This window comes from Rhipicephalus sanguineus, chromosome 1 (genome assembly GCF_013339695.2).
Source record: "Rhipicephalus sanguineus isolate Rsan-2018 chromosome 1, BIME_Rsan_1.4, whole genome shotgun sequence".
In the NCBI taxonomy this organism is placed as follows: Eukaryota; Metazoa; Arthropoda; class Arachnida; order Ixodida; family Ixodidae; genus Rhipicephalus; species Rhipicephalus sanguineus.
Window position 1 is genome coordinate 66403551 of NC_051176.1, and position 288358 is coordinate 66691908.

At 46.5% G+C, this 288358-nt stretch overlaps 3 protein-coding genes across 3 annotated transcripts; all 3 read left to right on the forward strand.

The window, feature by feature from the left end:
• The first annotated feature begins 7849 nt into the window (after window positions 1-7849).
• Window positions 7850-11385, forward strand: LOC119392543 (uncharacterized). Its single transcript, XM_037659695.2, has 2 exons — window positions 7850-9553; window positions 10655-11385. Exons 1-2 carry the CDS (start codon window positions 8186-8188, stop codon window positions 10958-10960), a joined length of 1674 nt encoding a protein of 557 aa, XP_037515623.1. The 5' UTR covers window positions 7850-8185; the 3' UTR covers window positions 10961-11385.
• Window positions 11386-40788: 29403 nt separating this feature from the next.
• On the forward strand, window positions 40789-206897 carry LOC119392559 (WD repeat-containing protein 6-like). Its single transcript, XM_049414593.1, is given in 25 exon segments — window positions 40789-41003; window positions 48738-48836; window positions 51614-51701; window positions 55972-56172; window positions 62370-62505; window positions 64188-64481; window positions 71670-71732; window positions 88150-88197; window positions 97070-97242; window positions 102074-102110; window positions 102112-102235; window positions 132162-132283; window positions 133509-133697; window positions 138622-138783; window positions 141119-141193; window positions 150856-151041; window positions 153470-153536; window positions 164470-164532; window positions 165663-165839; window positions 172236-172413; window positions 192840-192987; window positions 198799-198934; window positions 200981-201115; window positions 204915-205072; window positions 206066-206897. Coding segments are annotated over 25 exon segments (3234 nt in total). The 5' UTR covers window positions 40789-40936; the 3' UTR covers window positions 206174-206897.
• A 22688-nt stretch (window positions 206898-229585) lies between these two features.
• Window positions 229586-236943, forward strand: LOC119385674 (uncharacterized). The gene is made up of 3 exons (XM_037653075.2): window positions 229586-229738; window positions 235048-235200; window positions 236143-236943. Exons 1-3 carry the CDS (start codon window positions 229662-229664, stop codon window positions 236342-236344), a joined length of 432 nt encoding a protein of 143 aa, XP_037509003.1. The 5' UTR covers window positions 229586-229661; the 3' UTR covers window positions 236345-236943.
• Window positions 236944-288358: the final 51415 nt, after the last annotated feature.

Here is a 288358-nt window from a genome sequence, read left to right on the forward strand (position 1 = left end):
GCCATTTATAATATAATGAAGCGTTTTAAAGAAGTACTCTACTATTAGAGACGACGCAGAAACGCAACCAGTAATACTAGAACCAACGCAAAGCTTGTATTGTTTAATCGTCGACTATTTTCTGCGGGAGCAGCGTTCTCTGCTTCTGCAAGTAGTGCTGCTCTTTTGCATTACATTTACTTCCCCTCCGAAAAAGAGCCATCCTGGCTAATTACGGACAGCTGCACAGTGACAGTGAGGCTTTAGCAGGTCCATATGCACAATCTCATGCTTCGACATTGTTTGATTACAATAAGTCTCAAGCGACTTGACGGCGTATATGAAGTACGAGGCTTGCTAGAGAACACGGTACGGGCCGTGGTACTTCGGAAGAAGTTTCGTAGACGGACCGGGGCCACCTAGGAGTCCAGAGGCCAGGCCCGTAGCAAGGGGGTATGCCCCAAGGGCCCGCCTCCCCTCCCAAAAGTTTGACGGAGGCGGTGTTTTACCGACAAGAATAATGAGAATAGGTGCTTCTCTCAAACTGCCAAGGCCTTCAGCAAGTGCCCCCTCCCTTTACCCAAGCCCTCACCCCCCCCCCCCCCCTCGCTGACTGGCGCAGGCCGGCGGCGGAGACCGGTGTGCACGGAACAGACGGCGAAACGGTAGGCAAGCAGACTCTGAAGCGAGCGCGGCCGCGCGCGCCGTTGCCATAGCAACGACGGAGAGATCTTCAACCGGCTGCTTTGCTGCTGGGCTTGCGTTTCCTTTCTAGAATTCTCGGCACTCGCCACTTTGCTATGAAGAATGCTGTCTCACGCTCATAACGTGCATGCCATTCGTGACCTGGAAGTGGCGGGCGCGCGGCGATAATGCAATCGAGAGGCATGCACGATATCTGGGGTGCAATCGCGGAACGATGCTATTTCCGATTCTATGCCATATTCTATGCTTTTCTTATCATCCACCACTCGCGGCTGGCTGATCGAGTTGATAACGCGGACGGACCGTCGTTCTGACCAATGGCCAAGCGCGAAAAGCACGAAAAGCATTGGAATAAAAAATAGAATCGTTCCGCGATAGCACCCCAGGACTGTTTTTGTGAGGCGAAACGACACCCTTTCAACACGTTCTTTAGTGTACGCTGCTTTCCTGAAAAGCATAGGTTTTTTCATTTCATTTCAAATTTCATAGGGAATACTAGCCGATTACACACTGCCTTTGTTGCCGCAACGCCACTTCACGCCGTTGAAAGAGTAATAAGAGGGAGTAACTAAGAGGGAAGTCCAGGCATGGACACATGCATGTTTCTTTACTGATGACTTTCCCTTAACAGGTACCCATGTTAGCAGCAAAGTACAACAGAGTGAATGAAAACAGCGAGGAAGAAGACTTCAAAACTAACAAGCGCTTTTCGCTTTACAGTTCTGCTTACCGATTCAATGAGCCAAGTATTCGACGCTTACTAGATTGCCCTCCGCACAGTGTTCCCGAGCCAAGCCTAATTACGGTTCATCAAACTAATGAACAGATCAAGCTCGCCTTGCTTGTTCGCCTCAGGTTTATGACTACCGTGTCGGTAATGCACTATATATATATATATATATATATATATATATATATATATATATATATATATATATATATATATATATATATATATATATATATATATATATATATATATATATATATATATATATATATATATATATATATTGTAGCGATGCTGCAGCACAGAGGCTAGTCAAACAAACGTATTTATTAAGGGCGAACCTGTGCCCACAACTCTAAAAACTGCGACTCAGTCGAACACCATAGAGGTCATCCCACTGTCTTCCTCTTTTTCTTCATCCGAAGTCCCGAGCACGTGGCGCATGCGAGCCGGGTCCGACCAGGTGCGCGTGCCACGATGGTCTTTGCGCGGCAACGACAATACGGCGCGCATGCATGTCCTGTATACGCATGGATGGGCGCGTTATTCGAATGCGGCTAAGATGACGCGGCAATAAATATATATATATATATATATATAATATATATATATATATATATATATATATATATTATATATATATATATATATATATATATATATATATATATATATATATATAGTGTGTGTGTGTGTGTGTGTGTGTGTGTGTGTGTGTGTGTGTGTGTGTGAGTGGAGAATGCCTTGCGAGTAGCACTCACTAAAAAAAGAAAAGATGCCTTTACTAACGTTTCAGCCGTGACACCGCCTACGTAGTTCAGTGTCTTGCGAAGCCCATGCTACAGCCCAAATGTTATGGAATGCATTTTTTTCGGTTTTTGATGTGTGCTACCTGGAAGTTCATTCAATGTTGAAAGCGCCGCGCACATACGCCGTTGCTCGACATGCGTTCACTAGTAGTCGCGAAGGCAACGCGACCTCTCAACGTCAACTCCTTTTACTCTTTTATAAGCACAGAATAAATCGAGAATGCCTAATAACGTGCGGATTATTTTAAACGCATTTTTTTTTTGTAAATAGCAGCGGACTGCGTACAGCATTCTGCACATCTCATTCGTGCACTATGAAGGCTTGCCCGTCATGCAGCGCGACATGCCGTTGTGACTTTCAAAGCGCAATTCAACAATACAAATCCTAATCATGGTGAAAAAAAGCTCGTTTATGTCACTGTAATTCACAGCCAGAGTCTTGTGACACATTTCGGTCGGTTGTCAGTCCCTTTAAGAAAGCACATCGCGAATATATATAGTGATAGAGTAAGTATTTACTCTAAAAAGGCGTGACCTCACTCATGCTCACCTCATGTTCCACGATCCCAAATATTTGTCCATAAGTAAATATTGAGAAGGTTATTGTGTATACATATTTTAACTTTCTCACTATCAAGGAGGTAATTTCCGCGTCACTACAAAATCTGCTCTAAATGGTGGCTCAGCGCTGTACAGCACACGTGTGCGCTGTACAGCGCAGAGCCACCATTTAGGGCAGATTTAGGGCCTAATCTAAGAAAAAAAAATTCGGCAGATCCCACGCACTGTGGGAATCGATGTAATGCGAAGCAGCCAGCAAAGAGCTGCATACATTGCCTTGTTTGTCTTTGAGCCGAATGAAATCATTCATGCCATGGCATCTAGTCCACCATATATCGCATGTTTGCCATGCACGCATGCATGCACAATCTAGTGTACAGCATGCCAATAAATGCATGACCTGTCGTTTATGTTCATCACGCACTCGTGTCATGCCATACCAATTTTGGTATATATCACGTTAACACAACGGCCGGAAGCGCACCATGACAGTGGCGTGTAAATCATACCATACATGACATGCATAACATGATTCGCATGTTAAGACTTATCACTTATATTCGTCATACAGTCACATCGCGCAATACCAATTTTGGTGTATATCAAAGGAGCGAAATGGCTGCGAGTGCACCATGAGTAGATCATGTAAAGCATGCCATACATGACATGAATATTGTTTTTTCATGTTACCACATGTCACTAATGTTCATCATACAGTCTCATCGCGCAATACCAGTTTTGGTGTATATCAAGCTATCGAAACGGCCGCGAATGCACCATGAGCGTGGCATGTAAGTCATGACATACATGGCATGCATGTCATAGTTTTCATGTTACCACCTGTTATTCATGTTCTTCATACAGTCACATCGCGCAATACCAATTTTGGTGCATATCAATCTAGCGAAACGGCCACGAGTGCGCCATGAGCATGGCATGTAAATCATCTCGTACATTTTATGCATGTCATGAGTATTATGTTACCACCTTTCATTTACGTTCGTCATACACTGGCGTCGCGCAATACCAATTTTGGTGTATACCAAGCTAGCGAAACGGCCGGGAATGCACAATGAGCGCGGCATGTAAATCATGACATACATAACCTGCATGTCATGATTTCCATGTTACCACCTCTCATTTACGCTCGTCATGCAGTCGCGTCGCGCAATACCAATTTTGGTGTATGTCAAGCAAGCGAAACGGCATGAGTGCGTCATGAGCGTGACATGTAAATCATGTCGTGCATGTCATGCATGTCATGATTTTCATGTTACCACGTCTCATTTACCTTCGTCATACAGTCGCTTCGCGCAATACCAGTTTTGGTGTACATCGAGCTAGCGAAGCGGCCGCGAATGCATCATGAGCGTGGCAATTAAATCATGACATACATGACATGCATGTCATGGTTTTCATCTTACCAACTGTCATTCATGTTCTTCATACAGTCACATCGCGCAATACCAATTTTGGTGTATATCAATCTACTGAAACTGCCGCTAGCGCATCATGAGCGTGGCATGTAAATCAGGTCGTACATGACTTGTATGTCATGATTTTCATGCTACCACGTCTCACTTACGTTCGTCATACTGTCCTGTCGCGTAACACCAATTTTGGTGTATATCACGCAAGCGAAACGGACGCGAATGCACCATGAGCGTGGCATGTAAATCATGACATACATGTCATGGATGTCGTGGTTTTCATGCTACCACCTGTTATTCATGTTCTTCGTAAAGTCACATCGCACAGTACCAATTTCGGTGTATATCAATCTAGCGAAACGGCCGCGAGTGCGCCATACATGACATGCATATCATGATTTTCATGTTACCACGTGCCAGTTATGTTCGTCATATAGAAATGTCTCGTCATACCAGTTTTCGTATGTATCCCTTCATTTAAACCGCCGCAAGAGCCCAAAGGCCGTGGAATGTAAATCATGCCGTTCATGACATGCGTGTCATGATTTTCATGATATGACCTGTCATTTATGTTCGTGATAAGGCCGTGTTATGACACACCAATTTTGGTACACATCCGATTAACGGAACGGCCAGGGAGCCCAAAGGCCGTGGAATGTAAATCATGCTGTTCATGACATGCGTGTCATGATTTTCATGATATGACCTGTCATTTATGTTCGTAATAAGGCCATGTTATGACACACCAATTTTGGTATACATCCGATTAACGAAACGGCCAGGAGAGCGCAAAGTCGTAGGCGGCTAGATAGATAGATAGATAGATAGATAGATAGATAGATAGATAGATAGATAGATAGATAGATAGATAGATAGATAGATAGATAGATAGATACGCTCAAAGTCGCAGAAGTTCGCTAAGAAATGCTTCGCATTTAAAATAACATGTTATCAGATTTACAGGAATTCAATTCTTTGAATACCATGTCTAGAGGATGTTTTCTAATTCGCGATAAACGGCAGCGCACACGGGGTTAAGACAGATACACAAAACACGAAAAAAAAGGACGGCAGCGCTTGTGTCGTCCTTTTTTTTTTGCGTATTGTGTATCTGTCTTAACCCGGTGTGCGCTGCCATTTATCGTGAATATGACCAACCAACTAGCCCACAAGTACGTTTTAAGCATGTTTTCTAAAACGCGTGCATCTATGATAGCACTGTGCTATCGATGCGCATTAACCAGACTTCACACCTGTGTGCAGATATCCCTATTATAAAAGTCGAGGCTACATGCCAGTTATCGTGTCTTCTGAAATATTATTAATTTTTCTTAGTCGCTTTCGTGCGTATTTCTATTACAACTTTTATGTTGCAGTAAAATTTAAGATTGAATTATATATTTCGTACTATCTATTTTACTATGATTTCCTTATCTACAATAGAGACAAAACTACCCGATACAGTGGAAGAGACTTTCAAGGTGGGCTTACACGTATGAGCCAAAAAAGAATCCCAACCAGGAATGTCTTCGCAGCTTTGACATTCCTACCAAGCCAGAAGATTCCAGGATTCAATACGCGGCTGATATTTTGCATCATGAAGTACAAAAAAAAAAAGCTCTGGTTTTGAAGACCCTCGAGCGGAGCTGTAATCATTCTATTCGACATGGGTCATTTTCCGTTGGGCTTTCAGAGGAAGAAGACTACTGCTTGAAAAGCAGTAGATATTAAGGGAAAAAGCAGATTTCGCTAGGCTTTATCTGGCTGAAGACGTATTTTTCAGTCGTTGCTACGAGCGAAAAACTACTGATCAAATTCCTGTGCGCATAAACACCATCGTTCTCTTAAGGGAACCTCCTGGAAAGAAAGGCTTAAGATTTCCTTTGGAACGCCTGCACATCTTCGTGGCAGCAGAAGGAGCTCCACTCACAACTGAAGAAATTTTCATATGCTGGATGAACGAAAGAAGGGGGAATTAAAGGGTTCGCTTTTCTGTGATGTGTCTTGTGACCCGTTGTTGAGCATATCAAATGCATTTTGTATTCTACAAAAGGAGTGATACAGAATAAAGAAGTGATTTTGAGAGATTGTAGGAATAGTTACTATATTATGTTGCATTAACAATCGTTGTTGTCAGCGCAAAAACGCCAAAGTTCGCTCTTCTGAATTTCTTTGTGCTGATCAAAGTGGACGATTGGGCCAGTAGGTGATTCATGATCGACTTTGTGCTTGCTGTAGTGCAAAGTTTAAAGAGACTGCGCCTACAGAACATGTGAGGAGAGCTTCAGAACTTCCAGCCCATTAGAGTAACCTATTGGTGTATCTGCGCCAACAGGATTCAAGACAATCACCTCCACATATGAGTCAGTCGACCGTGAGAAAAAAAGGAAGAAAAACGAAAGAAAAATAAGAATGCAATTAGGATAGATAAGTGCCTTTTTTAGCGGGATAGACGGCAGATCTAGAGATTATTACACAACACGTCAGTCGTACATGTTCTACTATACGTTCATTCCTAACAAAAAAACTAACCAAGTTCACATTTTCCGGTGTACAAGATCATCTTTCAACGACTGTATCACTTTTGCACACCCGCTAAGACGGCGCCAAGCTTGCGGTGGCAGCCACATTTCAGTAAGAACTCAGTGAAAACAAATAAAAACTATCTTTAACTTCCTTTTTTTTACTCTCATTCCTAGCGTTCTCAAGCTTATCCAGTTCTTATTTGAGGTAACGCAAGGAGCAAACGAGCATCACCCAAGTGGTACACCAAAGGAAATTCGGTTTATTATGTAACCACAGTATCCTGTTCGTACCCAAACATAATGGTTTCCGCTAGCTGAAAAACGAAACTCGGAAAGCAGCATGCCGCTCCAATATCCCACCGGTACGGCAGCGCAAGAAACTGAACAAACAAACAAACAAATAAAAACACGATTCCCTTTATGCATCGTGGGCGCGCCTATAACGGCCAGACATTTAGCACTGCACGTCTAGAAAAACTGCCGATTCATTGCCAGTCGTCGCCGTCGAGATAACACCGACAAACAGCGCTCTTTTCTGCGCACCGAGGTGAAGCGACAGTCTCAGGGCGTGTGTACTGTTTCTTTTGATTCTCTTTTATTTAGTGCCGCGTCACTGCATACGTCATGGCGGGACTTTTGAATTCTTTAAGGTCGATACGCCACGTGGTGTCGTTCACGCGAACTAGGCCGCTGGTGTCCAGAAAAGCTGCATATGGTTGCACATTAGATGACATGATTAAGGAATGCACGTTGGCGCCAATTTGCTACGATTCATTCTGCTTCTTAGAAAGCACGCGCAACTGTCGAGATATGCTTTTTAGTACGTAAAATATCTTTCTTGCACATACTTAGGATAGTATCGCGAATCGATTACTTAAACGCGAACAGAAAAAAGCAGTCCCTAAGCGAGATTACGAGGAATTACGACGCCAGATCGCTCTGTAACAACGGCCACGAGATGCAGAAATAAGAAGTGCTTCGCGATGGAATACAATCTGGTAAGACACACAGATACTGTCCCCGTGAATGGGTACGTACCAAAACGTAATGCATGATACAGTTCGTGTTTGTAAACAACAAAGACGACGAGTAATGCTACTAGCAAACATGCGCCGCAAGAATTTAAAAAAAATCCAAAAGCAAGCGTTCCCCACGTGTCGGCCATGGCTGTCAGTAGCGCCACAATTCGCGCACAGATATCCGTGGCCAAAGATAGCGTTAACAAAACTGAACAGGGAACGTTATCAAAAGTGAACAGGCACAAATAAAGGCGTTAAAAGGCCACCTAACGAGTTCTTCGCTGGCTATGTGGTCTCACAGCCCTCGCGGGAGCGCTGTGACATAACACAGCCTTCATATGTAAAGCGATCTGGCAGCAGCGCGCTTGTCCAAGCAACCAGTTTCGTCCTCGATCGAACCTGGCGCATTACCCCAAACACGCTCGCGATGTCGTCGTACGAGTTGCCCGCCAACGCCAGCGAGGACGTGCTCAGACGCAAGGTAAGCGAAGTGCGAGGCAACCTGCAGTCGCTGAACATATCCAACTGCATCGTCGCGATACCGGCATTCCTGCTGTCGCTGGCGTCCGACCTACGGAACCTCCAAACTCTGTCGTGCGTCGCGTGCCCTCTGAAGGCGAGCCTTCTTCTGGACCGGCTGCTGAGGTCGTTGCAGAACGTCACGCAGCTTGAGTTCTCGCTCGTCGACGCCAGGGACGACGCCAAGGAAGAACTCTTCAAGATCCGGCACTTGGGGGTCGTTTACGTGGGTAAGGAGACCAAGATTCGCAAGATGTACGTCGAGGTGGCGGACAAAAACAACGCGAAGGTGCTGCTGCTGTTCCTAATGTACTGCCCGCTCCTGAGGGACTTGCACGTTCATTTCATGGACGACGCCAGTTCAGACTTGTGCGCGGCGACGTGCTCGAACATTACCAACCACTTCACCAATCTTGCGACGTTTACGGTCACCTGCGAGGTGCCCTCCAGGGTGCAGTCGGACCCCACGCAGCCGGTGGACTTGCGTTACTGCATCGACCTTCACGGTAACGTGGTGTTCCGAAAGACGCCGCAGGCCTTCAACTGCGCCCAGTTGCGAGACCTGGCCTTGTCGCCCACTCCGGCGTTCCCGCTTGAGCCAGTCGTCCTGGTGGCCGTCGAAACACCAGATACCGGGAGGCAGTTCCTCAATGCCGGCTCTCGGCACAACTGGAGCCAGTTACGGAGCCTGTGCATCCTGCTGTACGCCCGAAACCTCAACCAAACCGTGTATCCGACCATCTGCGCTATGCACGACGACGCCCTGCGCGACTTTTTCGCTAAGCTTCTCAACCTCGTCGAGCTCAACGTCAGCTCCTTCCACTTTGGCGACGGCGTCGACTTCACGAAGCTGCTGGCTGCGCCCGCTCTGCAGCGCCTCCGAGCGCTGTCCCTGCCACCCTGCGGCCTGCGTCCGAGAGGCGCCGTGCGTCGGCTGGCCCTCGGGCTCGGCGACGTCGAAGACCTGGACGTCCGCCTCAACATGGACGGCCACTACAAGAGCTGCCGTTCCTGCTCCAACGAAGTGACCATCGAACCTGCGAATGCGAGCGCGTTTTCCATCGGGTCCGGCCGCCTTACGTTGAGCAACGTGCCACGCCTGGTTTCTTTGAACTTCCTCCGGCGCCTCCAGGTGCCCCACGTGCGGTTCATCGACGACTCTGACATCCCGCGTTTTGACTACAGGGCCCTATCAAGGGCTCTACGCTCCAGTGAAACCCTCCGCTCCCTCGTCATCAAGATGGCCCTCATTAATTTCGACGAGCCGTCCTTCGAGGTAGGTACTTTCGAGTGTCATCTCTCTCCCAGAGGCGCTTTATTTTTTGTTATTTAAAGGGACAACAAAGCGAACATTTTTTCTCGTATTAGTAAATTACACTTTCACGATACCAAAAACACCTGGCCTGCCGCGAGAAGACGCGGAAAAAGAAAATGCCACCTTGAAGTTCCTGCAGCATACGCCGTGACGTCACATTTTGACAGCGTCTACTAGGTTCTACGTCGTTCCTAATCGGTAAATATGAATGTCTCCTGAGGGGGCCAGAGACTCAACATACCAAGTTTCAGGAAACTTCGTTGAGCCAATGCAGCGAAAATACGAAACAAAACGCTTTGTATTCCGTGACGCCACCATCGTAGATTTCGGCGGGAATTCAAAAGTGAAACTGGTGGTGGTTTTCAGAGTATTTACCAGTTTAAATAAATCTATTGTTTCGCTTTAGTGGCCCTTCAAAAGCTGGCGCCTTCACTACGAGTAAATAATTCAGCTTGCATGGGGCGATCCACAAACTTAGTGCTTAGTGCCACTCCGGAGAACGTGGTGCATATCAGGGGCGTAGCGAAGGGGGGGGGGGGGGGGGGGGGGTTGGGGGGTTCAAACCCCCCCCCCCCCCGAAAATTTTCAGTTTTGCTTGCGTGTATATACACGCACACATACAAACGCACGCACGAACATACATGAAGTATGGTTGACCCCCCCCCCCCCCCACCGAAAAAAATTTCTGGCTACGCCCCTAGTGCATATCTCACCTTCACACTTGTGTTCTGTACGTCTCGAGTGCATATTATAACAATATCGACATTAGCGCCGCATAGCTGTTCGCAAATTCACCCGCCACGGTGGTCTAGTGGTTATGGTGATCGACCACTGACCCGAAGGTCGCGGGCTTGAATCCCGGCCGCGGCGGCGGCATTTTCCATGGCGGCGAAAATGCTTGAGCCCGTGTGCTTCGATTTAAGTGCACGTCAAAGAACCCCAGGTGGTCGAAATTTCCGGAGCCCTCCACTACGGCGTCCCTCATAATCATATCGTGGTTTTGGGAAATTAAACCACAATAATTATTAGTTCACAAAGTTGGCCTTTTGTTGTTTTTTGCAGAGCTTGCTATGCCCTGCAAGGGCTCTGGAACGCCTGTGCCTCCTCACCAAGACAAAGCTGGAGGCATCGCAAGCGCAGCAGGCCGTGCAAGCCATGGCCCGCCAGCTGCCGTCCATCTTCTACTTACATATCCACTATGTGGATATTGAAACGCACTCGGAGACCAGTGTGACCTGGATCCGCTTACCCGAAGGCGAAGTGGCGGGCCCTTCAAGTCGAGGAAGAGTGATGCCTGGGAAGCCTTGCATCATGTGCTCCACCCAGACGTTCGTGGCACTCGCAAAGCCGCACAACCGTGAACTGTAGTAGACCAAGCAGCGGGTGTGGCGCCCTTGAAGTGGTCGCTGCTGGACCGACATTTGTCTTGTAGACACCCTTGCATACGCTCTTCGATTTGAGTGCGTCGTCATACATGTGTCCCCCATTGCACCTCGAACTTGACATTCGATCGCTTTTAATCGCCAAGGAGCGATTTTTCAAACGGCTAATAAGTTTTATCGCTTCTCCTGGCTGTGATCTACTTGTTACTCAGGGACACTAGATGTCGCCCGTCTAAAAAATCGTCAACGTATCTAAAAATTCCAACAGTTTGACCCAAATGTGATAGGGATCTTGTCAGCAGCTTGCATGGGTCAAACATTGACCTAATTTTCAGATACGTTGACGACTTCTTGAGGATGCAACTAACAACTGTGACTGCACTTTAGCGCGGTGCTATGTATAATTGATGTTTTTAAAGCTGTTTCTACGTGCCTTAACCCTTACGCATGAGCTTCCAGAAGAAAATAACATTCGGTTTTTTTTATCTACGCCTTCAGTTTTTGGGAAATCATGTGGGCGGGATGTTCGAACCCAAGGCGAAAAAGCCGTTACTTCCATTTGGTTCTGCACACTCTAAAGTCGCGAAGAGTAGTTTCGTGGTTTCTTGTTTCACCAATGTCTTACGCAAGTCTGGCGCCCACAGCACGAGATAACGCTTTCAGTCTCAGGTTCGTCGCCTCACTGAAGCTGGATATAGCTTAAGATTGCAAGTTAGTGTAGCGGAAGACTCACTTAAACAAAGTGAAATGTGCTCGTCGCGCACGAACACGGGAACCGGAAGAACGAATTCCAGGTAACGAGAACGAGAAGGCGCTTATTCCATATTTTTATAGAAATGGACACTACGACGCTTGGCCACAGTGCGAATGTTGATGTTTTTTTTTTTTGCGCCTCGGAAGCTTGTCTGGCCGTGCGCAGAAACCACCGCTATCTTCGACGAAAAAGCTGCATGCAGAACTAGGGGGGAATCGGAGATCTCTGTTCGTTCCGCGTTCGTTCTGGCGGTGTTACGTTACAAAAGTGGGCGGTCCGCAGCTCTCTTCCGCCGAGAGGAAGAGGACAGCCAATCATCAAGCGGTGAGCGGCGAGCTTTCCGGAAGTAAACGCGCATCGTTTGTCCTCGGCAAGGGAACCGTATATTTCAAAACGAAGTATTTCTCGCCTTCTAATAAATACAGTTGTTATACGAAAAGATATTGTTTTTCTTTTCAAGCTCAAACAGATTCTGAAACAGCAATAGGTTTGAGTGCTGATATTTATTGGTGTTAATTTTTCTAACGTGCTCGCTATGTGAAGTCGTGCACGCGAAAAAAAAAAAAAAAAGTAGCGGTTGGCGCAGTTTTTCAAGATGTCGTCCCACCAGAATGTCTGGCTTGGCTCCCGGGTGTCGAATCGTCAAAAGGGGCTTCTGCTGGCTTTTATAAAAGAGCATCCACAGATACCGACGCCGTCGTGCCCGCTGGGGCCGTCGTTCACGAGTGAGGACCGGGACGACACGTGGCAGTAGCTGGTAGCGCTTTTGAACTAAGTCCCTGCGCGTAAGACCACAGCCCAGTGACAGGCCCGTTCATTTTGTTCGCACTGTTCGTTTCGAGAACAGAAAGCGACGCCGCACTCACTCATGTCTTCAAACACATCTCGCACCTCCAACCGCAAGAAAAGCACACGTCGCAAGCGCCACTTTCTCAAAATCAGCTGTTGAGGCAGCCGCAACCGCCGCATCATGCCGTGCGAAGCCGTTTGTTCGCTCGAGAGAACGCGTGCGAACGGTCTCGCGCTCCGTTCGTTTGTAGCAGACGATATGCTCGTTATGACGCGGTATGACGTCACCAAAAAATAAAATATCAAGCAAAAGGAAAAATGGCTACGACCCTCAGAGACGTGGTTTTTCCGGCTTCGGCCAATCGCGTATACGCCGCCAGAATGGGTGCAGAACGAACGGCGCAGAACAGAGATCTCCGATCACCCCACTCGTTATGCCGCCATATGACGTCACCAAAAAAGAAAAGATCCAGCAAAAAAAAGAAATGGCGACACCCCCCGGCCTTGAGTGGCATCTTTCGCTTCAGCCAATCAGCGCGCTTGTTCTTCCCCAGGAGAACGAACAAGCGGAACGAACAGATCTCCGATCGCCCCCCTAAGCACAGACAGTGCTGCACAGAACGTATGCAATGTGTTGTGTACCAGGTACCTATCTCGTGTGGTAAAGTTCAGATCGGCCAAACCGGCCGACGTATCACCTATTGGCCGAGGGAACGCTACTACAATGTGAATAGCGCGATTCAAGGTAATCTTGTTGTATACACTGTCGCGATCGTGCTTGCAAACCGTTCTTTCTGTAGATGCCACACTTTATCTCGATGTAAGTTGACTCTTGCACTATAAATCATCGAGGCAGCTGCTACATGACGTGCGGGTCAGATGTGTATTAGCTGCTTTGTGTCGAAAAGATCTGCCCTTCCCAGATAAAAATACCAGGGCGATAACGACATGAGAAGTCTGTGCGCAGGTATGATCATGTGGTGTTTAGTATAAATAGCTGTGCTCACGCAGAATAAACATTTTTGTTGGAAGTGATCGCTGCGTTTGTCTACTGTCTGCCTCTCTTTGTCGGTTCTGCGCTGTTCCCTTCAATCTGACATTTCGTTTCATAAACCACATTCTGTGCCACTTCGACACAACTATGTCGTGTTAACTATTAGAAGTTCGGTGCTCCTGCAGTTCTGTTTTTTTTTTTCTTGGAGAAAAACGAAATCGCAGCCCATTCACCCACCCAGCATTTCTCTCAAGGAAGGGGGGGGGGGGGGGCAGACGCATTACATAATATGCCCTTTCCTTCCTTCAGCTGGAGTAATGCAACAGCAAATAAGATATGAAATAATAATATCAATTATGATGAATTACTATGCGCTTTACAGAAAGGTTGAAATAACGTGACAAGGCCGAAAAACCGTTCAGTGGAGCAGTGCGCGTAGAAAAAAAAGATGGTTGATCCCTCTGTCATAGGAATCGGTATAACAAGAAAGTGAAACGTGTCATCACAGAAGTAGCTGATTACTTTAGTGCATTGGTATATCAGAGCTTGTATAATGTCTATTGTTGTTAGGCAGATGTAGCACCTCCTGGTGTAGACGCACTCACGTCGAGAGGACTGGGAGGCGGCCCTGCTCAACGTTTATAGATACTTTTTCAGTTCCGTAACTCCTCCGCCGAAGGCGGCCACCACTTTTACCCAGGCAGTGAGAGGGCGCCACAGTCGTGAATAGCGCTGTCGCGCGCGCGGGCACACGTGTTCTTTTCCGTAGTTGCTTCGCCACGTGTGGGGCTGTCATGGAATGTTTTTCCTGGGTGTGTTGGCTGTGCATGCGCGAGGTTACTCTCGACGACTTCGGTAAATTCAGGCAACCGAGTATTTCTTGCCACAGGAAGTCAAGCAGTTTTCAAGCTTTGCGATGCCAACTTGTTTCGTGCCCGGCTGTGCCAGCGGGTAGAAAAGCGGCACTTTTTTGCGCCGCCGCCCGATCCGCAGCATCTTGAAAGCTGGGTGCGAGCTATTTCTCACGCCGATAAACCGCGGAGCAAAACATGCAAGACCATATACCATAGCGACCAAGTTTAGCCACTTGTACCTTGCTTAGTGCATTTGAAAGCATCTGTGAAAAAAAAAAAAAAAGCGTCGTGAGGTCCTCGTCCAGAAACATGCGATGAAAGAGAAAGTGTGCCAACAGCTTATGTCCATGCCATTCCGTGGCCTCTCAGGTGCGTCTGACGACCGTGGGTACTGTGCACCATTACCAGAAGCAACGGCCTTTTGTTACCTGGCACGCTACGTGGCTTTCAAATTGAAGAAAACAACGCGTTGCGAGGTCTGAAAATACGATGCCCTTGGTAGGCGGGATTCCCTGCCGCTTGAGTCCATGCTGGTCACTGTGCGCGAATGTGTCAGTGGTAGCCTTTCAGAGAAACTGCTTGCACGTAAGCACGTACGGTAGAGCGTGCTATCAAGCATGCTAGCAAGGACACATTTCTTGGTGACCTGTTTTGGGGTGTGCTGAATGCTCTTATAACGAGAGGCAGAAACACTGTTGGCTTCACTTTTATTTACTCCCATGCACTTCTTTGCGCAAGCTTGGAAAACCAGTACCATTAGGGCATAGCGAGAGCGCAAGAAAGCAAGTTTTAAAAATTAGCTGGCAGCAAACCTGCCAACACAAGCGTAGCCAGGAAGGGGGTGGGGTCAAACTTCCTCGTCCGATATTTTTCGATTTTGCATGTGTATATATCCACGCACTCATACAAACACACGCACGAACACACAAAAAATGTGATTGACCCTCCCCCCCCCCCCCCCCAGGTCCGTAGCCTGGAATTTTTTTTCGGGGGTGGGGGTACTTGCTGAAAACCTTGACTATTTGAGAAAAACACCTATTTTCATTATTTATTTTTGGTAAAAACACATACTTCAAAATTTTTGAGGCGGGGGGGGGCCCTAGCCCCCCCCCTCCCTGGCTACGGGCCTGCCCCCCCTCTCCCCGAATATAATGCCTGGTTATGCTACTGCCTGCCAACAATGCTGTGCAGTATCTACGCGTGTAAAAAATTTCCACGTTCATTTTGCACACCAAGGATCTCGGTTTGCTTTCACAATGTAATATTTTTTGCGATGCCACCATGTTCGAATTAATTGACCAAAATGCATGTTGCTTGTCGTTTTGAAACAATACAAATGCGCATAATCATTTCGTACAATGCAAGGCTTTCGAAAACGTCACATAACGCGAAGTTGCAAAATTATTACGCACAGAACATCGTGTGCTCTTGGCTAGACCACATTTTTTCATGTTAATGAACGCACTAGAATTACTGAAATGATACGTGTCCGTCAGTTCTCGCGAAATCCGGGACACGCTTGCCAACCGCGAAAAATTCTCGGCGAATAATTCGAGTATATCGATAGAGCAATGTTTGATTCGTACTACAAAATGTTGTAAATTTCCCCGCGTTTGAGAGATGTTATGTAACCCTTAGTTTTCTACGTTTGAAATTCGTATTTTTGGAGCATGCTCAATAGCCAAACTAGTGTGGTCTTAACGAAACAGACATGGAAAGGCGCAGAGCGAAGCGAGCACGTTGTCATTGCTCAAAACTGACGCCTGCGAAGCGTGTCTGTACAGGTCTTTTCAAGTTTGTGAGCAATATAACGCGCACAAATTGATGTAAATGTCTAATTAATGTTAAGTAAGGAGAGTAAAGACCAAGTACAGTGTTCGCGCATTTCTCATTCGACCGTGTGCAATAGCTCATGCGAAGAAGCCCTTCGTGCTAGCAGACGACCCTCGCTCTCCTAGCGCAAAGCGCGACTGCAGCGCTGTGGTGGCGGGTGCGGCGACAGGCCGCCTCCTCCCTACGCGCGCCGCGAGGAGATACGGAACTGAAAAAGTATCTATAAACGTTGGCCCTGCTCGACTGCTCGGACCTGGCCAGCCAGAAGGCCCTGGTCACGCGCACCCGGGTGGCGGCTACTGCCAATGGACTCCTGTAAGGAGGAGCCCAGCCAGCCATGGCCCCCATCCGGGGAGCCTCCACCTCTTCAAACCTACCCGAAATAAAGTCTTACTACTACTACGTCGACGCCTAGTGGCATCTCCGTATACTGATGACTAACGCCCATGATCATGATTTAACCCTTGCGGTAGCTGAAGTTCTTAACGTATACGTGGACACCGCATATGGGGGGGGGGGGGGGGTGAATCCCGCGCATATATGGCATCAACAAGCACATAATAAACACTGATACTCGACGTGCACTCCTCCAAAGCGTCGTGAAACGCGAAGAGAAACGCTACGCGCGTTGTGTCTTCCCTCTAGCCTGGCAGTTAATTTTCACCGGGCGAGCGGGCAACGCGGTGCGACAGCCAGGCGAGCGTCTGAGAGCTATTTTTCGATATGGATGGATGCTAGTAGCGAGGCTTCGGCTAAAGCCACCACCTAGCTCGCGGTGTGTTAAACGAAATTATACTTCTACTGGAAACGTGCCGAATGGGACGGTCGCAGCAACGGTGCGTTTTTTTTCTTTGTTTTTCGAGCCTGGTGGCACACATGTCACCACCCCGTTATAAACCCTAGCAAAAATTCCCAATAAAAAACCAATAGCCTATTGGGTTATTGACACCTATTGGTCTATTGGTTCTATAGGTCTATTGGAACTGTATTTGGCTATTGGTCTATTGGTTCTATATCAGCCTACTGGACCTATATTGGTGTATTGGTTCTCTATTAGCCAATTGGAATTATATTGGCCTATTGGTTCTGTATTTGCCTGCTGGCATTGTATTAGCTTTGTATTTGCCCACTTCTCAGCCCCATTAGAATTAGTCTTGCGCAAGTGTTTTATGGGTGTCTTGTCGTCATGCAGAAGGCCCACACTGTGGCAGCGCCCCTGCAATGATAATCACAGTGGATGAATGAGACATATGTTCAAATATATTCTCATAATCAAAACTACAAGTGCTTCTTCTGGCCCTTGATGATGTTGGCGATCTTGCGGGCCTCATCCGCACTCGAGGAAGTGCCTGAAAGATTCTGTAAATAAACAGAGCCATGAAATCAGAAAACAGTAACACATGTTTATTAAAGTTTACCTTCAAAGCAATGTATAGAAAGTAGACGGCACAGTGAGAAATTATCTAGACCTTAATTCACTGCACATGTTCACAATGTTGGGAGCTGAACTATAGCAAAAAACTGAGTGAAATATTACACACCCAACTGTGGCTTATTGCGTGGAAGAAAACAGTATATCGGCAAAATTTTGCGGCAAAAAAGGAAGGAAAAGAAAGGGGCAAAATTTTTTTTAAAATTAAGCAGCACCTTATCCCGTTTACACGCTTGCGTCCTGTGTTTTTTGAGCTGTACCCAAGAATGAACTGCAAACTCGTCCTTAAATTACAGCAAACTCAATAATCACTTACTATCTGTGACGTGCTCTTTTTCACGATGGTGGTGCGACTATCATACTAGAGCATGCCACTAAATCTCAACTTAAAGATGGCATGAAATAAATTAAGCTAGGGTAGATTCACGATGAGGCAACGGTAATATGTAAGACAGTAGTAAAGGCAGCCTAGATTCCATATCGTTGCAAGCCCAACACAGCAGTCAGGCTGCAATGAGCTGGATATAACACACGTGCTGCATGTTACGTGCTTATGCAATTAAGCCAACAACATTAATAAACCCACTCCTGCGATAGCCTTAATTGGGCTGCAGTATGTAAAAAATAAAAAAATATGAAATAAAAAATCGCACCAGTGCAGTACATATGCTATGCACATTTTGTATAATGAATTATCATGTGGCCTTCTGTGGTTCTTGTGACATTATGTCGAACAAGTATGATAAGCCGATTGGCGCGCACTACAACAGACAAACAGCATCGACTAGAGCGTTTTACTATGAGGCGATAAACGCGTTTTCGGCTTAACACGCACGTTGTAAATACTTACAAAGGGCTTGCGAGACTCCAACTACACTCACGAGCAGGGCGCCTGTCCTTTACCTCTAATCTATGCTACGTTTTTTTGTGCATACTGACAAACACAAAAACAAACTGCAATAATATATGCGCTCAATCATTCAACTTCTGAGAGCGTGTGGACTTGCAATCGAGGCGTTGCTGGTCTCGCTGTCATCAAATACCGGAGACAAAGGACGAGGGACTTCTTTCCCCGACCTTTCAGCTTCGTCCCAAGTTTGAATACAAAAAAAAGGTGATATCAAATAAATACTAAATAGGAGTAACTACCATGCCCACTCAACTCACCAAACAATCGGAGCACATGGGCCTTGTTGCTCGTCTTGCCATTATTCTTGGTGCCACTTTGTAGAGTCGAAATCGGTCGAAATCGGTCGAAATCCAAGACATTTATGGCTCAGAACGTCTCCATCTGGTGCACGCTGAACACAGCCTTCACGTTATCGTCGCGGAAGCACACTAAAGCAAACATCGTGTAAGCAGGCTTACGTGAAGCATCGAGATCACACAAAGCGCGCGCTATGGCGACAGACACAACGTTTTGGCTTAGCTTGGCCGCAGGCTGGGCTTGTCTTCGTATCGGCCGAGCGCGGATGGCGCGCCAAACGCACGGTCGGTCGCGTTTGCAGATCCACAATTCTTTCTCCTGTATCTTTACAGCACTACTTATATTGCTTAGCATAAATCCAAAGCTTATCTTAAAGCTTAGCACATTGCTTAGCCTGCTTAACCAAGGAACGTGTAAAAAAAATGTTCACACATGCAGCGTCGCCACGCCGCGCACCGTCTCACTTTTTTTTTTTTTGTTCGTCAACTGGCTGGTTCTATGCCGGCTGTGATCTCATGGCGGTTTCTTTATTATTATTCTGTGGTGTCTCTGTTGTCGATTCCTTCGCAAGTTCTTCTTTAGCGTGTTTTACTATAGTGCCCGTTTACCGCACGGCATGTACGGAGACACCGTACCGCCGTGGTCGACACGCAGCCTTTTTATATAACTCTTTTAGTCGCGTGAGTTGCTAACTGCACACGGTGTCTCACGGTGTACGATTAAGCTCAATCGGGATCAGACTTATCAAAAGTGAATTGATCCCGTCTGCAGCTTGCGTATAGCCAATCATGATCAAGAAATTTGATCGGGATCGGGTCCGACGCGCTCAATCAGTCATAAGATGTTATAAACAGCTACCAATAGGCGGTAGCTGTTTGAACAATAAAACTCCTGTTTGCCTTATACATCTTCTGTTAGTACATTAAGAAACCAATAGGAGTACTTATTTGACCAATACAACTCCTATTGGCCCAATAAGTCACCGATAGGCAGCACCGATTTGACCAATACAACTCCTATTGGTCCAATAAGACACCAAAAGGCAGCCCCTATTTGACCAATACAACTTCTATTGGTCTAATAAGACACCAATAGGTGGTGGCTGTTGGTGTCTATTGGTACCCATAGAAGTCTTATACAACCAATACAGCTCCAATAGATGTCCTATAGAACCAATAGTGATTTCCTATTGGACCAATAGGAAATCCTATTGGCATTTTTGCTAGGGAAGGGGACGCTCATAGCATCCATCCATCCATCCATGCAAAAGCACTGTGAGAAGAAAGTGTGAAAGATAAAAGGCACGTTCATGTAGCTTCCGTTATGTGTTTGGCGGTAGCTCAGTGGGCTAAGCATCAGCCATCGTCGCGGACCGAGAGGTCATGGGTTCGACTCCTTTAAACGGAAGTTTTTCTTAGTTTTTTTTCTTTGCCAGTTGATGGCGTTCATTTTGCTGACGTATTTCCGTGACGGAAATACGTCATCAAAATCTTGGTGGATCCCGGCATAAAACACTTTCGTGTTAATAAACGACAAATTCAATAAACCAACGCGTAACATATATAGTTACGAACGAAGTTGTTTGGCAGATGCTTATTTTTGCTAGTTTTGTCACTCCATGTACTGGTAAGTGTGCTGACATGCCGCCGGCTGGTGGTCACGCAATGCCAGGGTGTCGGAACAGAACGAAAACCGAAAACGAAAAACGAAAAAAACGATATTTTTGACCGGAACGAAAACGTAACCGAAACTTTATCTATTATTTCGTTCCGGAGTGAAACCGAAATTTTTTCAATCGTTTTTCGGTTCACGAGAAAACTTCGCAGTCCGGAACAACTGAGCTCATGCAATGTGAGCATATCTCAGGGTACAGTATCTCAGGCAGCAATTCCAAAGCAAAGATATATTGAAATTGTGCAAAAAACGAAAACAGTGGCAACCAGAGATGTTGATATTAGCGCAAGTGGACTTTTGCGGGCCTGTCACGCAGGCCAAACTGGAGAGGGCATTGTCGGCGCTGAAGTTTGTTACAGCGAAAGCTCTTATGAGATCACAACAGCTGATTCTGGCACCATAGTTGTCCGCCGCCGCCCGTGTCCGTGACCACTATCGCGTGAAGTAAGAAAAAATAAAATGAGAAACAAATTTATAGGCTCGGATGGGATTTTAACCCGCACCCCCTGCGTGGCAGTCGAGTCTTCCACCACAGTGCCACGCTGGTGCTTATAACTCCTTCGCAAAAATACTCTATACAGGCGTCATGTCGGGCAAGGAATCGTGTTAACATATGTAATACAGCGTGGCACAAGAGTAAAACGACAACCAGCCATCACACAATGCTAATTCCGCAAAGAGTGTGTGGTTTAATGCTTCCCACCCACTGCAAAGTGCTCAGCCATAATTCATCGTCATCAGCCACAGCACAAAGCGCACATAATGCCTTACAGATGTGTAGCGGCTACCACGATTCTCCGAAGAATCACGAAAAATGACATAGTGGGAACTTCGGTACTTCAGAAAAATTACGATGATTTATGGCGTAGTGGGTACCCTGCATGTGTACTTGTATCAGCTGCCCCAAGAGACTGTACAACGGGCTCTACAAAGTCCGCTCTTCCAACTTTCGCTGTGACTGTGCTGCGCATTCCGCGCAGGCCTGGCAATCTTTTTATCAAAACAGCGGTCTCGCACATCACAGAGTGCACTCAGTGACGTGCTGCTTCTGAGATCGTGCTCACTCCCTTGACACGAAGCACTGAGCCCACTAAAAATCGTGATTGAATTTGGAAAAAATAAATACTATGACTTTGAAGGGTATACTGGTTTGTGCTAGTTGGTAGGAATTCATCGTACAGTTACTTCCGATCCTCTGAAGAACGTGTTTTGCCCTTGTCCCGCTTTCTTAGGAGGAAGGCAAATAACTACATCACAAATCAAATGTTTTTTTTTTTATGATTACTTTAGCTCCAAATTTTTCCATACGAAAAACGTTACGAACCGTTACGGAACATTTTTTTTTTCGTTCCGGAACAGAAACGGAACGGAACTTTTTGCGGTGGAACGAAACTAAAACCGAAACGAAAAACATTTCGTTCCGACACCCTGCGCAATGCTATTAAAAAGCTGATTACTATGGTAGTGCAAACAAACGGCACACAAGAAAGGCGCACGAAGACACCCAGCGCCGTGTGTGTTTTCATGTGCCTTTCTTGTGTCCCGTTTATTTTCACTACCATTGTAATCAGAAAATGCCATGCGAACAAGCCCACATGGCAACTTTAGCTGTTAAAAACAACTCTGCAACTGAGCATTTTCTACATTATGCGAGCAGCACATCCTATGTTATGCTTCTCTTGAGTCTCGCCAAACTATAAATCTTAAAGCGCACAGCAAATATTGCTTACAAACTGCGTAGTATTGATTATAAATATGTGTAGTTACAATGCAGCACACGTACAGTACGATTCTCAGATCTGAGTATAATGCGCCGAAGAAAAAAAGGACGACAAGCAGACGGGGGCTGCGCTCGTCCCCGTCTGCTTGTCGTCCTTGTGTTCCTCAGTGCAGTGCACCTAAATCATGAATCACCAACTGGCCCAATCGTCCACTTTGACAATTCTCAGCTGACGGATAAACTGCATTATATCCACACTTACTGACTTTCCAGCGTATATAGATTCCCAGGTCACTCGGGCGCATAGGTTCGGCGAGTAAACTATCCCTAATAATAACTCACTTGTCGATGGACGCATCTGACGACGATATCTGCTGAGTCACCGGTCCCTCTATGGCCGTAATCGGGCATTCCGATGTTGTTGCTGCGTCTCTTGAATCTGAACGTGGAATTTTTTTTTCGGAGGGGGAGGGAGGAGGGGAGGAGGTGAGGATCGTGTTCGACTGGCACTTCAGCGAGATGACTTTGGCGAGGTAGCTCATTATTTACACAGATTCACGCAGCAGACACAGAAACGAGTTCTAGCTAGCGAACAGAACGTGCGCATGTGTGCACATCAAACTTTGTAGCTTCCGTCTGATATAAATACCAAAAAGAAGTGGCAAAAAGAGAGGGCGAGAGATATCTAATGACAAAAGGAAAAGGAAACGTGGCGCCCCAGAATGCCTTTCGGACTTTCCTAAGGCACTTTTTTCTCGCCACCCGTCCTTTAAAACATTTACTCATTCTGCCACGGCTTCTTGCTTCTCCCATCTTCGCAACGTATGGACGTCGCATGGCATTCGTACTTACTTGGGGTCACTGTGTGTGTGCGATACTGCGGCATGGCTGGCGACACGCACACTTGTTTCTCTAAGGTTTGCTCAGAAATGCAGGAACCACAATGTTAAACTAATATCGCCATGTGCTCGTCCTATGCAGCCTCCGTGGGTTCGCGGTTGCTTTGATGAATGAGCCGCGTGCGAGGTGGCCTTTCATCTCGCTGCAGTAACACGCCTCGTTCGTTATCTGTCCACAATTAAGGTTCATGGAGAATGCGGGACCACTCTACTGCAGCCATTAAGGGGCAGGAAACACCATACGCCTGCAGAAAATGCAAGCCCCGAAGAAAATAGAAAACACGTGCCTTGAAACTTGGAGGATGGATCAGATGCAGCCAACGACACCGACGCCTTCTTTTCTTTAGAAATATGAGTGGGCATTGTTCCGACGTTTCGGAAGCGATACGGTTCCTTCTACGGAGTTTGAAGAAGGGAACCCATGAAGAGGGCTTCCTTTAACGCGATAGTGTTAAAAAGCTCGTTTTGCAGATATTCCGGTGTCGGTGTCGGCGGCGGCGTCTTTGGTTGTGAGCGAAAAGTCAGCATTGTCCGCGAGCGAAAATTCGAGGTAGATGCAAATAAACATACGAGCCGGATAGTGTCCGCACTTTGGCTTTCGTTGCGGCACGGTTTAGGTGTCCACCGAGAAGCAAAGGCAGATTGGCGATTGGGAAGGCGATACGAACACGGCCCGATTACGTTATCGCTTTCTACTCTTTTGCGTGGCATAAGCGTAGAATCTCGCCAGGCGTCAAAACATGTGAATTGCATAACGAGAGGCTGGCGGGCTGGCCACTTGTCACGAATTCGGGTGGTTGAGAACGATGGATTCAGACAGGATTCTGTTAACGGCCCAACACATTTATTAAACACACGCACGTCACTCTATAGAATGTACAAAACAAATACCAATAACTGCCAATTCCAACTAAACCTACACCCAAACCACACTATACAAACTAAACCGTCCTAAATAAAGTCAGGCAGCTCTACAGCGCTCTAGCCTTATTGCTACTCATGTCTCGGGTTGACCTTCATGATGAAAAGGCTGACTTGGCCCAGCTGATGCGCTTCTCGTCAATGTCCGGAGGGGACAACGTTTCTCAGTTCAGTTTCACAGCTCCCTATAAACGCTTGCTCTCCGAAGTGGACGCCATGGCGGACGCAAGGACTAGCGGCGCTGAACTTCCATCTTGCTTCATGCCTCATACGTCTGCTACAACACCCATGTGACGTATCGTCGCTGCAGCTTTCGACGGCCGTGACAGCCGAGATTTCGACATTTAAACTTTTTCTATAACCTCGACTGTTTCAAAAAGCGATCATTTCACAAGTTGCTCCATAAACATCAAAAGATAATGAAACGTGACCTATAATAATGGTAGAATCTCACACGTCTAGCTGTCCTCTCGCACGAATATTCCATTGCCGTCAACTTGTGTTTAGCCGCCACGATGGAACAGCGGTTACGGTGCTCGGCTGCTGACCCGAAAGTTGCGGGATCGATCACGACTACGGCGGTCGCATTTTTTCTACGGAGGAGAAAATGCCACGTACTGGCTCATTTATTTAGATTTGTCATCCTAAGCAAGTCGTAAAACAGAGGACCGTTGTTAATTTTCGGGTAAATTAATTCTGATTTCTTGAGAAAGGCGTACAACCCGAACTATATGGTTGACCAAGGTACCTGATTTGTATTCCCTGAGCTCGGTTAGGCGACTTGTAGCGAAGTTAGTCTTCACGATCCTGGTGGTATAGGCGTTCAGAAGATATTTCTTGCAAGTCCCTGCTCTGATACGGAGAAGTTTCCGAGCCGCTCGTGGAATACGCCCATCAAGATGGCATTCTTCAGCTTTGTCCCTTTCACACACGCTAAATCGAAAGAACTACTTCCCAAGCGATCACCGTTCGCAAACAATCACGCACGGAATACGGAGAAAGCGAGCTCAGAGAAACGCGCAACGCGGCGCAAGCGGCTACTCCTCGCGCGTCTGAGATCGCTGCGGCAGGTGCGTCGCCTCCGCGATTAGCTTCGGCAACGCGTCATTGAGAGCAACGGTGCTTTGCCGTATCCGATCCCGGGGGCCACGGCAAGTGAAGCAAAATGGAACAGCAGCGCCGTAAGTTCACACGTCGGCCGCGTCTGCCGGCACGCGAGCGCCGTTGAGAGGAGCTGCGATACTGTATTGGTTCTGAAAACGTTGGTCCGGGATAGGTCGCGTTGTGTGCCATTCGGTGATCTCGGCGGTCTTGACGACCGTGGCCGTCCTTGCCGCTGCCGAATCGTCGTCCGTCGTCGTCATCACATGACGTCGTCGCTGACGTAGTGAAGGCCTCCGAGATTAGGCCTAGCGGCGGTCGCTGATGCCCGGTGGCCCACCGGCATCAAGAGCCGACGTGGCCCACCGGGGACTGTCTTCGGCGGCTTGCTTCGAAGGGGGCTTGTGCCAGGAACGTACGTCGGTGATGGCTTCGCGCGATTGCTGCATCCCAAGCAGCCTCACTCGAACCGGGTCGAGGTCTCTGGCCACCTCTCGGGACGCCCGCGTCACAGGCTGCCGAGTCGAACTCCTGTCGCTCCCGTCGCCAGTGCGCTTGCTGGCGAGACAACCTTCCCCTGCGAAGCCCACGTAGACAATGCCAGCAATGCCAGCACGTCGTTGCTTGCGTCCCGATCACAGCTCGGATCACGCGCCTCGGGTAGAGTAGATCCTAGAAACTCTGGCACACACCCGCTGGGGGATTGGCCAAGAACCGGATAGTTTTAGATGCGAAGCAGCTTTTGCTCGAGGCTGTGTCCGGCGGTTGCGTCCGCGCTCCACTGCGCATGCTCCTACTCTCTCTCCTCTACTCTCCTACGCTCCCCCCCTCTCGCGCGCCTCATTCTCTCCTGCGCAACGCCGCGATGAGCGCCAGCGCATGTGCGTGCCCTCCCCCTCTCTCTCCCCCTCCTACGCTCCCCCTTCTCGTGCGCCTGTCGACCGCGTTCCCCGCTCGCCCTGTGAGAATTAACGGCAAGGCTAGAGGGAATACATGACGCTCGTAGCATTCCTCTTCGCGTTCCACGACGCTTTGAATGGATGGATGCAGCTTACGGCGCGGGACTTCGCCCCGGCGTAAGAACCTGGCGAGCCAGCTCCTAAAAAAATTACACCATCTCCCGCTCAAGCGAACCATCTCCCCGCTGCTTCGCATCCACACATGGCGGGAGATGGTGCAATTTTTTTTTAAATATAATTCTTAAAGTAAATTTTAAATTTTTTCTATTTAAAATGAAAGCAGTAAAAATGAAAAAAAATTAAGAATAGAATAATAGAATACAATATAAGCAATGAAGCGGAGAATTTGAATAAAAAATAATAAAGAAATTTGGAAAAGTAGAAAAACAAGAGTAAAGATTGATTTTATAGCCCAAATCTCTGTGAGCCTTTAAGAAACTCCTGCAGGGCATCGGCAATCTTCCAGCGGAGTCGCCGCCTGGCGGCTACTGGCTGAAGCGCGCCTAGTGTGGATTGCTCCCTGCGTCGTCTGCTAGCCACGCCGTGTTTGCATGTGCGCGTATGTCCTGCACGTTCTCAAAGGGCGGTTTGTTCTGTTGTGTTAGCGCGATTTTAACTGCTCGTACGTGTACCTAACATGGTGTACAGAAGCAAATGGGCTTGCTCGGCGCATGCGCATTGTAATAAGATCAGTGAGTGCGAATTTCGAGAGGGCTGTGCATTAGTGTCGTACCCTTCGTTCACCGGAATCATTTCAGTGTTGATGCCGCTTTCTGGCTCAAGCACATCGTAAAGTGCGCTTGGCATAGTCCCACACATGAGGAGCATTGAATTGTGTGTGAATGCAGCGTTTTAGCGACTCGGTGGTAAACAAAAACGAGGCACATGCACTTTCGCGTTGTTGTTAGGTGTATAATTGCGGCACTGTAGTTCATGATGAGCTTTAGTTGCGCTTAAGATGCCCTTTTATTTTACGGTCGTGGTCCCGCTACAGCGAAATATTTCTATCGAGTGAAGTCTGAGACTTCGGTACTCAAACTGTCCCTTAAAAAAAACAGACAATGGAATGACACGGCAGTGGTAAAACGGAGTTGCCGCGCGCAGTTTTAACTTGGAGCGAAATTTATGCAGAACTACCCGTGTGCTTAGCCCGACGGCGTGCCTTACATTTATGTCGTATAATTTAACGCAAAACCTCATCCTTTTTTTTTTTCACATTATCTTGAGCGTTTGTGTGGAATTGTTATAAATTGATGGAAGGCAGCGGACATTATTACTCTGAAAAAATTGGCCGCGTATCTGCGTGCTTCGCTGCAAATGTCGCCTAAAGACGATAGAAGAGGCGCTGCGTGAGATATGAACGCCATCTGGCAATACGTCGGGAAACGTGAATGCTGTGTTGCGGGCTGGTTGTCCCGGCGCAGCAGCAGGCAAGACCGGCGGTGACCAACGCGACCGGCGGGGACGCCAGCCAGCCCGAACACGCGGTTTGGCGCGAAGCGCCGAAGCAGAAGAAACGTCCGCACTCAACGAGTACTCACCACACACCCTTTTATATTCACGTCGCCTGGGTAAAGCAGGAATGCCAGAGCGGCGCCCCATGGCACTCGTACAGTGCAATACTGAACTGAAACCGAAACACAACAATGAGCTCGCGCAGGGGCACGGAGGAAGCCAAGTTTCGGCGCAGTCGCATTTTCAGCGCAGCTTAAGAAACTAGGGTCTCTAGGATTACGTATCTATGTATTTTCTATTAAAGGAACACACCACCTAATACTTACCTAGTGATGTTGCGCCTCAGATATGCGTAATGTTTGCTTTTTGATCAACCATGTACACAAGTATGAACCTAGTGAGCTGTTCACGATGGCTGGCCCTTGTGCAAGTGGTTCAACTTTGGCCGAGTGGCTGAATCGAGGGACGTGCCGACAAACAGAAAGACAGACAGAAAGACAGACCAAAATTTCGGCGTTTAAGTTCCCGAAGAAAGACTATCGTCTTTAAAAAAAAAGACACTTATTCCATAAAATAACCGGACGTTTGTCGCATCACTGTCGTGCACGTAATCAATCGATCAAGAAGTAAACACTTAAGTAGTTCAGTCATGCTACAGCAGTGCGTAGTACACAGAACACAAGCTAAACACGTACAGAGAAAGCAACAAAAAACGTCATATAGTGCGTAAGCGCAGACTGTCATCCAGGGCGAGCATCCCTTTCATCGGCAGATTGCGCTTCTCTTACTAGTAATAGTAACGTTGGATGGTCTTTGTGCATCGATTCAACAATGAGGAGTGTATATATTACCAGTAAGCAGCAATCAACGCATTTTATTCGCCGACAATCGGCTGAAACTGCTCACAACGAAGCGCCGCTGTGTGCATTTGTATTGGCCGCGAGATCGAGCAGAGTCGCCGCCTAGCGGCTTCCGGCTGAACCGCGCCTAGTGTGGATTGCTCCATGCGTCGTCTGCTAGCCCCGTTGTGTTTGCATGTGCGCGTACGTCATGCAGATCCTCAAAAGGCGGTTTGTTCCGTTGCGTTAGTGCAACTTTAACAGCTGGTACGTATGCCTAACACGATGTAAAGAAGCATTTGGCCTTGATCGGCTGTATATGTACTGTAATAAGATCAGAGAGTGCACCTGTCGAGAGTGCCGTGTGGTCGTCGTACCCTCCGTTCACGAGTCATATCAGTGTAGGTGCCGCTCTGTAGTTCAAGCGCATTGCAAAGTGCACTTGGCGTTGCCCTAAAGATGAGAAGTATTAAATCGCATGTGAATATAGCTTTATAGCGGCGCGGTGGTAAAAAAAAGGCTCGCATGTACTTGAGCGTTGTGGTTAGGTGTTATTTATACGTTACGCGACGAGCTTTAGTTGTGTGCGGTCCTGGTCTCACTAGAGAAAAATATTTCTGTCAAGTCACGTCTGACATTTTGGTACTTAAATTGTACCCTAAAAAGAACAGAACATGAAATGACACGGAAATCGCGAAACTGAGTTGCTTTGCGCAATGTGAACTTGTGGCGAAATTTATACAAAAACACCCGTGTACTTAGATTAAGGTGCGCGTTAAAGAGCGGTGATGGTCAAAATTAATCCAAGCGGCGTAGTTTACATTTATGTCGTAGTAATTTCACGCGAAGCCACATCTTTTTTTTTTACATTAACTTGGGCGTTTGTGTTGTGTTGTTTAGATTGACGGAAGGCAACGGACATTATTCGTACGAAAAAACGTACTTTGGTCCCGTGAAATAACAGGACCTTTGTTCCATTACTGTCGTGCAAGTAACCAATCGAAGAAATTTCCGTGCTGTACAGTTACCTTTGTGTACTGTTACGGGAATAAAAACAAGTGTGTGCGTGTTAAATGTCTCCGTAGCGCTAAAGCGCTGTCAGCCACGTAGCCTTCCTCAGTAAACCTATCAACTGTCCTACATTTCATGGAGAACTGAATAAGAAATGCGATTGAATATATGAGCACGCAGTGCACAAAGTGCTATTTTCGACTCATCGTGTAGGAATACGGGCTTTCGTTTTGTTGAGGGGATCCAAATGAACAAGAAGTAAATAGTTAATTCAGTCGCGCTATGCAGCAATGCGTAGTAGGTGGAACACAAGCTAAACATGTACAAATAAAACAACAAGAAAACGTCACCCATTGCGAAAACGCCGACTGCCGCCGAAGGCGAGCAACCCATTCGTTGGCAGAGTGCGCTTCTCTCACAAGTAATTTTAACGTTCGGCGCGCTTCGTGCATTAATTCGGGAATTAAGAGCGCAGATATTACCACAAAGATGCAGTCAACGCATTTTGTTTGCCGGAAATCGGCTCACATCGCTCACAACGAAGCACTGTTGTGCACGTTTGTATACGCGCCGACAACCGCCTATCCACACTAGCGCGGCGACGGTGCTGCCACCTGTAGCCCGATCTCGCGGCGAATACGCGCCTCCGACCGCCTCTCCACACTAACACGGCGACGCTGCTGCTACCTATAGGTCGATCTCGCGGCCAATATCCAAGAGACTGAGCCCCGAAAGAAAGTACATTTGGTGCACTTAAATCTAATCAGTCGGAAAAGCGGTACCTAAAGTCAATTTGCGCAAGGTAGAGTATCTATTACAGTGAATCAGATAATGTTCTGTTGACTAGTATACTCCACAAAAAGAACAATTAGGGGACGCTGCCAGACCAGCTCTGTGTAAATAAAAATTTAGGTATGGAGTCTGACAACGTAGTCTAGTGATTGCGACTTCAATTGCTCGTGTTTGACATATTTTACTATTCCAATAACGATTCAAATGCTGAAATTCTAATGTGTTCGTTATTGATGGTGCAGAAAATTCATCTAACAACAGCTTCCTCCTTAATCTCGCACCTATAATGAATGTGGATGCCGGTAATACCTGATTAACCAGGCCATTCAAAGATATCTTTGCTAGCGCATCTGCCATTTCATTCATAAATAGCCCTTTATGTCCTAGAACCCAAACCAAATTGATCAAATTTATATGCGGTGGGACCAGGTTGCAGTAAGACTTTGGTCTGGGCGAGTTGGTTCATGCAATGGGAAGGCACAGCGCAACTGAGACAATGGACAAGAACACGCAACACAACACAGCGCTCGTTTGTGTTGCGTGTTCTTGTCCATTGTCTCAGTTGCGCTGTGCCTTCCCATTGCTACCAGGCCCGTAGGCAGGGACGGGGGGCGCTTCCCCGAAGTTTTTATGATACATGGTGTTTTACCAAAAATAAATAATGAAAATAGGCGTTTTTCCCAAATAGTCAAGGCTTTCAGCAAGTGCCCCCCCCCCCTCGAAAAAAATTCCTGGCTACGGGCCAGGGTGGGACAATGTTTTGAAAGCACTCAGAATGTGCGATTCCTCATTTGCAGTGAGGGAGGAACATACCGATCGAGAATCCGTAAAAATTACTGCAGAACTTATCGATTCTGTTAATTTAGGGAGAGCGAGAATGATCGCTAAAAATTCCGCCTAAAAAGACGGCCACAAAATCTGGAAGGCGAAGAGAAAATGACCAATCTAGAGTAGGAGAGAAAATCCCAATTCCACATTTTTCTACACTCTGTCAAGCATCAGTCGCTCTGACTGTTTTTATTGGCATATGTACCAGGCAGGGGCGTAGCCAAGGGGGGGGGGGTGTTCAACACCCCCCCCCCCCCCGAAATTATTCAATTTTGCTTGCGTATACATATATACACACACACATACAAACGCACGCACGAACATATATAAAGTATGGTTGAACCCCCCCCCCCCCAATAAAATTTCTGGCTACGCCGCTGGTACCAGGTAATCACTTAATATAGCGTTTAACAAGCGGGACGATATTAGTTTTGCATTTTTGAAAAAATGTCGTCAAACTGTGTTTTAACAGAGTTGTTGCTATTACTGATTAAAGGCATGTTCTGAATTTGAACGTTTGAAATGTCAAGAAGGCTCTGTATAACCCGAATTTGAGGCGTATGAAACCTTATACGAATGTTTAAAACTATCTCGATTATACGAATAGTTAAACTATTATACGAATATTTAAAACTATCTCGATTAATATTACGAAATTTGAAGTTAGCGCAATGGGCCTAATGTTGTCCAATACATACCCCTTACCCGGAACTTTAAGTAATGGTATTACCTTAGCTATTTTCCCATCTGATGGGAGCAATGCCATTTTTACTGAGTAATTAATTAAGTCTGACAAATAGTCTTGTGATTCCTTATTGTCAACATGGCCGACGTGACTCCGTCAGGGCCCGGGGCCGCTGATGGAAGGCTAGCTAAAACCTGTGATAATTCAGCCCCGGAAATTTCTGTGAAGTCGTCATTACTTAATGCAAGCAAAGGAGGTGGTGATAGTTGCAAAGAAAAGCGCTGCTACAACCCAATACCAATTGCTTCCAACACATCTTTTATTTCTTCTGGAGACAAAACGATAGATTCGGCATTCCTAGATCGCGGAATCATTTTCTTTTTACGTAGAAATCTATATAATGCGCGTTTATTGTTCGATTTCGACAGATAATCTAATGTCCGAATGTCGCAATCTTCTTTCGCCTTCGAAACTGTTCGTTTAAAAGCATCAGCGCAGAACTGGTAATCCTTCCAATTTTGAGGGCATTGACTGTACAACAGCTTTTTTCAGGGTGCCTTTCTGTGCCTATAATCCCTCGAACAATCATCATTCCACCAAGGAGAATTAGAGTTCTGCTTAACTGAAGGGATCACAAATTCAGATTTCTCGCGAGAACTCTTTAAAACAGAACATATGCTCAAAGCTTCCGACTTCGTGCTTGTATCTGATAGGGAAGCCAATGAAGAACGCAATGAATCTTTAAATTTATTGTAATTTATATATATATATATATATATATATATATATATATATATATATATATACGTACGTGCATTAAAAACTGATGGGGCTACTGGACATACTATTTCGAAAGTAATCGGCAAGTGGTCGCTATTTGTAGCGCAATCAACCACTGACCAAGCCGAGATATTAAGGCTGGAACTTGCAAAAGTCAAATTCAACGATGAAGAAGTACGACCTCTCACATATATGTGAGAGGTCGTACATGCTGAATTTAAGCATGTAAAATAATTATCTTGAGACCCATCCAACAAGCGGCTGCCACACGCATCAGTTTTTACACCCCAGCTGCAACATGATGGGCGTTGAAGCCTCGTGCTAATAAAATATTTCTTCCACACGTCGAAATTATAGTATCCAATGGCCGAATGTCATGTACGCCTGAAGGAAAGTACGCATTTGCTAGCGAAAAAGCCTGACCAGTCGGAAGAGTTATGTATATAATTAATATTTACGAATTTAAGGTAAGACGTACCTTAAATTCGTACAGTCCATCTGGCGTCACAATTAGCGTTGTTTTTTCCCGATCTCTGGGGTCTACTTCAATTAGCCATTATCCACTCTTTAAGTCCATCGAAGAGAAGTAACGTGCGTTTCGAAGCCTGTCGAGCGAATTATCTATACGGGGAAGCGGGTACACGCCTTTCTTTGTCACCTAGCTAGCTGATTTAGCTTTCGATGCCCACACAGAAACGCAGGCTGCCGTCCTTCTTCTTGACTATAACAACAGGTGACGCCTAGGCACTCTTTGACGGTTGAATCACATCTTCTTCAAGCATTTTGGTTACCTGCATTTTGGCTACCTGCATTTTGGCTTCAAGCATTTTGGCATCTTTAACAACTAAACGAACATGTGGTGTACATACACATAAAAACGATTGGGTTGACCTTATCAATTCACGTCGCGATATACAAAAATAAGAAAACATTCGCTTAACGGCCAAATGTGGCGGCGCCCATATGTCTTACATAAAATCGTCTCTACCATGCTAATGAAATGTACATACATTCTGCTATACAGAACAGAGTACATGACGTGTCATTTATGCAAGACCTGTCATTCATATACAGGGCGTCCCAACTATCATGCAGTACAATTAAAAAAAAGTCGAACGGCGTTATGCAAAGCAAACCTAGTATATATTGTTCCTAGTACACTGGAGCAGCCACTACCATTTTTTTCATTAATGAAATTGAATTAATTAGTCATATAGTTATATTTGTAACTCGACAATTACTCACCTAGTTATCAAAATGTCAATGAGGCATATGTTGGCATGTTCAAATGACATCTGACTGCGCTATTTTCAAAACGTACTAATTGTGCGCTAATTTTTTCCGGTTGAATATGAAAGCCCGCGAAATATGAAAAGTGGCACGTGACTAGACTGTTGCGCGCATCAGGAAGCTGCTTTGAGAGAAGAAACGTCGCCTGTCTAAAATATTTAAGCAGGTTGTCGGAACGAAATATTTTTTGTTTCGGTTTTAGATTCGTTCCACCGCAAAATGTTCCATTCCGTTTCTGTTCCGTAACGGTTCGTAACGGTTTTTCTTATGCAAAAATTTGAAGTTAAGGTAATCATAAAAAAACATTGGATTTGTGATATAGTTACTTGCCCTCCTCTTAAGTAAGCAAGTGGTACAGGGGTAAAAAACGTTCTTTCCACGTTATTCAGAGGAGTGTACCTCGAATGTACCACGAATGTACCACCAACTAGCACAAACCAGTACTACACCCTTCAAAGTCATAGTATTTATATTCTCAGAAGTCAGTTACAACTTTTTTAGCGGGCTCAATGCTTTGTGTCAAGGGAGTGAGCACGATCTCAAAAGCAGCACGTCATTGAGTGCACTCTGTGTGCGAGGCCGCTGATCTGGTAAAAAAAAAAACAAAAAAAACTCACAGTTTCGCCTCAAGGGCGAAGCAATGAATGCGATAGCAAGAGATTGGAATGCCACAGGAAGAACGGCAAGGAGCTAGAAACTTGCTGCGCACTGATCAAAGAAAAGGACGCAGGAAAATAAAACACACAAGGCGAGTGTGAACTAAGAACTGTCACAGCTGGGCACTTGCAGCGCGCTGCTGAGACACATAGGAGAACTCATGAAAATAACACGCAGGTATACATAGGACGAGCGCGACCTGTCACGGTTTTCACTTACACTGACCCCTATACTTTGACTATTCAAGCTAGCATAGATCACTCCTTTCGCAAACGCGACCGCTGCAGCGAGCAAAGTGACCTTCGTGTGGTCTATAGCTTCAACGCAAACTTTGCTGAAAGCACAAGACGTACAAAACTCCGCCTCAAGAGATAATCGCGCGAGCATGGTCGACCACACCCTGTATGCAGGGGCGTAGCCAAGGGGGGGGGGGTTGGGGGGGGTTCAAACCCCCCCCCCCCGAAATTTTTCAGCTTTGCTTGCGTATATAGGCACGCACACATACAAACGCACGCACGAACATACATAAAGTATGGTTGAACCCCCCCCCGAAAAAAATTTTTGGCTACGCCCCTGCCTGTATGTCAAAGTACAAGTCGAAGGCGCACATCCCAACTGTGGCGAAACACTAGACAGTTTTAGAATTGGGGAATTTGCGAGCGGCCAGGAAGACTGCGCAGAACGCAAGCCACTTTTGGACTCTTTCGCTCATGTTGTCCCAAGACATATTGCAGCGCCTTCATTTGGGCGGAAAACAAAACCGCAGTGCGCGCGAGCTCAAGAGAAGAAACACAGACGGCTCTTGGCAGTGGCACGTGAAGCCACGGCTCGCGTTCCCCTCTAGTTGTTACATATTCCTGAGGCTAAAATTACAGCGCAAACGCACTTCTTTGTCTTTCTTACTTCTTTTTTACTTCTATCAAACTAGAGCACACGCCGGAGTGGAGCGAGCGCCGCATGCCTGCGTTACTATCATCATCAAGGCGCCCTCGAAGAACAAGAGGAAGAGACTTCTCTTTCGCGCGAGCGTGCGCTGAGATGGTATACTTTACCTGCGTAACGCGCGTTGGTATTCTGCCGTTAGTATCCAGGAGACCGAATGAGGCATGGCGTAATTGAAGCACGTACCAGAGCTCACTAACCAAAAATATATGTTACAAAAGGTTGCTCTGGAGAAAATTGATAGATGAAAACCTTTGAATTGCTGAGTTTTTTCTCGCAGTTCAGCGACCTGACGCCGCCAGTACGGTTCACTGTCACAATAAAAGTCACAGTTTCGCCGCAAGGGCGAAGCAATGAATGCGATAGCAAGAAATTAATGCTATACGAAGTGAGGCTCGCCAATGGATACTCTCAGTTTGAACAGCGTTCCTGTTGCAAAGGCGGCCGAAGCAGCGAAGGAAACTATCGTGCTTCAACTGTCGAGCTGTGACACTTGATAGTTCGCGCTCATCTTCTGTTTGTTCGTTTAGCGGCGTCCCTTCAGCTCGAGTGACTTTCGTACGCTCGGTAACATGAGCGCGGACATCACGGTGAAAGCGTGAAACATTCCTCTTCCCCTCACCGCGAGAAAACCGCGCGAGCAGACAACGGAAGGGCAATGTTCTCGCTGCGCAAATATAAGAAGCGAGCGAGCTCGACGACGACTTTTAAATGCGCCCGTCGCGCTGCTAGCGCCATCTCGCTGGTAATGAAGAAAGCTTATTATCGCCTGCCGTCTGTGAGTCCGTCCAGCGGTAAAGGGTATGTATATAACGCTCGCCGTTAGCTACGTGGAGGATCTGCGTTTCGTGGCGTAGTGGATAGCGCCACTCGCTGCGGAACAAGAGGTCCCTGGTTCGATTCCGCGCTTCGGAAGCATTTTTCTGAATTACTTTTCTTTGGGGCTTTTATATATACATATATACATACTTATACATATACGGTGCATGACGGCGACGGCGACGGCAAAATCCAGCCGAGACTGTCCATATAATTGCTATCGCAATAATATTCCAGTGGAGCACCTAAGTACCGCACAGGAGCAGTAGTCCATGAAATACCGGCAAAGAAGTCAGGAGTCACAGGCCATTCACCGTGCCAGTAACCCACGCACTTGCTCCAGTTGACCAGACTCCCACTTGTATTACAATAAAGGTTCACAATTTTAGCGGTTTCAGTGATGCTTTCGTAATCTTTACAAAACATATCATCGGCGTAAGCCAGTAACCGTACTTCAGCTTCTTGTAATGTATGTACATAGGCAATAAAGAAGAAAAAAAGAGGCATGGCGTAATTGTCTAAGGCAACGAGCTGCGGAGCGGGGGGTCGCAGGTTCGAAACCGCGATCGAGCACTTCGGGTTTTTTTTCTTCTGAATTATTTTTAGTTCTTGCTTTTATTTATATATACATACATATACATATCCGGGGCATGACGGCGACGGCAAAAATCCGCTGACTGTGTCCATATAATTGATATCGCAATAAAAAAAACACCAGGCCTGCGCGGAAAGCGCAGCACAGTCACAGCGAAAGCTGGAAGAGCGGCATTTCTAGAGCCCGTTATAAACTCTCTTGGGACAAGTACACTAGCAACGTATTCGCAATGCCCATAGACTGTCGCGCCGCCAAGCGGAATTCAGGAGCGTCCTCTCGAGGAGGGTTAGTAGACGACAAAATGGCAGCACTACGTAGACGCCCCCTTGTTCGGCTGTGCTAGCCTCAGTGTTAACGCGTTGGGAAGAAACGAACACTAGGACTTTGCATGTTCCCTGCATCAGTGAACAAACCGGGCCCTCCGTGACACGAGAAATCTGGTTCGTTCTTGCGAGACGCGAAGTTTTCGTGAAAATATGTGGCAACTCGCGCTTTCAATGCTAGCCCACAGCGTATACATACTATCAGCTTCGCGAGGCTTTCTGTAGCCACGTAGGTTAGCTAAATGTTATCGTCTGACATTTTCAGTTGAAGCTCACCCTGCTTTACTTGCACATAGCATTCGTCAGTGTTTCTTGTAGTGCATGAATCCCATAACATTGTACGTACGGAGGTCGCGCGGGCTCGCGATGTGCTCTTCAATAACTTCTCAAGTCGGTGATACAATAAAATAGGGTCTCTATGTTTTGTCAGGAAAACGCTGCTATGAATCGTGCGAGCGACGTTTCAATCATTCGAAGACGCGTCTGCTCCACGCCTTTCGTGGAGCGAACGCTTTCAACGCCGTCCTTCACCAGTGTGTTGGTTTCATAGCCAGCGCTGCGCCGCTTGTTTTTGTACGTTTGTTGATAGGTGGCAGCACACTGCAAGAGATTTGCTTGTTGACCGGTTTGAGAGCAAAATATGTTCTTCGCGCGTCCGCCTGCGTCCGCGCTTAAACGTCTCTCTACTTGTAAACATGGTGACGCGGAGTGGCCGAAGTCGTTCGGCGGAGGATATTCTTCAGATTGCTTTCAGCAGTGATGTCGAAAGAAACCATCTTGACGACGAGGTCTTTTCACTGGACGTAGAAGGCTGTGAAAGCACCGAGAGTGACGGCGACGATGAACGATCAGCTGCTAACTCATGAGGGGCGAGTTGCACTTCACGTCCCCTCGTGCGGTAATGTTCTTTCACGCTCGTAAGTCACTTTGATTGTATTTAATGTATAATATCCTTGAGCGCGATCAAAATAAAAGCATAGTTCTTCGTGTGCATTGCATGTAGCACAATTATTGTAGATATTATGGAGCGCCGCTTGCCGCCAACACACTCGAGCTGGACCAGCGAAGCGAAATGGTTAGAGTGATGGGACGTGCAGTCACGGCCACAATGCCCGCCTCTCGGCTAACTTCTCCTGTACTTCACGGGCAGCTTCCGAACGGCATTGTTATTGCACGAATGTTTTGCATCGTCGAATTATTCGACGTTGCAAAAAGCATACATGTGCATTCTTTTCAATATTCATGTTTCGATCGTGCTGATCGAACCTGCAACATGCGAGTGAAGTGAGTTGCACATGGCTAGAGTCTCAGCATGGCTGTGACACAAGTGCTACTGAATGGGATGTTAAATGCTTTTGTTCCGTTGAAGAAGTAACTCCGCGTTCCTGACTGCGCAAGTAATGACGACGGCGTAATATGTTTGCAAACCATCACCACGTTAAACGTGCGGTCCCGTGCAGCAGCGATGGCACTACTCGCTGGCGGCGTACTACTGCGGCAAATCCGTAAGTCAGGCTCGGTACGTACTACCTCGGAGTGCCGGTCGGCTCATACGTCAGTTCTAGTTCATGCCGTTTTATGTAGCACGCACAGGATTTCGCGCAGCATCGTTGATGCACGGGAACTGAGCGGAAATATAACCTTTCACACCGCAGCCAATAATTAGGTGGCGAGTACTTAGCACTTTCCATGGTTTGGGAAAGTATTTTGGTCTCATATACAATTCAGTGCAGCTCATGACTTCATCCGGTGAAAGTGGCACGGGCCGTACGTCCGCACGTCCTCTCTGTTCCTATGCTAACAAACGGGTTGACCCTCCTCCGGGCGCCATGTTGAATCGCACGGCGCGCCACCTATAGTTCGTGGGCATTGCGAATACCCACTACGCCACAAATCATAATTTTTGTGAAGTTGGGAAGCACCCACAACATTATTATACGTAATTCTGCGGAGAAGCGAGGTACCATTTGTAAGGCATTAAGCACACTTGTTGATGCGACGGCTGATGACGATGAAGAATTGTAATAATAATAATAATATCTGGGGTTTAACGTCCCAAAACCACGATATGATTATGAGAGACGCCGTAGTGAAGGGCTCCGGAAATTTTGACCACCTGGGGTTCTTTAACGTGCACCTAAATCTAAGTACACGGGCCTCAAACATTTTCGCCTCCATCACGATGAAGAATTGTGGCTGAGCCCTTTGTAATGGGTTGGAAACATTCAACAACCCACTGGTTGCGCAAGTCGCATTGTGTGACGCCTGGTTACAGAATTCGCGTTGTGTGACGCCGGGTTGTCATTTTACTCCTCTACCACGCTACATTACATATGTTTATGTGGCTCCTTCTTGACATGAAGCCTGTATATAGGGTCTTTTTGCAAACCAGCATCAAGCACCGTAATGGCTCTGAGGTAGAATACTGGGCTCCAACGCAGAGGGCCCAGGTTCGAACCCTGTTCCATCGTGGAAATTTTTTCTTATTTACTTTTTTCGATTTCGTGCGATAGCGGTGACACCGGCGGCGGTAGCGGCGGCGGATAACTACGGCGCCAAAAACGGCCCTTGTTGTGATCTCCTAGCTTTCGCTACGCAGCACAGTAGCGTAAGCTGGAACAGCGGCCTTTCTAGAGCCCGTTCTCTACTCTCTTGGGGAAACTAATACAAGTACACATGCAAGGTACCCACTACCCCATCAATCATAATATTTGTGTACTAGCGAAGCACCCACTATGCCATTTTTCCCCATTCTTCGGAGAATCGTGGTACCTGCTACACATCTGTGAGGCATTATGTGCACTTTGTGCTGTGGCTAATGACGATGAAGAATTATGGCTGAGCCCTTTGTAACGGGTTGAAAGCATTCAACGACTGACTCCTTGAGCAATTCGCATCGTGTGTACGCCAGGTTGCTATTTTACTCTTCTGCCACGCTATACATATGTTAACACGCGATTCCTTGGCCGACATGACGCCTTACAAGCACCAGCGTGACACTGTGGTGGAATACTCGACTGCCACGCACAGGGCGCGGGATAAAATCCATCCGATCCTAGAAATTTGTTTCTAATTTCATTTTTTCTTATTTCACGCGATAGCGGTTACGGACACCGGCGGCGGAGGACACCTATGGCGCCAAAATCGGCTGTTGTGATCTCGTAACAGCTTTCGCTGTAACAAACTTTGGTGCCGACCATGCCCTCTCCACGCTGGCCTGTGTGACAGGCGCGCAAAAGCCCACTTGCGTTAATATAAACATCTCTGGTTGCCACTGTATTCGTTTTTCGCACAATTTCAACATATCTTTGCTTCGGAATTACTGCCTGAGGTACGCGATAATACTGTACTCTGAGATGTGCATAATTGCTCACGTTGCATCACCTCAGTTGTTCCGGATTGCCAGGTTTTCTCGTGAACCGAAAAACGATTTAAAAAATTTCGGTTTCACTCCGGAAAGAAATAATGGATAAAGTTTCGGTTACGTTTTCGTTCCGGTCAAAAATATTTTTATATTTTTATTGTTTTTCGTTTTCGTTCCATTCCGACACCCTGTATTTAAGTAATAATCTTAAAGGCAAAAAGTCAAGGCACAAATAATTTAAAGTTTGTAATGGCTGTCTTGATTTGACGAGAGCCGTCGCGTATTGGCAACCCTGCCGCAAATAGACATGGCCGCGCTCTTATTGACTCGTCCATGTGCGCGGCTTTGAAAACATTGCCGGTTGTCGTACCAATAGTTTGCTCGCTGTCATGAAATACGGCTTCATCAAAAGATCCTTGTTACGGAGAGAACATTTTTGGTCGCCATGGAGTGTTTGTTGTCAAGGACGCATATTATAGCGGCGACATTCTGGGGCAACTTCATACTCGTAGGTAGGTTCTTCACATCGCCGGTTCCGAGCGACACTGAACTGTTGCCGATTGTCCTCATTTTCTCTTGCGGTCTGTGTTGCTTTGGCGCGTGCTGTGGCTGCTGAACAAGTTGCTTGCTTGGCTGTCGGAAACCGAATGGTTTGTTTTGTGCCCTCCACTACTCTGATAAAGCGAGTGTAGGGTGGCTTCACATCATCGAGCAAAGTCGGTACTACGTTTCGGCAAACGTAACTACTGTTTTGCGTTTGGTTTCATGTTATGTTCACCTACAAGCGCGAAGCACTTCCGGGAAGACTATACAGTTAAAAGTCAATTTTACTGTTTGGAGTTTTTGCGCAGAGTAAAGTTACCGTGATTTTCTTGTTACGGTGATGCGCGCGGTGCTGAATATTTCGTAATGCTACTTACAGCAGTACCGTAGCAGTGAGTGCTGCCTACGAGATGAGAAGCCAGAGATTGAAAGAAATGAAGCGAGAACGATACTTCGCAGAGCAAATGCAAATACTGCCATGTGTTCTTGGTTGCCAGCGAGAAAAAATTACCAGCGTTTGGCAAGTGATAAGTTCTAGCGGACTGAAATACGTTGACAAGAAATGGTTTCATACAGTTCCTTTGATTTGTCGTACCGGACTACCCGATATGCCGCATGCGCAAATGCTCATTGCCAAAGTCCCTCTATGGACAACTGACGCAGGACGTTTTGCGTGCCAACAGCTATGCCGTAACATGCAGCTCAGAGGGTACATGCTGCAGTTTTGCTTCAGCAGAGCAGCACATGTGTCCAGCTAACAGGCAACACGAGCTGCTTATAAGAAGCTTGTCTGTGGAGAGAACTTGGCATTGTGCGCAAGCAAATGTACAGTGCCGTCCACTCTTAGGGTGAACACGGCTCAGCATCATCCGGCGTGGCAGCGCATGGAACCAAAGGGGCGCAGGCGGACACGAGCGCGCTGCTCTTGCTGTATTACAGCCAAGCAAGAGCGGCGCCTGGCCTGGCTACTACGGAGCGGCGCGCTCGTGTGATATAGCAGACGACGGAAAGTATATCTCGTGTGTTCCTGTGCGCATGCGCCGCTACGCTTCGATGCGCGGCCGCGCCGGCTGCACTGGTACTACGCGGAGAGCGGCCACGCTGAGTCGTGTTCACCCTAAGAGTGGACGTCACTGTACCGCCGCCCAAATCTTTAACTAGCGTGCGATGACTTTTATGTGCTTCAGTGCCATATAACGGAGCCAAGTTGCTAACACGGCGAGGTTAAGAGCACTCAGATTGGGCCATCGTCTTCAAGGCTGTTCCTTCATAAAGGAGTACCGGCATGAATTAAAAAAATTTTTGGATTGTTGCTCTAAATAAAAATACTGGGGTCTAGAAACCTAACACGAGTATTGTGGTGCCTCGGAATGCATCGAATATATTTTAATTACCGCTACCTCAAAAAGACACTTTCGGTTTCTATATCGAGGGGGTGGCTTCTCAGTGACGTTTCATAGCAGTGTGACGTCACACGGATACAGAAACTCGCAACGTACTAGCGGCAAATCTGTCATCTGCTCGTGGTGCACATAAACAACAATGAATGAATTGTCGTCCAGTGACCCTGACAGTGATTTCTGCGATTTAGGCTGCTTGCAGGACGCAGAGCTCGCAAACTCGGGGGAACTATGTTGACTCGTCGGGATAACGTCCATTGCAGTGGGGCTGGCTTGCAGATGTTCAGCGACAAAAACTTGAAAGTCAAATTATAATATTTTAGACGTGTTCTCCGACTCCGGTGTGTGGAGAGCGTTGACTCTGCATACCAAGGAAACGAAAAACGTCCCTTTTGCGACGTCTCAAAATCGTGTCAGTACTCGTTTAAGGACGTCGCCCCGTATTTGCGCACTTGAGATGAACAGGCCGCGTTAGCAGGCGAATGGTTTTGCTCGTATTTTATGTTCCAAAGTTGAGCGTTGCAGCAAACAATTGAGGAAATAAAATTGAAAGATATGCCACACACCCCCGCTCACGGGAGAAGCCAAAGAACATGGTTCGCTGATGTGCACTAACATGGTTTGACATTGTTGAGAAGGAACAGCGTAAGAGACGACAGCCTCGGCTAAGTGCGCTTAGGGGGCACACGCTTACCCTCGCCCTGTTTGAAACTTGGCTCCATCATATGGTGCTGACTCACAGGAAAGGTCTCCACTCGCACACGCTAGAAGGATTTGGGCGGCTGGACATTCATACAGGCGTGTTATCTCAGAATGCTGTGCTATTTTCTTGGAATCCATGCCGGCATGTTCTAGTTGCACACTCATACTCCCATAGTGGGGGAAGCAGCCAGTGCTACTTTTCCCATATGGAACACATCTTATTGACTGAAAGCAGTGCCCCAAGCAGATGAAAGCAGTTTGGAGAATGCATTGAAGAGGTATATAGTCAACAATGCGTGTGAGTTCATTGTGGAAATGGTGTGTATAAATAAATAAAACTAAAAAATAATGACTAAACTAATTATCTAAATAGCAGCATGGGGTTTACTGTATGGGCATAGCACAAAACTGTACAGAGCTATTCCCGATACCTTTCACTGAGAGCGATGGATCATCTCTTTTGTCTTGCATTTCATGGAGCGCGCCTCTTTGCTGTGTTCAGAAAAGACATTAAACGGCAGTGTGGACCTATGAGCACTTAAAATATTATGTGCGAGTTTTGCATGTGATGCGGCCTCAATAGGTGCACATGCTTACACCAGATTTGTCTAAATGTCGCCTGCACTAATCTGCATAAAATCCAACGAATAAGGTCTCCACTGCGTTCTGGGAGCAATGTGTGGGAAGATGTCACCGACTTGCTCTACTCTTGCGGGCCATTTAATATAGAAAGGAGAGCCGTAATGTCTGAACTCATCATTAATCAAGCACTGCCATCTCTTGAGCTGAGAGACGTTTTTTTAACTGTGGATAAACACTGCCTGTGCATTTCAGGCTATGAAAAGGCTTTTGAACATTTTTTTTTTTACAGATAACGGTCTCATTGAAGTACTTTAGTTGTAGTGTTGTCGTGTGTTTTATTTGTGATCTGTATCTGTCAGGCATTGTGTATAGTATAACTTCATGCTTCATTGTACCCACCTGGAGTAGCATGCTAGGCATACCGCCAGGCAAACTGCTCCAGCACTCGTTAAAAAAAAGTATATCCTAAACTACAAATGGCCTGAATAGTGGGCATCATTCTCCTTTGGAACAAGAGGCAAGTAAGTAGTGTGAAATCACCTGTTCATTTCAACCAAGGGTTAGTAAATACATCTAAAAGACGATCTAAAGTATTGATAAACATAGGCGTGCGCGGGGGGGCGGCAGCCCCCCCTAGTCACCTAAGAGGCGGGTGTGCAAAATCTGCCCCATACATTGACCCCCCTAGTCACCTAAGCGGGGGAGGGGGGGCAAAATCTGCCTCGTACATTGACTTCGTAGGGGGGGGAGGGGCGCTGTGATGAACCTTCGCCTCCCCCCCCCCCCCGTCTCATAGATTATGTTAGCAGCTTCATTTTGTTCTGGACATGTAATTATAATTTGTGGGATTTTACATACTAAAACCATGATATGATTGCGAGACACACCGTAGCAGAGGATTCCGAGTTAATTTCGACTACCTTGGGTTACAACGTGCACCTAAATAGGGGTACTGAAAAAAAGCTTTCGCCACCGAGATTTTCAGCCCAATAGAAAGCTTGGATGCTGAAATTGGTTAACACAACCTTGTTTTCATGCAGAAACTAGAGGAAAATAATGAATTTAATGAGTTTTTCTCAAATTGCCGCATCTAGCGGTGGCGCCGGGAACTAGAGGAGGTAATGTTTAACATCCCCGCAAATGGGCATATCAACCATGGCAACCGTTGCCTGTGTCCCTCAACCCGCTTTGCTCTCACTTCGGTTACTAGAACCAGTACAAACTGTGCTGGCAGCAAATAATGCTCCTCAGTGGGGCACGTGTCAGCGCCTTTGTGGAAAGGGGAGAGTGGGATGTAAAAGAGAGGTGGAGAAAGGGAAGTAAGAGGACAGGAAAACGTGCACCGTGTTTCCACCGCGGGCATGCTTGACGTCACGGCCGTCAAAGTGCAGCTCCATGCATGCTCACAGTCCTCCAAAAAATACAGCCAACTGTTCAAAAATATGTGAAATAAGCTTAGTTTATTGGAACAGTCGCGTCTTCCGAGTAGAATTTTGATTTTTTCGTCATTTTTTGCTGTTTTTGTTCAGTATCCCTTTAAATACACGAGTGTTCTTCCATTTTTAACCCGTCTAAATCTGGCTGCAATGGCCAGCATTGGTGTAGGCATGTTGCAGCTGCTGGATTGAACCCCATATAAAAACTTCCAAGTTTTGATCACAACAGTGACAGAGTTATTTTGCGTACCTTACTGTACAGTTCGGATTGACCACCTCCTTGCCCCCCCCCCCCCTCCCCCTCCTCCTAGTGCAGAAGTTAGCCATACAAGCTAACTTCTGCGCTAGGTTTTTTTATGCCATCATTACTGGTGAAGGTCGGATTTCTTATTTGTCGTTCATTATTTTTTTTATAACATAGTGCAATGCTGTTTTCCAGTGAGGTTCTGCTGGTGTTCAGACACTATGTGTAAATTAGAACATTTCTAAACAGTGAGTTATAGTACCATTTCTGTACGCTTAAACTGTCATTCAAAGAATCTGTTTAGCTTATATACACAAAATACACTATGCCATAAAAAGTAAGAATTTTGCTATTTGAGATGAGATGTATTGGATAGTATGTGCATGTTGCTGAAACCCTTGAAATTGAGAAATTCATTTTCAAGGCTCTTGTCCTAGAATGGCTTTTTTCTTTGATTACCCTTGAATTTCGTAACAAATGTTTTCTAATACTGCCTCTCTGACTTGCTCTCTATCGTAGGTAAGTGTTAATTTGATGCACTCCCCATTTTAGATGTAACACACTAGAATGAGGGCACATTTTCTGCTTTGTATGGCTTGTGTGGAACTCAAAATTGCACCACAAACAGAACCAGAGAGACTTATTGGTGCTCCATGATGGCTCGCTTCTCACGTTTACTCTGCCTTATTTATGCCTTATGCCATTATTCGTTTCATTTCCCATTTCACTAGAGGCAAAATGCTAGAGGCCCGTGTGCTTGTATTTAGGTGCACATTAGAGGAACCCAGGTGGTCAAAATTTCTGGAGCCCTCCACCATGGCGTTGCTCATAATCATATTGTGGTTTTGGGACATTAAGACCCAACAATTATTATTACGTTTCGTTTTCCCTCCTGTTGATCTGCCCTCTCCCACTTTCTTTCTCTGTATTGACCTGGTGAATAGGGACCACTTCCAGCACATGCTGCTTTTTTTTTTAGAGCGCAGCAATTAGGGGCCCATTCCACCGAGCGGTGTTGGCATAACCGATAGACATGAAAATAAAACGAAAAAAATATCCAAGATCGAATGGGATTTGAACCCGGGCCCCCTGCGTGGCAGTCAAGTATTCTACCACATAGCCACGCTGATGCTTGAAACTCACTTGCAAAAAGACCCTGTACAGGCATCGTGTCGGGCAAGGAATCACGTTAACCTATGTAATATAGTGTGTCAGAAGAGCAAAATAACAACCAGGCATCACACAATGCTAATTGTGCAACGAGTGTGTGGTTTAAAGCTTCCCACCCACTACAATGTGTTCAACCATAATTCTTCATCAGCCACATGCAGCATCAACAAAGTGCACATAATACCTTACAGATGTGTAGCGGGTACCTCACTTATTCGCAGAAAGATGAATAATGGTGCAGTGGGTGCTTCCCTACTTCACAAATATTATGATTTATGGCGTAGTGGATACCTTGCATGTGTACTTGTATTAGTTGCCCTAAGGGAGTTTAGAACGGGCTCTAGAAAGGCCGCTCTTCCAGCTTTTGCTGGGACTGTGCTGCATGTTCCACGCAGGCCTGGCGTTTTAGAGCGCAGCTCTAAGGTCCGTTCCTGCATTGAGCGGCGTCACCATTGGTGTCAGCATAAGTAATAGAGTGAATGAGGATGAAAGAGAGCAAACGCGGAGTCTGTCGATATCATGAGCCACTGGCCACTAACCTCGCTTTCTTCTCCATCACCTGCGCTGGCCCCTCGGTCCGATCTCGTGCGTGTGCAGGGCTGGCGCATGCACTGCGGCTGGCTTCGCTTGTCATAATGGGGCATTCAGCGTTTCGCTTGGTTCACGACGCCTGCAATGCACAGAGTGGTGTGCGTAGCACTCGAGCACAAGCAGTTTCTGTGGCAATATGTAACGAAGGTTACATTGCTACGACTGTGGAAAGCCAAAACTTCAAACACAGTTGGCGTTGCCCCAACATGAAGCTGTGCTCAGAATTCGCATTAGGCAGTATTGTAATTGTTGGTGAATTTTCTTTTTTCACCTCTGTCTCTCTTTCTTGCGAGTGGTGCACGAGGTGAACCTACTGATGCTCGCTTGATATCTGCTAACGTTATCAGCAGCTTAATAAATATCCTTTGTCCTCATGCAGCCACACTATTTAAAAATTTTTATGTGTAAGCCAGATATCAAAAGTAGGAAGCTCTGATTAAAACTGGTGTGTTGCTGGCGCTCAGTGATTGGCTCCTACATAATGCCTGTTGCTCTTTTTTTTGTGTACAAAGATGTTGACTACATAGGTGGTGGATATTCGCAGAGCGGCTGGCCGTACCGCCATGAATCTAATTCAACTTTAATTCGATTTGTACCAAAGCTCCAAAACAGGAGGGCTCTAGGCAGTCAAATAAGTATTCAAGCACCATGTTGTCAACATGCGGAAGAAGAAAAAACAAAGAACTCGAAACAGTCGTTGCCCTTTTGACTGTTCAGCAGATTACTACTCAGAAACAGTGAAAGTGTTGTATGACATCAGCTTCATAGTGAAACTAAGCAGTTTGCCAAAGACTGTAAAAAGTAATGTGGGAGAACTGAAGAATATTAGCTAGCTGATAAAGAGATGTTTTGTGTGTGTTGAGGACTAATTGTGATCTAGACTGGACATGTCTAATGTAGTTTTTGTAAATTAAGTGCAATAAGACTAATCGTAGTGTTTTGGAAACTTGTTAAGCAAGAAATTTATACTTGGAATGCTGCTTTACATTCTTAAAAACTGTCAACAGGGACTGGAAATTCCTTGAAAACCCTTCAATTTTGGCCTTTGAAACCTGTAGAAACACTAGTATAGTTTATTTGTTAATGCACTAGGACTGGTCTCCATTTATATTAAGGTGTGCGAGATTCTTGTCAACCTGTTTGACAGCTTTTCAGGTCCTGTATAATGCACAAAGTAAACTGTTTCTAAATGAATGCAGATGCTTTAAGGGCTGCTCAAGGCCCTTCAAAATTTAATGCAAGAAAGTTTTAGCTACCCAAATGGTGACAACCGCAAGAGGCACTCGTATGAGGTTGCAGGTTTGTTTCTTAGGCTGTGGCGACAGCATCTTGAGTTAGTAAGAGAGGAGGATCAGCAGCCAGAGGTTTCATTACATTTCATTGCTGAAGTTCTTTTTCATATAAATATTTTTCGCAGTGGTAGCTGTTATGTATTTGACTATAGATGGCCATATGCCATGCCAGACACTTATCATCGTCACACCTGTAATTGCAGCAGTAAGATAAAGCCTGAGTAGCACTGAGGATCTACACTATCTCTGCAAATGGTTGCTATTGTTTCTGATTGTTTGGGCACAGGGGAAGGTGACCGAGTGTATGCCTACTGCCTGGAGACGTTGAACCAGGTGGGATTCCAGACAGCATTCACCACCAGCAATGTGCATGGCATACGCATTGGTAAGCCCTAGCGCTTTTGCGGTGATCTAAAGTGGAACCAGTGGTGTGACTGGATGACGATGCCCGTTGAGGCGGAAGGAGTGTCTAGGCACTCTTGTAAAGCTTTTTGGGCTCCCCAAGGCAGTAAGCTTTCGGTGTCCCTAATATACTCACATGGAGCCAAGGAATGCGGAGGGGAAATTAACTGTTCTCTTTGATAACTTGTTAATGTCTGCCGATGAGGAAAAGGGAATTGGAAAAAAAATGGCTTGCTACTGCTTGCTACTGGTCGAAGTCAAACCCCACACCTTCTGGCTGGTGGGAAAAAGACATGCAACAACCAGGGGAGGAAGATGAGAATGGAAAGGGTGCCCCTTTTTTAACACGAAAGTGTCTTATGCCGAGGTCCATCACGGCTCCACTAACGTATTTCCGTCACGGATATGACGTAAAATATAAAGACCAACAAATGGCAAAGAAAAAACCTAGAAGAAAAAGTTCCGTCACCGGGAGTTGAACTTACGACCCCTCGCTCTGCAGCGCGCGGCGCGAAATGATTCGGCCACAGACGGCACGTTCCTTTGCAACGTTAACGGCGACCAATTTATATACACCATTTGCCGGTGGCGGTACTCAGAGATCGGTGGTACATCAGTGTGTTTTCGTTAGCACTAGTGAGATGGCGCGAAGGGCTCTAAGAGCGCGCTTTAAAGGTCGTCGCCCCATGCGGATTAGCGCGCGCCTCTACAGGGCGTGGTCGCTCATGCGCACGCTTATTTCGTGATCACGGTGGTTTTTATGTCTTGTGCTCTCACCGCAAGTTTGCGTTGAGAGCATGAAGGTCACCTTGCTCATTGCAGTGGCCGCTTTTGCGAAAGGAGCCCGCTGCTCACACAGAAATAAGTTACAACTCTGACAGTTCGCGCTCATCCTGTGTATGTTCGTTCCGTGCATCCTTTCTGCTTGAGCAGCGCATTGCAAGTTTCGAGCTGCTTGCCGTTATTCGCGAGACATTACAATTTGTTGCTGTAGCATTCATTCCTTCGCGCTTGGGGCGAAAGAATGCACAACAAACGTTCAAATACGTCTGTGAAGACACGTTTTGCTTTCGTGTTGTACCGATTCCTATGACAGAGGGATCAGCCATGTTTTTTTCACAACTTCCTTGCATTGTTATTGGTACGTATTTTTAACATCAGTTAGCGCGTACCAACAAGCCCAGCAACAAGTTTTACTGGGCCACATTTTCTGCGTCACATGTGGGGTGATTTAGCTGCCATGGGGGCCATCATCCCTATCACTTTCTTGGGTATTCTATGTGTACTAGACCTGGCCTTGGGAGTGTTAGCCAGTGCCATTCATGGCAATGTATGGGACTGTGACAAAATTCCATTCAGTTAAGACTTGTAATGGGCCATCAACACTATATAGTTGGCACTGTGACAAGGTGCATCGTTTGGTGTAGCCGACAAGTTCGCTTCAGTAGGGTCTGAAATGAAAAATGATCTTGTTATGCATTTCCTGTTTTAACATGCTGTACATGCTTTGGGCCTATCATTGATGCCTTTAGTGGATGTGTGCTTTATTGAAGGGGAAACATTTGGCACCAAGTATTCACAATATTCTTAATTATTCCTGCAAGAAGAAATTGCTTCTCAAAATGTAAAAAAAAAAGTCACAGTTTCACCGCAACGGCGAAGCAATGAATGCAATAGCAACAAATTGGATGTAATGCGAAGAACGGAAAGCAGCTCGAAATTTCCAGCGCAACGCTCAAGCGCAAAGGACGCACGAAAAGAACACACGCAGGGCGAGCGCGAACTATCATGCGTCACAGCTTGACACTTGAAGCGCACTGCTCAAAATTAAAGCAGGACGCACGAAACGAACGAACAGGTACACACAGGACGAGTGCGAACTAACTGTCACAATTGTTGCTTATTTCTATTTGGACAGCATGCTCCTTTCGCAAACGCAGCCGCTGCAGTGAGCAAAGTGACCTTCGTACGCTCTGTGACTTCAGCGTGGACATTGCGGGGAAAGCACAAGACATACAACACCCCGCTCCACCCCCCCTTCTTTCCTCGAGATAAGCGCACGATGGCGACCACGCCCTGTAGGGCGAAGAGCAATGGTGTTACCTGGCAACTACTACCGCGCGAGCAGACAGCGGAAGCGCAAGTATTAGAAGCGAGCGAGCTGGCCGACGCCTTTAAGTGCGCCCGTCACGCTCCTCGCGCCATCTCGCTGGTAATGAAGAAATGCTTATAAGCGCCTGCCGTCTCTGAGTACTGCGGTAAAGGGTGTGTATATAACGCTCGTCGTTAGCTACCTGAAGGATCTGCCTTTGGTGGCGTAGTGGTTAGCGCCATGCGCTGCGGACTGAGAGGTCGCTGGTTCGATTCTGCGCTTCGGAAGCTTTTTTCGGAATTATTTTTCTTTGGGACTTTTATATATATATATATATATATATATATATATATATATATATATATATATATATATATATATATACTTATACATATACGCAGCATGACGGCGGCGACGGCGACAGCAAAAACCAGCTGAGACTGTCCATATAATTGCTATCGCAATAAAAAAATAATAATCTGAATTCCTGACATGGTGTCACTTTGATATGTTTGGTCGTAATGTTCTGTTTTGCTGAACTGCAACATTGGAATTGTCAGGGTCAAACTAGCCAGAATAAGGAATGTTACCTGGAGAAAAGATTTTATGCAAAGCAGCTTTATACAAGTTAGTAATATGCTAATTTTAGTCTTTTGTTTCTGATGCAGTGGGCAAGTCTGTTGCAACATGTGCTGTGTTTGGCTCTCGTTTCCTGACTGTTATGACTGCTGAGGTGTCTCCTTCATCATCTGTGGTGTGAGTCCCTTTTGCTCATATTCAACTTGGTCGACAGTTGGTAAGCACATCGCGCTGGATTTGTTTAAGCCACTCCACAGTGCTTGCGCAGTATGGATGATACCAGTGGTGTGCAAACGTAGTTAAATGGTGTTAAGTACCCTAGACTTGGGGTCGTGGCTTTGGAGCCAGACAGCCAGCCTTCCTGGCAGCATGGTGTCAGTCTCAGAGACTGACACCAAGCGGGACAAACACAGTGAATGAGCTTTACTTAACTGCAGACAGATGCTGACTGCTGCTTCTGCCCAGCACAGCTCCTTGCGCATGCCTGGTCGTGTGCTGCAGACCCGTGCGGACTATGATGGTGATGATGTCGGCAGCACACACTGTTCCTCCTTTTGGTGAAAGAAGAGAGACAAGTCCTCTGTTTCAACGATATCAAGAAGGTCGAAGTCTGGGTCATTTGGTACGTGATGCTAAGGCATAAACCAGTCAAGAAGACGATTGACGAGGGAGAGAAGTGTGTGTTCATTCATTGTGTGTGTCACTTCTCTCCCTTGTCCGTCATCTTCTTGGCTGGTTTATGCCTTAGCGATATTAAGAACTACATTATGGGGGATAGATGGTGGCTGCAACCTCACTCCTGAAGGAAGTGAAAGCGCAGCTAGCATTAAAGGCCAATGGCCTCCCCATTGTACCACAGCCTAGCAGTTAAGGGTCAGGCAGCTGTTGAAGGGCGGCATTGGCCAACTGCCAAAAAGCGTAGTGAGCCTTCTTGATGAGTGTGGGGCAGTGTTTCTGGCTTACTGCAGAGGGGACAAAGCAGGCATGCCTCGTCTGGTGCACACATCATAGCTGCCAAGTCTCCCGGATTTTCCGGGAGACTACTGGATTTTAACCATTTCTTACGGTTGTACGGTTGGTAGGAAAATCTCCCAGAAATTGCAGTTCCTGCTCATTATCTGGCCACATTGAAAAAATCCAACCCAATCTGATCCAGGATCTTTGGGAGCTCATGGCGCATAGCATAATGTCAAAGTAGTAGGGAAGCCCTATTTGCATTGTTTGTTTGGCCACTCTAAGCCATTATAAGACCGCAGCGCCACTATTTACACTTGCGGGGCTGTGCAGTGCCCTGGCGGCTGTAGTCTGATTCAGCGAGCGAATGCTGTGTTCCGGCTTTTTACTGCAGTACTAGACTAACTTAACCCTCTGTCGTTCTCAGTGAGAGGCTTGGTGGGAGCCCTGCTAGCCACTTTGTGGCCACATCAGGGCTGCGAAGGCCTGGTATCAGTCATGGCTTTACACAAAGAGCATGAGCAGAAAAATTACCTTCAAGTATTTTTAAAGCAATACACCAGTGAACTTGGTTACATTTATAGTCACAGAAGTGCAACCATCACGCACACTGTACTGCTTGTGGTTGTGACTTCGGCATTTCATATGGAGGCAAGTCGGATATAGTTGCCCACATTTGATTGCAGAATGCCAGCCACCTTCAAAGCCAATAAAAACAGCAACTGAGCCATTTCTTGAGCAAAGGACAGTGTGACAATGTTGTATGCACGGAGTGCTTGTTTACAAGATTTTTGCTGGTTCCGGTACATGCGCGGTCATTGTCAACGGGTTAATTTTAATTCCTATCTAACTCAGTTGCAAGTCGAGCGTCCTTCCTGTCTTACCTTGGTTTTCGTTGATGTGTTACATCGTCAAGTTTTCGCTCTTCAAAACATATTCTTCTGTTGTGTGCTGCCGAACATGTGGGGCCCTGCTCCGCAAGATGTCTCCTACTTCGGACATTGGGAAACGGTATGCTTCTGCATGGCTGAAAAAAACTGCTATTGTTGGTGAAATGGCAATTCACTACCAGTAATGTGTTTTGACTGCGATTAAACACAGTTTTTGCTGTCGCAGCAGACGGCAGCGATGATATCGAGGCCCATCTTTATGTTATCGTGTCGTGACATATTATGGGCAGGATACGGCCCTATTTGAGATCGCGTTGCTCTGCTTAATACTCTGCAAGGTTAAGCAAGTGGGCATAACATTGGGAAATTGGTCACAATTGCGCTGTCGTCCTTTGATATTCCTGTTGCAAACTGCATAGCCTTCTGCTCGGACAATGTCATTGTTATGATAGGCAAGAGGAATGGCGTAGCTGCAGCGCTGATGGATGTGCAAGAAAGTATAATTAAGGTAGGATGTCTATGCCACCTCATATATCTCGCAGCTGAGAAGGCAACATCACGCCTGCTTTCAAAGGTGGACGCAACGTTAAAGGGACACTGACACAAAAATTATGGCCTTGAATTTTTTTGCTGCAATGTGTTGCTTGGGGCCTGTTCGTCATAACACGGCTCATCAGTTGCTTACGCGTGCGACAGATAATTAATTATAGGCTCCTCATTACCGACCAGTCTCAGTTTCGGTTTGAGAGAGCTCCGAAAACGACAAGCCACTGGGTGCAGCTATCACCACCTAGCGTGTGCAACACTTGACCACATCAGCACACAGAACTGTGACGCATTTCCTCACGGTATGCATCAAGAAGTCCATTCAAACAGGAAACGGGACAGCAGTGTCGCCAAACACAAAACTTTAAACACGTGCGCCGCCGCTATCTTGGCCGCGAAATTTTGTGTCAGTACCCCTTTAATGAAAACCAGCAGATAATGAAGGTAACGAACCTATAGGGGATGTTAATTGTACCATTTTAACTGTATTGTAGTAATTATGATATAAATGTGAAGAAAGTAAAGGGGACGAAAAGTGAACTTGTCAATGGCAGGGACTGATTCTGCAACCTTCGGGTAGTGTGCCCGATTGTCTACCAATTGCACTATGGCGGCGGTCATCCCCCCGGCCACTTTATCGGGTATTTATGTGCATGCAAACCTGCAATTGTTAGTCAGCGCTGTTAGTCAGTGCCTCTCGTAGCCATGATGCCGAGTGTCGAACTTTTTGTGCGTTCCACTCATTTTTTTGCGTGTTTTTTTGTGTGTTCAAAGTGCGCCTTGTAAGCGTACTTTGAAGTCAGAATGAGCCAATCTTGTCGAAGATTTCGCTTAAGTGGTGAAGTAATGATCCTCATTTGTCTTCACTTTTTATTTGCTGCTTTAGGAGGTAGCTTTGTAAAAACAATCTGGCCTCATCCTTAAAGGGCCCGTAAACAGGCTCCGACCTTTTTTTTACACCCGCCAAACAAGCTAGCTAATCCGTACAGTAGACCGCGGCGATCACGTTTTCCGAATATTACAGCGCTGCGCGCCGCGCAGACCCTTCATTTCGAAAAACAATTCCCGCGCTTCTTTCCTACGCCTGACCAATCCTCCTCGTACGCGCAGTGACGTCAACTCGGCGATCGCCGAGTTGACGTAGCACTGAGCTCGTCGATTGGTCTAAACCAGGTCTCAACAAACAGTTGTCAAGTTAACGTCAGTTCCTGTTCCCACCCACCGCTACGAAACTGCGCCTTGTTTTTTGGCCCTGCGGTGATGCGGTTTCGGCCACGCAGTTGACGCGCGTATATTCCTCGCACTGCATAGCACCTGCACTTGCACGTACTTCGCCTTCGACATGAGGCAAAGCGTTGTTCAGTTGCCGGCTGCAAATCGAGCGGGGAGAGGGGAATCTCTGGTAGCTCGGACGGGTCGCGCTTGCTCGCGCGGCAAGCGGGGTTCTCCAGGCTTTTCTCTCGCGCCCCTTCGACCTCTCGGAAAGCAAGCACGCATTCCTGCTGTATTGTGAACTGTCACAAAGGTTTAAAAATAGTGAAGAGCCGAAAACTGCCCGTCAAGTTACGGAGCACGTGCTACAATATAAACAATAAACAACCAGGAGCCACAGCAAGCGGAAGTGCATTGCGACTGATCGAGCTCGCCCATGACGTCAATTGTTGACGTCGTGTCACGTTGCCGAAGTGGGCGGAGTCACGACGACGGGCTACGCCTTTCCCTCCATGTGGCGGAGAAGGGTGGTGAGGCCGCGCGAAAATTTGAAACCAGCTGAAACGGATGTTCTAACCCCTGTAACTTCCTTATTATAGCACGTACTCGCAAAATTCTTGCGGCAGCATGTTCACATAGCAAAAGTGCGCATATTTCTTTTCATTACAATTTTTGGACATCGGGGTTGTTTACTGGCCCTTTAAAGTTTACTAGATTAAATCGCTGCATATCAGTGTGGCTGATGTTGTCAGTGCCCTCTCAGCCAAGTGAAACTGTTGTCGTAACCTCACTATTGTCGGCCCTGTAGGGGTCCAACCAGGAAGATGAGCCCCTTGTGTGTGCAGGTTCAAGGTTATTCTGCAGCCCGTGATGTTTGACGATTGGATCTGGGATGTGGCATGGCTGCAACCAGAGGCGGGTCCGCTCGTCCCTGGCACCAATTTCATGACGCTGGCCCTCTGCCTTGGCCACAACCGTGTCGCCCACTGGGACTGGCAGGCCAAGCAGACGCTCGCAGTCACTTCCTGCAGTGACTACTGCTTACTGTATCCTCTTGCTGCAGCACTAGCAGGTCTCCTTACTTTCATTTGTGGAACTCTGACCAAGTAGGCTGTAGAACGCCTGGTTGTTCAGCCAATCAGTGTTAGCTGAAGCCTGTTAATTGACTCATTGCAAGGAGCCCATCAGATGGAAGCCATTGCTCTCACTTTAGAGTTGATGACTACCGTCTCAGGGTGCCATTATTATGGGCACCCTGAGATCAATGCTCTTCCACCATTCGCTTACCCTTTCAGCAGCACCACCAGACCGGTACATTCTTGCGTTTCTGACCTGTGGGGCTAGTAACGTACCGAGACATTTAGCACTCTCTGCACCCGTTTGTTAGCACTAACATGAAGTTTTCAAGCTCTGAAGTGATCGTGCTATCCATTGTATCTTTCTGGAAGTGTATTTTCTCCTTCCTATTCGTGTGCTCTTTCAAAATTTTTTTTCATAAGGGGCCGCAAAATGCACCTTGTCACACCTTGGAGGCATGGATGGGTCAAAGTGAGGTTTGTACTTCACACGACACTGAGTCTCCATTAAAAAAATTGTGCCTCAGCAAACAGCCATCCTTATTGTGTTGCTGCCATCTGTCATATGTTTCTGTATGGTTTTTTAAATCTCCAATTATGCTATGAGCTGTGGCGCTGGTGTTTTGAGAATCTCATGGACTGTGAAATGAACACAGATATCTTGGTCATAAGAAAGATCAATCCTGAATGTTCTTTCTAAGCAGAGATAACGGAACTAAAGCTTTCTTATTTTGGCTATGTCGTGCGATGTACCAGTTCTGTGGAGCAGAAATATCTATTGGCCATAGTGAAGGCAAAAGAAGACGAGGCTGGCCATGCGCACGATCGTTAGGTGGCATTCTGGCGGTGAAATCGAAACGTCTGGAAGAACTCAAGATCTTGTATTTAATAGGACTCATTGGCAGACCTGTACTCATAGTGCCACCAGGTGTAGCCAGTGACTCGACAGTACTTAACAGCAACCACAACAACATGTATGGATGCTCTCAACTCAGATAATTGACATTGATGGTGACAAGTTGCAGAAACCCAGCCATCTGAAGTGCCAGTGGGTTAGGCAGCAGAAGAACTGTTTTATTAAACACTGTGAAAATGACATTTTTACAGCGGTTTAATAATGTCGACATCTTGTGGATGACTTCCTGCTTTGCAAAATTTGCTGCTGGTGAAATTTGTGTGAAATTTTAGGCACATTGTTCATTCCTTGTGTGCTGTTGGGTATCGGATATCTCGGCCTGCTGCCACTTCTTCGCAGAGCTGATAGACGAAGCGATCGAGGCGACAGTGAGTTAATGCAACATTTATGTACAAAATATACAAGGGTATTAAATAATTTGCACAGGAGCCAAGAGCTTAACGGGCTCGCACTGAGATGAGACGATGACCTGGAACCTCAGAATGACGTTCATAATCTGAATAAAAAAACATTTTACCATGCATGTACCCTTCCTTCTCCCTGTTCTGATGCAAGAGGTGTACTTATATGCTGCTTGAAGGAAATACTTGGTTTTTAGTCTGGGCTGTGGTTTGTCCCCTCTCTTCTAATGTCTTGTTTGTCACACTGTTTCCCCAGCAAGTATGGACCAACCAGCCCAATTATGCATGCTTCTGCATGTCATCCATCCCGTGGAAAGCTGTCCAACTCTTTCTTGTTTTGCATCACGAGCAGGCAACTACTGAAAGAGGCTTCAGTGTCAGCCATCAGGTCTGTGTCGAAAAATTTAGTGGATGATCATGTATGTGTCACAGCTAATCATTTGCTCTGCAGTAAACAAGGCTGGTGGTGCCCCAAATGTTGGAATAATGAAGGAGTTTCATAGGTCTTTCTCAGCCACACACAACCCTTGGGCCTATTGGAGGTTATAAAAAAAAACAAGTATGCAAGCAGCAGCCACTTTGAAGAAGAGATACACGGTATCAAGAATAAGGACAGGAAGCTGGAAGGAAGAATTGCTGATTTAACAGCCTGTGCCAACAACCATGCTGAGTGGGCAGAAGCTACAAGTGACATCACCTTGATTGTGAAATTCAACAGGTTAAGAAAAATGACAAAATAAAATACTCCAGAGCATGCAGAAACGGTGTACAAGTTGAAGGTAAAGCTTCGAGAACTTAATCTTGAGTCTACTTTTTCAAAGTGGGCCTCTTTGTGTCTGTGCGCGTTCATTCGCAGATTGTGAGGTGAATCAGTTTAAGCAAACCAGCAAAATAGATGTTGAAACCTGCAGACAATGTAGTGCAATGAAACCTACAATAAAGAAAAATGAGCTGAGAAAGAAGCCGCGGAAACTTTTTTAGTTTGCTGTTGATTGTGAAAAATGTGCCTGTTTTCGCTTGTGTACAGTAAAAGGTGGTGTTGTCTTTTTTGACAATCAACTTCATGGAAATTCTTTGTTATGGCCTTGGAAAGTCCTAAAGGGACAGACAACTGATTTTTCTCGACACATTTTTTTACGGCGCGACAGGAAGCTCACCCTTCGCAGTGTTTGTAGCTGCAGTAGTCAATCCCAAAAGCACATAGTTATTTTACAAGCAGTATTTTTCTATCTGAAAGGCTCTAAACACGGATGTACACCTGTCGGCAAAATTAGTCGGGACGCATGAGCGACGACCGCAATCCGGTAAAACTGCATCGCCGCGCCATCTGACGCGGACAGTGCGCGTGCGCGTCCTTTCAATCTCGCAGCCATATCTTTTTACTCACTTGCATGTAGCGTTTTGCGCCAGGCGTCGCTTTTTTTTTTTTCAATCCTTGACACGCTCAATTCGACGGGGGCAAGGTGGTGGTGAAGTGTACGCGGCTCGCTATGCCCTGATTAAAGAGACAGCGTATCCTGTCTCACTGTGAAACCAGTGCCACTCACATCATAACTTCTCTTCTCTGCACGTTCGTTTTAGTTGAAGCGTACCATGTGATACTGAAACACTAACGAGGGCACTGAAATTGAAAAGCCGTTGAGCCGAAAGAATGCTTTAGTTTATTAACATAATATAACAAGACGCAGGCAGCTCAATTTACACATGTAACCAAATACGCGAATCGACTAGAAAAAAAAGAAGAAAAAAACGCTCGCTGTAATCGGCGAGTGTATAGAAAGCATGTAAATCACAACGCGTTCCGCGTGGCTGCAGAATGTTACAAAAACACGTGGCAGCAGTGATGAACTCAAAAAGGCAGAGCGACATCTCAAAAGAATACAGCGTGTTTATCAATGAGTAGAAATTCCCTGCTTCTCTGTACTCTGTGTGAGCTCTTCGAACCACGATAAAACGAGAAGGACGTTTGAGCTTCGCCTCCAAGAGTAGAACACGATAGCATGATCGGGCCTAGTTGGCATCGCCTTCTCCATAATTAGCCTCGGCGTGCCGTGAGGAAAAGAAAGCCTCTTCGCCTAATATTGAACACACTTTTGCCACGCAGAACGTGCTGATTTTTCTCGCACTACCAACGCCGCTTACGTAGACAACCACACCGGAATTTCTACAAAAGGAGCTTTTAACACAAGCACATTAAACGAAAAGTTTGGCTGCTCTTCGTTGTCTGTGAAGCGAGCCACGTACACTTCACCGCCACCATGCCCCTGTCGAACTGAGCGCGTCACGGATTGAAGAGAGAAAGCGACGCCTAGCGCAAAACGCTACATTTAATCACTTGGTCCGCTGCAAGTGAGTAAAAAGATATGGCTGCAAAATTGAAAGGACGCACATGCGCACTTTCGACGTCAGATGGCGCGGCGATGCAGTTCTATCTGATTGCGGTCGTCGCTCGCACATCACGACTTATTTTGCCGACGGGTGTACCTTGCCTTAGCAACGCTAAGAATTGATAGCGATGCCGCCAGCGCTTCTCGCGATTTGTGAAAGCTATCGTTGTTCTGCTTTCACAGGAGTTCCTGTAACTATGCTTAACCACCTTTATTTATAGCTTTTCAACTAGTTTTGAAAATAACAAGCTGTTACAATGAGATGATGTGGCATTATACACCTTCCCTGTATCTGTACTGCGTTATATGCTCATGTGCCCAAGGTTGCCTGCGCCTGTGTCATGGGTGGCTTGTCCCGGCGTCGTTATTCTCTTGATGCACAAGGCAAGTCATCGAAAACGTCACTACGCATATACGCGGCCGCGCTGAGTAGCAGCGTGCATCATTTCTGAGACGAAGTGTCGGTAGCAAAACTATGTCGCTCCAAAATCTTAGCGACCTGGAAACTGCATGCATGGTTGCATGAGCACGCTGAAAAGTTGCTCAAGACGTGCTGACGAGCATGGGATCATTACGTCACGCGAAGGCAGTGCCACTTTAATGCATACTACTAACGCAGGCCTATATGTACATTTTTATGGAGTAATACTTTTTAATATAGAGAAACGAACAATGTTTCAATACTAACAAACGAATCGTCGACCGTGGACAGCAATCAATGGCCACATGGCCAGGTTCATCGGATCGTTCATGTTTTTGCCGCCAGAGGTGCCACAGGTCATTTTTCGCGACTTTCAATTAAGAGATAAAAATATAAATCCACCTCTCACGAAAAAAATGCCAGGCCTGCGCTGAAACCGCAGCACAGTCACAGCGAAAGCTGGAAGAGCGGCGTTTCTAGAGCCCGTTGTAAGCTCTCTTGGGGCTACTAATATAAGTACACTAGCAAGGTACCCACTACGCCATAAATCACAATTTTTGTGAAGTTGGGAAGCACCTGCTAAGCCATTATTCATCATTCTGCGGAGAAGCGAGGCACCAGCTACACGTCCGTAAGGCATTATGCGCACTTTGTTGACGCGACGACTGATGACGATGAAGAATTATGGCTCAGCCCTTTGTAATGGGTTGGAAGCTTTAAACAGCCCACCAGTTATATAATTTGTATTGGGTGACGCCCACTCGCTATTTCCCTTTCCCGTCATGCTGTATAACAACGTTGATGTGAGAGAGAGACGGGGGGGGGGGCGAAGAACTTTATTGAGACCCTGAGGAAATGGATCATGCGCTTATGGGCTTCCTTGGCAACCAATACAAGTGCACTTGCGAGGAACCCACTACGCTATAAATCATTGTAATTTTACTGAGACCCCGAGGAAATGGATCATGCGCTTATGGCCTTCCTTGGCAACCAATACAAGTGCACTTGCGAGGAACCCACTATGCTATAAGTCATTGTAATTTTTGAGAAGTTAGAGCAGCAGACACTCTGCCATTTTTCGTCATTCTACGGAGAGCCGTGGTACCTGCTAAACGCATGTAAGGCATTATGCGCACTTTGTTGATGCTGTGCCTGATGACGATGAAGAATTATGGCAGAGCCCTTTGTAATGGGTTGGAAGCATTGAACAACCTACTCGTTGCGCAATTCGCATTGTGTGACGCCTGGTTACAGAATTCGCGTTGTGAGACGCTTAGTGCTTATTTTACTCTTCTACCACGCTATATTGCATATGCTAATGTGGTTCCTTCCCAGCATGAAGCCTGTATAGGACCTTTTTGCAAAGCACTTTCAAGCACCGGCATGGCTCAGAGGTTGAATGCTGGGCTCCCACGCAGAGGGCCCTGGTTCGAACCTCGTTCCATCCTGGCATTTTTTTCTTATTTCGTTTTTTTCTTATTTCGAGCGATACTGGTTACGGACACCCGCGACGGCGGACAACTACGGCGCCAAAAACGGCCGGTGAAATGATCTCATAACAGCTTTCGCTGTAAAAAGAGGGTTGGTTTGAATCAATGCGACGGACAATCTTTCCATCAGTGGAGATCATCTCATTTCATGTTCTGGGCAATTGTTGGTCCCTTTAATAACCCTTGAGTTTTTTTTCACAATTGCTCTAAATACTGCCATTCTACTACAGCACTTTCCACATGAAAGTTACAAAAGCTTGCATGTTATTGCCAGTCCTTTGTTGCACAGTCATGTGAAGGAGCCTAAATTGTGTTTAATTGCCAAGCGTCATTGGCATAATTATCAAAGTGCATGGGCACAGCTATTCTAAGTGGCCTGGCGTTACTTAACTGCTTTTGGCGTGGCCATGTGTAAACAGATGCAGATTTGTAGTTGCCAGTCAGTGCATTTAGAGTATAGTTATTCCACGTTCCTGCCAGTACGTATTAACGAATATCTGCTGTATTATGCCAGCAGCAGTCCACTTTCCTTGACAGTAGGCTGCACTCAAGATATACTGCACAATTGGTTGGTGCTTCCTGGAAGCAACTGATTGCTGTAGTGGGAACAGTTTACCGGGAAGTGCTACTCTGGGTGCCATCTCAAGCATCGCCTGCACCTGTTCTTCACAGGCTCACTGGTCACCAAGTAAGTTACCTGTCTTCTTCGATTCAAGTTTGAAGTTTGAGCACATTGCTTTCTATACAAAGCCGAGAAAGATATGAAAAAATAACCATGTTGTCTCTTATAAATTGGTGTTCTGTGTGCTTTCCAGGCTTTCAGTGTAATTTGAATATTGTTAGAACATTTGCTAATACAGGGGTGAGACAGCTGCGCATATTGCGCATTTTTGATACGATTCTGTTTTCCTGCGCGAAGCTGCTCCAAAACAGCCTCAAAAGCAAAAATTTTGTTGCCCACGTCAGCTTCAGTGGGGAAAAAAGGCTGAGTTAACAACATGATTTTCCAAGCTGCACCAGGGATACCAAGAAAATGAAACATTCGCAGAACACATAGACGCGCCCAGGCGTGTTTCTTCTATACATCTTTCTAATGAAGGCGCCCATGGTACCGCCATAATCTCCTCTGGACTGTTGTAAATATGCGTGACCCCGCAAAAATGTGCTGCCGTGCCCCGAGCATGCTGCTTCTAATCGCTAGGCTGTGTGTTCTGGTGCTACTGTCGCTTAGCGAAAACTACTGAGTGGCATGCGTAACGGAATTGACTCTCAGGTTCTTTGTGGTGCGTAGCGTGTCGCTCGGTCGCTGCTGTTTTCGGGTCGACGCTGCTGCGTGTGGTCACCTAAGCGCGCGTTTGCCGTGGGCGAGTACCTTGTTCCATCAACGTGGCGTCACTACCTTCCTGCATGCGACGCGTCTCTGCGATGCTCTAGCGCGTGGGTCCTCAAACTGGGTTCACGGAACCCAGTTTAGGACATCTTAGGCTTCCGCAAGCAGCCAGAACGAATGCAACCTGCTCCTGTGTTACCCCCATTAGCAACTAATTTATTTATTTAGACAAGCAAATTTGCATTGCATTATGCATTCAACGAAGCCATCGCATGCCGCATCCGCACATCGGGTGGCTGCCGGTAGCGAGAGACCCACGTGGTAGCAGCACTAAAGACTCATCTAGTGCGCGCCATGAAACTTGACATGATTTGTGGACCCATGGTGACAAAATGCGCGGAGTGCTGGTAATTCATGCTCGTGAGCGTTCAACCAGTTCAAGCGAAATTAGCATTTTTTAGTCTGTTTGTTTTTGTTGTTGTTGCAATGCTATTACTTCTAGTCCTCTAAAGAAAAGTTGCAACAAAAAGCAAGGACAGAGCCATTTTTAGAGCAGCACAAGAAACTTCGTCATCTTGTATGAAATGACTGCTACAGTAAAAAGCTTATGCTTGAATCTCACCAAATCTGATAAAGTGTTCATGCTGTACTTATTCACATTTTCACCAAAAAGCTATTGCATTTAGTTATCTGAATAAAAATGTTGCAATTGTTATCACGCACGCATGGCTTTTTCTAGCTACTTTTACTGCCTTTGGCTCAGTTTGGCTACTTTTTGGCTGGTCTTTCCAGTTGTATGGCTGTTTTTTGTGTTTTTGATTTGGCAACACCAGTTATGAAGAGCGTTCACAGTATGGTTATAGCTTTATGGAACCACCCCTAATACGCAGCTTGTCTTCAGAGCTAACAGGCAGTGTGATGTTGTCGTGACCTCAGCGTAACTTTAAGATATGTGCCACTGTCATCTTTTAGGCTGTTGATTCTTGAGGCCAGAGAGGTTGGCCCATGAATGCTATTGCATGTTGCCCATTTGTTCGCAGGGTGTGATCTTCTCGGTCAGCTTCCATGTGCCACAGCGGCTACTGTGCTCCACATCAGACGACCGGTCACTGCGTGTCTACCGGTTCCATGAGGCTGGTGGGCCAGGCAACACCTTACCAGAACGAGCGGGCACCAGCAGTGCCACCACAAACTCGGGAACTGCCTCCCTGCTGCCCTTTGGGCCTGCTCAGCTGGCCAGTGGGTGGTTCAGTTCAGTGCACGCACTCTATGGCCACGAGTCACGGGTGTGGCGGGCTGCCATCTTGCGCAACTGCTATCTCAGCGTTGGCGAGGTGAGAGTACTATTGATCCCTGAATCAGCTCTGCACAGAGACAATGCAATTTATAGTTATAGCAGCACTGTATATTTCTTTTTTCTTTTTGCAATACTTTTTACACAAGGTAGGAGTGTGGCTGCTACAGTAATAAATACAGTGAAACCTCGATCATGCTTGCCCTGGTTTTGTGACGACCTGCATTTTACGATGAATTGGTTTGATCCCGGCAAAACACCTATAGAAATAATGTATTAAAAACCTTGATCATATGACACAATTTTACGCCGACCTCGCCTGGTATGAGAACTCTCTGGTGCTGTCCAAGAAAAAAAATCCTTTTCTTTACTCGGATCTAACGCTCACAAAACTTTCACTGGTTCTAAATAAAAGTCTACCTGAGTGTAATGACACCAGGGTGTGTTCAGATAAGAAGTCGGTGCATGTCCGCGAACCCCCTTTAATTTCGCTGAGGAAAATATATTTTGCTGTTTGAGTCGCCAGGGCCACGAAACCATTCTTAGTTTTGCAAAACAGAATTTTGCCTAAGTCAAAAAAATTCGGAAGTCTCCGCTCAGCAGAACCGCTTTTTGCAAATTGCGTGAAAAATGCGAATTGACGAGGTCCTACAAAATAACTGTTGTAGCTGTGAGTCTCAAAATTTTTCTTGGCATACTATGAGTAATGCGTGTTTACAGAATGTTGTTACCTTGCAATTTTGTTGCCCATATAATATGAAAAAAAATCGCAAATACGGCACATTGCTCAATAATGCTCTAGTTTCAGATTCTTTCACTTCACGTCTATATTACTCAGAACTGCAAAAATTAGTTTAACAGTTGTGTTAAATATGATTGCCGAGAATGATGTCAAACGCAAACCAAAAATGTATAAGTGAAGGCATGTCTCTAAAAATTCAATACAGTCGCCGACCGTTTATTCGGACGCCGAAAATTCGGACATGCTCGTTTCTTCAGACACCTTCGCGGCACCGCCACTCGTCCCATTGAAGTAATGTAAACTCACGACCGAAAATTCAGACGCCCCACAGCCCGCCGTTCGATTTTTCGGACTCCGGCTGGCTGATAGAGTGCGACGTTGAACGCCATAACAAGCTGTCAGCAATGTTTACAATATTTTTACTAGGTTGCCAGCACTGAAATGTTGCACTGGCTATAACTGGAGGTCGTGCCAGTGTCAAAAAATCCACGCAGAAGTTACCGATCTCGACGGCTATGTTTGTTGGCTACAAGGAGGTTATATACTATTTCTTCTGGAGTGGAGGTGGCGCCCCCGTAAGTGAAGCCGGTCGCCGCCATATTGCAAAAGGAAAAACTCGGAAGCAGACGACGGAGTGCGCTCCGTTGCCCCGCCGTCGCAGTTGTCTTTGGGGACGGTGGCATGCTTTTGTAAAGCAGTTAAACATTCTACGAGGCCATGGCGACTTCGTGCGTCGCTTATGGCTGCACAAATCGCAATAAGAAGACGCCTGGGATCACTTTTCACGTGTAAGTGTCCTCACTTAGTTCTCTGACGATTGTCTGTTTTTCGTGCATGCTGTTAAACTGGAAACAATTTGTAAGGTGCGCATACATGTAATACATGCGTGCAGTTGTATCGACGAAAATTTTACGCTTTAAATGTTCGCTGACACGACGTTGTACGTGATTTTTAAGTGTATACACGAAGTGGGTGCAGTCTAGCTGGTCGTACCGAGCAATATTGGTACGAGTAGGAAGTCAGAACGCCCTTAGAATTCTGAGCTTTCTGGTGTTTTCTTGCAAGTCAAGACTGACGGCGTGCATGCATATTTATCCGGTGCATGAATATCGAATTTGATGGATGTTTATCGAGGAATTGGCAAACGCAACATTCCATGACGTGATTATCCGTGTTACATGTTTCCAAAAGACTGCGCGCAGCGTTCTACCTGGGAACGTGCCGGTCGAAGAAGTGGTTAGAGAGCTAAGGACGGTTACCAGCTCGACCAGCTCTGACCACCTCTGCTCCATGTAAAACAATTTTATCTCTAAAATAAGGTGCCGCCCGTTTCATGGCCGATACCCCGCGGTGGGTTGCGCCAGATTGCCAAGGAACAACCAACCAACCAACCACCTCTGCTCTATTCACTTCGCAGAATGCTGCTTCGACAGAACGGGGCAGACGGCCTGGCACCTACAATTTGTACCTACAATTTTTCCTGCTTTCCCAGCGCATCTACAAAAGCCTGTTAGTTTCTACCTCCTTGACGTAGCTTCAACACAAATAGTTACGAAAAGAAAAAAATGCGGCAAAAGCAAGATGTAACTCTTTTGAAATCCGACCAAACCGAAATCGAAACACCGAAGGACGCGGCTGCTTTACTTTTTTATGCGTCTAGTCTGAGAGGGCGAGAGCTACCTCGTTTCGAGGCTGTGCGCGCTGCGCTTGCCGTGATGGTACACGTCGCCCACGTAGGTTAATGCTTGCGAATCCTCCTTCTGGCCAAATGTTCGCGTGATTGATGTGTGCTTATGTAAAGAGAATAAGTGCGTTCCACGTTAGCTTGTGGTTACCCCTTGAACACTGACGCCGTTACAACACAAAAACCCAGTTCCTAGTAACACATATGTAATTACAGCGCGCTCGATATACGAAGCACCCCTTCGACAACAGATTATTCTGAAAGTCTGCAGCTGACATAATAGTATGACATAATTTGTTTCATAAACGAGAAGGGGCAACTGTTCGTGGGTTTAAAGCAGTTTCCATCTCATTTTTTGATTGTGGGACTGCAAACCAACGCGCGCGCCGCGCGTATTCCATTGCAGTCTATGGCGGTCGCGCCGTGTTTTTCCTCTAGCTACATGGCCGCCGGCGGCTTCACTTGCTCCCGTTGGCGGCGGCCGGGACTGCCACTCCAGAGGTTCTATAGAACCTCCTTGGTTGGCTACACGTAACGGTTGCCTTTTGGCTTTAGCCAGTCACGTATCCATTGAACGGCTACCACGGCCAAACAGCAGGCCAAGCCAAGCCAAGCTTGGAATCGGCTCTGTGCGGCGTTTGAGGCGAATGACAGCGCGTACGAGTACGACGCGGATCCTAATTCGGACGAAGAGAGTACGGCAACAGATTACAGAAGCACTGCAACATCAACTAGACCAACATCGTTTCCTTTTGGCGTGTGAGGGTTTGCGTTCTCATGTTTCTGTGGCTAGGCCTGATCTGCATCCCGAGCTTTGTGTCCTGCTCGTGCGAGGCCTGATCTGCTGAAATTGCTCCGACGCTGCCCGTTCCATGTGCGCCGTCGGAACTAAAGAAACGCAGCAACTACAAGGCCCTGACGATGGCGAAAAAAAGCGGCGATTATTCGCCAGGTGGAAGTTGCTTGGGAGTTTTCGCCGAGTTGGGCGATGAGATCATCCGTCAGCTACTCCAACCAGCGCATGTGGACTGCCGTGATGACGCACCTCCCACACCACAGCCATCAAATGCGGATTTAGCGTAGGCTGTTGCAGTGCTATTGCCGACCCGCAGGGGTGGCCAAACATTGGCTGAAATACAGGCCGACTTGGTCGCGCGTAAGCGTACATGTGTACAGACGCGCACTAACAAGTTTTTTCCGGCCGCTGGGCCAATAAAAGTGCTTTTTTCTGGTGAATCCTTTTTTTCGGACTCCCGATTATTCGGACTTTTCAGCGGTTCCCGCCGAGTCCGAATAAACGGTCGGCGACTGTATATTGAAATGCAATTAAAAATAAAAGCTATCTTCGATTTTTAACATGAAAGTGTTTTATGCCGGGGTCCACCACGGCTCCACTGACATATTTCCGTCACGGATATGACGGATAATATAAAGATCGTAAAATATAAAGTCTAACAGTTGGCAAAGAAAAAAACCAGAAGAAAAAGTTCCATCACTGGGAGTCGAACTTATGACCCCTTGCTCCGCAGCGCGGGGCGCGAAACGATTCAGCCACAGACGGCACGTTCTTTGCCATGCTAACGGCGAGCTATTTATATACACTATTTGCCCGTGGTGGTACTCGGAGATCGGTGGTACATCAGCGTGTTTTCGTTACCACTTGAGAGATGGCGCGAAGGGCTCGAAGAGCATGCTTTAAAGGTCGTCGCCCCACGCAGATGAGCGCCTCTACAGGGTGTAGTCGCTCTAGCGCGGGCTTATCTCGTGATGGTGGTTTGTACCTCTTGTGCTCTCACTGCAAGTTTGCGTCGAGAGCGTGAAGGTCACTTCGCTCACTGCAGCGGCCACTTTTGCGAAAGGAGCGCACCGCTCACACAAAAGTTACAGCTGTGACAGTTAGTTCGCGCTCATCCTGTGTATGTTCGTTCCGTGCACCCTTTCTGCTTGTGCAGCGCGTTGCAAGTTTCGAGCTGCTTGCCGTTACAGTTTGTTGCTGTAGCATTCATTCCTTTGCGCTTGGGGCGAAAGAATGCACAACAAACGCTCAACTACGTCCGTGAAGACACGTTTCACTTTCGTGTTATACCGATTCCTATGACAGAGGGATCAGCCATGTTTTTTTTAATACTCCCCAGAATTAAAGCCCACTGTGTGCTCTAACTTAATCTGCAAAAATATGTTGCATTATTTTTGTGAGATCGGAGTTACAAAGCGGCCAATGTGTCCAAATTTACGTTCATGTGATGAATGAGCGAGCATGTAGCTAGAGTTGCCATTGTCATAATTTTTATGTCTTCAGTATGTTCTCCAGGGGTGAGACAGCTGCGTATATTGCGCATTTTTGATACAATTCCGTTTTTCTGCGCCAAGCTGCTCCAAAAGCATGAAAATCGCAAAAATTGCGCCGAACTTCTGCAAAACAGCCTCGAAAGCCAGAATTTCGATGCCCATGTCAGCTTCGTTGTGAAAAAAGGCTGAGTTGACAACATGATTTTCCAAGTTGCGCCTATAGCAGCGCCTGGAATACCAAGAAAATGAGACGTTCGCAAAACGTGTAGACGCGCCCAACTGTGTTTCTATGCACCTTTCTAATCGGGGCTCCCATGATGCCGTCATAACCTCCTCTGGGTTGTTGTAAATATGCGTGGCGCCCCCAGAAAGGTTCTGCCGTGCCCCGAGCGTGCTGCTGCTTTTCGCTAGGCTGCGTCTTCTGGTGCTATTAAGTGGCATGCGTAGCGGGAATGGCTCTCAGGTTCTTCGTTCTGCGTAGCGTGTTCCTCCGGTCGCAATGGTTTTCGCGTCGACACTGCTGTGTGTGGTCACCTACGCACGTTTGCTGCGGAATTGTTTGTACCGTTACGACCCATACCGTGCACGGGAGAGGCATCACCCTTGTTGCATCAAAGCGGCGACAACTAGCTTCCTGCATGCGGGGCGTCTCTGCGATGCTCTGGCAGTTTTTCACGCCGAAGCCGGCAGCGGACTGATGCGAAGCACCTTTGTGTCGTTCCCCAATAAAAGCGTGCAGTACGCTTACAACGGCGCTATGCTTGCAGTACCGTACGCAATAGTCAGTGCAAGATAGTTTTATGAAATACTCAATGCGGCGAGGTACCTTGGCGCCCGCGCCGCGCTCTCGAAGGCTGTCCTGCACGAGGGGGCAGCGAACGGCGGTAGCGCTCCTTTGTTCTTGCCTGTTCAAAGCGTGCAGTAGGTTTGACGCTACGCCAACTGGGCGGCGGAGCTGAAAGTGCTTATTGTGATGTCCTCCTTACAAACACTGACCTACAGGAAGCTCTGGAGAAGCTTGAAAAGCTAAATAAGCAGATCTACAAAAAAATTCAGTTTCACCGTAAGTAAAGCAATGAATGCGATAGCGTCAAATTGTAATATACGAAGTAAGGCTGGCAGCTAACTAACACGTATGGATCCGATCTCGCGTCACTACAAAACGCTGGTGTAAGAGAATATGGCTGCTTAAAGGAGAGAAGCGTTGAGATATCACAGCGCTTAGCAGGGTGTACGAGCCGTCTGTGATACCAGTCGAGATAGCGCGCACGCCAGCGATTGCGACCGCACCCTTAAAGTCAAAGTCCACAGTTGCTGCTCGAGCGACTCCCCTCCCTGGCGTTTCTTTGTGCTCCTTCAAGACGGGCGGCGCGTTTCCTCTCTTCATGAGTAGCACTCAACAGCAGGCCTGGCATGCGGTGTTATGTTATTGCATGCGCCCTCCGTGCAACGGGGATCGGTTGGCTCTTCTCATCTCTGGCTCAGCCGCGTTCGTTGCCCTCGCTCGCGTGCTTTCACCGAAGGGTAAAACATGATGGGCGGGGGATGTTATCGATTTGGACTTTATATGGAACATGACTGCGATGCCAACAGCAATAACCAGTTCAGAATGTCCATATAAATTGCTATCGCAATAAAAGCCAAAGCAGTAATCTGCTAAATTATATCACTGATCTTTAAAAGGCCTACTGCTATGTAACTGCAATTCTTGTGCAATCACATTCTTTTTGTCATTTTTTTTTTCAAATTTTTATGAAGCGAACCTAGTTTGCAGAACTTTTTTTTTTTCAATTATTTCATGCATTTCTTACTCGGGCTAGATAGGTGGCATAGTATTTAAAGAAGTAGTATAGTTCATACCTGGCGATACTTTCTCCAAAGGCTGCTTCAGTGTTACGTCTATCCTAGGCCAATTTAAATATGTACTTGTCCCCCAAGTTGCTACTAGTCTTTTTTTCAAGCTCCTGAGATATGAAAAAAAATTCTGCTAACTGCTCCAAATCAGGGTTCTTCTGCTCCAAAATTGAAATTTTGCTGCTCCAAAAACTGCCCTGGTTCTCTCGTGTTCATGAAACATCAAACTGACAGAAGAAAGATGAAGAGTTGCTTTAAAGTGCAAATTTGTACATATGCATGTTTGTGCTCGTTGTAGTATTGTTCCTGGCGAAAGCATTTATGGGAAAAAGTTAGTCTTCTGGCGTCTTTATGTCAGAGAGTTTCTTCTGGCATAAAGCTCATTAACAAGGCGCTATACAAATATTTTATACTTTCAAAGTTCCACTCATAGCTAACCTTTTTTCTTGTGCTTGTTCAGATAGTGCTAAATGCTCGCTCTTAGCTGTGAAACTGAGCCATAAATCTCAGGGGAGTACAAGAAGCGCATGAATACTCACATAGGCTGCTTAGTAGAGGACTGCCGGGCAGTAGTTGACTGACAGACGTGAAAGCTCATGTGCTGTTGCGATTTAAACCTTTCTGAATCGTATTGAACTGTTGTTTTTTTCGTTGTACAGGATGGTCACATCTGCTTCTGGGGCTTGCCAGGAAACCTCATCAACAGAATGACAGCACCAGGGGTAAGTTTTTCTTTCTTCTCGGCCAGTTCAAGGCACTCTTTTGGCATGACTCACAAAGTGCCTTCAATGGCAGACTGTTAAACATCATTGTGTACGGTATGGATATTTAGAATTTAATACATGCGCTTAAGATTTAACAAAAATAAAATTAGAGTGCCTGCATGCTAATTATGTTGTCATCGGCTGTTATGGATACCATATTTACTCAAATGTATCGCAGCTGTGATTGCAACATGAGGAGCGTCTGTTCAATCATGTGAAATATAAATAAAAATGTAAATAAAATACAGTCAACTGCCGATTTTTCAGACGCCCGATTTTCCGGACATGCTCGAAAATTCGGGCACTTTCGCGGCACCGTCACCAGCCCCATAGACTTCAATGTATTAGAACGTCCAAAATTTCGGACGCTGAAGCTATTCCATGTCCGATTTTTCGGACTTTCTGCCCAAATTGCAGGTCCGAAAGGCATTATTTGAAGCCCCAACCGGTGCCGCGTCTATCATCTCGTAGGTTCGAACCAGCGCTTTCGCGAGTCGATCTGTTTACGACAGTAGCAGAGTCCGAAAGTCGGCTTTGCCGCAATGCTGAAGCGTACGGGGTGAAGCAGACCAGAAATTCAAAGGGGCCGCTATCGCGGCGCCGTGCGGCGATGTTATGGATAAGCAGCGGTAATGCACGGAGGCGTGATGGTGGCAGCTGGCAAACGCGCCAGTACGGCTTAATCGCTGACAACCCTTACAATATGCATCTTCAGTTAACTGCTCGGTAGTGCACGTGGCCTAGCACAGTTGCATGCGTACTGCACGCATTTAATAGGCGAGAACCCAAATGCGCCGCGCCGCCATTCCTGCTGCCTCTTTATGCGAGACCGCTAAGTGCGCCGCATAGACGCGTTGCCTTCGCGGACGAAACCAGCTCGCCATTGCCGTGCCCGTGTGCGGTTAGGAACTAAGTGCGCATCACGAACCCTTTCATGATAAATGCGTGCGTACGATACAGCAACAGTAAAGTGACGGCGTCAGCTTAGTTGGCGATGTGCTGCACACAACTAGAAACGATCGGCTTGACACGGCAGCAAATGCTGTGTATCAACGGCGATTCGGCGATGTGTGTGCGCATGTTTACATGCGCACACGCATCGGGGAAAGCCGGACGAGTCGTCCGCTTTTCTGCCACAGTCATTTTGTTCCGCGTCATCGTTTACAAACGCTTCAACCGAGATAGCCGTAATCTATTCCACGCTTTGCTGTTATCAGCGGCGCTCATCACGAGATGCAGAAGTGGCGGTTGGCACGTACACGTAGTTAAGCAGGGTTCGCGGCAGTTACTGAATGTATTTGCGAGAGCCTGGGCGCACACCAAAATGCCTGATAATTGTACTGGGAGGCATTAATTCCGCGCTTTGCTGTTATCAGCGGCGCTCATCACGAGATGCAAAAGCGGCGGTTGGCACGTATACGTAGTTAAGCGGGGTTCGTGGCAGTTACCGAATGTATTTGCGAGAGCCTGGGTGCGCACCAAAATGCCTGATAATTGTACTGGGAGGCATTAAAGCTATTTCGGACGTGGCTCTGGCGATTTGACCACTTGAGCAGAATAAAAAAGCATGAATTTGTTTTTTCGGACTGCCCGATTTTTCGAACGATTTCGCGGTCCCTGGGGAGTCCGAAAAATCGGCAGTTGACTTAATGAATGTAGTGCGAGAGGAATGAAAAAAAGAATTCATACCTTCATTAAAAGAACAACAATTTTGAAATGAGCTCTCTCATCATTGTCACCTGAGAAGGAGCTTGGGTGAAATTCGTGGAGGGTGACTTGCGGATAGGGTTTCACTTGTGTGAGAATGCTGTTGACTGTGTTCATACTTTGAGGGTCTTAGTGCCGAGACAAGCAGAGTCTAATGAAAGTGAAACAATTTGAAAGTGATCTCCAGGGAATAAAGTAATCTTCCATGCTGTAGAACTCGTTTGAAGTTGAGCTCTTCTTAAAAACTGTGTGGCCATTTTACTCTGAAGGTCTTACTAGTAGGGGGGTTCAAATATTCGAAAAATTTGAATGAATATATGAATAGAGTAGCATTCTACTTGATTTGGTATTCGAATTGAGTAGTGCATATTTGAAATACTAAATACGCCCAGTGATTCCCGTTCGTAGAGTTCCCACTGCTCCGTTTACCGAAGCTTCGATAATGTTTGAGGTAATTATGTAGGGTTTCCCCAGCACGAGTAGAATCTTGTTAGGGAGATTCGCAAACTCGGTGTGCGACATATGCACTACTTTTTGCTGTGCTTTGTCGACTCCCTGCTTGTTATGGCAGTTGAGATACGCGTAGTCTACAGCGAGTTCCGTGAGATTGTTTCTCCTATCAGATGTAGCAATGCAGCGCCGGTGAAGTGTAGGGGGAGGGGCATTCGCTAACTCGGCAAGGCGGTGGCGCCCTCTCTTGCGCGGCCCTGGAGTCAGCCGCAGGTTTCTGAAACGTTTTTAGCGATTTTTGGTTAATTATTTCAATTACTTGATGATTTCTGTTAATTATATTATTTTAGACCTTGTTCGTTCATTTTAACCTGGTTTTGAGCATTGCTAGCCCTGTTATGGCCTGTATTGAGCGCCTTACTGTGAGCATGATCACACCACGAGATGCGTGAATGGACGACAAGCTCGGCCCCTAAAGTGCTCCGCACTTAAAAGGGCCTCCCACTGGCCCAACCATCTGTGAGTTTACTCTCTGACATGAGCCACTGAGCTGTGATAGTTTCCCAGCTCTTCATTCCTTCAAGCAGGCTTCGTACTGAATGTGCTGCACCACCATAACGTCATGAATGAATGGAGTCAACATACCTGCCAACTCTTCCGATTTGCCTGGGAGACTCTAGAACGTTGAGCAATCCTCCCAATTGTATGTGTATGGCCATAAATCTCCCGAAAAACAGGTTTAGTGGCACCATGAAAATGAAATCTTAATAATTGAGGTCATCGGTTCTCAAATTTTCTGATCGCGTGCAGAACGCTTCAGCCACTTTTGCTGCAGTACAGTGGTGTCATGTGGAAAAGCGCGTTAAGATTAAAACAAGGCAAAAACAGCGCGCACTTGACGAGGACGGCCAGAAGGAACACAGGGCACAGGCACTGACTAACAACTGGAGTTTTATTGCTCACACGCCACGGTAAATATACAGCACGTATCAGCAACAACTAAAAGGTGCAGCAAAATGAGCAAAGCCTGACATAACATACTCAAAGCAGTTTAACAAGAGGGAACTATGATTATCCAGCCCTCGATAGGAAGAAGGAAGATTGGAAACGGGTTACTAGCTGTCACGGCACACAGCAGATTTTGTCCCTTAATTACACACACGTGCGCACGCCATGAAATTACGAGTACTGGTATGATAGCTGACGTCGAAAACTTTACTGTCAGTCATTCGTTTATGACTTTGCTGCGGCCTTGAGAAACAATAAATTAATACATACAACAGTTTCTTCTGTCGTGTCTCCCGGCCCCCTTCCCACTTTACGAATCTCCAGAATTTTGAGGTCACCAGGTTGGCAGGTATGAGTCAAAACGTGAAAGGCTACCGGACACTGCAGCAGTGTAACAGTGAAAAAGGTCGACTCAAACTAAACTTCCCACTTTCCCGTCTGTTCGAAAACTACCACTTTTTGGGTGGTCCACTATTAGAAGAACACACATCATACTGAAGGATGTATTGTATCGAACCACATGCCAAATTGGGACCAGGAAAAATGACCATTTATTCTGTGCTCTGTGTTTACAGATACTCTTTTGCCTCTGATGTCACCAGACAACATGTGATGATGCACATGTGCGGCTTATCATGATGACGTTCTTTGCTACTCTTTTGCCTCTGATGTCACCAGACAACATGTGATGATGCACATGTGCGGCTTATCATGATGACGTTCTTTGCTACCCGCTGAAGTGCATAGTACCAATTTATAGAGAAAGAAATTCTCTTTCCAACAGTATAATTAGTTATTGCCAATAAAAATATTTATTGAGTATAATGTAAAGAAGTTATTTGTGCAAGAAATTGCTTTACAGATATCTAGGCAGCATAAAAAAATTTTCTGGATATACATATTATACAGGAAGGGTCCATGTAGTACACCAGTAAACTTCAGCCTTCTATGTTCAACAGGAAGAAATCAATGACTCATTCGAATTGCGGCACGGCACTCCGGAACACAATGTATGGTATGACGGCAAGGTCGACTACGAGCTGTCTTCTCGTGAAAAACAGCAGCTGCACATGCAGTAGTTGGCCAGCGATACCAAAAACGCTACAAATAAAAATTTTGAGCTTTAGAACATGCCGGAGATCTTTAGATAAGCATTAAAATGATGAAGAAAGAACAATGAGACTTGCCTGAAGATGCCTGTTTATGTTCCAGGCCAGTTTGATGTATTTTCACTCTCCATGCCACTGAAATTTGGTAAACCAGTGTTGTCTTGTGGGTTACTGATGCTGATAGCGTCTAAAATTCATGCGGAGGAGCATATGAATCGGTAAAATCACACCATCTTCATGAAGTCACACCGCCCTGTGTTGATGCCATGTTGTGAACTACGTTGGCTGATTTGAAGCGGTGCTTTAAGAGCCCCTGCACGGCAGAAAACTGAAACAAACAAGCACACTGGGAAGAATAGTGTTCTTTTTTTACCTGCTGGATGATGATAGTTCCCAGGCTTCATACCTGGGAAATTTGAATTTGAAACCATTGATAGTGGGCTATTGATGGAGATAGGCACAAACAGGAAAGGATTACAGGTCTTAACTTTGGTTGTTGTCTATGGATTGTATTGAAACATAAACATACGAGTTGCCTCCGTAATATAAAAAAACAGCTTGATTTAGAATATTTGTTTCAAGCAGATTAATTTTGTTATTGTCCATATACAGGGTGTCCCAAATATCACACAGCACGATTCTAAAAATGAGGAACGTCATTATGTGAAGCACACCTAGTGCATATTGTTCCCAGTATACTGCAGTAGCCTCTACTAACTTTTTCGTTAACGAGCTTTAGTTAATTAGTCCTGATTATGTTCCTAACATGACAAATACTCACCTAATCATTAAAATGTCAATGAGGCATGTGTAAGCATGTTCAAATGACATCTAACTGCGCTGTTTTCAACAACGTACTAACTGCGTGCTCACTTTTTTTGGCTAATAAGGAAAGCCTGCAAAATCTGGAAAATGACACGTGGCTAGACTGCAGCACACATCAGAAAGCAGTGCCCTCAAACAGGATTACTGTGAGGTAGCAAATCAAGACTATGCTCCCACCTTGTGTTTGTGGGAGTATAGTCACGTGTTACTTTTCATGTTTCGCGTGCTTTCTTTATCAGCTGGTAAAAATGAGCACATAATTAGTATGTTGCTGAAAATAGCGCAGTTAGATGTCATTTGAACATGCCTACATGTGCCTCATCGACATTTTAATGGTCAGGTGATTATTTGTCAAGTTAAAAACATAATTAGTACTAATGAACTAAACGTCATTAACGAAATAATTAGTAGTGGCTACTACAGTATACTGGGAACAATATGCACTAGGTTTGCTTTGCATAACAGCATTCCTCTTTTTTAAAATCTCGCTGCATGATATTTGGGACGCCCTGTATAACTGGAGGATCAAGAGAGAGCAGGAAAACTCGTTGAAAAGAAATCTCTGGTTACAGTAGATTAAATATGGTATGCCCTATGCAGCTGATATGGCAGTTACAAGAGAATTTCTCAGTTACAAGAGTTATCATTCATGTGAACTGTTTGACTAAAAATGAATGAACTGTGATATTGAACTCCTTATGGGGCTAATATGTGCCCTGTAAATGAAATCACACTTACAGTACAATGATAGCAGCGAGCACAGTTGTTTGTTAAAAATCTGATCTGCAAGTGAAATTTGAAAATAATCGAGAAGGCTATTTGTTCTGCAATGTATCAGTACATTCAGGTGCAGCCCGCACTGAGTGATAACACATGTAACAGTTTTAGCCGGTGAAACCTGTCCGCAGTAAAATAAAAAACAAGTATTCATGTCAGTGCTCCCCTCTGAAGAAACATTGTCTCATTGCAGCTAACAGAACAGTTTGTTGCAAAAAATATTACTTACGGTTGCGATACTCCGTAATGCGAACTTTGAGCGCAGCTCTACGCATGTTTTCAGGATTGCCAGACAACATAAACCTCAACGGCATGAATTGTGCGCATTTCTGCATAGATAATGTACCTTTAATGTTACCGAACACAACAATAAAAATGATAGTCATGCAATCATTGAATGTTGCTTTATCTGTTTTGAACACTATACAGTGATGGTGAAAAGTGAAAAGTGGACATGATACATGAACAAACATTACCACCAGTACTACGTCTTTTCGTTGAAAGGTTTGAACGTGTGAACCGCCTCCACTGAAAAAAAGTTCTGCCGAGATGTGCGCAAGGCAGAACCGTCTGATGGCATTGGGAGACACCAAAATGTCACGCCACGTGACTGCGTTGTAAACACTAATTGGTGGATGTGCACATGATGCAGAATGCGAGGCATTCTTCCTCATCCTTTCATCTTTCGCTGTGGTCATCTACTTGGTTAGGACAAGGGATGCCAACGCTCAATGAAGGAACGGGCACCTAAGAGCTGCGCTCTAAAACGTATATATATTTGCAAATACAGTCGAACACGGATATATCGAACCCACATATATCGAATTTTTGGCTATATCGAACTCGTAAATTATCCCCTTGAAAATCCTTTGTAAAAGTGTAGAAATTTGCACGTCTATATCGAACAGTATTTTTACCCGCCATCGGATATATTGAATGCCGCACGAGCTGGAAGGTGCGCTTCGGCACTCGCTGTGGCCTGCGACCTTCGCGGCACAGTGCCTCACCAAAAACGCTCGAAAAACGTGAGGGCGAGAGGGCTCGAACTGTGCTCCTGTTGGGCGCATTCTCCAACTTGTGGAATGGCTTTTTTTTTTTGTTTTTTTTTCTCTCTCTCTCTTTCTCATGCTTTCTCCGTGTTACCGTCGGCTCGGAGAGCAGGAATGAAGGAGCCGGCGGCCTCCTCCTTTCGCCTTTCTTTCTTTGTTGCTGTTTTGTGAGTTTTGATCAGCCAACCACAGCCCGCCCCTTTTGTATTTGCTCAGCCAACCACAGCTCGTGCCTTTTGTACATTGCTGCTGCCCTCGCAGGTAGCCCGGGCGCCCGGGTAGCCATTGCCGGCATCGTGACTGATCGTGAGCGCTTTGTTGGCGGAGTTCACTTCCGTGAGTTGTCGCATACCACCGCATTCCTCTTTTGCGTGCGTGCTCCCCTGCGAGCTCAAAAACATCGAGCTGAAGTTTCTGCTGGCCAACACGACAGCGAAGCTGCAACCGCTCGACCAGGGCATCATCAAGTCCTTCAAGGTGGGCTACAGGAGGTGACTCCTTGATAGGCTGCTGGTCAACCTCCGCATAGGCACCGAGCTGAAGATGGACCTGCTTGTTGCCATGCAAATGGTGACGGGCGCCTGGCGAGACGTGAAGATGGACACAGTGGCCAACTGCTTCTGGAAGGCAGGCTTCGTGACGGCGGAACTTGCGGAAACCAGTGAAGACGGCGACGGCGAGCACATGGACAACGCATTTCGCGAGTTGTCGTCCCTCTTCCCGGCTGCCGTTCCACCCGAAGTGCTTGCGGACGATTTTGTGGAAGCGGATTGCAATGTTAAGGCTGTTGCGAGCCTCACTGACAAGGACATTGTAGCTGCGGTTGCAGGGACCCAGGATGCCCAGGCCGACAGCTCAAGTGGCGACGAAGATCGTCCGGACGAGGCGGCGGCTAAACGCGCGTACTCCGCCGCTGAAGTGGCGGCAGCATTCGGCTCGATTCGCCGTTTTTGCGGCAACATGGAGTGGAACCGGGCTGTCGCACCTGAACAGCCTCGATAAGATCGAGGCCAGCGTCTTCAACTTCATTTCGAAGATAAAGAAGCAGGCCAAGATAAGCGATTTTTTTTCGCGCAAATAAAACATTCTGTTGCATCGTGTGTGTGGAATTAGTTGTCATTCTTGAATGCGCCGATTGTAGGTGATTGTCCGCCACTGGTAAGGTCTCGGGGCCTGTATTTTTTTATATCGAATTTTTCATATATATCGAACTAATTCGCGATCTCCTTCGAGTTCGATATATCCGTGTTCGACTGTATTTACATGGTGGGGACAGCATGACAAGGGTATATGTATTGAAAGACGCAGGAAGACTTCACCAGGCAGGGCCAGCAGCAGCGTTTATTCCGCGATGTCTGCCTCGGCTCAGAACAGCAACCAACCAACCCAATGGCGATGATGATGGTTATGTACAAGTGAGAACGATGAAGTACGATAAATGTGCTTACACTAATTTCCCCCCCTCTTCGAAGCGGCCAGCCTGGCCGCAACTCAAAGATCAGCTGAACGAGTAATGAAAGGCTTCATGCGTGACACGTGAACAATTTCTGTGCTGCGACGACGGTGGTCAGTGACGAACTGAAGCGGGGTGACGAGATAGTTCACTGGGGAAGTTCGTCGTAGAACGGTGTATGGGCCAACGTACCGGTGAAGAAATTTCTCGCAGAGCCCTGACGCTCGAGTCGGGGTCCATAGTAAGACCTTATCTCCGGAATGAAATGTCACGTCGCGTCTTTTGCTATCGCAGCGACGTTTTTGTTCTTCTTGAGTGGCTTCCGTGTTGCGCCGAGCAATTTCACGGCATTGCGCGACTCGAGCTGCGAACTCTTCTGGTAGAGGAGTACTGGACGGAGCTGGACCAAAGAAGAATGCCGTGTCGAAGACTGATGATGCAGATCGTCCATACACAAGGAAGAAAGGGCTGTAGCCGGTAGATCTTTGTGTCGCGGTATTATATACGAAGGTGACAAATGGCAAAATATTGTCCCAGTTTTTGTGATCCGGACGTAGGTACATGGAGATCATGTCAGAGAGCGTTCGGTGAAAGCGCTCAGTAAGACCGTTCGTCTGTGGGTGGTACGTAGAAGTGGTTTTATGCGTCGTTCTACAGGCCCGTAGGACTTCCTCGAGGACGTGCGAAATGAAGGCTTTGCCCCGGTCACTCAGAAGAACGCGAGGAGCTCCATGGCGCAAGACGATGGACTGCAAGAAAAAGTCGGCGACTTCTGTAGCAGTACCGGACCGAAGAGACGCAGTCTCGGCGTATCTTGTCAAATGATCGACTGCAGTGACGATCCAACGGTGACCGTTAGACGTCAACGGCAAGGGACCATACAAGTCAATTCCGACAAATTCAAAAGGTGTTGTCGGACAGGGAAGAGGCTGCAGGAAACCGGCGGGTGGGGACGTGGACCGCTTACGGTGCTGACATGACGCGCACGAGCCCACGTATTTGGCTACCGACGTGGACAAGCCGGGCCAGAAACAGCGGGTCCTGATGCGGTCGTAGGTCTTGCGAAAACCTAGATGACCAGCAGCAATGTCATCGTGAAATGCTTCTAAAACGCGAAGACGAAGGCAGCGGGGAAGGACCGGCACCCACTTGTTACCCGTGGGATGATAAATATAGCGTTCGAGCACACCGTCGTCGAGGCGGAATTGTCTAAGCTGGCGTCTCAAGCGGCTGTTAGGTGGTTTAGTGATGCCGCGAAGGTAGTCAAGGAAAGTTCGACAGTAGGTGTCGGCCCGCTGAAGTGAACGGAAACCGGCTTGCGAAGAAGGTTGAATTTGGTCCAGTGAGGTGATCGACAGGTGTCGTGAGGCAGGCGGGATGTCGGAGCCCTGAGGAGGCGATGCGGAGGACGTATTGTGAAGAGATAGTGAAAGTGGGCATCGGGACAGCGCGTCGGCATCATGATGACATTTGCCAGACTTATATGTGATGGTAAAGTCATACTCTTGCAAGCACAGGACCCAGCGCCCTAGACGTCCTGACATATTCTTCATCGAGGACAACCAACACAGTGCGTGATGGTCTGTGACGATAGTGAAGTGCCGACCGTAGAGGTACGGGCGGAATTTTTGTATCGACCAGACAATAGCCAGGCATTCCTGCTCCGTGATCGTGTAGTTTCTCTCCGCTGTCGACAGAGTCCGGCTGGCGTATGCCACAACCTGCTCTTTAGAGGCGGCATCACGCTGCAAAAGTACTGCTCCAATACCTTGCGCACTTGCGTCAGTGTGGAGGACAGTAGGCGCGCTCTCGTCAAAGTGGCGAAGCACTGGTCCGGAAGTCAGGCGTTCTTTAAGGACTTCAAATGCGATCTCGCAGTCGTCGGACCAAGCGAAAGGAGCACCAGAGACTAATAGCTTATTTAGGGGAGCCGCTATAGTCGCGAAGTTGCGTATAAAGCGGCGAAAGTATGACGCCAGGCCAAGAAAACTGCGCAACGTCTTTTGGGTGGAAGGCCGAGGAAACTGCAATACAGCGGCTATCTTGTCGGGATCTGGCCGGACTCCGTCTTTGGAAACGACGTGACCGAGGACTTTTATACTTTTGCTGGCAAACATGCACTTTTTGGTATTTATCTGAAGGCCAGCGTTTGAAAGGCACTGAAGTACCTCGTCTAATCGTTGAAGGTGTTGGGCAAAGGTAGATGAAAACACAACAATATCATCTAAATAACAGAGGCAGGTCTTCCATTTTAGGCCACGAAGAACAGTATCTATCATGCGCTCAAATGTTGCCGGAGCGTTGCACAGGCCAAATGGCATTACGTTAAATTCGTAGAGCCCATCCGGCGTAGCAAAGGCGGTTTTCTCTTTGTCAGCCTCATTCATAGGGATTTGCCAATACCCCGATCGTAGGTCAAGGCTGGAAAAATACTGCGCTCCTTGTAGTGTGTCCAAGGCGTCATCTATTCGAGGCATAGGATATACATCCTTGCGCGTGATCTTATTCAGCGCTCGATAATCAACGCAGAAACGAACGGAGCCATCTTTTTTCTTCACTAAGACGACCGGAGAAGCCCAGGAACTGGAAGATGGCCGTATTATCTTGCGTGATAGCATATCATCAACTTGTTCTTCAATGACTTTTCTTTCCGATTGTGAGACACGATAAGGCCGACGGCGTATAACACCAGAACCATCCGTTTCAATGCGGTGTACGGCCACGGGAGTCTGACTCAGTGTCGTGGCACAGCTATCGAAGCAGGCCTTATGCTTAGCTAAAAGCGCCAATAACGCTGTGGATTGTGCAGAGGTTAGATCGGAGCCGATTACTGCTCGGAAAGGGGAAGAACTCGCACCTGACGTGGGTACTGACGATGAAGACGGGCAAAGTGCTGCAATGGAGGTCAGTGGAGATGCGTCTATCGTCGCTACAGTCATCCCCTTGGGCAACATCGTAGATTCTGCAGTTGTGTTGCAAATGGGCAGAAGCGCGCGGCCATGAGACAACCGGAGGAGACAGGGGGCGACGAGAATTCCACGAGAGGTGCAGCGAGGAGCAGGGGCAACTAGGGCGTCACCATCGGCTACTTGGCTAGATGCAACAGCTACCACGTGTTCATGACCAGGGCGCAAAACACAGTCTTCAGCGACAGCCAAGTTGAAGATCAATGAAGGCGGGGCTGACATAGATGCATCCGATGTATCCGTGATGTGAACGACGTGTTCTTTACATGATATGACAGCGGAAGCAGAATGTAGGAAGTCCCAACCCAGGATAAGTTCATGAACGCACGTGCGTAGCACAATCATCTCGATGTGGTGACGTATGCCGTCGATGAAAACGCGAGCCGTACACTGTCCATCAGGTTGGATGAGTACGTTATTTGCGCCACGCAACACAGGTCCCACATAAGGTGTTCTGACTTTACGGAGCCGCGAGCACAAGTCACTACGTATAACAGAAGTAGCGGCACCGGTACCAACAAGCGCTTGCACAGGAAAACCTTCAATAGTCACTGACAACAGGTTAGCCGGGGAAACGGGAGGCATTTTTGATGATCGACGGGACGCAGTTTTCCCTCCAAAAACTGCAATCCTTAGTTTTCCGAATGTTGTTCAAGAGTGCGGGAGAGGGGCCGAAGCGGCGATGCCGAGCGGCGGTAGGGTGATGGAGAGCGTCGTCTGGAGGAGCGGTAGTCCTGATGTTGACGCGGGGACGCTGGAGGAGACGGAGCCCGGTACTGCGTGAATGGGTAGGAGTCTGGACCATAATGATCGGGTCTTCGAGACCGGTCCCGCTCGAACTCAGCATAGCCTCGTCGTTCATCCTGCTGGCGGCGACGGCAGTAACGAGATATGTGGCCTCGGATACCGCAGTAAAAACAAACAGGACGGGACGGACGCCACTGAGGAGACGAGGGTGGAGCACGTACCGCACCTCGCACAGAAGCCAAATGGCCACAAGTAATGTCAGCAGGCCCAGACGTGACCGCAGCAGGCGGAATTGCAGCTATATCGGCATATGTGGGCATCAGTGTTTGAGCAACTGATGCTGTCGGTGTCGTCAGGGAGGCCACATCAACGTATGTGGGCAGCGGGCGTGCTGGTGGAGCGACCGGCGCTGTCGGTGTTGTCATGGCCGCCAACTCCTGCTTCACAAGATTCCGCAGGTCGAACGGTGCGGGTGGAGTTGAGACGGCAGTGGACCGCTGCTGTTCCAGGTCTCGAAGTTCTTCACGGATGATGGCACGGATAAGAGCTTTCAAATCAGAGGGAGGCATAAGGCGAGGATCGCTGTCTTGTTGAAGGCGGAGGGACTGCAGTTGGTCAAGGCGTTGGCATGTGGAAATGATGTTTTCAACCGTAGTTGGATTGTTAACAGCCAAGGCGTTGAACGCAATCGTGCCAATTCCTTTAAGGATGTGGCGAACGCGCTCGGCTTCCGTCATATCGCTGTTCGCACGGCGACAGAGGGCCAAAACATCCTCGATATATGAAGTGTATGTCTCGTGTGCAAGTTGAACCCGCGTAGCCAGCTTCTGTTTGGCGGTTTCGGAACGACCTGACGAGCATCCGAAGATTTGTCGCAGCTTGGTGGCAAAGGTCAACCAATCGACGAAGTCAGTTTCGTGGTTGAAATACCACGTTTTGGCAACGCCGGTCAGGTAGAATGGGAGATAGCTCAATTTCTCCGCTTCGGTCCACCGATTGGCTGAACCCACACGGTTGTAAAGGTCGAGCCAGTCCTCGACGTCGTCACCGCGGAGACCAGCGAATACGGGTGGTTCGCGCTGAGGACTGGTGACAGTGGACGAAGGGAGGGCAGCCGCAGGCATCGGCGCGGTAGGGTTAGGGCTAGGTGCTGGTTCCGTTGTCTGCATAGCTGTGGGGGTGGCCGGGCGCAAGCGGCGACCGGATCGTAGCTCCAGGTGGGACACGAACGTAGGAGGACGTCGGGATCTTGACCCACCTCCACCACTCTGAAAGACGCAGGAAGACTTCACCAGGCAGGGCCAGCAGCAGCGTTTATTCCGCGATGTCTGCCTCGGCTCAGAACAGCAACCAACCAACCCAATGGCGATGATGATGGTTATGTACAAGTGAGAACGATGAAGTACGATAAATGTGCTTACAGTATATATAACAGCCAAGATGGTGAACATAAATGACGACTTCATTATTGTCAGCGTGAGCTAACCGCATTACAGGACTTCTTGCAGCATTACCAACTGTGAAAACACTGATTCGATGAGGGCAAGTCTAAGTGTCTTGTCAGAAGACAGTTTATATGGCTTTAAGCATGCAACATGAATGATATCGGCCTGGATGCGTGCTATAGGCTCTGTCAGTTTGACCTGTGCAACCTCAAAGGTCATATCGGTGACTTGGCACAGGATACAATAGGGACTGCTGTAATGTGGGAGAAGCTGTGCTGCTTGCTAGAGTAGTGTATCATACTTTGAAAGCAATTCACCTGTTTATGTTGACATGCCTGCTATATTATTATGGTGCGGGCTGAGGCTTTATTCTTTTCATACCTCACAATAAAGAATGTTTATGTTGACATGATTGCTGTGTTTATAATGCCTTCAACCTCTTTCCCATCTGGGTCCGCGTTCATTGGCACAACTACTTTAAGCAAATTACACAATAGAAATCTACTCAGTGTAATTCAAAACTTGTGCCTTCGTTGCTCAGTGTCCTTTACCCATACTCCAAGAGGGAGCAGCGGAAGTTAACTTTAGGCGGCAAGCAGCTCGTGCAGTGCACAGCTGCTTAGGCCGAACTACTTAAAGTTTTGCTATTAATTTTCTTATATACACTCAAACCTCAATATAACGAACACGGATATTACGAATTATCCGTTATAACGAAGTAGATGAAAAGTAGTCTTGTCATATATACAGTGTTACAAATATATGTTTATAACGAATTTTCGGGTATAACGAACTTATTTTTGTGTCAGATGCAACTTTGTTATAATGAGGTTTGAGTGTAATACAAAGTAGCGTAAACAAAAGTTATCCCATTGGTCGTTGGGAATCATCTAAAAAATAATTAATGCACTGAAAGTCGGGATTCGGATTTGCAGTTGAACCAGACTATATCGAACTCGAATAGATAGAATTATCCTTTATATCGAGCTATTTTCGTACACAACCATGCTTTAACATCATTGCCTAGGAAAATATACACCTACATCGAACAAAAGTAGCCGGAACAGTTGATATATCGAGGATCGGGCAGCGCAAAACGCCCCTAGAAGTTGGCTTTTCCTCATTAAATTTTGGCTTTTCCTCACGGAAGGGGACTTTTCCGTATGCATTTGGGAGAGCGGGCGGTGTGATCAGGAGAATGCCGCGTGGTGCGAATAGAAACTACCTCTTGCCATCACGTGCTTTCCCGCATGATTCCTCTTCATTGCGCCGCCGGCCCCGCACGGTTGTTTTGTTAACGACATGGATGCCGTAAAACAGAAGAACCTGCTGTTCTCTTCAAGCTCGCGATAATCAGTACAGTCGAACACGGGGAAAAGAAGCCTTACGTTGCCACTTTGTACAGCATCCCAAGGAGCATGCTGAGTATGATATTGAAAAACAAGGCCAACATTTGGGCCAGGGCAGACTATACGCATCCAGCGCCCGACGAATATGCACAGCTGCGTATGAAGATTTTGCGGCGCTATTTACATTGATACCGCATTTTCTCGCGTATAACCTGCCCTTGCACATAACCTTGCATCCCCAGCTACACACTACGGAAAAATACATAATTAAAAAAAAACTGTGTGCAATAAAAGCTTGTTAATTTGGATTTCACGGGACCAGAAAAAATGTCCGAATTAACCGAATGTTCAGTTATTGAACGTATCAAGAAAACAATAAACAAATGTCCTTTACATCAACACACTTTCATTTTCTGGATGAATGCGTAAATCCTGTACTTAGTACTTTGGATAATAGCAGTGTAACAGTGGCAATTTTTTTCATCCTGCGACTTCATTCTCAATGCTATGATGGCGCCAGACTCCCATGTTTAATTAGCCCAAAGTGCGCTCTGCACCCCTCTCTTATTACGTACCGCCATTACTACCACGCGCACGTGACCATAGTTCTTTTGAAGGTAAAATTGCCGGCAACAGATCATTCGTCCATCGCGATGTAGCAAATGAGTTTTGTGCCAGCATACTGACCGTGGCTGAAAGCTCTTCATCTTCAACAGCTTCTGCCATGTTTGAGTTTTGTGATACTCGCGCGCATTGCATCAAGCAAAAACGAAGCTGCTGTGTGCCGGATCTACATGTGGACAAAACCGGGGTCGCTAACTGATGAAGATAGCTATGTGGACAGCACCGCCTCGTTTTGGTTGTCTGCGAACGGCGTTTTCGCTCTTTGTGTCTTACATTTGCGGCGTTTCGCACTCGGTGCGCTCCGAGGATCGTCCTAGTAAACTGGGTTGCGGCCAAATGTGACTGAATTAACGACAGTTTGATGCCATTGAACAATGCATATGCTGGCCGGGACCAGGGAACAGGTCCGAATTATCTGATTTTCCGAATTAACGAACTTTTACTGTGATGCTGCGGAGGCGTCTTCCTTACATTATCGTGAGCAGTGCTGTGAAGCCAGCTGGTGCACCGAAATTTGCACTGAAAATACAACAATTTCATTAAAAGTTGTATATTGAATTATCTGATATATCGAACTAATTCGCGATTTTTTTGCGAGTTCGATATATGCAGGTTCGACTGCATCGGGGGTGTTTTTACCACGTTCGCAACTAATGTCTCCATTTGTTGACATCCACTTTTACCCTTTAAAAATGAAATTGTTGTCACAGTGTTTTTTCTTTGCACGTGTGGAACTATTTGAAATAAGATTTTTCAAACAGCATCTCTTTTTCTTGCTTTCATTTTTTCGGACTTGGAGAGGTTAACATTGCTGAGCTGAATAATAATGGATGAACTTCATCTGTTCCTTTTCTCACCTAATCAAGGGTGGCAGCATTTGGTGCCTCGCTGTCAATGAAGACGAGACACTTGCGGTGAGTTGTGATTTCATGATGCTTCCTTTGTCTCAACCTCTGTATTGCTCTTCTTCGTTCTGTAATGTATGAATGTTATTGTGTGAACAGATTCAGTTCCCTGGGTGCATACTAATGGGAGTGCCAGCTGAAGGTGCTAAGTGGATTAGTTCACATGAATGAAGTGAGCAGCCATTGCCACCTACGCGCAAGTTGTAATTAGAAAAACTGTGTGCTTTTTAAAGAAAACTTGTCTTGACGTGAACATATGCAGTGTACTTGCATGCTGCCTTTGACATTGTTGTGAACTGTAGATGAAGCAGTTCACTGGGGCTGTCATTATTTCCTTTTAATTGTTTACGTAGTAGTTTGGTATTTAAATCATAGTAGCATTTGCCGTTTTTGCTGCTTGAAATTCTACTCATTCACCAGCTTATATGCAAGTGTGCTGACGACCAGTGAGAGCAGACCATTCATAGGCCATGGTGGCCACATGATGTTGGGGTGGTGTGTATCACTCTGATTTAGATGCACACTAGGAAACCATGGGCTGTCACAATTAGTCCTACTTCAGGAGCGGTATCTTTCACAGTTAAAGTTATCTGCATGCTAAATTTTCCGGATTCTGTTTTTTTTTGTCATCTCATTTATTTGTATAAATAAGAAACAGGTCTCCTTTTTATAAAAACGCATATAGTTTTGCAGTCCATATGCACAAAGCCGGTGTCAAGTGGTGTAAAGAAAGTGCATAATACAGAGCTTGTGGGCACTGCAGGCATGATGTAGCTCTTCTTGCTCAACTTCACAGATCTAGCCCTCGGGCTAAACAGGTCAAATCATGGCTGTAGAGAAGTAGCAGTCGCATTTGTTTGAGACACTTGAAACTGGTGATTGTTGATGGACCCATAGAGTTGCACGCGACTCTGTGGGTCCATCAGCAATCAACATTCTTGTTAGAGTGGCGATCGTTCATGGAAGAGCTGCCGTTCGAATAAGCTACAGAACTCCCGATGGAAAACTGCAGTAAATTGTTTGGGGGGTTCTGGTAGTTGGTGGAAGAGCTTCGGTCTTTGGCTCTTTGGCCAATTTTCCCAACAGCCACATGGTACTGTTGTGCTTGATTGCCGTGCTGAAGTCCTCGTGAGTGCTGCTTGCTCAAAAACTTTCGGTGCTTGTTCACAGCAGCGTTGAAGAGGGCTGCTGCTCTCCATGCCAAAAAAGCAACTGTGTAGTGGGGTGCAAGTTTGGAGCTTCTGAGTGGGTGGTGCGACAGTGATGACAGCAGCATGACCAAATTTTTCACGTGTGACACAAAGTGCCGAGGTGCTCGTGGGTCGAAGCCAGTGCCTCTTCTAGAACAAACTTTAATTTTCCATGAGTAACATGTACGTGGTGCTCACTGAGAGGGAAATTGAATGCAGTGACCTTACCCAACAACAGTTTCGTTGTGCTTGATCTTGAACATTTCATAGTGCCTCGGCAAGATGTCAGTAGGAAATAGGCTACAGGATCCATGAAGCTACAAGCAGTGGGAATGCAGCTCAGTTGAGCATTGAATACTAACAATACTTTGTGTTGAATCCAGAATCATACATTTGTTGCAGGTTGCAGATGTCTTTCATACAATTGTTAGACATACAGTGAAACCTCGGTCATACGAATCTCACAGGACCACCAAAAATATTCGTATCATCCGAAATTCGTATCACCAGAAAGCATGGAAAATTAGCATGCGACAAAAGAAAGCTGGCGTACATTTTCAATTATTGTTTTTCAGGACCGTAGCAACATCAGCAAGAACCCTGAATGAATGTCAGCTAAATTTTTAGATGTCCGCAATCACACCAGTGCTCTTAAAGGGGCCCTGCAACACCTTTCTTAGTTATATTGGAATAGTCTCATTATTGACGTATGACTCTTCACGAGTCATATGCCGCGAAAATTTTTCGAATCCGTCAAGTCTAAGTGGTGTTACCAAATTATAGAGATCACGTTCCGCGGCTTTCTCCCTCAACTCCACGCCGCGAGCGCGCGGAGAGCTAGGCAGCGAGTCGAGGGAGGGAGCGCAGACGAGCGAGGCTCCGCCCAAGAGCGCCGGCGGAAATTTTTTCTTCATTTTTTTTCTCTCTGACGTCTGGGCGCAACCACGTGGTCTGTGCCGCCACTTCCGGTCGGCTTGCGTCGTTCTCGTCAAGCGGAGCCGTATCGCGCGTGCTTGAAAACTGCGCGTCGGTTTGGTAATGTTGGGTGTGCACCTCGAACGCCGTAGTGTTTTCATCGCTTTGCCAACCATGGAAGCAAACCTGCGCGCTCGTTTGGAATGAATGACAGCTGAGATCGGTTTCAGCCCATACTCTGATAAACCGCCTCGTAAGACGGCACTGGCAGACGACCCCGAAGCGCCGCCATTACCGGACGCCAGCATTGTTATCGGAGACATGCTGCACGGCTGCCTCGGTCGGTCGCGAGAACGTGCCGACGATGCAGTTCCCAGCTGACGAGGCAACACTCGAACGGCTGCCACTCTCAACGGCAACCGGCGATGGTCAAAAGCACAGAAATATTCACGTTTTCGGCACTGCGCATGGCGAAGAAAACGGAACCACGCAACTACGAGCAGACGAGCTGTCGGTGAGACCGGAAGTGCTAATATTAATGTTTGTTCGGTGTTTTTAACGCGATAACATAATATAAACATACATATTATCTACTTATTGAACTCAAAATTAACAACGAAAGTAATAATGAGGGTGTTATCGTCATTATAACATCAGCCAATGGTGGAACTGCCGACAATCGCGTCATATTTTGCGGACTAATACATCATTTGTCGAGAGAAGAGGGAGCGATTTTCAGCTGACTTTGAGAATTTATTGTAAATTCCAGGCCGTGCGCATCGCTATAATATTTGGCTTGCGTGTTCTCGGGAGCCTCGACTACCGATCGGCAGCGCTTTTTGAGCATGCTCGAAAAGTGTTGCAGGGCCCCTTTAAATATACGGTCCGTACGCGCGTATTTAGATAATGAACCAGGTGCGTTGTGACCTGCGACAGCAGTAACCCCTTCCAAATTTTAGTATGCTTTTTTGCATGACACCGGAGTACTGCAGCGAAAGGAACAAAAGAAGCGCTTTGATGCGATGGATCAAGGCCACAAAATTAGAGAAACATGGTCCTGTGTTCTGATTTTGTTATCGCGTAGGTGTTGGGGATGTTTTTTGGGAGATTTACGACCGTGCCCGCACAAGTGCGACCTCAACGGTCGCGCATGTTGACGTTTTCAGGCCTGACTCCTTCGCCAAGACCGTCCTTGCCTTCTTTCGGTCTTCGTCCACCTTTAGAAAACTGTTTTTCTTACACCGTGATTGTGACGATTTGGCGGTTGGCATGCCCACGCTTGCGTTCCCGCGCTGGCGCATGCTTGGCGTGTCTTCCGCGACAGCTTGCAGCACCTCTTCGTGCCTGGGCAGCACCTCTTTGTGTACGTTCGTATCAAACGTTGCTGGGTGAAAATCTGTTCGCAGCAACCGTACCCCATTACATTGCAGGCCAATGGGCCTTGGCCAGGACCAACGAAAAATTCGTATCACCCTGAAATTCGTATGAGCTGTGATCATATCACCGAGGTTTCACTGTATAAGTTAAGATGACTGCATGTCACATTTCACACGTCTGTGTATGTGACTACACCATGCCTTTTGACAACCGAAATTAGTAATATACAACCAGTGGGGCTTGTATATCGCTTTATTTGCAGCATCATTACACATAAGTACATTTTTAAACATCCCAGTTTTTATTGTCAACTATAAACGTGCATTGTGCAAATCATTAACAAAATGTTGTTTATGACAGTCTTAATGGTTTCTTGCCAGGAGGGATGTTCAGTATCAAAAGAGTAGTCAATTAAATTCCTGAAAATGTGATGATATTGCCATGCGTGTTTATAAACTTTGTTTTAATGTGTTCTGGTTTGGACCACAAAAGGCTGTTGGCAGCACTCGACGCGGGGCGCGCTGCAATGCTTGGGAGGCTTCGCAGTTGTCCGGGATTGTTCTGTTGGGATTGCGCGCAGGACACGGGTCATCAAGTTTATTCGAGAGCTTGCGCGGGCACCGGTGATGACGCTGGAGGGTTCGATGATTGGTTTGTAAAAGACGACGCGCTCTGCCAATGATCAGATTATCGGCGGCCGACGCTCTGTTCGCCGCTCTCAGCGTACAGCATGAATTGCTTGTACCTTGTCTTCTCATTTTCCGGGCACAGGTTCGTCCAAATAAAAAGCTTAGTCTCGAACATGCCTACTGCTGCCTTCGTCAACGTCACGACCACGTGACAATATCATACCTGCAATGATGTGATAGCTGCGCCAATTGCGCCAAACTGCGCCAAGACGTGAAACCTGCTACATCCTGCTACATCTCCGCTTTTCTGCGCCAAATCTGCGCCAAACGATAAGCTCACTAGCGTCAAAACGTGTGCCGGCAAAACGCGAGACTCTGAAGCTGCCGCGCGGCAGAATTTTCGTGCCGCGAGAGGAATGGGTTCGTGCATCATTTTTCGCGGCACGCCGCCCGGTGCTTTCTGGGGGACATGACCGGACGCTGATTGATGGGAAGGCTCGTTAAGCGCTGGTTTGGCTTGCTCAGGCTTTTGGGGACCGACATAATCCCCTGCAGACTGTTGTAAACTGGCGTGACCCGCCAAAAATGCACCTTGGAAGGAGCGGTTCGCCGCGAGCTGGTGTGACCGCACCGCCGCAGCAACATAGAAATAAAATTTCAGTTGTTAGTACAGCGACGTCCTTTTCTGCCATCTTTTTACCCCTTTTTTTTACGCTGCGCTGCTCAAACCATTGTTGTACCTTTAACCGTGGTTAAGGTGACTACGGTTACGGCTAACCACGGTTAGGGGTAGCTACACAGCAGACATAACAGTATTTAGTCGCCTAACCGCGGTTATCGCAAAGCGAGAAGCTGGCAAAATGGCGGAAAAGCTTCGCACCAGCCGTGAACTGGCGCAGTTAATTGGCAGCTTCGTGTTGTTTGAGGATTTTCACGGAACGCGACTCCAGTCGGGGAGCAAAACTCGTGGAAAACTATATAGTTTCGCCGTGGAACGGCTAGCAACAAAGACTATTCCGTCCTCGGCAGGATTAGCAAAAAGCGTATCGCTACACGTTTCTTGAGGGGAATTGCTTTTCGCATTGTCCGTGTCTCGCCGTCTCAGAGCCTCAGGTCAATCCACCAAGTGCAACGTCGACATCCTGAACAAGATGGACGAAAATGGTGACACTATATCATCTTGGCGTCGCCAAGGCAGCGATGGCAGTGGATTTTGTATTGTCTGCAGTCAGACCATTAACTGCAAACAGCATGGTTTTGCAGTGATAAAGCGGCATGCTACAAGCAAGAGGCACATTGAGGCCACGAAGCAGCACCGGGATTCAGAAGGTGTACTGAAAACTCCGCAAAAACCTGTGTGTCAGACGTATTTGGACTTCTCGCAGTGTTCAGCTACGCTCTCGGGCGACCGCGTGGTTCGTGCAGAGAGACTCTTGGGCAGATACGGCCACATCTATTTCCGAAGATGTTCACGGACTCCGAAATCGCTGAACAGTTTTCCTGCAAACGAACGAAAGCCTCATATGGTGCATACATGCCGAAATCTGGGAGACTCCCTGATTTCGACCTTTTCTTACGTGTGTACGGTTGGCAGGAAAATCTCCCGGACATCGAAATTTCTGTGCGTGATCTATCCACATTGAAAAGTCCAACCTAATCGATCCAGGTTTTTTGCGAAGCCATAGGAAACCAATTTAGGAGGCGTTGATGTAAACGTAACCGGCTGACCGGCTGATACGAATTCGTGAAATTCCCCAGCCGAATTCCACTGTGTCGAATGGGCCGAAATTCGGATGTTCCGAACACTTTTCCGCGTCGCGGCGGGTGATACCAACTTTCCCACGAAACACGAAACCTTTACAAAACGTTTTATAGAGGTTTATAGAGGTTTTAAAGACGTTTTGTAGAGGTTATGTGTTTCATGGGTTGGTACCGAATCCGTCGAGCGACGGCCGAGAGCAGAATACTGGAAGCTTCGGAAATACCCGCGCGGCCAGCTCACACACTGTCGGAACTGTGGTTATCGTTTGCCACAACCGCGGAGGACGAAACCGCGGTCGCTCTTGACACGATCATGTATGGCGACGACAAAACTGACGGAACTCCGAAAGTGCACGCGCGTCCAACGCTCACCCAGTCAAAGCGACGCTGCTTTCCACAAACGCTGCGGACAAAACCGCGGCAGATGCGATCGTAGATAGCAACAAACGACGTAGTTTTGAAGGCACTTGCGCGGCCAGCGCACGCGAATTGAAAACGGAACTACCGTTTGCAGCAACCGCTGCGCACGAAACCACGGTCGCTATCAACGCGATCATCGATAGCGAGCTCCGAAGGTACGCGGCTATACCGCAGCGATAGATTAAAGGCAATATAGTCATAAAAAAAGGCACGAAGCCTTTCGGGATTCGTGTCGATCTTCGCTTGTCACTATAGTGGAGCGGACATTGGCACCAGTTGGCCTCAAGCGAAGCTTTGACGCACGCTTTCGCGGCAGCCAGCTGCGCCGTCCCTTATTGGTCCGTTCACGTGTGTTCCTAAAGGCATACGCGAGTTCTTTTGACAGAAATAAGTGTTTTGTGCGTATATTGTTGTTTGGAAACAGATTTAGCTGGTTTTTTGATGATACGAAATTTCGGGCGATACGAATATTGTCGCTCCCCCTTCAGATTCGTATCACTGAGATTCTACTGTAGTTGAGAAACCCTACCTGCGTTGTTTGTGTGGCCACTCCAAGCCATTATAAGACCCAGGCCCGTAGAATTTTTTTCGTGAGGGGGGGGGGGGCAAGTGCTGGAAACCTTCACTATTTGAGAATAACACTGATTTCCATTATTTTTGGTAAAACATCCCCTCCATCAAAATTTCGGGGGGGGGGGGGGGGGGGCTGGCTGGCTACGGGCCTGATAAGACCGCAATGTCAATGTTTACACTTATGAGGCTGTTTGGTGATCCAGTGGTGTCATGCAGACACCCATTATTGGACAGAACTTTTAATTTCAAAAGAGTTCCTCCTTAGTTGACTGTTTTGCTTCATATGGTCCCTTTTTCTACTTGGCAGTGAGCTTTTAGCTGCTCCAAAAGCAGTTTTCCCTGCTCCAGAACGCATTTTTGGCTGCTCCAAAAGCCCCTTTTCCTGCTCCAAAATGCACTTTTTGCTGCTCCAAAAACCTGCTCCAAAACAGCTTCAGTCAATCACATCACTGTACCTGCCAAGTCTCCCGGATTACCCGGGAGACTCTCGGATTTTGAACGTTTCTCCCGGTTGTACGGGTCATAGGAAAATCTCCCGGAAATCCAGTTTTGCCCGGCGCGTCCAGTGCATTGCGCGCCCTGTGCGTCACGGTGACGTGAAGTGGGACGTTTCGCATACAGATGCGCTACACGCAATTTAAAAATTGATCCTAAATGTGTTATAGGTTATATCAGCCGTTAATATTTCGTAGATGATGCATTTGTGTACACACAGATCTATCCCACAAGTTATCTCGCCTTAAAAATTTTGTGTCACTGCTGCTTTAGGTGGAGAGCCCAGCACTTAAAAGGGTAGCCATTACCGATGTCTGTCGAGATAGCGTGTTCACCAGCGCTTGCGACCGTTCCCGTCTCTTCGGCGCCCCTTATGGTCCCATTGCCTGAAGAAATAACTGATAAGCAAGCGACGACAGGCCTCGCACGCGGAGCGATGTTATCGCATGTGCCCTTCGCGCGACGGTGACGGCCTGGTCGTTTCATCTCTGCTTCAATCGCGTTCGTTCCTAGCGCTAGCGCGCATTTACTCATACGTGAAACAGACGATGCGTAAGCGATGTTATCGGTTTGGACTCTGTACAGATCAGCGGCGACCGCAAAATCCCGCTGACAGTGTCCATATAATTGCTATCGCAGTACCCCCTCCCCCCCTCCCCCCCGTTGAGTAGATCTCCCGGATTCCGTTTCTCCAAACTTGGCAGGTATGCAATGTGAAAGTGAGATGAACAATAAATGAGTGCTGATGTGAGAGTGTAATTGAAAATGTGAAGGGCTCCCAGTTAAATGAGTAGCTTTGTATATCTTGATCTTTAGCTTTAATGCTTGCTGAATATTACCGTCTTCTCGACAGTTAGAGAACATATGTCGCAGCGTTTACCTTGATAATATTGAAAGTTGAACTAGTTGGTAAGGTTACCTTAATATTTGTTGTGTCGTCGACCAGCAGTGCAGAGTGAGCACACTGCACCACTGCCGGCTCCATGCTGATAACCGCCTTTATTCCGACGAACGTCACTTATATACAGAGTGTTGTGGCGATATCTGTCGCACGTGACCTGCTTCACATTGGCAGTGCAATAATTGTTGCTGTACTTGTGAGCTGCAGTGAATTAAATCGACACACGAAACTTTTTAGAGTGTAGATGTAGTTTATTTTCTCCTGTGGTGTGGCATGTAAGGATAAATAAGCTTTTCAAGTCCTGAGTACTTAGAAGACAGTGGTGAAGCCCAACCGGAAGTTGGGGATTCATACTGGCCTAAAAGCACGCACTTTCGCTTGCTCACTTTGTGCTACTCTGTCTCCTCCTCTGTGGCTGCTACAGCGGCACTGGTGGTCACTTATTTTGCAGCACTGCCAGTGCAGTACAGGAGGCTTAGAGACTGTTATCACAATCCAGTGCCTTATTTCACTTGAAATTGTTGTCATGCGTTATATTACTGCCAGATTGTGCCTCCTATTTTCTGATTACTATAGGGAGGAAAGACTGTTTGGTAACATCGGTGTGTGGCATTCTTCAGGTAACAGGGAGCAGTGGATCGGCGCTGAGCCTGTGGCACGTTCCGGAGGTGATTTCTCAGTCAAACAAGACCACTTGGATTGAGGCATTCAAGGACGGCGGAGACTTTCCACGTAATCTCGCCATCCTCAACACCTGTGGAAACTTATCCCTTATTGTGTCCACCAATGAAGGGTGCGTGCAGCTGATAACAAAATGTAGCAAGATTGTGATTGCAGTGCACACGTGATGGTTACTACAGGTTTTCACGCTCACTCGAATGCAAGTGCCAGCTAAAATGATCTGAGCACCAGACTGGTTAATTCACGTGCTGAACATTTAATCCAAGCATCAGGGCAAATAGGCCACATGCCAGTAAGTTTAATCCAAGCACCACCAGCTTTAATCCACCTCTTTCATTTTCCTGTGCTGCCCTCGGCCATTTTGGTAGGGTCCGGGAGAACCGGTATTGCCAGAAGCGAAACCTCCGAGATGAGGAGACGTTTCGCGACTTTTCCACTAGGGGAGAGCACATGCACCGCGGCGTCGTGAAAGAGGCGGATTCAAGGGCTACTCAATTTAATCCACACAATGAAAACAGCAATATGGGTTCTGAAAAACAGAAATACAGTCGAACCCGGGTATATCGAACTCGCCAAAAAACGCTTATTAGTTCGATATATGGCATAATTCAATATAGGCCCGCTATAGGATTTGACACAAAGGCACATAACAATAAGAAAAGTACTTTATTAATATGGTGGCTTACTTGCGTGCCCTACTTTGGAACAAAATAGTCCTGGATTTTCTTCTTTGTCAACGACTTCGCTGCCTGCGACAGCATGCACGCCTCCACGTTGTCCAACGAGTCGGAGCAGCTGAGGCAGCAACCATCCACATTCACGCAATAGCGCCGGACCAACGCAAGTGCACTAATCACTTCGGAGGATGTAGGCAATGGGCCATCGTCAATTTCCTTATTGCTGTCGCTTTGGCTCGTGGTCGGCACGACGTCTGCAACATAGTCCTCATCTTGTAGCTGACCCGTGATGGCGACATCATCGTCCGCACTGACGAACTCACCAAATGTCGATCCGTGGATAGCTCCCGGGAACTCTGCCGGCTCGCTCCAAACTTTGGCAGAAACACCTGCGGTGTCTTCAGTGCTGTCATCGGAATTTGGGGTGTCATCACCAGGCATGCGGAAGCCGGCATGCCTAAAGCAGTTCTGGATCGTTTCCTTCGTGACATCTGCCCACGATCTACTCAACATAGAAAGAGCTCGACCCGATTTATGATTTCGAGTTTCGCGGCGAACGGCAAATTATGCCTCTTTGCACAAGCCATGACGACAGCGCGCCAATAAAGTTCACAGAGCACCAACAGGCAACACCACCAGCACGGACCACGCTGAATGAGGACTCGAGGAAAACAGGCAGCAGCAGGCACACAAGCATAAAGAAAGAAAAAATGGCGCTCACTTCTACCGCCTCCGCGCCTCGGAGAAAGCACGACGGCCTCTGATTGGCTGTAAGCGCTGCGAGCGGGCCAGGATCATTTTTTGCAGGGGGGTGTTCGCCCGTGCACAACCGGGTCTAAACCACTTTCTCTAGGGTGGCGCCGGCAGTTATGCCCGCCACCGCGAGGGAAAGCCAACTTGCTGGGGCACTTTTGAGGCACGTGGAGTTTGATATATCGGTTGTCGTTGCTATTTTCGTTCGATGTAACAGTAACTTTTGCTATATATTCTCAATGTAAATTTACCGTGTTTAGAAATTGTTCGATATACGGGATAATTTGATATAAACGGGTTCGATATAGTCGGGCTCGACTGTATTGAATTACAGTTGCAAGAGTACATGAGAACTTAGAGTTGCAAGTTCTCATGTTTAACAGCTGCGGCCAATTTCTTGCGACGGTATTCGTAAAAAAAGCGGATAGAAGGTTATTCCGTCCCTTTTGTGCCTTCCTACGTAAGTAACAGCAACGCATCTCGTCAGTACACCATTTTTTTCTTCGTGGCACAACTGCAAATAGCGCATGCACCAGCGAAAACACATCGGCAACTGCGGCAGGCACAGCAGCTTTTGCCTACCGCGCGAAACTAAACGCCCAATGACAGCGCCACTGCATTTTCGTGACACATGTCTGGTGGAATTCGTCTATAGACCTTTTCACAGGTGAGAAAGAACGCCGCCATGCTGGGCTGTGGCATGGGAGTACAAAGGCTGGCGTCACAGCTTCGGCGACGAAACTGACGGAACTTCGAAAGTGCACGCGCGTCCAGTTATGCTTACCCAGTCAAAGCGACGCTGCTTTCCGCAAATGCTGCAGACAAAACCGTGGCAGATGCGATCATAGATAGCAACAGACTACATACTTTTGAAGGCATGTGCGTGGCCAGCGCACGCGGATTGAAAACGGAACTGCCGTTTGCCGCAACCGCCGTGCACTGACTGTGAGCTCTCAAGGTACATGGCTAACGCCATGGTAGATTAAAGGCAATAAAGTCCTAAAAAGGCACAAGGCATTTCGGCGGTCCTGTTGATCTTCGCTTATGTCTGTGGTGAAGCGGACTTTGGCACTTTGTTTTTCAATTGGCCTCAAGTGAAGCTTCGCCTTGCGCTTTCGCGGCAGCTAGCTGCTCCGTCCCTTATTGGTCGGTTCACGCGTGTCCCAGAAAGACATACGTGAGTTCTTTCGACGGAAATAAATGTTCTGTGCGTATATCGAGGTTTGAAAACAGATATTGCTAGTTTTTTGATTATACAAAATTTCGGGTGATACGAATATTTCCGCTCCCCCTTGATATTCGTATCACCAAGATTCTACTGTAGTTGGAAAACCCTACTTGCATTGTTTTTTTGGCCACACTAAGCCATTACAAGAGTGCAACACTGATGTTTATGCTTACGGGGTGGTTTGGGGCTCTCCCTCCCCTTCCCCATTTCCGAGGACGTTCTTTTTTTTGAAAAAGGGGGGGGGGAGGGGCAAAGTAAATCGACGCGCCTAACCCCACCCCTCTTCCAGTTTTGGAAATCTCCCGAATTCAGATTCCTTGAACTTGGCAGGTATGCATGTGCAGATTTCAATGTGAATGAAATTTCTCAAATACCACTGCAACAACTATGAGTAACCATTCTGGCTGCTACAGCAAGGAGGTAAATAGTTTAGAGCACAATGCCACATGCAAACAATGAATACTTCTCACTTCAGCAAATTCATTTTGCCTTTACCTCGTGGCTTTTGGCCCTCCATGTGTGAAAGCAGTTGTTAAAACAGTTGCTGCAATTAGTAATCTTTAATAGTTAACTTAAACTAAAAAAAAGTATAAGCCTTAGATGCCCTTATTTTTACTACTCGTTAATCTGCGAGTGCCTTAAATTTGGAGGTCTTGATGTCATGAGGAAATATGAGACCAGGTGTGTGCTCCTAAGCTCACTTATTATACGATGCCTGTGATAGAAAAGGCATTACACATCTGCTGCCATTTCTGTGAGCTGCATTGGCTAACTCTCCCATGACTAACCTTGTGCCCTTCAGCAGTGGTGGCTGTGTTTGTGTATTCAACTTGTTTATGCTAGTTGTGTCGACTTGTGGCCAAAAGAGATCAAGATACTTTGCTCATTGGATGACTTGAACCTTCTGCATAGTCAGTATGTCTTGACTTAACCTCAATGTGCTGCGTATGACTGTAACGAATCACTTTGGTGAAGGCACCACCATGTTCAACGGGTCGTTCGATGTGCCGTGTTCCAGGACCAACGTCAAAAGTATCATTTTTCTTTTCTTGAAAGGAATGCAACCAAAGACTAATGGTGCACAAATTTTGAGCTTATGATTTCATTATTTTTATGTAAGAATGGAACATGACGGACTGTAGAATAATGAAACATTTAATTACATGCTAATTACGACTTATTACTGAAACTCACACAAAACAACACATTCTTTCTTGAAATGTAATATTGAGTGCCTTGGAATTATGCTATGCGAATTTGACGCATTTGCAGACAGTGCATCATAATTCGCACCTGAAGGGGATACTATACCTAAAATAACCAAGGAAGTAGATGGGGCTTGTGGTAGCTTAATCGTAGGCTTGTGCGAATATTCGAGCACTTCGAATATTCGAACGAATAATACAGTATACGAATTCGCTTCGATTCGAATTTAAATTATTGAAAATTTCGAAGTATTCGAAATGAACAAATAGGTGTATGTTAGTCCGCTTGTAACCTCCCTGTAAAGGTGATTTCACTGCAGTGGAGGGGTGCTATACCGTGAATACACCTTTCCAAGAAAAATTGCACTGTCCGCTTGTAATCTCTTGTAAGGGTGGTTTCACTGCAGTGGAGGGGTGCTATACCCTGAATACACCTTTCTCGGGAAAATCTGCACTGCCGTGAAGCCCCACTTCAAGGTTAAATGAACATTACCCGCACATCGATTCATCATTTTTTTAAGTTTAAAAACTTGTTATACCAGCCTAGTATAGTAAATTTTAAAACGTAACATATTTTACAGGTTATCACCTGCATTCTACCGAAAGCCAAATCTTGCTACTATTCAAAGTTACTTCCACTTCCTTTAAATCAAAAAGAATGACATTCGCGCATGCCTTGTTACAATTAAAAAAAAATGTTGTGCAGGTTGGTTGGATCATGACAAATATGTTCGTTTTTTTTAATAATATGTGATATATACTATTCGAATTCGATTCGAAATTATTCGACCAAAGTCACTATTCACTTCGAATTCGCTTCGAACCTAAAATTTACTATTCGCACAAGCCTACTTAATTGGTTCACGGTAGGTTGAAGATGTGGGTTTGGCTCCCAGCTGTAGCACGTTGTCTTTTCACCCACTTCCATTTCACTTTCCTTAGTATTTCTACATGTCGCTGGAACATAATTTTTGCCTACATATTACCTTGGCTTCATTGTATGCCTTGTCCATATGTCAACTAAGAAAAAACTGAGATGCTCAGATCCCCTTTTTTCCTCTCACTGTTAATCCCTTGCAGGAGGCTACTTCGATGGTCCCTGGGGTGGACCCGCAGGTGGCAAGCGGGAAGAGCTGTTTCGGCGGGACTACCTTGCATCGTACAGTGTGCTGGCTGTCTCTCCGAGCCGCAGTTACCTTGCTCTTGGAGGAATGAAAGGACACGTGGCCATCATCCGGTGTGGTATGTGACATTTGCATCATGGCGCTTAAACAGAACAGCTCCCTCTAATATGGATGGTGTTGCCTTGGGGTGCAGCACCTGCCATGGTAGGCCAGCAGCTGAGGTGTTGCGCTTCTAAGCTCAAGGTTACGAGTTTGATTCCCGGCAATGGTGGCCACATTTTGATGGGGGTGAAAGGCAATAACGCCTGTGTACTTGGACTTCGGTGCACGTTAAAAAACCCCAGGTGGTCTAAATTAATCCGGAGTCCCCCACTATGGTGTGCTTCAAATTGTATCGCAGTTTTGGCACCTAAAACCCCAGAAATTATTATTATTTTGTTATTACGTTTGGGTACTGCACATTGATGCATTTTTCTCGGTAACTGAAATTTCTGTTGAATATGTTTTTTCAGTTATAAAACACTGTATTGGTTAATGGGTGAAATGTTTCAGGACTTCTGTCATCATCCCCATGAGCTTATTACAATAAAACCTCATTAATACGTACCTGCCAGGAATGCAGCATGACTACACACTAAACAGTAGTACCCAGCAGCTGTGAAGTACATACGTATAACCGCGTGTAAGGGCCGCACTTTTTTTTCAAGAAATGAGGGCCAATTTTCAGTGTGCGGCCCATACACGCGACATTTTTTTTTTAAAGTAAAAACGCACCAGTTTGCGAACGAAGAGCGTTTATTGCAGTATACGACATTTCGTGTGACATACGTGCTCAATCGTCGTCACTCGGCGAGTCCTCAGACTTGGAGTCCGAGGTGAGATGGTGTGCTGTGAAGCGCCGTCACCCCACAAGCAGTCACCTTTCATGCCATCCAAGCTGTTAGATATCCCGGCGACTTTAAAACTTCAGGACACAATGTCCGTCGACACCGAGCTCCACGCAGATAGGATCCACCCAAGTACAGTCGCCAAGGCTAGTCCCTTCACACGCAGCATGTCTGTTGTGAGTGCAAGACCCATCATTCCGCACTTCAGTCACATAGCGGAGCAAGTCTTCTTCCAAATCGGGAAACTTGCACTGCTCTCCTCGGAAAGCGCGCTTAGTGCTGTTGGTTTCGCAAGGCTTCTTTTTGAGCACACCAACGTCGAACACACTTCTCGTCAACGTCGAATTTTCTGCCGGCGGCACGTTTCCCATGCTCGAGAGCATACTCGATCACCTTCAACTTATAGCCAGCAGTGTAGCTATTCAGGTAGTTGACCATCTTGCCAAAACGTGAACGCCGTGTAGAAAACAAGCTAGCACGAAGGTCATCGAACAGTGCAGAAAACTACAGCAAATGGCTGGCTGAACTACGGTCCCTAGAATATACTGGCTAGTCTGCCGTCTCCGCTCTCCGCCGCGGCCTCTCGGGGATGCCTGCGGCGGTGGCGCTGCGCGCAATCGGAGTTCCTTGAGCAGACGCCCCGCCCGCGACTCTCGCTTACGGGTAGGCTGGCGGAGCCGTTTACAACCGCGCTCTCGCGTTTGCTTACCTTTTCACATCGAAGGCCTGCGGTGTTTGCTTTTATTACAGAACGTGACACTGAGTACAAATAAGTAAGGAATACCTTAGCGCTAGTTAATGTTGCAGAAGAGCACGAAGTCTGGCGTCACACAAGTTTCCCAGTGATTACCACCATCCCTTATATCCGTCCTGCTTATCACTTCACGAGACAGAATTCAAAGCATCAGAATTTTTAATCTTTATTGGTTCCTTGACATGGGTTTCGTCAGCGTCATTTAATTGCATCTTCTCAACTTTAGCTGCTTCATTCTTTGCCGCTTTACTTCTTTCGCTGTTCAGTGATTTCGTGAAGAAGCGGAATCTAAGTAAAATGTAGAACTTCATGAGGCTTTTTGTGATGAAATTTGAATGTTGTTCACAACCCAGATGAGGCAAATCTGTTTTTTTCAAGAAAGCGCTGAAATCCACAATGCTCTTTTCATGCAGCTTACATCACGCTGAAATAAGTGGTAGAACTATTTTCAAGTTTTGCAATAGCTGCTTTGAATAGTCCGGAGGGGTATATCAGGCCTCCGTTATCAAAGTGCGCTGTGAATAGGGAGGCCTGATCACTCCCCGTAGCTGTGTTTCTGTCTGATGTGAGACACGTTGCGCAAGTCTCGCACTGTGTCTTCTTTAGTGTCTTACGTGCCACATAACCAGTAATGTAGTAAGTCAGCATATCGTGGCTTTTTTTTCCCACGTATGCACTGTGGTCTGTGCCTGACGCTAGCGCAGTCTCTGTGCCACTGAAGTCTCCACCATCAATGAGGCTGTCAACGACATCAATTGTGGCAGGCGTGTGTGACTTTATGTCATTCCCAGATAAAAGAGAGCTGATTACTTGCGGCGAACAGTTCCCCGACTTCGGTGGTCTTGCGAGGTTATAAAATGCAAGGGCATTTATAGTGCCACGCCCACTTTTTGTCTTGTTTTGATGTATTCGGGTTTCACCGGCAGGGACGGTTATCAACGCTCGACGCTGTCGGCGAAGTAGTGTTCTAGAAGCGTCGCGATTGTAGTAGATCGGTTTGTTAAGATTGCGCCCCGCACGCGAATGTTCCAGCTTTGTCTAGAGATTACGCCGCCACCAGCGATATCGCTGGAAAGTTCGATAGCGCCTGTATAAAAGCCGACGCGCTTGACTGCTTGTCAGTTGATCGACGAACGACGCCCTGTTCGCCGCTATCATTGTACAGCGTATATTGCTCTAGTTCCAGTTCTCATTTTCCGGCCACAAGTTCGGCCAAATAAACAGTTTCATCCTGCAAACGCCGACTGCTGTCTTCGTTGACGTCACGACCACGTGACAATAGTAATCAAAAACTGAGCAGCAGTGGGATGATCATTTGTGCCAGAAGACTGCCGAACAATTCCAAATATATTTTCTAGCTTGTCCTTAAATTTGAGGTCATCAAATATCTAAAACCCGCAGACCTGAGGAATTCGAGCAGCTGCACTGTGCTCTCAGTTGTGACACGGAGCCCTTCTGCTGTGCTCGATGAAAGCTTTTAAATAACCCAGGAATTCTTTCAGAAATGCACAGTTAGGCGAATTTGGGTAGAGGGCTTTTTTTTGGCGTTCGGGAGGTCATTATTATAATTAACCTGTTCATATTTTTTAATAAAGCTTTGAGTTGGCTCCATGGGGCCACAAGCTTAATTTCTCGACCTTGTCGGAATACAAAAATAACCCCCTAATGACCCCCTAATAACCCCCTAATGACATTGTACAGGGACGAATCCTCGTCGCTTGTTGGAGGGATACTTTAGGCTCTTTTTCGGTGGTCTAAAGCGTATAAAAAATAGTATTTCTATTTTTATACTTTCATGAGGAGTGTGCTCGCTACCCGCTTGTGAAAGGGAGACCTATACCAAAGAACAACCTAAACGTGAATAGCCGAAAGGCGAAAAGCAGCGCAACTCTGTCATGTGTGTTCTCTGTTTTGGAAATGTAACCGATTTTGAATGCATTGTATTACGATGCGAGAGAACGGTCAGCTATCCCTATACCTCAAAAAAAAAAAGCAAAAAGAAAATAAGCAGCGCGAAACATGTGCGGTGGGCGAGCAGTTGACGAACTGACATTGAACGACACATCTGAGTATTTCTTGTGCCGCGAATGTGTTATTCCGGCATGCAACAGTGAACCTTGCTTATCGTTAAAAAAAAAAAATCTTCTCCAACATTACAGTGTCTGTAATTAATATACTCACCCATTCTGAGAACTACATTGCGTTTATTGTCTCCGTAACACATCGAGAACCAACCTTTATGATTACGAGACTTAGCACACTAAATATATCTGAAGTAACGTTTTTACTCTCAGAATTGTTTGCTTATTAAAAACTGATCTTAGAAATGTTTGGTACCTTCGTAAGGACAATTTAACAGCATATATATTATGATGGCAGTCTTGTGATAACAGTAATTCCTTAATAAAAAAATTAAAGTCAATTTTTCGCCCTTTGGTTTTGCTTCGAGTAACTGCGCGCTCTTAAATGAGTGTCTGGGTCCACCACTGATCTTCGTGTGATCACGGCAGTGTCCAGACAAGAGACGACGTTGAATGCAATGTTTGGTCAGTTCAAGACGTTCCAGTTTCTGCCCACACGAACAGAACGAAAACGTGGAGTTCATGCGGGAGCGCAAAATAAAAGGCAAGGCGCGATACTCCACCGATTCCGCCTGCGCGACATGCACCATGCAGGCGCTCCGATGGATCGCAGCGCCCCCTACGCAAGCATCCGCGGCGCGGACGCGGCCTTGCATGGGGACGGCGCGGAGACGGCAGACTAGCCAGTATATTCTAGGGACCGTAGCTGAACTAGAGTGACCTAGAATAGGGGGAGTGTCCAAAGCGCCGCGCGAATACATGGGAGGAGCGAGGGCCTTTTGCGATGAACTTCCGCGCCGCGGCGCTGCCGTGCCGGACCCGTGGGCTTTCTCTGCGGTGAAGGCATATATATTTTGACCGACCGATATTTTGACCGCTATTAGCTAAAATTGCGGAAATTTGGGCAATATTTAATACTGCGTCACTGCAACATAATACTGCAGCGACTCATCACACAGAGAACGCGTTTGTTAGTTTGTGTGTTGTGGAACGGGGATTTTGTATATATCCTTTCAGCTGGTTTGTCACCGCATTGGCCCACACTTCCGCGGCTGTTTGAGGAACGCATCCTGCGCGCACTTCATCGTGAGAAAAGGCGCTTAACTTACTTTCGTGTGGAATGACGAACGTAAACTTGCTGCAGGAGAGAATAAATTGGAGATAACCAGGAGAACGCAGAGCATATGCACGTAGTAACTAGCTCATGCACGCTAACGCGTCTCCACCCTTCATATCGTATCCTTTATTTCGTGCATTCGATTTGTTTCACAAGGCTGCCTCCGGCGCTCTGCTGTTTCAAACCATTTCATGCGAAGCCGAATATGTCAATCGGCGTGGCCGCGGTTACCAAAAGTAAGCAATTACTCGCGTAACTCGCGTCTCGTTCACTTGGTATACACGAAAATTGGCACGGAGAGGCACGAATGTACGTATGCCCAACACGACCGATAGGACATGGCATCACTAACCTGACTGCTTGCCGTTTGCGTAACGACTAACAATAATAACATGGTGTGTGGCGCGCAAACCCGCTTCCTGTAGCCAGAAATAATTCTGACGATGTGTGGTCTGACGATTTGTTTCTGTCAGGTTATAAAAAACGTGGTGGTCACCGATATCGATGTGAACATGTAAGACTTACCCATAGATTTCGAAGAACTGACCGCATAGGTAAAATGTATGCAAAAAGATTACATGAAAAAAAAAAAAACATGGTCATTCGCCTGAGATGACTCGAAAACGAAAGCCATCTTTTTCGTCAGTCGATGCATTGAACCTGCACATAACGTGGTTTCGGACTGCTGACAGGATCGAAGGCATTGCAAACTTTCTGCACCTCACCTGCCTTTACATTGCCTCCGTGATCACCCCCGATCACGGAGGCAATGCAAAGCAACCACGTCACGTGGTGGCGTCATCATATTACGTCACGTTGAATGACGTCATAGTGACGTCACAAGCTCTGTCGACGTCATCGCGTGATGATTTTGTGCATCACTCGTGTTGGCTACGCCGGATGCCGACGGTCAATTTTCGTATTTTATGAGGCATCTAAGGCTTTAGCCTTATGAAAAAAGACAAACCAAAGAAAATGAAACGATAACAGTGCAACATCGTGTATGCCTCACTTCATGTTACGAGCGATCGCCCGAAGACAAACGTGATTCTCAGTTCAGAGCAGCTGATTGCACGCGTCTGCGATACAAAAGAGGCTTGCTTTACCCGTCTCGTCATCTCTTTATATTTATTCAAGAGAGGAGAAGACTCGCTATTTGAGTACTCCAGAGCTTCAGCACAAAATTGTCGTGGACGCTATATTGAGGTCATCAGGAAAAAGCGGGAAATTGCGGTCGTGTGCCCTGTTGGCGCGCACTCAACTGCCGCGGAAACAATGGTATTTTATGTAACTACTCGTTCACATCTTTTTGTAAAGTCTCTGAACCGGGCGAACGCTAACCTCCGAGAACCGTGAAAACATCGGAAGCTGAGAATGAGTTGTTTGAAACTGTTTTCATTTCGTATGGTGAAGGCTTGAAGCAATGCATGCATCTCGCACGAACGTTCCATATACTAACGTTCAGCAATCCAATGCATATATATTTCTTATCGCATGTTGCATTTTTTCAGGCTAGATACATAAGGGATCTCTGCATATGAACAATTTTCTGAAGTGATTGAGATATTACACTTCTATGTGTCAATTTCTTACCGTATTTTCGGTTCAGGCAGCTTGTACGGCAAGAATGGGGGCATTTGTAACTTTGTTTCATGATATCTGGATATTTGGAAAGCATTTTCTATATTACGCCTTTTAGGCAAGAACTTGTGGAATAAGGTTAGTTTACCTGGCATTGCTTTTCTTTCAAATGTTTGCGCACGGTGAGCCTTGTACGCTACCTCAGTAGCAAAAATAAGCCAACAGCATTGCGGTCGTATGGCCGTCTCTTCTCTTTTATTTTCTGTCTTTTTTTTTTGTCCTTGCGTCTTCCTGGTGTGCTCCGTTTATAATAAGGAGCTAGTGGAGGCTAATGAATTGTCGAATAAAGTGGTGTGCATATGGCTAGCAAACCAGTGGCGACCATGAGTAGAAAGCTCGTAGTGTGAAGCGGTCACTGCGCGCAAGTATTTCAGCTGACTGCGCGTGCAATTTACTTTTTTTTGGTACTCTTAATTCGTGCATGCGTGATGCTATTGCCCGATTACTCGTGCGAATAAGCGTTTTTTTTCGTTCTTTGCTTGTGCGTGTCCGTTTTGCACGTTTTTACACGCGCACCAACGTTCTCGAACTTTGTGACCGGAACTAGACCACGCTGATGCCGCTTGACACATGATTTTTTGCATTCTGTTGTTGTCCCAGCACTAACACAACGCTTAAAGATGGATAAGCTCCATTCCGCACCGCATTTTAAAAGTTAAGTAGACTTCAAGTGCCCTGTGTGGAACCGCGGCGCAAAAAACTACAGCGCGTAGCAGACGCCCCTCGCTTTCCGCGCGCTTCCCGAGTGCGGAAAGCCCACGGGTCCGGCGCAGCAGCGGTGCGGCGCGGGAGTTCACGGCAAAAGGCCCACGTGGGCAACGTTTATAGAACCAGTTAAGTTGCAAAACTCCCCGCGTCAGCCAACCCGTCGCGCGGCGCCAGGGCAGCTTCCGGTTTGGTGGCGCTGGCGGCGCAACAAGCTTCCGCTAGCAGACGAAAACGCCTGTCTGCGTGGCAAGACGCTGGGACAGCCGTTGAGAAAGGGCTCTGTTGTTTACTCGCCGACTGTATATTGTCGAGATTTTTCGTTGCGCTGCCGCTGCAACGCGAAACTGAGTAACATTTAGCAGCGTAGTAGAACAGCGCCGGCGAAAACAACAGACCAGACGACCAACAGACCAGACTTCTCCTCGTCTGGTCTGTTGTTTTCGCCGGCGCTGTTCTACTACGATTATGAACCAACTAGCTCAAAAGTACATTTTGACAAATTTACAACGGTAAGGCAAGATCAGTAATACTAGGGCTTTCTAGACTGCCCAAGATAACTGATGCTGGATAGCATAACATACGAATCTGTCCATTACCCTATAAGAAATGAACTATATCGCGCATTCCCGTAGCGTAATTGTTTAGCTAAAGTGGATGCTTGGGCGTGTAGGTATTTCTATCTTTTCGTTTTGGACTGTGCAATTATTGCGCGATGTTAACGAATAAATCTTTGTTCTAAGTTAGCGCTGTTGTTTGTGTAATTCTTTTCCTGGTGCTGGGTAGTTTTTCTCGCTGCATTTTTTCCCATATTCTTCACTTTCACTTTTTTGAAGGGAGGAGTTTTCATTTTGTATCGCGGTTGTATTTAGTTGCAATTATTGAGTGGGAAAATCGCCGTGCGTGTACTGCACGCCACAATTTCAGTCCTGCTACAGAAAGAAAAATTGTACTTATTTTACGCACGCAATGCAGAGAAACAATTTTTCAGATATTGCACGTATGGTGTGATGCACACAGACGGCACAACTTATTTACAGTCTCAGGCATTAAACCTTATGAACATAACTCTAATTGACTGTAAAAAATTATTTACAGCACAATTTCTAGAATCACTCAAAGCAAGGCAAGTTCGGGAATATCTTTGGGACGCATCCTTCGACGAGGCTCCTTTCCGCTGACGATTTCAACTTAATTCTTACTTTTGACTATGTCAGTGAAAGTCTTCAGGATGTCTTCCTCACGAAAGTGCATATCACATACACGTGATATGTGGGACAGTTTCTTGTCCTCATGAGGAATGATATGCGATCCCACGCCGCCCGCTGGTCAGGGTCACGCGGGGCACAAATAGGTTGTCAACCCTCTGGGATTTCGCGGGACTGTCCCGACTTTTCATACAGCGTCCCAAGCGGTCCCGACAAGGATTGCTGTATATGTTCCGGATTTATTCCGGACTGTCTAGTTAGAAATTTTCATGGGATCCAACGCACGCCCGACAACGCGCGTCACGCTCCAGAACACGACGTTCTCACAAATAGCACGCACGGAGCAATGTTGCGGTGGCTAGCGGTGGCCACGAAGGCCTTTAGTTACTTAGAAGTACTTGTTGCTGGGATAGTTGGTTCATCGTATTGAGGAAAATTCTAGACGCCTAAAACACCGCAAGAAGTACGAAGAAGCACAGGGAAAGAGCGTTACTTTGGCTGAATTTCTGTGCGAAGCGCGGCAACTTTTACAGTTACATTCTCCAGCAAGAGGAAGTGTTAGGAGGAGCACGTAGCCAGCTGAAGAGGCCGAAACAATAAAAAAACAACCCCCCCCTCCTTCTGGACTCCCTTCATTGAAGAGTTGGTAACGCTGGGCACAAAAGAAATGTCGTGGTGTCTCGGATTTCCTGTAATCGCTCATACAGCCGGGAATACAGCATGTCGGCATGGTGAAGACACGCAGCATATTCGAAGGACAGTAGAAAGCGCAAGACTGTTCATGCAGAAAGCAGCCTGCACGGATGCTGACGCGCCGCAATGCCGGCTGAAGAGAGTGGAGTGAGTGAATCCTGTTGCGACAGCAGCGCCACATCTGTCGCTGATGGCGGCTACGCCGCGCAACATCGCTCAGTTTTGCAACTGACCTGGTTCTATAAACGTTGCACGTGGGAGCCGGCGCTTTGGACACTCCTCCTATTCTAGGTCACTCTAGCTGAACTGCACAAACCGAACAACGCGAACGCCATGCCAAAGTTGGTGAGGCTAATGCCGATATGGATAGCGCCGATAGCGCGTTTGTACAGAGATGTGAGAAGCTAAAGGTAAAATCCTGCTTTAACCTTTAGTTGGCGGGTCTTTGAATACTAATAAAAAAGTTAAAATTTTTAGCCCACTTCACGAACATCTTAACACGAATAAAATCCAAAAAAAAAATATATATATATATATATATATATACTCTGGTGACGATGATGATGGTTGCGTTTTCTTGCGCCATCTATCGACTACGCCTAGAAGCTTATGCGCGCGCGCATTTTGAATAAGTATTGGTTGAAAAAAGTGGGTGCGGCCCTTACGCGGATTTTTTTTTTTTGAATATGCACTTCAAAAAAACGGGGTGCGGCCCTTACACGCGTTTATACGGTATTTGCATCTCCTGACCTGCATGGCCACTACCAACAAAAAGAAATAAATACGATGCCACAGTAAATGGCATTTGATCTACTCACTGAAAGGCTTTTTCTTTCTTTTTACCAAATCAGAGGAAAAATTTACTATGGCACGGTGATTTAGCATGGCACTGCATTTATTTTTTTGTTGGCAGTGTCGGTGTACACCATGAGATGCAAATTTGCACTTGGTGGTTAGTTCATACTACCGTTTAGTGCATAGTTATGTGGCATTCCCTGCAGGTGTGTACAGTCGATCCCGGATATATATCGAACTCGGATATATATCGAATTATTGGCTATATCGAACAGTTGAGAAATCCCCTTGAATTTCCCATGCAAAAGTATGGGGTTGGTGTGCACGTATATCGAACTCCCGCACAGCAAAACATCCGCTATATCGAACGCTGCCCTGCGCCGAAGCCCAGAAAGTGCATTTTTCCTAACAACTATTGATCATTTTTCGGCTGCGTTCTTATAAGTTCCAATCCCACGTCGCGCACAGGTGAAGATATTGCGTTGCTCTAGTTTGTTGCGCAGCGCTTGTCAGTTCACCGGTATATTTGACGTGCGGTACGCAGGTTTTAACGCATGGGCTAGTGTTTTTCAAAGAGGCTGATTGCCGAGGGCACCAAAATGAGAATTCGAAGTGACTTCGCAGTCTTGTAATGTTTGCATTCCCTTCCTTGTCTCTTCGCGCATGATGGCGTGCGGGCCCGCAAAGCATGGCCTTTGAGATCCGCAACCTCGTGACGTATTTTTACTGTTATCGGTTTTAAAACGCTGATCTCAGAAGCTACGCTTTTTTTCGCATTTCTCGCCAAAGTAGCGGCTGCCTTCTGCAAAGCCACAAGTGCCATCGGTATCGCCAACATGTCAACGGTGGAGAAATGTTTCTTTGTGCAGCGGTGCAGCGTTGTCTCTTGCAGAATGTGTACCATGTGTACTTCGCGCTTTGTTCTTGATAAATCGTCATTCGGGAGTCGAACTAAACATTGTCCTGCTCGTAGCGATAAAAATGATGACCGGTGCTTGAAACGACGTCAAGTAAAGCACCGTTGTGCACTGTTTCCTTACGGGACTTGGTGCCAGGTGACGACTTCGGGCGCGTCATGACCGCCGACTACGTCGTACGGTGCATGAGTGAATTTTGCGACTTAGCGTTTCCGGGCGCCGTATCGGATGGGGGCACAGCGAGTGACTTCATCGGTGCAGATAACGACGTAGCTGTTTCTGACTGCATCGATGCCGAGATCATAGCTGACGTTGCCGGTGCTGCGGAAGTGGACCCGTGCGGTTTGAAGATGCCAGCCGCCGCTGCCATTGCTAAACCCTTTACGGCACTACAGAGCTCGCATCAGCGTTCAGCGTCGATCACCGCTGTTGTGGCGGAAGGTGCTGAATTTAATTATTTGGAAAGCTTATATAGTATTGACGATGACTTTATGAATTCACGGCGCGCAAGAAGCAAGACAAGTTGACGGACTTTATTCATGCGAAATAAAGTGCGCTAACTTGCAAAAGAAGTTCTCGCCTTGTTCTTTAGCATATGTGAGCGAATCGTCATGTTTGCGCTTTTTACGATTTCAGAAAACTGTGTCGAGGCCTGCAGTGCTTTAATTAAAGCCTTAAATACGCATATTTCGTATTTTGAATTATCGATATATCGAACTACAGTCGAGCCCGACTATATCGAACCCGTTTATATCAAATTATCCCGTATATCGAACAATTTTTAAACACGGTAAATTTACATTGAGAATATATAGCAAAAGTTACTGTTACATCGAACGAAAATAGCAACGACAACCGATATATCAAACTCCATGTGCCTCAAAAGTGCCCCAGCAAGTTGGCTTTCCCTCGCGGTGGCGGGGAAAACTGCCGGCGCCACCCTAGAAAAAGTGGTTTAGACCCGGTTGTGCACGGGCGAACACCCCCCTGCAAGAAATGATCCTGGCCCGCTCGCAGCGCTTACAGCCAATCAGAGGCCGTCGTGCTTTCTCCGAGGTACAGAGGCGGTAGAAGTGAGTGCCATTTTTTCTTTCTTTATGCTTGTGTGCCTGCTGCTGCCTGTTTTCCTCGAGTCCTCATTCAGCGTGGTCTGTGCTGGTGGTGTTGCCTGTTGGTGCTCTGTGAACCTTTGTGTCGGCAGGGAGCTTAAGATCGACTTGCTCGGAGCTCTTTCTATGTTGAGTAGATCGTGGGCAGATGTCACGAAGGAGACGATCCAGAACTGCTTTAGGCGTGCCGGCTTCCGCATGCCTGGTGATGACACCCCAAATTCCGATGACAGCACTGAAAACACCGCAGGTGTTTCCGCCGAAGTTTGGAGCGAGCTGACAGAGTTCCCGGGAGCTATCGACGGATCGACATTCGACGAGTTCGTGAGTGCGGACGATGATGTCGCCATCATGGATGAGCTACAAGATGAGGACTACGTTGCAGACGTCGTGCCGACCACGAGCCAAAGCGACAACAATAAGGAAATTGACGATGGCCCATTGCCTACATCCTCCGAAGTGATTAGTGCACTTGCGTTGGCCCGGCGCTATTGCGTGAATGTGGAAGGTTGCAGCCTCAGCTGCTCCGACTCGTTGGACAACGTGGAGGCGTGTGTGCTGTCGCAGGCAGCGAAGTCGTTGACACAGAAGAAAATCCAGGACTATTTTGTTCCAAAGTAGGGCACGCAAGTAAGCCACCATATTAATATAGTACTTTTCTTATTGTTATGTGCCTTTGTGTCAAAATCTTATAGCGGGCCTATATCGAATTATGCCATATATCGAACTAATAAACGTTTTTTGGCGAGTTCGATATACCCGGGTTCGACTGTATTTCGCGATCCCCTTCGAGTTCGATATATCCGGGATCGACTGTATTAACGAGGTTTTACTGTAGTGGACCCCTGTTTTTACGTCCCCCATTTTGGCAACAATCAACATTTTACAATGGATTACTCCTGTCCTGGTGAAGGTCCCAAGGAATCAATGCATTAAAAACCTGAATTATGCAGCGCGATTTTACGCCCGACCCACGTTACATGACAACCCACGCGAAACGGAAGACTGAACGGTGGACGAAAAAAAGTGCCGCAGGCCTCTTTTATTGCACCGTCTTTTTCAGGAAGGGGCCCCTGCACATGTAAAACACTTGAGTGTGTGACCTCGCTCGACTAGTTCGTTCCGGCATAGCTTTCTGCTTTGTCTCATTCTTTGCTCTTTGCCTCCCAGCAGTTGCTGGCGTCGCCCGCTGTCCGGCTCTCCTGGCCTCCCATTTTGCTGGCAGAGCGTTTCATTCTTTGCAAGCAGCAGATCGCAATTAATGTCATGCCAGAGAGGCTTTGGTTCTCACACGTGTTGTTTGTGATCGTATTGCATGGTGACGCAGGATGCCGTGTAAGTGCAGGTTTGTCGCTCGGTGAGAAGCTAAGGATCATGGAGGAGGCTGAAAAGTGGCATGGAGCTACGAGAGCAAGCATTGCCCGGGACCTCGAGATACCAAAATCTTTGCTGAAAATGATCTTGGCCAATAATGTTTCCATTCTCCAGATGCGAAAAAGTGGGGTCTCAAGTAGAAGGTGGCATAAGAAGGCCAGCATGAAAAGTTGGAGAAAGTACCCGTCAAGTGGCTACATCAAGCGCGGAGCTCCCCTGTCAATGTTGACAGTGCCATTCTCAAGGAAAAGGCCAACCTCATGGTGCGCTGCTTCTCAGTATCTATGACTTTAAGGCACCGAATGCTTGGCTCGATTGTTTCAAAAGAGGAAACAAGATTGTTTTCAGCTGCTCCTGTGGAGAAAGCTCCACTGTGGATGTTTCCACAGTAAAGGAGTGGATAGAGTTGACAGAGCTGGATATGATTGCACCATACAAACATTGCAACGTATTTTACGCCGATGAGAGTGGGGTCTTTTACCAAGGCAGCCGGAACAAACCCTTACATTCAAAAGTGGCAGCTGTCATGGTGGAAAGTGGAGTAAAGAGTGCTTGACAGCACTGTTCTGTGCTAACAAGGACAGTTCTGAAAAGCTGCTCGTGCTTGTGATTGGCAAATTTGCTAAGCCACGGTTGTGGACGCTATCGTGCCCCTATGATATCGACGAAAAGTCGGGGATGATGTCCTTCATCTTCAAGAACCTTTTGTAGCAGCTAGACAGCATAATTGGTGCCAAGGCGAGGAACATTCTTCCGCGTTTTGTGGATTATGCACTGTGCCACCTACTGTATACGACCAGCCTGTGGAACATCAGAGTTTTGGTTCTTCCTCAAAACTCCACAAGTTGGCAGCAGCCACTGGATACTGGCACAATCAAGCGCATAAAGCAGAAATACAGAAAGGGGCTAGTGTAGTGTCGGCTGGTGGGTATGGTGTGCAATGGGGCATAAGAAAAGATTTTTGTACTCGATGCCATGTGTTCGATTGCCAGTTCGTGGAACGCACTATCGCAAAGTATTGTCACGTGGTTGTGACGTCGACGAAGGCAGCAGTCAGTACGTCAGAGATGAAAAACTTTATTTGGCCGAACTTGTGGCCGGGAAACTAAAAAGCAATACACTGATAGTGGCGAACAGAGCGTCGACCGTCGATCAACTGACAAGCGGTCACGCGCGTCGGCTTTTATGCAGGCGCTATCGAACTTTCCAGCAATATCGCTGGTGGCGGCGTAATCTCTAGACAAAGCTGGAACATTCGCGTGCGGGGCGCAATCTTAACAAACCGATCTACTACAATCGCGACGCTTCTAGAACACTACTTCGTGGACAGCGTCGAGCGTTGATAACCGTCCCTGCCGGTCAAACCCGAATACATCAAAACAAGACAAGAAGTGGGCGTGGCAATATGATTCCTAAGTCATTCAAGCATTGTGTCTTCATACGAGCATTCTGGTTCAAGCATTGTGGCTCCAGCAGCTCTGCCTCTGCTGCTGGAGACTCCACACCCTCGATCAAGTATGATGCCAACTTTGTCAGTGACAATTTCTAGAGTGTAAATCTTCCTACGACCTTTGTCAAGTACAGTAAAACCTCGGTGATACGATCACGGCTCGTACAAATTTCGGGGTGATACGAACTTTTCTGTGGTCGCGGCCAAGGCCCATTAGCCTGCAATGTATTGGAGTACGGTTGTTGCGAACCGATTTCCACCCCACGACGTTTGATACGAACGTACGCTAGCGCACAGGTGCGAACAGGTGCTGCCCGCGCTGTTGGGGAAGGTGCGGCAGTCACGCACGGGCGCGGGCATGCGCGCTGCGCGACCATCAACAGTGCGTCGTTGCCTCTGAGATAGTGCGAGCGAAATTTGGAGGCCTTTATGCGCCCTCGCGTTTAGATTACAGATGACATAGACATCGCGTTTATTTTTTTTCCCCGACACGTTGACGCGTGCTCCTGTGCTCGAGGCAGCAGCGTCTTTGTACTGTGTTAACACGTGCCTGCCACGCCGATGCAAGCCCTGACCACGCAATCAGACGTTCTATGAAACAAGACTGAAACTTGGGCTGCAGGTCCGTCATGAAGTCCCATGAGAGGTGGACGAAGACCCCAAGAGACAAAGCGGACGGTCTTGGCAAAGGAGCTAGGCCTCGCAACATACGCGCACACCTGCCAACTCTTCGATTTGCACGGGAGACTCCTGAATTTTGAGCAAACCTCCCTATTGTGCGGGTATGGCCATAAATCTCCCGAAAAGCACCCCCAACACCACCGCGATGAGAAAATAACAGCATCAAAGGACAGCGATTCTAAAATTTGCTTTCCTTCATCTATCGCGTGCAGAGCGCTTCTTAACACTTTCGTGACCGCGGAAAAATCGGTTGTTTTTGGCTAGTCCGGGAAATATTTCTTTTTCCTGCCACAGAAAAAAATTGATGCTAAAGTGTAGGATATCAAATGATAGAGGAAAAATTGGTCTTTCCATCAGTATTAATTCCAATTAACAGATTTATTTTGAATATAATAAAAAAAATTCTCAAACAAAGAAAAATGCACCAAAAAGAAAAAAAAGATTCATAAAAACATCAATGCTACTCTGCAAAGGTTTAACATTTTAAAAAATCGAAATATACGTTTTGACCACAAAGCCCTCGTAGAATAACAGTGGAAATATAAGCTCTGTAAGTACAGAGAATATTTACATAAGTAGAAGAATATAGGCACTAGTGCCTATCATGCCACCGCGCGATGCTGTTTCTCGACGCAGTGAAACAAAGGCTGGCTGCACATGTTTCGGAAAAAAAAAAATTTTTTTTCTGTTCAACTTTCCTAGCATAGTTTGCAGTTCTGGTATTTTTCAATTTTCCTGTGTATCCGTTGAAATGAACAGTGTAGCCTGTTCCAAATCTGCAAAAATCCATAATTGTACCCTCATTTGACCTCTTTCTCCCTCATATACTGCCAAATACCATACCGACCTTCAGATTTCAGCATTTTCTCATCCACTGAAAGGTTCCGACGGCGTTAAAAAATAGCGTAGAAGAATCGTTCATGTGTTGCAATAGAGACGACACGTGGTGAAGCTTCTCGTAGGATGCGACGGTCGTCTTCTTCAGATCAGAGACACTCACGAAGCCTTGAACCTTTTCCGTGGCATCACTGACGGTGGACGAAGGCCTTGAAATATGTGTCGTCGACACCAACACCAATGCAAGCGCGGGACTTCAACGATTATCATGTACACATGGAGCGCGACGAACTTGCTCATCTTCTCTTCAGTAACCTACCTCCATGGATCCGTCCCTCTCACTGTATGTTGGCTTTTCGAAAGTATGCATCCACGCATGAAAGTATGCAACCACGCGTACTTATCTGTGTGGTTGCATATCTCTGGGATGACTTTTACAGTGAAAAACAACACGAAGGCGGCGCCGCGCAGCGCACCGGAGCGTTGGATCGAAGTCCACTCACCGCCACCGTCTTCGCGGAGAGAACTGCGCTCTTTCTGCAGCCGGCGCCAAATGCTCCCGCCCGAAAGAAGTTAACACCTTGCAGGTAAGAGCTGTTATTTTAAGAACACACGGGATACGTTTACATCAACGCGCGGCAGCGATAAAACGACCCAAGGAGAAGGCGAAACTTACCGGTGGATAGCTGCTGATGTTCCGGGGAGGTTTGACGCACTTTCGCCGTCCGTATACTGAAGCCTGGCGAATCGAAGTTGTCTTCGGTGTCTGTGCTGCTACCATCATCCAGAGATTCCCGCTCAGATTAATCGGAATCCGTCGAAATTCACAGTTTCTGTGGAGCACCTGCGAGCGACGTCGACGCGAAGTCTGAAACGAGCGCTCACCTACCTGACTGCGAACGAGCTTTGAAAATCTTCCCGCGGTGGAAAAAAGAAACTCGCAAACAAATCTGATAAAGAACCTGCTATTTTACCCTTTGTATTGCGTTAGCTGTCCAGAACCGCTCAGAGAGTGCCAAAACTTGAACTTGAAGTCATCGATAACATACTGTCGATAAGAATAGGTGTGGTCACGAAAGCGTTAAGTCACTTTCGCCGCGGTACTCTGTTGTCATGCAGAAAAGCGTAATATGATTAGGAAGGGGCTTCTAGGGGTCGCGGGTCACGACACATCTGCTTCATTAATTACACACGCGTGCATGCACCGTATATTTACGAGTACAAGTATGATCGTTGACGTTTAAAAACTTTACTGGCAATCATCCAGAGCTGTTTATGACGTTGCTGCGGCCCTGAGAAACACTGAATCAAAGCGCATGCCAATTTTCTTTTGTCGCATACTAATTTTCTGTGTTTTCTGGTGATACGAATTTCGGATGATACGAATATTTTTGGTCACCCCGCGATATTCGTATCACCGAGGTTTTACTGTATATCAAGGCTGACGACAACGTTGCTACCTGTGGCAACCATACGCTGGATGATGCGGTCCCAAAGGCATTGCCTTCTGCTGACACCACTGCAACATCAGAGAAGGACAAAAACGACATCTCCGTGGCATACGTTGCTGTGCCTACGTTGTTTGCCGATGTGCTGCGGCATATAGAGGGCATCAGGAGCAACATTTGGGCATGCGATGCCGCAGCCCTTCTTTTGGACGTTGCCCAACTTCAGCAGAAGCTCTTGCATCTGAGATCAATAAGACTTCAAAAGAAGCTTTTCATTTTTTTTTAAGTGTGTGAGCTCGCTCGAGGACCTTTGTACACAGTGCGCCAACTCGCGATAGCTGGATGGAATCACGCTAGTGGATTGCGGCACACACAAAGTTTGGTTAATAAACCATAATCGACACCTGCACTTCAGTATTCTTTTCACTTTTTTTTTGTGGGCTTTGGGTTTTCATGCCCTGTAGAGTTTGTTGGTAGTTTGCATTGAGGTTTCTCGCAAATCCGTTGTGCTACACAATGTTTTTATAGGCATAATTTTTCTTGTTTGGATTTCGCGACACCCACATCTTCTGATTCTTTTCCACGGTCCTGAGAAAGTCATATGGTTGGGTGTCTACTGTGTTCTCATGGCTGTGAAAGCAAGGCTGCCTACTGCATCCATCGCATGAGTCATTCTCGTGAGTGAACCCTATTGCTATGCTAAACCAGCATGACTGGGTCTCCACTGTCTAGTGCCATCCCTAATTATGAGCCCCGCTAGACCACAAGCGTCGTCTCTAGGCTTGTGTGAATAGTAAATTTTAAATTTGAAGCGAATTCAAAGTGAATAGTGATTTGGTCGAATAATTTTGAATCGAATTCAGATAGTATATATCAGATTATAAAGAAAAATCAGTATTTTTTTGTGACCCAACTAACCTGCACAATATCTTTTTTTAAATTGAAACAAGGCATGCGCAAATTTCATTCTTTTTGGTTCAAAGGGAAGTGGAAGCAACTTTGAATAGTAGCAGGATTTGACTTTCGGTAGAATGCAAGTGATAACCTGTAAAATACGTTACGTTTTAAAATTTACCATACTTAAATCATATAAGCCTGTATAACAAGTTGTTAAACTTGAATAATGGTGAATCGATGTGAGGGTAATATGTTCATTTAACCTTGAAGTGGGCAATGTGGATTTCCCTTGGTTAGGTATTTTCACGATATAGCATGCCTGTGCTACAGTGAAACCACCTTTACAGGGGGTTACATGCGGTTTATATATGTCTATTCGTTTATTTAGAATACTTTTCGAATACTTCAAAATTTAGAATAATTTAAATTCGTTTCGAAGCCAATCTTCAACAGTAGGCAAGTGGAAAGAAAGGTCGCATCAACCCACCGGCTATGAGCCGTGCTCCCAATTAGGGTTGCAGAAGTTGCGCCTTTTCCTTTCCTCAACCTCTCCTCCTCCTCCCTGCCTGCCTGTCCTTTCCACTTGCCACAGATTACTTCCCAGATAGGGCCTGCTCACTGCTGTCGCCATGGGGAAAGCCAGCCTAGGGGAGACAAGCACCAACTTGCTCCACGCACTCCTCTGCCCCTTTCCCCGCTTGTGTGCACTTTATTGAGCGACCTTTGACATTAGGTATGAGGAGACAATACGTCAAGCAAACATCCTTCTCTGCTCATTCTTGCTTGCTTTCTCTTGCACTCACAGCATGCAGCACGTGGGGTCTGATCTTGTTGCTCTTGGGCTTGGGTACTTGGCTTTATATGAAACTCCATGACAGCACCAGCTATCGCATTTAAGAATACAAAACCAAGGTCAGCCCAACACATGCAGGGACTGCACGCCTGCTCTCACCTGAAAGAACAACCGCCCAGGCCGTCCAAAGCTGGCTGGCTGGCTCACATCATGCTCTCACCTCCCACCTTCCTCTACCCTCTGTGCATGCTGTGCATGGTCTACTTGGCAGTGCAACTAATGAGTGATCACTCAGCCACAAGACTGAGCCGGTGGTGACCTGGTGACTTGGCAACTACGCGCAAGCAGCATCCTGCTGCACCAGATTCTTTGCCAGCTCTGCCACTGCGGTGGCTGCTGCTTAGATGCTTGTGTGATCTGCAGTGGCGTGGCAATGCTCGTGTCTGATTTTTAAGTAATCAGTTGGTGCATAAAAATTGTCAGACGAGCGTAAGGACCTCTCCACATTACCGACGCTTCCTAGTCACTTCTTTGACAGTTATTATGGGTAAGACTCTGCCTCACAACACGAAGGAAACCCTTCACCGAGTCATATGTGAGCCTGCCATCGTTGAGGACAAAGCTGTGCACTAGGTAGGGGACTTTGTCTTTCTGTTTTCAGTGTAGCGAATATAAAACGTTTTTAGCCATCTGAATATCCTGCATGTAGTGTAGGATTGTCGGAAAAAGGCTTTAGCGTGTCACTACTAGATGCAGCAACAATGGTAAGAAAGTTCTATTTACACATTTCGGAGTATGTTATATTAGTGACAGCATATGTCCTGATGCATCGCACATCTGATTGTAAATAAAACTTCATCCCCTTGTCTATTTCTCAAGAGCGATATTTTGCTTGTGAGATCACTGACATATACATAAAATATTTGCTGTACGATTAAAATGTCAAGAATTTAGGCACTTCGCACATGTGAAAAGTGAACATGAAAAGCAAACATGAGAAGCATTAATTGTTCCAGGAAATAAGGGTCAATAGGTTGGTCTTTTATGTAGGTATATCCTTCCGACATGTGCTGGTAAATAATAGATACGCAAAATAATTCTTGTTCACAATTGGTTTGTTCGCTGAGAATTGATGACGCGCACGAGCTACCCATTTAGCATGTATACTTGTTATCGCAATGTTATTGCAATCTTATTGCAATGCGCAACATTTAGAGGCACGGTGCAGCCAACATCACCATCGACTTTTGGCATGTTTTGTAGCCTACCCGTCGTGATGGTTTAGTGTTTAAGGTGCTTGATTGCTGACCCGTAGGTCACGGGATCGAATCCCAGCCGCCGCGGCTGCATTGTCGATGGAGGTGGAAATGGTAGAGGCTTGTGTACTTAGATTTAGGTGCATGTTAAAGAACTCTAGGTGGTCAAAATTTCTGGAGCCTCCCACTACGGTGTCTCTCATAATCATATTGTGGTTTTGGGACGTTAAACCCCAGCAATTATTATATTATTGTTATTATGCTTTGTAGCCACCAGTAAAGTTGTTGGGCATGTCTTTTGCCGAAGCAGCTAAGCCAGACTTGATATACTGAATCGCACACTGACTTGGCTGGCTGGCAGCATGCAAGCCTATAGTTTGAGTGCACTGAAGAGAGAGTGTTGTGTCTGCACCTTCAAGAAATGAAAAAGTGCTTGCTTGCTATACATGTCTGCAAGCAATACCTGCTGAGCATGCCTACATGATCAGTGGTAGTCAAAAGAGGAAAATAATAAGCAGGAGGGCTGTGGCTGGCTTGGCTAGAAAGCTTCATGCCTTGCTGGCTGCTGCTGGGTAAAAAGTGAGTGCAAGAGCTGCTGTCTCGTTGCATAGGCAACTCTCATACAGTGGGTCAAAAGGCACAGATTAACTGCAAAGTTTGACAGAGGTCACATCTTATTTCCTACCCTTTGTTATGGGGCAGAGTAGCAACGTTTGGGTGCTGATTGTTATTTCTAACATTGCTTTGGTTGTAGTGGCACAAAACATGGAGAACCCTTTTTCTGGGTGTGCTTTATGCAAGATTCTGAAATCCAGTGCATCTAGGCATTGTCACAATGTGCATGCTGAGAAGCTGGCAGCTAGCATAAGGTAGCATACGAGGGTTTACTGGCTGCTTGCCTACTTCTAAGACAATGTACTATGTGACTAAGTTTCTGTGAAACCTCAGATAGTCTCTGGCAGCTAGATCATGACTTGCCCTGCTGTTGTAGGAGAAGCTGCATACTGTGAAATTGAAGCCCAGTGATGGTCAGAGAAGCGGCAGCTGGTGCTGCAACAATTGTGTCAAGTACAATATGCAAGTGTACACCACTGGCACGCTTCAGCTGCAGATTTAACTACAGGCGCTGAATGGGCCTCTCTCTGTCTGTGTACTTAACACTCCATTCAACCCCTTAGTCAAGTGGCTGCAGCATGGAAGTACAGCTTTAGCAGGAGAAATAAGCCATGCAAGCAAATGTTTGTCAGCTTCACCTCGGCAAGGTAAACACAAAAAGGCACACCAGCCACATTTCGGCATTAAAGGCCTCCAACCAGCTGGCAAATAGCCTGGATCTCGCTCAAATTTCCATTCACGGTGTACTGAAGGGGCAATCTATGGTTCTCATTAATGTAGTGATGCTGCGCACTCTTTCTAACAATAAGGTTTGCCCTTTTTACTTATGCTGTTTATATTCGAGCATAACATAATCACATGCCAAGGCCTTTGCTTTCTTGCATGACATTTTTCTCCTAAAGCCCAGGGCCTTTAAGGGGAGACGCGGGTCTTGGAACGGTCAAAAATGGTCAAAAAATCGATTTTTCGCAAAGCTTATTTTCGAGGCGTTTGTACTTCTGAGCACCTACTCTCAAATTGCTAACGCTAAATTCGGTCGGGAAACGCGGTAAAATCGGCTTTCAAAGCACCCCGGCAGCACTAAAATGTCCCCAAAAGGACGAAATTTGTTCGAACTTCCCGCGCGCGCCATGAGCGTTGCAGCGGGCCGAGCGCCGCCATCTTGGGCTAGATTTGAAGCTGTTTTCTTTGTGCACATTTTGCGCCATCTCAAAATGGCGTCGCTCAAGCAGAACGGCCGCCGTCGCGGGTTTTCTGAAGGTCGTTTCCAGGCCACTGATTGGCACTCACGCGGCGCGCTTTTCAAGCGCGCCTTTCCGAGTCTCCCATTGGCTGGCGCGACCGACACGTCATTTTTTTTTTCTTTGTGTTTGGTTCTCCGCCGTGGCTGTCCGTTTGTGTGCGCCTGCTTTTGCGATCGCGCGTGTTTCTCGACGGACCGTGTCTCTACTTTGTGCCGGTAGTTTTTCCACGCGATCGAGATGCCTGGAGACTCTCGTCTGAAACCATCGACGCAACGAGCTTTTGGAAGCCGTAAAAAACGGGCTTGGAACAAGAAGGCGCCGGCTACAAGTGCACCGTCGGCAGCGGAGTTGGAGTCGCGGCCGGACCCTTTGGACCTGCCGGGAACTTCAACTGACGACACCGTGGGACCAAGTTCGACTAGCGAAACACTTCGGGTTGATGCCGCGTACTACTCAACGGCGGAGCAGGCGCAGCGAGTTGAGAGATCGGCGCAAACGAAGACCGTTCTGTCTGGAAAGTCGGCTACCCAGCGCAAGTTCGACCTTCTTGGAGTAAGCGCGGAGTGCCAGACCGGTGACGCCGGGACCGATTTTTTGCTCGTCGATATGAAAGTTTTGAATAACTTTTTTGCACAAGCGAAGTGCGACAAATGCGACGCAAAAAGTCTCAGCGTGAGGAAGGCAACGGACAAGGAGTACGGCCTTGCGGTAAAGCTTATTTTTTCTTGCAGCAGTTGTGATTTCGAGAAGAAGCAATTTTCTTCTCCGAGAGTGAGCGGAACTGCCACCATCACTCCCTTCGAAGTCAACATGAGGGCCATGAAGGGGATACAGATGATAGGCAAAGGTGTTACTGCCCTTTCGGACTTTTGTGCGTGTATGAACCTTTAGCACCGAGGCTTGCACCACAAGACGTTTCAGGGACACCTAAAAAGTTTAGTGAAAGCCTGCGAAAACACAGCGACTGAAAGTGAAGCTGCTAGTGTGGCAGTAATAAAAGAGCTGTATACAGACTTCCTGAACCCCATAGGGAACATCGATGTTGTGTTCGACGGCTCATGGATGACGCGAGGTCGGAGCTCACACATAGGTGTGGGCTGCATCATTGAGCTCTACACTGGCCTTGTAATTGACCATGTTGTTTACTCAAACTTTTGTCTCGGCTGTGCCCTGGGACCACAGCCGCAAGACGAAGGGTACACCGACTGGCTGGCAACCCACGAGTGCCAACGAAACATCGAATGCAACTCTGGCCGCATGGAAGTAGAGGCTGCGCTGACCATGTTTCAGAGGTCCTGGGCCAAGCATGGTCTGCGCTACACGACTGTGCTCTCTGATGGAGACAGCCGCACTTTTCATGCCTTGTCCGAAGCCGAGGTGTACGGCTTTATCCAAATAGACAAAAAGGACTGCATCAACCATGTCCACAAGCGAATGGGTGCAGCTTTACGGAACCTTGTGGACAAAAAGAAGGCTCAGGGTGAGTCTCTTGGGGGTAGAGGAAAGCTCACACAAGAGAAGATCAAGAAGATCGCGAATTACTACGGATATGCCCTGAGGAGCAATATCAATGACGTGCCAGCTATGAAGAGGGCAGTCGAAGCTACACTGCTGCACATGACATCGACAGATGATGCACCAAAGCACTCAAAGTGCCCCGAGGGTGCTAGCTCTTGGTGCAAGTACAATAGAGCCTTGGCCAATGGGGAGAGTCCACCTTCACACAAGAATGCCCTGCCCGCTTGTGTTGGGGCTGCTCTGGAGCCAGTCTTTGCGAGGCTCAGTGATGAGAGCCTGCTGGCACGGTGCTGTGAAGGGAAGACCCAGAACGCGAGTGAGAGTCTTCATTCGGTCATCTGGACCCAAACTTCAAAGAATGGGAACGCTTCGCTGGAAAGTGTGAAGCGAGCTGCCGCTGAGGCTGTTGCCATCTACAACCAAGGAAGAAGGGCAACCAACGAGTCCATTGCTGCAAGTTTGGGCTATATTGCTGGGGATTGCCTTGTTCGACGAAGCCTAGAAAAAGACTCTCTGCGTTTACGCAAGGCAAATGCAACTCATCTGAAGAGCACCAACACAAAAAAGACTCTTGCAAGGAGACACAAAACGGGTGCAACTGAAGATTACAGTCCTGGACTACTTTGAAGGTATTCTCTCAAGCATAGCAACCTATTACCCAGGGTAACATGCTGCCTAACATCTAGAAGGTTCTTCCTAAAGACTGAAAAGACATGAGCAGCCAGTCGCTTGAGCCTCATACCCCATGGCTTTTCCAGAACCCCCCAGCCGCTTGTCATGGTGGGGTTTTGATCATGCTTTGCACATTGGAAAATTTTTTTAGATATGATTCCTTGGGTGGAACAAGACACTTTCTGTTTTGTTTTGAAGGGAAACAGATGGGGAACATGTGAATAAAATTTATGGTTAAAGGTTCCTTTTAGAAATTTATACAGTGCGTGTCAATCTTCAAACGCGATTTTCTCAGCTTCACATTTTTTGCCAACTTGACCAGCCTTACGGATCTTTTCATTATGTTTTTGTAAGGTAATTTTGATAAATTTTATACCGTTGAATTCGTAAGAAATAGGACTGTGGAGCTATGCTATTTTTTTGTGGCTAAGATGAACATATGAAATTTTGTGAACAATAATGTGAGCTAATTGCATTTCAAGATTACACAATGTCAATACAATTGAAAGTTCTTATATGATGATATATCTCAGTGACAATATAAATAGCATAGCTCCACATGGCAGGTCTTTGGCTACAGCTGCATCTTAAACAGAACCTAAAAATACTGAGGGAAAGTGTCTTAATGACCCGTAAGAAATTACCTAATTAGATTTCACTTATGCTCTCACAATTTGATAACTAATTGAAGTACATGAAAACTAATTATATTTTTGAAAACAGGAGGAAGAAATACATATACACACCCAATTTCATTACAATATCTCCAATAATAAAACTTTTCGTTTCGAGACCAGTGTCTCCCCTTAATAGGAGCACCTGGCACATGGCAGTTTTATTTGTACTGTACATGTCTGCAGGCTTGTACTAGTCATGTAGGTCTTCAGTAAAGTGCAGCAACAATGATGTTGTCGCTTAGTCAATGCCTGCACTTGAAGAGATCCAGAAATCAAAACTGGGCTCAATTTGACGGTGACGGAAAACACATCTAGGTCTCTTTCACATTGAAAACACTTCTATTGAAAATTTATTACGTATTGATTGAAATGCCCATTAGAAAATTGGCTTTGAATTATGAAGCAGCCGCATTCTGGACTTTTTTAAATCGAAGTGAGCCACTTTTATCCAGTGGGAGTGCGCCGTGGACACTTCGGGACCAATACAACCAACATTTCTGCCCCCAGTTCTCCCACTGCAGAATATCAGCTGTAAAACTGTCCGAAAAATATAGGTACTCTGAAAACATTAATGCACACCTTTTTACTTCCCTCAAGTGGTTGGATTGCTCAAGCCAAGTCCAAGATAGCTCTGAAGGCATGCCACTGCACTTATTAGGTGCCTGGGTGCTTGCAAAGGAAAACTTCTTTAATATGCAGTTGCCAGGAATGCAACATCAATACACACTAACTGCTATGTGCAAATTTGTGTCTCCTGACATCTGCTGTGACGCGATATCTGTGCCAATTGCGCCTAACTGCGCCAAGAGGTGCAACCTGTTACATCCTGCTACATTTTTGCATAAATCTCATAATTTGCACTGAGCATGTGCCAAGACTTCGTTCTTGTGGTCTTTCAGAGAAACAAGAGTGAGCTTGCTTGCAAACCATGTTTAAGTGGCCACTTATTTCGAGTGGTCATTGTAGCATACTGACGACTGTTATGTAGGTAGTTTAATTACTTGCTTTAACTGCTCCAAAAGGTGGTTGTGTTGGTTAAAAGCGAGGTTTTAGCTGCTCCAAAAGTTGCACTGAAGTGGCTTCGGTCAGTCACATCACTGCATGTGCTGCTGCTACCAACGAAGACATACTAAACACGATGCCATTGTAAGTGGCACTCAAAGGACTCGCTGTAAAACTGTTGTGCAGAAAAAGATTCTCGCTCTCACGGCTGTGCAATTGTGGACAGTAGCAACACCAAGTAGCATTTCAAAACTGACAGGAAACATAGTGGTGGCAAGGCGGGCAATGCAGCCGCCTTTTTTTAATGCATGCATTTGCCTTTGTAGAGGCTCTGCTAATATGCAAAAACTGGTGCCGCTTCATTGCTGTAGCTGCTGCCACATCCAACAAATTATCTTTTTTGTGCGTGTGCTGCATGCCACCTAGTATGACTTTTTGCTGACAACCCTATCACCTAACCATCTTCAGCTATCTGCATGGCAGCATGAGTGGCTTAGCACTGTCGGTGCTTGTGTAACCATACCATACACATTTACAGGTGACAACCCAAACGTGTCACGTCCCCATTCACTGCCATCCTGTTGGATTGACAAGATGCTCGCTGTACCCATGCGTGGTCATGAGCAGCGTGGCCATGAAGAAACCTCACTTCACGTGCCTTAGGTCAATCCTGCCTGAACAGTACACCAAGTGTCCTGGCTCTGACAAAGTGAGCGTAGTAGGCAACGCACTGCACACAGTCGACAAGGGATTGTCGACTCTGCACTGCAGCAAGTACTGTGTTTCATGAAGTGGCATCGGTTTTTGCTCAGTAGCAGACCCTCGTGCAACCATGCACACACGTGGGAGGGAAAGCTGGACTATTCGTCCACTCGAGCTGCTGCCATCTCAGCTACTGCGTTCACTGGAGTAGTTTTGAAATGCTCCGATGATAGTGCACAGTTGTGCGAGCAAGCTGTAATTTTTTTCCACATTTTGGTAAATCGAAAAGGAAGAGCTGATTAAGAGAACAGAGAAAGACAAGACCTTGCAGTGGATACTTTCAGGAACATTTACTACGACATTGCAGCTGTTTCCTTGTTGGTAGTGGTGGCTCACTTCAGGAGATGCAGATTTGTCCTTGACAGTTAGTGCATAATTACACTGTGTTCCTGGCAGTGCCTTTGCAATCCCTCAAGCACATATCACATACCGGTATCTTGCATGTGTGGCGTCATATCGTGCGATGCTCCCTAAAAGGGCTTGTTCTTTGTCTTGGTCGCTGTGGTGCAAGTAACATAAGATTGCCACTGTGTGGTCGGCACTCTTGCTGTTTTGCCAGTGTCACTTCGGAACACCGGGTTAATTTTGACCACTTGAGGCTCATTTCGCCCCCGTGGAATTGCAGCTGCTGTAGCTGGGAATCTAAACTTTCACCTTGGTGTGTGTGCACAATGTCACAGCTGCTGAGCCATGATGGTGGGTACTAATTTTTTTTTTAGTGACGCAGTAATAACATTAAAAAAAAAAAATGAATTCACCAGAAAAATTCACTCTGTGATGGTAGATGACCAGTCAAACTGGCTCCATCGACACCCTCTGTTCCAAGGATTTTTCAGGGGAACATTGCAGCACCCGCCATAGAGGTTAACACAGAACTTTGACGAAAGGTACAGAATATTTATTTTGAATTTAGAGTATGCTCCTTTGAAGTTTTCCATTTGAGCAGCGTGCGTCTTTTTGCCGCGTTCTCTGTTTTGTGTCATTTTAGTAGACCATTGATGAGTAGTGGGGTTTGCACATACATGCTAGGGGTTTTCTGTTGGCAGAATTACGACTGGCCTAGTTAGTTGCAGCTTTGTTGTTGGCAATGGATATTAGCAAGTGCGAAAGGTAACACAGCTTTTTAATTAATGATGAATCTACCAATAATCCTGCTGTCGCATCTGCCTTTAACTCATGCTTTCAATCCGTTTTTACACAGAATTGCAAACTTCCTCCTTTTCAATGCATCATAGTATCTGCCGTTGGTGATCTCAGTGTGTCGCATAGTGTTTTAAACAATAGGAAAAGGTCCAGTGGCCCTGGTAATGTGTACAATGCTTTCCTTATTTGTTATGCTCTTTGGACATGGCATTACCTTACTGTTATATTTAGCAAGTCATTGCCAACTGCATCTGTTCCTTACTTGTGGTGACGTGCTAAAATTCTAACCTTATACAAGTCCAGTAACAAGCAGATGTTAACTACTGACCAATCTCCCTAACTTCCTACACTTGTAGAATGCTTGAACATATCATACATAAACATATAATGGACTACTTGGAATCTGACAACATACTTAGTAATTGTTAACGTTGCTTTCGTCGTGGTCTCAGTACCGTAACACAACTAGTTGAATTCACTTAGGACATTGCTAAATAACTAGATCTTGGCTCACAGGTTGATGCAGTTTTCATAGATTTGACAACTGTTGTTCACCCCAAACTATTGCATAAACTTAGCCTCATTTACAAGGCGCCTAACACCACCTCTTTTCTCGTAATCTTTCGATAACTGTGTACTATGTAAAGTAAGGGAATATAAATATCTGGGTCTCCTTTTTACTCACAACCTATCTTGGAGCAAACATTGAAACCATATGCAAGAAATCATTAAAAAAGCTCGGCTATCTTCAGTGGACTCTTCGTGTGGCTCCCCAAGATACTAAACTGCTGGCTAATAAAATGCTAATCCAGCCAATTCTTGTATACGCGTATATAGTATGGAACCCTTTTCAGAAGGATGATATTGACAAGATTGAGTCTGTACAGTCTAAAGTCGTTCATTTATATGCCGTAAATATGACATATTTTTCGCCTTCCTCTAACCTTTCTAGTCTTAACCTTTCCCATTTGTCAACACGTCGTCACACTGAATCTTTAAAGTTTCTGCACTGTCTAATTAACTCATCAAGCCTCCATTGTTTAGACAAATATGTTACGTCTGCTGATGCTTCCTGTACTCTTAGCTCTCATACACTATCTTTTAACATTTCAAACAGAACTGGCACATTCTTACACACAACCAAATGAATCGAACAGACACTTAGGCCAGGGAATTGTCTGTTCGATTTATTTCGTTGTGCCTAACACATAAACGAGCCCCTGGTAAAAAAATTCCCCTGCTTTCATGTATTCAAATGCAGTTTCTTTCCCTCGGCACTGGAACACCACGCTTTACCAGGAGGTGTTCGTGAATTGCCGTGTCGTGACTTTTTGTCTACACTTGATGTGTGATGTATGATCCGCACTCCTGCAGTAGCCCCAACTGGGCTGCAGTATGTAAAAATAAATAAATAAATAATGTTGACAAACACTCGGTTTGAACATTGGCCATTGAAGTCATGAGCCTGACTCTTTAGGACGATAATATGCTTCTTGGCAGGTATCGATTAGGTATATTTTTCAAGCTGTCACACGTTTCGTTTTGATAACTTACAAATGTATTGTTTTCAGCATAGTTGTATGGTAAAGTAAAAGTCTGGTGGGGAAATAAGCATCTGTCTTGATTATTCAGTTCAATATTTGAAGCTGGGTATTATTCGATTTGTGTTGGAAAAATTGTGTATTTGCATGCCCCTGTATTTAGACTTTGTAGATGTAGATCACCTCGCTGTTCATTGTTCAAATGTTTGGTTCCTGCGCTGCCACAGGACCTGGCCAAGCTGTGACGCTGTGCTCCGAGTGGCAGCTGCATGAGGGCCGAGTACACAGTATTCGATGGGTTTCTGATGATCCACCTGCCTACCTGAGCAGTGGGCCAAATGGTGTCATGGTATGTTCTCTATAACTCCCATGCAGACATGGAAAAGCAGGACCACACTCTGTTGATTAATTTTAGGTTTTGCTTTTATCTACATTTTTTTATATGCTGTGTTTCTATAAAGACGTAAAGTGCTAATTTTAAAAAGTAGCGGCTTTGAAATAAAAGAAGTAGCCCTACTGGTGACGTGCCATCAGGTTCCTAGTCTTCAATTAAGAACAATTAGTTACCTATATCAGAAGTGATCCAAAGGAGCAATGCTTGCTCCAGGTAGGGCCCTGTGTTCATCCTCTTTTGAGGCATCTTGAATTGATTATTCTCAAATGCATCTAGTATCAAGCAGGTGTTTTTATGAAGTTTGAGAGTCTGTTAAGCTTGATAACGTATTTCCGTGCATTGTCTTGCTTAGCAATGCCTGCTTTCTCAACCTTTTTCAAGATCTTAACTTTCGTCACCAAGTCAAGTGCATGAATTGTCATTGTCCCGACTGCAGCTGAAATGCGACACATGGAACTTCCAGTGGGATGAACCCAATGCATTTCTGAACCAACTTGAGGAAAGACTCAGAAAGGCAAAGATACCAGCATGTTGCCTACAGTGACAACGGGGAAAGACATCGAAAGACAAGGATCCACCTTTTTAAATCCGTGGTTTTTTAGTTTCAATTCAGTATTAAAAAACGCTGTACATTCTGACACTGTAGCGTGGTTAAAGGGCATGTCTAGTAAAGTTCCCTGCTAAAAAAGTACAGAAGCCGTGTTTCAATTTTTTAATTTCTTTGCCACTATAGACAACATTTCTGCTGTTGCTTATGACTTGGAGTTGATGTTGCAATATCCTCAATGTCACACTTACTGGCCAAATCACAGGTCAGATTTTCTTTAATGACTTGAAAGTTGATCTTGGGTAGCATTGTTCAAGGTGCAGTGCACGAGAGCTTTTTTTTTTTTGAAACGTTTACATATCAGTATGTTACATTGTGTCAGAAATTTCTGCTGATATTAAGGATTTTTTTTCTGTGGGTCTCGCGTTGGTATTGTGAACAAGCCCACATAATTTGGCCAAAAGCTAGGCAGAAGCAAAAATTTGACAGCGAATTCATTTGCATGTCACTTGTCTCTTTATGTGGTGCTGTTTTCTGCCCTCATGATTACAGTAGCTTATCTTTTATTAATAAGAAATTGTTACGACATTGTGTTGGTATTACGTTATATGTAAAGCCCTCTTTTGTTGACAGGTTTTGTCACGAGTTCCAGAAGAAGTCTCTGGAGAGGACCCGGAGAGCGTGGACCTGTATGCCACATGTGCACTCCCACGTGGCAGGCAGCGCTGGGCAACTGCAGCTCTTTATTGCTCCACCTTGGAGGCTCTGTATGTTGGAGACCGCTGTGGATCAATCCATGGCTTCTACGTCGACGAGGATGAGGTAGAAGGTGCCAGCACCAGGACCTTGTTTAGCTTCTTCTTAAAGGGGCCCTGCAAAGCTTTTCACATCATTGTAGAGTAACCTCACTATAGCCTCACAAATCTCTTGCCACGAAGCTTTTTAGAATCCTGCAAGGATAAATGTAGTTATCACTTGATCTGAGCACTTTCTCTCTGCTTTCGTCATGACGAGCACACTGAAAGCTACTTATGTGGGGATGGCAAGTGGTCGAGGCCTCATCCAAAAGGTGTGCCTCTTCCCGTCATGAGGCTCGAACAGCTTTTCTTGTTTTTTTTTCTTTGAATGTGATGACTTCTACTTTTGACTCGTACGTGTGTGGTGCAGGCATGTGTAGGCGCCCCATGGCGACTGGGGTACAAACATGACTAAGCAGTTGCGCAGCTGTTGTGCTTGTATGCGAGCTCATGCGCTGTGGTCGGGCCCGAGCTACGTGCAGCAACACCTAGTGCAGACCTGCCATGATTTTCAGGGTGCGTCGAAGAGATGGAATGAAACCAGATGCGCAGACAGCTGAAGATTTTTTATTAAACCACACACAAAAGAAAACCCAAGTACCCACAACAAATATATACAATTTAAATTGATACCATGCTCAGTTGAGATGCTACAAAAGCTAACTCAGTGCAGTAGAATCTTGACGATTCAAATCTCGCAGGCCCACGAAAAACATTCGTATCAGCCGAAATTCATATCACAGAAAAACATGGTAGACTAGGATGCCAAATTAGTACTTTTTTTTATTTCTCAGGACTGCAGCAGCATCACAGACTGCTATGAAATAGATTTTAGACTTCATATATCATACTGGTACTCATAACTACACAGTGCGTGCATGTGTTTCATTGAAAGACAAAATGTGCTGTGCCCCATTACGGCCTCTTCCCAATTTTAGTACACGTTTCCGTACGACACCAGTGTACTGTGGTGAAAGGGAATTAAGTGTTTTGAACACGACAGACCAACCAAGGCCAGAAAATTTTAGAACCGTTGCCCCTTTGTTATTGCAGTAGACTCTCAGTAAACAGAAATCTCTGAAACGGAACTGCTTGTTAAATGGAACAATTGGTTTTAATATGATTAGTTTCATACTGGAATTCGGCAACCCCGATCATCTCTCAGTAAGGTTTTTCTGGTCCCTTCAGTTTCCATTTAATGAGAGTCTATGGTATTTCCTTTTCGCGGCGGGATTGAGGATGTTCTTCGGTAGACCTATGGCTGTGCCCATACAATCGGGAGGATTGCTCGAAATTTGGAAGTCTCCTAGACAAATCTGGAGAGTTGACAGGTATGTCTGCTACCCTATAGTCATGCATGTTGACGTTGCAAGGCCTAGCTCTTTCGCCATATTCATCTGCTTTGTCTATGAGTCCTCATCCACCATTCGTAGGATGTCCAGTTGCGAGACAAAGTTTGATTTAGCTTGATGAGCAGGCATAAACACAGAATGACAGTGCTGCCCTCGAGTGCAACAATGCGTGCCAGTGCCTCGCAAAAAAAAAAAAAAGCATGTAGCCATTGTCATTTGCACAATAAAAGCCAAGGCACATGAAAGCACATTAGGTCCTCCAAGATTTGCATGCACAGTCTCCCTCATGTGCAGTTGATGGGTAATGCAGTTGATGGATCGGCCTCCATCGCGATCAAAAATGGCTATGTGCCACACTGGTGTAATTTGGAAGGGATACTGTTAGTGCCCGGTAGCAACTGGCAGCTGGCTAAACGGACCTTTTATTGGGGGAATAAAAGAAGGAGGAGGGCTTTCATTAAGGTAGGGGTGCATGGGCACACTTTTCTTTACTTCTGCAGTGTGGTGAGCAGCTGGGAGGCTATTGTTACAACGTTTACGGCGCACCTACTTTTATTGAATTACCACCTATATCAGAATTTTTTGCCATCTCGTTCAGTCCATTCTAATGAGGGTTTACTGTTAAAAATGCCTTTTTAGTACTTTCGGTATGATAGAAAGAAATGACAGAGATGCTCTTGCATAGTACGCTTTAACCCCGCGTCGCTATCAGCCAATACTTGCTTCAGAAATGCCGTCTTGGTTGTTCTCACAAGTTTTTCTGTAGCTCCGTTGGATGCGGTGTGGTTGGGAGGCATCCTCATATGCTTAATTCCGCGTTGTCGCAGGAACTCTTGAAAATCATCTGAGGTAAACTGCGGACCGTTACTGGCACCAATTCCTCGGGGTAGCAATGTGCTGCAAAGAGGTTGTTTAAACACTGCATCGTTTTTGCACTAGTTGTTGCCCTGGTGCAAGACGATCCCTCAGAGTATCATTAAGGAAATATTTCAACTCTCAGTTCCTGGCCAAATGTTTGAGTTCCGTCTAGCAACCTTTGATGCTTTTGCCTTCTTCCTGAAGTCGCCTATTAAGCTTGTAGCGTTTGGTGATGACTGAGTACTGTAGGTCAAAGTGGTCTTCTAACTCCCGCACTTGGTCGAAAGTTTTGTCGGTGGGTTTGTCGGGACCAAAATTTTCTTAACGTTCCTCGTACGTTTCAGTACACACCACATTGAGGAACAACTTCAACTTTTTCACTGCTGGCACTTCAATGACATCAATAAAGTTTTAAAACCTTTCGAAGTACGATTTTGTGTTGTTTGCCTTCGGATCAAATTCCGACATGCTCCCTAAACGAATTGAGGCACAAGGCATAGCCATTGTAAAGAAGCAGTTCACTTATCTCTTCTGGCGACCACTTTGTTTTTGGCCTCGTCTTGCTTCTGTGCTAGTCCATGTTGACACAGTCGTACACCGTGCTCCGCTGGCAATCCCCAGTCGCCACAACCATCATGCTCAATTTTCTTTGGAAGTAGGTTCACATAAATGGCTGTCATCAAAAGTCCGGTTGATGCTGTGTCTGTGGAAGAGAATGTACAATACCTGGCTCGGAGAAAACATGTTGACCACAGGGCCCTGTTATTTCTTCTTCCATTCGAAATGATTGTAAAAGCAATGACAAAAAACAAAAGTGTGATCAAGAAACACAGGTAACTATTACAAATGTAACCATGTTCATATATAAACCAGCAACTGCTGCCATCTCTCGTTAGCTTGGAGAAATACTACCGTATATTTCCGATTATAAGTCGGCGTTTTTTTTCATAAAATGATCTTCCAAAGTTCGGGGGTTGACCTATAATTGGAGTCGACCTATACGCGGAATTGTAAAGTCGACTTATTTGTGGGGTCCGACGAAAGGCCGTCATCCTCGGATTTCCTGCTGTTTGACGCATCGATAACATCAGCCGCAGAGGCAGCGGAGTCGCGGCAACAGCTATCTCCTAACATGCGCGCGCCACTTCCGGAGCCGGACATTTTTGCGATCTGCCACGACGATCGCGAAACTATAGCGAAACCACGCAAGGCGAAACTACGGAGCGTGTTTAAAAATCACCACCGCGCGGCAATTATGCGAACTGCTTGGGAAACACGGTCTCGAAAGCAGCACTTCAAACCTTTGATAGAGGGCGAACAATGCTCTATGAATAAAGAGGAATTTATCTTGTGATGCGCCCTGCAGTTTTGTTTTCATACAATAGAAACGATTCGTTGACAAACCATCGGCGTTCCACAGAAAAGCTGGCAGCGCCGTGTGGGCTGGCAGGACTTCACGGGGAACTAAACCACATGACCAGTCGCATGCGCCCACAAGCGTCTTCGCGTCTTTTTGCACTCACGCCTGTTCGCCATTTCTGCATTTCGCTTCGCTTGCGAGCAGTGGTGTGCGCGATTTGCGATGCTGCCAAACGGACGCCAAGATGCCACCGCTACGCCGGCAACAGTACAGCGCTGCTTTCAAGAGGCAAGCGATCCTCTACGCAGAGTCGGAAAGCAACGTTGAAGCAGGGCGCAAGTTTGATGTGTCGGAAAAGTGCGTGAGGGAATGGAGAAAACAAAGGACCAAGATCTTCGTGTGCGCTGCTACACGCCGTTCCTTTCGCGGACCGAAGTCTGGGCGATACCCTGCCTTTGAGGAGGTAGTTCGAGATTGGGTTCACGACCAGAGAATTAAGAGCCTGAGTGTTTGCTACGATGATATTGAAGCAAAAGCATGTACTGTCGCGAAGGATATGTGCATCCCGCAAACAGAGTTCAACGATGCTGGTATGGACTGCCAACCGACATGGTCCGTGCGGCGTTTTCCATGTGCGGCATCTCAGTACCACCGGCACCCGTTCCTGTAGTGTACGACAGTACCACTAGATGGCTGTATCATTCATGTAGTGTACAGCAGTACCGTCAGATGGCAGCGCGGCATGTACTGCTTTCTGTAATAAGGGCTGCCAATAAACCTGACGTCACTTGTCCGCCCGGAGACTCGGCTGTCGTGTCACTTACTCGCCCGATGCGCTCGACAGTTCCGACGACGAGCAGCAGCAGTGGCTCACACGATGGCAATGACCGTGGCTGCGCCCTTCTCTCAAGCGACGACGAGTCGTAAGCAACGTTTCACGGGCAAATAAATGTTTCATTGCATCACTCCCTCTTCTGAAAAACTTATTGGTGAGCTATGGCCACAGCATGAGGCTGTGTTCGGAGTCAACTTTTTTTTTCCCTAGAAGGGGTTGCAAGTTGGGGGGTCGACTTATAATTGGAGTCGACTTATAGTCGGCAATATACGGTACCCTATATCTGGCTGCATGGCAATATGCCAGCTACAGCTGCGAATGCATTTTCATTGTACACATAATAATTACGTTTTAGTGTACCAATGGTAAACGAGTTGTTCTTTTGAGCAAAAGTTTGTTGAGGTATAATTAAGAAGCATTGTTTATCATTTCTTTCTGTATACTGTAGCTTCTAGTAAGTGTGTGTGCCAGCCACACTAACACAAAACTCATAGCCATGTAAGTTGCCTCACCTAATGGCATCCTACCTTTCCATGCACTGTAGGAGCTCATAGAGCCATTTCGGACGTATGCGGCCATCCATGGCAACAATGGTGTCACAGATATTCAGCAGCAGAGTGAGACACTGGTGACTGCAGGACGTGATGGGCGAGTACTGCTTTACTCCCTCAAAGATCGGGACCTGCGCTACCTACGTGTCTTCTGGGTGAGTACACATGCATCTGTCTTGTTTCTTTATTACTGGTTAGCGAGTCAATGTCAAGCTGGGATTTTGCTCACAAATGTAAACATAGCACAACTTTTGTTCAAATGGGTTAACAACATTAATTTTTGTTCTACCACATAGAGTTCTCATTCCAGATTATTGTGTGATATGCTAATTTAAGCTGTAACTCTCTCAATTTAGGAAAAATCCAGCTCCGAAAAAGGCGCATATTTTTGAAAAGTGCACATTGAACAGTAAAACCTTGTTAATACATACCTACCAGAAGCACGGCATAACTACGCACTGAACAGTAGTACGCAGTAACCGGCCAGCGCAAATTTACATCTCCTGCAGTGCACCGCTGCATCCAATAAAGAAGTCAATGTGACGCCACAGCAAATATTGCTTAAAGTACCCATTAGAATGCCTTTTCTTTCTTTTTGGCAAAATGCAGAAAAGATTCCGGCTCTAGCGCATGATTCTCAGATAGCGCGTGGTGGCGACGCGAAGGAGCATTTTGAAACTATTGCAGGGTCCGGAACACACAACAACTGACAGCGTACACACGCACGTATCAGTTTTCCGCAATACGTGTGTGCACATCGATACTGCGATATACTGTGTGAAAACTGACACCTTTATTAGAAACCATCTTCAGCGCTAGCAGACAAGGACGAAGGAGAGACGACACCACAATGCGCTAACTTCAACACTTTTATTTCCAGGAAACAGCAATCTATTTATCCATGCACAGTGCGGCCTCATTCTACACTCTAGCCAACCAGAAAGGCCCTCTCCCTATCTGGTTGGCTAGAGTGTAGAATGAGGTGGCGCACTGTGCATGGATAAATAGATTGCTGTTTCCTGGAAATAAAAGTGTTGAAGTTAGTGCATTGTGGTGTCGTCTCTCCTTCGTCCTTGTCTGCTAGCACTGAAGATGGTTTCTAATTCAGTATACCAACAAGCCCAAAAAATGGCAATCCTAAAAAGTGACACCTTTCATTGAAACATGGGACTGCAGTGTGGGGTCTATTGCCCCTGGCTAGTTGTGTGCAGTGCGTCGCCTACTCTGCTCACGCCATCAAGGCGGTCACTGCCGGGCCACTTGCTGTACCATGCGCAAGCATTTGCTGTGGGCGTGTTCTTCATACCCACTCTGTTCTAGACCGTGTGCGGGTGTGGCATTTAGCTAGTTGGGTCAACGTGGCGACATCGACTTCCTGCAAGCGACTCTGTAATGCTCTGTAAGCAGAAGGGGGCACATTTGGCTTGTTGCCTAACGAAAGTGCGCAGTGCACTTACCAAAGCACTACACTTGCTGTACTGTACGCGCATGTTTGGCGTGGTAACAGTGTCATTGCAGCAAGGTTTCTCGGCGCCTGTGCCGCTTGACTCGGAAACAGCGAGTGGCTTTCGTTTCTACAAAGCGACATGCACTTTTAAGTGGCCCCACAAAATGAGGCGGTGGCGATTGGTGGCGGCAAAGCGCGCTTAGGTTGTTGCCTATTAAAAACGTGCAATGTGCTTAGAATAGTGCTATGCTGCACTTGCAGTCAAGCATATAGCTGAAGATGCTTGTTGTGATAGGGTTGTTGGCGATAAGTCATACTGGCGCATTCATTGGTGGCTGCCACTTTGCCTTCTTTTTTGATGCTTGTCCATAAAGGCATCACCGCAGTCACGTGCAAGTCGGAATCATTGATCGACTGGTCTCTGCAGTTGACGAAAAGACGGAAGACCTTTTGCGGCTCATCATGAGGTCAGCAAGTTGAGGGGCCGCAGTTAACTTTTATGCGACAAAAAGTTATCACAGAACACACTAACCGGTAGGCAGAGGACGAGCCACTACGGCTTAAGCGGTCAGCGAATGCGTTGGACTCTATGAGACTCGGTCTAGAATTCGTCGCAACTACATTTTATCTGTTAGTACGCTTAGGGCACGTATCAACAAGGTATAACTGTAATTGCATACTTGCAATCAGAATATAAATATGCATAACCTCGGCAAGTTTCATAAAAATTGATCAATTCTTTTTAAAATAAAGTTCTGAAGTGCATTGTCTCCCCTCAAGAATGGAAGACCAACTTGCCCAACATGCCACTTTTCCGAACAAAATGTTAATATTTTGAGGCATATCATGTGGCTCTTGTTGACAGGTTTTGACTGATAGCACTGCTTCAAAAATTATCTGAAGCAACTTAAGCACTCGCACATTTGATTTCAGTTCTTTGCTTTTGGTACCCACATAGAATAGGTGTAATTCCAAGATCAGTATGCTTCCAATCCAAGGTGTTTTCAAGGCTTACATGTGCATTGGGGCTGTGCATAGCGCAGAGCTCGACGACGCTTGAGTGGATTGGCCACATGATCCTCCAGAGCAATGGCCTCCTGCTGTGTGGATACCACATGGTGAGTTGCTGCCAGGACTGCTGTGGTGACCTGCCAGTGTTGAGCATGATGTTATGGGTGAATTCTCTGTTTTGCTGGGCTGTAGTGTAAAATTATTTGATATTTAGATATAGATGCATGAGAAAGCAAAAACATAATATCCTGTTATTAATAATCTTTATTTTCTTTTGTGCACCGGTTATGGTTCGAAACCTTTATCTAAAAAAATACTGCTTGCCTGGGCACACAGGCATTGAAGGCAATGTGCAGGTAAAATTGCCACATCCATAGCAATAAAACCTTACAATACATGCAGAGAGGTTTTGTCTGTAGAACTAAAGCCAATGTTGCACAAAAATTTAATGTATTGGCAAGGAAGAGGATACTGAAATGTCTTATTAGCTTGATTTAATGAAGCCACATTTAGCAAGGTGGCTCCCAATAACAAAAATTACACGAATTATTGTATTTTGTTCAACTAGTATATAATTTTGTCAAGTGTACACTTCCTATGAGTATGTCACAACTGTTGCTGGTGGAACTACTGTATTTTCCGGTGTATAAGACGCGCATTTTTCCCTAAATATTGCTGGTACAGTTGAACCCCTTTATAAAGAGACACCAATGTAAGAGACAAATGGGTATAAGAGGCACCAGTGTGCCTACATTGAAATAGGGGTTAATAAGAAAATGCATATGGGGTACCCTGCTTATAAGAGACACCTCATGTAAGAGACGAGAATTGCTCCCCAGTGCATGTCTCTTATAAAGGGGTTCAACTGTACATCTTTTCAATGGTGTGTCTTTTATATGCAAAAAGTTGCATGCACTCACGTAACCAATATGTCCATATTTTATTCTCGAATACAATAAGCTGTGCTTGACAGCATTCATAAAAAAGAAATTTAATCTTCTTGGAATCATCGTGGCCTCAGATGTGGGCTACTTGCTGTAGTGCGGTGTGCGTAGAGGTGGTAGCCGCAATAAAAGCCGCCACCTTCATGCGCACTCTTTTGCAGCACTAATTGTTCTTAAAGCACTTAACCCACGGAGCTGATGCATTAATAAGAAAAGGCCACGACAACATTTCAGTGCAACATTGTTGCGCCCACGATCTACCCATTACAAAAACCGGAGCGTCACTTCGTTATCATCATCATCAGCTTCTGTTTGAAAAATCTCGGCAGTTCAGTAGTACCGTAAAATAACGATCGAACGCCCCCGCCCGTGCAAGTGCCCCCTCTCATCTTCTAAGAAATTTGAGTTTTTGTTCACTACCAGTAAAACCTCATCAGTTGTGCTGTACTTTCCGACGTCCAGAATTGATGCTGACGTCGTTTCAGACGCTATCACAATATGAACGGTAGTCGTCTACTGAGAGGTTCTAGTGGTGGTGATGGCCATCTGCAGGGATGCAACAGCTGCGCCAATTGCGCCATTTTGATACAATTCCGTTTTTCTGCGCCGAGCTGTGCCGAAACCGTGATATTTGTCGAAACTGCGCCCCGCTGCGCCAAAACGCCCCAGGTAACCGCAAAATTTTTTTCGGTTACGGTTGTTTTAGCCTGGTTTTAGCGCGGAACGAAGCCCGCATTATTGACCTAATGTTGGAAGAGGCTCCTTCATCCAATCCAATCCGATCCAGTGGTGCTTGACTCAAACATGACGTTAATCTGCTCTGGCGGGTTTGCTGGTGGGCAGATGGGCCTAAATGAAGTTTTTACTGCTGGTTCAAACGCTGCTATACAAGGTCATTCAACATGAACAATGGTCAGCGGCCATTTAATGCGGAAGCACCGCATAAAGAAAGTTAACTGGCAAACGGGCCGTTTGTCACGTGCTGCAAATCTTAGTGGGGAGTCATTATTGTTAGGTGGACTCCGGTTCAACGCTGCTTTTGTTCATCTAGCAATGCTCACGTGCACGAATCCGCGGATTGTATATACAGCAAAGTCTTTTTAAATGTACTGACGAGTAAAGTGTTGTTTAGAGTACTACACACGAAAACCTTGACCGCCTTAGCCGAACGAGTTCGCCAAGGTAATTGCTCCCTTCAACTCGCGCTGAGGCCGACACCACAATGTGCCTAAAAAGGCCTTCCGCTTTTTGGGAAATGTGGACACTGTTCTACTAATCATTTTGACTTCGACGCGAGTGAGGCCACCGCTTTGCTGGCGCGAAGGTTTGATGGCAGGTACTAACGAGCATAGAGTTTCCTACAATACTTACTAGAGGGAACTCTGGCGCTAGTGTCTATGGGAGCTGCAACGCATGGCGCTTCAGCCAGCATGGAAATGATGGGTAGTACACGGATTTGTCTAAACTTCGTACTTTTGGCTCCGTTTGGCTGTGCGTCGCCTGCATCCGCTTTGTCGCAAGATGAAGTTCAGCAAACGTTCAACAGTTCCACTTCACCACTTAACTTTTTTAGGCTCACCAATTCAAATCTGGTCACGAACTTCACAACGATCCATTCTTTTATCTGAAAGAAAACCAAAACACAGCAATAAACGAAGCCACAAGTGCGTTCGAAGCCCGCAAGTACGAAGACTAGGCAAATCCGTGTACTACCCATCATTCCCATGGTGGCTGAACGATCGCAGCGCCAGAGTTCCCTCTAGTTAATTTTAGGAAACTCTATGCTAACGAGCACGCCAGTGCGAGTTGTCGCCGGCAACCTTAACGCGATCAGGATCTTTATATCTGCTCGGTAGCGCGTGTGCCATAGTGCTTTTGGTACTACTGTCAATATATTGCACGCATTTTATGCGCGACGGACCCAAACATGCCGCTGGCTGCTGCCTCCCGAGCGGAGACACAGATTGCGTGTCGCTTGCAGAAACGAAAGCAGCTCACCATTGCTCCGTTTACCCAACGAAATCTTTGCCGTATTCCTGCACGCGGTCATGAGCGGAGCGAGTAGGAATATTCCTCTGGAAAAGCTGTCATTCGGCAGCCAATTTTCGCTGTGCATAGCTCTCTCTCTCTCTCTCTCTCTCTCTCTCTATATATATATATATATATATATATATATATATATATATATATATATATATATATATATATATATATACACAGTCGAACCCGGGTATATCGAACTCGCCAAAAAACGTTTATTAGTTCGATATATGGCATAATTCGATATAGGCCTGCTATAGGATTTGATGACACAAAGGCACATAGTACCAATAAGAAAAGTACTTTATTAATATGGTGGCTTACTTGCGTGTCCTACTTTGAAACAAAATAGTCCTGGATTTTCTTCTGTTTCAACGACTTCGATATGGCATAATTTGATACAGGCTCGCTATAGGATTTTATGACACAAATAATAATAATGATATCTGGGTTTTAACGTCCCAAAACCACGATATGATTATGAGAGACGCCGTAGTGGAGGGCTCCGGAAATTTAGACCACCTGGGGTTCTTTAACGTGCACCTAAATCTAAGTACACGGGCCTCAAACATTTTCGCCTCCATCGAAAATGCAGCCGCCGCGGCCGGGATTCGATCCCGCGACCTTCGGGTCAGTAGTCGAGCGCCATGACACAAAGGCACATACCAATAAGAAAAGTACTTTATTAATATGGTGGCTTACTTGCATGCCCTACTTTGGAACAAAATAGTCCTGGATTTTCTTCTGTTTCAACGACTTCGCTGCCTGTGACAGCACGCACGCCTCCACATTGTCCAACGAGTCGGAGCAGCCTTTCATATTCACGCAATAGCACCGGACCAACGCAAGTGCACTAATCACTTCGGAGGGTGTAGGCAACGGGCCATCGTCAATTTCCTTATTGCTGTCGCTTTGGCTCGTGGTCGGCACGACATCTGCAACGTAGTCCTCATCTTGTAGCTGGCCCATGATGGCGACATCATCGTCCGCACTGACGAACTCGTTGAATGTCGATCCGTACGCGGTGGCGACGTCGGACTTCTCACCGCGCTCGACTCGATTTATGATTTTGAGTTTCGCGGCGAACGGCAAATTCTGCCTCTTTGCACAAGCCATGACGACAGCGCGCCAAGCAAGTTCACAGAGCGCCAACAGGCAACACCACCAGCACGGACCACACTGAATGAGGACTCGAGGAAAAGAGGCAGCAGTAGGCACGCAAGCATAAAGAAAGAAAAAATGGCGCTCACTTCTACCGCCTCCGCGCCTCGGAGAAAGCATGACGGCCTCTGATTGGCTGTAGGCGCTGCGAGCAGGCCAGGATCATTTTGTGCAGGGGGGTGTTCGCCCGTGCACAGCCGGGTCTAAACCACTTTTTCTAGGGTGGCGCCGGCAGTTTTCCCCGCCACCGCGAGGGAAAGCCAACTTGCTGGGGCACTTTTGAGGCACATGGAGTTTGATATATCGGTTGTCGTTGCTATTTTCGTTCGATGTAACAGTAACTTTTGCTATATATTCTCAATGTAAATTTACCGTGTTTAGAAATTGTTCGATATACGGGATAATTTGATATAAACGGGTTCGATATAGTCGGGCTCGACTGTACACTTTTCTTTCCAAAAAATACTTTCCGAGGGCACATAGTGCACTGATATGAACGTCCACAATTTTTTACAATACAATTGGAGAGGGTCAAGCGCAATGTTTGGGACGTTTGGCGTGGAAGGACCCATAATATATATATATATATATATATATATATATATATACATATATATATATATGGGTCATTCCATGCCAAATCACCCAGCGTTTTTCCGACCATCCCAAATATGACTGAAAAAATTTCCACACTTTTCTTGAAGTTCAAAACTCGTTCTGCTCATTTATTTCTGTTGCCAAAAATTTTCCCGCCTATTTGTGAGAGTCTGTAGTTTTGCGCCGACTGAGCTAAAGGGCATCAAACAACGATTTTTTTCAAAGGGCGTTTATAGGATGCACTCAATAAAATGGTATTTCCGGCAAGCTAATGAAGTGATGTAACTGTAAAAATAATGACTTATTTATGTATATTGATTCTTTGAGGGCTTTTCGCACGAGCAAAATTGAATAAAGTTGCAAAGTTTGATATTTTTTTCCAGGAACAAGGCAAACTCAAAGGGTAGAAATTACTTATATACTGGAAGCCTGTTCGACATACTACAAAAGAAAAATAATTTAGTCGCTGAAGGTGTAGCAAATCGTCTGAAAAAAATTGCAAATTTCACTTTTTTTTAGAAAAGCTTTGTATTCATCGTCAAAAAACTTGCCTTGGTGATCGGACTAAAAATATGCACGATACTTCATTTGAAAGCACTATGTATTAGCTGAACATAGACAAAGTTACAAAAGGGTATTATTTTTTTAACTTGAGAAATATTTTTTTGAAATTTTGTATCTCCACCAGCTTTTCGCCGACGTAACTCAAGCGGCATGAAGCACTCGCAATCTTCAGCCCATGCCCACTGACCTCGGATGCAGACGTCAAACATGGTGCTGTCTATAAAGTAATGGAAAAGGAAATGGGGTTGCTTTATAGACAGCACCATGCTTGACGTCTGCATCCCAGGTCAGTGGGCATGGGCTGAAGATTGCGAGTGCTTCATGCCGCTTGAGTTACGTCGTCGAAAAGCTGGTGGAGATACAAAATTTCAAAAAAATATTTCTCAAGTTAAAAAAATAATACCCTTTTGTAACTTTGTCTATGTTCAGCTAATACATAGTGCTTTCAAATAAAGTATCGTGCATATTTTTAGTCCGACCACCAAGGCAAGTTTTTTGACGATGAATATAGAGCTTTTCTCAAAAAAAGTGAAATTTGCAATTTTTTTCAGACGATTTGCTACACCTTCAGCGACTAAATTATTTTTCTTTTGTAGTATGTCGAACAGGCTTCCAGTATATAATTTCTACCCTTTGAGTTTGCCTTGTTCCTGGAAAAAAATATCAAACTTTGCAACTTTATTCAATTTTGCTCGTGCGAAAAGCCCTGGAAGAATCGATATACATGAATAAGTCATTATTTTTACAGTTACATCACTTCATTAGCTTGCCGGAAATACCATTTTATTGAGTGCAACCTATAAACGCCCTTTGAAAAAAATTGTTGTTTGATGCGCTTTAGCTCAGTCGGCGCAAAACTACAGACTCTCACAAACAGGCGGGAAAATTTTTGGCAACAGAAATAAAGAAAGAAGAAAAGTTTTGAACTTCAAGAAAAGCGTGGAAATTTTTTCAGTCATATTTGTGATGGTCAGAAAAACGCTGGGTGATTTGGCATGGAATGACCCATATGAAAGATAAGGGGGGAGAGCGCACATACGACGATTGCACATTTTTCCTGGTTTGTCTTAGACGTTGCATGGCATAACACGCCGGACCTCTTGAACTATATATACATATGGTGCCTCTCTTTAAAATGGACTTTTTTCCTCAGAGATCTTCTTCTTAACAGGGCGGAATACAAAATTCAGCGCATCGGTGCTGAATGGAGTGGACTGCAACAATGACGTGATCAGCCGGTGGTGTAGGCCAGGTGTAAAGGACCTTGGTGCAAATTCATCATGCACAAGTCCTTACTGGTTTCCGCAGAATTCATTGGTCTTATTCAGCATGTTATGCGCTGAAAAAATTATTGTGGTGACATCGATAGATTTGGATATATATTTTTTGTTGCTGTTCCAAAAGCAAGCTTTGTTTGTGAAGCTGCTCCAAATTTGGAATTTTATGCTCCAAAACAGAGTTTTTTTTTCCCGTAGCCTGCTCCAAATTTGGATTTTCCTGCTCCAAAAGCAAGATTTTCCTCCTCCAAAAATTGCTCCAAATCCTATTTTGGCTGTTGCACCCCTGCATCTGTCTTCTGATTCGCTTAGCCATTCAGGTCCATGCCACCACGTACTGTTGGACAGCAACTTCTCTATTGAAATACAACGTGTGAGTAGGTCTGCTGGATTTAGCAGTCCCGGACAATACCTCCACATGGAAGGGTCAGGTATCACTCGAATCTCTTTAACCCTGTTAGACACGAATTGTTTCTATTTCATCATGTTGCCTTTTATCCATGACAGGGTGACTTGAGAATCCGACCACAATGTGCAGACCACAATGTGCTAAGCTGCTTAAACAGGTTTCTCTTCAATTTAGCAATTCTCATTCATATTTTATGCTTCCATAAATCACTGAAAGACTGAAAAAATTTGCTAGAGCATGTTGCAAGAGTTATATTGCACGAACATGTTGCAAGAGGGCAAGGAGTTTACCGCATGCGTCATGACTACACGCAAAAGGTGCTGATGGTGCTCGAAAACTTCGCAGGAAAAACGCACAAAGCTTATTTGTAGAGCCTGGCAAGTGCCTCTTTGCGTTGCATGCTTTCAGTCCCTTCATGTATAGCTATAATCATGTCACAGACTGACAAGCTGAAGCCCTATATGGGCAGAGGGACAGCGTGTGTCCCACCTTGGCTCATGGCCTCAAGTGGTCTGTGGGACAGATGTTGTCCCACTCGTTTTTCAGACAACATTCTTTTGCAAGGAATAATAATTGTTTGGGGGTTCCCACATGTGGTACAATTCGTTTGGGAAAAGGTAGAGCAGAAACCATCGCAAGATTTTTCACACTTGATAAAGGGTTAAGTATGTATCCATGGCAAGGGCCGTGGCAATGTCGTTGTCTTAAAGGGGTCATGAAGCACCCCTTGGGCTTGTTGAAAAAACACATCCTGCAGAAAGCTGACACGGCTATGAACTGCTCAGCCAAATATTGCAGTCGTGCGCGCCGCGTAAAGGCTACAAGCGGAACGCAAAGTTGCTGTTTTCTTAGGCGCCCTCTTTTTAAACAGAGGCCGGTTCTCACTCTCGTCGTTGGGGGGCGTCTGCCCGTTGACATCGCGATCTGCATCTCCAGGTCGCAAAAGACATAGCGTCCTCATTGGCTGATAGCAGACATAAACTGAGAGTGGCGTTCGGATCAGATGCGCTTCTTGCCACGGGGTGCTGCCACTTGCCGGTGCCGCACTCCTCAGGTACACGCACTTGGGGACGCGAATCACAGCAGGAGAGCGATCACGTTTCATGATGCGCGCTGACGTAACTTCTTTCCCCCGTGCCATCCCTCCCTGTGTAGCTTCCAGTGCGCTCGTCGGCACGAGAAAAGAGAGAAAGCACTGAGAGCGTGCGCCAAACCCCTGTAACTCCGCTCATTCTTGACGGATTCGAGAAATTTTTGCGGCAATCGATCCGGGAGGCAGTAAACTCCGATACTGAGGTCGTTAGAACATTGCTTGGAAAAGTGGTTCATGACCCCTTTAATAGGTGCCACGCGTGATTAGGCAATTAGCAGTTCGGGTCTTGCAGATTGAGTCGGTACGACGTAAACCACTGCTCAGTACGCTGAAGGGCTTGAATCGCAAAATATGTGTACCTGTAGTACTCTGGGCAATTCTTTACGTCTTCCAAGATAACGCTTCCAAGCCACGGTATCGTCCCCCACGGGACCCACCGCGGGAGCCGTCCATCCACGCAAGTTGCCAAATCCCAAGAGACTTCCTTTTTCCTGGCCGGCAGCCGCGGCGGCCTCGCTCGCTTCTCTCCGGTGGCGTGGCCGTCACTCACGCGCAAACCCCAACGCTCGCGAGCCCAGCGCTACTGCCTCCGACGGCCTATCGCGAGGCGCGCGTGCACCATGAGGTGCAGACAACTTTACAGGGGCTGATAGCACCCCCACAAACTCAATGATATTACAGCTATTATTGCGATAGCAATTATATGGACATTCTCGGCTGAATTTTGCCGTCCCCGTCACCCGTCATGCACCGTATATGTATAAGTATGTATATATATATATATAAAAGCCCCAAAGAAAAATAATTCAGAAAAATGCTTCCGAAGCACGGAGTCGAACCAGGGACCTCTTGCTCCGCAGCGAGTGGCGCTATCCACTACGCCACGAAACGCAGATCCTCCACATAGCTAATGGCGAGCGTTATATACACACCATTTACCGCTGGACGGACTCAGAGACGCTAGGCGCTTGTAAGCGTTTCTTCATTACCAGCGAGATGGCGTTAGGAGCGCGACGGGTGGATTTAAAAGTCGACGGCGAGCGCGCTCGCTTCTTGTTATGTTTGCGCAGGGAGAACCTTGCCCTTCCGCTGTCTGTTCGCGCAGTTTTCTCGTGCTGAGGGGAAGAGGGATGTTTCACGCTTTCACCGTGATGTCTGCGCTCATGTTACGGAGCGTACGAAAGTCACTCGAGCTCAAGGGACGCCGCTAAACGAACAAACAGAAGATGAGCGCGAACTATCAAGTGTCACAGCTCGACACTTGACGCACTCTAGTTTCCTTCGCTGCTTTGGCCGCCTTTGCAACAGGAGCGCTGTTCAAACTGAGAGTATCCATTGGCGAGCCTCACTTCGTATAGCATTAGTTTCTTGCTATCGCATTCATTTTTTTCTGCCATATACGCCTCGAGAAATATTGTAAAAAGCGGTTTATTTCACCGTAAGAGACATACAAAGGCCCAATGTGTAGCAGCTGCTCATTGTTACACCCGTATCTTGCTAAAACCAGTGTCATTGTGAGTGGGTTCAACTGTATATTGCTGCATGCATATTATATCAGGTGACTTGGAAGATTATCTGTAGTTGACATTAAAAATTTGTTGACTGGTAGTGTGTCTAATGCAGTGAGTAGTAGTAGCCATTCTCAGGGTATGCATTTTTGTTTCCGGTATACATTCTTTGGTAGAGCGACTTTGTGCTGTGGAGCACATGGCAACAGCGGGCGGTGTTCCAGCTGAACTGTGGTGGTGGTCATCGATCCTGGGACTTCGCAATAAATGCCCACGAAGGCCTCTTCGCTTGCCTGAAGACTGGCCGCATAATGGTTCAGCGCTGTAGTCTCAAGGAAACGCTGCATCTGTCATGCATACGGGTAATGTATCATATATACATCATAAGCAATTTACAAATTATCTAGCTCAAGTTTTTCCCTGAGGCTTCATGGTCCAGCAAGCCACATGCGATTCTTAGCAGTGCCAAAGAATTAGGTATTGTGTCCTCACCGCCCCTCAATGCTTTAAAGTTGAGTATTAGTCCGTGAGCATTAATATGGACCTTCATATATCATGGCTCACCAACCAGCCTATCAATATATATTATGTAAATGCTTTCTTCAGTAAGGTGACTACATGATGTACAGTAGACTCTCAGTAATTCAAACTTTTGGTTAATTCAAACAAATTTAAACTTTTTGGTTGGCTCGCTATATATTCAATGTATTTTAAAGCCAGTTAATTCAAACAGCTCCATTACATCAGTTCGGTTAGTTCATACCTTTGCTTGTCCGTTCCTGAAATTATCTGCTGCTCTAGTCGCTTCTAGCTGAACATTCACATTTTTATATCAGTAGCAGTCGCAAATAAAGCCAATTTCGTGCCTACAAAGGGGCCAAACTAGCCAAACCACCTGCACCAACAATCGCACGTTGACTGAGGAAGAAAAGAACAAAGAGATGACATGGCCTTGTTCTAACACATGCCTAATGCTTTTTGAGCCACTCTTTCTACAGTACATTGGTGTCACACGGAAAGACATGCTAAAATTTGGAAGGGGCTACCAGTTGTCACGGGTGTATCCTCCGTATATATTACAGACGCATGTATGTGTTGTATAATAACAAGTACCAGTATGATCAATGACGTCTGAAAACTTCATTGGAAATAATTCAGAGCGATCTGTGACGTTGCTGCGGCCCTAAAAAATAATAAACATTACAAGTTACAACACAAGTTGATATGTTGGCCTGAGTCATACTTATGAGAACTTCTGATAATTCAAGCTTCCGATTATTCAAATGAAATCCTGTTGTCCCCTCGAGTGTGAATGGGATATGACAAGCTGGTTGGTTGCTCCACACTCAAGCAGTAAAGTTGAAGGTTCATTTGGGAGTGGAAAACAAAGTGAAAGATATTTATTGACTGACTGACATGCAAACACTTCTCAACCAAGGAAAGGAAACTTGCACACATACACTTAATATCCATGATGATGACAAAAAAAAAAAAAAAATGTAGTGAGCAATTGGCAGTGCATGCAAGATTAAAGCAGGGTGTGGGTTGAATCTAACCAAGAATGTACAAGAATATGCTTAAAGCTAACTCAAAGTGTAGAAAAAAACAAAAGATGCATACGGATCACCGGGCAGCAGCAGCAAGTTCATATTTCGTGAAGTCGATGGCAGAGTTTTCCTGACGAATGCTGGCAAGTCTTTTTCAGGTAGCTGTTGTTGCTGGTTTTCCTGGAAGTCTGGATCTGATGGCTTTCCTCAAGCAGGTTAAGCTAACTTGAGAGGAAGAACTGTGGACATGACTACAGACGTTGGTTTGACATCTCTTACGTCAACTAACCATGCAGAGTTTTGGAGAGGCTAAGCCTCCCATGTGTTACTGGACGACACTAACGTCTCAACTCTTTCCAGACGGAATTCTAGATTCAGCTTTTAGACTGGACTGGCTAGCAGAACTGTAGCCTGCATTTAAGTGTCTTCTTGTTTCCTTAGTTCCTTGGACTGGGAAACTCTAGGTGATGGTCCAATCACATTCACCTAATTATCTCAAGGCTCCTTCGTAAAGTTCTTCACCACACCTCTTCTAATCAGGAGCAAGGGTAACGAGTTGTTTCCCACTGTTGTGCAAGGAGCTCACACATGTGCATTTGCATCACACCTACACACTAGCACATTAGTTACTGTGGTTGGCCTTTATGGTCCATTGACAAGCACACATACAACAGTGACAACAAGCCGCCCAGCAACACATCCATCGACCCTTCAGATGCACTGCTCAGATGTAATTTGTTGTACACAGACACTAACGCCCTTTTACCAAGATTCACTCCACCTACACAGTGCAAGGGTGCGCTGGTGAGCCAACAAAAACCTCTCGATGGGCATACACATCATAGCAGCGACAGTTGAACAAAACTGATCCTCCCTTTGTCCCTGTTGCCTGACTGGCTGATAGTAGCACTTTGACCACTCACAACTTCACTGCACCCATTCTTCTTTGTCATTGTTGAAAAAAAAATTAATTGCATTTCCATGACCCTTTGGTAACAGGACCCATGTTTGTGGTTTGCATTCCTGGCAGTCGTGGTTACATTTCATTGGTGGACAAAGTGGAGGAAAATGTTTGTATATACTTAAGCTCTGGTGCAAATCAAGGAACTTCAGAGGCCAGCTTAATCCAGAGCCCTTCACAGCACTGTCACTTATCGCTCATGTTTCTTTTGCACAAACCAGGTCAGTTAACCTCAATCACATGTAAAATAAGTATGCCTTGTTTTTCTGTCTGTTCTTACAGGCACCTCTGCACAGGAAAAAGATTGCAGCCATCTGTCTTCTTTTTACAGAGGAGAATGCTTCCGGGGGTGAGTATCCTTTCGATGCATTCTGCTGGTCAATTGCGTCTCCTAAACTTGAGGTGATTATCGCATTGTATAAACAAACATCAAGTGAGACATATCTTTTATCTGCGATTTAAATGTAGGAAGTGCTGTGGAGGTACAGAACTCAACTTGGCTTGAGTAGAGGCCTTCCTTAGCTAGCTCTAAATGGAATGTAAGTGTTGACTAAAAAGTATGTTATGTATAGACAGGAAAAGTGAAACCAGAAGGTAATGTGACCAATTGGAAGTGGCCTTACAGCAGTTAGGTATGACCGAGAAATCACGTGATGCAGGTTGGAAGTGATGTCAAATGGGAGCCGAAGATGCAAAGCGAATGTAACATTCAGTCTTGCTCCAAAGAACTAATAAATAAAACGCAGTAAATTATCTTTCTGGGGCTGGGGTTTGAACCCGGTGCCCCCTGTCTAAAAGCGAGTGCCTTGACCACTAGAGAGACGGAAAGAGTGAGGGGCAGAAAAAGATAGAAATAAAAAGAAAGAGAAATTCTTGTTGAAAAAAATTTCTTGACGAGGCGGAGTTTGAACCCACATACCCACGATCCGAAGGCGAGCATCGTAACCACTCGGCTATCTAGGCACGCTAGCAGACACATAATATAGCTTTGTATAGTAAAGTATAGCAACGTAGTGGGAAAGGGAAGTTAGGGTGATGAGGATGGTAGAGAGTAAAGCATATCATAGAAAGAAAGGGAAGAAAGAAAGAGAAAGAGAGCAAGGGAGAGTCAAAGAAGGAGAGAGAAATAAAGAGAGAGCGAGAAAGAAACAGAAAGAGGAAGCGAGAAATTGACAGAAAAAAAAGAGGAAGCGAGAAATAGAGAGAGAGAAAAAGAAGAAAGGGAAGAAAGACAGAGACAAAGAAAGAAAGATAGAGAAAAAAAGAAATAAAGAGACAGAGAGAAAGGGAAACGAAGAGAAAGCAAGAAAGAAACAAAAAGACAAAAAAATGTATAAAGAGCTAGAAATATAGAGAAAGAAATAGAAAAAAAGAGGAAAAAGAGATAGAAAAACAGAAAGAAAGGGAGGAAGATTGAAAGAGAAAAATAAAACAGAAACAAGGAAGGCCGCCCAGTTCCGCTGCTCTTTCAGGCTTGGCACTATAGTGTGAAGCTGTCTTAACTTTTCTTAGGGTGACCATAAAGTTGCAAAAAAAATTTTTTTGTGTATTACATACACATGGTTTATTCATAAGTAACGAGAGAAATTATAAAAAAAAAGCTTGTATGACTTTGAAAAAATGATGCGTTGTAATAAACATACTTCACAGATGTACAAAAATAAGTTCACCAGAGTACGGCGCTTGACTCACTTGCAGCAGAGCAAGTGGTGTGCACTTCCACAGTGTAAGCAAACTGCGCAGATGAGCGCACCGAAAAAAAAAAAAAACTGTGTGGTTGTGCGCACGTCCGAAAAGCGAAGCAAGTGAAAAACCTATAATAATCCTTCGTCTTATCGCCAACGAGATGAAATTGGTTTTTGCGAGTGCCCAGAATACTGTGGCTGCGGTGGCATCATTTGTATAAGTCAGCACCTGCATGGAAACAAGTGTAATTGTGCCCTAGTGAGCAATAAATGAGAGAGTAACAAGTGGTCACCCTTTGAGAGATTTGAAACCAGACAACCATCAGTTAGTATGCAGGCGCAAGAACAGGGAACCACCCAAAGGACGAAATCGGAACTAGCCGGGAAGTGCCCACACATGACCGAATGTGCAAGCGATAGTTGGTGCACCGCTGTAGTAAAGCATAAAAAAACAGAGAGACATTGGTGCGAGAAAAAAATTCCATGCACTACAGTTAAACCTGGATATAACGAAATAACAAAATAACGAAATTGACAAATTCCTCCCAAAATTCGTTACAAACAGGTTTTCGTTATATGCAGTTTCAGCGTGAAAATTCGGAAAAGAAATGCACAAATTAAACAAAAGGGGAACTGGAGGCAGAGCTCACCTGAAACATTTATTTAGCGCCAAAAAACTGCGTTATTTTGCTCTATTGCTTGTTTGTGAGGGATGGCAATACTGAACGTTAGTGGGACATCAATGCAACGCTCCTCCGTCACAGTCTAGCCGTGGCCTCCGAGATTGGCTGCTCCGGCAACGCATCGTTGCGTTGCCAGAGATAATCGCGGAGGCCACAGTATAACGAACCAGTGGTGCAACACTGAAAACCAGCCGAGCATTACTGTCTTCGCATGACGTATAAGCTGGTGAAAACCAGAAATTGTACAAGGCCTGCCGGTCCCGTCAGCGTGGAGCTGTGAAAGCTGTGAAAGCTGCGAACAGCAGACGCTCAGCGGAAAGGTGACCACACCGCACCAGCCATACCATGTCTGTGACTGACCGTGCCACATGCACAATCTCCTCAGAACTGTTGGACAATGACAGCTGCGATTCGAACACATTTAGAGGTCACTAGAATCACTATTCCTCTTCGATGAAGTAGAGCACGCTTATTTACATTATGTGCTTTCCTGGTTGCGCATAACGCTGCCAGATGGCACCACCTGACCAGGCTGCTAATTTTGTGGCTGCCGCGATCGGGTAAAATGCAAATGCTAAGAAGTTTGCAGACAAACTAAAACTTTTTAATATTGTTACAGGAATAGTGCATAAGTTTGTGAATAGTAGCGCTTTACATGGCATCGATAGGATGGATGAAATTTAGTATAAGCCAAGTACGGAGCCGCCTTTTTCACGACGCGCAGCTTACCATGTACAGAAAGACCCGGTCACGGTGGACCCGGTATATGTTACGGAAAGTGTTTCAGTTCAGTAAAGTTCGCGTGTGTGCACTCTTTAACCGGCACCGTATTACCGTACTTTCCGTGCAGTAAGCCAGCACTGCTAGTTATAACACGCTGCTATAGAGATGAAGGGTAATCGCTAGCTGCAAGTGTTTAGTGACTGTTAAGGTAAATATACTAGTACGGGGAATCATGTGGGCGTGCGTGTGATGGGTGGCAACACCACTTGCCACCCATCGCACGTGCGCTCACATAGAAAAGAAAATCGCACACCCAACCAATGAAGCGCTGGCCAAACACACACGATCAACAGCAGACAAGCAGATGCTTTAGTGGCACCTCAGCTCCGTCACTTTCGTCGCTTTACCATAAATCACGTCACACACACAATGTTGCCAATAATTGTGGGAAGCCAGGTGGGCGATTCGAGGGAGTCAATAAAGTTCGTTTGTGAACAATATGACTATCAAGCCTGTAATTTGGCATAAATGACAGGAAAATGCAAAGGAACGTACCTAGCGAATTTCATTGAGATTTATTGACTTCGAAAAATCGTCGAGTTGGCCTTTAACTGGTTTCAGCAAGTTGCCCCAGTTAGGCGATAAAGTGATTCATTTAATAAATCGGTCCTGTCTCGCTTTGAGCAGGGATCATTTTATTATTCTCCACAGTAGCTCCACTTGGCTGATCTTACTTGTTAAGTATGGAAAGAAACGTGTGGCAGAAAAGAAGTCCTTGTTTGGCCGCACAAAAAATACATGCAAATGAGTACTTATAAAAAGTTTTAGTCCAGTATCTTTTTTTTCAGTAAGTTACCAGGGTGGTAAATTGTATGGTAGTGACATAGAGCCTCAACGCTTGAACATGCAACAAATTTTGAAATATGGTATCATGTCATGATTTAAAAATGGGTACCAAATGAAGCTCATTCTGTTCGCACATTTTCTGAAATGCCAAAGACATCACACAAATCGGGGCATTTTGGGGTTTGTGATCACATTATACCATATTTTCTAGCATATGACCGGCCCCTGCATATAATCCAGGCCCCCCAACTACAAACCGTGAAGAAATAAAAATTAAAAAAAGGATCCCCGCTTATTGTCATGAAGTCGCCGTCTTACATTACTGTGAAGCAGTGCCGTGAAGTCCACTTGCGCACTGAAATTCGTGTCTAACCTGCACCCCGACTTTAGCATATCACCTCCAACATATCCCCAATACTGGCAAAGATGGCTCCAGCCAACATTGTATGCCGTACATATCGCCAATATTGGCAAGCTTGTATAAATATTGGCAGCTCTAATGTTAAGTGCAATGCACTTATAGACCGAAGGCGAATGGCGTCCATCCATTACCATGCAGTTCCAAACGAAACAGCCGCCGAGCTTCGTCACTAGGTCGAGAGAAGGTGCCACCATCCCATCAATTGGAAAGTTTGTGAGGGTTTCACCGCTAGGGGCACTCCCACTTAGCAACCAATTGGAAGGCACCAGCTTGTGGGAGGTCTTTCCCGCCATGGACACCGCTGAGGAGGCTTGCCGAGAATGACACCGTGCGCTTGCCCGAGAACGGCAGCGCTGACGAAGAGTGGATCCCGCCGTCAGGGCTAAGCGAGCAGAGGAAGGACGACTACGTCGATTGCTCAACCCTACTTATAGGAAAACGGGATACAGCAGCCGAATGGTGACAACATAAGGAAAATCCCATGGGGACAGCTAGGGAAACACAAGCGAAACACCGGTATCGAGCCGATCCTGAGATTCGGGCGCAAAAAAAATGCTGCATAAAGGGAAACAGCGACAGGGTGTGCGTTGCACTTCCCCAGCATTCACTTAGAGTGGAGCTGCCCACAAAAAAATTTTTTTTTGCCAGCCTCTTTCGTTGGCGATGCCATCGTTTCTTTTTTTTGCCAACATTTGTTGGTTCTTGCCAGCCTTTTTGTTGGCTGTACCAATATCTTTCCGATGTTTTCCATTGACTGTATAATTCAACGTGAGCTAGATTTTTTGTGCATGTATTTAAATGCATGTTGCTTTTAGGCAAGCGGCAAGAATATTCAACGTAACAAAGCTGAGAGTAAACTTAAGTTTCTTCCGCATGTATACTTATGGATACAGATAACGCAACTTTTGGAAAGGATCTCGCAATTTGTTGTGTTCGCCACTTGTTTGCAGATGACAACCGCATAGAACAGACACTAATGATCTTGAATTACACTCCTAAATTAGAAATTATGGAAAAGGCTCCACTCACGAACACATGCACAAAATATCTCTTTGCTGGCCCTTATTGGAATTGTCAGTTTACTGATGGTTCTAAAGGAAGTGAGTGAGAATGAGACGAAATGAAGAAAAAAATGACCGTCTACACTTGAACAGGCACTCAGTACGCCTGAAATCCACCATATCTGCCTTGAACTACCAGAAACCACGCGGCCTATTTGTTTATTAAACGGCAACTGTAGCTAAAGCTTGAAATAATGCGATAACTTCACAACTATTGAAAGGCTGAGCGTCTCAAATCCAGCATTTCCTTTTGTGAAATGGGCGGTGAAGGGCAAATGAAAAACTTGTGTTTTAACTGACACACAACAATGCGACATGAGAGCAAACTAAAAGACACACAAATACTGGCAACTTCGCCAATGGTGATGACCTAACTAACCTTCTGCAACACGTGCAACAAAGCCCACCACATGAGTATCAACAAATGAACAAATCTGAAGAAAATACATGATATGCAGGCACTAATAAACAAAGCACGTAAGTCAGGGCTCATCTGTGGAGGGGTCGTCAAAAGACAATACAGCTAGTTCCGAGGAAGTAAAGGCCAGCTGCTTTCTTACTGTGGCTTTGTTGTAGGATCGCATCCTGTCTAGGTATCTGAGTCCGTTTTTTTCGCAACGACTCCTGGCTGACTGCGGAAGGGCGTGCGCCCGCCGATGCCGGGAGCCTCAAAGAGGTGAAGTAACCGCCGACCAACTAAAAAATGGATAGCCGCCGGCCAGAAGAGGCCAAAGCACGTACGCATCTACCAAGGTCCTGTCATCGTCTTCTTTTGAAAGGCTTTAAAAGCACAGCTTAGCTGTTGAACCATCATGGGTGGTGTAATCGTCAAGTGACAAGTGTTCTTTGTTGCTGTCTTTATACAATGGCAGTGCCAATACTGTATGTTTTCTGGCTACGATGAGCCTTCATTGCCGTCCATATATGACGATGGATCCAATATTGTATTCAGTAAAGTAAAAAGTTGGGCGAGTTGGTATTTGTTCATGATGGTGGTGGTCGTCATGGACGACGTCCACATTCCCGAGGAACACAAGAGAGTGCTTCAGCTGGGCCCAAAGTTTTGTTTGGAGCCAAACCTATGGCCTGTTGATAAGGTGGCCTTGGCAAGGTCGGTGTCCCGCAAGGTCGAGGAAGAAGACAAATCCAAGTGTATCACAGAGTGCGTGGAACTTCTACCGTGGTCTGAAGGTAGAAAAAAACGGGGCATTAGTCTCGATCCCGCTATTGATTTTTTTACCACCAATAGCCTACGTGTTCTTCTGTCGGACAAAGAAGGATCCTTTCTAGTTATGCCTGCTGGAGTGTTCGGTGAAAAAGCAGGTGCCGTGGTGCGTAAAAACTTTCGCGAAGTGTCAGAGAAGCCACTGGAGGCAGGAAAAAAAAGTGCGGGAGCTCCTACTTCGGTTGAACTTGGAAAAAGTGTGCAGTGAAGTGAAAAAGATGAAAGGCTCAACTCTGGAGACGTTCTTTTCAGTGAAAACACACAAACCAGATTTTCCTTTTCGTGCTATCGTGTCCGAGAGAGGCACTTGGTGTCTCGCGGTCTCTACATATCTACAGTCGCAGTTGAGCTCACTGCAAGTGGATGACCCGTTCATCATTCCGAACTCGTCAACAGTAGTCAATTTCCTCAAAGGAGATGGCCATGAGAACACTACGGGATTTAGCATTGACATAGAAGACTTATATTATTCACTGCCTCATGATGAACTGATGACTAGTGTAAAAGAGTGCATATGCAACAATGATGAAGTGAAGTTTGTGTCCAAGTGCGGTATCTCGGTTGAAATTTTTTTAGAATTATTGTTCTTTTACATAAAACACACGTACGTCAGCTGGGAGGGTAAGAACTTTGTCCAGAGATCAGGGGTCTGTATTGGATCGAAAGTGGCTCCAGTACTGAGCAACATTTTTTTGGCCAGAGTTGACAACGACCTTGTAACTGGCCTTGATGGTTTGGTCCAAAAAGTGTACAGATATGTGGACGACTACTTGGTGTTGATTAATTCAGCCAGCTTTGATTGCAGGGTTGATGAAGTGCTACGTGTGTTTGGTAACAAGAAGCGGGGCTTGACTTTCACGTGCGAAGTGCCGAAGAATGGACAGCTGTGTTTTCTGGATTTGCAGCCGTCATTCCAACAAAAACACGTGTGTTGGATGTTTTCCCCTAGGACTGCGAAGCCGCTTCTTGATTACAGCTTTGGGCACTCTCGCCTCGTAAAAAACGGCATTGCTCTGACTTGCCTAAGATAGGCGTTGGACAGGTCATGCCCACATCTTATGGAGACAAGTTTTTTCGCGCTTGTGGAAAGATTAAGAGACGCCGCGTTTCCTGATAATGTCATAGCTGCCGCTTGCGAAAAAATAAAAAAGTCCATTAAGCAACGGCCGGGACAGTTCCAGCCAAGAATGTCCCGCAGGAAAGAAAAAGAGTGTCAAAAATTCCGTATGTTCACTGGCTCTCGCACGGCCTTAAGAGAGTGGCTTCGAGGTATGGGGTGGATTTCGTGTTCTCTGCAGAAAACAAGGTGGGCCGCATCTGCTCAGCGGTTGGTAACAAGATAGGTAGGCCAAAGCAGTGTGAAAAAAGAGGTTGTGCCATTAAGCATGTAAGGCAGTTCGTTCCTTGCGCACGTGGTGTTGTATATAGAATACCACTGTCGTGCGGCAAGGCATACATCGGGCAAACTGGTAGATGCCTCAACGTGCGTTTGCGAGAGCACAGCAGCTCCTTAATAGGAAGGCCGTTCACACATCTGGCGATGCATTGCAGGGGGTGCGATCAGGGTAGCTGCAAGCCTACATTTGAGCAGACAACTGTAATCTACAGGCACAGAGGCTCCGCGGAGAGGGAGATTATAGAAGCCCTCTTTATCCAGAGGGAGGGCTGGTACTGCATCAGTCACCCCTCTATCAGTCTGCAGGAAGGGGAGATAGCCTATCTACAACGTTACTTCACGTAGGTATGCTGGGCATATGGTTTTATTTTTTGGTCGACTCGTTGGGTTAGGTTTGATTTCACTGTGGTATAAATATGTCTTTCCTGAATAAAAATTATCCATTTGCTAGTAGCGCGTTGTCCCGTGTACTTCTTTTCGTTGTGTGCCGTTTCTCGCGCCCCTCAGTCATCATGAACCAATATTGTATGTTGGCTGGCTACGATAGACCATAGTTGGCATTGTCATAGGCTGGCTTTGCCAACATTGGTTTCGTGGTGGCTTGACTGGGCCTTCGTTGAGCCATCGTTTGCCATTGTATAAACAATATTGGCCCAGCATGCTGTGCTGCCTGGGGTATTACAAATCCAGCATTTCCTTGTACGAAAAGAGCGGTGAAGGGCAAATGAAAAACGGGCGTTTAACATGGCAACGCGACAAAGTTTCAAGTACTGTCGTAGCTCCGTGTAAAATTTGCACTGCCATACAGAATTCCTGGGCTCAATTCTGGCTTGAGCCTTTGATTTTATTCTTTCCATCCATCGTGATTTTTCGGCCATGGACAGTGCCGATGCCGACACGGTCTCCTTGGGACCAACAACTGGCCAGAATGTGTGATTAGTTTCTAATGGAAATAAAATGCTGCGAATGATAGTGACAGATTCAAGCATCCTTTTTGCAACTTGAGTAGCATTATACTAATTTTAAATTGCATTTTAAAGTCGCAAAAAACCAATATGTTATGCAGCCTCGTTGCTAGCCACTGTAGCCTAGCAGAAGAGCTTTGATGCTGCACTATGGAGTCATTCCGTTTGCTGTACGTAGTCCAATGCTTTTTTGCGTACTCTAAGTAGTGCTCAAAATGACAGTATGTACTATATTACAGTTGAAACCCGCAATAACGAAATCGCCGGGGAAAGCACAAAATTTCGCTTTTGAGGGAATTTCGTTGGCATGAGAATGCGGTAGAAAAGACACGGAATTTACAAAAAACACATTTCATTTCCAAAAGTCTGTAAGTTTGCTTTGGAGGGCCTTACCATGCAGCAATTTCATGCCTCTCGATCGGGAATCTCGTTTGTCACGGCACAAAGTTCGCCCCATGCACTGGTCAGTGGCGGCGGCACTGCGCTGTCACCAGTACCGTCATCAAGTGCGCCTATATACAGGCGAACCTTCTTCCGGCTCCGCTGAATCAACGCAGAATCGTGGACAGCGAGCTGCACGCAACGCCGAATTCTTCGGCGATGTCCATTTTTTTCCTGCCCTTTTCCACCTCACTGATGATTGCAGCCTTATCTTCCAGCGTGATGAACTTCCGCTTTTTCGTTGGAGGCGGCATCTTCGCAGGCAGCGAAATCGAACAAAGCCGACAAAGCCAAGAACGAAGCCGAAAGGACAAAGCCGACAAAGCCGAGCACAGAGCCAAGACAACGAATGAAACTCCATGAGGAATGTGGATTTGGCTACGTAGTCTGCGATAACGAGCAGGTGTCTTGGGAAGCCATCATCATCAACATTGTCGCCATCTTTATGTTTTTTTGTAAACATTGATGGCGGCTGCTTCTCAAGTACGCTGTAGTGATAGTTTTGCACAATTTAGGAGCAGCATGAATGCATTTCAGCAGTTTTCGAATGTAGTTAATGTTACGAGAGTAGATTATTTGCGCACTCGTGTTTCAAAAATTTCGTTAATGAGGGACTGCGGTATGAATATCTTTCATAGTCACGAGTTACGAAATGCATTGACTCCTATGGGCGTTCGCCGGTGCTCCGAAAATATTTCGTTGCGGTGAGAATTTCGTTCCCTCGGGATTTCGTTATCGCGGGTTTCGACTGTAGTATCCACCTCTGCTCTATTTTGTGCTGCTTATGAGGTAGAAGGAGTTGACGCTGAGAAGCGGCGCTGGCTTCACGGCAACTAGTGGACATGTCGAGCCGCGGTGCATGCACGAAGAGTGCACGGATGCGCAGCAAACCGCGGTGTACTAGCACGAACCTACGTTGCACTCACCTCCCACTGTTTGCAGCATATGTTGTGTGTATGACTTCACGGTCACCGCAGATAAAAAAATTCTGGTTATAAATATTTCACGGCATTTTCTGCATTACCATTCAATGATTAGACACACGGACCAGTGCTTTCCAGTGCACTAAAGAAAACAGGTACCATAAAAGTTGGTAGTCAGTCCTTTTAACACTATCATGTTAAAATCTTGAAAATGTTTGTATTATTTTTCTAGATTTCGAACGTTTTCTCAATTTTGTAGCAAGTGAAAAATCGCTATCTTTTGCACTTCAAGGACTCAGAATGGGCAGAAATAATTTTTAAAAATTATGTATAGTGAGGTTTTAGCAACTTGTTGAAAGCTTTCCTCATTAGCAGCAGCAAATCAGTGTATTGGATTCAATTTATGGTTCTTCAGGCTGTAATTCGCAGTCATAACCATCTTCCTGCCCAATGAATGGTAGTACTAGATTGTCTTAAGCAGGTGGTTCCAAAGACAAAGTCTAACCTTGGTGGGATGTGATGCGCTGGCATTCATGAAATGTCAAGGTTTATCTGCTGCATAAAAATAAATTATCTAAATAAAGATGCTGACATTTGGTGTTATGGTATTTTGTCGTTTTTGTCCTGGTGTGTAAATGAAATACTTTGCTTTTAGGCATTTTCTGTCACAGCAGTAGATTTGTCTTCAGTAGGATATCTACTTTTTCACTTGATCACCTTGATGTTTCAAGCTGCATATCAGGCTGTGGCTTCTTTGAAGTAATGCTGTTTATTGTGCAAATGAAAGTATAAAGTTATGTATATATTTCTGTATGCATTTGTTTTATAAATCGTATCCACATATGGTGAATGAGTGTGCTGTGTTCATGTTGCCAACTGGAAGCCTTTTGGCTGCATTATTTCTTGACTGCAGTTTCCCAGAGCTACATTGCTACAGCTGGTGAAGACAATGTCATCACGATATCACAGCTCTATCGTATCCTTTTCTTTATCTTTTTGTTTTCCCCGCAGCTTTGTTACTTTCAGAAAACATGCACAGAGTGCTTACTATGACATTAGATTTGGTTGTTGACTTCCATTGCATTTGGTTTTTAACATCAAAACTTTAACATCTAAGTATTAGTATATCGTTAGCAACCCCATCACAGTCCAGTGCTCATTTCCCCGAAGCATATTTAATGTGTCACATTTATACATCACTGTAGAGAAATGTTCTGTAACAAATTACTGTTAAAAGTACATTAATGAAGTTGCTAAAACAGCAGTTTGCAGTGTCAAGTTTAGACTTCGTGTATCGAAATTCAACCTTTTATGCTAGGTGTAGCTGCTGCAAAATTTTTTTGCACTGTAGGTAGTGTAGAAATGTTAATAATAATATAATAGGACAGTAACAAAGGCAACTAATTTCAGTAAATTAAATAAGTTAATTTTGTTGATCCTGGGATCTGGTGACCATGACTCAATTGATGCTGCACCAGCGAAGTCTGATGCATTGTAGAAGCGAAGATGTTGTGCCCATCCTGCCATACTGGCTTCCCATCAAGACCTCGGGTGTTTCCTTGAGGGGTGATAAGCTGATATTGTCATTTTCACCACACCATGAACTACTTTCTCTCCACTCAGTCTGAAGAATGCGCAACATTGCAAACCGTTGCGTGGCCAAAAAACAAAAGAGCTTCGGTCTAAAATCATATGAAAGCAAGGTAACAACTTGAATTATGGCACCTTTGTTCATGGTGGCCACGTTTTCTGTCTTAGCACATTGTGCGTGCATCATGTCTGAAGAAACAAGCAAGGCCTGTACCAGTCACTGCTGTGCATTCGTTCAGCAGAAGTCTTCGTAGACTTTTGTAGCTTCGTGCTGAAAAATCGGTTGATGGCAATTTTTCTCTTTCATAAACCTTCCCTTACCTTGTGAACTTCAGTAGAACTGATTGCCCATGTTTAATTTAGACAGACAGTGAAAACTATAGGTGACATTAATTAACCGGGAACCCTCTCTAAAGTTTTTTTCGCGGCCTCTTTGTTGCTTTTGAACATCAAAATCTATCAATGCTGGTTGTTTGAATGCTCATCTTCCTTGACCCATGCTCATAATTTTTCTAGAGGAGCACAGACATTTAGTGCAGCGTGTAGCATGCCGTCTGTATGGCCACATCTCATCAGTCAAGGCTCTGGCTTGCTGTCGCCCCTCAAACCTGCCTGGCCGAGAGGAGAGGCTACTCGCCTCAGTGGGAGGTCGTGCTCAGCTGTGTCTCTGGCGAATCAGTGCCTCCAGACAGTGTGAGTCCTTCTGTCCCAACTCATAATAGATTGTGACGATATCCGCAGCACTTTCTCTTTTGAATGAAAGTACACTTAAACACCTTTACAAGAGGCATGCACCAGGAAGCAGTTCTTGTCTCTTATATGAGGTGTCTCTTATAAGCAGGGTACCATGTTTGCATTTTCTTATCAACCCCTTTTTCAATGTAGGCACACTGGCATCTCTTATATCCAATTGTCTGTTACATCAGTGTCTCTTATAAAGAGGTTCAACTGTATACGAACCTGGGACTCCTGAATAAAGGTGATTTTTTTTTTCAGTGTAACTTAAGATGGAGGATTGCAGCCAAAACTTAACATTGTGAGGTTTTTAGTGCACCCACCAATTTCAGTTTGTACATCCGAGTTAGAAAGGAATTTTTTTTCAAGGTGGGGAGAGGGTGTCTTTGGTTTGAGTCATAGAATTTAATACTATAACATACCTGCCAAGTCTCCCGGATTACCCGGGAGACTTCCGGATTTTGAACGTTTCTCCCGGTTGTACGGGTCATAGAAAAATCTCCCGGAAATCCAGTTTTGCTCCGCGCGTCCAGTGCTTTGTCTGGCCACATGAGCAAAGTTGTCTGGCCACGTAGTAGAAAGGATTCTTCTTTTTTTTTTAACGATGGTAGAAAGGTTCAACTCAGTTTCATTGCGCTGAAGTAGTTGTGCACTTTGCGCCGCAGTGCTGCCAACGCAAACGTGTCATAGCGCTGCAACCGCGTCCTGCCGGTGATGCGCTTCTCAGTTTGGCCCGAGGAATTCAATTTCTTGCACTTCGGGGAGGCAAGTGGGGCCCGCAGAGCTTCAGCCTTGATACGCTTAACTGTTCGCTCATTCACTCTTGCCCGACGAAATAACTGGTAAGCAAGCGACGACAGGCCTCGCACGCGGAGCGATGTTATCGCATGCGCCCTTCGCGCGACGGTGACGGCCGGGTCGTTTCATCCTGCTTCAACTGCGTTCGTCTCTAGCGCTAGCGCGCTTTTACTCGCACATGAAACAGACGATGCGTAAGCGATGTTATCGGTTTGGACTCTGTACAAATCAGTGGCAACTGCAAAATCCTGCTGACAGTGTCCATATAATTGCTATCGCAGTACACCCCCCCCCCTTCGTGGTCAGCATATTTTATATCCCCCTACCCCCCCCCCCCCTGAGTACATCTCCCGGATTCCGTTTCTCCAAACTTGGCAGGTATGCTATAAAAACTAGTGGGAAATCTGGTGCTAGTGTGTATACGAGGCTCCTTGAGCGGTGCTTCGACCACCATAGGAAGGATGGGAGGTACTGGCTTCGGATCTGCTTCGAATGGATTTCGTTCTTGAGATTCATGGCACTTGTTCAGTGAAAGTTATTTTCAATTGGCATTTATTTTATTCTTCCGTGTGTAAAACTTATTTCAGAAAGTTCGCGTGACCATGAGATTGAAGTGAAGCCTGGACAAATTCAACCACCATGGTATGCATTGCTCTGCAATTGTGTTCTAGGTTTGGCATTACCAAATAATGAATTATTTTTTTACTAAAGTGAAAACACATCCATGTTTTTTCATTGAAAGTACGCATCATCTATTTATGGAAATAAAAATACTGTATCGAGTGACTAAACGTTTTGTCTGCTGTCATCTGCCCGTGCGCAGAACGATTGTAAGAGCAGCAGTACGTATATACAGCGTATCTCTCGCTTCACTGTGAAGCCGATTTACCGGAGCGCGACAGTCCACCTACTTTGCTTCGCCGTCGTTTTGCAGCCGAGTTCACCGCGTCTTGTCAAGATGCGCTTATAAAAAAATATGTGAACTCTATGCAGTTTTGCACTGGCATGGGATGCTGCACCTGTGGGGAGCAGTGCGTGTACGATGCTTTGCTAAGGCTGTCAAATGTACTACCCATCATTCCCTTGGTGGTTGAATGATCGCAGCGCCAGACTGTCCTCTAGTTTTTATAGTATGAAACTCTCTGTTCCGAGTACTTTTGCTCATGAGCATACTTTGTTTGCATGTGCTTTCATCAAAGGCATTTCAATGCATTTTCCTTGAGTTTTGTGAAACACTGTGAGGTATGCAGAAGAAAAATCATTCTTCTTTCATTTTCCTTGCCAGAGAAACTTCTGACTTCACACTACATTCCCAGCGATTCCACTCCTGCGCCAAATGCGCCAAAGTGTGCCAAATTGGATTTACTGCGCCATCCTGATAAAATAGACTTGTGGGCCAAACTGCGCCAGAGCCTCGGGTTTGACTGTGTCTATCACCCGCACTCGCTCTGCCGGTGCGTCAACATATGTGAAGCATGACCTTGAGGCCACGAAAGTTACAACCATGGACCAAAGTTTATTCCGCAAACGAAACCGTGCTTGCACGTGCGTCCTGAATAATTAAGCCATGCACGGTGCCGATGCAGCTGCTGTTATGCAAGTCGGCTCGACAGCAAAGCGCTCTCTCCGCAGAGCCTCGTGACTTCTTGGTCAATCGGGGACTATCAAGTGTGGCGGCGATTCATCGGCTGACGTCGTCTGTTTCAGAAACGCTGCTCGTAGCTCGTTTCAAGTGGCGCACAGCACGTAATTAAGCCAATGTTTAGTAATAACTACACGCATGCCGTTAAAATGTCTGTCACTTCTGTTTCTGGACATTTCGGAACGAAATCGGGGAATCCTTGCAAGACGCATAGAGAACAAAATGGAATCTTGCATCCATAGATAGAACAGCAACACGAACGGGTGGAACACGCCGACACTTCTCAAATACTTTCACCATGAATCTCCATCCAGAAGAGGTTTTTCATAGTTACTTCCACCAGCACGTCCAAGCATGTACTGTCGGGCATGCCGTAAAAAAAAAAAAAGTTCCGTTCAACACCGTGAGTGGGAGGGTCCATAAAGGAATCTTTTGCTAGCTTATTTTAAAATGTGATCTCATTAATAAAGGCTTGTCTCCTGGTCGGAGCAGCCGCTATTTCATCTTGATATGCGCAGCTGTCAGTAGCGGGCCCGTTGCTGGCTGCTGGCCCACTGTTGGAAGGCCTAGCTTGAGTTAGGTCCGGTGGCGTTCGCATAAACTGTGCCTTTCATCACCGAGCGATGACATCACCATGCGTCGCCTAGCAACGCGTTGGAGGAAGCAGAAGAGAAGTGGAGAGGAAGAGGTGGAGAATAAGTAAATAAAACAAAATAACATTTCCTGGCGAGGTGGGATTCGAACCCGGGTATCTACGATTCGGAAGCCAGTGTCGTAACCACTCGGCTATCCAGGCACGCTAACCGAACAAGCATTCATGGGAACCATATGATTGCATTGCTATAGGCGAGAGAACGAGAAAAAAAGATAGAAAGAGAAAAAAGAAAAGCAGAGAGATAAAGAAAGAAATAGAGAAAGAAAGAAATAGAAACAAACAGATAAACCTGTGAGGGTGAGAAGAAGGGGAAAGGTTGAAGCATAGCATAGCATCGGACGCGTTATTCGAAGGTCGCAGGTTCTGTCCCTGCCGGCGGCAAGTTATCTTTTCGTCCACTTTACTTTCTTCACATTTATATTCTAATTACTACAAATGACACCCCCTATACTTTCCTTGGCATTATTGTCTGTTAGTTCTCATTAATATAGCCTTGTATAGTATAGTATAGCAAGGGCATGGGAAAGGGAAGTGAGGGTGAGGAGGAGGGAAGCATTTGAGCATAGCATAGCATTGTGTGGTATAGTATAGCAAGGGATGGGAAAGGGAAGTATGGGTAAGAAGGGATGTGAGGGTGAGGAGGGGAGAGGGTGAAGCACAGTGTAGTCTTGTGTAATATAGCAAGGGGTGGGAAAGGGAAGTGAGTGTTAAAAGGAGGGGAACACCACCAGCTCCGCCGTTTCCCGATTCTTCGCACCACTAATGCATAGCTCCCCTAACCTTTTTCTCGGTGAGATTTGCAACCAATTGATATATGTATTTAGCCATTCATAACAGTCCTACAATAATTATTCTGATGTCTCAATATAAATGCAACTTGCTTCTCCAGTGTACTCCAGGATGTGAAATTACCTGCTCCAGGGTGCTCCCGGATGCAAAATTACATTCTCCAAAGTGCTCCATAATGGAAATTTTTGCTGCTCCAAAGTGCTCCAAAATGGAAATTTTGCTGCTCCAAAAATTGCTCCAAATCAGAAGTCCTCGGTAGCATTACTGCTTTCCTTATTCCATACGATCATCGTTATCTGTATGAGATGCCTGTTTTTAACTCTTCCCTTACAATGCCTGAGCAGATTAATCAGTTTGATCAACAGCTTTTTGTCACATTGTTTAAAATTGTCATAGGAAATGTACTGCCAACACTATGCACTATATAAAATAGAGACTAAACTTTGCCCTTCGCTTACCTAGGCAATTTATGGCTCATTGTGTAGCTTTGAAAATTAAAACTTTGACAGGAAGTATTCTTGAAACTTTCATCACTATGCACTTTACTAATCAAGCAATGGGAAATTCGTGCTTTGGTTGGCTCAGCCACAACATTTAAAAAATAACAGTGACAATGATGCAACACATGCTTTTTCAAATTGTCTAATTTTGCACTCTGAATTATGTGCTGCTTTAACAATGCCCCAAGCATGGGTACACATTTAGAAGTGGCCATCAGTTAGCAATTCGAGATGAAATGAAGTCCTATTTTCTAGACTGAGAATAGGACATACTTACAGCACCCATGATCATCTCTTGAATGAGGGTAAACCTCCAACGTGCAGTAGGTGCGGAGAGGCGTGCACTGTGCTTCACATAGTATGCCGAGAATTGGAAAATGAGAGGAAGAAACATTTCTTTAATGCTTATCGTCAGCACATTCCATCTCATCCATTGATGATTTCAGGCAATGAGCCAATTTGTCATCAGAAAACAGTTTAAAACTTTTTAAAGACTCCAGATCATTTTAAGTTATTCATGCGAGAGACTCGTAGCATGTCCTTTTCAAGAGGGGGTTGCTACGAGGCTATTGCTTAATGCACCCACCTTGACACCCTTGCTTGCAAGGGTCCTCTGAGGTTGTTGTGCTTTTTAATAATCCACATCCTTAGTATTGTTTTTATTTTCATATTCACTGGACAGCTTTATGATGTCATTTAATGTCATAATTTGATTATTTATATTTGTTTTAAGCGCCTTTAGTACACAGGATTTTAGACCCCTTTACAGCCAATTAAACCTACACATTGTCATTCACCGCACCATTGCACACACATTATGTTTTATGCTTGCGCTCTTTGCTCCTAACCAGCCCTTGCGCCATAAAACATACGTCGTCATCATCATCATCACATTCAGACGTGGGCATTCTTTTAATGCCCACGGTTTGGCAGAGATAAAGTATAACTTTCTTTTTTCTTCCCATAGTCGATTTCTTTGGTGAATTAGCATTTTGACTCCATAAGTACAAATTATGAGGATGGATCCTTATCATGTCAGGCTTTTGGTCTCTCTCTCTTCTTGTGCGTGCATGTGTGTGCACATGTAAGTGCACACTTTGTCCCTGCATGCAGTTTTAAGAGAATGACAGCCAGTTAGTGTATACATTCATGATGGTGTTCTTCTTGTATCTTGTATGATGCAGTGAATTGCAATGACAAAGGCAGGGGCACCCCTTGACCTAAGGTGCAACGCATCGATGAACCTAAGGTTTTCGGTTCACAAAGGCTGGTTTTGCAGATAATACCCGATAAAGTGGACGAGAGGATGACCGCCGCCGTAACTATTTGTAACCATTTGTCCAGTGCACTTCCTGCTGTGTCCAGTCCCAATACACAGCACAAAGAACCATGTTCCACAATGCCAGGAACTAATTACCCAACCTTTGTCTTTTGATTGTCTTTTTCACTGTTTTTCTGTTCATTCACAACTATGTAAAACCTCACGTAGAAAGAAACTGCCTAATGAAAGAACTATGTTGTGCTGTCTCATCGCACATCTGCACTAGACTTATGTGAAGCTTTGACTAACGAAAGGAAAGTGCCCTACTCTCCTGTGGCACGTGCTTATGAGATGCCGTCATGGATGTGGGCCATTTCCCAGGTGTATCTTTGCCCAATACCAGTGCAGAATGCAACATTCAAGATCTACGCTAAATGAAGCATTCAACATTCTTCACAAAAATCCTGAAAAATCAAACAGGCTTGCTTCATTCTTGCATTACAGTGTCCAGTACATTTACTGTGATATGATGCACGAATATAGAGATGTGTTTTGTGGTTGGGGGCATGCTCTCCACCAAGTGATATATGTACTACATACCAAAATTTTCACCTCAATTAGTCTTGCTGCAGTTTTAATTTTGCTGCTTTCTTTTATAGTTTAAAAAACATTGCAAAGCCTTGACATGATTTTGACCTGCGTTATACAGGCAGCATGACAAGTGAAGAGCTGCACGACCACCGTCTGTGGTCTCTGGACCGGCAGCAGCGCAATGCCCACCGCTTTCCATCTGCAGACCCCCTTGCTAGATACCTGGATGTCTGCGTCTGGGAGCATGGGCCCTCCGAATTCCGCGTCACCACGGCTGCCTCTGATGCCCTAATACGGTGGGTGGCTTGACCAGTTTTCATGCAGTTACATGGGCATCAGTTGCAAAGTGTCAGGTTGTAGCAAGAACAGTGCACAAAACAACACCTTCCTCTCTAGTGTTTTGTATACTGGAAGATATATCACTCCTACCTCTACACAGTGTGCGCTGCAGTATTGCAAGGCATAAAAATTAGACTGCTCAAAAGGTCAGGGCAATATAGTATGCCAACTATCAGAAGTGTTGCTATTTAGGTGAGTTGATGTTCTGTAACTGCAGCATAGATTAGCAGGACACACAAAAGGCAAGAAAACACAGTATACATGATTAGGCAAGAGGGTGCTAAACTTTTAACTGTTTATTTCATGACCTTTCACGTGATATTTTATATACATATTTTAGGCACTAAAGAAACTTAAATCAGCATGTGTCATAACTGAACGCTGTTACGCGAACGACAGTACTCACAGCATAGAAGAGAACCATTCTGACGTGGTTGGCTGGCGACACTCAAGCGGTACATGCACACACCATGCCTGCTTTGGCCTCAGTCCAAGTGTATGCTTCTCCCTAACCACAGACACTACTCTAATGGAGTAATGAATGTTGTAAACTCGCTTGACTCTTCAGAGAGACCAACTTGCCAGTGGCCTGCATGTGCGTCTAAGCAGCTAACTTTTGCACCAGCTATTTTGGGAAGTCATTCATAAACTTAGCGTCATCATGCATTCACAAATTATCTGCTGGTTCAGCAGTTGACACATATTCTCAGTTCATCGTTCTCTTTCCTAGCCACCACCATCAGGTAGCACCACTCATTTGCTTGTTCCAGCTTTTATATGTCATTGAGGTATTTCATCCTCTTAAGTTCTGCCTTGATGAGAAGAAGAAGAGGAAGATGTACTCTCCTGGTGTACATGACTGCATAGGGTTTAACACTGCTCATCACTTTGATGTGCTATGTGTTCCCCATCAGACCAAGTCCTGATGCCAGATTGTGGTACTGGGCAAAGATGTCAGAGGTGTCGCCTTCTTGTATCTCTGCAAGCTCGAGCAATCGCTGCATGATTCCCAGCGACTCCACTGCTGGACGACTTAGAGGAGACTTTCTCAGCCTTTCAATCACGGGGACCTTCTCTTGCATCTTTTTTGCATCGCCATTTTATTGTGGCTGGAAAGTATCCTGCTGTGGCGACTGGCACTTGACCGGGGCCAGTCACTGTTTGCTTTGTTGTCTCCAAGGATCCCACGGTGTCCCTGCTGTAGTCCTTAAGCGACATTGCGGTGACGTCGGTGCCTGTGTCATCTTTGAACACTAGAGATGTGCCGTTCAGCTTTGCTTTCTCTCCAAGGCTCCTTAGTAGGGATGTGCGAATACCGTATTTACTCGCATAATTTGCGCACTTTTTTTCGCGATTTTAGAGCTCCAAAAAGGGGGTGCACAAATTACACGGAGATTTCGCGAACACATCCGAAAAAACATGCAATACAGTAGAACCCCGCTGTTACGTTCCTCACTGCTGCGTTTTCCCGGCTGTTACGTCGTTTTCCGCCGGTCCCGGCATAGCTCCCATAGGATACAATGTATTGGGAACCCCGCTGTTACGTCGTAACGGTCGGACCGTTCCCGTATGATACGTCGCGAAGTGTGCCCGGAGCCGACCGAGTGACTACGAAAGAGAGCGGCCATGGTGCATTTTCACGCAGCTTGGCCTCGTTTGACCGTAATATTAGCCGCATGAAAGGCGCAAGCAACAGAATCTTTCAATTGATGCAAACAAAAGCATGGCCTTCGAGATTCAAATTGCAAAGATGGCGTCTGACGTAACTGCTCGCGAAAGCAAGGCCTTCGAGATTGGCATTTACTATTGACAAAAGCATAGCCTTTGAGATTTGCATTGCACAAACATGGCGTGTATGACGTAATTGCTTGTGAAAGCAAGGCCTTCGAGATTGGCATTCACTTCTGCCATCGCGTTGGCGTAGACTCATCATCATCGTTATTAATCGGAGAACGGGAGGAGTTCGAGCTGGTTGGAGCTCGCATGGTCGTGCGTGCGGTTCGCGGTCGGACTCGCCGCGCCGGTTGTGATTGCGTGTGCTTAGTTCTTTCATGCCTACAGCTGTTGGTGTTAAAAAAATCACATACGTTGATTACATTTCTGTGGATAAGGCCGTCCTAAGCTCCGCGTTTCTATCCATCGACTAGATCGCGGCTGAGCGCGCCAATTTTCGTGCATGCTCGTAAGAATTGAAATAAAATTCTGTACCACTAAATATTTTGCCGTTTTTCCTGTTTTTCGGCTCTTACGTTTCCCGCCTCTTACGTTTATTTCCTACGGTCCCTTCAAAAACGTATCAGTGGGGTTCTACTGTATATGGTAACATGCGCAGTATACGCATTAAAAAAGAAAATAAATTATAGCACAAACGAAGGGGATTGTTTATTTAACAATTAGCACGTACTTTTTTAACCAGCCACATCCGGTCATGCGCGGTCTAGTCAGAATCACTGGTCGAGAGGTCCGACTGGGAATCATCGTCGTGGCCGCTGTCACCGCCCTCCCAAAGCGCATCGTCCTCGGTTCCGTCGAGCGCGTTTGACAGCCCCATCTTCTTGAAGCTTTTCTTGACAATGTTGGGGGAAATCATGTCCCACGCTGCGAGTATCCACTCGCAAACCGTTTCCAGTGGCGGTCTCTTTATTCTGCCAGTGGGAGTGAGCCCATGCTCTCCGCTGGCCATCCATTCCACGTACATCTTGCGCACGTAGTCCTTGAAGGGTTTATTTACGGATACATCCAAGGGCTGCAGAACAGATGTTAGTCCGCCCGGGATAATAGCCAGGTTGGTCCTCATGTTCCGCAGCTTCTCCTTTACGCTATCCACGAGATGGCCTTTGAAACTGTCGAGCACCAACAGTGATGGGAGTCGTAGCAAGGCCCCTGGTCGTCTACCCCAGACATTGTCAAGCCAGTCGTTCATCAGTTCTTCATTCATCCAGCCTTTTTCTTGGACGCGGATTGAATACGGCCTTCAACCTTCAATTTAGGCAATGTGTTCCGCTTGAAGATCACGAACGGCGGTAGTTTACGGCCATCAGCTGTCACGGCAAGCATAACCGTGCAGTGTTGCTTTTCACAGCCGGTTGTCTTTATAGGAACGGATGAGACGCCTTTCTCGCTCACTGTTGTGTTAGGTGGCATATCAAAGTTTAACGGAGTTTCGTCTGCGTTCCCAATTTGACGGAGGATCGAAAGGTGGGCCAGTTGGTAATTCATTTTCTTCGTTCAGCGAACTGGGAGCGCGGAAAATACACAAAGGACGAAGCGAGGAACCACATAAGACGAGCGCTCAATTTGAGACATGACGAAGTTTCCAGTTCTCCGTAGCCCAATCACAAAACGGTGAAACAGAACAACCTGCTGCTCGTAATCCTGTGGCAACCGCTGGCAGAGGGTCGTTCTCCGTCTGACAGACAGCTGATGGCGTCTCATGAAGCGCGTCACCCACCCTCTGCTTGCTTTGAACGTCGCAGCAGGGACCCCTTTCTCCTGCGCTATCTTTCTTGCCTCGAACTGCAGCATCTCGCACGACACGGCGATACCGGAGGACCTAAGCTCTCGCACATATTTGAAAAGGTCTTCTTCAACGGCAGGAAACTTTCCTTGCTTTGGTCCTCGGAACGCTGTCCTTCCAGGTCTTGTATTTACGAGCAAACTCTTCTGCTTTCTCCAGTACCGAACGTGACTCATTCACGCTGAAGTGCTTGGCGGCGGCACGGTTCCCGTTTTCTTCGGCAAACTGTATAACACTGAGCTTGAATTTAGCCGTATAGTTATTGTAGCCCATCGCAAGCGAACAGTAACGCGACTGGCTGATGGCAAATCCTAAATATCTGAATTCAACCGTGCTGCAGCGTGGACGCGGAGATCGAGCGGGAAAGTTGGCGCGACTGGCCCTCGCACGCCTCCGATGCATAAATAGTCCATGCCGTGTCGCGTGCATGCATTCTCACGGCGGGAGAACGCTTGAGCAGTTCCGACACACGTGAACAGGTTTGGGTACTCGGGTACGATCCCTAAAATATAATGTTCTAGGAACCGTAATTCGGGGGCTTCCAGAGAATAGAATGAAGTAATTGGATGAAGGGGCTTTGGACTCGCAGCCCATCTTGTATATGACTGCGCTTGCCTGCTGGGCGAGGGGCGCAGGGCCCAGCCGTCTCTCCACGGCGCGCACCGGCGAGCTGGCTCGGGCAGGATGGGGAGCGCAAAATATGCGAGTAAATATTTTTTTTTAGTAAAGCTGGCTAAATATTAGGGGTGCGCAAATTATGCAAGGGCGCAAATTATGCGGGTAAATACGGTATTCGACCTTTCAAATATTATTTGAATAGTGTTATGTCTACGATAACCGGAGTACAGGCACACGTGACAAGAAGAATCGGTTTATTTACTTGCATTGAAAGCACTGTTTCGCAGCGCGGCGCGAACGGTCTAGTTCGTGCAAGCGCTCGAAGCCGAGTCGGCCCGAGCCAGGCAGGGGGCGAGGAGCAAGGCGCAGGCGTCGGGTGTCAGCACAAAGCGAGAGGGGGGGCTGCGGGAGGCCGGCCGGCGCGCCTTTGCAGCTGGCCGTGAAGCGGGTATTCGCGGTTGTCTCCAGTGTCCACTGTTAGACATGGCAATTCCTTCCCCCTTAGTTTTGCGCCTGGTAGCGGTCTGGGGGGCGTCGCTGCCTTGTTGACTGTCGCTGGGCGGGCGCCGTGTGGGCTGGGGCGCAGCTGCTCGTTTTCTCCCCGGAAGCTGCTGGGTGAGCGGGAAGTGTCCGTTCACTTACGTCCTGTTCCTTTGTCAGCAGCCAAGCCGCATTGAAAGGCGCAGGAGGGCTGCTGCCTTGGGCGTGTCCGCCGCGCGAGTAGTGTACGTTCACGTGGCGTGAAACAGTCCCGTTCACGTGGCGGGAAACAGTCCCGTTCACTTCCACGAGCCAAGATCTCAGGCCGATACGTTTTTTGACGACGGCCAGGACCCACTCGGGCTTACGGTGAAACTGGCGGGCGAGAACTGCTTGTCCTTCGTGGAATTTCCGGCAACGCGGGGCGTCTTCATTATCTCGGTTGACACTTGAAGGCGGTTCCGGTAGAACGGCTGAGATGTGTGTGCGCAGCTCCGAGCTTCGCCGGTGTCTGGCCCGTCGTATTCTGCACTGTTGTGTGTTGCTTGAAAAGAAAGCGTGCAATGCGGCGCTGCAAGGGCCCCGTAGAGTCTCTTGCAAGAGCTCGTTTTAGCTCTCCCACATGGCGTTCGGCCTGTCCGTTTGAGGCTGGGTGGTACGGAGCAGATGTTACCGCTGTGATGCCGTTGTCACTGTAGAATTTCTGTATTTCTGCCGACACGAATGCTGTTCCGTTGTCCGAAACCACCTTGTGGGGCAATCCGAAGGTTGCGAACAACGAGCGCAGTGCCTCGATGACAGCTGTCGATGTTGTTTTGTTCATAAGGCGAACTTCAACCCATTTACTGTAGGCATCCACAATTACCAGGAATGTGGACCCGTCAATTGGGCCTGCAAAGTCGAGGTGCACGGTGTGCCAAGGTGTGCTCGGTCTGTCCCAGTCCGGTACTGGAGCTCGCGGCGGGGCGCGTTGATTGGATTGGCAGGCTGTGCACTCTGCCGCTAGTGTCTCGATATCCTTGTCGATTCCCGGCCACCACATGTAGCTGCGGGCGCACTTCTTCATTGCGACTACGCCTCGGTGTCCGGCATGAATGAGAGCCGTGGCTTGTTGTCGAAGTGGGCCTGGAATGACAACTCGTGATCCAAGTGTGATGCAACCACGATGACAGCTCAACTCCGTTGCTCTCTTGCGAAAAGCGTTGAAATTTTCATCCTTGAGCTTTTGAACGCTGCCGGCCTGTAGGGCTTTGTACAGCTTGGACAATGTCGGGTCATCTTGCGTGGCCGTTGCGACTTCGTCTGCTGTTAGTGGGGGCTTTGGTAGTGCTTCGAGCATGAGCACGCAGCCAATCTGAGGCGGGTCCTCAATGGTTTCACTGAGGGGTAAGCGGCTCAGTGCGTCGGCGTTTTGGTGCTTGTTTCCGGGACGGTACACAAGGTCGTAGTCATAAGCTGACATCTTAATACACCATCGGATCATGCGAGGCGATAGTGTCTGTGGAATCTGCTTTTGGGGCCCCAGGATACCCAGAAGAGGTCTGTGATCCGTGAGAACAGTCACATGTCTGCCCGTGATGTACTGATGAAAATGCGTTGCACCATAGACGACGGCGAGCCCCTCACGATCAAGCTGAGAATAATTGCGTTCCGCAGGTGATAGCGTGCGGGAAGCGAAGGCGATCGCTGCTTCTCTGCCTTGATCGTCAATTTGCGAAAGCACTGCACCGACGCCGTAGGGCGAAGCATCACATGCCAGAAGCAAAGGCTTTGTCTCGTCATAGTGCCTAAGCACCACACTGTCACGGAGCAGCTCCTTAAGGGCTTCAAATGCTTCCTGATGGCGTGGCGACCAAGTCCAGGGGACGTCGTTTTTCAACAGGTTGTAGAGGTCGTTGGCCACCGTTGCTCGGTGTTCTAGGAAACGGTCATAGAACGTTAGGAGACCCAGGAATGATTGGAGCTCTTGCTTGCTCGTTGGAGTGCGTGCCTCCGTGATGGCGCGCACCTTGTCGCTGGTGGGGTGAATGTCCTCGGCATCGATCAGGTGACCTAAGAATTTCACTTCAGGTACCGCGAAGCAGCACTTATCGATGCTCAAGCGTAGGTTTGCACTTGCGAGCCGTTTCAGCACCAGTTCTAGGGGTGTATTGTGGTCCTCGCTGGTTGCGCCACTGATGATTACATCGTCTAAGTAGACGCACACACCAGGAATTCCTTGAAGCTGCGATTCCATGTACCTTTGAAATATGGCTGGGGCTGCCGCTATCCCGAATGGAAGTCGCTTTACCCTGTACAGTCCTCTTGTTGTATTAAGCGTGAGCACCTCAGAAGTTTTGTCGCTCACCTTCAGCTGTTGATATGTCTGCGTGAGGTCCAGGGTGCTGAATATTTTCCCGCCCCGTAGCGTGCTGAACACCTCCTGTGGTGTTGGCAGAGGGTATGAAGACGATTTTGTCGCCAAGTTCACGGTGAACCGGTAGTCCCCACAGAGACGTAGGCTTCCGTTCTTCTTCCTCACTGCAACCAGAGGTGTGGCCCAGTCAGAGTGCTGTGTGGGCGCAATAATGCCCTGTCGTTCCAGCTTGTCGAGCTCCTTCTCGTAGGCAGGTTGCAAAGCAAACGGTATCGATCTGGCCTTTAGAAACTTCGGACGGGCCTCTGGGTGAAGCTCTAGGTCAACAGGTGGCCCATTGTGTCCAGAAATGTCTTCAGAAAAGACCGTCCCGTACTTCTTCTGCAGCCGCTCGACGAGCTCTTGTCGCTCAGTTGAGCTTCCTTCGGCTGCCTGGTTGATGCCGCAGATCGCGATATTGAGAGCGTGGAACCAGTTTCTGCCCAAAAGGCTGGATCCAGTGCCCTTCGCAATCACGATAGGCAGTTTAGTCAACGTTCCGTTGTAAGCAACCTCTACGTTGGCGCTGCCTAGAATTGGCAGGTCTTGTCCTGACCATGTTCTCAGGTGCGTATCTTCATTGAGAAGGGGTGGAGCGTTTCGTGGCCATGTGTTGCGGTACGTCTCCTCGCTGATGAGCGTGCAAGCTGCTCCCGAGTCAACCTCAAATTCGATGGGCTGGCGGTTCACAGCAAGGGTGACCATTATCTTTGGTTGCGTGCCGAGGTTGACGTTGTGCAAGTCGTACAGCGATGTTGGAGCGGGTAGGCTGTGCTGTGTTTCAACTTGCGTTATTGATCTTGGGGCGTTCCCGCTTTTGTGCCGTTGAGGTGGCCCCTTCGTGAGTTTCTTCTTTGAGATGCAGGCCTTCTCAATGTGACCGCGTTTGCTGCAGAAATTGCACGTAGCTGCCTGGAATTTGCACGTCTGGGGGCTGTGTTGCTCATCGCAACGCCAGCAGCGTTGTGGTTTAGACGGTTTTCCTGCACTTGCCTGGTTGTGATGACCTCTGTGAGCCGCTGCATGGTGAACCGGCTCGATGGTCCCTCGCATGTCTCGCTGCTGTTGGCTAGCACTTTCCGCTCGAACGGCGATGTTGTAAGCTTTCGTGAACGTTAGGTCACTCTCAGCAAAGAGTCTTTGTTGCAGGAGATGGTCCCGTAGTCCACACACGAACCTGTCGCGCAACATAATGTCCAAGGGTAGCATCGTTGTGTTGGACGGTGGCGTTGTTGTCGTCTGCTGTCCGGTAGCTGCTGATGCTGCTGCTGCCTGTTTGGCGCAGCGTTCCGAAGTTGCAGTCGGCTGCCAGCGTCTTTAGCGCCGCGACGTAGGCGCTTACCGTTTCTCCCTCCAACTGGTTGCGTCGTTGGAAGCGGGCTCGGCTGAAGACCTCGGCTGGCCTGGGGTCATAGTGCTTCTGAAGTGCCGCAACGATGTCGTCGTAAGCCACTTCAGCTGGATTGCTTGGCTGAACCAATGCGCAGACGGTGTCGTACGTCTGCTCACCGCACAGCGTCAGCAGGTGTGCCCTCTTCTTGCTGGAGTCTGTGATGCTGTTGGCCTCGAAGTAGAACTGGAGGCGTCCGAACCACGATGTCCAGGATGAGCCATTAAACTCCGGTATTCGGCCTGATGCGTGCGTTGCCATTACGTAGCACCGGTGAATATCCACGTGAGCCTCAAATCTACTACCTCGTCACCACTGTTATGTCTACGATAACCGGAGTACAGGCACACGTGACAAGAAGAATCGGTTTATTTACTTGCATTGAAAGCACTGTTTCGCAGCGCGGTGTGAACGGTCTAGTTCGTGCGAGCGCTCGAAGCCGAGTCGGCCCGAGCCAGGCAGGGGGCGAGGAGCAAGGCGCAGGCGTCGGGTGTCAGCACAAAGCGAGAGGGGGGGCTGCGGGAGGCCGGCCGGCGCGTCTTTGCAGCTGGCCGTGAAGCGGGTATTCGCGGTTGTCTCCAGTGTCCACTGTTAGACATGGCAAATAGCATTTGCTATTTGATTCGATTCACACCAGAATTTTACTATTCAAAGTATTCGAACTTCCGGAAAATAAATATAACAGTTTAAAGCAACAAAAAATAATAATGACGATAAATTGGGGAGGCACCCCCTTCCCCCTTCGTGTGCACGCCTATGCTTTGAAGTATCAGAAAATTATTCGATTCGCACTCAAACTTTATTATTCGCATTCGCTTCGCACCGAAAATTTTGCTATTCACACAGCTCTACTCCTTAGTCGTCATGCTTCGAACCTCCCCGAGATGCGCTTCTTTTAGGCACTGTCTTCGCTTGGACGAATGGTTCCACATGTCACCCTTGTGTGCAGTTGAGAGGCAGACTATAGGGGCCTTTCCTCCCGCAGCTGTTGCATATCTTGCTCGTCGTGGCTGTGCATTGCACTTTCATGTGATTGCGTGCTCCTCCACACCACCGACAGTGTCCTGCCTCTCCACTTTTCATTTAGGTTAACCTAAATGAAAAATGAATGAATGAATAAATGAAAAATGAATGGTGCTCCTTTAGGCGAACCTCCGATTACTGCTGCTTCACTACTTCGGAGTTCCGTGCGCTATTTTTGTCGCTGACTGCAAGGTCAACTTGGGATCCAGCTGCATCTTTTCGCTGAGCCCACCGTCCAATAGTCCTACCCTGAGATGACTGTGGATGAGCTCGTCCTTGAGTTTTCCGTATTAGCAAGTCTCAGCCAGTTTGTGTAAGTTCGTTATGAACTAGAGCTGTGCGAATAGCAAAATTTTGGGTGCGAAGCGAATTCGAATAATAAAGATTGAGTGCGAATCGAATCGAATAATTTCGAATAATTTTCGAATATTTCTCAAACATTTTTCGAATAATTCGAAGTTAAATTACAGAAAAAGTTGCAGAGAATTCCTAAGTATGTTCTTGTGAGATCGCAACATGAAAGTGTTTCTTTTCGCTAGGTTGATGAAGCGCTGGTGGGGTCATATTTAATAGTTGTCTTTCTTATCAAAAATGAGGCAATGTAGAGGCCGAATGGTATTTATGTACATGATTTGGTGCAACCAAAGTGTTGCCGACAACACTTTACACGTGATAGGCAGAGATGCCATTTCCTCAGCCTCTCCTTCTCTTTCAACTTCTGTGGAAGGCCAATTGATGTGGCAGACAAGGGTGTGCTCCCTTCGAGTCCGGAGTTCCAAATCTGCCTCGTAGACGTCGATATATAAGAACATCTGAAATTTTGGATGCTAAAAAGCTTCGGCTCCCGATTTTTCAGACTTCCTGCCCAAATTTCAGGTCCAAAACGGCATTGAGCCCCCAACTCTGCCACATCTTTCATCTCCATATTGGAACCAGCGTTTTCTTGAGTTAGTACATTTGCGACCGTAGCGGAGCTTGAAAGGCAGCTTTGCCGCAATACGGTGGTGTGATGAGGTGAAGCATATTGAAAATCTAGGGACCACTTCCAACCAGACTTCGTCTCTTGGCTAAGTTCGACCGTAACGGAGCTTGAAAGGCAGCTTTGCCGCAATACGAGAGTGTAATGAGGTGAAGCATATTGAAAATCTGAAGGGGTCACTTTCAACCGGACGTTGACTGCATTTGTCTTTGGGAAGTTCGAATAGTTCGAATAGTCAAATTTCAGTGCGAATCGAATCGAATAGCAAACACTATTCGAAAAATATTCGAAATTTCGAATATTCGCACACCCCTATTATGAACACTTCAACCGGCTCACTGGCTTGTTGAGCACGAAAGTTGAATTTTGGTCTCTCGTAGATTATGTTCATGCATGATACGAAATGCTCCTCAAACTTGCATGTAATAGTAGCGTAGTTTGCCATTTCAGCGCCTGTCAACTTCAGTGATGGAAAGATGCCTTCAGCCTTCTTTCCCGTGGCGTGTGGAAACCTGTTCTCTTGCATTGTTTCGTCAGAGAGGTGCAATGAAGACACAAGTCAGTAATGTTCCAATCAAGCACTCCAGCACTTCCAATCCGCTTTGTTCTGGAAGTCAAGCTTTTCAGGCGGCTCAACGGCGAAGGGATTGAAAAAGTTCCCGCCATTTTTCTGCTGCGCTGCAGTGGCTCTTTGTGCACCGTCTATGGTGTCTCTCCTTCCCTTTCGTCGGGCATCCTGAGAGCTGATGAGTATGTGGATGCTCACCACTTGCTCGCTTCTTGTCTCACGTGGTTCATTACACCATTGACATTGCCGCTGCCACCATGTCGTAACTGAGTGTTGCTACGTGAGCAATGGTATTCAACTGACATCATAGAAAAGAACCATTTTTCTGGCATGGTCAGCTGGCAACACTTGAGCGGTACACACAAACGCCATGCCTTCTTCGGCCCCAGCCCAATTGTGTCCATCGCCCTAACCGCACGCACGACTCTTGGTGCCACCACTTCCTGCGTGGTGTCGCCCTGATCGGTGGTCAGTAGTCCGTGACAATATGTCATCTTTGCTGACAAAGATAAACTGCGAGCTTCCACATATGTGTCCTAATCTGCTGTTGCTTCAGCCTCTGTCATTTCCCATGTGAGCTGATTTTGGTAATGGCCAATGACAATGCATATGCTCAGATTGGGGACACGACCACATCCCTTGCAGTGAGAAGGCAGAAAAGCTCTGTTTGTTTTTTACATGCTTGCGTAATCTGTCATTAAAGACACCTCATTTCACCAACAGTATACTTTCTGCATGATAGCAAAAACTTCTACACAACACACACAATCTTCAAATCTTGTGTGGTGCTTCTTTTGTGATTGTTTCTAGAGGCATCAGAAAACAAATTTTTGCCACTGCAAACTGCATTGCAGCAGCGCAAATTGTAGACAATAAAATGCTGTTTCTGAGAATCCAAGCTGTTTAGAAAAAATTCTTTTATGTCACAAAAAAATTCAGAAAAGCATTTTTTCAGGCCGCCTGGAAAAAAAAAAACTCGGAATTTAAAATGCAGCAGGTAAAAAATATGTAGTGTTAAAAGAATTTTCAGCAGACACAATTCAAAGAGAAATGACCCAGAAAATTGTCCATGGAAAAAGTATATGCTTAGTGTCTCGCCATTCTTTGGGTACCAAAAAGAAACTTGCAAACAGGAGGAGCTTCATCACGCATTCCTTGCAGTGAAGCATTTTTTATTTTTCTAGCAAATAGGTACGAAATGTTTGTATTTTTCTTGACCTTGCAGTAGTGGTTTGGCAGTTTCACCTTGTCAGCATCGTGTATACGCAGCAATTCCGGACATTGCTTTTAGTTCACTGTTTTTCACACCATGTGGTGTACGGACATTAAAGGTTCAAAATTTGCGCGATGATGCAGAATGTGTAGCAGACACAAGGACAGACCACAATATCGGCTTTCCCCACCAAGTGCCAACCGGAATCGCCGATTGATACTCACAATGCATGTGACAAGCGGGCGACTGCTCTACTATGAATCTGCATGTGAATCTGCAAGAATGGTGCTGCAAAAAATATTGCTGTGCATTGCCGGTCGTGTGGTTGCTCCCTGCTTTTCGCTAACTCTTGTTCACATGTTCCTATATATTTTATCTATATTTTTGTGTAAGAATCAATAAACCCTTCAATTGCAAGTCAGCACTTTTTACTTGTGTGCCAGACTTCCTTTGCTCTCAGTTTTTTTGTATGCTGTTTAAATGATGAGTTGGTTAAGGTTCAGGTTACGATTTATGCATAGGTGGTGGTTCAAAATTCTGCGATTGAGCTGTTCATCTTGTGACGTAGACAAGGACATAGGCGTGTACATGGTGGGGGGAGGGGCCAGTCACCTAAGAGGGAAGAGGCGCAAAATTTTCCACTTAGTAGGGGGGACGGGGACGCTGTGATGAACCTTCGCCCCTCCCCCCAATAGGGAACTCTGTGCACGCCTATAGAGGGGGAGATAGCAGCGTCAGCACTACCACACAAATATGGTTCGTTGTCAAATTCTTCGGTACCTCTTTGGTGCACTCCTTGAAACTTGACAGCATTCCATACATGTCAGTCTTGTGACAGAAATGAAGCTGGTAGTTGCTGCTTGATGATCCTCTACAGATCCTGCCATGAACTGGTGTCATGAACTCGTGACTTCTTTAAAGGACATTGACCGTTATACTGCTTTGAATAAGCTTATTTCTATTTGAAGTGCAGGTCTAGCAGTTTCATCAATTGTGCGGGGTTTCCACAAAAAAAAAAGTTATGATCCCTTTAACCAGGAATGTATAGTTGCGTGCTTTGTAGTCATCCGTCCAGAAAGACAGTGACTGCATCTGCCGTTATGGTGGGAGGAATGCAGCGGTAGACGCCAACGTATGTTCTGTGATGGCGGTGTATATGCCACGCCGCCTATATATACATCCATCTGCAAATAAGATTTCAACACTCTGTTGAACTGTTCAACGAGGTAGTTTGCTTGTGGATGGCAAACAGGAGAGAAATAATGTTTGGTAGTGTCAGAGCACAGCACGGCTGGTTGCTGTGTAGAGCATGTGCTGCCCCTACGTGACAAGACAGCTGAGTAGAATGGCAATCGGCTGGAAGCTAGGAGGCTCCAGAAGCAACCGCATATATCCTGAAGGGCGTGCACAGGATGACATTGTGAAGAAAACTCTACTAATAACCCCCTTCTGGTATTTCTAGAACTGATGCCATATTCCCCCTCTGCCTGGTCTCCAGCCTGCTTCTTGCCTACCTTGGCATTAAAGTCGCCCATCAGTACAGTATACTGTGTTTTTACCTTACTCATTGCAGAATTCACGACCTCATAGAAGCTTGCAATTAACTGGTCGTCATGGCTGGATATAGGCGCGTAGGCCTATACCACCTTCATCTTGTACCTCTTATTAAGTTTAATTACGATACTTGCCACCCTCTCATTAAGCTATAGTATTCCTCTATGTTGCCTGCTATAGTTTTATGGATAAGGAACCCCACCCCCAGTTCTCTTCTGTCAACTAAGCCACGATGGGATAGGACGTGTCTGTTCTTTAGCAGTGTATAGGCCTTATCTGCCCTCCTAACCTCACTGAGCCCTATTACATCCCATTTAACACCCTCTATTTTCTCAAATAGCACTGCTAGACTTGCTTCACTAGGTAACATTCTAGCGTTAAACGTTGAGATTCCAATGGCGGCCTGTCCAGACCCAGAGATTCTTAGCACCCTCCGCTGCGTCACAGGTCTGACCGCCACTGTGGTCAGTTGCTTCGCAGCAGCTGGAGACTGAGGGCCGAGGGTTAATTGGTGTATGCAGGGCTGGGCAAAGATACTTTGAAATTGTATCGCGATACGATACAAGATACTCAGGCAAAAAGTATTGGAGATACAGATACAAGATACTGTCGCACTAATTGTATCCGATACGATACTTGGCAATTGTATCTTAAGATACTTCGATACATTCTCAAATTTGTTATTATAGATCCATACAATGTAGCAGCAAACGCCTATACACAAAGATGTCTCCTTGAAAATTTCTGAACTGTGACCTATTTAGTTTCACTTGCATGAAATGTCTGTTAGTATCTCAAAAGTTTTGCCCTTCTTGCTCAAAGTACATTAGTTTCCTTCCAAAACAACTTATTGGGGCTTGTTTTAGCTCGTTCACAGGACAACTCTTTATACACTTCGCTGACAGCGGTTCTTGCTTGTCATTTTTGTAATTGATGGGAGTCGCTGCTCAACTTGCCGACCAGCTAGCGGGTTACCATGTAATCACAATAACGTCAATAAGAAGCCTTCGCACGACGGCGCAAATACCGGTGTGAACTTTTACCTTGTCCGTAAAAGACAGTTTGCACAATACCGTATATCCGGACAGGTGTACAGCAGCAACAACTCTAATAGCGACTTTTTTTCTTTTTTTTGGGGGGGGGGGGGGGGGGGGGCTTGCGGGGCTTGCGACCGTTCGCTAGCGGCCCGGCCGGCACACATGACCGTCTCCGTTCCATTTGTTTTTGTTTTCTAATTAAGTATGTTAGTGAGCTACACAGACATGACTGGTCTCAAGCATTTCTTTCGTGAGAAACACGTGGTCACCATGTGCTGAAACAGAACCGTGGAACAAAAACTCTATATTTCAATCCGCGTCCAGATTTCACTCGTTATGTACATCCGTATCGTTGTTTCTGGAATCCGGACTCAAAGTCCCCTTCAGAAATGACCTATATATGAGATATGTCAAAGGCCTCCTTTCAAATGGCAATGTCATTTTGTTCAAACTCTCTCCGACCCCACCATCTTCACTGTCCCCTGGCCTTTGGAGCTAAATTTCGCGACTGCGGCCCGCCGGCTATAAGCTGAGTTGGAGACCCCTGTTGTATATGTAGATGACGTAAACCTGCAATGAATTTCCATGTTCTACTTAGCTGCTGGCGTAAGGGATTCTTTGTTGATATGCTCACTAATGTGCGATTTTTTAGCAATTTTTCTTGAACGAGAGAACATGTGCAACACAGAAATGTTTCAGACGTATTGCGTAGCTGCACGAAGCATCGCAGGACACCGCCGCTATTTGCGCTATTTATCGCTTGGCAATAGCGCGAATAGCTCCCTTTACGTAGCGATTAGTAATAAGAAAAATATTTAGGAAGGCCTAAAAGCAGAAAACAAATATAAGTAAAATAGAGAGGTGGTTGTTTATCAAACATTCACATTGAATGAGTACAGAAACACGATACAGACGGCGCCCTTAACAGCTATGATCACGAAGTATCGTCAACTTACCTGTTCAGACCAGGCCCGTAGTCAGAAATTTTTTCGGGGGGGGGGGGGGGGGCACTTGCTGAAAACCTTGACTATTTGAGAAAAACACCTATTTTCATTATTTATTTTTGTATAACCACCTACTTCACCAAAATTTTTTTTGGGGGGGGGGGGGGGGCGGGGGGAGTGGCCCGGGCCACTCCCTCCCCCCAACTAAGCCCGTAGCCGCCCCGCCCCCCAGGCTAAGGGCTTGGTTGAGACAATGTGAAATTCAGTGCCTATGGAAAATTGCCTGAAACGGCTCGTTGGGACGCTCATGAGTAAAACGGAGCATTCAGTAAAACAACGTTTCTCGAATCCCCTTCCTAACATATTTAAGATGGCTCTTCCATTTTTATAATGCAAACTCAATTTCGCTATTTTCTTAAGCGGTACGTAGAATATTTTGTACTGTATACTCAATGCACGCCCACATAATAATATATTTGTTTTCAAAATCGCCTTGGCAACGTGTAAATGTGTAAACAGTAGTAGAAATAAAGCAGACAGAAGAATAAAGCAGCAATCTTTTTTGGGGAGCGCGTTACATGATGATGATGACAAACTTTATTTATGTACAGGCAAAGCTCCTGTGGATTGCCTCGTAGGGGCCTTGCTGATGGTCGGGGCCCTTAGTCCAGGGCTCCGCTGGCTCTTGCCATCCGCTCTGCTCTCTGAACGAGCCTGATCTGGTCGTCGAGGGCCGGGCTGGACAGCAGTGCCTCCCATTGCTCACATGAGGTGTTCATGTTGTGGTGTTCGAGGTCGTGTAGTGTGCACTCCCATGTAATGTGGTACAGGGTTGGTGTGGCCCCGCACCATGGGCATTCATCCCTGTAAGATGTGGGGTGCATGCGGTGTAGTGTGTGTAGGTTTTTGTAGGTTCCGGTTTGGAGTCTACGCCATGCAGTGGCCTCCTTCGTCGCAAGCTTTTGATGAGGTGGTGGATACCTTAGGCGTCGCCCTCTGTGGTAATTCAGTATTGTGGCATACTGGAGGTCAACTGGCTCCGGGTCCGCTGCAGTCGACGTAGGGAGCGCTCGGTTGTGTACGAAGCCTCGAGCTGCACGGTCGGCGTGCAGGTTACCCGTGATGCCAGAGTGGCCTGGTATCCATATGACGGTCTGTATGTAGGAGTCGTCCTTGCCTTCCCTTGGTATTTGTGCAAGGACATGTGCCGCAGGCACACCAATTCTGCCCTGCAGGAAGTTCCTGCAGGCCTGCTGGGAGTCTGTGAGTATTGTCAGCGGCTTGTTTGCATGCAGGCCTTCGCGGATGGCAAGTGCGATGGCCAGCTCTTCGGCTTCTGTGATCTTGCAAGGGCGGACAGATGCTCCAGAGGTTATGTGGCCTCGGCGGTCGCATACCACTGCCACTGCTCCTTTAGTCGTCGTCCCATACATGGCAGCGTCCGTGAAACGGGCTGTAGTTTGGAATCTATAGGTTTTCTGGAAGTATTGGGCCCTTGCTCTCCTTCTGCCGCTGTGCAGGTTGGGGTCCATGTTGCGTGGAATTGGGGCAACGTGATAGCCCTCCCGGACATGACGAGGTATCTCGCAGGTTTCCTGGGCTCTCGTTGTCGAGGCTTGGAATCCTAGGGTTTTTAGGACCTGTTGGCCCGTGCGAGTACGCTCAAGTCTCTGTTGTTGTGAGACGTGAAGTGCTTCAACAAGTTCGCTGAGGGTGTTATGAAGCCCCAGTGCCATCAATTTCTCAGTAGATGTACTGGTCGGCAGACGGAGAGCAGTCTTGAATGCCATTCTCAAGAGGGTGTCGGCCCGTCTGGTCTCAGATTGTGTGAGATTATAATAAGGTAGGCTATATGTTATGCGGCTTACCACCAGGCTTCGAACAAGTCGAAGGGTGTCTCCTTCCTTCATCCCTCTTTTCTTAGATGTCACCCGAGATATCATGCGTGATATAGCCTTGACGCTGGTTTGGAGGAGCATAAGGGTGTGGGTGGCTCGTTGGTTACTCTGCAGCCACATGCCCAGGATCCTGATCAATGGTTTCTCTGGTATGAGGTTTCCATTGAGGTATACCTCAAGTTTTTGTGATGGGTCTGTGGAAGCTGCGTGGTTACGTCTGCTTCTCCATACACGTAAGATTTCAGATTTCTCTGGGGAGCACTGTAGACCACGCTGGCTGACATATTCTTGGATGATGTGAGCTGCAGTTTGCAGGCGCTCTTCCTTTTCAGCGAGTGATCCTTTTGTGGTCCAGAGTGTCATGTCGTCTGCATAGAAGGCGTGTCGGAGCCCCTCTACCTCCTGCAGTTTTCTGGCAAGGCCGACCATGGCTACGTTGAAGAGCGTGGGTGATATTACTGCTCCTTGCGGCGTGCCCTTGTTGGGAGGTTGGTATGCAGGAGTCTGGAGCTCTCCGATCTTCAACTCCGCTGTGCGTTGGCTTAAGAAGCTCTGAATGTACTTGTATGTTCTTTCACCACAGTTGGTGTTTGCGAGCCCCTCCAGTATTCCTTGGTGGCTGATGTTGTCGAAAGCCCCTTTAATGTCGATGGCTAAGAGGACGTGTTCACCGTTGCGGGGAATGTTGCTGAGAACCTCTTCCTTGAGTTGTAGTAGTACGTCCTGCGACGACAGGCCAGCACGGAAACCGAACATGGTGTCGGGCAGGTGCTTATTATCTTCCAAGTGCTTCTGCAGTCTTGTGTTTATGATACTTTCGTACACCTTGCCGAGGCAGGATGTCAGCGAAATGGGTCTGAGGTTTTCGATTGCCAACTTCTTGCCTGGTTTGGGGTTACAAAAGACATACTGCAGTGACCAGACCGGAAAAACAGTGAAGAGACCTAGGTAATGTATGTGACGCAAAATTACAGCTAAGAAAGCACTTGTGCCTTGTGCTAATAATCAAATTATGATTTCATAAATTCTTTGAATAAATGCAGATAGAAGTGAAAAATACCGTACGCCAAGATATTTTCTGTTAGGTAAACGCTTGCTCTATTAGATTTAGCATCAGTACCTGTGGTGCTAAAGTTGTTAGAATCTTATTTGCATATAAGTTAATTCATTGCATGCAAGTCAAACTTATATCCTCGAGATCTTTTAAATCGCTAATATGTAAAATCCACGCGACGCAAAGCAACCCCATTTTTGCACGCATCACATTTCGTTACGGATCAAGACGCAAAAGAATCTGCAATAACGACACTGTAAAAACATCAGAATTTCCGCGATAGACGCCGCACGCAGTGGAGTACGCAGCGCAGGACAGTGGCTATGAGCAAGTGTAGCGGCATTGGAGCTACTAAAAAAGAAAAGAAATCGAGAAAAGAAAAGGTACGTGGGCTGGGCGTAGACGTCCGCGTGCTTGTCTTCCTGATCTACCCTCACTGGACGACTCTGGCGTAAAAATAACGTCACTGCCCTTAGACTTATTCAGATCGCTTAGTGGCACCAGTACCAGCTTGAGAAGCGGAGTTTGGCCAGCGATTATTGTTTCGCACGGCTGTGTTGCGATAGAAGTATCTTGTATCTTTAAAATACACGATACATTATCGAATGTATCGGAAATACAGATACAGATACTCGTCTTTCGAGACGTATCGCGATACAGATACAAGATACCCAAAGTCTATCTAAGATAGTATCTAAGATACATGTATCTTCGATACTGCCCAGCACTGGGTGTATGCATGTGGGAGGTAGTGGGCAAGTACTGCACCAGGGTGGCCAATCCTTGTCTAGTGAGGGAGTGCATTACCAGCTGGGGCTACCAGTATGAGGCCACACGCCAGGCCTCCTTAGGCAATTCCATCAACACACGGATATTTTTTGTTTAATCTGGTGGGGAATTGCGCAGCACTGGGATTCGAACCACGGACCTCTTGCGTGCGAAGCTGATGCTCTACCTCTGTGACAACACAGCACCATGCACAGTGTGATTTTTCCCATGTCAGAGATTGTGTCACGCTTATGGATGGCCACACATGACGTCCATATGGAGCTCTCTTTCTCCTGAGCTTCCTTTCAGATTTGGTGTGTTATGGAATCAAGACAACAAGCTTGGATAGGTTAACTTTTTCTTGCCTGTTTGCTTAGACTTAGGGGCATGGTAAAAAACCCAACATGGTCAAAATTAATCCTGAGTCCCTTTCTCTGGTGTGCCTTATTATATTCTGGTTTTGGCATGTAAGACCCCAGAAATCATAACTTTTTTCCTGCTTAACCTCACAGAACAGCTGTATAGTGCAGATGCAAGAATAGTGCCCAAGAAAGTATTTTAAGAGGATTTATCCTGTGGTAATCGTGCTGTTTTTGGTATTATGGATTGTGAACAAGAACATTGTTTTGAGAAAATGAAGCTGGTGTGGTTGTCACTGTGCTGTTGACAAGAGCAGGAGCAGCATGAAAAAGAGATGGAAAAGGCATGACCCATTTCTTGAACTGTTAAGTGTTGTAAAGACAACCGACAAGGGCACACCATCACATGGCAGCAACCTCAATTTTCCTCTCCCAGAACCATTGTTAAATCTTACCTTATGCTTTATGCTGCCCTTACAAAAACCAGTAGTACTTGCAATTTGCTGCTTCTACTGGCAGGACACATATTGGTATCTTTCTGGTTCATGATGAAACAGCATTTGCAAATGCTGTGGTGTCATTACAGACTATTTCGGTACCAGTGGGCGGGGCCTCTTGACATCCTGATGGTTATTCCAGCAGGTCAACACTGCCTGTTTCGGGTTCTGCGCACCCCACTTCCACAGCCAACAAATCAGCAGCTCACACAACTTCAGCGTCAACAGCTACAACAAGTGAGTGCATGTCGATGTGCTATTTCATTCAATTTTGTTAACCTCAGGGAGCGAGATAACTATAAAAAGAGAGTTGTTAAAGGGACCGACAACCAATTTTTATGGTGCCTATTTTCTTTAGCGCAACTGAAAGCTTACTGCTGAGAGTGTCTAATCACGGAATGGTAACTTCAAAAAACGCCGTGAAACAAATGTATTCAGAATTTTTCTATCTGCGATGAATATGAAGTGATATACACAAGTGACAACACATGCTGCAAACAGTGAGCATGAGGGCAGTTCATGTTCGAGCGTGGCGGTTTACTGTGCGTGCGTGCACTCCACACGGCTCGACATGTTCCACTGGCTACCGCGAAGGCAGCGCCACTTCTCATCGTGCAACTCCTTTTACCTCGTAAGAAGCACAAAAATAGAGCGGGAATAGATAATAATATACATACTGTAACTTTCAGGACTAATTAGGGTGCGCATGACAGCATCAGACTATGGACTACGCACAGCAAAGTGATCGACTCCATAATCCAGCTTCAAGGCTCTTCCACTAGGCTGCGTGACATACCGGTTTTTTGTTACTCTTAAACACGATTTAAAAATATGAATCCTACTCACAACGCGAAAAGGATGCTGGAATCTGTAACTATATTTCACGGTTTTTTTTTTTCATTTTTACCAGGATCTAATGACAAGTTCTGGCCAGTTGTCGGTCCCTTTAAAAAGTACAAATGTACAGTGAATAATAAAAGTACTACTATAAAAGTAACTGCTACTTTTACAATGACAGCTAAAGAGTTTGGGAGGTAATAATATCTAGTTTACCACAAACAGCAACTGGGTAAGAAGAAAAGTAAGAGTCAATAAATTGATGATAGTTATAGTAGTGCTTGTTACTTATGGTAAGGTTTTCAGTTATTGAAACTTTTGTGGACACATGGTTCCATTCTCAAAGACTGCAGAAAAGGAAAAAGAATTGCACATAATCCAGTTCTTATGACTTCTTTCCAGTTATTGCAACTTTATGGTCATGAAACGGCTTTATGAAACTTTATGGTCATGAATCACGAGGTGGTGCCTGTGTAGTCTTATTTGCAACAGGTGCCATTTGTTTGATTAGAGCAGTAAATGAAGACGAAGAAGTTTGACATGTAGCACACTTCCTTTTTGAGGCACTGCCAAAGAAGAATGACCTATGCAAGTTCTCTTGCTACAGTCATGGCGCACAGTTAATGTAGAGAATTTTAAAAATTTCACGCCTGTTTTGCATTCACTGAGAACTGTTTGTACATGTTTTACACGAGTCTATAGTGGCTTAGAGTGGACATTGACTTCATTGATCTATCTGATGTTACCTACCTATTGCTAAAAATTTTTTCGCAAGCTTTTTATTTTTTTAATAACGTAAAAGCATTATATGCCCTGTGATGCGAAAAATGCGGCGTTCGGCCAGCAAGTAGCGTTACCACCCATTGGCGAAAAATTGATGTGACCAAATGATGACGGCATTATGATATCATCTCGTAACAAAGTGATGTTGTGATGATGATGTTATCACGTGATGTCATGCATATGTCATGTCATATGGACATTGAAATAGAATGGACATCAGTATTGGCATCACATCCAGACATGTCATGCTTTCACATTCAATAACAATGCCCTTGTAATATGTACCTTGTTTGGAATTATTTTAGCCATGGAAAATGTCACAAGACAAGCAGCAGCAGTCAGCAAACCATAAAAAAGCATAACAAAGAGTTTTTTTGGGTGCATTCCTGGTGATGCTTCAATGTTACCAGAGAATGGCAAGCGCTAGAAAAGAGGCTGGTGATTGTGATGAAACGATCTTTAGTAATTTGGAAAATAACGTTAGCATTTCCATATTCTAGTTTTGATGTAATCAAGTAAATCTATTTTAACTTGGAGAAAAGCACTCCCATAAAGCAACTTTTTTATTTGCCATTGCAATGCCCTCCTGTAGTGGTTCAGCACCCACTTGACAGAGGCGTGTTGTTTTTCAATGAATTTTTTACATTTTTTATCTGCATTTAAAGCTTCAAGTATCATCAACCTCAACCTATCTCATAATCACTTATACAGTAAAATTTGCAGGGAAGTAATCAGCTTGTAAATGTCTGTGTTCATAAGAGTGGTTGTAAAAGATTGCTTGCTTGCATGGCATGTGGTTGATGAAGAATGTGTCTCTAAAGAGGCTATTTTAGGTAGAACTTTTGTTCAGCCTGGTCAGGATAGTTGAGGTTTAGATGCAAATTTTTGTGTATTGTTGCTCTCTTCACTTGAAAATTGTAATTGTTGAACAGAAAGCATCAAAATGTTTTGCCTGCAAGTAAAAGTTCTGCAAAACTCATTAGCATTGGTTTCAAGGTCTGCTCTTTTTTTTTTTTTTTAACTCAAATTTTTTGGAATTGACATCCTGTTGACATCCTGTTTCTTGTTCAAACCATTTTATCATGATGTGTGAGAGCAGGAAGTGAACCCATGTAAGTGGCTGCCAGGTTTATTGTAGTGATGGGAAAGTGTCATATGTAATCGTTGCGTAAATAACACCGGAATCAACACCATTTTTCTGAAGAAATCCACAATCAGGAAGTAGCTGTTTATGCAAGCTTTTATTGTGTATTTGTGTCATTGTTTGAGAATAAATTCAATGATGATGTTCTGAGCTGTAGATGTTGGCATCAACAGGGGAAATCCAGCTGGAGCATCAAATTGCAACATTTTTCACTTGCTAAGGCAAAACTGAAATTGCCTCAAATTGAACCTGAGCTACTGCAAAACACAGAGCTCAACTGTAAAGGGTCTGTACTCAGCCCCAGTTTTAGAGACAAGTAGCCAGCTCGTAGCTGTGAAGTATTGTGCTATTCCGGCCTGCATTTTGTTGCATTGAGGTGCAATGATGTGCAACCACATGTGTGCTTTGTCAGGGACTTTCAGTAGCACAATGTAATACTTATCGCAAGAGAAGCCAAAGTGCATGCATGATCACACCTGCCAGCAGAGCCAGTAGACCAAATAAATGCACCTACAGGCATGGTCACCTTGGGTCTGGAGGCTTCTCAACTCTTTAGATGACAGGAGGATCGAAAGGTGGGCCAGTTGGTAATTCATTTTCTTCGTTCAGCAAACTGGGAGCGCAGAAAAAACACAAAGGACGTCCTTTGTGTTTTTTTTTTCTGCGCTCCCAGTTCGCTGAACGAAGAAAAATCTTTAGATGACTTTTCACGGAAGTCGAACAACCTATAAATAAACAAAATCCAACTAGTGCCATATTGTTAGACAAAATGGCACTAGTTGGAGTAGGAACGACCTACAATATGGGGCCCAAGTTGACACTCTATGGGTGAAGGTGAAGCACCCATGCCACGCCCCCTTCCCCCTACCAGCAACACCTTTGCCACTAGCCATCTAGCCCAGCCTTTGCAACTGCCATAATTACTTGCGAGATAGGGGGCAAGCCATCTATATAAAGTCCTTTCACGGTAATTTACATCTAGGCACTGACTACACAGTAGTCAGTGCCTAGGGGCCCGACAGCACAGTACCGTCGTAAAAGTGATGGGCCCCGTCACCGTAGTGTAAATTGTAATAGTGACAGGGCCTGTCATAATAGCGACGTACTTATAGTGACGGGCCCCGTCATCGTAAAGCAGTGACTACGGTGATGGGGCCCGTCAGCGCAGTACCGTCGTAAAAGTGACGGGGCCCCTTTACCGTAGATTTTTGGTCGTTTTAGACGCCCTCGTCGTGTGGTGTTCAGCATGTCGCCAATGTCGCTGCGTTGCTGCTGCCCCCCCCCCCCCTCCCCCGAAATGTTTTCGTACTGTCGTGCACCGCCGACCAAAACAGCCACCTGCGCCTGAAGTCTTCCTGGATTTTTTCTAGAATTGCTTTCCATGGTCGAAAGACATCTTGGAGGGAACATTGCCGATTTGACTGGCTGTCCTCGCTGCGCCCATGGCGTCCCTGTGACTGGCTGCGCAGTGCATGACCGTCAGCGGCGCAGCGACATGCTGATTAACAGGCTCCGCTCTCCCACGCTGAGCCGTGCTACCACGAATGAGTAACTATTGTTGACTAGCCGGAAGCTCGGGACGGTATTGTGAAACAATACTGAAAAAAAGAAAATAATAATATCTGGGGTTTAACATCCCAAAAAAAGGAAAAAAAGGAAACATTTTCTTATTCAGCGCGATAGAACCGAGGTCACATAGGAACAACGCATCATCCGAACGCTAGGGCTGTCTAACCGCCGCAGACATGAACGAAAAAGTTACGACTCTGTCAGAGCAGTAACGTTGACGTTGACGCATAACCTGAAAAAAAAAAAAGGAAAAAAAAACGGGAGGAATCGAACTGACAACCTGCAGCCCTAACACTCCATGGAGAGCGCGCCAACCAACTACGCCATGAACGCTTTTTTTTTCTTTATTGCCTCACACAAGTAACTATTACGCCACGAACGCCACACGACGAGGGCGTCTAAAACGACCAAAAATCTACGGTAAAGGGGCCCCATCACTTTTACGACGGTACTGCTATGGTGGCTTAGTACTGCACTGACGGGCCCCGTCATCGTAGTCACTGCTTTACGGGCCCCGTCACTATTACAATTTACACTACGGTGACGGGCCCCGTCACTTTTACGACGGTACTGCGCTGACGGGCCCCGTCACCGTAGTCAGTGCCTTACATCTATGCGTTTGTCAGCATGAACTAGTGCAACTGCCACGGCAAAGCTGGCTGTAGAGCAGGCGACGCGTGTTAACCTGCCAAACACACACGATCGTTGTCGTGTCGACAGCAGATGCTGTAGTGGCACCTCAATTCCATCACTTCTATCGCTTTGCCATAAATGACGTCGCACACACAATAGGGCCAATAATTGTGGGTAGCCAGGTGGGCTGTTCAAGGCAGTCAGTAAAACTCATATGTAAACAGTCTGCCTACCTTTCAGGCCTCTAATTTGGCATAAATGACGGAAATGTGCAAAGGAACGTACCCAGCGAATTTTGTTGAGATCCATTGACCTTGAAAAATCGTCAGAGTTGACCTGCCCTTTATGATGAGAAACAAGCCATTCATCACCACTTGGTGGTAAATAAACTTGCATGAAGAAATGGCATCAGGCTTGAATGTCTGACAAGTTGCAATAGAAGCATAAAAGAATGTTCAGGGGCTTAATTTTATCAATAAAATATTTTTTTTAGGAATAGTCCATCACACAATTGACGCAGTGTTTCTCTCTAGCATTTCTCTCTCTGACTTTTTACCCATGAACATATATTTTCTGCATTTCCAGTTCTCTAATTATCGTCTGTCAAAATTTTAGGATCCTCAAGTTAGTTTCTGGTACCTGAAAACCTTTATTCCCTGCTGAAGCTGCTTACATTTTGTGCCTGAATAAGGATGACATATAAAGTTAATTTGGAACCATTGAACTTACGACATATCAATTCAAGTCATGTCTACGCTTTCATATGCCTTGAGTGCAGTTGTCTTAAAGCTTTGTGTTTATCTTCGTGCTGTGCACATATTGGCTGGTGAAGTTGTGCATTGCAAAGTGTCCCTTTGCAAATGTTTTAAGCAAATGTCTTGCTTATGCTTTTGTTAGCCACATCATTATTCAGTAACCTGAACAGTAACGTCCGCCCGCCTTCACCTGGACACAACTTTTAATGGTGCAAGACTGATGCTTAATGCATTCCTGACTGAAGGGTACATTTTTGCTATGTGAGCTTTTATAAAAATACGTCAGCAGTGCTTCAATCGGCCGCATTCTTTGCATTACGTTTGCAGTCATCGGTGCTCCTGTCATCTGGCAACGATGGGCTGCTCCGTTTCTGGAAGCTGGAGAGCTCAAAGTGTGACCTCATAGGTGTGTTTCGTCGGCACCAGTCTGGCATAAATGCCCTCGACGTGTATGCTATGCAAGGTGGGCTGTTCTTTGGTTTTTCTTGCACATGCTGAAACCTTGCAGCTTTACAGTTGTCATAGGCCAGAATGGAGCCACTTACTAGCATTCTGTGGAGATATACAGAGCTTGGTGTTATTAGGCTATAATTACATTGAATCACAGTGTGTGAAAACAAGTCTTTTTTTTATTCCTTCAATTGTGACATCTCACAGCAAAGTCGTTTCTCATTTTGCTTCTACTAATGATAGTACTAACCCCTTAAAGCATTGTTTTTATTATATTTATACAGACAAACCCATTTATAATCGACTAAAAAATGCCACGAAAGGTTTTTTCAGTAGTTCGCTTATATGTAATTGCCCTTCAAAATGTATGCAAATTAGCAACCACATTTTATTTCATGCAGCTTTATTATCCAACAACCTCTCTGGTGATAAGTTAAACCGTTTTGCTTCATGAAGCGACGCCCGCTTCGTGCTTTTGACTTTGCAATGAGCCAAATCTGCCTCTACCGGGAGAGTGCACAATGTCCGCGAAGAAATTCTCCCACATGTCTTCAAAACCTCCACTCACTGTAAAAGGGTACTGACACAAAAATATTGGCCTCGCGTTTTTTTGCTGCAATGTGTTGCTGGGGGCTTGTTAGTCATAACAAGGCACATCATTTGCTGCAGCGCGTGACATAATTAATTACAGGCTCCTCATTACTGACCAGTGTCAGTTTCGGTTTAAAAAATGACAAGCCTCCGGGTGCGACTATCATCACCTAGCGGGTGCAGCGCTCGATCACGTCAGCACATGGAACTGTGACGCACTTCCGCGCAGTTTGCGAGCAGCCGCCGAGAAATAGGCTGCTGGAGCGAACGCGGCAAAAAGAAAATGGCAGCTATGATGTCATCATAACTTGTTGCAGCGTGGTCACGTGAGGGAAGTAGGGGGTCACCGAGGGTCACCTTTGAAGGTGTCAATAGCCCAAAGGTGTCGATTGCTCACGCAAACTTCAAGGTTCATTTAAAATACCTTCCAAGCTATATTCGCTGTTGATATTTTGCAGATGATATACACATGTTCACAGGAATCGATCCTGCAGGCTATCTCGGCCACGAAATTTTGTGTCAGTACCCCTTTAATGGCTTTTATAGCTACACGTCAGTGCCATGCTGAGCACACAGGGAACTTTGTCACTTTGGCCAGAAAAGTATGATGTTCAAAAGACCATGCATGGGATCAATGCAGCGATGAAAAGCTTCGTGCAAACGATGCGCACTCAGTCTCCACAATGCTTTGACGGTCCTGTAAGACGAGGCGCGGATCAAACAAAATAAGTCTGTCTGCGCGGGTTTTTTACCCCTACTGATCGGTTGGCCCACATTGCTGTTGGGTGATGTTAGGGGTAATTTTTTCGCCACTTTCAGGACCAGATTCAAAATATAACTCCTTATTTGTGGGACAAAAGCAAGCTATTGCCGCCAATGTGACAGTATTCTCATTTTCATAACAATCCAAAAAATGTTTCTGAGTGGTATACAGTCTCTTTAATTGGCAACTCAAAGCAGGGGTCAGAATCTGCAAGTGCAACTCTTCTGAAGCCCCTCAAAGTGGAAAGTTCATGAGAGGGCATTAGCCCATTTCTAGTGCAAGGCTGTAGGGAAATTACAAGGAAGCTACAACCAAGTTTGCCATATTGAAATCCCTGCTTTGAGTTGTTGATTAATTCATTCACTTGTTTGTGCCACTGCCCAACATGGCTCCATGTACCAAAATCATGAAGGCAAAAGGCAATTGCTTTCAAAAGTTCAACTCTTGAAGAAAAAAAAAAGAAGAAAAGAAGAAAAAAAAAAAGAAAAGCTCTTGCATTTGTGGTAACTGAGTGTATAAAGTCAGCAACAGTGGCAGCATTGTTATTTCTTTTTTATGGTTTTGACCTAGTTTGATTGACTCCCATGATCATCACAAGACTGAAAAATGTGTTTGGTTTGTGAAAGCTGTGCCACAACTGGTGCTTCTTCACTTTGTGCGGTTCAGAAACATCTGCAACTGCTGTTTACATTTCTGACTCTGCAGACAGGATGCTCCTCGTGGTGACAGGTGGGGATGACAACGCACTCGTTCTCACCAACTACCTCATCACCGAGGACAACTCGGTGGTAGTTCTGGAGGAGCAGATCTTGAACAGTGCGCACTCTACCCAAATCACTGGTGAATGGCTGTTTCTTTTCCGAATCTTGCATAAACATGAAAATTCATCTAATAGTTAGTAAAAATAATAATACTAAATTCTGGGGTTTTATGTGCCAAAGCCACGATATGACTATGAGATATGCCATGGTGGAGGGTTCCGGAAATTTCGACCACCTGGGTTGCTTCAACACACACATAAATCTAAGTGCTATTACATAGGCCTCTAGCATTTTACATCCATTGAATGCAACAGCCGTGCACTTTAATGCAACAGCCGAGCACTTTAACCACTGTACCACTGCTACAGCCGCAGTTTAATAGGGTGTGTTCAGTTCAGAGCGTTGGTGCATGTCCGCCGACAACCTGTAATTTCACTAAGAAAAAAATGCTTTTTTCTGTCCAAGTCCCCAGGACCACAACACCAACCTTAGTTTTGCAAAAAAAAAAATTTTACCTTTGTCAAAAAAATTCGGAAGTTTCCACTGAGCCAGAACCACTTCTTGCGAATTGTGCGAAAATGGGATTTTGACGAGATCCTACAAAAAGGTATTGTAACTGTTGGTCTCAAGCTTTTTCTGGACATACTATGAATAGCGTGCATCTACAAGATATTGTTACCTTGCAGTTTCAGGGCCCTGATTTTAAGAAAATATATCGCAAATATATCAGTATGTTGAATAATGCTCTAATTTCAGATTTTTTTGCTCTACGTCAGAATTTTCAAAATTTCCCAGAGCGTTGCCACACATTAGATAAACAATTACCAAATACAGTTGCCGAGAATGATGTCAAACGCAAACCAAAAATGCTTAATTAAGGGTATGTCTAAAAAATGCAATATTTAGAAAATTAGTCTAAAAAAAAAACAGAAACCCCACCTTCGATTTTCTTTAAACTCCCCAGAAATAAAACTAAGCGTGTGTTCTAACTTAAAGGGGGACATTGCTCTTAAAAAAGTTTCTTTATTTCTTGATCGATTTTGATGAAACTTGGCGACTTCATGTATATTTGTGTGCTGATTTCAAATATACAATTACTTTTCTAGTATATTGTGTAGTATATTGTGTATTTCTAAACTGACTGCGTTACAAAGTAAATCAGAATATCACGATAATGTGCAATCGGAACTGTGTGCAGTGCAACAAAAATGTATGTTCTAAACCCATTTGAACAAAAGTTATGGTGTGTTGAACATTCGCGAGTGAGTCTATTTCAAGCTAGAATTTCACTAGTGAATGTTCAGCATACTATAACTTTTGTTATAATGGGGTTAGAACACCAATTTTTGTTGCACTGCACACAGTTCCAATTGCAGATTATTGCGACATGCTGATTTACTTTGTAACTAACTCAGTTTAGAAAAAATCTTGCTCCCCAAAAGGCACATGAAATATTTTGTATTTTAAAAACTACACATCATACTAGAAAAATAATTGCATATTTGAAATTAGCACACAAATATACATAAACTCAGAAAGTTTCATCAAAATCAATTAAGAAATAAAAAACTTTTTTTTCAAGTGCCATGTCCCCCCTTAAAGTGGCGCTCCAACACTTTTGAAGCACCTATTTTTTATTTGTGTTTTGCATAGACTTATGGCTGGGGATAATTTTCGCATAGGTCTAAGCACCAATATCAAATGATTTAGTATTTTAATCACTCAATAAAGTCACTACATCGCTGCTGACCACATCAGTGGGGGCGACCGTGTGTCACCGCCCTTGCCGCTCCACAGATTCCCTTCTCAAAATGAGAGGAGGGAATGACATGGAATGTCATTGTGAGGAACAGCAGACAAGACCTCGCCAGCCTTGCTCCGAAGCAGTAGCGCCTGCTCAAGTTATGACAAGTCAGGCACCACATTTGTTAGTATGGCAACGAAGTCAAAAAATACGTTGGAAATGACAAGCGACAATGGTGTGCAAGCTTCACCTACGTAGGAGCTTTCAGCTCATTTCATTGAGGCTCTCTGAAACGTCACGGGACGAGTGAAATGTGGTCGTGTGACCCCGCAAAAGTCGAGCTGAGAGTAGGCATTTTTTTTCTTGTATTTTGAATTTTCTCGATCGAATAACTTCGGACTACGTGCCGCTATTGCTGCCGCTCTTGCTGCACTAACCTGCCCGTACTTCAGTCTACGCAACCCACGAGTAAAAAATGGGGCGTTGAAGAGTGTTGGAGGTCCCTTTAATCTTAAGAACTTGTTGCATTATTTTTGCAAGATCGGAGTTACAAAGCCACCAAAGTGGCCAAATTGATGTTATGTGCAACCATGTAAATGAGCGAGCATGTAGCTGCAGTTGCCATTGTCATGATTTTTAGGTCATAAATACGTTCTCTCGTGTTCATGAGAATGGACATCCCCGGAATAGGCATCCACTGACTTTGCTTGAGGTTGGCAATGTCATGCACCGTGTGTGTGTGTGTGTGTGTGTGTGTGTGTGTGTGTGTGTGTGTGTGTGTGTGTGTGTGTGTGTGTGTGTGTGTGTGTGTGTGTGTGTGTGTGTGTGTGTGTGTGTGTGTGTGTGTGTGGTGTGTGTGTGTGTGTGTGGTGTGTGTGTGTGTGTGTGTGTGTGTGTGTGTGTGTGTGTGTGTGTGTGTGTGTGTGTGTGTGTGTGTGTGTGTGTGTGTGTGTGTGTGTGTGTGTGTGTGTGTGTGTGTGTGTGTGTGTGTGTGTGTGTGTGTGTGTGTGTGTGTGTGTGTGTGTGTGTGTGTGTGTGTGTGTGTGTGTGTGTGTGTGTGTGTGTGTGTGTAAATATGTTCGTTGCTCTTGTCTGACTGGCTTCAAAATGTATGAAATAATGGTCATGGATTTTCCCTTATGCCTGTATTCCATTCACGTTTCTCTGAAGTCTGTGCCAGTATCTGGCCACTTGGGCCTACCTTCCAACTAGTTTTATGTGATACGCTGCACTCTGGTGTAGATAAATTTATGGATGTGATAGATGCACAGGGGTACACATATTTTGCTTAGAGTTGTACAAAAAAAAAAGTATTTGCATTTTCTGCTGCTGTGTTTTTCATATTTCACGGAAATATCAAATTCTATTGTCTTGATTGCTCAGTGTAACAGTCCGCAGTCTTACTCAAGAAAACTTAAAAGTTATCTTCATTTCTGAGGAAGCTGGCTGCTGTCAACACCGGATTAGCTTAGCATCGGCTGTTGCATTAGGCAATCAGGTTCTCAAAATGTGATCTCTTTGAAGTTATTTAAGCCTGGCAGCCTTATATTTCCTGTGGCCATACACAATTTTGTGCATGCTTTTAGAGTCTACAAGATACTTAATGCTGTGATTTTTTAAAGCTCTGGCTCCTACGGATCATTGTTTTGGCTGGCTGCTTGTCTGTAGGCTGCCACATGTGACAAACTCACGATGGAATGCATACATGGATTTAATATCACTATTCTCTCAGCCGCATATTTTTTTTCTGCTTTCTTTTCTCCTTATCTGTCTTTGCTGTCTGAATATTTAATTCTTTGCATTCAAAAATTGGGACAAAACCTCACAAGAACTGTGTCACTGCTTCCGTGTGCTTTTTGACTCAGTGGCAGTTGGGAGGTTGAATTGTAACGAACTTTGATAGAAATTTTTGAGGCCTATGTTGCTGGGTTTTTAAAAAAAAGTTAGTGGCCATGACGAAAAGGATATTGTTGTGCTTGCAGAAATAAAATTCTTTTTACAGGTGGCCTTCACGTGACCGCCCAAATATTCGAGCATAGGTGGCCCCCATGGCCTTGAAATAATAATGCTGCAACATGGGCACTTTTCCGGAATTAAACTATTCACTTATAATTGCCACGAATTGTCAATGCAGGTGCAAAGTTTTTGTCACCGCGAGGGAACTGGCTTGTGTCAACTGGTGTTGACCAGCGGCTTCGTCTCTGGCAGCGCGTTGCTGGCTCCTTGCAAGAGCACTGCAGTCGATTCTCCTGTATCCCTGATATTGCTGCCTTCACATGTTGGAGGCAAGAGCTTTTCTTTTTATTGCCTGATCACTTTACGCTGTGCTCTGCATCTGGTTTATTGTAATGTTGATGTCCTTAGTCCTTTACATGCCACACATAGCAGAAGAGGTTGCGTCATTCCTACTCTTAGACAGCATGTTACTTGGCACTTGCTGTTCATTGGATCTACATTTTCTGCTTTGGTCAGAAGTGCTCCTGGCTGACATCATCAAGGCCAGCTTTTTTGTTGATGTACATGTTCCAGCAAAAGTTTGCGGGATGTGAAATTTTTGAGAAAGCTATGTTCACTTTGTCCGGGAAAATAACCTCCAATTCAATGTTCCAGCATGTAGTAGCTCTTGCGACCTACACAATTACCCCCTAAATTTGAAGCGCCATCCACTAACAAAGCAGAAATTCGCATATGCAGTGGAGCCCACGTCCCGTAACCTTTTGCCTGCAAGCATACCTGTACTCGGTTCCATTCGAAGTGGGCAAACTTAGCTTCTGCATGTTTCATTTGGCAACGTGCTGGGAATCACTAAGCTATGTTACAGACAATGCAGAAATGAGAATGAGTACTTGTAATATATTTTTTTTGGCTGTTTTGTCTGGCACCAGGTGAATAAACATTTTTAAATGTTTCTTGTGCTCATCTGCTGTCAGGTTACAAGGGCTAACCAGTACCATTATAACAACCCCTGCAACTATAAGAAGCCAGCCTTTTTTTTGTGTGTGTGGGCTTCTACTAGAACGTTGAGAAAATGAAAAAAAAAAAGAAAAAAGTTGTTTCACTCAAGCACTCTATGCAGCCCAACAAACAAGCTAAACTTCGGAATTGTACCTATATACTGTCTGTTTGATCACTGATTTTTCTCACTGCCCTCTGTTGCATGCTGTGGCTTTGCATTAGAGTACTCTTGCCTTTTTGGGCCACTTGTTGCAGAGAAATTCAGCACAGCTATTTCATTCACAGCTATCCTTATAGTCTCCTGCATTGTTTGTCTCTTTCAGGAAAAACAACGAGGATGTAGTGATGGTGGTGGGAGGCGAGGGTTTGGACGTGACCCTGTATGTTGCCAAGGCCGAGGAGGCCATGATCAGCCAGACTGGTTATTACCTGGCCTAGCACTCGACCCATTTCCTTTTTTTAGCTGTACAGTTGATATTTTTATAAAAACAGGTCATGTACCATGCATTTCTTGTCGTTCACAAGTTAAGAAGGGGAATGGGCATGCATTCTTATTTCACGTCTATTTTCAGGGGCCTCCCATTGCAACTTTTTGCTAAAGTTTATTACTCTGTCCTCACAGACGTTACAGAAAATATTGGCAATGAAAGGGCAGACAGTGTTTAAAGCTAGAACAAGGTTTTGAAGGGGTACCTAGTTTGTGTTGCCTGCACAGAATTAGAGCAAGAAATATGTTTCATCATCAAATCTTAGCTAGTCTTATGCAGTCATTGTTTTGAGAGTGCATGGTCACAAGAATGGTATGGGAAAAAAGTGATAGCAGAATGTGCACCATATTCTGCACTTTTTGTATCAACAGATGTTAACATACACCTCTTGATGGCCATAGTTAAAGGGACACTAAAGGCAAATAACAATTTTTGTCAGAGAGAAAGGTCAATATGTGAGAACGTCTAAAACGTCAATATTATCAACAGCAGTGCTCTAGTATTCGAGGAATTAAAGTAAATGTAGGACATGATGTGCACCACGAGTGGGACATTTTGGAAGTGATCCTGATGACTTCAAGAGTGCCGAGTACAATTAATCATTAGTAATCAAACTAGTTGCAATAAAAAAAACAACCTTCCATGCATCACAAGACGTAATAAAATGCTGCTTGTTCGTTTCTGTTCGATTCATTGAAAAAAGAACCTCTTGGCCATGGGGAACGGTGCGAGTGCTTCAAAAGTTCCGTTTTCGCCGAGCAGCGCTTCCCTCACGCAGTCGTACCTCAGTGGTAGTTTCGGTATCGCGTACTGCTGCCTGCACTTGGCTCTCGCTGTTTTCGCCCTGTCAATACTCTACTTCTGCTGCTGACCAAGCTAACCTCCGTTACAGTAAACTATACAGTTTTGGAGTGGCTTGTGGCTGCGTATTGGCAAGGTTGATGGCCACTGTTGCGCAAGAAATGGTAGCTTCGGCAGCTGGGCAGTAAAGGCGGGCAACGTTGGGCACGGCAACTGCTACATCAGAAGGTCTGTTTAGGCGGGTGGTTTGAAGTGCGCTGACACCGTGTGGACCAATTAAACGTGATTTTCTTTCAAAATTAGCATTTTCTTGGCACGAAACAAGTGCTACGAGGTTTCTGCAATGCTGTTTCAACAATCAACGTCGACTTAATATTTGCCTTTAGTTTCCATTTAATGATCAACCGGAGTGACCCAGCGAGGAAAATGATGTCCAGTTGTGGATACTCTTCCGTAAAAACATGCTTGGAAGTATGATAACGGCAAATGAATATTATCAAATAACTAGATACTGTAACATGCAATAAGTGCAACGCTTCAAACAGTTTTCGAATAAAATCATAGCTAGTCATTCTGGAATTGATGAAAATTAAATATATGTACCATTACTACCATGAAGAAAAAACAATATCAAATTTAAAAATTCTATGAGCAGAAAGTGAGAATTCTGCTCTCAGCACTTTGTGATACACAGTTTGGGCTTTATGTTAATGAAATAATTACAGCTCTAGTTGTTCTAGGTCATGAGATATCACTCCGACAAGCTGTATAAGTGACCTAAAAGCATGTCGTATTCAGCTCATACTCGTTGCACAGATCTAAACTGCGGATGAAAATTGATCTTATAAGACTTAAGTTGCGTTTTACATGCGAAAGAATGGCTGTATATCTCAATACAGTTAAAACTCGATCTAATGAAACCTGATTTTATGAAGTTTTCTGTCTAACGAAGAAATTTCAATTTCCCAGCAAATACCCATAGGGCTCAGTGTAATCACCAACCCTAATTAACGAACTAGCTTGGCCACCAAACCAGATTTAACGAAGTTTTTCCAGCAGCATCTGAGTGAAAGTGGCGATTTCTTTCTAATCTTACAGAGATGGGTTTTTCATCAAGCGTGCACTCTAACGCTATTGAATTAAAACATCTAGGCACCCTACTCACGGCCCTATAGCTCTGGTTTGATGAGGCTGCACACCACGCCCATCCATGGAGCAATGGACACGGCAGTCGGTAGCGCTCTTACGTACTGAATGGTGCTACACAGGCCCGTAGCTAGGCGGGGGTTGAGGGGGTTCTGACCCCCCCCCCCCCCCCCGAAATTTTTTTGATGCTTTAACTTTCGGGTGATACTAAAATATTTACACGCCTTCACAGCGACCACCAGCTGCCAAAGTTACACTGCAACTTTCCTGGCATTGCTTCCCTCTTCTTCCTTTCTTCAAACCTACCCTTTTACCAGAACACCTCAGCGCTCCCTCCCCCGCACGCGCACCTGCCCTATTTGTACAGCTTTGCACTTCGCCCTCGCGTTCCTTCGAGTCTTTTTTTTTTCGTCTTTCACCCCGTAGCAGCTCCTTTATTGATTCCAGATGCTTTCCTTGTGCATTGCCGCTGGAGAAGTTATCCGTCTGTGCGGACCGCACGTGTCGGCTTTGGGTTCCTACGAAAAGCGCGTCTCTTTCTGTGAAGGTAAACAGTTCGACAGCAACGGCAACACCAACACGACGTGCGCAAATTTGCCAGGGAACGAAACCCCTAAGCGGAAAAAACTCAGCGGCGCATTCCGAGGACGCAGGCTGCAGGGTAAACTTTTCTCAAACTGTAGTCCTCGCCACCGAAACGAATCATCGAAGATGACATCTACTGAAAGACTGGCATATCCGAGCAACTTCGAACAACCTTAACCACACGCAAGGAAATCTACCTCTTCTGTACACAGAAGGTATATGCGCCTCCCTACAAAGCGCACAAAGCGAGGATACAGCCGGCACACAATCCGGCACCAGCGGTCAACTTTCACAGGAGAGAAAAAACGCCGCCAAGCTGGGCTGCTCGCGGGAGTACAGAGGCTGACGTCACAGCCTACAAAGTGCATTTTTGGGGGGTCACGGCTATTTAATTAGCGCAGCCCAGAGAGAATTATGCAGGCGCCCAGGGAGCCGTCTGTGAAAAGGTGACTTTTTCACAGGAACGGAGCAACACCTCCTTTCTGGACTGTACCACGGGAGTGCAAATGTTTCGGCAGTGCATTCTTGGGGGTTCACGTATATTAAGGGGAGTATGCAGTGCCCATGGAGTCTTCTGTGAAAAGGTCTTTAAGTAGTGTTAATCCAGTTTGCTGCAGCTGGAGTACAATAATGGGCCTGCATGCACACCAGCTGTAGCGGCGTTCAGAAAACACATGCGCCACGCGGGAGCCGGCGCGTTCATCACACTTCTACATTCTAGCCACTGTAAAGTGGATAAGAGAGGAAGAAAACATCGCCCGCCGTTCACGCCAGGCAGTCGAAGCAGTCGCAAACGTCTTTTTGGAGCCACTGGCCACTTTTGTGTGCGTGCACAGGATTGCGGCAGCAAAATGAAAAGACACTCTGCAACAACGAAGCAAAGGAGTCTTGCGTCTTACTTCAAGAAAGTTCGAACCGATGAAGCGGACGGAGAAGAACCGCCTCCTTCGAAGGATAAAACTTCGCCCTCCTCAGCACTGGTGGAAAGCCAAGCGCGTCCGAACTTCTGTAGCGACTCAGGAGAATGCACCGGTTTATATGAATCACCTGAGAACGAACACAAGCAGGACACCCATGCGCCGCCGGGAAATGATGGTGGCCGCAGTGCAACTCCAAGTGACCTTTGTTCTACAGTCAACGCTGGGCAAAGTGACGCCTTTACCACTGGGCAATGCCCAAGGAAGGCGAGTGGCATGGCACCTACACATTCTGGTTCGCCTCCCCTCACACGTCTCTGATCTCTTCACTGTCTCTGCTTACGTACGGAACGACCTAACCTGCTGCCATTCCCGTCGCCGACTTCGCGCTGGCGACGCTAGAGTGGCAGCTTGTAACACATACATACCGTTTTTGTACCGCGGTTACATTGTGCTACTTCATCAGGAGCCGTTGGTCGCGGTGTCCCCGGCTTTGGTGGTGCTATTGTCCAAACTTATTTCTTGCTTTAACCAGAATTTGAGGTTGACATACCAATTTCTTTATTTGGGTACAAATAATTGAAAAGTACCATCGAATTATTACAAGTAAGCGATGTACTTGTTTTATTCACGAAAATAAGCCAGTATAAATCTTAAAAAATGGCAGCCGTTCTACACGCGAACCCCCCCCCCCCTCCCCCCCCCCACCCCCGAAAAAAATTCCTGGGTACGGCCCTGGTGCTACAGGAGGCGGTGGTTGGTTTCATGATTTCATGGCACTAATCGCCTCCTTGCAGCTTTCTCGCTCGGCCTGCTCGCAGAATAACTTCATTCGTGCTCCGCGTCTCCGCATATGATTCACCCGCCAATGCTTCATGTAACCCTCTTTCTGGACTGCATCGCCCGGACATGGTGCCCCCTATGTCCGGGCGGTGAGATGGGAGGCTCCATGTCAGGGCCATCCTCGGGCCACCCTCACGGACTTTTCACATGCGTAGGAGTAGATTGGCGGCAAGAACAGTTGCCTGGTAGCTTTTGGTTGTCGCAACGTTATAATTTTAGATTTCGAAGAGACGAAAAATTCCTTTCTCAATTTTACAAACTTCCCGATTTAACAAAATGATTCGAGCATCCCAATTAGGTCCGTTACTGTATTGTAATTAAAAAGAAACTTTTTTTCTTTGATGATTTTTTGGTCTCCACAAGCCATGTCCCCCCTTAAAGAGCTGCCTAACCCATCTGCATGCTGCGGGTGTTGATCTATCAATTGCCCTAAGTTTGTATTTGATGACAAGCAAATTCAAAATAAAGTTTGGTGTGAGCAATGAAGCTTTGCGCTGAAGCATTAGGTAACATTAGCTATACAGAGAATGATATAAAATGGTATGCAAAGAATTATGAGCAGTGGTTCTTCATAAGCTGGAATTTGTCTCTGTACAGCTTGAAAATGTTCTGCTTTGTCCACCAGTATTTTCATTTACGCCAACAATAACTGCTTTAAGTAATCGTGCTGTTTTTAGATCACCTGCTCAGCTTCACTCTCATCATAAAGCAAAAAACAAATAGAGATGTAGACCCATGAAGTGTAAGACTCACTTTTTGTGCAAGTCATTCTGCAAATAACTTATCTTTCTTCATCTTAGAGTTGCATGAGTTGTTGCGAAGTAGTGCAGCATGGTTCATCTCGCATAAGCAGGCACTTGCGGCATAACAAAGATGTCAAGACCACAATCACACATAAGTACTTGCAGAATGGTGCTAACGGCAACAGCACAGCATAATCGCTCTACACTGAGAATCAAAACAGGCTGCATCAAGTTAGATGGGAGCCACCTAGGTAGTCATTGAAAGAGTCAAAGAATGCATAAGAAAAGCAATTTTGTCCACTGCCACTATTATTTTAGCACATGTCTTTGGCAATGTGGCATTGGGTGATGGTTGCGTCAACCATTCAGTTGTCTGGCAATCTTCACACGTTAAAACTTGCACATTTTGTGCACTGGCTTTCAGTGCTTTATAAGGCCAACCCTTCTGCCTACCAACCACCGTGCCTACTCTTACCATTTGTGCAGACAGGAACATTGGGAGCGTTCATCCCTGAGCCTCGAAATTTTTACACTAATGTACATGCTCGCACACACACGTGTGTGTGCATGTGTGAATATTTACACCATGACCTGAAGGACTTATCCAGCTCAGCGGGTTTGTACACAATCGTCGAAAGTGTTCCCCTTATAAAAATAAGGTTGTGGATCAATTTATATAAAGTACAAGTGGACGTTCATAACCTAGGGTCTCTTGGATCCAGAAGTGCAAGTGGCTTGCAGTGCACTCCTTGAAATTGAGGCCGTGTATACCACCAATACAGTCGCTCCTGTTAAGCATAAACTATACCAGAAAACCTCGAACGAGTCTCACAAAAGCTAATGTGCATTGGTTTGCTGTTGACACATATCTAGAGAAAATGCATGCATCAGTTTTGGACGAACATGCCACCAAGAGATATGGGCGACCCCAGCTCACTCCATGGCACCCTTTGTGGCACAAATTGTTAAATGCTTGGTCATTTCCACTGACATTATTTTAATCAAAGTGTTGTTGCATTCACTGCAAATGTACATTAAAGGAGTACTGACACAAAATCTTGAAGGTGATATAACTTTTGCAATACAGTTGAACCCCTTTATAACAGGCATGCACTGGGAAGCAATTCTTGTCTCTTATATGAGGTCTCTCTTATAAGCAGGGTACCACGTACGCATTTTCTTATCAACCCCTATTTCAATGTAGGCACACTAGTCTCTCTTATACCCATTTGTCTCTTACATCAATGTCTCTTATAAAGGGGTTCGACTGTATATGTATGTGGATGCACACACATCGTTTATAAAATATCAACAGCTAATTAGTATAGAGGATGTTTAAAATCAATTTCAATGTACGTGTCACACAACTGCATGCAGTGCCTCACCTCACGACATCAACACCAACTTGGTTTTAATGTAAACAACCTATAGCCTCCTGCATGACGAGTTTGTGTTGGCTGCCATGATCCTTGCGAGCACTCTCTCCTAACAGACCTTTTTGATGAAAACAAGGGGCATCGCCTTTATGGAATTGCATGGGAGTACAAAGGCTGAGGCCCTTGCCTCAGCTTTTCAGGAAGTCACACTATTTACAAGGTCTCAAAAGGGATTATGGCAGCACCCAGGGAGACTGTTGAAAAGAGTTGTCAATGCGATGCTAACGTGAACGCGTTTTTTTTTTTTTTTTTGTTCACTTAGCTAGCTGTGTTTTTAATGAAAACCGCCTCACTTGGTGCTCTTCGACAGCGAAACTGCGACTGCACACAATAAAACCATCTCCAAATTATCAACCATCGCGTGCTCGAGAAAATGAGGTTTCCAGCCGTGATAAGTAGGTCGTTAGCTACTTATTGCAACAGGAAAAACAAGATTTAATATTTTTGTATAAGTACTTTGTAAAATGGAAGATATTTATACATCTGTAATGTTCAATTGAAGTGGAGCATTCTGCAAGATAGTGCCGCCTGCGTGCACTGATCTTTGGGCGTAGACAGTTCCTCTGAGGGTTCTCCTCAGAGGAACTGAACTAACGCCAGAGAATTGCTTACGAAAATGGTCCGAAAAACTCAGAGGATAAGCAGTTCTGCAAATAACTAGATACAGCGACTTGCCAGGTGCATTTCTCTGAAACAATTGCTCGAAATGGAATCTCGTTCTTATGTGTTTTCGCTGAAAAAAAAACAATTCGAAAGCAAGTGATTGAGCCTTCTTGACATTACAAGCTATTCTCTCAAGGTAATGTTTTAACAAAAGGTCGGCAGCACGTTGCCTAACTACCGATGGTTTAAATTTTACAGTCCTAAAATTATGTTTTATGGCTGTTAATGTTTTTTTTCTGAAAACAAACTGTCCGGCATGATTACAAAATACCCTTATCTGAAATTATTGGCCCGAGTTTCTTCACTCAGTAATTAACCAAAGGCCGGATAGGATCAGGACACTTGAGATGCATATTAGACCCCTTGATACTAGCAACGCAGTCTGAAATGCAGTGGCAGCGCTCTTCAGGAACTAGTCTAGTGATTGTACGTGGCAAACTTAAAACGCCTATTGGTTTGAGGTTCGGCTTAAAGCAGTATTTGGGACCTAAAGCTAGGGTTTTGTAGAGACTATCATCTAAGACAGCTCCTCTGAGGACCTCTGAGGACTAGCAAGTTATTTTGCGATGAAACAGTAGAAATAATCTTCCTTTTACATGGTTGAAGTTCTCGAAGTTTTATCCTCCATAGGAATTCCGCATGCTGGTTAGCTACCTTCAACCAGTCAGCATACAGCTGCTTCTGGCGGCGATCGTCACGCAGAGTAGAGCAACGGACCTTGAGGTATTCCTGATAAAAGCTGACTTGACGCCAAGATTTCGTGGTCAATATGGCACATATGCTCCTGGCATGTCCGGTAGATGAGACGATTTTGAGGCACACCAAAAGGGACATTTTTCGCTTCCATGGTATGCACTATCAACGCTCTCCACGCATCGGAGCCAGACAACGGGTATAAAATATTTTATTTTGATTTTAAAGTTTTAGTCGCCCCACTGCTCACTGGGTTTGCGAAATCTGCAACTACCCGAATTCGTGACGCCACCGCAATGGACATTATCACGACAAGTCAAACCAGTTCACTGGGTTTGCGAAATCTGCGTCCTCCATGCTGCCTAAATCGCAGAAATTGCTGTCAGAGTCTCTGGACAACCATTCACTCGTTTGCGTGAACCACGTGCGACTGACAGCAAACAGACAGTTGTTCCTTGCATGTCGCGAGTTGCAGTCTTCCCGTGACGTCAGACGTGTTGACACGTCACTGCGAAGCCGCCCCCTGAATACCGAAACCGTAATTGCCTTTTTAACTCTTTCGTGACCGCGCCTATAGAACGTGGGTCACCGGTGACCTGAACGCGCCGAACGAGAATTTAAATGTACAGGCGCTCCTACCAACTAGTTGCACCATCTAGCATATTCTGTAATTCTGTAAGCATTAATGTTTCGTTTCCTGCATAGCTAGTTATTAGATGCGTAGCAGCTCTTTGACTAGCCTGTGTAACGCTGTCCGTCCGCACAAACGCGAGGCAACGCGCTTCCCTCGGCGCAGGTGTTGGAGCGGTGCCAAGTAGGTCACGCCGCAGCTGGGCGTTGACGTCACGCACCCCTCGCACGCTTCCCTCGCAGGTGCGCGCGTACGTCACTCCCTCACCCGCCGGAGCGCCGCAGCTGCCGGCTCCGACGCCCGCTCGCCTCCCGTGTCCGCGTTTCAAACAAACGTTTACACCAGTAAACGCTAGTTTCGCTTCAAACGAATCTTCCAGCGCTCACCGCACCACCCGCGTTAGCGCCGTTCAACCCGTGACGCCACCCGTGCGCAACGCTGCTGCTTCGCATCCCATCACGGGGAGATGGTCCAATTTTTTTTTCCCAAGCTGCAGCGATTTAGCGGTTCGCTTGGTTTGTTCGCGAAAAGGGTTGACGAAACGGTAGCGAGATCCTCTCAGAAATGTTGTTCTTTGGTCGATTCTGCTGAGTCCGCGAGCGATTTTTCTGCTGTTTCTAGCAGAAGTGACTCCGATGATGTCAAATCATGGAAATATAGTTCGGATGATAAAAAACCGTAGAACGAGCCCGGATCGTAGTCAGGTGTTGATCTGTACGTTACGCTTTCTGGCACATTAATTTTTTACTCCGATTGAAATGTCGTGAGTAAAGGCGGCGACAACGAGGTAGCGGACGCCCTCTCCCGGAATCCTATCAACGCATCGTGCCTACACCGCAGGTTGATTTTTCTGCTTTGGCGGCAGCTCAACGCGAAGACGACGAGCTAAAACACCTGTTGACAGCGACCACGTCCATGAATCTGAAGTGTTTCCCCATCGGCCGGATCCTAGGACAATGTTTGCTGTGACGCAAACGTCAGCAGAACTCGCCCGTTCGTGCCTGCGAGCCTCCGTCGCCACGTGTTCGAGTCCTTGCACAGACTGTCTCATCCAGGGATTAGAGCCGCCTACAGACTGGTGACAGCAAGGTTTGCCAGGCCATGCGTTAATCGGGACGTCCGACGCTGGGCACGTGAATGTGTAGCTTGCCAGCGCTCCAAGATACAACGCCACTCCTCGTACTGGGAGCAAACACTTCCAACGCCGGATTCTCGCTTTGATCATGTCCACCTGGACATCGTCGGCCCACTGCCACCCTACCACGGACAGACTTACCTGCTGACCTGCGTGGACAGATATTCACCCGCTGGGCGGAGGCCATCCCTATCGCGGACATCACCCCCGAGACGGTTGCGAGTGCTTTTCTGTACCACTGGATAAACCGCTTCGGGATATGCCCTTCACGATAACAACGGACCGTGGCCGACATTTTGAATCCGCCCTTTTCACTGCTATCAGTGAGCTCATGGGAACGTCGCGCATACGTACGACGGCTCACCACCCCATAAGCAATGGCATGGTGGAGCTCTTTCACCGTCAGCTGAAGCAACCGAGGAACACAACTGTTCCTCGGCAACCGAGGAACACAACTGGGTGGAGGTTCTCCCGCTCGTCCTTTTGAGCATAAAGTCTACCTTAAAAGAGAACTGCCACGTCTTCTTTGCTTGGTTTGTTGGCGGCCACCACACCCCTCTCTGAAAAAGCATCGTCCCGATCCTTGGAACAGAATACAAGCGAAAAAAAAAAAGTGCTTCCACAAAGAACAATAAGAAAGGCACCAAAAAGTAGTGTCTTCAGGTTCTGTAACGCGTATAAAGTGCTTGGACGACTTACGTCGTGCGCGGCGCCGCTGAGAGTTCGTAATTCCGACCGGGATAACCTCGAAGAATGGACCGTTGAGCGAGTTGGCATTCCATTAATCGCGCAGTTTCATGATTACTCCATTTTTCGTGCTGTCTTCATGATGATAGGATAACCTCGTAATCTAAAGCGCCCAGGCGTCTAAGCACATTGTATGGCCCAAAGTATCGCCGAAGAAGTATTTCAGTGAGGCCACGTCAGCGTATCGGTGTCCAGACCCAAACACGGTCGCCGGGCTGGTATTCTATCTGGCGTCGTCGAATGTTGTGACGACGCGTCTGTCGATGGTTTGCTGGCTCCTGATGCGCAGACGGTCGACTTGTCTGGCTTCGGCGCGCTGAAGGTAGAGCGCAACGTCAAATTTTCCTCATCGACGGCCGCCAGCATGGCAAGTGTCGTTGAGGGACTCTATCCGTAAATCAGCTTTAACGACGTCATGTGCGTTGTTGCACTGCCGTGTTGTAAGCGAAGTTTACGTACGGAAGTATGGCGTCCCAAGTCTTGTGTTCGACGTCGACGTATGTACATTGCCAGCATGTCGGCGAGGGTTTTATTCAGATGCTCGATGAGGCCATTCGGCTGCGGGTGGTAGACATGAAGTTGTCCTTCGGTAAGTTATCTAGCTGTACTTCAAGATCGCTTACGTTAGGTCTGCCGTAAAAGCCGCACCCCTGGGTGATAGGGACTTGTGGGGCGCCGCGACCCAGTAGGATGTTCTCGACGAAGGACTTCGCTACCTCGGCGGCACTACCTTTAGGCAGGGCTCTGGTTTCGGCGTAGCGGGTGAGGTAGTCCGTAGCTGTGACAATACACTTGTTGCCGGACGTCGACGTCGAAAATGGTCCCAGAAAGTCCATCCAGACCTGCTGGAAGGGTCTACGAGGTGGATGGATTGGCTGAAGAAATCCCGCTGGCCTTGTCGGCGGTGTCTTGCGTCGCTAACAGTCCCGGCGGCAAGGCGTGGCCAGTAGTACTTTACTTGTATATATATCCTAGCTCTCGCGCGTGCGGGAAAATCCGAAGTTCCCAGCCGTCGAGTCGTCGGTAGGGCTTGCAGAACTTCTCGTCACCTAAGAGGGGGGGGCGCAAAGTGTGCCCCCCCCCCCCCCACTCCGATGGGGAACCCTGCGCACGCCTATAGGCCTACGCAAACTCAACCAACAACCACCGGGTCAGTGGGAGCTCGAGCCGTCTGGCAGCCAGTGCCCATACGCCAACTCCAACAGTCCGCGGCAAGCTTAGGGGAGTGAGGGACAAGGCCTACACACTCCCGACGCTCGGGGAGTTTTTGTCCCCCTTCGTTCCCGGCTGCCGCTTTTTATACCCATGCGCCCCGAGGTGAATGTAGCTGCAAGGGGTTATTGGCCCTGCTGGGGGACGGACAAATGGGAGGGGCGTTTTCTAACGTGTCTCCCGCTGTCGGACTTATAGCGCAGGCTTTTCTTTATTTTTGTCTGAACAACATAGATGGCACTAGCGTGGTGGTTGCTCACGACGTTGAAGGGCCTGCCGTATAGGTATGGGCGAAAGCGGAACTTAGACGTAGCCCAAATGATGGCAAAGTACTCCTTTTATTGCGATAGCAATTATATGGACAGACTCGGCTGGAAAATGTCCGTCCCCGTCGCCGTCATGCACCGTATATGTATAAGTATGTATATATATATATATATATATATATATCAGTGATGCTACCGCTGCGCCAATTGCGCCAGACTGCGCCAAAGTGCCCTGGCTGCTACAACCTGCTACATTTCCTCAAAATTTGGCGATTCTGCGCCAAGCCTGCGCCAAAGGGGTGTACTCTGACTTTCAGAAATGAAACTAACTACATGAGGTTCCCCCATTGAGAGCGACATCGCGCTGTACGCGGACGTTCTCCATGAGAGTGATGAAAATGGAGACAAAATACAGTATAACCTCGTTACAACGGATCTGTTTACAACAGACATTCGGATATTACATACCAATTTGCGGCGTTATGCCGACCTCCGTATTAGTTCCATTGATCGAGCTTCGTTTACAACGGATTCTGGTACAACGGACATTCGGATATAATTGACTAAAATTTCAGGCCAGCAAGGTGGTCAGGACTCCTTTAGAGCGGACTTTTCTACCACGGTCATTAACTTCCGACTTCAAACATCGCTTATACTTTCGGGACGGGAACAGCGCACCGCGGATATCGACGTACCTATTTAAGAACGAAGGCCGCCAATGTTATTGAAGGCCGCCGATCCCCGGTCTGTCAATGATCAGCTATGCCTAGCTGTAGCGACAAAAAAACGGCGCGCAGCGTGCTTGGTGTTGCGTTTGGGACGCTGACACGCGAAATTGCGAGCCGCTGCCACCGCTTCTCCGCGCGGTCGCTGCGCGGCGAGCTTGGCCGGGGGATCCGCTGCCGATGCGCAAAATGCCCATCCACGGTTCTGAGGAGCCAGTGGGCAGTGCGATTCGTTGCTGGAGACGAAGGACATTACGGCTTTTTCGCTTTCGCATGTCCGCTAGCGCGATGTTCTTGCCCGCAAAGTTCGGATTTGGCTCGTACATCGGCACTGTGAGCGGAGTTAGGCCTAACCACGACATCTAGTAGAGAGCTCGGTTGCGATGTGCGTGGCCGCGGTGCCCGATGTTTCAAAGTACGTCATGCTCGATTGCGAGTACAAGGAGTTGTCCCGCGGTTGTCTTCGTCATAAGCTTCGAAGTGCTGATAAGAAGAACTTCGAACAGCGGGTCCAACGAGTCAACGCTATTAGTCGCACGTCTGCGATGTTCGCGACGAGTGCGGCGCGCTATCGTAATCTGATGATTGAGCTACCGCTTGCAGCTGCCCAACTAAAGTGTTCCAAATTATCGTCGACCCGTAAACACAGAACGAGTGCGAACGCGTCACTAAGCAGCGCAATTTTCGACAGCCGCGACCTCGCGACGCACAAGCAGCAGACGACGATCCCGACGCGAGCATTAACACGTTTTGGCTGCTTCTGCGGTAATACCGCAGAAGCAGCCAAAACGTGTTTTTCGTACGCTTGTTACTGAATGGAGGAGCCAGCCGAAACGGAGAACTTGAAAGCGGAGAAATGCTCTTTACGACGAGCCCAAAATGGTGGCCCCCAGTTGCGCCGTTGCCGAGCTATAATTTTGAAAAACGCTTTTTTTTATATTTCCGCAATTTTCGCCAAATCGGCAGACGCAAAACAAATTTTTTATAGCACTTCTACGTAGTTTTCATTGAAGATATTTTGGAATCAGATAGAAATGGGCTACAGAAAGTGAAAATGCGATTTTCCAAAAATCGCATTTTTTTGGTCCCCCGGTAAAAATAAGACCATGTTTGTGACTCGTAATTCTCTCCGGTTATAACAGACCCATTCAGTGTTTACATGAAAGTCTGTTGTAACAATTTTTGGATTTTACGTACTCCCTTTACAACAGACCAAAATCCTGTGAAGGTCTGTTCTAATGAGGTTATACTGTATCAATATGGTGTTGTCAAGCGGACGAAGGAACTGCGTTTTGTGTTTTTTTTTTGTAATCAAAACATCAACTGTAGGCAACATGGCGTAGCAGCAGTCAAGCGACATGCAGCCATGAAACGGCACATTGATGCTACCAGTTGTCATTCAGACGCTTCAGGTGAGCTGCAGCGGCCGAAAACGATCCAGCCGACATTGGAATTCGGCAGTCCATGGAACGTTTTGCAGTGTGACCGCGTGACAAACGCAGAAACTCTGTGCTTGGCATGACTCTCAAGGGCATCCCATACTCGTGGGCCGACACAGCAACTGCCTTGTTTCCCAAGTTATTTGGAGATTCCGAAACAGCGAAGCAGTTTAGTTGTAAGAGGTTCAAGGCATCCTACATAGTTAGTGATGGCCTCGGGCCGTATTTCAAGAAACTTGTGCTTGACGAGCTGAACAAGCCGGATGTGGTTTTATCTGTTAGCATTGACGAGACCCCCCTTCCTGAACAGAGGTGCCAACAACTTGATGTTGTAGTTAGGCATTTCTCCAACAAAATGCAGCGAGTTGTGGAACACCTACAGTCTTTCCGGCTGGGCTCTGCGACTTCGGAAATTTTGGCTAGTGAAGTGCGGAGAGCAATGATGGACCTGCCGCAGAAAAATGTCATTCGCTTTTCTACGGATGGCACTAATGCAATGAAAAGCTTCAGAAAAAAGATGCAGGAAGCATACCCTGTCATCATAGATGTAGGAGAGTGCTGCTTGCACAAAGTGCACAACTCATTTGCCCGCGGCTTGAGTGCTGTTGGCTCGGATGTCGACGCTGCTGTGGTCGATGTTTATTACTTTTTTAAGAATTCTTCGGCTCAGAATGAATTGTTGAAGGCAGAGCACCTGCTCCAAAAGCTAGTCTTGCTGCTCCAAAACGCAATTTTGCCTGCTCCAAAAGCTGCTCCAAAGTGGCCTAAGCCAGTAGCATCACTGATATATATATATATAAAAGCCCCAAAGAAAAATAATTCAGAAAAGTGCATCCGAAGCGCGGAATCGAACCGGGGACCTCTTCCTCCGCAGCGAGAGGCGCTAGCCACTACGCCACGAAACTCAGATCCTCCGCGTAGGTAACGGCGAGCTTTATATACACATCCTTTACCGCTGGACGGACTCAGAGACGGCTGCGCTTATAAGCGTTTCTTCATTACCAGCGAGATGGCGTTAGGAGCGCGACAGGCGCATTTAAAAGTAGTCGGCGAGCTCGCTCTCTTCTTATACTTGCGCACAAGGTTGCCAGGTTTGGCTACTTTGCGCCAATTTGGCTACTTTTTTAGGCTGGTGGCGGCAGAAACAGTGTGTTGGCTACATGGCTACTTTTTGGCTAGTTTCTTATTGCCTCAATTTGAGCCATATTATCAATATCTTGTGACGTCGCAGCCGCTGGCGTTAGAGTATGCAGTGTCAAAACATGGTGATCAAGGCGTTTTTCAAGCTCCCGAAACTGAATTTGGCGCTTGCATTACACGAAAGAAAAGTCTTATGCATAAGTAAGTGGCTGGGACTTGGGAGAAAACTGTTGCATGGCGTCTCATTTCGCAGACCACCTATTGCTTAACGCGACTTTAAACTAATTGAAAGTGAACAGGACAACCGAAAGCGCTCCGCATCCAAGGTGCTATGCACTTGTCGACATTAGAAATCGGATATCTGACGAACTACTTGTGTCGTTTCTCAGAATTAGGGGCGGACTGCTTCTCGAGAATATTAATTACTCGAACTTCGTCATCACGCGAGAAACGATTGCCGAAGTGAGTAAAATTTATGCTTCAATCACGGAAATTGATTTTGAGCACACTTATGCAGCACTCATTTTTACGGTTGGTGGTAGTTCTAGCCCTTTTAAGAAAAGACACGCAAGGCTCGCGAAGAGGACGTCATTTCTGCAACAGCGTAAGAAACTTCATCATCCGGCACGAAATGTTTGCTAAAGTCAACAATTTATGTTTTATTCCCAGAAATTATGGTTTTGAAGGGTTTCTGGTGTACTTCCTTACGATTCCACCAAAAGGCTACTGAATTTAGTCATTTGAATTACAAGGTCGCAGTCGTTTTCACACACGTGTGGCTACTTTTGGCTACTTTTACTGCCCTTGGCTCAAGTTGGCTACTTTCTGGCTAGTTTTTCCGATTTATTGGCTATTTTTTGTCTTTTCGACCTGGCAACCCTGCTTGCGCAGGTAGAACCTTGCCCTTACGCTGTCTGCTGGCGCGGTTTTCTTGTGCTGAGGGGAAGAGGGATGTTTCACGCTTTCACCGTGATGTCCGCGCTCATGTTACGGAGCGTACGAAAGCCACTCGAGCTCAAGGGACGCCGCTAAACGAACAAACAGAAGATGAGCGCGAACTATCAAGTGTCACAGCTCGACACTTGAAGCACGCTAGTTTCATTCGCTGCTTCGGCCGCCTTTGCAACAGGAGCGCTGTTCAAACTGAGAGTATCCATTGGCGAGCCTCACTTCATATAGCATTAGTTTCTTGCTATCGCATTCATTGCTTCGGCCTTGCGGCGAAACTGTGACTTTTTTCTGTCGTCGAATAATCTGCTTCGGCCTTTTACAGCCATCGGCTGGCGTAAGCGATCACCCTTTCTCGACCGTACGTCCGTTGCAACAAGTACGGCGCCGAATCCTGCGCAGCTTGCGTCGGTGTGTATCTCGATATCGGCGTCTTGGTTGAAGTGGGCCAGAATCGGTGGCGACTGTAAGCCTCGTTTCAGTTCTTTGAATGCTTTGTCCTGCGGCGTTGCCCACTTAAACTCGACGTCCATCTTAATCAGGTTAGCAAGTGGCTAGGCTATGCGGCAAAAGTTCTTGACAAACAGCCTGTAGTATAGGCACACAGGCCGAGAAATCGACGCACGACCTTATTGTCGGCGGGTGGCGGGAATGTAGTGATATAGGCTGTCTTCTGTGGGTCGATACGGTCTCCTGAGTTGCTGATGACATGTCCTAGGAAGAAGAGCCCTTCGTACGCGAATCGGCACTTTTCCGGTTTGAGTGTTAGACCAAATGACCTGATTGCCAAGGCGTCGGAGGTGTTCGTCAAAGCTGGGAGCGAAGACGATTTTGCGTTACGCAAGTACTTTGCGTTACACAGTCGGTCCAAGGCTCCTTAGGGCGGGTGGCGTGTTCTGAAGATTTCGTCGCAGCTTCATCGAAACCGCACCTCCATCAGTTGCTGCTTTTAGTTTTCCGGATGCGGACTAGGTGACCGGCCTCCAGTTGGACCAGCGTATGGTCGACGTTGGGGAGACAGGTTGCGTCCTGGTGATGGAGAATGCGACGGCCGTCGAGGTCTCCACTCAGATGCCGCGAGGTAGTTGGCGATGCGCCGTGGCCGTTCACCTCGCTCTGGACGTACCGCGTTGATGATGAATCCATGCAGGCCCATCACGCGGTATACCGGCAGCGGCAGTAGGAGTGGCCGCCTTCTCCGCAGCGGTAGCAGAGCGGACGGCGGTCGGGGGCGCGCCAAACGTCGGTCGCCTTCTGCGGCAGGCGGGCGAGATGGCGTCAGTGGCGGTGCCTGGTGACTGAGCTGCGGTGATGCGGCGTCTTGACGTGGTCGCATAGGGTGAGCGTGACGGCGAACTAGTACTGTGGCTCATAACTTGCGGCTGCAGCTGTGCAGGTTGAGAAACACCCTGTGACTGCCGTATTTCCTCGCGCACAACTTCAGCAATCGACGTCACCTTAGGCTGCGGAAAAGGTGAGAGCTTCCGCAGCTCCTCTGGCACGATGGGTCGGATGGTCTCGAGCAGGTCGTCAGAGCCGAGGGCTTGGAATAGCTGCGCTGTCTGGAATCAAGCGATATTTGTACTGTGGTGTGCACATCTGTAGCGTCTTCTCGATCATGGTTGCCTCCGAGAGGAATTCCTGGATGGTCTTGGGTGGATTCCTCATCAGTCCCGCGAAAAGCTCCTGCTTTAGCCCTCGCATGAGGAAACGGACTTATTTCTCATCAGGCATGTTAGCGTCGGCGTGGCGGAAGAGCCGCGTCATCTCCTTCGGAAAGATGGTAACGCGTTCGTTCGGGAGCTGCACCCGTGTTTCCAGTAAAGCGGCGACCCTTTCGAATGACGCTCGTGGGGGGGAAGCTGTAGACGTGTGCGCCGCCGCCTGTTTTGCTCTCGCCGCTCTGCGACGCTGCCGAAGTCCCAAAAGCTAGTGATCACGCCGCCGCCATGCAATAATTGCGGCGCGCCGCCGTTTGCCTTTTCTTTTAATCCGAACAGGGGATATAAAATGCATAACTTTTCCGGAAGTTGTCGTATATTTCTCTTCAGAAGTCTCACGAGTATTGCATAACCTCAACGCTGCGGCGCCCTCCAGCATTAACACATGTATCACTTATTTTAGCTATAGTGTAGCGCCACCTACAGCGAATCAAGCAGGTTCTGCCTAAACGTGTGCTAGCCTACACATTGCTTGCCATTGCCACGTACGGACTTCTTCGTCCGGGTGAACGCATACTCTGGGCGACAGACGCCGTGGAGCGAAAGAAAATTGAAGGTAGGACCCTTTCTTTGTCTTCAAATTATTGTGATACTTTTTCGACCAGCCCATAGGGAGGTGACAAATTAACCGGGGACAGTTGCTTTGTTCAAATGCCATGTGGGTATAAGTTACAGCGTGGTAAACCCAGCCGTTATATATTTAGGACAATGGGCAAAAGCTGTCAGGGGGCGATGTGAGCGAAATTTTGCAGCCGTAGGGACTGACGTAAAAGTCCTGATGAAAACACTGACAGGGTTGGCTTGCCTGGAAGTGTTTTCGAGCGCAAATTGTGAACCTCGAGAAGTGATCCTCGTCTAGTGAAGACGATGATGATAGTGAGCCAGCCAGAAATGTCACAAATCTAGCTCTCAATGGACAAGGCAGGAATTGAAGACAAAGTTAAACCAGAGTGAGTGGTCGGACGACGAACATGAAAGTTTTTTGTTGCGATAGCAATTATATGGACACTCTCGGCGGGTTTTTGCCGTCGCCATCGTCCGTCGCCGTCATGTACCGTATGTATACCGGGTGTCGCAGCTAACTCTTGCTAAGGGTTAAAAATGCAATACTGGAGGCAGGCGAGTGAAATCAGTTGCATATTGCTGACAGCCACCTAGCGCACTACAGAAATTTTTGGTTTTGTAATTAACTAATTTGTTAATTATTAGGGGTGTGTGAATAGTGAAATATCATCTCGGATCGAATAGTGCCGAACAGTGACCAAAAATATCGAATCGAATATCGAAAAGTGTATTTACACGAAACGTGTACCGCCATTTACGGCAAGACAAAGGAAAAATCACTGACGCTACGGCGTGGCGACAGTTCTATTGCACGCCTGTTCGCGAGTTTCATTTTGTTTTCTTCTTCAGCTTTTATAGGCGCGCAAGCATGTTTATAGAGGAGGTGCCATCCCAGTAAGCAGCGCCACTCCTAAACTCCTAACGGCTTAGAGAAGTGGGTACGGTAGCTCGTTTTTTAGATGCGAAGCAGCTTTTGCGCTGGGCTTTGTGCGTAGTTCCATTGGCGACCGTCCGCTTTCGAAAACCTACCATAGCCATCTGTAACATATTGAGCGCGCGCTCGCGCCAAGGAGAAGTCTTCTTCGTCTTGTTCTTCGACCGCCTTGATGATGATACGTGCAGAGCACTTTAGGGGCCCGGGCTGCCGTATGCTGTCCTAGCTTGGCGTAACGCAGACAAAACCACGTGTGCTGGCACGCGCTAGCGCGTTCGCGCCTGTGTGAGGGGCTGGGTAAGACGCTGTGGCCTCTCCCCCGTATACTGTCTCAGCAATTACGTGATGGCGTCGGGAAACGAGATTCTGCAGACGCGCGATGAACCCGCGTGGCGTGCTCCAACAAGAGTTCGGGACGAGTGACAGCAACAGCAACTACAGTGAATTCATGGTGTACTCCACATGCAAGGACGCGTTAACATCGGGCAAGGTGCCCGTGATGAACGGAACTTTAAGTCGACCCATGCGCTCCTTCGCATCCCCACATGCTTCCCTTTAGTGGGAGATGGTGAAATATATATATATTTTACTCTATGTTAGCGTAATACGGCTTATCTTGCAGTAGTGATGTGCTCCATCGCAATGGGTGCTGTGGGCCTAAAATCTTCGGGCGCCCGTTCACAGCAGCGTTTTAATAATTGAGCGCAAGAACGATGGGAGTTTCTGAATGAGCGGTGCGGTGCAGCAGTGGCGACTGCACAGCGTGAACAAATGTGAAGCCAATCAGCGAAGGTTCTGCGGGAGAAAGTCGGGGCGTTTTATTGCGCTTGACGCATACGCGACCGAACAACGCAAGAAGTCCGTGGATTCGCTTCGGAAGCGAAGTTGTGAAGGGCTTTACTCGTGTGTTCTTTTTTTTTTTTACGTACGCAAATGACATAATCTCCTTTAAAATAAACATGCGGTCGCTTTTGAACCAGGATATCGGTGAAAGTTTTGACGAAAGACCTACTGCAACGACGTTAGCGTTAGTTTTAGCCACCCCACCCTAACCAAGTTGTACCATTGGGTTTTGCCATGTGTTAGGTATTCGTCCTGTCGAATTATTCGAAACTTCGAATATTAGCTATTCGAAAGTCGAATCAAATTATTCAGTTAGCTATTATTCGATTCGAATTCGAAACTCGTATATTCGCACACCCCTATTATTATGATTATTTAACTAAATTGCTAAATATTGGCTTTAATAAAGAAATGAGATTTGGAATTTTTTCAAGCTGCAAAGAAAGCCCGCAAAATACGAAGAAAAAAAACACGTGACTAGCGCATTCGCGTGCCGCGATCGTGCTGCTCTCAGCCGTGGTTTGAGCGAACGAAATCAGCTGCGGTCGCGACTCGCCGGCTCCGTTGCAGCGGTAGGCCGATAAGTTGGCAGTGGTTTCTCAGCTCGCGTCAGCCAGTTGGCGCGCGTGACGGTGCAAGTTGCAGTGAGCTTGGTGGCACATCTCCATCGCGACGACTAACGCCCATGATCATGATTTAAGCGTTGTGATAGCTGAAGTTGTTAACATATACGTGGACGCACCGCATCCTGAATCCCGCGCAAACATGATATCAATAAGCACATAATAAACACTGGTGCTCGATATGCACTTCTTCAAAGCGTCGTCATTTGAGGAGAGAAACGGCACGGTGTGCGCTCCCGAGTAATAATAACCTACACATGGACTATGGATACACTACCACACTGCGCTTCAGCAACACGGGAGGCAGAGATTCGTAGCTTGAGCCGCGAACGCGCACAGGCGTTCCACGTCTGTCTCGCTCCACCAAGGCACGAAGTGGAAATTTTAAGGGCTCGTTTTTCTTTGTTATACACAATATTAATGAGAACTAACAGACAATAATGCCAAGGAAAGTATAGGGGACGTTATTAGTAGTAAATGTATAATGTCAATGTGAAGAAAGAAAAGTTGGATGAAAAGGGACCGAACCGAAAAGGGGCCGGGCAGGGACCGAACCTGCGACCTTCGAATAACGCGTCCAATGCTCTACCAACTGCTCTACCAAGGCACGACATTTGCCGGTCGACATCGTTGCCTTTCCACGGCGCTTATTGCAGCAGTTTTATTAGTCGGCGCTATCGCACTCGAAGCAGTCGGCGGCGCAGAAACACCGTTGGTGCATGTGGAAGCTGCACTACTCCGATAACGAGCAAGTGTCATGTAGCATTACTTCACTACATTATTATAATAATAATAATAATAATAATAATAATAATAATAATAATAATAATAATAATAATAATAATAATAATAATAATAATAATTATTATTATTAATATTATTATTATTATTATTATTATTATTATTATTATTATTATTATTATTATTATTATTATTATTATTATTATTATTATTATTATTCAGTATTTAATTTTGAAATGTAATAAAATACTCGTAAGGTTTTAATCCACATGTTCATCGTTGGAAAAAAAAAATATTGTGATCAATAAATGCACGCGCTCTAACTTCATAAGTTGCGAAATAAGCGGAGAAGCAATTTTAGCGGCCGAAATTTGTAAGCAAACGAAATTTCTTTCACAGAACTAACTGTACAATGACTCTTCTCAATCCAAAATCATCTCTCAAGTAAATTTCGTCCACAGCGGCAATGATGACGCTTACCGCTTGTTGGAATGCTACGCCGTTTGATAAAGCAGGCATATGGGCAGCATACGCATCAGGCAAGGACGCGCATGCGCAGTGCCATGTCTTGTGATCATGCCTTATCGTTTCGGCATATGGGTGCCCGACTGCACTGGGACACGCCCTCGTATCCACCGCACAACTTCCAAGGTCAATCTAAATAGGTCGCGAAAGTCGGAACGAAAAGTGGTGGGAAACCTATTGCGACAAACATCAACACCCGCGTGACGATTAAAGCGCTACTAGGTGAGGGGGGGACAAATAATGAAAACAAAAAAATAATTAAACGTTTACTTTCATTAGTTTTAATTTTATTTGTGACGAAATAAATTAGTAGATTACTTTAATCAAACTTTAGTCTTGAGTATGTGGTTGAGTGGCCAATTTTTTTCGTTTATTTTCAGAAACAGTGGGCACATTCAGGCAGTCTAGTAACATGGGCCAACGGTTTTGCGCATTTTCAGATGCAAATGGCGTCGCTCGTTTTTGCGCAGTAGGTTTGTGCCTGTCGTCCGTAGGTGATTTCCTCGCATAAGCGTTGTTTTCTAGTCGTGGTACTTGGCAGAAGGTAATATAGCCCATCGCAGCCATCGGGAACCGTTTCAGTGACTGTGTTTTGCCAGCGCACGGCCGGCGTGCTGTCGCCCTTCGGGACGATGAGTCCGCCACGCTACGGGAAGAAACGCTGCGCTGTCTACGGATTCAAGAGCAACACGTGTGCAAGGTTTGTGTGCACGTCGAATTGTTATGCTACTTCTGATTTCTGTGTTATATATTTCGGGGTAATATCCTGTTCAACTGCAATATATCTCCAATAAAATACACCTTATTTATCAAATCTGTCTTTTTCGTCTTTCCGTTATCTTGCAGGCTTCCATTATGGAGCCGTCATAGTGATAAGAAAAATAACGTGCAGCTATAAAAAAAAAGTAAGATGCGGCGCCCTGTCAAAAAATTTCATAATTTCGCGCCCATCGCGTTTAAACGTGACGTCATTTCCGCTTCCGGTTGTGACGTCATCTTTTTCTTTTTTTTTAATTCTGTTTGTCCCCTCCTCACATAGATGGCGACTGTTTGCAACAACTAGCCACCGGCTTGACACGTGGGCATCTACGGAAGTTACGCTACCAGTGGTGCGATCTTGTACGCGTTACAAAATAACCACGGAGGCGTGGCATTACATCCAGCCGCACGTGACCGCACATGCCGCACGCGAATGGCCCATTTGAACCGCGACAGACGTCACGGCTCTGCATTGACCAATCGCGTGCGGTCACATGCGGCTGGTTGTCATGCCACGCCTCCGTGTTTATTTTGTAACGCGTACAAGATCGCACCACAGTTTACATTTACCTTGCAACTTCGCCCACGCCAGTACCTCAGTTCTGTCTCGTAGCTGAAAATAGGCGGCTGCACAATTCGTAAGGACACGTACACGACTATGGCTGAAGAAACGACACCTCGACGGTACTTGACGATGTCGGGCGGGAGCTGCCAGGTGATCGAAGTCAATGACAAGTGAGCTTCAATTGAACATTTTCATTGAATTGTGTCGCATTGTGTGTGTGTCGCCTTCGATTCGTCATGGGCAAATGGCTTTCCTAATATGAATTTCCAGAAACGCGCATATTCGAGGGGAAGTAGCATAATTCGCAGTTGTAAATGTTTAAAATGTGCCTCGTATTTCTCATTTTGTGCGGACATGTATCGTCTTTTTCTTTTTTCGCGCGTGCATTGCAATTATGAGCCTCTATCGCGCCCCGCCTGCCCGCCACTGGCAAGCGGGCACGTAAACTGGCTTAAGGTGCGCACTCTACTCTTGTAATTTAAAAGATGAATACCATGCTGACTCCGAGCCATGTATTTCAGTATCCCTGAAATGGGCCAGCGCTCCCTTAATGTGGGAAACTTGCTTTGCCTTCGGCGCTAGTCGACCATGTATTGCACTGTCTCCTGGACCAGACCACCTTTTTGTTTCTGCCACGGACGGACCGGCAGAATTTTCGTACGCACTCACCAAATAATGCTACAACTTGAAATTAAATTACTACGACAATGTGCCAAAACCAAGAAAGGTACCATATGAGGCACGTCACATTCTTCTCCAATGTAATCCGCATCCTCTGGCGCCTGTACAGTCGCAAACTTTTTGAGAGTGAACACGGGAGCGCGTGACTTTCCGAGCTCCCAGCGTAGTTAAGCGGCGGCAGCGAGAAGCATTGCTCATGCGCAGTGGGTCCGGCGTGCGAGAATTCTGCCGTTGCGCGCATTGCGTCAGAGAAGCAAACGCGTCTGTTGCACGCATACTGCAGTAAGAAAGCCGCGTGCTTCGATGTGGTAACAATGTTCAACATGCAGTTACGTTCCACGCGATGCATGAATCAACTAGAAAATGTTATCTTTTCCTGGCGTTTTTCAAGATCATAGTGACCTTTAGCTAGGCGTTCTCCCTGACACACATTTTGTTTCGGCATGACCTGGCGCCGGAACACACTGCAAAAGTTCCGAAAGAGCACAAAGAAAATCGATCTCTGTGCTGTTCTGGCCAGCACGAACATTTGTGAAAATGTATGGGAATAGGCAGAAAAGGAGACGCTGGCGTAACACCCTGCTTACGCGGTGACTTTAAGACGCGCTCTAGGTAGCCGTTCGAGAAGAGTGGGAGAATCTTTGAGCGCACCACAGGTCCATTTGTTTCACCTGCACTTCGTGAACCGGTTCACGGTGGCGCTGCACTCCGGCATTCGTTTCACAAGTTCAACATGGCGGCGTCGGCACCGCGGTATTAGTTTCGAAAAAGTGCAGCCGTCGTACAAGGCTAGTTCACGAATTCCCTGCACTTACTCATGAGGTAGTGCCGAGTTCGTGCAGCACAAAATGGCTGGAACCGCAGCAGGCGACTGCATTCGTGGCTATTTTAACGCGATAGCGTTAAAGAGCTCGTATCGCAGAAATTCCGCCGTCGGCGTCGGGGCCGTTGGTTGTGAGTGAAAAATCATCATCTTGTCCGTGAGCGAAAAATCGAAAACGCTGCAAATAAAATAAATAATAAAAATGCTGGGTCCGAGTGAGAATCGAACCCAGGCCGTCTGCGTGGCAAGCAGGTGTTCTACCACACAGCCACGCCTCTGCTTGGAGCTGCACTGAAAGTAACTTTCATGCTTCCCAAAAATGCGCGTTCTGTATACAGGTGTCACAGTACGAGATGTAATATCGCAGTAAGATTGCGTGGTACAAGCGTACATTGCCACCGGGCGTCACACCATGTCAATATCATAACGACTTGGTGGTTTAAAGACAGCCACCCATTACAAAAGGCACACACATTACCGCGCGTATTCCCTTAAGACACGTAGTGGGTGCATCGCAACTTCGAAAAAATTTCTCGCGCATAATTGCTCCTGGTTTAAAGCATGCTACCCATTACATAAGGCACACACTTTAGTGCGCGCATTCTGTTAAACACTTGTAGTGTTTGAACTGCGCACATATGAACAGAATATCGCTATCGCGTTCAACTCTTAAAGGCGAAGCTTAAGCGTCCCCCAATTTTTAACGGCGCCCAACAAATACGTCAGTGAACGTTTTCCGGTAGTTTGAAATGCCAGGCAGCGTAAGTGGCGGCGACTTTTACGAATCACAACCTCCACAATTCGCGAGACAATCGACCGTAGCAGAGGGTTTGCACGACATCTGCACTCTCGTAATCGTTTCGGCATCTCGTTGCTGCTGCACTTTCTGAAACGTTCCTTGCACGACGATGGCACTCAGACGTCACCATGAACAAGTTCAGGTAGTGCAGGGTGAATCAAATACACCTCATAACTTTCAGCCAGCGCCGTAGTCGTCGCTACCGTCTAGAATGGCAGCAGCTTTTTTTGCAAAGGGGGTCATCACAAAATACCATGACACAAAATTATTCCAGTTTACTGATTCTATAACGTCCCAGTCATGTGAAATGTGCACCAAATAAGAGTTCGGATGTTTGTTTTTTTTTGCCTGTTCGTTGTACGACAACAAGAACAATGGAGAATGAAAAAAAAAAAAGCGAGGACTACATGACACGCCAAGCATAAGAAGCACAACGTTTGAACGGAAAAGATCCAAATTTTAGTAGCCGTAATAATGCGGTCATCACCGAGGGGGCGAAAAACAGCCAGCAGACGACACACGAACGCTCCTGTGACGCGATGCGCGGGAAGGGAAGCTATCCTCCTCGCGCATGCGCGCACATACTGTGACGTGTCCCCTAACGGCGCTAGTAGTACATAGAATCACTGGAAAAATTTCAGAGCATCGCATCTGTTTTCCGCGCGCCGCCGCCGACGCGATTGGCTTACTTGCATCACGTGACCTCTCGCCGCCATATCCCTTTCAAGCGCTTTGGGTGCAGGCGCGTTCAATGCAGAGCGTGGCCGGACATTTAGCAGTACCACGGTCCCCAGAAGTACTTCGTCGCTTTTTTAAACGCGTCATGCAGACAGGGGCGTAAGCAGACATTATTTTCGGGGGGGGGGGGGGGGCACGGGCCCGGTGTGCCACCCCTGATATGCCACTGCATGGAGATGCCAGAAGAGAGTAGCTCACCATCAATCGAACGTTACTGGTGAGTTACTCTGGGAATCTTGTTTGCTGTGTGGGAAAAATTAATGTCAAAGAGCGCCGTTCTACGTGGCTGCATAGTGGGCCCGAACGAATTCGCCCCCCTCGAATAACACTCCTTCCTGCAGTGAACTACACTAACTTTGCTGGAAAGATCTTATGCGACAGGATACTTCACCTTTTCGGTTCGCTATGGCCAGCGATATTGAAAACTACACACCTTTCTATTTGCTCGGCTGTTTATATCTCGATCTGTTGAACAGATTACGCATGCTATCCGAGTTATAAGCATGTCACGCACGAGAGCGAAATCGAAGATTTATGAAAATAATAACTGTTTACTGGTATACCTTGAAGGCAATTGTGTCATGATCATTTGGCATTGCACAAAATAGAAGCGTGGAACTCTGTTGATAAACAGTGTATAAGGCAATGTTATCAAGCGTATTTTTAAATTTGTTGCAAGAAAATGCTACTAATGCTGCATTGCGCCGAGCGTACCCTTAAAATACTGTATAGTTGGTGAGAAATGGTCACAGCAAAAAAAAAAAAAAAAAGCAGATCCCACGCATTGAGGGAGTCGATTTTATGCGAGCCCTATGTCTATATACGTACTGTGTTGCAGTAGTATGCGCTTTAAAAATTCCGGGATGTGCTATTTCTGATCGAAAGAACATAAAGCACCAAGCACCATGCCGAGGAAGTTTTAATAAGAGTGCATTATGAAAAAAAGTGCAGCAGTGCAGAAACCGAACACCAGCTGTTTATGCGCTGGCAACGCCAAAAAAAGAACTGTTTGTCGGAACACAGCAAAATATTTGCAAATTCATTGCAACGTTAGGAATATTAAGGAGACAAGAAATAGGAAATGAAACAATTTAGTGTTGTCAATCATTTCTGATGGCCTATTTTCTACGTACCGCAAGATAAGATGCACCTTACCTACCGCACGCCGATTCGCCCATGCGTTCGGCTGCTGGCGTTCCGAATCAAGACGTCGCGCACAACTTCCAATTACCGTACACACACAACTTCTATTACACATATCAACCCGTTGAACAGCAAGCATGGTGCGCAAGCAAGCTATGTGTCAGCGATCAGTCGAAGGACGCAATGTTGAATGTTCTCGATGTTGTTGGATAACGTTATCGAGTGCAGAACCTGAACACCGACTTCAAAGCTAGCGCAAACAGTCAAGATTCACCAAATGTCGAAATAAATGACATCTCGCACGATGTCACTGCGCTAATGCAACTATGTTTACAGCTCCGGACCTAGTGAACACGCCCGGGCGTGACACGAAAAGAGGCCGATGAAGCCATGAAGAGAGTTCACGAGCACATGGCAACATTCGCCGTACGTTTCATTAGTTACACCGCTAACCGCGCAGTCGATCCATACCTGTCGATGACTCGAAATCACTTCTAATATCCTCTTGAGGAAACACACACACGTAATGCCGTTCTGCAGAGCGTAACACGGCACTGAGGCCAAAAGATCGGTCACTTCTCAACACACGCTAGCAACGCGCCGGACGGTCTGGAAGGGACATGGCCGCCGCCACCCAATGTTGTCCGCGTGCAGCCTACCTTTGCGGTACTCTGATTTTCCAGTGACTCTAGTAGTACAGGTAACCACGCGCTCCTGTGTTCACGCTCAAAAAGATTGCGACTGTACACTGTAATCCACTATACGAAGGTTAAATATCGACAATTTACCATTGGAATCGTAATAACTTAAAAAAAATGTATTCTACACCAATGTCCTAAGGTCCATTCCGGCGTGACATTATGTGAGCCAGCTTTGTTCTTTAATTCTGTACCACCGGACGCAATGATATTTATTTTGCTTATTTCGCAATACGGAAGGCCATAACGGGCCCTTATTTGAATATTCCTTGTTTAATACTTTTCTGAGGAGAGTGCTGCCCGTTGTGTAAGAGCCACAGTTACGTTTCCGTTAGTACCAAAGCACGCGCCGGTTAGCTGACTGTTACCTCTGTACCGAGCCTAAGGAAAGCGTGTTACCAGTACTCACGCCAACGTACAAAATTCTAGTGATAAAAATGCAGGAACGTGGCCACTGCACACGAGCGGTAGCGGTTAATCACACGTGACCTAATAGGAACGAGATAAGAACAGGTTTTATCGTCTGTTATGACATCCACACTGCTGAAGAAATTATTTCCTTGCGTTGTTGGAAAACGCGTGTGCTTTAAATTTCAGGCCCAGCGTGGTTGTGCAAATCCCTGCGCACATGCTAGTGTGGCTAACAGAAAAGGATGAGACAGAAAGGCCCTTGTTTACTACGTCATGTGACAACAGTGACGTAACAGTCCAGAGTGAAACCAACGCTGCAGCTGGGAAGGAGAGTGTGGGGTGAGTGTTCGCTGAACGTTTTCATTGGATGACGCCGTACAGACGGTTTTACCCTAACGACACGCAGGTCACAAATCTTGAGTTTTTCTGTGCGACGAAAAAAAAAAAGCATTACATTCTTAGGCGCTCAACTTGTCGGTGTGCTCGTGGCTCCACACACGCACACAGCACCACCATCACCACCACCAACCACAAGAATGCTCACCTCGATTTAATCAATCTGACTGCTGGGTAGTTTTTACATTTTGCAGCAAAAGACTGGGCACGAGCAAGCGCGCAACCAACTCTGCGTTATCTAACGGCAATATTTCTCGACCACCACGCCAAACGTACAGAAGTAAACGTAGAACTGCGGCGAAATTTTTTTATTGGCACGTGTTACACTCCCGTTTCTCTTGCAAGCACTTCCGGTCGAGCACCAATATTGAGTCTCCTAAAAATAAAATTGGTACGAAATCAATGATTCTGCTGCAAGTTATTATATTGGATAGATATGATATCGGAACATAACTTTACTAAAGACAAGGGTCGAATTACTGTCTGGATAATTCATGAAAGTTAGTTGAATGAGCTTATTGCAAAGGGCAGACGGTTTCCTTGCGAGCAACTGGGATCGTTTTCGGCACCTGGCGGAGCCGATCTCAACCGCACGCTTCTTTCTACGTGGCCTCCGAGATCCGCTTTGGTAGCGGATCTCGGAATACACCTAAGGAATACATCCCGGCACGCCAAGGTGCGAGGTCCACTACCAGACATATGTCGGGGATTAGGGTCGCCTCCAGATATTTTTTTTTTATATAAGAAACTGGTTACGCGTACGACTACTTTTGTGGTCCACGAATTCAATCCTAATAACATTTTGACTCAGCAGAAAGATGCAAGGCTGGCACACTATCGGGCATTATTTTTTCTGAATTGCCGTGATTTTCCACCCTCTCGCAGAATCGATAAGTGGACCTGGAAAAGACCGCTGGACCAGCAAGAAAACCTGGCATGCCACCACATGCCACCCTCCACCCTCCACAGGTGCTCCGAGTGCGGTGTTGGCATCACCGACATCAAAGACTACAAAAAGCACGCTGCCGGCCACAAGCGCGCGCGAACTTCTCTTGTCCATTTATGGCGATGCTTTGCTTGTATGTAATAACCTGTTAAGACAGTTCTGCACACGTGTGGAGGAGCAGCGCTTCTAGACTAGTATCCCCAGCGGCCGCCAATTCACTCGGAAGGCAATGTTTTGAGGCATATGTTCACGCACTGAGTTCAGTTGGCCATTCATCTGCCACTATTTCATCAGCTGCTGCGTAAATGTATTGGCAACATTTGCTGGAAACCATCGCTAAACGTATACATGCAAAATACTGTGGCACTTGCACAAGTGTCCAACTAAAGAAATCGACCTCAACGTGAGGATGCCAGCGAAGTATCCATTGCAAGATTTATTTCTTTCGTAGCCTTCGGGAGCAGTACCGACCCTGTGAGACAAACCCAATCTGGCTAATTTTATACCTTTTGACTACAGCTGAAGAATAGCTTTGCGTTAATTACTAACTAGCATGAACTAACACAAAATATTCATTGTTGTTCCAAGAAATATACTGCGTATGATGTGCGATCGGCCTTCTCAACGAATAAACCTGTTGTTCTGTATGATATAAGCTGTGGTTATAAGCAGCTTTATTTTTTCACAGAAAACTCGTATTACCGGAATATTTAGCCTGTAATAAAGTTGTTTCTGATGGAGGGTTGCTGTTCAATGGTTCGTGCAGTGCCACGCATGCGCGTTTGTGATTAATGCTCGGTTCGTGCGAATCATCGCTTTTCCAGTCTGAATATTTCCTAGACTGAGTTGTCAGCAGGCCGCAGGTTACGTTGATTGTTTCTGGCATGTAATACCTTGGCAATTATTGGAATGTGTTTAGAAAATATTAAGCGCGAAACGTAAATATTTTATCAGAAAAATCTTAAGTTTTCACGCTTGAAATTTACGCTTAAAGCTTCATACCCGAGGTTCACGCTTACAAGTGCGCAAGTGTACTGCGGTAATATTGCAGTTACCTGGTTTACCACGCAGCCACGTCGGAAGTCTTTACCTATGACGTCGCATCTCAACACGCGACATACCGTCTCGACTGTCTTATATCGTGCAAGCATTTTAGTAAAACTATACTTTGCTGTGTAGCTCGACCACTAGAAAGGGATAGAACGATGCTGCAGGTTCTTGTAGGAAACGAGATTAGCATGTAACGAAAGCAAGCGACGAAAACACTAAGACATGCTTTCGCGATTGGCTAAGCGACAAGAAAATTGCCGCTGCTTAATCTATAGACACACTACGAGCCACACCCGTTGGGATACATATACAAACAGTACTTTTCCGTGTCATATGGATCACCTGTGATTTTTAAAGCGCACGTAAATCCGTGTATGCAGCTTTGTTTCATTTCGCCCCATAGCAATGTGGCGGCCGGGAATCGAACCCGCCCTCTCGAGGTTAGCAGTAGGACGCCCTACCCGCTTACCACGACGGGTATCGTGGTCATTTCATTAACTGTTTAACTAAAAAAAATTGTAGGACGCGAGCTTCGCCTTCAAGAGCATAGAACGCGATGGCATAATCGGGCCCCGTGCGTATCGCCTTCTCAATTGCTAGCCTTGCTTCGTTTCTCGGTGCATGCCTCAACCGTGCCGTAAGGAAACAAACGACTGTGCGCGTAATGCCTACTGCAAGTACAGTTAAGTGCCGACTACGCCATAATTCTTCCTTTTGCGAATCAGCGAAGGGCCCACTACGCGTCCGTAAGGTAACACGCCAATCTACGCAGCGGCTCAATTTGTTGATGATTTTGCAGCTGATGATGATTAAATATGTCTGAGCGCTTTGTAATGGGTGGGTCTATAAAACGCCCACTCGTTGCGCAATCCACATGTTTTGACGCCTGGCGCGATTCTACGCTTCTGCCATGCAATATTACATTAAGGAGACTCCTTCCACTACATGCCATTCATATAGTGTTTTCTTTTTCCCCGAAGCAGTTGCAAGCAATAGCGTAGCTGTGTGGTAGACCACCTGCTTGCCATGCAGGCGGCCTGGGTTCGATTCTCACTAAAACCGAAGTTCTTTTATTATTTATTTTATTTGCATATTTCTCGATTTGTCGGTCACGGACAAAATAGTCATATCGGGGCAACTTCAGTTGTGGTTGCAGTGTTGGATAACCGCTTTGATAACAATGTAACAAACGCTAGACATGTGCCCCTATGACTCAGCAAGCAATCGTCAAGCGTTGCTCGACCCCGGAGCAATGCGCCAATGACCCCTACTTACGATACGCACCTCATCACACCATAGCGTGCACTTCGTTTCGATAAAACTGACGCACGTCTAGTGATTTTGCATCGGATTATGAGCTACCCTTTAGGCACCGGTGAACTGCACGTGCCTGGTAAGCCCTCGACATGCCCACAACTACTAAATTTAAACAAAGACGTCGATCCAGCTCGTAACGCTTGGCTCAAAGAAAAAAAAAAACATGGCTGATCCCTCCGTCATATGAATCGGTATAACCCGAAAGTGAGACGTGCCTTCACAGAAGTAGTTGACTATTTTGCATTGATCTATGAGAGCTTGTACAATGTCTATTGGTGTTCGGCAGCTATAGCATCGTTTGACGTGGATGTACCCACGTTGACGCCTCCTGGCTCATCTCCATCGCGACGACTAACGCCGATGATCATGATTTAACCGTTGTGGTAGCTGAAATTGTTAAAATATACCTGGACACAGCATATCGCGAATACCGCGCAAAGATGGCACCAACAAGCCCATGATAAACACCGGTACTCGATAGGCACTTCTTCAAAGCCTCGTTAATTCAGGAGAGACACGGCACGGTGTGCGCTCCCGAGTAATAGGGTAACCTTCGCCTGTACTCATGCCTATACACCATCGCACTGCGCTTCAGCAACACGGGAGGCAGAGATTCGTAGCTTGAGCCGCGAACGCGCGAAGGCGTTCCACGTCCCGGTGGGTTATCCAGGTCTCGTTGACTTTCTGCGGCGCTTATTGCAGCAGTTTTATTAGTCGCTGCTATCAAACTCGAAGCAGCAGGCGGCGGAGAAACACCGTTGGTACGTGTGGAAGCTACTCCGACAACGAGCCGTCACACGCTTACACACGAAGCGAAAGGCAAAGAACGTAACTGCCTCCAGGGCGACTCCTCGATGCCAGCGATGCTCGCTGGCATGGAGACGCTCTAACTGCATCGTAGCCAAATCGCTCCGTGTCGGCGCTGGTTAGTGTTATGACGTACTTCACTCACCGCTCACAGACGGCGGCACCGCGCCGCGCCGCCTAGCCACGCCGCCTAGCCACGCCAACAGAGAGCACCGTGGGAGATAGAATGTGTGTGAGATATAAGGTGTTTTTGTGGAACGTCGTGCATGTGCCTCCGTGGCGTAGTCAGAAGGGCGCCAGTCTATTGTCGCGGACTGCGAGGTCGTGGGTTTGATTCCCGACGGCGGTACTTTCTCTTGTATTTTTTTCTTTCTCACCCGTTGGTGTGCATTTTACCAACGTGATATCCGTGACGGAAATACGTCAGTGAAGTCTTGGTGGACTCCGGCATAAAACACTTCTGTGTTAAAATTTTTTCGCGAGATTCGATCCGTAAGCGAGCGTCTTAACCACTCGGCTATCGAGGTACGTTAACAGAGCACATCATAGCTTTGTATAGTATTGGGCGCGAGGACATACCGTGGCGCCACCATACGGAGGCATCCGTGTGACGTGCAAGGTTGGATTGCTCCGCCAGCCCCCTCCCGCAGAGCCAGCAGCCGCTTTCGCGTTTCCTTTTTTATTATTCTCGTTGCACTTCCCTTCGACGAAATCCGTGAAATACGGCGGCGGCTTCGTCACTGACTATACGAAATGCTAAACACCTGCTCTGAAAAAAATGTTACGCCCCTCATAATGCCTTAGATAACGCCCCGACTGCCGACGTCGTCTCCTATGGCCACCTACATGGAAGCCACGGGTGCCGAGCGCGCTGTTTTCGTAAAAGGTTACGAACCATCTTGGTGTCGAATTGAAGCATCAAATGGGCTTTAGCGCGTGCTTGCGGCTAATACACATATTTTTGCTCCAAGAAATGCGTGCAATCATGCAGCTTCATTCATTTTATGTTAGCATCTAAAAATGGGCCATGGTTGACACGACAAGCATGCGCAAGTTTACTCCTGTTTAGCACACATATCTCTATGAAGCACGACGCAAGCGGATTCTCCGTTTTGTGAGAAGCAACTGGGCATGCTTAGAGCTGGGCATGCAGCCGCAACTTTTCTGATATGATTGGAGGCAAACGCAAGAGAGCCATACGCGCGCGCGTGCCTCATTCGGAGTTGTAGCTAGATAACATTTCACATGAGCACAAGTTTCTCTGCGGCACGATCTTATTATTTACCCGTTGCTTCTTAGTACGCAAATTTCTACGGTTGTCACACGGCGCACTTATGATCGCCATCGAGCCACATGGAGATGAAAATTTTCTATGATTGATTCAGTTCCCCAGCTTCTACAAAGGGGTCAATCGCGATCGAAAAATACGGTCCCGATAGGGCTCGATTGCGATAACAAATGCACTGCGGTGGAGGACTGCAGACTGTGGTGGAAGTTACGTCGGCGGGACAAGTAACTCTCGACAAAGATTGAAGCAGCACATGTGTGATGTAAGAAAGGTTTCGTCGAACGCGCTGGCCGAGCACGCAGGTGCAACTGGCCACGAAATAGACTACAAGATAGGGCAAAAATAACGGCGAAAGAAAAGAACCGGACTTCTCGGCTTTATTTTGAATCTCTGACAATACAGACAACGGCGCACTCGCTTAAACGTAATGTCGGCAACTTCCCACACGTGTTCGCATGTTGCTACGTCATATTTTAAAACATACATAACCGGACTGTTCGCGCATTCATTTTTTGTTGTGAACAAGGTTCCCGTGCGGGAGCTGACGCGTTTTGCTTTTATGTGAACATACGTGGTTGGTGTCCAACCCCATGGGCTTGAAATAACAATAAAAGACAGGTGACAGCGGCATCATGCTCTTCCAAACAGGGTAGGGGTAAAAGTGAAAGCTCACGACTGGCTCCTTCGCGTACGTAGCGCACTGTGGCATGGAGCAGGACAGTACCATGCCGCCAATAACTTTTACTGCACTTTTCCGGATTGTGTAGCCTCTAGAGTTCCGCACACATAAAGAGAGCAAAACAACGCTGTTCAAAAGGGAAAACGCTGCGAAATTGAGGTTAAAAACAACGCATTCAACTGTCCGCTTCGCTTCGCCAGAGCGTGGTGAGATCACGTGATACAACCCGCACGTCACAGCGATTGCAGCGCCTGCGTCTCCAGTGGTGGGCCTCGCGCCCACCACTGGAGACGCAGCAAGGTGGTGGGAAGTAGAAGTAAGGGTGAAGACAGATCTGAGGGTGTGGAGGGGATTGGAGAGAGTAATGTATAGCATGGAAAAAAAGTAGAAAGACAGAAATAGACAGAACGAAAGGCAGAAAGAAAAAAAAAAGCAGAGAAAGAGAGATAATAAAAAAAACAGAGAGAATAAAACAGAGAGTGATAGAAGGAGGTGGAAAGAAAGAGGAAGCGAGAAATAGAGAGAGAGAGAGAAAGAAATAGAGAGATCGAGAGAGGGAGAAAGAAAGAAATAGAAATAAACAGAGACAGAAAACATATACACAAGAAACAGAGAGAAGAGAGAAAAAGAAAGAAATTGATGAAGATAGAAAGATAAAATTTGCAAAGCTTAGCAAACAGCAACAACCAGGACTACCTAGGTGCCCATCAGCTCCATCGTACCTTTAGAATTGTGCCTCCAGTGCAATGCTTGCATTGGTAATTGAAACATTCCATTCCAAACAGCATGTTCCCCACTTCTCTATTCATATCCTCTTGCTTACCATTTGATTTGCGCCGTAACATTAAGATTAAGCTATGCAAGTACTTGTGCAGCGTATCAACTGCGCTATAAAGTAACGTGCCGTGTCACGCTGTTTGATTGTAAACCTCGGCGGTTAGAAAGAGTTAGTTAAACAAATTATGGTGGGGTAGCGCCCATAAAATCACAAGGAAAGATAACCGCCGCGAGATCACTGTTCTTGTACAGCAATTGCGGTAGTTCGTTTTGGTGGATATTTGAGGTGCACGGTCGTTTCGATGCCGTGCATGCTAGTGGTGAACGAATGAAAGCTCTCATCCACCGTCGCTGGATGAATTCTTTCATTCGTTCACGTCATTTAAGTCGTTAACACGCGTTCATGGCGGTGCATCAATAACCTCATACTGGTTAAAGCAGCGCGATGAACACAGACGAAGCCGATTAGCCCATCTGTCGACTTTGCATCAGTGATCTCTCTCTTAAAGTGTTATGGTGTACTCAAGCGATCGCAGGGTTCTTTTCAATGCAGGTGCAGTGATGTGGATTTCCTCGTCCGTGGACAGAGAAGTTACATTTATCTGCGTAACCGCGGTTATTGTAGCAAGGCGTAGCTATGCCTTATTGGCATCTGAAGAGGGCTGTGGTGGGTTGTACGCGCGGAGTTAGGACATGCATATTGGAGAAATCACTGTGTCAAAAGCAATCTGTTATATCTGCGATGTACGGCCGCAGTGCGCAGTGCACGTACGCACTATGCCGTTTTTCGCGGTATCGCTTGTTTTCCGCGTTTCATTTCACACAGCAGACGGTTTGGCTACTTTTGCGGTTCGATCACACCAACTCACGCATACACTGGCACTCAGTGTTTGCACAAGTTAAGACTGTTTCGTCGCTACCCTTTTTCTGATATGTTCAGCAGAAAAATGATGGACTATCTTGAGCAAGTTAAATCATTGTTACCATAACATTGAAACTGTCGTTTCAACAATTCGTCAACTGAACTTGAAGCACAACTCTGTAGTGAATTTTATAAAGGCCCACTGTCGTTCTTTCTTTATTATGAGTTGTCTGGACGCGCATGTTAAAGTGAAGGAATATTTAATTCGCGTTTCTTCAATTGTGTGCTCATCTATGACGAAGTCCCAGCTGCTCATTGTGGCTTCACGCTCGCGCAAAATATAAAATACTGATACTTAATCTATTGCAGAAATATATGTATGAACATCAAGAACCGGTGTGATAGATTTCGCTGGCTCTTGAACAAAACCAATAATCCTGTTCATACCAAGGGAAACGGTAAAGATGAACACTGCAACTCTGTGTCTGCTTTCTGCGGCGGCTTTCGCGATTTTCGTGCAGTAAGTAATACAGTAGACGTGTTTTTTTATATCATTGTCTAAATTGAGCGTGCAGTAAACTTGATCCCATAGTCGCCGCTGACTTCATACGACTTTTATGCTTACTTTGCATGTGTGTGCACTCGGTCATCTTGAAAGATGTTGAAGCCTGCTGATCTTATTTGAAGTTTGAAGTTTATTCAATATTTAGTACATATACAGAATATAAACATTTTAGTACAGAAAAAGGTCCCATAGTGTAAACACTGTAGGGGGACCTTATTATAATGGTAGAAAAAAAATAACACTACTTAACAGCAGAAATGAAAATGGTAGAACATACATAGTATGAAGTATTCATAGTACAAAACGGCAATGCGAAGAGGAATATAATGTAAAACATAAACGGATAGGAAACTGTAACATAATGAAAAAGCAAACACTAAACTAAAAAACAGGAATATAATGTAAAACATAAAAGGATAAGCGTAGGGAACTGTAACATAATAAGAAGCAAACACAATTATAACGACAGAATTGAAGTTGTTTGAAGAACATTCAGTAAATGGTGCTATTGATTAAATATGAATTTGCGAAGCTGATGTTTGAATGACGAAACGGAAAAAGCACACTTAATATTATACGGCAAAGAATTCCAAAGCTTGATTAGAACAAAAGCTAGTCTTTGAGAACCATAGTCAGTTCGTACCTTAGGAAGTAAAAAGTTGTTATTTGAGGAAAAACGGGTAATGTTCGAATTAGAAAGGTTTTGGATGAGAATAAATTTTAGAAGGCTGTGGTCCTCGATAAGCAAACATGTATACATTAAATTTGTCCAGGTTGTCAATATTAAGTAGGCTTAGTTCATGGTACAAATGAGTAACATTGGAGCGTCGGCTGCTCCAGGTGAGAATGCGAATGGCTTGATTTTGTACATGTTGGAGTGAAGATAGATGACAGTTATAAGTTTGACCCCATGAAGCAATGCAATAGCTAAGATGACTGTGAATGAATGCATATTATAAAGTGATCAAAGTAGTCAAATCAAAATAACATCTAGCTTTTAGTAATACCCTAATACCATAAGATGTTTTCCGCTGCAGTTCTTGAATATGTAAGTTGAATTTTAACCGGGAATCGAGTTTAATTCCAAGGAAAGAACAATGATCTGATAGGTGGATGGGATAAGAGTCGATAAAAAGCGGAAGAACTTGGGCGTTATTTATTGTCCTGGAATTAAAAATTAAAAACTTAGTTTTGGAGGGATTTATCGAAAGTCTATTTTTAGTACACCATGCACTAACGTTAAGAAGCTCAACATTAAGGGTTGTTATTAGGTTGCTCATTGAATTACTTGGAAATAGGAGGGTCAACCATTGAATGAAGTCGGTATTTTCTATTCATACTGACTAACATTTATTGGTATGAATATGTGGGAAGACTTGAGGCGTTTGCTTTCCCACATGTTTTATTTATCGTTGCCCGGTCATGGGCGACCACAGACGCTGTCGTTCTTGCCGGATTCTTCTTCGCTCGCGCTCGCCTCGAACGTGCGGAGCAGCTGAGGCGCAACTTCGTCGTCTTCTCCCAGACGCTGACGGTTCGCCATAGGGCTCTCCCTCTAGCGCGGTAACCAGTGTGCGAAGGAGCGATCCTTATGAGCAGCTGGTAGGTTGTGCTGTTGCGAAGCATGTTCGTCTGCGAGGACGGCGTCGGTGTCGAGGAAGGCCGGCTTTATGCGGTCAACGGAGACACTGTCTTCGCGTCCATTAAGCAGAAGGACGAAATGCTTCGGGCAAAGCTTGACTACTTTAAATGATCTGTCGTAAGGCGGTTGCAATGGTGGTCTAATTGCATCGTGCCGTACGAAGACGTGTGTGCAATGGCGGAGAGCACGACTGATGAAAAATGGGCGTGAGTGTTGACGCGTCGGAATAGGGGACACGTCCCTCATGGCATTCCTGAGGCGACTGGCATAATCAGCAACGTGGTACCGGTGACGCGTCGAACTGACCAGGAAGCCTTATGATCGTGCCAAAAACGAGCTCAGCTGAGGAGCAGGACGCGTCCGCACGTATCGTGCTGCGAAGGGGGAGGAGGACGAGTGGTAGTCGCTCCGTCCAGGGTATCAGTGATCGTGAGGCCATGAATGAGGCTTTGCGTTGGCGGTGAAATCGCTCAACCATGCCGTTAGACATCGGGTGGTAGGACGTCGTCTTGATGTGGTTGACACCAAGCGTTCGGGACAAAGCGCGGAAGAGCGCGGAGTCGCTGCCGACCTCGATCCGTTGTGATGGTCTTGGGAACTCCGTAGTGGCTTATCCACACGGTCGCGGATGAGGCCGCGGGCTACTGACTGCCGTGATGTCGGTGAGCGGTAGTGCCTCAGGCCACCGCGTGAACCGATCTACGCACGTTAACATGTAGCGGCTGTTTTTCGATGGGGGCAAATGGCCTACCAGGTCCAGGTGCACGTGACTGAACGCTAGTCAGGAGGCGTGAAGGTACCCAGTGGGCTCACTGTGTTACGCTGGACTTTGGTTTGCTGGCACTTGAGGCAAGCACGCGTCCAGTGGCGGACGTCGATGTTCATGTGTGGCCATAGATATGGCGCTGTGACGAGGCGTTGAGTCGCACGTATGCGGGGTGCGACAAGGAATGCAAGGTGTCGAAGACGCTGCGGCGAAATGGCGCTGGAACACGTAGGGGCGAGGACAACCAGTAGAGGTGTCGCAAACGAGGGGAATCGCGCAGCCTGGAAATTGCACATCTTAGAACTTGAGGAACTTCTCTTGGAGACGTAGAACCTGAAGTTCGATGTCCTCCCCTTGTGCTGTAGCCATGGCTGCAAAATCGGCTGGCGGGAGCTCATCCACAGTTGCGTTGACTTCTATTCGGGATAGTGCGTCAGCAACGGGGCTGTCTTTGCCACTGATATGCCGGATATCACTTGTAAACTCCGAAATATACGCAAGTTGGTGGATCTCACGTGGAGTGGGGGCAGAGTTGGTAGCGGTCGAGGGACACGTGAGCGGGTTATGGTCGGTGAGAATATTGAATTGCCTACCTTCGAGGAAGTGGCGAAAATGCTTGACAGCCAAATAGGCCGCCAGCAGTTCGCGACCAAATATGCTGTAACGGCACTCGTACTGCGAAAGCTTCCGTGAATAGAAAGCAACTGGCTGCCAAACTTCGTCGACCAACTGCTGCAGGACTGCTCCGATGGCGACGTCCGAAGCGTCTACGGTGAGTGACGTGATTGTGTCTCACTTGGCACGCGCGAGGAGCGTTGCTTCGGCGAGAGCTTCCTTGATGAAAGTGAAAGCTGTTTCTGCGTCGCCTGTCCAGGAGATGTACGTTGATGTACGCTAAGCAGCTGGTCAAACCACAAAGAACCTGGTCCACGAACCATTGAAAGGTCTGTGCGGCGTTTCGGAGACCGAAGGGCATACGTATGTATTCAAACATGCCAAAAGGTGTTATGATGGCAGTCTTCGGTACGTCGGAAGACTCAATAGGTATTTGGTGGTATGTTTTCACTAAGTCAGTTTTGCTGAATACGCTGCAACTGTGCAGCAATGCTGTGAAGTCCTCGATGTGCGGTATCGGATAGCGATCCGGTACCGTCACTTTGCTGAGGGCGTGGTAGTCACCGCGTGGTCTCCAGTCATCTGAGGGCTTGGGGACCATGTGTAGCGGTGATGACCAGGCACCAGAAGAGGGGCGGATGTGTCCGAGCTCAAGCGTGTGCTCGAATTCTTGCCTTGCAATCTTGTAACAGTCAGCAGCGGGACAACGAGCATGTGCAAACACCGGCGCTCCTACTGTCACAATGTGATCAGTGACGTTTGTGGCGTACCGGGTCTTAAGAGATGTAGCGCGGAAGAGATCAGAAAGTTCTTCCAGAAGCGTAGACCATGGTGGGGAGATTTCGGCATGCGCTTACACGAGACGCAAGGGTGGTAAAATTGATGTCACGCCTTGGACTGTTAGGTGGGTCTCAGAATCCACGAGGTGGTTATGTCGTAGGTCGACCACAAGCTTAAAATGCCGAAGAAAATCTGCGCCGGTTATTGGTACACGCACGTCGGCGATTAATAATATCCATCGAAACGTGCGTCTCAAGCCTATGTCAAATGTAACAGACTTCTGTCCGTAGTTCAGTATCGTTGAACCATTACCAGCAGTGACAGGCGGCGTGGTGTGGCATCGTCGTCGGTCCTCCAGCATAGGAGGAACCACACTTCGGCACCTGTGTCGATGAAATACCGGACTTGGTGACGCGGTCCGTGATGTGGAATAGCGGCTTTATCTCGGGCCTGAAACACTGGCGGCGGTCAGTGCGTGGCCCGTGCGTTTCCCGCAAACTGGCATGGCAGATGGCATTGACGAGCGCGTGCTCCGTGTCGGTGGTAGTACTAGCACACCCTTCGAGGCAGATTGGGCGATCTGTCGCGGCTTTGGCGTCGGTGGTCTGCGTTGACCGAGCGCAGTATAGTGGCAAGCTGGTCCACTTTGCGGTTGAGCTCCTCTTTATCTCGAAGAAGGCGGTCCAAGCGGTCGTCGCGGACCGGCACACAGAGGGAAGAATCACGTTGTCTCTCGACTGCAGATATGCACGGGGCACCGACATCCATAATTTTGTCGGCCATCTGTGCCAGTGAGTCGAGGGTTTCTGTGTAGGACACGCTCAAAATCATCCGCACCTGCTGTGGCAGTCGCTGTAGGAAGAGTTCTCGTAGAATGGATGTGCCCAATGCAGCAGAGTGGTCCCCAATCAGATGCCGCATGCGACGCAGAAGCTCCGTAGGCCTTCGATCACCGAGTTCCTCCGCGGCGAGCAGCTGCTGCAGCCTACGCTATTCCGACTCGGTTGTTCAGCTTATGAGCTTTTCCTTAAGAGTCGTAGGGGTTGTCAGGAAGCGGAGAGCGCAGAACGTCTCTTATGATTGCGATGACAGCAGGTGGTAAAGCACCGATGCCATATTCTGTTTGCGACGTTACTATGTGTCGCCTGAAGAGTGGCTCAACGCTCAGAAACCAGAGTTTCGAATCCGACTGCCAAAACCCTGGTAGCTTGAGAGTAGCGACGACAGGGTCGGGTACCGCGGTATTCGGCGTCGCGTCGTTGTTAGGTGTGGTGTCCATGGTCAGCCGGAAGGAACGGGGCTGAAGGTATTCACCGTGGTCACCCAAGAAAGGGGGTGAACGTGAACACAAGGTGCATTGGCGAAGGGACGACCAGGTGGCGCGTTGCCGTTTGATGTCCGGGTCACCACTTGTGGGAAGATGTGAGGCGTTTGCTTTCGCACATATTTTATTTATCGTTGCTCGGTCATGGACGACAGCAGACGCTGTCGTTCTTGCCGGAATCTTCTTCGCTCGCGCTCGGCTCGAACGTTGGTTGGTTGGTTGGTTGGTGGGTTGTTCCTTGGCAACCTGGCGCAACCCACCGCGGGGGATCGGCCATGAAACGGGCGGCACCTTATTTTAGAGATAAATTATTTTACATTTCGAATATGTTTAGAAAAGGATATCGAACGTGAGGAGCAACTGAGGCGCAACTTCGTGTTCTTCCAGACGCTGACGGCTTGCCGTAAATACATTTATTATAGCCCATTATTTAGCTTAAAATCTAAAGCTTACGATCAATTAGCAACGAATTTGCTGCATTACCTATAAAGGTGGAAAATTCGAAGAATTCTAGATATTTTGGTGCGTCAAGGACACCTTGCTGTCCAGCGAGCCCCAGCAGTAAAAAAATGCTGCAGTAAAAAAGCTACTGGGTTCAACCAGCGGAAACAATTTTCTCGCATCGGTTAATAGGTAGGAATGTATAGCGCATGTGTTGTCTGCGTCTCTTTCTTGTGGCTCCGTGTCATTGCGCTGAACGTCCCTAGTTATGCATCTTTACCAACCCGCCCAACTCGCCGCACTTGTCAATGTATTGCTTTTCATTACCAAATAGTTTCGGACTCCGCATCCATGGAAGATACTACTGTCATAACCGTCCTGAACATCTCTGTCATCTGAGGCTAAATCATTCTCCCGATGTTAACGGCAGCTTTGTCGGAAAGGTTCGCGTGCGAAATAGAAGAGTACACTTACCGACAAAGCTTGTGAACCGTAACCGCCTCCAGAGCACACGAATATGTATACTCGCGTACTCATGACCATAAACATCCATGAGAGGATACTCACCTTCCCTTCCTCCTCCCCCCTTTAACGTATATTTTACCGCCACCTTCTTATTCGCCATATTTCTATTCGTATATGCACGCGGCTGAGGCGCATGGTACGCGCGCCATCAAAACAACGTAGATTATTCTAGCACGATATCTCATAACATGCTGAGCACAATCGATAATCTCATAGCTAACGAAGGATGAAAGCTAAGGAAGTAAAGCCTCGTCGACACTCTGATTCATACTCCTATTCATAAAGGACATATATGAACCCTGCCGTGCTACTCTAGATGTTTTCCAACAATACGCGATTCATCAAACGGTGGCTGACATGCAGATTTGCAACATGTGCGAATTTGTCTTTATTTTTTTCTTCAATATTTCGAGCACCCTTCCTCGATCGCTCCTGCAAACAACGCCCAGTGGGATCAGCGTTAGCTTATCGCGTGATAGGATAACGAAATGCACGTCCTCTACGCAACATCTTACAAAGGCTTTCTCTTTCTTCCTTTGTCATATGTGCTTCCTCTTACAGCTTATCGCGTGCACCGTTTTCCGAGTGCTTTCTGGCGGGGGGGGGGGGGGGGGGGGGGAGATAAGAGACAGTGATACATCGGGCCTGCCGGTGCCGCTTTTACTCTTGTGTGCCCTAGAGAGCATGTGCATACCTCTTTGGCTGGTTACATGGATTTTAACGCGATAGCGTTAGAGAGCTCGTGTCGCAGAAATTCCGCCGTCGGTGTCGGCACCGTTGGTTGTGAGCGAAAAATCGACCGTGAGCGAAAAATCGAGAAAGAAGCAAATAAAATAAACGAAAAATTTCGGTCCCATTGAGAATCGAACCCGGGCCGTCCGCGTGGCAAGCAGGTGTCCTACCACAAAGCCATGATGTTACTTGCAGCTGCTTCGGAAAAAAACATTACATAATTGCCATGTAGTGGAAGGAGTCTCCTTAACGCATTTTGTTCGACAGGTGTCACGACGAAAACGAGCCCATTCAGCGATTTGTAGGCGCATTTGGGAGGCCATCATACTATGTCGAAAAAGGCCGGGATAGTGCAGCCATCGCCGCTGGCTGCACTATCCCGGCGTGGACAACTATGGCCATCTAGCGGAAAACATATCAACAAGCAAACAGCAAACGCTAGATAATGTTCTGCCATCTGTGAGGTTGTGAGACTCTTCATGGCCTCCGAGATGGCGAGCGTGCGGCGTATATCTTGGAGGCCATGCGACTCTTGCTTTAGATCAAAAACCTGTACGATTCGCGCGCGCGCGCGTGTGTGTGCAACAATACACATTAATAAGTATGCACTCAGTGGTTGAAGTGCGCACTAGGGGCCGGATTTCGCTATTGCGTTCAACTTAAATAGTCTTGCCTTGTTTGATGTTCAAATCGCAGCAGGACACCGCCAAGTGCTAGGTCTTAGTTGACGGCAGCCAACCGTTGTGGAAGACACATGCTAGTGCCTCATCATTCAACAGCATTTGATCCGCTTAAAAAATCATGCAAATGACGGGCTGAGGGACCGAGTGGAGGATGACGCAGCCGGAATGCAAGTAGGCCATTCTACCAGAGAATTACCGCAGCCTTGATGCTAGAAAATCTGGTGGTAGCAGCGCGCTCGTAGCGCATCTCTAGTCGATTAATAATATTACGTTCAATCTCACTGACACCTAAAACTTACATTCTAGCTTGATCATAATGGAGTCGTCATTGTTACTTTGTGAAAACGCATTCGTTTGCCAGCACGAAGTCGCTGCCGTTAACGGTTTCCTAACATCTCTCGCAAAGTTTTGCACCATAGCGCCATCAAGCTATGGCGCATAGAACGTAAGTTAATAAATATATTGATAGCCTTCTTACTTTTGCAACGTGAGCGCCATCAAACGTGATGTTTTAATTAAAAAAAAATAGGGCTGCATTGCACTAATGGGGCCAAGCCCGAAGGAAGTGCAGAGCTGGGCGGCCTTTGTTTCTCTTTATTTTTCGCTTTGTTTCTTCCTCTCTTCCTTTTTCTCTCTTCTCTTTGTTTTTCTGTCTTTTTTTCTCTGTTTTCTCTCTCTCTCTCTTTCTCGCTTGCTTCCTCTTTCTATCTTTTACTCTCTCTCTCTCGTTATTCCTTTCTCTATCTTTCTTTGATTTCCTCTCTTTCTTTCTCTTTCTGCATTTCTTTCGCACTATTGCTCTCTTTCTCATTGTTTCTATGCTATGCTTTACTCTCTCCTCTCCTCGTTTTTCTCCTCCTCACCATCACATATCTCCTCCTTACGCTCACTTATCTTTCGCATCCCCTTGCTACACTATACTGCACAAGGCTATGCTATGCTCTGCTAGCGTGCCTGGATAGCCGAGTACGCTCGCCTTCGGATCGCGGGTTCGAATCCCGCCTCGCGAAGAAATTTTTTCGCCAAGAATTTTTCTGTTTCTCTTTCTTTCGATATCTTTCTTTATCTCTGTACTTGTTCTCTCGCCAATCAGAATTGTTGCCTCCCACGCTGGACAGATCGGCGCACGTGTCCTGGGAGCGAAGATGAAGAAGAGGACGAAGAGAGCGCGTGCCGGTTCATGATGATTATCATTTCTGCTCACCCGTCACCGACCAATGCTCTGCTTAAACAGCTGCGCTGTTAAAAATTGAAATAATCACAATATTATTGCGATTTTGCGGCAATATTCTTCAGTTACCTTTGCAAAGTCTCGAACAAAGTATTTTCCGGAAACGAATCAACCATTCAACTTTTATTTTCGAAACAAACAATACGAACTTAAAGCGAAAAGTAGGAAACCAGAGGAAAGAGCTGCATTTAAGCAGCTTCACTTAGTTCTGGGCACACGCACAGCAGCAGTGACGTCATTATGTGTTGCATAGTTCTCATATACACAGTGCTATAATTCTTATATACACACATATTAGGAAATATATAAACAATACATAATACCTCTACATATGGGTATTTACAAAAACAATTTCACAATGTGTTTATTTCAACACACGTGATTGCTTCCGTGACAGTTACACAAACAGGTGAAGCAAGCTTCTGTTAGTAACGGTTAGGACGTGGACATTTTTTTTCTGTCTAGCTCATTTAGTGTCGTTGCCAGTGCGTATAGAAGCCTTTCATTACCATAATGAGTACGCAAGAAGAGAACAAAGTATGGTGCGGGATACCTGAAAGGATTAGAAACTGGAGCGTTCGTAAAATTTGATAGTTTTTGATATAGTTCTACTCTACCTAATGTGGCGTTTTCGTATGTCCTGAATAGTTTATACCCATGTATATTCGTAACCTTCATAATTTTGTGTTTATGAAATAGAGGTTCCGTGTGTTCTAAAAACAAAAAAAAATTCTGTTCAACGACGTGCTTTTTTTTCTGAACGAGTAGTAGTTTTTGGAAGTTCGAAGCTGTTGTGTTTTCCCATATCAGTATGCTGCAATGTAGGTAAGAGTTCAAGAGTGCGAAATATAACACCCCTTTAACACTGACAGGAAAAGTGTGAGCCTTCCGATCTAATACACTGGATGCTTTAGGTAATTTTGGTAATAAATACCTCACCTCTTTATTCCAAGACAAGTTTTCTTAGAAAACGACACCTAGGATTTTAATCAATTTTGCTGTATGAATTTGAAATACTTCGAGCACTAAATGGTCATCTATTATATCTAACAATCCTGGAGTGCGCAACAACACGCACTTTATTTTTTACTCATTGCGTGAACTTCTTTTTAGTGCTATGGTTTCAATATCTCTTCCCTCAACGAACACCGATCAGTTGTCAGTGTACACATCTGCAGTCGTCATATGCTTTTGCAATATTATTAATATAAAAAAGAAAGGAAACCGGTCCCAATATTCTGCCCTGGGAGACTCCAAATGGAAAATAAAGGCGGGATTTAGGCTTATTTAGTTCGGCGTATCGACGGCTTGCGCCCGAAGAGGATTTAGTAAGTTGCAGTGTTGTTCCACAGAAACCATATTGTTCCAACTTCTCGAATAATGTTGGGTGACTGACCTCATCGAAAGCTTTGCTAAAATCTAACAATATGCCTAGTGTCAGTACTTGAACACCTCCATAGTTTTGTTCCAATGAACCGACCACCAACGCAGCAGGCGGTCGACGCTGTGTTGTTACAAGTACCAGTATAGGCAATATTACCAGTAAGGAAGCCATGTCGCAATGATAGGCGCCTTGTGTAATGGTACAATAACGCGTGAGATACACTGCTTTTCATGAGCCGCACCTTCATATGAGAGCCACTAGCAATCAAATGGCATAGTGCCACACCAAACATATATTTTTAAAGCGTAAATAGTTGCTATAAATACGACACAATAGGCAATTTATCTGTGCCTGAAAAATAAAATTTGCAAAAAGAAACAAAACAGTTTACTCATGGCAGTACCCCAATCCAGAAAAACCGTCACACATTAATTTGCAATTTTCACGCAGCATGACATTCACCCTTCATCTGGCGAATTAACGCATCGGACTGACGCGCCTTCAGGATAACGTATAATCGCTCCAACCAATAGTGCCAGGTTATGAACGATGGTGACCGTCAGAGCCACCTTGAAAGCTGCCGGTACTGAACGTCATCTGTGGCACAGAGGGCATACTCAAGAAAGCCGACGTGGTGCATATAGGGGCTATGCAAACGGTGTTCTGTCATTTTCATGCAAGGTAAGGTGGAAGGACAAAGACATCTAGAAATGCCTCCTGTATTGAAGAAGCTTCAGCCTCGGCCTTTTTTACACCAAAATTTGGAGAAAGGTGCCTGTATCAGTTGTGACATAGATTTCCGTCCAGGATATCGGAACTTGTTGCTATTTTTGAAGCAGTCAAATTTACTGATAACTGAATAAAGACGCTGGATCGCATGTACGGATGGTATATATGCCTTCAAATCATGAAAAATTGAATTTCTGCTTTCAAGGAGAGCGAAATAACAATAATATGACAAGAACAATCAATACAAGGGCTTGTGGAAGGCGTGAGACTAAGAGCAAAGAACACTTGACGACAGCTTCACACTTTTACAGCGGACAGCAGCGGGGAACATTGTACATTTGCAATCGCATTGACAAACAAGCAAACAATAGAACGACTCATTCAGAACACAAACAGCGAGTTAAGTGCATTTCGGGCCGCTTCATTTCACCTCATATACGTTATAAAAACCTCCGAAGAAAGGAAACTCACAAAAATAGTACATTTTGTAGTGCGGATACCATATAGTAGTGCCACCTATTGAAACCGTATAATATGCTACAGCCCAGGTTAAGAGCATCGTATTTCAGTAGATACCCAGCGATTATGCAATAGAAGGCAATGAAGAGGCAGGCAAACTTGTCAAAACGCCTTAAATTAATTGGGGACGTGATTGCACAATCGCTGTGTATTGGTTGGATATCAGATATATTACCACGCGTGCTCCTTTTTGTAATTTCATGTAACCGATCCGTTTCATGTATAACCACTGCCTTTCGCACTGAATTACCACAGCAAGCTGGGCGAGATGGTAAGTTAACGTGTTCGGGTAAACATGCAGTGCGGCGCACCCGAAGGACAAAGAAACAGAATACACGAGTGCTGACTCACAACTGAAAAACTTATTGCATGCGTACATGCGAACACACAATGTACATTTAGGTCGCATGGTGCGTGCCGGATAAACGAGAGAAACGGGGGAACAAGCCATTCAAAAATTCTATTTCCTGACACACGAAGTAGAATCTATGTGCATGTGATATGCCTCAACTATCTCTCCACTTGTTTGATCCTTATTCTTCAACAAGAATTAGGAACCGCGCCCAAATGTCTGGGAACCATCAAGATTATTTTAAAATAGTCTGATAGGCTTGAGCGCGCAAACGCGAACAGTTGAGTTTGTTCTGGAACTAGCTCGGCCACCAGCGATAAGACTCGAAGTTTCGATGCCGCATGCATAAATGCCGACGCGCCTAACCGCAGGTCAGACTACCGACGGCCGACGCTCTGTGCGCCGCTAGCAGTGTACAGCGTGTATCGCTTGTACCGTGAGGTTTCTTTTCCCGGGCACAAGTTCGCCCAATGTTTCGTCTTGAACCCACCGACTGCTGCCTTCTTCAGCGCCACCATCCCGTGAAATCTGGTGGCGGTGCTGTTCGTTCATGTTCCGGACGCCCCCGTTAAGTCATGAACACAGCCCAAGTCGCGAAGGAGACATTGACGCCGACCTCAACCAGCGAGCTAGCCGCAGGCAGCAAGATCTACCATCAGAGCGGGCGCCTACCTGATAAGACCCGGAAAATCAAGACTGCGATGATGACCGCACCAGTGGTCCCTACATCGATCCGGCTAGAACAACCCAGAGAGCCACCAACCTTCCACGGGTCATCACTCGAAGACCCGGAGAGCTGGCTTGAAAGGCACCACTGCGTCGCCCTCTCAACAACTGGACCAATTAAGACAAGCTACGACACGTTTATTTCGCCTTGAAAGACGCCGCTCGGACGTAGTTCGAGAACCGAGAGGCCACTCTCACGACCTGGGACCTATTTCGAGCCGCATTCGTGGACGCCTTCACGAGCGTCGTCCGTAAGGAAAGAGCCGAAGCCATTCTAGAGAGCCGTGTACAGCTGCCGAACGAGAACATCAGCGTGTACACGGAAGAAATGATCCGCCTGTTTCACCATGCCGACCCCACTATGTCCGACGAGAATAAGATCCGCGCCCTGACGCGGGGAGTTAGGAAATAACTGTTTGGCGAACTTCTACGCAACCCACCTAAGCCGGTCATGGAATTCGTTTCGGAGGCCACAACAATCGAAAAGGCACTTGAAATGCCTACCAGGCAGTACAACCGCCGCATTCCCCCGGCAACCTACGGGGAGGTTCAAGCGCTGCAATCCGACGACCTGCGCGAGACCATCAGAGCGATCGTGTGAGAGGAGCTGCGGAAATTGTTGCCATTCTCGCAGCCTCAAGTGGACCCGATTGCCGACGTCGTACGCCAGGAAATCCAGCAATTTCTGGGAGCACCTGAACCAGCGCAGCCTGAGCCACAAGCGATGAGCTATGCTGCTGCAGTCTGCCGTACCCCTTCATCTCCGCGCCCACGTCAAGATGCAGCAGTACCGCAGGACCATCGCCAGACACCGCCGCCGCGACCGACGCCATACCATCCGCCTGTTGGCCAACGCTACGCGCCAAGGAAAACCGACGTTTGGCGCGCCCCTGACTACTGCCCGCTCTGCTGCCACTACGGGGAAGCCGGCCACACCTACCGCCGCTTCCAGTACAGCCAGAAGGGACTACGCGCTTCGTCGTCGACGCACCGCGTCCGCAGCGTAGTGAGCGGCCACGCTACCTGGCCGACACTGGACGGACACCTCCACGTCCGTCGTGTTCGCCGTCGCTAGGACGCTACCGCTCCCCTCAGCGATGCCCACAGCATAGCGGCCCTACCCGGAGCCGTTCCGCGAGCCCATATCCGGAAAACTGAGGGCAGCAACCGATGGAGGTGTGGTTACTGTACGACGAAATACCGAAGCTCCTCCGCCGCTGACTACAACGCTGCCAGCCGAATGTCACAAGCAGAATATGCTTAAGTCGTACACGCCGCAAGCCGATCCGTGAGCCCTGACCGCGAAACTTCGCGGCCGGAAGAAGACCTGATGACACCACGTAAAAGCAGCGGAACTAGCCGACGCAGCCGTGGTTTGACGCCGCGACCTAACTGCAACGCAAGACGACGATCTAGCGACCTCGATGCTCTTATCGACGGCCACAAGGTCACCGCTCTCGTTGACACTGGAGCCCACAATTCCTTCAGTAGGTCGTTCGCAACGAAGTTGAGGAAAGTTAAGACTGCCTGGGAAGGCCCCGAAATCCGGACCGCTGGGGGCCATCTCATAACCCCAGCTAGAGTCTGCACAGCAAGTCACAAGCCATAACCAAATTATCCTGCGAACTTCGCAATACTACAACATTGCTGCAGGGATGTCATACGTGGCATGGACTTCTTTAACCATCACGGCGCCGTCATCGACTTAAGAACCAAGTCAACCACCCTATTCTAGCGTCATCACCACCGACGATCATCATCATCATCATTTAAACGCAGTAGTAAGGAAAGCCGAGCTAGTTGGTACGAATGCATTGTAGAATGGCGCAAAAAACACACAGGGGCACAGGCAAGAGAGACGACACAGGCGCTTCTCGCGCAGCTGCTGCTGGGAGCTCGAGGCGCGAGCCAGAAAACGCGCCGCAGGGGCGTCTGCATGAGCAGGTGTTTGGTGTGTAGCGACACCACGGACCCGAGCTAACGGGGGGTTTCGACCCCTCCGACGCCTCGCCGTGCGTGGATTTGCCGTGTCCGGGGAAAAGGGGATCCTGGGGGTTGAGCCGACGCCGGGTGATTGGACCTTTAAGGCCCCCCGGCAGAGGCAACACACCCCTTTGGCCCCGGCTTCACGTAGACGGCACCCCTGGGCTGACCCAGCCAGGGGAAATCGGCAGTCGCCTTTTCCTGTCTCTCTCTCCCCTCATCTTCGTCTTTTTCTCTCACTTTAAATCTTTCCTGTCTTCTCCTCTTTTCAATTCACTTCCGTTTTTCCAGGCGGCAAGGGTTAACTTAGTGTACTTAGTGAACAAACGTATACGGTTAACTTAGTGAACAAACGTATACCAATACTCGTTTTTTCCACACACAATCTCCCAGTGGAATCAGCTTCCAAAGGAAATTGTTGACTGTCGCACTGAAACTTCGTTCAGAGATATACTGTTACGCTCATAGTTTTCTTCTTTTTTTTCCTTTTTTGTTGTTGATCTTGTTTTCATAGTTATCCATTTATGTAAGCATATGTTACCCTGTGTATTCCCCCCTGCAATAATGCCTTCGGGCGCTGCAGGTACTTTAAATAAATAAATAAATACTATACCCAGTCTTGGGTATATATGTATTAGGTTATAGTAGCAGTGTGTAGCTGACGTCTGCAGATCTTTGAAACCTGCAACGTCCCCTTGTTGGGCTCGCTGGTGGGTGGCTAGCACCGCTGCCGAATAGGAAGACTATTTGATGGCAAACGCTTTTCCCTCTTTACATGATTGCGCTAACAAAAGAGTGCGCACCGAAGTAACCTTGACGCTCCCACCTCAAATAAAGGATGCCTTTCCCCGATTTCATGTCGTGCATAGTGAGCAGTAAGAAAGAACAGCCAGAAATCTCACCCTTTCTTGTGTCAAAATCCCTCACAGTAAGCTTGGACCTCGTTTCAAAGTAACAAAAATGGCAAGCGAAGACCTGCTTATTGAAGTGTGTAGTAAAACCCAGCATGACAAACTGAATACCGTTCAGACATTCAGTGACATTCCTGTAACAATTACAAAGCACAAATCCATGAACACTGTCCGCGGCGTAGTGTCCGACGATGACCTGATCGAACTCAGTGAAACTGAACTGCTCGAGGGCTGAAGTGAGATCAATGTAGTTAATGTCCAAAGAATCAAAATCCGACGTGATGATAAAGAAATACCCATCAAGCACTTGATCCTGACATTTCGCAGCAGTACATTAATAGAGCACATAGAAACAGGCTATATCCGAATGCATGTCAGACGTCACATACCGAATCCCCGGCGCTGCTTTAAGTGCCAGAGGCATGGCCATGGATCTCAAAGCTGCCGTGGGCGGCTCACGTGTGCTAAATGCAGCTCTCGTGATCACGCCGCAGATGACTGTAGCAACCAGTGTTGTGGAGTTGCCACTCTGGAATTGGAATGACTGCGGAATCATTCCACGTTTTCGCGACCCTGGAATGGAATGGGAATTCAATCAATCAATCAATCAATCAATCAATCAATCAATCAATCAATCAATCAATCAATCAATCAATCAAATTTTATTAGTCTTGTCAAAAATATAGTACATTGCAGGTAAATATGCAGGAGGAGGTCCCAAGGTTACACACCGCAGGCGGGACCTCCTTTGTTAATACAATGGAAAACTAAACTAAGAAAAGCGAAGAACTGCTTGTTATCAGTGTTACTAGTAAGAAGTACATTACTAAATAGTCAAACTACACACAAACCAACTTCACAAAATTAGATATGTACAGCCATTATACACTGAATAAACACTTTTTCAATTTTCCTTTAAATACGTGAATGTGCATACTATCTTTCAAATCACGCGATAATGAATTCCATAATGAAATTGATGAAAAAACGATGCTCATTTTTCCATAGTTAGTGCGAACTTTAGGCAACAAAAGGTTATTAGCGACCGCGAATCTTGTTCTATTGGAGTTGCACAACAAGACAGCAGGAAATATGTCTATAATGAGGATGCGGTGAAAAACCTTAAAAAATAATACACATACGTTATAAACATAGAGTTCGGAGACGGGTAGTATATGAAGCTGAGAAAAAATAGGACGTGATGGCGTTTGACGTGAAGCGAAAGTTATGAGTCGTATTGCTTGCTTTTGCAGTACCTTTAATGGCCAAATGTGCACTGAATATGAATTACCCCATGTTGTGATGCAATAACTGAGATGGCTGTGTATGAATGCATAATACAATGCCTTCAGAGTTTCGATGCTAAAACACATTCGTGACTTGACCAATGCCCTTATTCCATATGAAATCTTTTTAAAAACATATTAGTGTGTTCGTGAAATTTCAAATGTGTATCGACTATGACTCCTAAAAATGACGTATGACCACTCAAAGGAATGACTACCGAGTCTACAATGGGGACAACGCCTGGAGGAATGGAGTGGGAATGGAATTAAGCGCCTTTTGCACGGAATGGATGGGAATGGAATTACGTCTTTTTACGAAAATACATCACGTTTTCGTCTACGCGCTGTTTTTCAAACTTCAAACATTAGTAAGTCAGAGCCTCGAACTTAACAATAAAGCAGTATTTTTAAAATGGATTAGCTGATTACAAGCACGGTACATTTATAAGCAACGCACCTACTACAATTCTGTCTTGATATAGACTGTGTTGCTCCGAAGTTTGTCTCTATTCTTCGCGTAACCGCGGTTCTATGCCGCTGGTATCCGTCGTGCGGAACTACGGCGGCGGCGTATTTCACCCCCCCCCCCCCTTACGCCTTGTGATTTTTTTCCCTCGGCGGCGCCCCAGCCGCCTGCTGTCTCCCCACCTCCCCACCCCTCACTTCTTTGTTTTTGCTTCTCTCGCCGCCGGCGAGTCGGATGCATATTCGAAAAAGCGCTTCTCTAAGTTGTGATGCGCATTGACGCTGGCGCGATGCTTGTGTTCACTGCGAGCTTTGCGCGCCGTCTCACCTCATACTCCCCTCCCACCCTTTTGCAATACTGTCCCCCCTGTCTAGACACATGGGCGCCTTTGCCCGAAATTCTGTCGGCGAAGGTTGGTAGGTCAGCGCAGCACACAGTCGTACACGATGAACTGTGTGCCTTCCCCCTCCCTCCGTACAGAGAGAGAGAGAGAGAATAAACTTTTGAAAGCATTGGTTCGGGAAGCCAGCCGAAGCAGGAGGGCCCACGTAACCACGGCTACGTACTTTGGCAGTTCTTAAAGGGGCCCTGCAACACTTTTCGAGCATGCTCAAAAAGCGCTGCCGATCGGTAGTCGAGGCTCCCGAGAACACGCGAGCCAAATAATATAGCGATGCGCACGGCCTGGAATTTACAATAAATTCTCAAAGTCAGCTGAAAATCGCTCCCTCTTCTCTCGACAAATGATGTATTAGTCCGCAAAATATGACGCGATTGTCGGCAGTTCCACCATTGGCTGATGTTATAATCACGATAACACCCTCATTATTACTTTCGTTGTTAATTTTGAGTTCAATAAGTAGATAATATGTATGTTTATATTCTGTTATCGCGTTAAAAACACCGAACAAACATTAATATTAGCACTTCCGGTCTCACCGACAGCTCGTCTGCTCGTAGTTGCGTGGTTCCGTTTTCTTCGCCATGCGCAGTGCCGAAAACGTGAATATTTCTGTGCTTTTGACCATCGCCGGTTGCCGTTGAGAGTGGCAGCCGTTCGAGTGTTGCCTCGTCAGCTGAGAACTGCATCGTCGGCACGTTCTCACGACCGACCGAGGCACGGGCGCAGCGTGTCTCCGATAACAGTGCTGGCGTCCGGTAATGGCGGCGCTTCGGGGTCGTCTGCCAGTGCCGTCTTACGAGGCGGTGTATCGGAGTATGGGCCGAAACCGATCTCAGCTGTCATTCGTTCCAAACGAGCGCGCACGTTTGCTTCCATGGTTGGCAGAGCGATGAAAACACTACGGCGTTCGAGGTGCACACCCAACATTACCAAACCGACGCGCAGTTTTCAAGCACGCGCGATACACAGCGCGATCGACTCCGCTCGACGAGAACGACGCAAGCCGACCGGAAGTGGCGGCACAGACCACGTGGTTGCGCCGAGACGCCAGAGAGAAAAAAATGCCGCCGGCGCTGACGTCGCCTCCTCGCACCTCCGCCCTCCCTCCCTCCCCTCACGCCGCGCGCAGCTTTCCGCGCGCTCGCTGCGTTGAGTTGAGAGAGAAGGCTGCGGAACGTGATCTCTATAATTTGGTAACACCACTTAGACTTGACGGATTCGAAAAATTTTTGCGGCATATGGCTCGTGAAGAGTCATACGTCAATAATGGGACTATTCCAATATAACAAAGAAAGGTGTTGCAGGGCCCCTTTAATACATGTGATGACATCAGCTTTATGGGGCGTTCATTCTTGACTCGATAAAACTATCAAGATGCTTTTCCTACGTTGAGGAATTACAGGAATGGAATTGAGCTGCCCGGCCATTCCCGGAGTGGGAATGGGCTCAGTTTTTTTCATTCCGAGGAATTGAAAGAAATGGAATGGCGGCAAGTTTTAATTCCCTGGAATGGAAGTGGAATGGAATGGAATAGAATGGAATGGAGGCGCCCATTCCGCAACACTGGTAGCAACTCACCCCACTGTATCAACTGTGATGGAGGGCACCCTTCCTACTCCGGGGCGTGCCCTGCATGGAAACGCGAGAAAGACATCATATCACTCAAAGTCAGGGAAAACATTTCTTTCAAAGAAGCACGGACACGTTTTTCAATCGTAAGTCACAGGACTTACGCTGATGCGGCAGTCAAGGGGGAAGTGCGGAAGCAGCTTCCGGTGGCCTTCCGGACCCCAGACAGTGGGGCGACGATGAGGCCACCAGCCTCCATGGCGGGTGTGGCTAGTTCCACCCCGCCACCTAAGAAAGACCAGCAGGCGAGTGGCTCAGCGGTCCAAAAGGCCTCCCCTTCCGAGGAGAGGCCTAAACCTAATGTCCAGACGCGCAGCTCGCGTTCATCCAGCGTCTCTGATGAGACAATGGATACAATACAAGGCCCTTCGGCACTGCCGCCGAAAGGCCGCCAGAACTCTCTTGAGCGCTTGCCGAGAGGCAAGCTGAAGAGGTGAGCAGAACACGGAAACGATGACTTGACCTCGAGTCGGGTCTTCTGCGATGCAAAAGTACTATTTTGTGATTGCAGAATGGCAGTTCAGGTATTCCATTGGAATGCTCGCAGACTCTTACATAACCTTGACGACATCAAGGAATTGCTGTCCGAATATAGACGATTTTCCGCAGCTGGTTTATTAAATCAAACTAGATGGCGCCACTGGCGCCACCGCACCGTGGCCGTCCCCCTACCGTGGCCGTCTCCATGGCCATCCCCCTGCCGTGGCCTTTGGCAGCGCTGCTCAATATGTCTCTATCCGCGTCGCGTCGTCTGCTCGGCGTTCCCATAGCGTCTGCGCGCACACGAGTAAAAGCGAGCAGACGGCGCAGACGGCAGCGCCGGAAAAGTAAACATGGCGGCACCTGTGGATGTAGTTTCCTTCCGCCTCGAATTTATCACGTCGTCGTCCTGCGCTGTGTGGCCCGTAAGTTCAAAACCTACGCATTTATTTGCTTTATATTCGCGTCCTGAAGCTTCGAGAGCGATGTACTCGTCGGTATTTTGCAGTATTTCCAAGATTCATTCTCATATTGTCCGAGACAAGGCTTAGCAGGCATGGCTAAACAAACACAGCTGATCGCAATAATAAAGATAAAGCATACCTGACGTTTCTTCTCCAGCGTGAGCTGACACAAAGCAATGGCCGATTTTGCCATTTATTTATTGCTGTGAGGACAGTGGGCGAGTAGCAAGCGCGAGTTCGGATCGAAGCGGGGTGTCGCGTCTGCATGGGTGCTGCCATGTTGGCTTGTAACCGCAGCTACTGGCGGTTGCTAATACAACAATTAAAGACATACACCATAAATACGAAGCAGATTAAACATATCCCTTATCGTTGTGGCATGGTACGTATCAAACAAACGCAAATGTCTCAACGTTTTCAACTCTGAGGCGATTACATGTAGAATTATGTTTTGCTGCGCAAGCATGTGACTTGCTTACACCCTGCAGCAACCAGCTTGTGTAGTACGGCCACGGCCGCTTCGCTGGCCCAATGCGTTGGCTGGGGCAAATGGCTGGGGGAAGGCCAGTTATGATCACGTGATCAAACATGGCAGCGCCCGTGCGCCGCTGCGGAAAATCGTCTATAAACCCAAGGTCTTTTGCGTCCAGGAAACCCATCTAAAATTGTGGAACAATAACTTTTTAAACCAATACGTTATATACCGAAAGGATCGCGATAGCGGTCTTTCGGATAGCGGTTGCTATATTAACGGAAAGCTCGATAGCGAGCCAATATTTGGCGCTCAGTACTCCTCTTGAGGCGGTCGCTATTCGAGCCGTACTGTTTAACTCCTTAATAACTATATGTTGCATATACATCTCACCTGACAATAGACTCTCAAAAACAGAGCTCGAAGATCTACTAGACCAGCTGCCGGAACCTTTTATATTGGTTGGAGATGTAAATGCTCACAATCAGCTTTGGGGCGATCCGCGCTGTGATGCAGGGGACGCATAATAGAGCAGTACTTGTTATCGTCGGGTGCATGTTTGCTTAACAAGGCACAACTTACATTTTATAGCGCGGCACATAAGGCATACTCATCAATCGACCTCTCGATCTCCTCTCCTTCGCTCATGCCTTATCTAGAGTGGAAGGTGATCAACAATCCCTATAACAGTGATCACTTCCCAGTGGCCTTGCAAGCTACTAGTAAGCAGGAGGGCTCTACATCTCCTAAACGATGGAAGCTGTCTAAAGCAAACTGGGAATTATTCTATGCACTATCATAGCTACTATATAGCACTGTAGAACACCTTGATGTTGAGGGAATGGCAGCGTTCATCACAAAATACACCATATCTGCCGCAAATGAATCAATTCCAAAAGGTCCGGAAGAAGGGCCAGCGCTAAGGCATGGTGGAATGAGGAACGTGAAAAGGCGAAAAAGGATCAAAACAAAGCATGGGGCATGCTGTCTCGCTATCCTACTGCTGAAAACTTAATAGAAGTCAAGCGTTGTAAAGCAAATGGATGTAAATGGGTAAAAGCGCGTGAGCGAGGGAGACGAACGCAATTGAAGCGTAGATGAAACGAGCCGGCCATTTCCATCGCACGGACGGCGCATGCGATTACGTCACTCCGCGTGCGAGGCCTGCCGTGGATTGCTCCTCAAGCAGAGAGGAAGCACCCCGCCCGGCTTTTCTCGGGCGAAGGAGTATGGACGCCGGAAAAGAGGGGAGCGGGGAGCACTATTGACACTATTGCTTCGCTTTTTCTCAGAGATGATGTGTTCTTGCTCAGAGTTGAAAAACAAGCAGTTATTTCCGAAGTCTGCCACTATCGTGAGTTATTTTTCTGCACACTAAAGTCCCAAGATGAAGTATTCCTAGTTTCTTTTATTGAAAGAAAATATAAATGAGGGAGTTGTAGACATTTCTTGGCGATGCCTACCGCTTTCGACTTGGCAGTTACATAAAAATAAAATTTGAGACATACATATAAACCCCTCAATAACGAGAGCCCTTAAAAACGAAATTCTCGCGGCAACGAAGAAACCTAGCGTCTTCTGCGAACGTCCATAGAGTTTCATGCCTTTGCCCCCTCTCGACAGCGAAGAGATTTTAAAAAGCACTCCCTCAATAACGAAAGTTTCGGATAGTGATCCGCAATATTTTTTTCAACCCATGAGCTAGTCGGGAGCCAAAAAGTTCGAAAATTGCAGCACCGCTCATTCGACAAGTCAGGCACATACGTTTCCGCCAACAAGCATCGGTGCGACCATTGCTGTTTACATTCAAGTCAAGTCAAGTTTATTACATAGTTCAGTTGAGTTACGTGGTTCGAATATCACAGCAGGAGGTCCCAAAGTTTTGCGGTAACTGACAGTGGGACTTCCTATTATTACATTTATGGGGTAATTACAAAAGTAGAGCAAAAGCAAAAGAACGTGTGAGTATTTGGTCGGATGATGATGATAGGAACAAGACCTTTTTTTTTGTTTCGCTGAGAACAGATTTTTGCTAACGCCTCTGTTGGCAACTACGTCGGCATATGACGATTCAAGCAACAAGTTCTATAAATGTTTCTTTCAAGTGACGACACCCACGAAAGTGACGTCGTGCTGACAGACTTTCTGTAGACTGCCTAATTGCTGCTGCCGCGCGTCTCTCCGTGTACACGCCGAGAACTCCCGCGCTATGAATATGAGAGTGACGACGAGAGTGAGGAAAGCAACAAAACGCAAGAAAGGCAAGTAAGTTCGCGCGAAGTCCTTGACGCCTTTGGCATCATTCGCACTTTTCTCGGCGCCCACGACGACGATGAAGCTATGCAAAGCTTATTAAGCTGCAAGGCTCGAGACGTCAAGTTCCTTCTAAGCAACGTGAAACAGAGCAAGATCAGCGACTTCTTTAAATAAATTTTGGTTCTGCGAAGTAATTGGTGTGCGTATTTTTCTATTTTCTTGATAACGCAATTGTCAGAGAACGAACAAAAATTGCTTCCCCAGCGATTTCGTTATTCAGGAGTACGACTATCTATCTATCTATCTATCTATCTATCTATCTATCTATCTATCTATCTATCTATCTATCTATCTATCTATCTATCTATCTATCTATCTATCTATCTATCTATCTATCTATCTATCTATCTATCTATCTATCTATCTATCTATCTATCTATCTATCTATCTATCTATCTATCATTGTAACACCGCCTACAGAAAAGCATGCACACTTTCAATATAGTTCTCTCAGTACTCATCACAAATATTAATGCCTTAAAAAAAACAAAAAAGAACGTTGAAGCACATTCATTACATTGCGATCTATCCTTGATGACCAAGGGCCTAGCATTTTCGATAACGAAAATGCTCGCCTTGAGTTCACTAAGTGGAGATCCGGTTGCACTCGATGTATGGTGTCTTTGGGACAGTTGAGCAATAGATGATGCACATCCTCGTCGTCATGACCGCACGCACGTGTTGAAGATTGCGCGCTGAACCGGCGATAAAAAGTATATTGTGTGTGCAGTCTCCAGTTCTAGGCGACGCATGAGGGTGTCGATACGTCGTGAGAGCTGAGGGTCTAGTTGGCTCTCAAGATTGGAATCAACTGCTGTAAGATTCATTGTTTTGTGTTTGTGAACTCAGTGAACAAACATAGTACACGTTTTAGTCCTCGCATGCTGCGGCGTATGGCCAATTGCGACAATGGAAAAAGACGGGTTTGGGAATAATGATGACCAGCTTTTGACAACTCATCGGCCATTTCATTTCCTTTGATTCCACAATGACTCGGAAACCACTGAATATCGCGTGATGATTTGACCTTGTAGCTTGTGAAGCTCTTTTGAGCTAGCATATACTACATGTATATCTATTTTTTCTGCTGCAGCATTTTCAATACACGTAATAGCCGAGAATCACTGATTAAGACCCACTTTGTTGGCGTCTTTGACAATTTAATAAAGCTGATTGCTGGCAAAATGGCTACAAGATCCGATGGTCTTGAAGATGAAAGATGACCCAGCCAACACGCATATTCTTCATGTAATTTATTTATTTATTTATTAACAATACTGCCGATCTCACAAGGAGATCATTGCAGGGAGGGCATACATATGGAACAGAAAAGAAACACGAAGCAATCATTTCTAGCATGCAAAACAATAAGTAATCAATACATGAGAATCAGTAGTAGCAATGAGCAAGGTGAGGGTACAAATCACTGCAAAACTACGAATTACAACAACTATAATGACGAGGTGTACAATGATGCAATCACGTTATCGATATACAGAGCGTGTACCTTTGCTTCTACCATATCTAGCAACACATTCGAAGATGAAATGTTGGTAACAGAACGACTAAGTTGGTTCCAATCTCTTATGGTTTGCGGGAAGTATGAATATCTAAAGCACTTTGTATGAAAAGTGTATTCATTAAAAGTGTTTGAGAGTGCCGGCAACGTGTTAACCTAGAACGACTGAAAGAGATTACTTTTGACGCGTCGATGTTTATGTCTCCGTGAATTAACTGAAACAGAAACTTTAGTCTTGCTATTTTTGCCCGACTTTGTAGTGTTGACAGACCAGCCTTGTGTAATAATTCTGTAGAAGAATCCGTTTGCCTATATTTATTATAAACGAACCTAACTGCCTTCCTCTGCACCCCTTCGATTCTTGCGATTAGTTCCTTTGTGTACGGAAAGCAAGCAATACTGGCGTACTCTAACACTGGTCTGACAAGCATCTTGTATGCCAGCAGCTTTGTATTTGGGAGTGCCAGATGAAGGCGCCTTCTCAAAAAGAAAGGTCGCTTTAGTGCATTTGAGGTTATATTGTTGACATGTGTTTCCCATCGAAGATCATGCGTTAAAGTGACGCCTAAGTATTAAATGCGAAGCATTTCTTAGCGAACTTCTGCGACTTTGAGCGTATCTATCTATCTATCTATCTATCTATCTATCTATCTATCTATCTATCTATCTATCTATCTATCTATCTATCTATCTATCTATCTATCTATCTATCTATCTATCTATCTATCTATCTAGCCGCTACGACTTTGAGCTCTCCTGGCCGTTTCGTTAATGGGATGTATACCAAAATTGGTGTGACATAACATGACCGTATTACGAACATAAGTGCCAGGTCATAACCTGAAAATCATGATATGCATGTAATGAACAGCATGATTTACGTGCCACGGTCTTGGGACTCTTGCGGCCGTTTCGTTAATTATATATACCAAAATTAGTATGGCGTGACAATAGTGTATGACGAACACAAGTGACAGGTTCTAATGTGCAAATCATGGCAAACATGTCATGTACAGCATTATTCACATTATATGGTCTCGGGGCGCTCGTGACCGTTTAAATGAATGGATACATGCGAAGACTGGTATGATGAGACATTTCTGTATGACGAACATAACTGACACATGGTAACATGAAAATCATGACATGCAAGTCATGTACGACATGATTTACATACTACGCTCATGGTGGCCGTTTAAATGAATGGATATATACCAAAAGTGGTATGATGAGACATTTCTGTATGACGCACATAACTGACACATGGCAACATGAAAATCATGACATGCAAATCATGTACAACATGATTTACATATCACGTCATGGTGCCCTCGCGGCCATTTCGCTCGCTTGATATACACCAAAATTGGTATTACCCGAGACTGTATGATGAACGTAAATTAGAAGTGATAACGTGAAAATCATGACATGCAAGTCATGTACGACATGATTTACATGCCACGCTCATTGTCCGATCGTTGCCGTTTCGCCCGCGTGATAGGCATCACAGTTGGTATTGCGCGACGCGACTGTATGATGAACGTAAATCAGAGGTGGTAACGTGAAAATCATGACATGCAGTCATGTACGACATGATTTACATGCTACGCTCATGGTGGCCTCACGGCCATTTCGCTCTCTTGATATACACCAAAATTGGTATTACGCGACGAGACTCTATGATGAACGTAAATTAGAAGTGATAACGTGAAAATCATGGCATGCAAGTCATGTGCGATATGATTTACATATGATACGCTCATGGTGCCCTCACGGCCATTTCGCTCGCTTGATATACACCAAAATTGGTATTGCGCGACAAGACTGTATGATGAACGTAAATCAGAGGTGGTAACGTGAAAATCATGACATGCAAGTCATGTACGACATGATTTACATGCCACGCTCATTGTCCGATCGTTGCCGTTTCGCTCGCGTGGTATGCATCAAAATTGGTATTGCGCAACGCGACTGTATGATGAACGTAAATGAGAGGTGGAAACTTGAAAATCATGACAGGCGAGTCATGTACGACATAATTTACCTGCCACGCTCATGATGCCCTCGCGGCCATTTGGCTCGCTTGATTTACACCCAAATTGGTATTGCTCGACGAGACTGTATGGCGAACATAAATGAGAGGTGGTAACATGAATATCATGACATGCATGTCATGTACGACATGATCTACGTGACACGGTAATGGTGCGCATCCGGCCATTTTGTTAATTGGATAAACACCAAAATTGGCGTGGCACGACACTAGTGCGTCATGAACATAAATGACAGGTCATGCATTGTATATTCCAGAATCTACATTTCATTAGCATGGCATATACCGGATTGTACATGCATGCATGCATGTCAAACATGCGATATATAGTGAACTAGATGCCATGACATGATTGTCTTCACTTGTCTCCAAGACAAACAAGGCGATGTAGCAGCTCTCTGCCGGCTGCTTCGCATTACATCGATTCCGACAGTGCGTGGGATCTGCCGTATTTTTTTATGCTCAAATACGCGAGTAAGAGTAGCGTCATTAATAGTGTACGTGAAATCAGATATTGCTTTCTTTCTAGCTACAGTAAGCGTTACGGATTTCTTAGCATTCAGAGTCATTTGCCACTCCTTACACCAAGAAAATACAGACTCGAATGCATTATTCAGTACGACAAGTGCTAATATGGTCTTACTCAGATGAATCTGGCCTTACCTAGATACAAATCGAAGTATGTCTCATCCGTCAGGTTCTCAATTTATATAATTAATAATTGTTGGGGTTTAACGTCCCAAAACCCCGATTTGATTATGAGAGACGCCGTAGTGGAGGGCTCCGGAAATTTTGACCACCTGGTGTTCTTTAACGTGCACCAAAATCTAAGTACACGGGCCTCACGCATTTTTGCCTCCATCGAAAATGCGGCCGCCGCGGCCGGGATTCGATCCCGCGACCTGCGGGTCAGCAGTCGAGCAGCATAACCACTAGACCACCGTGGCGGGTTCAGTTTCTCAATTTACTTTGCACTGCAGTGGTGGACTGCCAGGTGCGCCTGGCGCAAGGGTTCTGGAAGCTTGCACTGCTAACGTAAGTATATCCTTGCATTTCCCCAAATGATGTGAATATTATCGCTTATTGTGATTATTACAATAATTTCATTTAAACACAACTATAGAAATGGGCCTAGAGGAAATGAACCAGGGAAGAGACTAGTATCTGTCACTGGAAGAAGCATAAGGAATGTCCACTATTGGGGAAGAAACGTGCGGCACTATGGAGATTGAGTGTAGTAAGAACAGAAAAGGAGAGGGAAACTGACTTCCACGAAGTGAAATGTGCTGAGACAGCGGACTTGCTATTGTCTTGCGTTGCTTTTTGTTTCTGTGTGATTTTTTATTGCGATAGCAATTATATGGACAGTCTCGGCTGGATTTTGCCGTCGCCGCCGTCATGCACCGTATATGTATAATTATGTATATATATATATATATATATATATAAAGGCACCAAAGAAAAATAACTCACAAAAATGCTTCCGAAGCGCGGAATCGAACCAGGGATCTCTTGCTCCGCAGCGAGCGGCGCTATCCACTACGCCACGAAACGCAGATCCTCCACGTACCTAACGGCGAGCGTTTTATACACACCATTTAGCGCTGGACGGACTCAGAGACAGCAGGCGATAATAAGCGTTTCTTCATTACCAGCGAGGTGGCGCTAGGAGCCCGACGGGCGCAGAGCCATATATACCCTTCGGGAGAGTTTGGCGATTGTTTCATCTCGCCGCTCTCCGAGCTCCGCCCCAGCGCCGCCCTCTTCTCGTGACGTAATCCCTCTCTTCTCACCGGCGGCCGCGGGCGGCCGTAGCGACAGCGCGGCGCGGAGTCCGGCGCTGCCGCGACGGAGAGACGCCGGCGCGCCGCACTTACACGATCGCTGAGGAGCGCGCGTAGGTTACGAAGCTCTTGTGCGAAGCCGCGCGTATTCAAGCGTGAATTTGTTGGGTGCGATGGGCTGCTGTCGCGCGGGTGGCTGTTCAAACAGCAGCGCGCAGGGTTTCCGCCTTTTTAGGCTTCCGAAGGAAAAGAAGCGACGACGCCTTTGGATCAGGAACATCAGACGCAGCAAATGGACCCCGACCGACTGCTCCGTGCAATGCGAGATACCTACTTGAGTATTTAGTTTGAATATTGCTGGTATAATAAACAGCGTATCATTAACACAAACTTATTATTTGTTGTGCAATGGGGCCCTTTCAGGTGCACAAACTTTAAAAATAATTTTGTCACGCTGAAAAAAAGAAGTTTTATGGTTCGCGTTTCGATCGCTTGGGCAGATTGAAATTTTGTAGCGATCACGCTATAAGTGTCAAGCGTGATGTGTTGAGTTTACGTAATTTATCGCGCGTTCTGAGCACGAGCTTGGGATGTTACCGTGATGTTGTGAAGGGAAGATTTATTTCGATATCGCAGGTTACCTGGCATGTGTTGTACGTTATGTGGTCTGCGTTTCTGTGGCTGTCAGATTGTGGTGTCATTTACCGCTGTGTTGCCGCTTGTGTACATGCTACCAGTTTCACGTTCAATTCGCGCATGTAAATTAATCTGCGTCTCTGTGCTAAGCGAATGTGCCTTGCGCTTTTTAGTCATGCACGATGTCTGTGCTCGTGCAGGAAGCTCTTCCACTATAGCAAGGGGCCCTTATGTGCTCGATTAAATTTCGTGATTAGGAAGTATAGAGCGCGAAGAAGTTGAGCAGAAAAATGATTTTGTGAAGTAAACCAACAAGATGTCCGCTATCAGAATTAGCTGAACGAGGTATTGTTTCCATTTAACACGCGCCTACTGAAGGCCCTGCACCTGCTCTGACGAAAACCTTAGATGCCTCAGCAAACGCGAAAATTGACCGCCGGCGTCCCGCGTCGGCGGCGTCAACAGGAGGGATGTCAAAAATCATTACGTAATGACGTGACCATACGACTAAAGATTGCGACGTCATCATGATGTCGAATAACGTGATTTCACGCCATGACATCAGCACATGACCAGATGTAGTGTAGAAAGATTGCAGTGCCTCCGATCTTGGAGGCAGTGCAAAACAATGTTATGTCACAAAGCTTTCGAGGGGGGGGGGGAACAAAACATCAACTGAAGATAAGGAAGACGGCTTTCGCCTTCGAGTGGTCTTAGGCGAATGCATAAGGGACCGAGTTTTTTTTGTCTCTTATTAGAGAGTTTTAGGGCCGGGGACTCCAAGCCGCTTCCTTATTCACCCTCTTACGTTCCCTTGTACTCTCAGCCGCACCCATGGACTATACAAAGGAACGTAAGGAGCTTACATACGCAAGGCACTTTGGGATCCCGGCACTAAAATTCTCTAAGAGGGAATTTTAGGGCTCGAGATCCCCAAGCCGCTTGTGTACACCCGCTTTTGTGGCCTTAATATAATTACGTGCGCTGGTATCCCTGTTTCCTTTAAAAGCAGAGCTGTTTAAGCTTGGAGAATCCCCGTTAGTGGCGAATAAAAATTGTCATCATCATGAACCGGCACGCAATCCGACCTCTTCTTTATCTTCTGCTTTGCTGCCAGAACACATGCACAGACTTTACCGGCGTGGTATGCAATGATTCTCACGTAACACTTGTCACGTGACGTGTTCCAAAAATCACACCTGTTATATATGCTCGTCACAGAATCACATCACGCAATACCAATTTTGGTGTATATCAATCTGGCGGAACGGCCGCCATCGCACCATAAGCGCGGCACGTAAGTCATGCTGTACATGACACGCGTGTCATGATTTTCACATTAATTCCTGTTATTTATGTTCGTCACACAGTGATGTCGCGCACTACCAATTTTGGTGTATATCAAGCTAGCGCAACGGCCGCCAGCGCACCATGAGCGTGGCACGTAAGTCATTTTATACATGACACGTGTGTCATGATTTTCGTATTAACTCCCGTTATTTATGTGCGTCGCACAGTCATGTCGCGCCATACCAATTTTTGTGTATATCAAGCTAGCGAAACGTCCGCCAGCGCACCATGAGCGTGGCACGTAAGTCATGCTGTACATGACACGCGTGTCATGATTTTCATAATAACTCCTGTTATTTATGTTCGCCATACACTCTTGTCAAGCCATACCAATTTTGGTATATATCAAATAAACGAAACGGCCGCAAGAGCACCAAGACTGTGGCATGTAAATCATGCTGTACATGACATGCATATCATGATTTTCATGTTATGACCAGTCATTTATGTTTGTCATACAGTCACATTATGCCATACCAATTTTGGTGTACACCCCATGAACGAAACGGCCAGGAGAGCACAAATTCGTAGGCGGCTAGATAGGTAGATAGACAGATAGATACGCTCAAAGTCGCAGAAGTTCGCTAAGAAATGCTTTGCATTTAAAAGAAAACAAGATAGACGCAAACCCACAGCTCTTCATAGCTCGAAAAGTCACCGATGATCACGATACTCCCTCATGCGAATTCTGAGCGCAGCTTTGTGTTGAGGGAACGCGAACTGTGAATTTCTGGCTATCCGCATTGGAACATTCGTTACATATTACCACAGAAACTGCCAGTGCTCGAGTGCTACGCACGCCACTCTGTGCATTGCAGGCGTCATCGACATTCCCGTCACGACAAGCGAGACAGTAGCAGCGCACCCAATAGCCCTGCATGCGCACGAGCTCCGACCGAAGGGCGAGCACGCATGACGGAGGAAGAAAGCGATGTTAGAGGCCAGTGGCTCGTGATATCGACAGAATCCACGTTCGCTGTCTTTCGTCCTCGTTCGCTCTATCGGTTACGCCGACGACGCCAACGGCGATGCCGAACAACGCAGGATCAGGCGCCTAAGAGCTGCGCTCTAAAAGCACAGCGCGTATCGTAGAACGTCGTGGACTCGAATCTGCGTGCACAACTCAGTTTCACGATGATTTGGACACGTCTAATTCACTCCATATTCTTCATTAAATTTGTATAACAATGTTTTTGCACAATTTCACTTTCGCAATTTGTTTAGGAGCGCTAGATTTCACGAATGAATAGCGCGTACATAGCCTCAGCCGTGCATCCGTCGCGCGGAAAGACTATATATGGCGGACGCCGCCGGAGCGGAGGCGTGGCGGTGACGTGAACAGCGTCATCGCCGCGCCGCGACGTCACTGCCCCGCCCATTCGCCAGACTCTCCCCATCGACGGCTCTGGACGGGCGTAGAGTGCCTCGATGCGCGCGCCCCCGCTTAGAGTGGTGTCAGCTTTTGAAAGGGCAGGTGCCGCCTCCTCGGCCTTGGCGGCAGCGTGGCCGCCATTTTGAATCCCCCGCCCGGTCACTTGTGCGTGGCGCGCGTGCTGTTTTTAGGTCAGTGCTCGTTTCCCTCCAGTTTTATGCGCTCGCTAACGTCACCACGGCCGGGTGTTGCGTGCCGCAGTGCACCAACCATTGCAGAAACGCTGGGAGCTGTATCGTTTTAGAAGATACGAGGTTTCTTTAGACAGTAAAAATGAAACGGGACAAGCGGCATCCGAAGAACACATTATGCACTTGCAGCGTAAGCTTCCGGCCGGTATTTCGAATGCACATGCAAGGATAACTTCTGCCGGTGTTAACTGTGCGTAATAAATGCACACACTGATATCAGCTACATGCTTGAAATGCTTTGATTCACGTGTGCATGAATCCTGCATTTTTCTTCGTAAACATTCTTTACTGCACTTGGTTGGTCCTGTATCTGCATTTCATTTTTGCTTTCGCTATTTTTGTGATTTGAAATGTATCATGGAATATAATATGCGTGTTTGTCTGCAGATCAGCTCCTTTTTTTCTAATAATAATTATTTGTGAGAATTTACGTCCCAAGAACCCCGATATGATTATGAGAGGCGCCGTATATAGTGGAAGGCTCCCGAAATTTTGACCATCTGTTGTTCTTTAACGTACACCTAAATCTAAGTACGCGGACCTCTGTCATTTCACCTCCATTGAAATGGGGCCGCTGCGGCCGGGATTCCATCCCACAACCTCATTTCTGTGTTTCAAGGTTACATTTTCGTCCTGTCTTAAATATTTACGCCGTTCCTTTTTTTTTAATCATTTACGATCACTGTGAATTGACTAGTGGCAGTTGTGTTTTATTGTGTAATTTGCTTTTCATTTGTGTAATTGCTTCTGTCAGCGCAGCATTAATGCGCACAAATAAATGGCCTGTACACTGGATATTAACGCACGCACGCACGCACGCACGCACGCACGCGCACACACACACACACACACACACACACACACACACACACACACACACACACACACACACACACACACACACACACATTCAGTATTTTATTTCTTTGAGCAAGCATAATTTATATATTAATCATGTAAGCCCTGAGGGCTCATATAGGAATGCGAATACAAACAGTTCTCGCGAAGCGTCTATACAAAGAAGACGCATGAAAACAACAAGAAGACGGGGAAGCATTGCGCACAGTAGACACGCTGTCAGTAAAAAAAATACAAGAAACAAAGTCAAGTTGTACAATGAGTACGTCATGGAAAACCAGTTAATGAAATAAAAACTCACAGGCTGCCTTATGCGTTCGATTAAGACGGCTCGAAAGCGAAAATCTTCTCAGTTTTTTTGCGCACAAAGCGCGGTTTTGCATTGCCTCCAAGATCGGAGGCACCTCACCTGGTTTTGCACTGCCTCCGTGATCTGCCCACTTTTGACCAAGCTACGATGTCATGTGATAACGGCATCATATGACGTCACGCCAAAATTTGTGAAGCCATGATGACGTCATATGGTGACGTCATCACGTGACGATGATTTCTTGCATCCCTCGTCCCCGACGTCGTGGTACGCTGACGCCGTAGACGCGGGACGCCGACGGTCAAATTTCGCGTTTGATGAGGCATGTAAGGCTTTCGCCTTAAAAAAATACGTCCGCCACGGTGGTATAGTGGTGACTGAGCTCGGCTGCTGACCCGAAAGTTACGGGTTCGATCCCGGCGGCGGTCGCATTTAGGTGGAGGCGAAATGCTAGAGGCCCGTGTACTGTGCGATGTCAGTGCAGGTTGAAGAACACCAGATAGTCAAAATTCATGGAGCCCTGCACTACGGCGCGCCTCATAATCATATCAGGGTTCTGGCAAGTAAAACCCCAGATATTAATAAAAGACACAAATAAACGGCGCCGTCCACCTGCCGCACAAAGTGTAAAACAGTATTGGAAACACTCAATAATATGTGCGTGCAATTGGGCATGCGAGAAAACAAACAGAAAAAGAAACTGCAGACACAAGAAGACGGAAAAACGCACTGATACTGCGCGCATGCAAAGTTTTACGGCATTCTACTCAACAATGTATTCATCGTTTTGACAAGGACTCAAGGTGCAACTCGAGTGCCAATACAGTAGCGGCTACATATTGGGAGCAAGAAATGTCAGCAATAATAATGATAAAGAAGCTTTCGTTTCATTTTAGCAGGATATTTGCACCATACTGCCCCTCGGCCCTTTATTCTGTGTACAATATGTATGATGCCATTTATAATAAACGAGGAAATTGTTTGCACACTTAGCAAAATGAGCCACCTTAATCGCGCTTAGGTAGCTTTGCAACACTAAATTGTGTGTGTTCAGATACATATACTGCTGCTGCTGACATGTATACAAATACTTTAAAGGATTATTTGCGTATTTGGAATGCAGAGCTTACGTGAAAATTAAGTAAGGCCATCGTCCAGACTTTGTCGCTTCCGGCGTAAGGAAGAGGATTCGTCTTCAACATAACAGAGTCTACGTCTACCTCTATCGCATAACACATGCACAGGCCGTTAGCTTACATGAATTACATGCTTCCTTAATAAAAATTTAGGCGACAACAGCAATAAAAGCTGCCCAAGCTTCAAAAAGAACATAAAAAGAGAAAGCTCACTAGCGTGCACTTATTTCCGGACGTAGCCGTGCAGCGCAAGCGCTTTGTGTAGCGCGTTTCGCATGCTGCCGAGCTGCGGCGGGATTCGCAATGGCGGCCGTTGTAGCAGACGACGCGCCTGTCCTCACCCTCAGCGGAGCGCGCGGGCATCAAGGCACCCTAGACGGGCGCATTTAAAAGTCGTCGGCGAGCTCGCTCGCTTCTTCTTATATTTGCGCATGGGAGAAGCTTGCCCTTCCGCTGTCTACTCGCGCGGTTTTCTCGTGGCGAGGGGTAGAGGAATGTTTCACGCTTTCACCGTGATGTCCGCGCTCATGTTACGGCGCGTACGAATGTCACTCGAGCTCAGGGACGCCGCAAAACGAACAAACAGAAGATGAGCGCGAACTATCAAGTGTCACAGCTCGACACTTGAAGCACGCTAGTTTCCTTCGCTGCTTCGGCTGCCTTTGCAACAGAAGCGCTGTTCAAACTGAGAGTATCCATTGGCGAGCCTCACTTCGTATAGCATTAGTTCCTTGCTATCGCATTCATTGCTTCGCCCTTGCGGCGAAACTGTGACTTTTTTTGTTGTGTTGCGATGTTGTGATTATCTGGGATTATATACGTATTCCTGGTGATGTCTTTGTGATTATATATAGCTCAGTTTGTGTGTTTTGGTGTGATTCGTGGTGTTATTTGGCAGTTTTGTGCGCTTAACTGCGACTCTTGCTGCTTCTCGCTGCCGCTGATCGGGGTTGGCATGTTCCCGACGCTGCCGTTTCACTTGCGATTCCCGCGCTCGACACAGAATTTGCGCGGTTTTGGCTCTGCCGCTCTCGGGCGAGCTCCTGTAGCCGATCGCGCTTTGCGGACTCCATGGAGCAGAAGGGCGCGCGGCTACAAAACACCTGATCTCGCTCTGGCAGGGCGGAGGAGAATCCGGCCCTTCGAGGGCGGAATGCCCGCAGCGGTGAGGCGGTGAACCTGCCCCTGCGTGACACCGGACAGACATGTAGACGGCGCAGGCTCGACTTAGAACAGTTTCGCTCCTAAAAATCTACCGACGAATAGAATATTTCCTAACTCGAAATTAGAGCGCAGTAGGGTTCTGGCGTCGGCGGCGCTGGGCCTCTCCTCGGGCAGTTCATTTGGTAGCAGCGGCAGACGGAGTACTATTCTATATATGTATACAGGTTGCGTCACCCGTTGTGTACTCAGAAAGCTCGAACACAGGAACGCGTCGCTCTCGTTGTGCCCATTGGTGGCGTTAAGCTACAGTGCGCCGAGATCCACAGCAGAGCGCTCGAGTGCGCTTGCGCGCAACGTCTTCTGAGCTTAGCGGCGATGTAAAGCGAATATAGGCCTACGAACGCCATTACAACGCCATCTGACAGGTGCTATGTCGTGTCCGCCTCTACTGTCTTATTTCATGCGGATTGTTAGCACAGCAACGTCCACAGTCGAGCCGCTTCAGTCCTTGATCTACGGCGACAAGCTCGAAGAACTTGACGCGTGGCACCAACAGCTACTTCGTCTCTGTTGCAAGAAGCTCTCGCTGCCATGAGAGTACCGTACCATAGCAACCATGTCTGCGAAATATCTTTGAATGTATACCTCGCCAAATGTACCGGATGAGAGAGACGTTTCGACCGACATTCCGAGATTACACAGCTTTAGAATAGCGTACGCAAAGATAGCGTTCGTTGCGTACGCACGCTATTTCCGTCACTTAAAGGCCAACTCCGGCGATTTTTTGGCCATGTCAAAGTAATGGTGCTTTTATGTTCCTGAGACGCTCCTGTTACGGGCCCGATAGCAGAAATACTCGGCAAATTGGAGAATAATTTTAAATAAGCAAAAAAGCGCAACACCGAAACCGAAACCTAACCGAGTGTACTGTCTACGTATGACGTAGACGTTGTTACCAACGAACCGGAAGTCGTGCAAGACATGCCGGTCACGCCGGCGCGGAGTATGAAAACTGTGACAGCCGGGACGAGCAGGCGCACATTGGAGAGGTGAGCACGCCGCGCATCAGCTGTAATGTCTGCGACTGACAGTGTCTCGGCCAGCACAGCAGACGCTCGCTGTAGCGGCCGAAGTTAGCGGTGCCCTCGGCTGCGTCACTTCCGCCGCCTTCCCAATACTGACGTCACAGACGCAATGTTGCCAATAATTGTGGGAAGCCAGGAGGGCTTTTGCAGACAATCTTTGAAATTCATTTGCAAACAATCTGTGCATGTCTCAAGCCTGTAATTTGGCATAAATGACGGAAACGTGCAAAGGAACGTACCCAGTGAATTTTATTGAGATCGATCGACCTCGAAAAATCGCCGGAGTTGGCCTTTAACAGCGGGAGGCGGAAGATGATAGCATATGACGCATGCGCGGTGGCGACAAACGCTAACGCAAAGATTGCGTCCGCTATTCTAAAATTCCCCATTGTCAGCCGTTTCGACGATAGTGTGAGGCCCCGCACACAAACCTATACATACGATTTTAGCGAACGAATGTGACTGAACCGCAACAACCCTGTAACGCACAGTACTCGCGGATTGAAACGCGACATTAAAATTTTGGGTATAACCACCGGTAGGTCCAATTTCTCGGGATGACGACGTCATATCACTATGAGTCTAGCCTCAAAAGATAATTTTGGCTGTGGTCTATGCGTTCGACTCGAAATTACGCCGATATGAACCGAACTGAAGACGGTGGATACTACAGTAGGAGCACTACTTAGCCCTAAATTTTCTCTTTTCGATCCGTGAGTGGTGTGCACGCCAGTTCCTTCTGGTGGCGCCGAATTTCGTCTGGTTAGCGTTCAACGAGACCCCACCACTGCGCGAAATTCCGGCAACAGCGCACTGAAAGGATGAAATGGGTGTATGTGAGAGGAGGGCGCACTTGCAAGAGTGGAAAGTCAGAAACACGTCAGCTTAGGGGTACTGACACCTTTTTTTGAAGGCAAGTTTACTCTCCCATACAATTCTCCTGCATGCAGAGACGGCTCTGAGCAAGCGTGAAGCTCACCAAATGCTGGTAAGATATTTTATTTTGATATTAAAGTCAATTTTCCCATGGCGCACCTACCGACATCGACACTAGCTTGACGTCAGGCTACAGTACTAATTCTGGTGACATCACGCAGCAGTCTGGCTAATTGTGATGACGTCAAGTACCAAAACTTCCAAGATGACCGCATGTGCGTCACCAAAACATTCAAGATGGCCGCTTGTGCGTCACCAACGGAGCCACGGTAGCCACGGTGCGGAGCGGCCGTGGAAACGTCACTATATATTGTGGGAGCACGTGACAAGAAGCTCATACCATGTTGTGACGTCGGGGTACAGTAGGAACCGAAACTAGCTTTTAAAAACATGCTCTAATTACTTTTTCAGGGTGCACTCGCGCTTAGCACTACCTTTTCTAGGCTCTTGAGGGCTTGGCCTTTCACTTGGCGCAAAAGAACGACGACTGAAAATTTTCGTGTCAGTACCCCTTTAAAGCTCCCGCGCTCCATCACCAGTTCTGTTGCGGCGGCAGCATCGCTCTCGTAGCAGCACATGCCTTTGGGCTGCGCCAGCTCTGTGTTTCCTCCGTCGCTCATGTCCTATTCGTCCTTCCGCCGTACATTCTTCGTTCGTTAGATTTCCTCCTCTCGCGCTGTTCGCTATTCTGTCTCCGCTGCACCCAGAGTTCGCTCTCTTGCTTTCACCCCTGTGCCAACCGTTCGCTGGGATAAAACGCAACGGACGACGCAGAACGCTCGAAAGGGCGCCCAAGAGCTGCGCTCTAAAAGTACGTGGTGTCCGTTGTAAACCACCTAGGTGTAATAATAGTTGTTGGGTATAATGTCCCAAAACCACGATATGATTACGAGGGACGCCGTAGTGGAGGGCTCCGGAAATTTCGACCACCTGGGGTTCTTTTCGCTTCCATCGAAAGTGCGGCCGCCGCGGCCGGGATTAGATCAAACCACCTACGTGAACGAATGCCAACGGATGCAGCGTTGGAGTGTTAGAGCTGAAAAATTATGAACTGAATCGCCCACACAACTACAGGTTCAAAAACTTACCTTGCGTTTGAGATTTGCACGAGTAGGTTCGTGCGGAAGCCTCACCACCGCAACGACCAAATTTGTTTACCTTCTATTCTAAAGCGTGACGCCGACAACAATTACAGCATAATCTGCAGAGATCATTGGCATCAATTAGTAGAGAGGTGCAAGCTTCAATGTCTCCGCGGCGGATTCACCTTTCCTTCGACAAAGAAAACTCTTTCCCTCTTTTTCAGAATTACCTATCAGGGCTTTATGGCATCATCGCGACAGTACAACATGGAGCGTAGTATATCGGCAACCTATTGGCATAGGGCTCCGTGTTTTCGGAGTTCATTTTTCTTGAAATTCGGAGGGCGTTTTTCGGAGTTTATTTTTCGTAAATCCCCGATTTTCCAAAATTCTGAGTTTAATTTTGCATTATTCTCAATACTCCAATGATGTAGGCGAAACGCTTGAGGCCGTGTACTTACGGCATCTTCATCAAATAGCAACGGTGCGCGCCGGCGCGATTTCTCGAAGATATTAGATTTAGGTGCACGTTAATGAACACCAGATTGTCAAAATTTTCGGAGCCCTCCACTACGGTGTCCCTCATAATCGTACGGTGTTTTCGGACGTAAAACCCCAGCAATTATATTGAACAATATTCCAATATCTTAGATGAAATACTTGAATACAAAACATATGTCGTCCGGCGAGATCTAGTGCCGCCAGGGGTCCGTATATCAAGATGTCGCGCGCTCACTATAGGGCCCCTACATACGTTGACGTCTCTCGATCCGTGCGTGACAAGTCGTTCGTTAAATGTGCGATGGGTGCGGTCAAGGAGATACTGTTGACGGGAGGTAAAGTTTATATCGGCCAGTCCGGCCGATGTATCGATGACCGCTTGGAGCATGCCCTTTCCATGAATAACGGGACAGGTTCATATTGGCCGCTAAAATTGGAGTAAATCGGATAAATCTGGAGTATCAAAAATTTTACCGGCGAGTGTTCATCGGATTTTTTTTTACTTATCCGAAACCGAATACACGGAGCCCCACCTATACATAGTTTTCACGTGACGTCATATCCGGCGTGCGGGACTTTTATTGGGCAGTCGCCGCCATCACCGGGCGCCTACGAGCACACGCCGTAGCCGCAAAGCCAGCGTGCGGTTGCATCAGCGCACGTTCCGGTGGCATTTTCGCAGGCGACACTTGTGCACGAAATGGAATTTTTGTCCCGGTTACTTCGACGAACTCGTAGGAGCCACCAGAGTGCGTTATGAAGCGAAAATTGCCATGTGCAGCGGTGTGGACCCGTATACGCTGCGCATAGGAAGAGACGCGACCACGGATGCCGAGGTACTGCGGTACTGCCACCAACGACGCACGTGGATATTATAAACTACCTGGTACTGTCAACCAGCTACATTTCCTTGCAGCAAATGAAGTCTTACAAGTCCTTAGATGCGCACAATTATTTTACGAGTGGGAAGTTGCCGTCACAACGTGTCGTCGTGTTGACCGAGGTGAGTGTGTAAACAGCTAGCTTCTTGCCCAGGCCGCTTCTTGCGAGTGTGCGCGCTTCAGGCCCGTCGCAGTCTGTTGAAGGCTCTCCGTCCCCAAATACCTCACAGGATGTGACACTCGCTGCAGTGGCTGCCGCTTTTTTCGCGGCACGTACCTTGCGTCGGGCGTACCGCGCAGACAATGTTGAAGCCGTACCTCATTCACTTAGGTATCCTAGGTGAAGTGTGGGCGCCCAGTCCGGATTCGTTTCATCCATCAGTTGAGATGGTTTGCCTGCTAATTCGCGAACAGGCTAGTAGCTTATCAAGTGGCATTGCGCGTACGGAAAGATGTAAACTGCCCCATAATCTTAGGAGCTTGAGAAATCGGCGGCGCGCGACTCGCAGCCGTAAGTATATAGCGATGGCTTTATCAAAGTAATTGAAAAGAAAAAGAAGTCCGTTGAAACTACTGCAATTAAAGTTTTACCTGTAATAAAGTGGCGACCACAGATGCGAATGTTGTCCAAGTTCTTCAAGTCTTTCCGATTTATGCGGGCCAGACAAACGTTCCGGCGCCTTTCTGACATAGCCCGCGTTCTCTCGCACTGCTTGGTGATAACCTTCGGCAAACAAAACATGCCGGTGCCTGACTCTCTGTGGGTCGGTTTCGCAGAAGTCTTGCTTCTGCTACGACAGCCGAACATCGCACAAATCGTCATGGCTGTGGCGCTAAGTACAACACTGAAAAATGTGCGCGCCAGCTGCCGCGACACGGTAGCCGGGTCAACGTTTACTAGAACAAACTCAGTTTAAAAGCTCCGCCGGAGAGGCGGTCCGCGTGGCGGTCGTGAGAACTAGTGGCGCTGCAGTCACGTCTAGCTCCCGCGGCTGGCGCTTGTGATCGGCGCCGGCGATGTACGAGCGCACGTGGGTTACAGCGTCGTCTGCGCTTTGTTAGCTCGTCATTTTTGCGACTGTTCTTGACCGGGCTTAGCGTCTTGTACGAAGTGATGTACGAAGCGTAACGAGGGCGAACAGATTCACAGTGCGGTATGCCGACTTGCTTTGCGCCGGGCTGCAAGAGCGGCTACCGCAACGACGACTCCGCTTCATATACTTCTTCGGACCTCCAAAAGACCCTACGCCATTCAAGCTTCGCATCGCAAAGATAGAAAGCTTACTGCGAAATGCGGGGTCTGTGACGTTCATTTTGAGAGTGACGACATTGTAAAGCACTATCGTCGTGTCGTTGCGAGACAAGAGGTTTTGATCCCACGTGGAAAGTGGGAACTCGCGTCCGGTGCCGTGCCGCGCTTGTTCCCAGCACTTCCACCCCACATTTCAAAGCCAAAATGTTCGGGGTTTTGGCGCAAATCCTCCCCAAAACGCACGGCGTCCCGCGAAAGCCCCGTGTCCAGTTTGGAGGAGCTGTCAGAAATAGAACAACAAAACGAAAGGCAGGCGATTACCTATATACGCTACCGAGACTGAGAGTTGCATCACACTGATATTCGATCAGTTGTCAGCTGTCGCCATGCCTTCAAAGCAGTGGATTTTCGAGAGATTTTACGACGAGGTATCCAACAAGATGTGCGGAATATTTTACACTCGCCGGCTCGGGAACGGGCTGCTCAGCGCAAAAATTTGACACGGTACACATAGAAAAGACGAGGACCAGCGCTGGTTCTCGTCTTTTCTAGCTGTACCGTGTCAAATCTTTTGCGCTGAGCAGTTTAATAATGTAATACCAACTAGCCCAATCCCACACTTTGCTTCGGGAACGCAGACTTACTTGTGCAAAAGATAATTGTAGTTGACGAGCAGTTTAACTGCGTAGTGAACGGCTACAGCACGAAACGCAAACGGCTGTCGTACAGTGTAAGTGCTGCGGGCATGGAACATCTGCTCGGTGAAGTTGAAAAACTGAAGTTGAATACTGACGACTGTGACAGAGTACGCGCGAATAACTGCTCGGTGCTCACATCACGGCCGAGCTGTTCGAATTGTGTAAGGCACCGTAGAAGGATGCGACGTAGAAAGATGAGACACCGAAAATACAACTATCGCTGAAAAAATTGCTCAGAGACGACATCTATTCGATGTAATCGCACACTGAGATTTCATTTACGGAGTTCTCGTAAAATTTTCCGATTTTGGGTCAGTATCCCTTTAAACCGTCGCGAAAACATGTCTTGTAAACATTGCAGAGCATTGGCAATGTTTTTCGAAAACAATTTTTTCAATAAATTGTAGAAACACGAGTACTGTTTTTCTAGAACGTTTTTGTATCTCGAGTAAGTACGCTTCTTTGTACACTATAAAGGCTTTTACAAACGTGTTGGGTTGTTCTTGGTCTAGATAAGACGGCAGCGGCTAAAATTGTGGTGGTAGTTATAAAAATTACGCTGAAAACCCTCATTCACTTAGAAACTCTTATGCCTGGAAGTTAAGCGCAATGTAGACAGCTCAAATATTGTCACAGGGTCGTGACGTCGACGAAGGCAGCAGTCAGCAGGTCCGAGTTGAAACTCTTTATTCGGCCGAACTTGTGGCCGAGAAACTCAAAGTCAAACTACAGCAATACACTGAAAGCGGCGAACAGAGCGTCGACCGTCGATCAAGTGACAAGCGGTCAAGGGCGTCGGATTTTATACAGGCGCTATCGAACTTTCTAGCGATATCGCTGGTGGCGGCGTTATCTCTCGACAAAGCTGCAACATTCGCGTGCAGCGCGCAATCTTACCAAAACGATCTACGATCGCGAAGCTTCTCGAACACTGCTTCGCGGACAGCGTCGGGCGCTGATAACCGTTCTTGCTGGTCAAACCCGAATACATCAAAATAAAACAAGAAGTGGGCGTGGCAATATAGACCGAACATCGATTCTTAGCCAATCAATGAACAACGCACGCGGGCCAATGCATACAGACGACCTTATGCATATCCACCTAAGCATCCACCTAACTAATACAATAAGAAAGTTGCCGCGCAGTTGCCGCGAGCAACTGCGCGGTGCACCGCAGCGTTATGCCGTGGCAGCAGACGACGCGCCGATAGTGGAGCAAGACGGAACTGCAGCGCCGCTAGTTCTCGCGACCGCCGTTCGGACCACCCTCCTCCGCTGGCGGAGATACGGAGCTTTGAAACTGAGTTTGTTCTAGTAACGTTGAGCCGGGTTAGCCGCGTCTCGAAAGGTTCCCGAACATGGCGGCTCAGCAAAGCGGAAGTGGCTGTGGTGACGTCGCGTGACGTCCGTGAAAACTATGTATTGGGTTTTCGTGCGCGTTGAAAATTCGGATGCAATACTGAAACAAGGACCCGTTTCCTCAGCTAACACAATCTACCCCATAACGTGCTTCCCCCGCTATGTGCTCTCACGGCACTTAAAAGTTTAGAAATAGTGGTGAACAAGCGTCACATGCGTGTTGATATGGCTCTAGCAAAGTCGTGCACACACACACACACACACACACACACACACACACACACACACACACACACACACACAGATATATATATATATATAATATATATATATATATATATATATATATATATATATATATATATATATATATATATATATATATATATATATATATATATATATATATATATATTAAAGACATATTCGCAGAAACAGTGAGACGTTAAACCCCAAAAATTATCACAGAAACAGATATGATACAGGACATATAGGCTTCCCAAGCAACGCTTAGCGGCGCTGCTGCTCTTGACAGGCAGCGCCATCTCTGGCAGAAAAAGAGAAACTGGGGTGTTAGCAGCGCGCGTTTTCCCTTCTCTCCACCGCGTTGCCGCTCGCTTTGCACGTGCGGAGCTCTCGCGGTGCACTTGCGCCGCCTCACAATGTACCGCTTGCAGTGCGGCTTCAAAAGGATTTTCAAGCTTGACTGGCACTTCCGAAAATCGAACTTGATAAAATGAGAAAGGCTCGTCAATCACGTTAACGGTGAAGAGCAGACGATCGACAACAACGACGCCCACCTCAAAGCGAAATGCATTTCCCAAGTCGCGATTACACCGTGTAGGACGTATACCTCGAGGTAAGTCTCATTCTGTCATGTTAAAGATGAATAATGGTCCACATGCACTCCGAAATGAAGCCGTACACGCTATCGATGTTCTGCGGCGTGGACTACGAATCATATGATTGTTGTTTTGATATGGCATGCTTACAGTAGCAGCCGTGTACTTTCGTGAACAAACGTTTGCGGCGTGCGAAAAAAAGATTATACGGCCATGGCACTGCTTCCTGAGAAGGTTAGAGTCAAGTCCTCCGTACCGCTGGAGAATCACCCGCCGATTAAGGCGCGAGGCAGCTAGCTGAGCTTTAACCACTGTGAAGCAAGATGAACTGCTCGCCCCGTTTTTTCGGCTCTCGCGTCATGCTTGCAGTCTCTTTTTATGATATCGACTTGACAGGCGTATAAAACCTGCTGCGTGAACGCGGCTAAAAAATCGCACAAAGTCAGAAGGTGGTTACTTCAAGGTTGCAATTGCAAAGCATGTATTAAGTGCCAGTTATATTTAGCGGCTTAAATATATATCACCCTAATAAAGTGACAAAAACAAAGCAAACCTGCAGAACGATGTCAAAGCTTGCTGCAAATGCACAGACGTCCGTTCCGGCGTGATAAAGCAGCCTTCCCGACGCGTGAAATGCAGGCGCCGAACTTCTGACAATGTGCCGAGTTCAGTTGAATTCAACCAACCGCGCAACGCTAACGGTATAACGCGAATGTGAACGTTCAACAACGACGGGTAGGTCTCACGAGCATGGGGAATCAAAACACAAAGTTGCTTCACCTACAAATGTAACTGGACTTTAACAATGCAAGAAGACAGCGAGTAATCATTACTGTAGTCGCTGCGTGCATGCGCCGCATTACTTACCGATTCAGGTAGTCG

Coding starts and splice junctions, on each gene's coding strand:
- LOC119392543 (XM_037659695.2), top strand. CDS start 8,186: ATGTCGTCGTACGAGTTGCCCGCCAACGCCAGCGAGGACGTGCTCAGA. Junction 9,554..10,654: donor TCGACGAGCCGTCCTTCGAG/GTAGGTACTTTC, acceptor TGTTTTTTGCAG/AGCTTGCTATGCCCTGCAAG.
- LOC119385674 (XM_037653075.2), top strand. CDS start 229,662: ATGGCTGAAGAAACGACACCTCGACGGTACTTGACGATGTCGGGCGGG. Junction 229,739..235,047: donor GTGATCGAAGTCAATGACAA/GTGAGCTTCAAT, acceptor TTTAAATTTCAG/GCCCAGCGTGGTTGTGCAAA. Junction 235,201..236,142: donor GCTGGGAAGGAGAGTGTGGG/GTGAGTGTTCGC, acceptor ACCCTCTCGCAG/AATCGATAAGTGGACCTGGA.